The sequence below is a fragment of the Prinia subflava genome, chromosome 1 (genome assembly GCF_021018805.1).
Source record: "Prinia subflava isolate CZ2003 ecotype Zambia chromosome 1, Cam_Psub_1.2, whole genome shotgun sequence".
Lineage (NCBI taxonomy): Eukaryota > Metazoa > Chordata > Aves > Passeriformes > Cisticolidae > Prinia > Prinia subflava.
Window position 1 is genome coordinate 11,861,237 of NC_086247.1, and position 286,019 is coordinate 12,147,255.

Genomic DNA, 286,019 nt, shown 5'->3' on the forward strand with positions numbered 1-286,019 from the left:
ACATTTCGTCCATGGGTCTCCCACCATCGTTTTCAACATTGCTCCTCTCTTAAATTACTTTCTCCCAATCTTTTTATAGCTCTCCTACTGAAGTGGAGTTTATACTTTCTTTTTTTAATATAGCTGGAGGTGTAAATCCAGACAAATATAACTGCTGAGGGGGAATCAACCTGTCCATGCCACAGCTCAGCAGGGCCTTGTTACTGCTGGTATATATAAAGCAACCTGGAGCCTTTTAAAACCTTTGAAACTGAAGTAATTTTTTGTGTTACTTGTAGCTAGTTAAATGGTTCTCATTTTAAAACGCTGTTTCCTGGTGGTAGGTAGAAACCTACAATCTTACCACACACTTTTATATTTAAAGCCTCTATTTTTAACCCAATGGTGAGATTCAGGGTTAATGCTCGTTAGATCTGTGTCTAGACAGCTGTGAAAAACAGGAAATGAATTACATTATAGTAGGAAGGGAGAATTTAACCTTTTCTCTCCTCACTAACACATGACTGAGAAAAATATGTTACAGCAGACTATTTTGGAAAGTTTAAGGAAGTAGAAAAATGAGAAGGAAAAAAAAAAAAAAAAGAGCTGGATTTCCACAAGGCCTTGTGGGAATTATTACACAGAAAATAATGCGCCAGACTCTGCCCTCAGCTACACCCAGGCAGTAATTTGTTTTCTCTGGTCCCTGTGGAAAAGTTGCATTTTATTATCCCCTGCTTATGCTGAACATTCAGGAGAAGGAAAAGCCAAGTTAGCCCATTTCACACACATGCACAGGCACGTGTGGCAGCTTCAAGAGAGCAGCCACTACACAGCACCCATCCTGCAGCACCATGAGCCTGTCAGAGAGGTCTGTAACATCCCTGGGCAGATCCGCACCTTGCACCCCTTCTCCTCAGGCTGCCTAAGGTCTCAAGGTATTTTTAAAATATTTACAAAGTTATTTTTCATTTATTTGGATTAGAGGCTGAAAAAATGCAAAACTCCCTTGCTTGGCCCTTCAGGAAAGTAAGAGCCCAAAGGCTCATTGGCCCCAGGCAGCAGCACAGGGATACTGCTGTGGCTGAGGATGTACAGGGTAAGGCTCAGCTTTGAAAAATTGCTGTCATGAACCCAGAGCATGAATTAAGCCTGAACCAGTGTGGACAACTGGCCTGCTTGGAAAGAGCTGGAAAGGCGAGGCCTGGGTGCTCTTTACCCACTCCTTCCCCCATTCCCTGCAGAGTGGCTGCTCTTTTGGTGCAGGACACAGCACGGTCAGAAGTGGTGCTGCAAGCATCCTCCATCCCGCTCTGAGCGCTTTCCTCGGCCCGCTGAGGTGCCCCCAGGGGTGCATTTCCATGGTTCCTTAACCCTCCCTGGACCCCAGAGGGCTGCAGAAGCATTAAGCAAGTGCCTGCTCCACTGCCAAAGCACTGTCCTTCCTCGGCTGGCAGCATCTCCCTGTGCCCTCTGCCTGTGCCCGCTTCTCCCCGAGGGTGCTGCGGGCCCGGGAGCAGCCGTGTGCTGCTGCAAGGACCCTTTTCATCAGTGCCCAAGGACCCTTTTCATCAGTGCCCAAGTACCCTTTTCATCGTGTGCACAATTTGCCTCCCTCATCTGCATCTCTTTGCTGGAGCCAAATGTTTACGTTCGCCACACATGCTGTCAGCAGGCCAGAAACATTAAAATCCCTATGGCAGAGCAACAAAGCCTTCCCAAAGATCCTCCGCGCCACTCAGCCCAGCCCTGCCCTCCTGGGATCCCCGCTGGCTTTGGTGGCTGCTGGGAGCGTGGAGGAAAGGGATTAATCCTCTCAAGACTATTTATTTGCTTAGTTTTATCATGATTTCTTTTAATTTTGAAGGCACATTAACATGCCGTGTACAAATCACCGGAATAATACTGTAGCTAATTTTATGGCGTCTTTAGCATCGTCCAAAATGGAAAAAAAAACCAAAACCAACAAACAACTCCTCCCACAATGGAGCAGTCTACATCAAGTTCTTTAAGCAATACAATATTTCCCTCTATAGCTATCAATGTTTCCACTGCCAGTTTGTCTTCACAAAGGAACCAAGCTTTGGCACAGCTTACATCAGAAAAAAATAACATCTTTAAATGTTTCCAAAGGGGTATGGGGTAAAAGGGGATTATGGAAGTTAGAATCACTAGAAGAGCTGTAGAATGTTTGCCTAAGGGTCTCACAAAGGAAAGAACCTCGATTTATGCAGATTTACTTCCCCATGCTTGTGCCAGGGAGGGAGAGAGTGGAGCAGGAGCCCTTGCAGCACTTGCACCTGACCAGGTTTCAGCAGCCAAGGTGTGGATCCTCCTCGAGAAGAGCCGACTGCTAATGCAATGGTAAGGAAATAATTCAGTGTTGCCCATTGAATGCCAAAGTGAGCTTGGAGCCAGCACCCACTGCCCAATGTGCCCTGTGGAAGGAGCTGTCTGTACCTCAGTGTCCGTCGGCATGGGGAGGCCCACGCCACGTGCGTGCAGATGGACACTCAGTAAAAGCTGCCTTTCAGAAGCCTTGCTCTGCAGAGGAAGGTCAATACTTCCTTAGCAGCAGCAGCTTTGCTTGAAGGAGAGGTTTTAGGACATGGTTCATCCTGGGGTGGCGGGGTGGGAGGGAGTTTCTGCATTAATCATAAATCTCTTTTCTGTTTTTTTTTCATTAGTGTCTTCTGCTTGATGTCAGTGTAGCCTGCTTGACAGTCTACTGCTGCCAGAAATGGAGTTTGATTTACAGAAGAGGTGGAAAGCTAAATAGAAAAGGATACAGATATTCCAAGGATCCTCATCTTGGTGTCTCACCATGGCCACATCTGTCACCCTGAGGTCTCCTGGCACTGGAGACTGATGGAAGAACCCCAAAGCTCCTCTTGCTGGCCAGGACAGGTTGCTGTAGTATCCTCTCAGGTATCTAGGAAGCCACATTTACCTCCAGCCCATCCTCAGGTTACCAGATGAACTTCATGTGCTGAGATCTTGCATCTCACTTAATATTTAATCACCCTTTGCCCTCATTTTCTTAAGTGGGCAGTGAAACCCTAGCTAGCCTGTGTGCCCCAGCAGCATGGTATTTTATTACAGAAAGCTCAAAACAAAGCTCCCATTTGCTAATCCAGCCATGGCAATGGCTGTAGCACTGGAGCTCCATGGAGCACTCTCCCAATGGCATTAAGCAGCAGCAAGGAGCAGTTCTAACAGGAGGAGCAGGCTCTTCTGCACTATGCAGGCCAAGCAGACAACCCTGCTGTGATCACAACAATGCCAGCTCAGAAGAGACCAAGTGTCATTGAAGATGGTGACACCTCTTCTGGACCCCACATGTGTACTTCAGCCATGTGTAAAGCTTCAGATGTCCTCAGCACAGGGCAATCTCCACATGTGATTTTTGGACTCCACGTGCTAAGCCAGGGCATTGCTGTTTGAATGACCACAAATAATCCCCATTTTTGAGGATTGTTTATAAGCCCAGCAAGCATCCTTGCCAGGTTGGAGGGGGTCTGAGCAACTTGGTCTAGTGGAAGGTGTCCTTCCCACAGCAGGCAGGTTGGAATTAGATGATCTTTAAGCTTCCTGCCAACCCAAACCATTCTAAGATTCCATGATCCTGAGTGGGGTGGTGATGTCCTGCAGCCTCCACTGTCTGCATTGCTCCTGCAGGCAGTGAGCAGAGGGGACCCCGGGGTCCCTGGCAAGGGCTGGGGACCTGCACCCATGTGGCCAGGGCCAGGCTGAGCCACTCCACAGCCCTGGATGTCCACAGCAGTTCAAAGCAGCAAGGCCACAAAGAACATGGGCAGAAAGGTTCCATCAGGCTCTGTGCCTTGGGAAAGGTGCCCCTGCTCACACAGCCCTTGGATGGATCTGACCTCCACGCACCATGAGAGCATGGAAGGGCTGGCAAGCAGGCGATGCTGGGAATGTGCATGGGTCTTTGCTGGCAGCAAAGTCCTTCAGTTAGTCTTTCAGACCTCAAAAGCACCCAGCCTATGGTGTTTTATTTACTATTTATCAAATAAGTTAACTAAGAATGACAATTAAGTAAACAATCTACCCTGCAGAGGATCTCTGACAAATATGGCAGGCAGAGCACAGCACATCTCCCGAGTCCCTTCTTCCCAGCCTAGTGCTGGGAACAAGGCAGCAGCAGCACCCTGCTGGTGCCTCCAGCAGGGAGAGCAGCTGGACCCCACAGCACTGGTGATTTTGCATCCCAGGACCGAGTGTATCGAGCTCTGTTTACTTTATGGGAACTCCATGGACAATGCATTTGGAAACAACTCCTGGCCAGACACATACCTTAGCATATTAAAAGGTATTTTTAGTACTTCTGGCAAAGCAGATTAAGCTCTGCTTTGAGCTGTACCAAGACAACTCCATGGATTTTGCTGGCAGTACTGCATATTTGTACTGAGGTAGCAACTGGTAGAGGTTACTTGACTAAACAGTTGCATTTCCTTCATGCAAAACAAAAACACAAGTGCAGATAAATATTGGTGGAATTCCTGACACAGTGGGCTGTCTTTTCTTCCAAAGCGAGTGACTCTGCCTGAAAAAAGTTTGAATAGCTGAAGAAACAGCATCACTTAGCAAGGAAAAATTACTCTGAATGTCGCCTCCTCAACTTGTGACGACTTTGTTTTTGTACTGGTATAAATATAACTGTGACCATTTCATACAGCAAAGTGCTCTGTGATGAGTACAGTATAAATAGTGGAACTGATTCCGCTTGCTGTAAACAAGGACTGGCAAGCCTTGCTTCACCCCAGCAGTTGAAACGGTGGAAGCTTTACAGCTAAATGGTTAAAAGCCTCGGCAGAACGTTTCCTCAGGATGGCTCCAAGTGTGGAGCTGGTGCGTTGCCATTTCAGCAGCCAAGCTCAGACGGGGAAGCACGCCACCACAATTGCATGCTAAAAAGAAGGGAAGGCTGAGATAACTACCATCTTCTTACTGTGTAGGCTGTTTGAAAAAAAATAACATATAATGATTCCTGCCTTATTGCAGTGTTTGGGTTCCAGATATAGCCTTGCATGGGAAGGCTGGTATGATGCTGAACCAAGCAAAATGAGCATTTCCTGCTTTTAAGTAATATAATGTCAGGAATCCAGCTCACTGGAAACATCCTGCTCATTTTCCAGAGAGGGAACCAGACAGTCGTCACAAGTATCAGGTGAATAATGTCACTTCAGCTGGACTTTGTGAGTGGCAGTTCACAGCTCAGGTCCTTAATGCTTTTTTTTATGACTATAAAATGGAGCTTGGTACACCTCATGCCTAGGAGGTAGCTTAGCTCGCTCAGAAACTCAGGGACTTGCCAGAGGCCTTAGATAACTAAGTCAGATTTGTTTTAACTGCCCTCAGTATCCAAGGTATTTCCTACTGTAAGTATAAGGAAACACTGAGGATACTTTAACAACCATATTTGTTTATCTTAGGTCAAACTGAAGAGATTTTCCAGAACCACTACTGCAGCAGCATTTAACTTGCTGAAAGGCTGCATTTTGATAGGGTGCTTCACTTCTGACTCCATGATGATAAACAAAAAGAGGTGAGCTCCACAAGGAAGTGCGCACAAACCTGGGCAGATGTCTCCAGCCATTCCCTCCTCAGGTGTGCTTCATCCAGCTTGGCCTCAACTGGGCCAAGTCCTGCATAAGGAGGAAGCCAGAAGGAGGAAGAAAATCACCAGCATTCTCTCCCTCAAATTTCTGAGGTGATTGCCTGAAGAGAGACAGGTGTCCAGACAGGTTTCACCTCGAGAGGAGATGACATTCTCCAAGCCTGTGAATCCAGTGTCAACAGAGGGCAACCCCACCAAGCCTGGAGCCATCTGCTCTGCTGGGTGACTGTGAGGTGATGCTCTGCAGGTCCTCCCCTCCAGCAGTGTGGTCATGCCAGGTGTGAGGGACAGCTACCCTGGGTCAGGGACAGTGTCTCGGTAATGGTTCTGCAAGTCACCCAGTGCAAGGTGACTGTGACTACTGTAGAGACATGGTGGCATTTTCACACCTCATTTTTACCTCCTGGTACAGTTTTCTCAAGTCATTTAGTCTACAAACCTTGTTTCTTAAAAAGGTAGGGGAGAAAAATGTGAAAAATGAGAAAACTTGGACCAAACTCATTCTAACAAGGAAAACCCAACCAACCAGAGATGGCCATTTTACAGTAGAAGCTTGGAGAACAATGGTGCCTCAGAGCATGCATGAGGCTCTGGCCGGACAATGAGGGTATGAGGAGAGGAGACCACACATGTCAAAATGTCCTGACCAAGGCTCTCATCCTGGAATTTGATTCATACAAATGCATCCCATTACCCCTTTGCTTCCTGAATAGGCCAGATCAGATTGCAGCATCCGCAGGTATCTAAATATAAACTGATAGCAAACCAATTGTTCTGACATCCTAAGATGTCACCGCCCCATTTTGGTAGGGACTGTGACTGCTGACCAGATCCCCCAAACTGGCACGAGGTGTAATGGTGCTGCCACATAGCCCCTGGTGTGCAGGAAGGGCTTGCACTGACATTACAGCCTCGGGCAAGTTGAGGGCAATACCTGAGCCTTCAGCCACAACCTTGCAAGATACAAATCACCTCTGTAAAGCTGACAGGATGACTCCTGTTTAACTGCAACAGCCACTGGCAGGGCTGAGTGTGCAGGGGACCACCTCTGTCCGTGTCCCAACCTGCACATCCACTGCATGCTGACTGCTCTCTCTGCTGGCCAAACGAGAAATGGGATTTTCTCAAGACAGACCTGGCCACATTCAAGTTTGCAAAAATGCACTGACCGAGTAAAAGCATGCCAGAAAAAAGTGTCTATTTTTCTAAAGCCACAAAGAGCTGAATAAAAGAGGTTAGTTACCAAATAAACGATATTCTTAGGTAAAAAGCAGCAGCAGAGAAAAGGCAGGACAGATGTGGGTGTTCCATCTCATGCTGCAGCTTACTGCTGCAATAGCCTGGTGGAGATGGGAGGAATCACCTGTGAGATGGGATATGCCCCCATTATAAGGCTATCAGAATCTTGCCCTATGACATCTAGAAATAAAAGGCTTGGAGAATTTCCAGTGATCAACAGAATACAGTAGCTGGGAGACCATGGGATTGTGAGTAACTGACCTGAGAGCAGGAGGGTTTCTCCTCGCTTTCTTCAATGCAAGGATCACCTAGTCCAAAAAGCCACCATTTAGGGGCTCCAAGGTCATAAAAATTGTAATAACTGGCCAAGAGAAAGACATCACTGTGGAAAAGGACAAGGTAAAGAAGGCTGAAAGGGAATGGGAAGTTAACCTGCACTAGAAAATCATTGTACTGAAAGTGCATAAGCAGCACATCTTTGTCCTGGACACAGTGAAGATTGAAAGTCTCAAGGGCTATGGACAGCATGGAGTATAAATGAGCACAGGCTGATCCTGTTGTGCCAGTGCACCCAAGACAATCAGCCATCAATGCTTTCCTGTTATCCCCTATCTCTCAGTGGCATGAGCCCAGTTCCCCAGCATGCAGGAGTGAGGCTCTCCCTAAGCACCACTTCAGCCTGGGGCTGCCCCTGAGCTGGGCTCTGCCATACAATGCACCCCACACATGAACACATGACTGTGGCATGAAGTTGCTTGAATCTTAGGAGTTTAAATACATTTCTGGTCACAGAGCTGACAATTAGTGATGTCTGGCAATGAGGTTCCCTCCTTGCCATCAGAATTACAGTGGAAGTTCTTTGCCTGTACTTCTGTAGGTACATGGCAATGTGTCTCTCAGCAAACTTTGCTTTTCTGTCTGCAGCTTGCTGTGGTGTCCAGTGGGGAAACCACACTGGTGGGGCCACCTCATGCATCAAATGTGGGTTGACAGCAGAGGTTAAACACAGCAAGTTCCACAAAATAGTCAGGACTAGGGTTACCTGGAGAAAGGACTAAAGGGAGGGAAGTCACTTAGTCCCTCTGATGAGACACTAGGACTAATCAGCATCAGAAAAGAGCTGGTTTCTGATAATTACAGTGAAGTGAGTAGCGTATCTTTGTATTTCAGGCCCTAAATGAGCACTTTATGTATTCCTGAATTCTTTCCTTCTGATACCATGCCAACTGAAAGGTGATGAATTGCCCTTGATGGGCTAGAGAGACAGCACCACACTATCACCATCCTCAGCGATGAATTGAATAATTCTCTGGCTTCTACTGATCCCTCTGGAATGACAACTTTACAAGAGCCACAAAAAGGTGCTTAATTATAAAAAAGCTATAATCACCCACATCCAGCCTGCTACATGTAAAATTAAGCGCCTGTTCAGAATGATTACAGAGGAAGAGGACTAACTCTTCACATTGTTGTTTTTTTTTTAAAACTTGCACATTCTGAATAATGGTTGTGACTGTTCTTCTCTAACAGCCTTGATGCTGAAACTAGATTAAACCAGGCAGATTCTTGTGTCTTGACCCCCACTAAAGGGAGTGTGTCAGATTTCAGGCACCGGAAACCAGCTGAGGTTAAATCAAATGACATACTCAAGTAGGGAGGGATGAGAACCTCATGTTCTGTAACAACTTAAAGGGCCTGTTGTGCAATGCACAGGAACTCTGTGTCTATGAGATTCAACCACTTGAAGGGTAAGAAGTGCTTAACACAACCCGTTCATGTGAAATGTGGATCTTTACATTCTCATTTCTGCTGTGTCTAACCCAGTGCACTGGCAGCTACACAGAGCTGAGCAGGCAAACTGGTGCTGCTCTGCACTGCCACAGCCAGACTTAACATGACTCAAAACCACTAACAACATCTTCATTCCCTCACAGCGTGCTGGCTACAGCAGCATCGAGCAGAAAGAGCTGCCATTTCACCCAAACATGAACACATCAGACCTTTTACACAGGAGTATCTGATAAATCCAGCTGTCCCCCCTTGGGAGGGTTCTGTGCACCAGTTTATCAGAGATCCCAAGTTTCAGCTCAGTTTCTTCTGGTGATGCTGGTTCAGAGTGACAGAAACTGCAGCTCAGCTGTCCTGCTCCAGAGGGGAGTGTCCCAACAACTCCTAACTAGTCCATGCTGGCACTCAAGGAATAGGTGTAGGAGCAGCCTATCTGCACTGGCAACCAACTGTGCTACATCTGGCAGCAGAAAGTCCCTATATTCAGCAGCCCTTATGATACAGAAAGAGATGTCTGGATGAAGTGACTCAATCCCACAGTAGTTCAGTTGGCTGTCTCTGCTGTTAATATGCTGAGTAAATTCTCTAGAACTGATACATACAGAGAGATACAGTAATACACTACGTACATAACAATAAACCTGTGTTAAAAAACATACAAGATTCTTACAAGTGCTGATACTTTACTTACAAATAAAACGATCCCTTAATACTTAAAACCTTTACTGTGCTTTTCTCACAGGAATGAAGCGTGTCACAAATGTTTATTGTAGTCTCAATCCCAGCAGGTTTCCGAGGTCTGAGTGGCTAAAGCCCTGAGCAGCCTGGTGTGACCTGATTTGAACAGGACATTGGACCAGCGACTGCCTGACCCTTCTAACCTGTGTTCTGGTAAGTCTTTGATGTGCTAGGGTATAAAGTAGAACAGGTCCAAAGCTGAGAATTAAAGACCTCATTTTAGCCTGTTTCTGCAATTCCATGTTTAGGGCACTCTCCTAACAAGTGTGAGACTGCTGCAAGCCCTGTCAGCATGCTGGCTCTCCCGGGATGCCCTGAGGGATGCAGTTTGGAATCACCTCTGCGGATATTCAGAGCAGACAACCCAGAAGGGGGAGGCTTCTCACTCCCCTCCCCCCATCCATATGGCCCTGCTGATTTCCTTACACCAGCAGGAGCAGCTGTCTGACCTCATGGCAGGCCAGCTCAAGGAACCAAGAGGCAGAAAAAACCCCTCAACTAAACTTCCTGCTTTCTGTCAGAATTATCCTGAATTACCACAAGGCCAAACAAACACCACGTGCAAGAAGACGGGAGCAGGTGAGAATGCACAGCCAGCATGAGAAGCAAAAATACCAACTGCATCTGCCAGGAACTGTCAGCACTACAACATTTAACTGAAATGGCAGCATTTAATTCTCCTCTTGTACAGCACAGAAACCTGGATACTCACCTGGTTTTACATTGTGCATGAGAATTCACAACTGAACTACTAAATCAATTTTCCCTTTACACTTCTGCTAAATAAGGACTAATCAGTAAAGCTAGTAAGGAAACCAAGATGCATTGTCTGTTTACATATAATTGACAGCAATCATACCATGAAGAAAACCATATCTCACTTTTAAAATGTGACAACATGTAGCAATTTAGGCTACAATGTTCAGTATTTTATGCACATATTTTTCCAAAAGCTTTTTTTGCAGCTCTTTTCAGTTTGGGTACAGTAGCTGGAAAAGCAATATGCTTATGGTGGCATGTCTGCCTTTGATTTGACATTAAAAACCAAGTGCATTCTTACATAACTAAAATAAAGGTTTTTATTCAGTTCATGATATTTGTGACTGGGTGTTCTATTTTTCCAAATATCTATTCCATTTACAGAAACATAAACCATAAATACAATGTAAGAGCAGCAAAACAAAACACATCCACTCAGAACCAGAAGAACTCTGTTCACTTTACTGTCCTTCCAAGGAATAGCTGTAACCAGTCTGATTGCCAAATCGATGCACAAAGTCTGGAAGGGAGAACACTGAGCCCCATCCCACTTTGGGGTTCATACTAATGAAATCATCCAAGTTCATCTTGGAATCTGAAAAAGGACAAGAAAAGGGAGATATTTAAGTTCCTGATGCAAGTTCTGTAGCACAGGTATACATCTCTCAAGAAAACATTTCAAATCCCTCTTCAATAGTTCAGTTCACTCCAGCAAGATTCTGCAAATTGTATGGTGGCACAGAAACATCTATTTCCAGTCTCTGAAACATTGCTTTTGCCCTGATTTCCCTCTCTACCCATAGCAATAATCACATTGCAGGATCACTGGAAGTGTGGGTAAGATTCTTCCCTACATTAGCAGCCTGGAAGGGTCAAGTAGTGTGAGAGAACTGGAGTGCAAATAACAACCAACACAGGGAAGTGCAATTCCAGTCTTCCTGCATTCACACAAATGAGATGACTCAAAAGCAGGGGAGGTATTATTCATGCATTTAAGTTCTGAACCAAAGTCAACAGAGTCAACTTTTGCACTGAGCACAGAGGGATGGGCTCACAGCAGTATTCAGAACTGCAAATTGCTTATTGTCTCTCAGAAGTGATTAACCCCTTGGCAAACCTGCAGCTTGTTACTCTCTGGATTACAGTATTTGTTTTCCCTCCAGCCCTGAACTTTGTCCTCACTGAACACGGGCCCATCTGCAGGGCCAGAATATGCAGAGGGGATGAGATGTGTGACCTAACCCAGCCCCCAGCCTAGAGGGATGCTCAGGTGAAGACGAAGAACACAAACTAGGCTGGGGGCAAATACCTTTTTTGTGAATCCTGAATGACAGAATGAAGTCAGGGTGAAAAGTTTAACTGGCACGGTTTCAAGAGAAAAGTAACCATGACTGCTCTTGGCCAGGATTTTAATCTGCTCTATTCTCTGCAGAACTAGAAACCATTCTGTCACATTCATGGATCCCAGAGAGCTCACTGGAAAAGTGCTGGTGTGCAGTTTTGGGTTTAGGTGTCTTATACATCCTTTTTCTGGAGCTGGCCTGGTACAAGCTTGGCTTACTCAGACCCATGCTGATCAGAGGTTCAGTTCTGATGACAAACATCTGTGGGCTTGTTGTTTTAGGTTCTCACTGATGATGTGCACAAATAATCTTTTTAAATGCCCATTAAAAGAAAACTGGCAGAGAATGAGTTTAAGGAACAGAGTGGTAAAGCCACCGTTTCAGGTTTACTTTACAGATTTACTGTTAACAGCTCTTCCACTGTATTAAGTAAGTATTTACTTTACCACAGATGATTCATGTGTGCATTTAAGGATTAAGAATCAAATAAGAGGAGGCTCTAATGAATAGATTATAAAATCCAAAGGATGGAATTTGCTTCAGCTGCAAAATGCTTGGGTAACTAGGCTTACCATTATGGACAGTGTAAGCAAGGAAAAGAAGATGATATTCAGGAACCCCAGACACAGGAGTCCTATGTATAATCCACCCCTTGAAGGTCTCTAGTTTGCACCATGTCTACACTACAGCACAGCTTTGTGATTTGCCTAATCCCAACTCTCACCCCTTCTGAGGTCTGGCCCCTAAATCTTTTCTTGTTAACCTTTTGAACTCTGCATATGGAAAATCCTTATGTCCAGCCAAGCATGGTCCTACTGCTGAAGTAAGTCTGACAGAACAGGGACAATTTCTGCCAGTGTTACAATTTAAAATAGCATAAGTTCAGCAATTTGCAGTCATAGCTCAAGAACAAATTAGCAGTGGATAACAGCTCTTGCTTGCTGGTAGACTGGTAAGTCTGTTTTCCAATTCCAAACTTGTCTTTTCCTTCCAGATGCTTTTTCAAAATTAATGTAATTCTTCATATACTTATGATTAAATAAATAAATAAATAAATAATTGTCTGCTTTATATGCATTGAGCATAGTAAAATAATTCAATCAAAATAAAAACTGTTCAGTGAATGGTAAAGCATTTAAAGGAGATTGTTCCAGTAGTTACAAACACAGCTGCTGTTCACAGTTTGGAAGTTGCTATCACAATGTCCGTAGGAAATGAAATACTCTCGAACTTCAGAAGGATTGTGGCAGATTGTTTTACCAAAGCAATCAAGTCCCTGCCTTTGAAGAGCGATGGCCTAAGAACCTGTCGGTAGATGGCACCGGAGCAGCACGGGAGAGACCCATAGGGAAAAGCTCGGTGGGACCTCTCCCGGTTTATTCGTGTAATAACAGCCCCTCTACGCTGCTCTTTCCTCTGAAGCCCGTGCATGTCGTGTTAGACCTGACAGCGCTAGGAATCAGCTCGGCAAAAATGCATGAGAATACCACAAAGTTCTCTTCCTGAAGCAGGTAAGAGTGACAAACTGGCCACAATTACTTCTGTGCAATAGCTTTAATTTCTTAAAGGAAGAGGAACTACAACAATCACTGATGGGCTCAGCCTTTGCCGGAGGGGGATCCATCCTGGAGCTGGCTGGCACTGGCTCTGTTGGACATGGGGGAATTTACAAAAGATACATCTGGATGCTACAGCTGGCAAACCAAGATGATCTCTCCACAAAAGCAAGGAGCACGTATCCTACAACATTTTTACAGTAGCGGCAGAATTATTTTCTTGTCAGATTTATATTACCCTTGCAGTCCTCCTCAGGTGCTGTTATACCAGCTTACATTCGTACATGCTTAGAGCCCATCTTCCTCTTTGACCAAACTCACTTTGTTACATACACTCCCCACAAATGAGACCTATCTGGCCCATTCTGGGATTCCTGCATAACTTTGTTTAAATCAAGTCTGCCACTTTTAGTCTGAGCAGGGATGAAATAAGGCCAGGCACTATCTCAGGCATTGTTAGCCATGACACTTGTGGCTTCTGCCAACAGTAGTTAGAAAGCAGCATTTAAGCCGAGCCTCGGCTTGGCTCATGGACCTTGGACTAACTCGGCATAACAAGAGCTGCCCAAGGGCTGCTGGAAGCAAGGAAATCTTCCAAAATCAGTTCTGCTGATGCCTAAAACCTTGGGGACACCTAAAAGAAAGTTGGACTCTTCACAGACTTGTGTAGGTGTTTACAGTTCTCTTCAGATCCTCCTCCCTCATCTGAACAGGGAGCTAAGTCAGAAGGACTCTTCCCACTCTGAACTGGGGGGCTGCTGTTCTCCACAGCTGAGATGTAACTGTGGAAACCATCATGGTTGATCTTAATGCAAAACACAGCTCACCACTTTAAATTATCTTTTACAGAAATTGGTGTAATTTCAACCAGCCACTCTGGGAATTTAAATATTTCTTAGTTGTGTCTTTATTTTATCTATCTGACTTGATTCATTACTTCCACAAAAGCTTATGAAATAAGGACCTAACTTGACAGACTGGAGTTCTACTCTCAAATGAGAGCAGCAGCAGGTTCCATGAAGTGCATAGGAGCTACTTGTATCCCTGTCAGTGCCTTTTCTCTTCTAGGATCCTGCCAGGACTTCAGCCAGGAGATACAGAAAGCAACTCCAGACATCTGCTGGGCCTCTGTCTAAGAGATTTCTTGTTACATATATGTTTGATACACAGTGTCTCCAGAATTTCTCAGCTGTCCTACTCATGCTCTTCAAAATAATAAAAAAACCAACCCAAGTAAAACCCCATCATTACTGACTACCTGGGATTTTATTAATAATAAAAAGAACAAAAAGCTTTTACAAATCAATCCAGTGAGGGTGCTACCAAACACCTTGGGAAAACTGCAATTCAAACCGGTGCTTTTCTGTGGTACAGTTGCTGCTAACACTTGTGCATAAGCCATCCGACCATCTGCTCAGAGGAATTTTGAAATGCACTGAGCAAGCTGTATTTTACACAGGCTTGCAGTAAGGAGGGCTGGTCTCATCCCAAGTCATAAACTAAACTGAATCAGACCTCATGAATTTGTGGGAAGAAAATGTAAAAGAAAATCCAAGGTTGGGCTCACCAGCTCTAGAATAATTGATTTGTTCATCAAATCTCATTTCCTTAAGTTTTTATTATTTGAACAAAATACCCTGTTTTCTTTCAACAGGAGGTCACTGGCAAACAGGTGGGACCAAGGGAATGTGCTGCAGCTCAGGTATGTTTATTCCAGCAGAGCAGTTTGAGGACAGGACAGGGTGAGAAAGCGCTGTGCAGCCAGTTAGGCTGGCCAGCCTCTCCTGGCATCCATAGCAGCAGAGCAGAACAGAGGCCAGAGCAACGCCAGTAAAACACAGAGGCATAACTCCGGGAAACAGCAAGAGCAGAGCCAGCTCTAAGAGGCTAAATGCTTAGCAGGTGAATTCTGAGGAGGTGCTGAGGAGTCTGAGAGAGATTTTTTAGATTGTTTTATTGATTGGACTGGAGTTGTTTGTCTTTTAGAAAAATGCTTTTAAAAGTCACCTTGTGCCAGCTTCAATTTTTTTAGGCATAGACTGAAATTTATGACTCCATGTAAGCTTATTTTTTTATTATATATTTTGCAACCCCATGAATAGGACAAATACAGTTTAAGAATTATTCCCTTTGAGTTACTAGTAGGGGAAAAATGTTTAATTTGTTGATGATTGAGATTGCTCAATTCAATTCTGAAAGGTTTTGGTAGCAGGGGAGGGCTGTAGGGCTGGCTTCTCTAGAAGCTTCCCCCATGTCCAACAGAGCCAGTGCCAGCCAGCTCCAGGATGGACCCTCCTCTGGCAAAGGCTGAGCCCATCAGTGATTGTTGTAGGACCACTTCTATTAAGAAATTAAAGAAAAGCTATTGCACAGACGTAACTGGAGCCAGTGAGGAGTGAGAATATGTGGGAGAAACACCTCTGCAGACACCAAGGCCAGTGAAGAATGAGGGTAAGGAGGTGCTCCAGACACCAGAGCAGGTATTCCCCTGCAGCCTGTGGTGATCGTGGTGAGGCAGCCGTGCCCCTGCAGCCCATGGAGGAGCCTCAGGCTGGAGCAGGTGGATGCCTGGAAGGAGGCTGTGACCCCCATGGGAAGCCCACGCAGGAGCAGGCTGCTGGCAGGGACCTGTAGAGAGAGGAGCCCAGGCTGGAGGAGGTTTGGTGGCAGGACTTGTGACCCCGTGGGGATCCATGCAGGAGCAGCCTGTTCCTGAAGGACTGCACCCTGTGGAAAGGGAGCCACACTAGAGCTTCATGAAGATCTGCAGCCCATGGGATGGACTCATATTAGAGAAGTTCATGAAGAACTGCATGAGAGGAACCCCACGCTGGAGCAAGGGAAGGACTCCTCTCCCTGAGCAGCAGCAGAAACAACCTGTGATGACTGCAACCCCCATTCCTCACTGAGCAGGGAGGGAGGAGGTAGAGAATTGGGAATAAAGCTAAGACTGGTGAAGAGGGAGGGGTGGGGGAAAGGTGTTAGTATTTGTTTTGCTCCTCATTATCCTGCTGATTTTGATTGGTAATAAATTCAACTAATTTCCCTACGTCGAGTCTGTTTTGCCCATGACAGTAATCGGTGAGTGATCTCTCCCCATCCTTATCTCAACTCATGAGTTTTCATGGCATTTTCTCTTCTCTGTGCAGCTGCAGGTGAGAGTGACTGAGCAGCTTTGGTGGGCACCTGGCACTCAGGCAGGGTCAAACCACCACAAACATCAGAGAACACACATAGGAAACAGAATATGAAAACCTTGCATCTTCTCAAAAGCTTAGGAATTTGGCTACTCTAAATGAAAGCAAAAAAAGATAAAACCAAAACAAACCCACTCTGACAGAAATGTGCCTCACTAATAAATTGGTATTAGAAGAATATGGGGTCAGTTCTGTCAGGCATTATATTGCAGTCACCTCTAACATGAAATATGTAAGTAATTTAATCTTATGCAAACACCAATCAACATGGAAAGCAGAATGTTCTATCTAAGTGAAACGGCAGGGAGAAAACAGTTATCTGCAATGGAGTTTGGCATGGACACGAACATTAATACCCCAGGCTCTTTTATGATAACAAAAGGTCTGCCACCCAGTTTTACATCAAGTTAAAAATAAGGCAGCTTTATGCCTTAAAAATTGTGCTGAGACATTATAGTTGGACCCAGACTCCTCACAGACACACAGCACTGTGCACATTGAAGCACAAACCATTATTAAGTATCTCAAGTGAATACAAAGGGAAGACAAAAAGTAAAGCTGGAGGAACTGGTACTAAATGAAAGAAAACTTGAACTAGATATCCTAGATCTGAGACAATCTAGTCCTGTTCTGACTCAGACCTTGTAGCTCCCTAGTGAATGACTTTTCACCTTCAGTGGGTGCAGGGTAACAAATTTCAGCCAGCTGACCAGGAGAGCAGAGCACATCAGCACAGTGCTGCAATATTGTGTCCATTTGGAGCTACTCAGCACAAAAACAAACCCCCAAAACATGGACATACTGAAGCAGACCCAGAAGGGGAAAATCAAGTTGTTTGGTGCAGGACAGCATTTATCCAAGGAGAGGCTCAGAGAACTGGGCCTGTTCAGTCTTAAAAAGAGAAGATGAAGGGGAGACATTACTGCTGCCTACATCTGCCTGATCAGAGCTAGGACAATGGAGCCAGAGTCTTCTTGGGGGAGCCTGGCAACAGGACAAGAAATGAAAAAGGTAAGCTGGAACATGAGACATTCAGATTATATTACTCTTTTTTATTTTTTTTTTTACCATGACAGTGGTCAAACACTGGAACACTGTTCAGAAAGGTGCTGGAATCACCATCCCTGGAGGTGTTTAAGACCAGACTGGACAGAGCCCTGAGGAATCCCTGTTTTGGCAGATGTTGGACTGGATGACCGATGGACATTAGATTTGGCATGGCGAGTTACAGAGCAAAGAATGAAAGCAAAAGAGGAAGTAAAAGCTACATATCCTTTGCTATCTACCAGCATCACAGAGACAATCTGGAAGCTGGCTGAGGCCTGTGGCTGCTGCTCACCATTGAGGTAAAGCTCAGCCAGACACAACAGGTGTTCAAGGAGAGTTCAAGGTTTGCAGCTATGGAGTCATTTACTCCTGCTACAGATACATGTACACATCTGCAACTGTTTGAGTCATTATGTAACTTGCCACCCACAATGGTTTTTCACTGTTTTGATTTGTATAGAATTTTTTGCTTTCCTGGCCTGACCTCATCTATATTCCTCACACTTTCATTAGCTCTGAGCTATCAAAACAACAAGGTTTCCACAGACAAAAAAGCTGTCAGCACCTACGAGGCTCCAGCTAACAGAGAACCATTCACTGTAGTTCAGGAATCCTACACTCCCTACAATACTTTTGCATAAAACTCTGCTGAACATAATAACCAAGAGTCAGAATTCAAGGTGCTTCATAACCTGGATTGTCTAGAAAACACCTAAAGAAACACGAAGACTACATCTGTGTTCCTGCTCACTCTCAGTGTTCACTTCTGCTCTCATGTGAAACACCAAGCTTCCTTAGAAGTCAAAGCAAAGACTGAGAATTAATTTCCCAGCAACTTAAAACCACTTGGACCTAAAGACAGAAGATGTTTCTTTGTCCCTCCCTTCTCTAACATAAACACAGAGCAGCACTCCATTACTAAAAATCAACAAAACCAGCCGTGGAGCAATAACATGGAAACTTTCAAACTGTTTCAAAGCAAAATGTCACCATGCTTTCATTGGAAGGAAATGAGAGAACAAACAAACACACACACGGCAAATGCTACTCAGCTTGCAAAACACATGATTAGAATAAGCTGAAGTGCTGTGTGATAAGAATGCTTTAAGCAGCTCTACAGAACAGATGCCAAGTCTTTACCTCTCTCTCTGCCTGGCCCAGAGGCTTTCAGCTAGGCTATCACTTAAAAGAGGCTTAAGGAAAAGCTTGCCAACTTGCCAGTGACTTAAAACATCCTGGAGTCCACTCACCTGGTAAAGAAACGTCAGACATTTCATGCAGGCAAACCCACCACACTGGGCAGAGCCTGAAAACTTCCTCCTGCCAACACTACTTTGCCAGAAAGGGATCTGTGTGCTAGAGTGTGGTATAATCACTGTGTGAAAAACTTTGTGACCCCTTAAGCAAGTTATTTGGCCTGTCTGCTTCAGTTCCCTCCTGCAACAAGAGAACAGTATTACTGACCTCTCACTCTCTGCTCAGTTTATGAATATCAGTAATTAGTATTTGATACCAGTAAATGCCAGAAGACATGTTAGGCTACATGTTCAAAAAAGAGAGTACCAAATGCTTCATAGCCCTATTTTTTCCTATATGAAGTAATTAAGCTGGCTGGAAAATTGTTATAGAAGTTATTTATTTCTCAAGTGCATCCTGTACTATTTCAATCAGACTGTAAGCAGGAAGAAGGAGTTCTGGGAGCTCACCTGCAGTTTCAATGCAAGGGTATGGAGGAGGAGGTTTTTGCCATTTCCCATTTGCATCCTTCATATGAGATCTGTCTGAAGCAAATGTCTTCAAGTACAAATCTGCTCGAATCATTCTGATTTTTCTAAAAAAAAGCAAAATTGTATTAAAAGATGCATGTACACAATACTGCACTAATCACTTAGAGTAAGAGTACTTTCATCAAGGAGCACTAATGATATTAAAGACACAAACCAGCAATGTTGGGCCAAGTTGTAAAGCTGTAAAAGAAAAGGACTTTTGATGACTAAGGTAAAGAGCTTTAGAAAAGTAACACAGTGCATTTATTTTACTGGAGTATAGTAAAGAAACCTCTGTCACTATGCATACACAAAGAGAACTTCAACTTTGGTTTAATGAAATAACATCCACAGTCTTTATATTTCATGTCATCACCTGTGAAACTCTGGACGAAGGCTGTCATCCAGCCTGAAGGCCTCCATGCTGTACACATCAAAAGGACACGGAAACGGCAACACTGTGTCAAGGTCGTAAATGAAGTTCTGCTCCCCGCTGGAAACGTGAAGTAGAACCACATGGTAGTCCTGGGAAGAAGGGCAGTTGCCATTAGTTAAACAGCAATTAATGAGAAACTGGTAAAGAGAGTGGAATAAAACAGATTCCTAAAAGCTTAAGTTCAGATCCATTTTTTAATGCCTGCTTGCTGTCCTTGAATATTAAGCCTGCAACATTTCTGGCACCAGGAGAGAGATTTCCTAATGTCTATCTTGCCCATCTGCTCTTCCAGAAACCTTGCTATCCTTCCCACTTCTTTGCAGCCTCCTCTGATTTAAGCCAAGACAGCAAACTAAAGTGTACACTACTCCTAAGAAAACAGAAAATCTCTCTTATGTTCCCCAGCAAACCACAAAAGTTGTTTGGTTAGGCACTTTTTTATTAGACCCAGTCCTAAATAAACTCACAAGATGAAATGACAGGTTAACATTAGAGTTACCTAGTGATCTCTTCTATTAAGAGATTTTGTACCTGTTGCAGTAACACGGTCTGTGAATTTGAGTGTCGAGTGTTCAGCTGCCAGAAGCACCTGAAAAACCAGCACACCACTGAAAAACCAGCCAACAGCTCAGATCAGGAGGACCACAGGAGTGAGACAATTTCCTGTAGCAGCTCTTGAGACTGGGAAAAATATCTGTGGGTACTACATCACACTTTTTCAAGGCAACGATTTCATCAAGACATTTGGGCCATGCAGAGCAGTTTTACTCCTTAACTTGTAAGGTGGAGGTTGGGGATGCTGCAGTTACTGACATTAGGTGTCAGGAATGTACACTGCTGTTTTCCAAAATTAAATTGAAGGTAGCCCTTAACAACTTACTTAAATTTACATTGAATCCACTCACAAAAAGGGTTGAGCACTGTCTTTTGACACTTCCAATATTAAAACCACAAAGAAAATTGAATGAAAAAGATTTGGGCAATGTACTTCACTAGACCAATACACATACACAACTGTATTCAATAGTATTTCAAAAAACCTATTAGAGAGTATAAGAAAAACTAGCTTACAAGCTTTACACAACCTGTGATCCACTGAAATGTCAAAGTTAAAAGACCTTTTAATCCATGAATTTTTATGAGAAATCCACATTCTGCATGGCCTTTCCTGACTCTGCTATTCCCTTTTAGGTCATCTCTGTAAAACTTGGATCTCTTTTTAAACCAAACTGGTTGTTGTTTTTTTTTTGTACTGTAAAGATACCAATATTTTGGAAGAAAGTGAATGATTCAGAAATCAGAAAACTTCAGAAGTTTGCAGATTACTTTGCAGAATTTCAGAAACAGAAACTGCCACAAGAAACACAAATGTTTTTTCTGTGCCAGATAACTGAAAGGACTCTAAAATGATACCAAGGAATTCTGCAGCAACAATTACTGAACTACATTAATTGATCAAATGAGACTTCAAAGTCACTGTTTATGGGTCAGATTAACTACTGACACTCAAATACATCTATAGCTTATATTTTTCTATCATTTGGCAGGCCTACATAAATATTTTCATCCATCTACTTCTTACAAATACAGTCATCTACCTACAATTCTACAGGGCTGGAAGCCTCAATACCCATAATAATTTTCACAGATCTATTATGCATTCTTACTATAATTAAGACTTGTCACCTGCAGGTTTTACTGACTGTCTCGCTATTAATTTATGAGGGATGGTGCAAAGGAGCACCAGATCTAGGCTATTTATAAATCTGATGTAAAAGAATTATAAATATTAATGCAAAACTATGCAACATACAAAGTTTGAAGGGACTTTAGGAGGTCATCTGGTCCAACCTGTTGCTCAAGGAGGCTCTCCTACAGCCAACCGCCCAGGACTGTGTCTGGAGGGCTTCTAAAAATCTCCAAGGATGGAGATTCCACAACCCCTGTGAGCAACCTGCTCCAACTAAAGTGTTCCTTTATGTTCAGATGGAACAGTTTATTCAATACCCATGTGTGATCCTGCAGCTGTCAACTACAGAGGCACACACTCAAAATTATTGAGAATAATGAATGCCTTACCCAGACAACAGGCTCATCTCCATGTCCAGATTTCTGCTTCCAGAGTGGAATCTGAAAGTTACAAATGAAGTGAATATAAAATCCTTCAGATAAATACAGATTCATTTCAGGTAAATTGGTTAGTTCTTTGCTAACCTATCAACTTTCTCACCTTACATCTGTGCTGCAATAAGAAATTTTTTTTCTAGTTTCTCTTTCAGGAGCATGAAATTCGAGATACTATTCTGGGCCACACTGAAAAAAGTCCAGAGAAGTGATGGAATCATCATCCCTGGAAACATCCAGAAGACTTGAGGATATGGTTTAGTGGTGAACATAGCGTTGCAGGGTTGGACCTGATGGTCTTAGAGATCTTCTCCAACCTTATTAACAGTTCTATGATTTTGTAAAGATAGCTATTCTACTAAATTGATAGATTGCAGACAGAATTACTCTGACAGCTCACAGGGACACCATGCCTCATTCCACTATCCCGAATGCAGTGCATAATGAAAGGATCTCACACGGTGTGGCTGGCACACCCTGAGCCAAAGTGAGCCAGTAGACGGGTTTGGCCTGTATCTCACCTGCGGGCTGGGATAAAGGCTCACTCCCCAACACTGGGCTGTGGCCAAAATCGCTGGGACCGTGTCTCATCTACACCGGGCTGCGGTCTTAAGGCCTGAACCTTTCCATAGTCGACTCTGATCACATCCGATTAACTCACCATCCTCCTATCATTGGAGATGAAAACAGCATAAAATTCTTCTAAAGGGTAGCGATCCTGACTCCTGATGTAGTCACAAAGCTTCCAAACATTTTCTTCGCTGAAAAACACAAAACGGATTATTTATTTTGTTTTCCTTCAACTTCATTTCTCGTGACGAGAAATGAGCCCAGGCGTGGGATCAGCCGGCAGCCGCGCCATCACCGCCGGTGGCTCCGGCTGTCCCGGCGCCGTACGGCGCTGTGAGCAGGCCCCCGCTCGCCCGTCCCCCTTACCAGTAGCAGCTGGTGTAGGCGCAGGCGGGGCGGGGCGGCACCGCCGCCTCATAACCGGCCTCGGGCCGCGCCATGGCCGGCCTGAGCGGGGCTGAGGGCGGCGCAGCAAGCGCTGGGCCCAGCGGGGGAAGCCGCTACGCCATCCCCGAGGAAACCGCGGCCATCCCGGCTCGGCGCGGGCACTTCGCGGGTACGGCCGGAACGGCGGCTGGAGGGGCAGGGACCCCTCAGGCGAGGCGGGACGAGGCGGGACGAGGCGGGACGAGGCGGGACGAGGCGGGACGAGGCGGGACGAGGCGGGACGAGGCGGGACGAGGCGGGACGAGGCGGGACGAGGCGGGACGAGGCGGGACGAGGCGGGACGAGGCGGGACGAGGCGGGACGAGGCGGGACGAGGCGGGACGAGGCGGGACGAGGCGGGACGAGGCGGAGCCAGCCCCGCCCCAGCCCGCGCCGCGGGCGCAGCGCTCCGAGTTTTCGGCGCCAAACGTGTGTGGCGCGGTGAGCCGCAGTGCGCCGCGAGTCCTTCCGCCGCGCGGGCCGGGAGTAGCGGCCGCAGGGAAGAGCGGGCCGGGAGAGAGCGCGGCGGAGGGATCCGGGCGGCGCGCACGGCCGGGCGGGCGCGGGTCCGCTCCCCCTCGCCATGGTGGTCCTGCGGAGCAGCGCTACCCGCCCGCCCCGCATGGCCGCCCGCGACAGCCGCTGTCGCCGGCCACCCTTCGACCTCCTGGACTCCAGCTCCGAGTTCATCTCCCTGGAGCCCCCCGTGCTCAGGAGCCACCGCGTATGGACGCGCTCCGGGTCCGCCAGGGCCGCGCTGTCCAGGGGGACCAGGAGAGCCGAGGAGGCCGTGAGTGCCGGGTGGGGGTGGGGACGAGCACGGCCTGGCGGGCAGCACTGGGCTGCGGGCCCGGAGAGGCGGCGGGGGGGAGCCGGTGCTGGCCCGGAGCTGCTGGGAGGAGCTGAGAAAGCGCTGGGGGTGGTGTTCCGTGGAGGTAAAAGAAGGGAGAATCGAGTGTTTGGGGGCAAGCGGCTGCGGTTTGAGGTGTGTGAAGAAGCAGCGGCCCAGCCCCGTTCCCGGCCGCTCCGCGGCTGAAGGGGGCTCGGCACAAGCCCTGGTCGGGGGCTGTGGCAGCGTGCTGAGAGCCAGGCTCTGGGAATACAAACCTGCATCGCCTCATGGTTTGGTGTGTTGTACGTCATTCCTCATCCCCGTTTATTTTGGTTCAGTTCTTTATCTGAAAAAGATAAGATCTTGAAAAGATCCTAGAAAGCTCTTTGCTTTAGTTGCAGTAATGCTGATAGAGTGGTTAGAATGGTTAGAAATCAGGGCTCGTTTGTACTTAATTAAAGTGCATAACCTAAACCGGTGAAAATGTTACTTAAGCTTTCTATAATCTTGATCTACCCTACTAGAAGAGAGACAGACAACTTGCACAATGGTATAGGACAGATATCAAGTGGCCTGTGGTCTCTGCATTTCAGCATTGCAACTCTAATAACCGAATCCTTTCGATTTCCATTGTTTTTAACATAGCCTTCAAAAAACTAAAACTTTCCTATGCTATTTCCAAGTCAGGCTCTACTCTGCAGGCTGTCCTGCATTTCTATGACAAATAAAGCAGACCAGATCCGACCCAGAAGTGGTCTGCTCTTTAGGGGGGCCTTGCCCTGGAGTGATGCTTCTCAAAGACTCAGTTTCCTTCAAGCAGAAGTCTTTCAGGAGTCTCAGTTGTATGGATTAATTTTATATTTTTATAATTTTTGCCATTATAGTCAAGACTACTGAACTAAGAAGGAAAAAGTCCTTGCAGTGGTGGGGTTTTCTCCCCCCCTTCCAAAGAGTCATGGGATCTGCTTAAGGATCACTGCTTTGTTTTTGCAGTCTCCACTAGAAATGGTTGTTGGGGGCTCGTTGAGCCTTTGCCCATGAGGGAAGGCTGTGCAGCATTAGGCAGATAACACTGCTGGCATGTATTCTCAGTGTGGCAAACAGGAATGAGGAAGCCAAATGTAAAGTCATCCCTAAAAACAAAGCAGAATCATTGTTATGAAACTGGTTGTAAGGTTGTTCTTTGCTTTGGGTTTGTTTGTTTTTTGGGGTTTTTTTCCTTCCTTTTTAGATCTTTCCCATGCTTTGTGCGTGAAGTCATTATCTCATTTGTAAGATGCTGGACTCTGCTGGGGGTTTTAACTGTAGAGTAATGTAGAAGTGCTCCATCTGACAGATCATGAGAACTGGTGCTGGCTTCATGTTCAAGTCCTGATGCCTCTTTCCTGTCCTGCTGATGTGCAAGGACTTGGTGGTGGCAGCTTGTGCTTTTTTTTTCTGATATCAGCATATGGTTTCTCTTTAGTTATACAGCTCATTTTATCCATAGACAATAAGAAGCATACAACAGGAGATCTAAGGTAAATCAACATGTGCTGAGTTTATTCTCTTCCAGGTTTCCAGTCCCAGTAAGTTTCATGAATGATTCTCTCAGTGAGATCCAAAGTGGCTGCTATCCTTTTGGAAGCTGTGTATCTCCAGATCTAGAACTCCAGTGTAATTCCCCAAGCTGAACAAGTTTGTTCTTGTGACCTACATTTGAGGGCAGTTTGCTCCAGAGTTCACTTTTTGCCTGGCCATTCTGTATCAGGCAGCAGGACCAGGGCAGTGATTGCTGTGCTCAGCACTGGTGAGGCCACGCCTCGAATCCTGTGTCCAGTTCTGGCCTCTCATGACAAGAAAGACATTGAGGCGTTGGAATGCATCCTGAGAAAGACAACAGAGCTGGGGAAAGGTCTAGAAAGTAAGTCATAGGAGGAGCAGATGAGAGAGCTAGGGCTGTTCAACCTGGAGAAAAGGAGACTCAGGGAAGACTTTATGACCTCTAGAACTCCCTGAAAGGAGGTTGTAGGTGATCAGCCTCTTCTCTCAGGTAACTCTGAGAGGCCAAGAGGACATAGCCTCCGGCTGCACCAGGGAAGGCTCAGGTTGGACATCAGGAAGAAATTTTTCACAAAAAAGGTGATTATATTTTGTAACAGGCTGTGCAGGGAAGTGTGGAGTCACCACCCCTGGAAGTGTTCAAGAAATAACTGGATGTGGCACTTAGTGCTGTGTTTTTGTTCACAAGGTGATGATCATTCAAAGGTTGTACTCGATCTTGGGGGTCTTCTCCAACCTTTGTGAGTCTATGAAAGTGACTTGGCAAGCTCCTCTGCCAGCTCCCTGTGCACCCTTGGGTGGGATCCCGTTGGGGCCTGTGGGTGTCCAGGTGGTGTAGCAGGACACTGACTGTTTCCTCCTGGATTATGGGGGCTTCATTCTGCTCTCCTCCCTGTCTGGGTACCATGAGGGCTGCTGGTCTTTCTGTTAAAGACTGAGGCAAAGTACTTCTGCTTTTTCTTCATCCATTGACACACGTTTGCCTGTGCATCAAGTGAAGGATGGAGATTCTATTCTAGTCTTCCTTTTCTTGCTGATATTTTCTGTTGTCTTTTACAGCAGTAGTCAGATTAAATTCTGTTTGAGCTGTGGCCCTTGCAATTTTCTCCCTGCATAACCTCATGACATCCTTGTGGTCCTTCTTCACTCATCATCTCCATCAGTGAGTGGAATTGCAACATTGCAACTCTTGGTAACATTATTGTGAAGAGGTACAATAATCTGGTCTGTGTTCTGCCCTTTTCAGTGTGAGATTTAGTTTGGCTACTCGTCATGAGACCTTGGGTTGTAAATGGAACAAGCTGCTTCCAGTGGTCATCACAGCTTTCCTCACACTGTAAAAGTCAAGAGCATCCTCCTTGCAGAAACACCAACATGGGCAACCACGAGGAATTGTATCTTGAGTTCCCTTTGGTTTTCTGTGGACAAATGCTACTCTCCTGAAGGAAATCTTTTTACATTCCTCTGAATGCCATTATAAATGAAACAAAGGAGGAAAACTCCTCTAAAAAGATTTTAATCCCAGTACTAGGAGTTTTTTCTGTTGCATTAAAGATACAGAAATCTAGCAGAAAATGAACGCACTTGGGTTCCAGCTGCTCCTCAGAGGTCAGAAGAGCTGGGTACAGCTGGGCCCGAGTTCTGATTAAAGCCCATTGGACACCATCACTCTGGCTGAGTTCATAGAAACTTCTGGATCCAGACTCACAAATAGTGCAGGTAGTTGAAGCAACAGGAAAGCAGATTCTGAAATGCTGGTGGTAAATGCACCTGCTACAGAGTGTTAACATGTGCTGTTACAGAAGGAATAGTGATAGAGATCTATTAGCAATAGATCTAAGTAAATAGCTAAAAAAGCAATAGATCTAAGTTCCCAGGTCTGCTCCAAGACAGCTGGGAGGCACAAAGCTCACCTAAAGGTGTCCCTTCAGGGACAAGGAGTGACACAGTCCATCAGCTGATCCAAAGCAAGTAGAGGAGCTTTCCTTTCTCTCTCTGTTGTTGCTTATTTGTTTGCTTGTTGGGTTTTTTTGTTTGTTTTTTTTTTGCCCCAAACCCTCCTTTTGTAGTGTAACTTTGGGCCCTTCCCAAATGGGTGGAACAACTGCATATTATGGGTGAGATTTTGGTTACTGGGGTCATTGAACCAAGTTTGAAAGCAAGGATTTTGGGTTTTTTCTTTGCAATCTGGTGTGGTGTTTTTCATCAGAACTAGTTCTTGGTGCAGAAGTGGTTGGAGGCTTACCTGCTATTAGTTGCAACTCTCTTGAATCAGGAGTGTAACAGACTAAACTTGATCAAATGAGGCAATATAAGTGGTTCAGCTAAATACATTCTTCCTTCTTTTCCTAGAAATTTTCCTCTGGCAACATTGAATGTTTCAATGGACACTGTTTAAGGTCGATGAGAAAAAACATGCCGCACTGTTCAGACTCTAGCTTTGACAAAAGCATGGAAATATTAAGTGAAAATGTCAATCGACACTTTTCAAGGTATTGTATTTCTAGCTGTTCAATCTCTATTTAAGTCATAGAATGAAAAGGAAAAGTGAAAGCATGCACAGTGAGTCACATCATGATAAATCTACAGCTAAAAACCCACAAGGGAATATAAATATGTTAATGCCAGTGCCTTAGAACTAGAATCACTCTTCTTAGTAGAAGTGTTCTGGTTCTATAAAAGGCATGTATCTCCTCCCAGGTCCTTTGAGACCTCTCCTCCTCTTTGGTTACTGAGATATTACCTGCCCTATTGAGATATCAAGATGAGCACACTAGGAAATACCTGTCCTTAGAGAGCTGCCTGTATATGGTACACAGCAGACTCGGGATCCAAATCTTCCCTGGAGTCCACAGCTCTTTCTTTGCATGACATGGAGCACCAGATTAAAGTTCGCCAGTGCTGAGAGGGAAAGGTGCAATGCAATGTGATTCAATACTTCTGTACAGGACTTCTAGTACAAATTCTGTTCTCCTTTCTTCTCTTCTCTTTCTTAATGTAGGCAATTGGCAAAGCCAAAATCAGGCCCAAAAAAGGAAGACTACAAAGAAGGTAAGTAGAGATAATTCCTTAGGATTCCTTTTTAGCCAGATTTCTGAGAAGGATTGCATTTGGTCACTTTGTCCATTTAACTTGGCCCCAAAAACTTCTGAACTCGTCAGCCAAAATCACCTGAAGTTGTGAGAATAGATATAACAAAGATAGGAATTTCCTATCTGAGTTTCATGAAAAGAGGTAGTTGCAAATAGGAGGAGATGCTATTAATTCCTTGCAGGCTTGGGAAGAATGCAGTGTGAATTCCTGAATTTTCAGGTGTTAAAGTATCTGTTCCTTAGCTCATGTTTCGTTGTGACAGTGATTTTCTGGAGTCTGCAGAACTGGTTAACTTTACAGGTTAACTGTAAATCAGTCTTCTAGGTAGGAGGGGATACTGCAGTACTGTAACACAAGTCAAATATAAAGTCATTCACTCCTGAGAGGCACACTGGCAGGGGGAGGGTGTCCCTGAATTTGAGCATTTCACCTTTGATCTGACTTGCCATGCTAAATACACAAGCAGCCTTGGTGCTGTGAGGCTGAGAAAGTCCTGTAGCTCCAGGCAGCATTGTGCCAGCTACAGGCTGAATGTGGGAAGGGACTCAAAATGCACTTTGTGTGTAGTAACTCAAGCTCTTGGGCAATGTAAATTATAATTTACTGAGCTCAAAGTTAGTTTTATAGTTGGTGGTGATGAGATCAAACCTACCTGTGTTTAAAATGACATGATGATACATCTGTTACTCTCTCACTGACCTCTCTTAAGAGTTTTAATGATAGTACAAGTCATAAATCCAGAGCAAAAGATGCTGTCTAATAAATATTGGACAGATCTCTTTTAAAGCAAGCATTTTTGAGTTCTTTATATTTGGGAGTTTATCTTGAGGCGTTTCTTGTCTTCTAGGGCTTTTGTGTCATGGTGCAGAAAATAAAAATGATGCATGCTTAGACAGTGTACCAAAACCATGCATTTTTAGAAGAGACCTCTCATATAAGCAATTTTTAGAAAAATCTATTGGATACAATTTTACATGAATGGAGAGACAACACCTTAGAGATAGACTTTGTTGTTTTCACTTTCCCAGAGAGAGCTAACTGGAAAAAATTTGTGTCCTACCTGGAACAAAAGCCAGGTGTCTGTTTTCATCAGCTTGGTCCAGTCTACTAAAAAGCTGCTATACAAATCACACTTTTAAATATGTAGTTTAAGCAGGATTCCTTTAAATTGAATGCTGTGATCACAAAAACAACTTTCAATTCAGTGTTTAAATTTTTCAAATAAAAGGCATTTACATTTTCCTAGAGCAGGAGTGAAATAAAGGGATTGTCATAATTTCCATCACAGAAAGTTTTACGTATTATTGCATTTTAGTGTCCAGAACACTGAAGACCAGAGCTGACACAAAAGCTGCAGAGCAAGTCCCTGAAGAAAATGGGGATTTGGAGGTTCGCCGCAGCTGCAGACTTCAGCAAAGCCGTTACACCACCACAAATGAATCTGTTCTGTTTGACAAACTTATAACAAAGTAAGGAGGATTTTCTTACCATCTTGCAAAGCTACTATGATGAGCCTTATTAGCAACCCGACTTTCTCCTTTTTTGACAATAGGAAAAGGTATTATTTTTCCTGGCAGCAAGAGCTACTTGCATTCACTGGTCAGGCTGAGATTTCCTGTGAGCTGCTATGTATGTGCTACAGCTGAGTGATGGGATGTTAGGAAGAAATTGCTTACTGTAAAGGGTGGTGAGGCACTGGAATAGGTTGCCTGGAGTAGCTGTGGATGTCCCCTCCCTGGAAGTGATCAAGGTCAGGTTGGGATTTTGAGCAACTGATCTGGTATGTATGGGCTGAGTAGGCTTATAAAAATTGAACCAAAACAATCAGTTTATGTTGTGACTTTCAGTAGATTTAACTTAAGATACTAAGTAAAGTTGGATACTGGCAAAGTGAAGCAAGTGTTTCTGCCTGTCTGTGGCTTAATTCCCTCTGGGAAGCCCAAACTGAAATTTCTTTTCTGTAAGGTTTGCAAAGTAACAGCAGTAAGACCTTGTGTCTAGCATAAGTAGTCATTGAAAATCAACATGAAATTTAAATAGCAGTGTAGAAAAGCAATCTGTTGTCTGAAGAAGCTGTGAACCAAGTGATTCAATGCTATCATGCAGAGCAACCTAAGAGCTATGAAAAACTGCCATAATTGCTTTGTTACTTTACTGTTATCTTCAGAATTCTTTTGTCCTACTGAAATAGTTGGAGTTTTTTTTACTGTGTTCAGCAACAGGGGGAAAATAAACCTGAAAACAATGTACGTTTGCAAATACTCCTACATTTGTTCTTAATTCTCTCTATAAAAAGTCAACATTTGACCTAATTCTTAAGTAGTGTTGAAAAATTTGGCTGTCAATGACTTGCGTTGTGCACACTATTAAAATACGATGGTTATGTGTGCTGTTCTAAATGGGCTTTTTTTGTACTTGCCTATTTTTACTTTCATATGTCAACTTTGTATCTTAGTACTGCAGAAGCAGTCTTGCAAAAAATGGATGACATGGAGAAGATGCGTAGACGGCGAAGGATGGGAGACCTGGAGGAGTTCCACGACACAGAAGAAGTAGATACTAATTTATTATGCTGTTTTTGTATAAGTAGCCTATTTCACATAGGGAAATTATTGCCCTTCCCCAAGAAGAATGCATGTTAAAATGATAGACAGCAATCATATTTCCTCTGTTTTAGTTTTGATTTATTAAATTAAGTTAGTCTAGTGTCCTTCTGAATGGCAGTCACTTTGGTTTTTCAACGTCATCATAGCCTGCTTTCATAGACTTTTTTGTTTGGATCTGCATTCTTATCTTAGAGTGGAAACCCTTGTTATTAATCTTACTAACCTTGGGTACCAGAATGATGTTCCTGTTCTCTCTTGCTGTACAATAATTAAATCTTCTCTGTATATGGAGTGCCTTGGTAATGATACTGTATAGGCACCAAATATGCCCACAGGTATTCTGTTATTTGTGACTGGTCTTTCATGTTTCTTTTTTTTTTCTTTTTCCAAGGAAAGCCTCGATATGGAACGGACTGATGAAGAAATAGCTGATAACCAAGGTAGCATTATTGGATAAGTCTGTGTTAAGTTTTCTTGACTATGCTTTAGCCAAAAGCTTTGTCTTAATTAACTGAGATGGGATGAACTACTCATGTAGTTCATGTACTGCTCAATAGATGAACTATTTCTCATCTATTAAAAAGAAACTGTGCTGCTACTGACATTACAAGCCACAGTCACAGACTCCAGGGCTGTACAGTAGTGAGCTCAGAACAGGTTTTCAGAGGAAAAGAGAAGTTGTTGTTTGTCCAAAGAGCTTACAGCAGAAAAGGTTGTGGACTGGTGGGAATACACATGATGTAGTGCATTTTGAATTTAATATAATTAGCAACAGTACTTAAACAGTGCAATGCAATGTTGATGTGCAGGGGGTTCCTCAGAAGAAAGCGAAGCCAAAGAAGACGATGGTGAAGACAATCGGAAGCGTTACTCCTTCCGGCAGAGGAAAACCGTGGAGCGCTATCAAGCTCCACTGCAAAGTAGGTGAAAGGCACAGCTTCCCTTGAAAGACAATTTCTTCCATGGAAGTGAGAGTGTTATGGGGTTTTTTAAGAATGAAAATACATACACATGCAACTTCTATTTAAATATCTTACCTGCAATTTTGTTAAATGCATATATCCTGTGTACATTCTATTTCTTTGGTTTTTGGCATCTTTATTGTTTTTCAATAAAAATACTACCTATGGATCCGTGAAAGAATAGTAATTGAATAGACTTGATGACTTACTCTTGCAGTTTTCAGTTCTTAAAACTCAAGTGTGTATGTTTTTGCTTTTATTGTGCACTGATTTTAAAAAATAACCTCTTCCTCCCCACCCTTAAAATTTCCCCAGGACTTAGAGATGGTTGATACACATCCCATTCTCCGCCTCTTTTATTATCCTGCTTTCTCTTAAACTTGTTTGTAACATTATTCCATTTTTTTTTCTTTTAACAGAACCAAAACAACGTAAGATGTATTTTTCAGACAGGTCACCTGTCAGACAGAGAGGCTCATGCAAGGGAACTAACAGGTATGAGTTTGGTTAGTGGTAGTTCTTTCTCAGTAGTGCTGTCAGTCACATGTCCGGATACTGATTTCAAGGGGTTTTGGACTCAGGGTAACTAGATATTAACAGTATGATTATTGCTGTGGTAGTCTGAGAGTATAAGGAAAGCAAATATTGGGGGAAGCCCATCCTTTTTACTGGCCATTAGATTTTATTAGAAAATGCAGTTTTTGTGATGATGATAAGATTGTCTAACTGAATTAATTTGTTCTGAAATTGAAGCCAAAATCTCTCTCTGAAAATCTCCAACTGTTTTATCTTGAAGGATGCAAATTATTTTCTTTTATAATAATTTTTTTTGATCACTCAGGTACTGATTCTGGTTTCTCTTTGGAATCAGTTCAAGTTTCTGTAAGAAAGTATACCTAAAGCAAGAAAATTGCTAAATGAAATTCTAAATTACAAATTGCAGTAGTAATGACAAATAGGTTTAGCATCCTGCAAGTGTTGAATGCCATTCCTTGCTAGATAGGAGCGCCTTCTTTAGCATCCTTGGAAGCAGGCAGTTATAGAAGGAGGGAGTTTTGAAACCAGATTTTGAAATTAAAGGATTGGTGTTTCACAGAGGAGATACATAATACTGAGTGAAACTTCATTTGTGTGGGAGCATGTGGACAAAAAGAGAAATAACTTGGTTAAGAAATTTCTTCACTTACTGTTTAAACTTTTTCCCTTCCTAATAAAAATCAAATTTTGCTGTCACGAGGAAAATCACATAATGTAGTTTGAAATCAGATTCATAAGGAATACAATAACCTGGAAATTTACTAGATCTCAAAGTAAACTGAGATAGTGTTCATTTAAATTTTGATATTACTTGGTATTTATTTTAATTTTTTTAATTGTTTGTTTGATTGTTTGCAGACAGAGACACACAGTCCCCAGCAGTGATTCCTCTTCCTCATCTGATGATGAACAGGATTTTGAGAGGCAGAGGAAGAACAGAAATTTAAGAAGGTTAATGCAATTGTCGAACAGGGGAGGAAGGAGACTACTTGGGAGGACTTCACATCTTCCTATGAAGTGTTACCATCTTCCTCTTGTTCATTTTCTAAATTCTGGCAATCATATCTGTTGATACAACTGTAACTGTGCTCTCTACAACTGGATTTTTAGAATTTATTTAATAAGCAATTTGATTGAGTGGCAATGGGGGTAGCAACACTTTGATGAAATTTCTTAATGTAAAATTCTGCTGCTCTTTTGCTTTATAGTAGCTGATTTGGAGAGAGAGCCACTATAACAGAGGATGTTATAAATAGAGGAAATGACGCAAATTTGGTTTCTTAACAAATACTCTAGGAAAACTATTTTAGTAACAGTCTAACAAATAAGTTTTCAGCCTGATGTCTCAGATGTTTTTCAGAGCAGTCTACAGGCACACAGGTTCCACAGGCCTTGGGAAGGACTGACAGTGATAGGCAGCCAGTTATAATAAAACCAACTGGAATAAGTATTGTTTTGGGCTGTAGCTTTTTGAATGTTGAAGTTAAAAGTATTTGAAAAGTATTAGTGTGTTTGGGGATTGGGAGGGGCAGTTTTCTTCCTCACACGAATCATTGTCAGTCCATTGTCTGCACGTGAGGAATAACTTGTTCTGAGTTTGTATTCCTACATATGCTCTGTTGACTGGCATGGATATTTATAAGTGCTGAGAGTTGTTAAAATAATTAACTCAGTTTAGTATCTGGAGCAACCAATTTCCTTTCTTTACTCACAGACATTAAACATAAAGCAGCTGGAACAAATATTTAACAATTCAGGAAGTTTACACTCATTTATAAGATCTTCTGCATTCACTTGTTATTGTTAGAAAATTAAAAATCCGTAAGTCAGAAAGCACCTTTCTTTTTCTCCTTAATTCAAATCAGGTCTCCTGTCAACTTTCGGAAAAGTGACTTGAAGGGAGTTCACAAAGACCGCATGAAAATCGGAGTGAGCCTGGCTGATGTTGATCCAGTGCAAATAGACTGCTCAGTAAGTATATTTACTTCTTGTAATATACTTGTGTCAGACATTTTCAGTAATTAGGAAAGCTTTCATACTGTAATGTCTGTCTATAACTGCCTTAGCTTACAGTTCTCTTTCAAGCAGTCTGAAATTTGGCATGAAAGTTTCCTTTGTGCCAACTTCTAATTTCTGATGGAACTTGATCGAAGTTGCAGCTTTAACATCTAAAATGTGTTCTCTTGTCTTCATCTTTAGGTACGATTTGACGGTGTTGGTGGTCTTGCTGACCACATTTCAGCTTTAAAAGAGATGGTTGTTTTTCCATTGCTTTATCCAGAAGTCTTTGAAAGGTTCAAAATTCAACCTCCAAGGTAATGGATGCCATTTAAAACTAAATTCTAATTCACCATTTTTCAGGAAAATATTCAACTGAAGTATTGTTATATTTCCACACTTCAGAATTTAAAATGTTGGTGGTTTGGGGGTTTTTTAGCAGTAGAAAAAATAATTTTTAAAAAATTGATAAAATCCAGCATACCTGTAGGTTCAAAGATTTGCAGTGTGGTGAGACTATGTTTTAAAAGTGTTTTGCCTTCAAAAAGGGGGAAGTGTGGTTTGGGGTTTTACATACAGATGGACTTGATCAGTCTGTAAGTGGTAGTCAACTGCAGTTTGTTTTGTGGAAGTTCAATTATCTGTTGTACCAACACTTCTTTCAAGAGTTCCAGTATCAGCTTTAAATTGATTAGACTTATAACTAGAACCTTGCAGTGCTGGCTGAAAAAATTGCATCTGTCCACTTTTTGCACAGGTGAATGGGTTCTGTGTTATGAAATGAAATCACTAGAGATTTAACTATTAGATTTATGTATTCTGACCCATCAACATTCAGTCATGGTATATTGAAATAGAACTTCAGATTCTTTGGTTTCAGTAACTTTGAAAGTATTACAAACAATGAAGAGAGCTTTGTTTAGGAGAGAGCAGTTCTGTGCTTCAGGGATGAGGGTGATAACAGGTACTTTTCTATGATTTTTTTTTTTTTAATTGCAGAGGCTGTCTATTCTATGGGCCACCAGGGACTGGAAAGACATTGGTTGCTCGTGCACTTGCTAATGAATGTAGCCAAGGTGACAGGAGAGTTGCCTTTTTTATGAGAAAAGGTGCAGACTGCCTGAGTAAATGGGTCGGGGAATCGGAACGACAGCTTCGTTTGTTGTTTGATCAGGTACGGGTCAAATGTGCATTATGTTCTGTCTGAGCTGTAACTGTGCTCAAGAACAATTCTTTTGCTTTTTTTTTTCAACTCCTTCCATTGAAGTGGGATTGTCAGTGTTTCCTTTTTCAGAAACATTTTTAAAGGCTTGAAGTCTTGAGATGCATTAGGAAAAATTAGTAAAGCAGTCAAGAAGACCTTGCAAAGCAACTCATATCCCCAGCTCTTTGCCTCAGGAAAGAAAAATCCAAAGAGCTGCAAAAAAAGGTTTCAAGAAGTGGTGACTTTTGATCAGAGGGAAACAAACGCAGGATGAAAGCATGGTTGTTTTGAAACTTGTAACAAAGGTTGTTCCCAGAACCTGTAATTTAATTAAGTCCCAGCTCTGTTCTTGGTGGTTGCCAAATCGCTGTAAAAACCAGTGGTGTGATTTTCCTGTCACCCATCTCAGTGGGTTGACCTATGCTCCTGCCTTCTATTACTCCTGACACTTCACCGCTTTAGATCAATGAGTAGAAATCCCTGCTGCTGGTCTGAAAAATCTACTTCCAGTGACTTTGTAGGCACAGTGTTGTTTGTGCATTTCTCCTCAAACAGTGCTGTTTTGCTGATGTCATATTCCTGTGTTTTCACTGTAGGCCTACCAGATGCGGCCTTCCATTATTTTCTTTGATGAGATCGACGGTCTTGCTCCTGTACGGTCCAGTAAACAAGACCAAGTTCACAGGTAGGGCATGTTTTGTATCAACATAAAAGCTGCTCGTTCTTTGTGAAAGGAAGACCACAACCTATATTACTTGATGTGACATATTCATTTATCCTGAAAACCACCTGTAATTTAGTACTACTTGATTTCAGATAATCTTTAAATGGTAATTAAAAACCATTCATGAAACTTTATAACAGCACAAGGTCTGTATTACCTTATTTTGTTATGTCTTAAAATAACTTGTCTTTTTCTAGTCAGCATTTTATCAATAAGAGGTTGTTCTTTCTGAGTGAGCATTGATGATTATGTGGAACTGAAGAAAATTAACTGCTGAGTAAAACCATATTCTTCTCTTAGCTCTGTGGTATCGACACTTCTGGCACTTATGGATGGCTTAGACAGCAGAGGAGAGGTTGTGGTAATTGGAGCCACCAACAGGCTGGATTCCATAGATCCTGCTCTACGAAGACCGGGACGCTTTGATCGAGAGTTTCTCTTTGGCTTGCCAAACAAAGAGGTCAGAACTTCAACTCAACCTCGGTGCTTAATTTGGCAAAGTCTTTGTAACAAACCCCTGCAACACAGCAGGATTGTGGAGCAGTGAAAGTCTCCTCAGTATTGCACTACTTGGACAAAAGAGGGCTCTCTGCAGAGACTGTGCTGTACTGTGGAGGGCAGACCTGGCACTGAATATGTATCATTAAGATGATTGTAATAGGTAGTTAGTCCTCTAATTATTAGTTTTGGTTTCTCTGCACCCAGCGAAGAAAATGAGGTGCTGCTACTCACCAAAATGTTTAAAAATGACTTCATGGATTAGTTAAGAAGTACTGCTGTAGCATTGTGAAATTGAAAGAAATCATGTCCAGACAAGAATTCTTTTTTGGTGACAAAAACTTTGATCCAGGCTGGTACCAATTAAGTATGTTAGGAAATGATGTTCTTACTGGTACTCAGTAATAGGGACTTGGACAAAAATGTGAAGTCACTGCACAGGTGCAGGGCTAGGGAAGCTTACAGTTCAATGACAATAGACAATGAAAAACATCTTGTGGGTGGGGGTAGCAAGCAAAACTGGAATGCAGTGTTTCTTTCTGGCTATCACTGATAGTTATTTTTCTTAGCACTTTTTGGAAAGTGCTGAATTGAATGCTGGTAAAAGTGCAGTAAACAGTGCATTTAACATGAACATTTTCCTCCCATTTTCATCTGCTCTCAGGAACAGGAGAGGAGGTGCCATGAAACAGATCTAAAAAACACTTCCTCACTGTGGAGGAATTTTAGAAATCTGCCATAATTAGTCTGTACCACGAAATGCTTCAATGAAAGTCCTAAGATCAGAGATAGGGATAGGCAGCATTTGACATTTTCTGTATGAGTGACAGTAATTTGAGTCATAATTATTGTTCTACTTGGCAGTAACAGTAGCAACTGGCAGTGGAGTGCTAGGACTTTTCCTTGCATGAGCTGTCAGAGGAGCAAATTTGATGAACTAATGAGACTGCCACCATGAAATTTTGCTGAATTTGAGAGAATTCTCTGTAAAAAATCTGTTTACAGTTAAGTTTGATGATTTTTACTACAGTGGTTTTTTTCTAGATCTCACACTTGTGAAAACTCACTTTTTATGGAAGATGTAAATGCCTTTTACTTCATTGCAGCACCCAGCAAAGGTTTAATGTAACAAATTTAGAACTAGGAAATTTCCTGCTTGAAAAAACAGCATATTCAGTGACCATTAAAATACTTCAGAGTTTAGCAGATAAGAAAAGTATTTGTATTAGTGTGAGGGTTTGGGGGGTTTTGTGTTGTGTTTGTTTGAAGAGAAAATTTAGGGCAAACTAAAATGCAAGTGTCTTCTTTTCAGGCAAGAAAAGAGATTTTCAAAATTCACACACGAGACTGGACCCTGAAGCCATTGGACAAGTTTCTTGAAGAGCTGGCTGAGAAATGTGTTGGTGAGTTTGAAAACACTGCAGGTTACTGCACAGCTTGAGTCATGGGGAACTGGAGCTTGTTACAGGCAGTACTGGAGCTGTTGTGCCTTGCTGTAGAGCAAGGCAGTGACACATCTAGCATGTCTTGGGAGCAAACCAAGACAGATGCTGCTTTCAGTTTTCTTTTTTTTCTTAGAACACTGAATGAGTTCAGGCCATCTTTCCCAGGACTAAAGTTTTGATTTGGGGGCTGCTTCCTTAGTGCAAAATATCAGGCTGTGTGTGAGGCACATGTCAAAACTTCTCTGCAGTGCAGTAATTCTTAGAGTTCTCTCTTACCCTCTTAATTTTTGGCTGCATGCAAAGTCTTTCATTGTTGCACTTTAGAAATCTTGGCCTTGACTTTGGTGTTGCCTGAGCCTGACAAAACATTTGACTCTTGTTTTGTTTATTAGGATACTGTGGTGCTGATATTAAAGCCTTATGTGCTGAAGCTGCACTCTGTGCCTTGCGCCGCCGCTACCCTCAGATCTATGAAAGGAGTGAGAAACTGCAGTTAGACATTGCTTCCATTAAAATAACAGCAAAGGATTTTGTCATGGCCATGCAGAAGACTGTTCCAGCTTCACAGAGGGCTGTGGCTTCACCTGGGCGAGCACTATCACCTATTTTAAAACCACTGTTAGAAAACACATTGGAAAGAATTTTACAAGCCTTACAGAGAGTATTTCCCCATGCAGAGCTTGCACTGAAGAAGGACCAACAGCAAGGTATAACAACAACATCCACTTGTTTAAAATTCTTCCAAAGCAAAAGCTCCTGATTTGTGCAATGACACACATCAACCTCTCAGCCATGACAGTTCAGTTCTATAACCTGGATGTGCAGTGCTGGATGGGAGCTGTGAGTGACTTGCAATATGCACTGCTTTAGTACTTTAGGACTTGGCTTCCACAGCGTGGCTGAGCTCATGCTCCTCACTGCATCAGCCTTGATCAGGTTTAGTTTGTCAGCTGGTGAGAACAAATTGATGTTGATGCACTGTCTCTTGATTACTGGAGGTCTGTGAATAGTTAGTTACTGTGCTAATCTCTGGAGAGTGTTCTCCCAGTAGAGCTGGGATTGTTTGCATTAATGAAACAGATGCAGAGACCCACCAACACAATGAAGGTATTGGGGCTGGGAGATGGATAATTGTGCCTCCTGTCTGTTGTCCACCTCCCAGTAACTCCTCCTTTCGTGATCTTTGAGAAGCCTTATTTAGAAGTTGTGTGGGTCTTTATACTCTGACTAGTTCTGGACAAACAGAAGTCTGCATTCATTACATTCACTTAATTCCCTCACATCTGGTGGGAGAACCTGAGTGGTCTCATTGGGTTTTTCAGGTGTCTAGGAAGTACAGAAGTTGTTCCTAATCAAATTTTATTCCAAGTTAAAAAAAACCTCCCAGATTTTTGTCAACAGAGAAACCTAGTGCAAATTGTGGAACATAAGATACCTTTGTAGAGACTGTGCAATCTCCTTACATCTGTGGTAGAATGAACTCTTCAGAAAATAGCATTCAGCATGTGCCCTCTAATGAAATACAAGAGAATGGTTTCCTGCACTTGTTTCAAAGGTGTATTAATGCAAGAGTGAGATTTGAATTATTCAGGAAAGTCAACAAAGCTCTCATTTTTAAATCCTATTTTAGGAAATGATGTGATTGACAGTGAAGAGGAATCACCATCAATCTTTGAAGAGAATCCAACTCATAAAATGCCTGATCGTGAAAAGGCAGAATTCCTCACTTTAAACAGGTCTCGTTGGTCCCCTTTATGTTTACATTTTTAAGATGCCCAGGTCTGTAAACTGTTTTGTTGTGAGAGGATGAAGGAGTGATGGGTGTGTGGGGGTTGGTCAATATTGGCAAGAAGTAAATGTAAGGATCCAACTGGGTACTAATGTTCTAATCAAATACACTGCCCTGGCCCATCAAACTGACCTAGCCCTATTGCCGAAGTCAAAGTGATCCACAGTTTATTAGAACGTGTTGATTTAATCCAACGGTTCAAGACCCAAAAAATGCACTGTCTGCCCTTTTAGCTTAAAAAGCCCCTAAGTATTTGTGTAGCCATCTTTTGCTTTCTGCCTTCCAAGATTGTTAAATCAGAAATAAAATTGAAAAACAGCGTGTTAAAACACTGTGAGAAAAACAATGTCTACATTTTGTACCTTTAACATACAAAGTTTGTTAATATTTTGATGTTTTATTGTGGAAATTGTATAAATCAACAGCTGAAGCAGTAAATTATTGTCATCATGGTTGGGTCAGTTATTCTTCTCCCTTTTTCTTGCTGTGCTGTCTAGAAAATGTGACCTACTGAGCTTGGTCTCTATAATATTTGACTTTAGCAAGCAAAGGTACAAAAGTCTTGAGGTAAAAAAACCCACAAACCTCTTCACAAGTGTGTTTCATGTTCATAAAACAAGATCATTAGGAAATTAATAGACAGTTCAAAGAGGAAACCATAGAAGTAATTTTCCCAATTCAGTTGTGTGCTTCTTCAGATATAGCTAATGTGTTTCAGTGCCTAAGTTAATTTTTTTCCTAGAAATTTTGGTTTGCTTCTTCTTTACCACCCTCTCCAGGCACTACAGCCAAATTTTAGCTAAACTTGGCAGGTATAGAGATCTCAGTTACTTAAAGTCAAAACCCATTGAAAATGGTTGTGTACATGAAGAGACCCAGATTGGTTTGTGCCTAGAAAAGAAAGAGTTGATGTTCTGCCCCCAGTCAGGTCACTGGCCAGTTGTGTGTGTGTATTAGGCTGGACAGCTTCCCTGAAGGATTTAAGAGCTCTTACTTAACCCAGCTAAAGTGGCAGAGATGCTGGGGACTGGCAGGATTTCTTACTAGAGGCATGGTACCGGTTTTTGAGAAAATAGGCTTTGATAGTCACCAACCAGCTTATTATTTGGTGGAACATGGACTGTATATGCAAAAAAAAAAACAACAAAAGGCCTATAGGAAAAAACTTCAACATCTGTGTGCCTGTTAATCACTTGTTTTTAAACTTGTTTTCTTCCTACTGTCATAGAAATCCTCGTTGCCAGCCAACATCTTTCAGGCCACGGTTTTTATTAGTTGAAGATCCAGGATGTGGGCAGGCTTTTCATCTGGCACCTGCAGTAATCCATGCCCTGGAGAAGTTTCCTGTTTATACACTAGACCTGCCTGCTTTGTTTGTGAGCATCACATCCCCAGAAGAAACTTGTGCACAGGTATCTTTTTTTCTCATTAACCTGGTAGGACTCATGAACTGAATATAAACTTGTGAAATAAGCACAATTTATTGTTAATGGGGGAGGTCTGTATATTTACTTCTGTCTGGAAATCCACTTTTTTCTCGATGGAATGATACTGTATAAGGATGTTAAAATCATGTTTCCCATTTGAAAAGAAGCAGTGAGGGTGTTGCTAGCAGCTCCAGGGTGTTGCTAGCAGCTCAGGAAGATGGGAGGTGCTGCTAATAAAGTGCTCTCTGTGGCAAAAAATCCTGCTGGTCTGTGTTGGATCCAGGAAGTTTTCATTGCTTCTTAAATCTCTGTGCACTCGGTAGATGGCTCTGCATCAGCCTGATGGCATCATGCACTTTCTGAAGCCCTTCTTTTTATTGTATTCGTGGGACACTCAAGATTTGGGGGAAAAGGGTTTCTTTTTTTACCTGTACAGCTTGCAACACTGCAGTACATGCAGTAAAGGAATTAAAATTCATATAACACTTAGATTGTTACGCTGGTGTGCTTTCTAGCACTATGAAAATGAAATAGAACCAGATCTAGTGCTGGTTTCCTTTTTTTCTAGTTTTAGGCAGGGAATACATGTCGTTTGGCATCACTGTATTAAAATATTTTGACCTTTAGTAGCAGCATTGGAGAGCTGTAGGAGTCAAGACAGACACATTCCATGGCTTATTTGACACACAGGAGGAACAGTTTTCCTTTTGTTATGTGATGGTTGCATCTGTGGACATGTAACTACCCTGTGTAGTGACTGCCTGGATATACCATGTGTGCTTCCCACCTTTTGACAGGAACTCTCTGAATATTGTTAATGTGAGAGGGCACATGGAGAAGTTTGTCACTTCCCTCTGGCAGTAGATGCATTTTGTCTCCTGTGATTGAGGTGCCATCTGTAAGCAGTGGCTTGCGCTCTTCCAAAGCATATCATCTGGTCTGATGGATCCTTTGGTAGTAAGAAGTTGTGATTTAGCTCTTCAGGCAGACAAAAGAATGGTCACTTGTTATAAAATGTGCTTGAAATTGTGCATTGTAAGCAGACTTCTCACATAGGTCTTTGTTTGTTGAGTCTGTGCTCCAGAGTCTGTGTCGGGTGTGTGCCTGCCCTGAACTGAAATTGGTATAGTTGCAGTTGTGTGGCAGTTTCTCCAGGCTAATACATCTTGCTGAAGGGCTAGTCTTGTTTTTTGGGCACACTACCAGATTGGCTGAGTGCTGAGGCTCTTTAGGAGTTCTCTTCCACCTAAGTAGTTTTGAAATTGGGCAGAGATGCAAGTCTGTTCCTGTCTGTGTTTGAGTCAAAGTGAAAATTTTACCTTATTGTTAAGGAGTAGTTAATTTATTAGTTTGTCTTGATGTTTTAGCTTCACGTACTGCTGTTTTATAAGATAATTTGATGTGTAGTTATTCAGTATCCTGTTCTACAGGATATAGTTTTCTTATCTGAGCTTTTATGTTGCCAGTTGATGCGAGAAGCTCAAAGAACAGCACCAAGTATTATTTATGTTCCACAAATCCCTTTGTGGTGGGAGACTGTTGGTCCTACAGTGAAAGCTGTTTTTACAACACTACTGCAGAACATTCCGACGTTTGCTCCGGTTCTGCTCCTTGCAACAACTGATGTGAAACACGGAGATCTCCCAGAAGAGGTATTTATCAATACTTTTTTTACTCTTCTCTTTTTGCTTATTAATTTATAACTCCTTGAAGCGTGGCAATGCTGTGCCACTCTAAAGCGAATTCATACTGTTACTATTTAGGCACCCAAGCCCTCTTAAAATTTGCTTTTAAAACAATGCTGAAAGTATTTGTCTAAAGTTTCCTGAGTAAAAAGATTGACTTCAACCCAACTCTGTCACCCTTCTCACACAATGATGCTTATTAAACAGATGTACAAATTTGCTTCAGGCAATCATTTGGGTGACTGCAAGATGGTGAGGTGTGTGCTTAGTGAAGAATGTACAGTGCTTGAGATAGGAAAAAGATTGTTTTACTGAAAAGTGAACTGAAAGATACTTTTACTGAAAGATACTTTTACTGAAAAAGTAAAGTGGTCACACTGTTACTAATGGAATGTAATTTCAAATTTAAATAATTTCATTATTATATTCTTTTTACATCTTGTAGGTGAAAACTTGACATACAGGAAAGATAAAGTCCAACTTCCATTTAAGAATTTGGAAATCAATTTTTAGTTGTATTCCTTAAAAAAAATCAGTACGACTATTTGCTGAGTTTTCTAGACATTTGTGGTGGTACAACTACCCCCCTGCCCTCTCCCCCCAAGCCACACTGGGATTTCAGAAACAACATCAGAGAGTGTTAAAGGAAAGTGTTCAAAATGTGAATGTGATGCTCTGATTATTTTGTCTTGGTAGCAAAAGTTTTTGTCCTGTTAATAAATGCTTTCTAAAATGAGGAATGAAATTACTTCCATACCCTTCCATAATAGAGATGGAAAAACAGAGTACAGCCTGTAAATATGTAACTTCAGAAACTTCATTTAAATTAATTAAAAACAAAATTTTAAAAGCCACCTTAACAAAAAGCTGGCACTTGTATGTTGAAACTTGCCCATTCCCTCTATAGCTGCCATAAAGATTTGAGCTAAAGAACAGAAAGGCAGGTAAATACAAAATAACCAGCCTTGGAAGTGTTTATCACATCATTTTTTTCATGGAGCCTAAACTCTAGATGGTATTATTCATCAGAGCAGGTGTTTTTATTGCTATGCTTTGAAAATTTAGCCTTTTAAAGCCAAGAAGATGACTGAACATAGCTTATCTTACCCAGATGAGTATTCAGCTTAGTTTAGAAAGGTACTCACCTTTTTGGAATAGAATATTAAAAAATATAAAAAATGTGTGTGGCCTTATAGCTGAAATATCTTTTCTCCTTATGCTTTAGATAAAAGCTTTATTTAATAATGATTGTGAAGAAGTTTTCAAAATCCAGTGGCCTACCTGTGCTGAGAGAAGAAGTTTTTTTGAGGACTTAGTTATGAAGCAAGCTGCTGAACCTCCTCCATCAAAAAACAATTCAGGTGAGGATATTCAAAATATAAAACTTGGCTAGCAAATTAAGTTAACAGCTAATACAATACAGTGTTTCCCTTGGGGGTAATTTTCTATCAATTTCTTTTTTCATTTGCTTGTATGTGAGTACCATCTATTGACTAAAAATTTCCAATTAATTTAAGCTCGGCAGCCATTGGAAGTTCTGCCTGTAGCGCCACCACCTAAGCCTCGACAACTGACAGAGGAAGAAATAAAACAACTGGAGGAGCAGGAAGAGGATACACTGCGTGAACTGAGGATTTACTTGAGGGATGTGACTCACAGACTTGTCATTGACAAACGTTTCAGGGCCTTCACAAAGCCTGTTGACCCAGAGGAGGTAAATGAGTGTTGATCTGCAATCCCGTTATACCTGTGTGTATTCACACAGAAATTCACAATTTCTCTGTGTGTGTTCCTTCCAGGAGGGTTTATCTTCGTCTTTAGTACAGTATTTGATACATGTCTCATTTAGTATTATGAATCTCCAGGACCCAGGGAAGTTAATTTTTGTTTTGCTTTTACTTTTTTTGACTCTTTGGGTCCCACAAATGTCTGTTATTTGAATGTTCGCTGAAGTAAATATGTTCCTTCTAAAACCTCTTTAAAACTTGAGAATATTTCCATTAGAAGGGTCATCCAGCAAGGATCATCTAGTGCAAGTGCCATTTATATCAAATGCCAACACATTTTGCTCATGAAAAGGCTTTCATATGTAGGTGTATTACAGCACTAAAAAGGAGAAATCTCTCTTTTTCTCTGGAATTATAAACAATACTTCTAGGACTGTTTTAATAAAGTCTAAAGCTCTTTAATTGTCTGTCAATAGTTGCTGCAAGAACAGGAGTCAAAGCAGCAATTTGTCAGATTTTCAGATTCTGTTCTCAGGGGGCTTTCCTTGGTATAAGATCAACCATAAAGGCTGTGTGGTCTTTTCTTCCTCCCATATGCTTCTCATTTAATTCATTAAATAAGTGTAGGCTGGGGCACATACTCCAAGTCAGCTGAAGATTTGAGATAGCTTTGGATTTCCACAAGGTCCTGTTTCCCCAAAGTCCACTGACTGATTTCCTTTCCTTGTAGTTTCTAGATCTGAATAATCTAAACAAACATAGATGTCCTCATCTGAACTAGTCATTAGGCTCCTTCTGTTGTCTGAATAAAGAACTTGGTACTTCTGGGTCAGTGTCTCATTCTAGGTGCCTAGGACAGGTGCTTCAAAGGTGCAATTCCTGCAGCCTTTTTCTTGCTGCCAAAAACAAAGAGAATCTCTGGTGACTTTACTGAGAAACATTTTTTTGCTGTTATTGTCTGAAAGGAAGTGAAATGAGTCCCACTCTGGGTGCTAGTTCCCTTCTCTGCCCCACACCTTCTTCTGACCTCCTTGCTTTGTTTTCCCCTCTTCTAGTCTGTCTCTTCAAAGCCAGCTGAAATAGCCTTTCTATTTTCAAGAAACTAATTGGTTAATTTCTGCATCTTTGGATGTATCATATTGGTGTTTTTAAGAAGTCATTTATTTGACTTGATGAAAATAATTGGTTTTGTTGGCTGCTACATGAAATCTCTGAGCATGTATATTTCCTTTGTAGGTACCTGATTACCATGCTGTTATCAAACAGCCCATGGACCTCTCCACAGTTCTGTCCAAGATTGACATGCATCAGTACCCCACTGCAAGAGACTTTCTAAAAGACATTGATCTAATCTGTAGTAATGCTTTAGAGTACAACCCAACTAAAGATCCTGGAGGTGAGAATGTGGTTTTATCAGTAATTTGTAAAAATTTTAAATATACAAGTTGATAAATGTTACTTGTGTACAGGAGATGTGGCATTAGATCATTTAAAAGATCCCCAGAGAGCATTTCTGGCCAGGTTGTGAATGTGGCACCATCAAATAAACTTATTTGGGCATGAAATTGTGATAGTCATGTTGATTGGAAACGACTGCTTTTGGTTTAATAATTAACTTATCAGTTGGCATGCTGGAAAGATTGACTGAGATAACCTTTCAGAACCCACCTATGACAAGAGAAAAAACTTTCTTAGTAAACAAAATAAAGGGGTTCATTGGCTGGTAGAAAATACTCAATTGTGACTGTAAAATTTCAGATCGTCTCCTGAGGCACAGAGCCTGTGCTTTGAGAGATACTGCCTATGCCATAGTGAGGGAGGAAATGGATGAAGATTTTGAACAACGCTGCCAGCAAATCAAAGAATCTCGTAAGCAAAGAGGTATGCTTTTGACACTGAGCATTTAAATACTTGTCTCAGTATTTGTAACTAGCCATGCAAGACACCATTCTTTGCTCTCTCTTCTTCAGTGCAAGGTTCAGACTGTGCTTCCTCTTCCTCCTCTGTGATGCCAAAGGAGGATTCTGCTCCTGGGTGTAAGAAAACAGACCCAAAGTGTAATGAAAAACTGCAGATGCCAGCAGGGCCTGTGGCTGCCAGTACCCCGTGGTCTAAAGGCAAGTTGTGTTTTACTCAGACTTTCCTGGAGAAGGTGCTGAAGCCTCTGTTCTTGTGAACGGGTTCCTGTGATGCCTGGCTCTTCATGCCAGAGGCATTAAATTTTTTAATATGCTGCAAAACATGGGGTAATCCAGAGGTATTCATTTAGTACGATTGTAAATTCCAAGTACAATGGCTGGTTGATATTGTAAGACACTGCTCTTGGTAGCCCAGCTGATACTTAATGGCTCCTACATTGCTACCTCTTAAAGTAAATAAAAGTTGTACATGGCAATTTCTGAATGCTTACCTAGTTTTTAGTTAAATGCAACAGTGTTTTCCCCTTCCCTGCTCTCAAACATTAAACTCTGTTCCTGTGATTTCTAATTGAAGGGGAAGGGGTTAAAAAAAGGAGAGCAATAATCATTGACATGTAAAGGAAAGATCATTATTTCTTCAATTTTACCTGAAGGAGGTCTTTCCTTTATGAAAAGGACATGGGGGGGAAAAAGGGGCCTGGGGTCTCTTTCAGTTAAAACACATGATGTGCTGTGACATTTCCTGGTCTTGCTGGCATATCTGGGAATTTTGCCACTAACTTGACCTACAGGCCTTGTGTGGTACTCTGGGAATACAAAGAAAGGTGGGGTTTTCTGGAAGGGAAAATTACAAGTTTGTATTGAACAAGGTTAACTGGATCAGACAGCTTATGAGGCGTAAATATCTATGGAGGATTTTTTTCTCCGGCAAATACTCCCTTAAAATTGCCTCTTCAGCTCTTCCCAATGTGTGTCTAACTTTTGTGAAGATTCTGAGGGCTCATATCCAAATGTGTTTCTATTGTTCACATGTATTAGATCACTTACTAAGTCACCTAATAATCTTGCTTTGCAGTAAGACCTCCTGTCTAAAGTAAGATCATAACATCTCGAAGCTGATGGTTTTGTGAACTAAATTCTGTAGCTGGATTTTTTTTAATCTAGTAGCTAATTGACCCCATTACATTGCAACTTTTTCTCTAGACACATGTCTGGGGAGATGAGCAGTGGTACTTAATCTCATTTGGTCATTTTCCTTGTCAGACAAGTAAGATGAGCATGCTTCTTATTTTGGTAATGTTTTTGATTACTTTTGCTTGTATCTCTTTGTAGATAAGTCAAAAAGAAAACGCAGAAGGAATAGAGAGTCTTCAAGTATTGCAGTGAAGAGGAGGAATATTCAGTTCAATAAAGAAAATAAAATTCCTGAAGACCAAAATGAAGTAGAGAGTAATGAAGAGTCTAACACAGATTGCAACGATTTTGCATCCTCTCAGGATACTCCTATTGAAGAACATGAAAATGTACTTCAAGAACGACAGAAAAATGGGACAGAAAATGAAAGAGAGAGAGTTCTCCTTGTGGGTAAATCTCCGGGAAAAAAGAGAGAACATTCGGACCAAAGAGAGCAGAGTGAGATGGCAGATTGCCAAAAAGCTGGAACTTCTGAAGATGGAGGTTCAAATGGTAAGTGACAGATCAAAAGGTCATTTACCTCCTTCTTCTTCCTGAGGAGGGTTACACTACCTACCAGGTTTTAGCCTGCTTGATTTCTGTTCTCGGTTGTCTCTCAAATTGGTGCACAGTGTTTCTTGCTGCCCCTCGAGTTACGCCAAGCAAACTCGTGTATTGCTGCAGCTGCTGCATTTCTGATTCTGCAGTTTGTTTTTCAAATGGTACCTGACTGAAAAACAATCATTGGCTTTCTTTGATTGCGTGAGGATCTTTCCAGCAGTAAGAAGTGTAAGTTAAAAAGCTGTACTTCAAGCAGTGTGCAGCCAGGGTCATGTGTGGAATAGAGGAGTGATGTCCTAGTGTTAGCAGTGTCAGACATGTTTTCTAACCTGAATTACTTCGGAATTTTACCATGCAGTGCTGTAATGGCAACAGGATTTTTTTTCCTGGTTTTCCCCTGCCTTTTTGTCTAGTATTGTTTTTTTGTTCAAGTTTCTAGTTTCTAGTTTTCATGGAACAGAGATTTTTAGCCAGAAAGGAGGTTAAAGTGTCAAGCCTTTATCAGTGAAAAATGGTAACAGTTGTCTCAGTTGTTGCAGAGGGATTCTCTTCTCCACGTACAGGGTCCTTCACTCATACTGTGTTCCAGAGAAAAGGAAATCCTGACTTACGGAATTCGTGTCGTTCCAGATCTGTGGGTACACCGTATGACTCGTGCAAGATCTTCTCAGTTGGAAGAGAAACAGCTGGGATGTGCTGGGAAAGCAATGAAAACTAGCACACAGAGAGTACTTGTAGATTACTGTGAGCTCAAAGTAAGTTTAAATTTTACTTCATACCAAAGTAGGACATTTTCTTGCTACATACCGAGTTGTAAATTAAGTCAGTTGTTTACCAATGCCAATTCAGACAAAGTATGGGAGGGTTATATAGCTGGTGATATAATTCAACCTATAATGGACTACAACTGTTGTTTCCACAGCTGGTGTAGACTGCTGATCTTGCTTTTGGTGAGCTAAATTTTAGGAAACTGGATTATCTCCTATTTTTAATGTAAAAGGGCTTATTGGATTTTAAAATAGCCTACTGACAAACTGGTAGGGTGTCGCCATGAGTTTTTCTAGTTTTCTGAGCTTTCATATTCAAGTAGAAGTTTTCACCTCTCACACTCTGTTCACGCAAACAAGAGATAGTGTTTACAAAAAACAGTCATTGCTTTGCATTCTTCTTGAGGTGAGGAGAGTGTTTATTGACAGTTCTTTTGACCAATGTGGTTGAGAGGTGGGAATTCCACCCTCCAATCCATGGTCACCTTTCTACAAGTATATAATGGAATGAAATAAACAAATCAGGGCTTTGTGGCCCCTGCTCTGATCTCTGCAAAGTTCCAAGTGTCCGTGTGGTCACTTCAGCGTGGCAACAGTGACAGTAGGGCTGTTGGTTCTTAGTGTCCTAGCAGTTTTTATGATGGACTGGGGGGTTGTTTTGGTTTGCTGTTTGCATGTTTTCATTTATTAGGAACTGGAAGAGTACCTTGATTTTTAGCAGAGATGACTCTTAACCTGAAGTTAGCAGGTTGACTTAAAGGTCATCCTGGATAAAATACTAATACCTGCTCTTCTCAAACTCTTTCAAAATCCAGTGATAGAATTTTGCATACATATAGTACAGTATTACAAGGCTTTTCCAGTCCCCTGTAGAAGAGAAGTTGTTATCCTAGGATACAGTTGGAGAAAGGGTCAAAAATGTGCCTAGTTGCAGGGCATCAAAGAAGTTCTTTTGCATGAATTGGAGAGAGTAGGTGGGCCTGGTCTTCTTCAGGAGATATTGCAGTGAGGAGAATTCAGGAAATTGCCAGGTTGAGGTCCTAGAGGTAAGTCAAACCTGAGGGGGCTGCTGTTTACCTGCCATGATAAGAAATGAAGAAGAGAGAAATTAACTTTTTAAGACAGGCTTCCTAAGCAAGCAAATTTCATGGGGTTGTATTCATAGAATGGTAGAATATCCTGAATTGGAAGGGACCTAGAAGAGTCCAACTCCTGGCCCTGCACAGTGCACCCCCAATGCACCCCCAACAATCCTGCCAAATGTTTCCTGAGCTCTGTCAAGCTTGCTGCTGTAGCCACTTTCCTGGGGAGCCTGTTCTACTGCCTGACCACCCTCTGGATGAAGAATTTCCTTATTTCCAATGTAAATTGCCCCTGACACAGCTTCATGCTGTCCCCCCAGCTGTCAGTGGTCACCAAAGAGCAGAGATGGATCAGTGCCTGCCCCTGCACTTCCCCTTGCAAGGAAGCTGTTCATGTCTGCCTGTGTAGGGACTCCACATGGGCTTCTCTAGAGTCAGGGTGCAAACAGCATGTGCTCTGAAGGTATTCCCACTGGAGAGATGGAACTGTAGAGCCCTTACAGAGGTTTCAGCTGTGAGGACAGAGCTACAGTCATGAAATGCATCTTTTAGAAAACTTGATTCCTTAACATGAGTGCCACTGGACCTTGCTGCTTGTGCTTGAGAGCCTCTTTGGAATTCACTTGCAGACAATAAGCTGGGTGAATCTCCAAACTGTAGCTGCTTGGTTTTGTTTGGGCTGGGTTTTTTTTTTTGTTCAGGGTTCTGGTTTTTTTGTTTATTTGCTTGCTAACAGGCCTAGAACTCGATGAACACATACAAGAGCGTGCAGTCACTTAAGTGGCAGCAGTTAAAAAGTTTCATATGGGAAGTTAGCCATACATCTGTGCCATGTCCTACCTTTTCTGTTGGCAGCTTATCTTGTGCTATTCTGAACTCTAGTTTCCATTTTTTTTCTTCAGCAAGTGTTGCATTCTATTGCCGTGGTAACTGAGAACGTCAGTATATTTCGCATGGAAAAACTATATGCTGTCCTTAGCCAGTGCATTTACCAACATCGGGAAGATGGTGACAAAAACGAATTAGTGAAGGTAATTTTTTTTTTGTCTTGTAGCCCTTTCTGTCATTATTACAGGTGTGTGTTATGCATATGTACATGTGCCCTGTGAAAAGCATGGTTATTTAGTATTACTCATTGCTGCTTAGTTGCCTGTGTTACAAGATTTGTTCAGTACAGTCTGGAAGACATTTCTCCATATTGCAAAACTATTGTTGCATTTGGCTTAGCTGTTGGCAGTTTCAGCAGGAAAAGGCTTGAAGTCACTGGGTCCCCCCCTAGAGCCCTCTCAAGGGAGTTAACCTCAGTCTGTCACCACTCCTGCTCCAGAACCTTTTCAGTGCTGGGGGGGGCTGTGAAAGGAGGGTGCTTTTCTCAGTCTGTCACTTCCTTGTAATTCTCTTGCGGGCAGTCACACATGGTAACACTTTTATAGTAGTCATTCCCTTCCTGAAAAGAAACTAAGTTTGAGGCATAACAAGAATAAGAGACTTTAGTCTCACCAGACCCCTTTTCAGCTAGAATGGCTCAAGCATCTTTAATTTCATATATGGTGAGCTTCCTGCCTATGAAGGTTCAATGGTAACAAGTCAAATTCTGTAATCTCTTCCTCTAAGAGAGGATTTCCAAGTTGTCAGAACTTGGCAGAAATATTCCACAGGAACCCATGGGCCTAGTTTGACATTCCCAATGTTGAGCTGATTTAGATAGGTTGGATATTCAGTCCTCAGCTTCAAAGTCCTTGAATCCATTTGTCATCCAGGTGGTCATGCATAAGAATAGATAAAATTCTTTTATGCATCTCAGTCTTCCTTAAGAAAGTGAGGAAGCCTCTTTTCTTGGGTCCTGGTCATCTTGGTCTCTTCTTCCACATCTGATAAAGGGTCAGATCAGATGCTCTCACAACAGTGAGGATTATTTGGATTTGGATTATTTGGATTCAGGGATGCCATTCCTGAGAAATGCCCCCTTCTCTCATCTATCATAATGAAATGATTTAGCATGTTTGTTATCTTGGGGCTTGTGAGCTTTTGTGACAGAACTTGTTTTTTTTGTTTCCTGCTTGTTTGAGCTTTAACCAAAGAATATTTCCTATTCAGAGGAATTGCACAAGTCAGTCTAGGAGTAAGTTCTACTGTATGAAGACAGAGACTTTAACAAGTATTTATTCAGAGAGCAGAAAAGAACAGTTCAGCTTTTAGCTGTGGCTCTTCATGAACTGCCTCGTCTCTAATTGTTGAAAGCACCATTGATCCATAGTCCCCTGATGCAGATCCCTGCACTCTTTCTAGCCTGCTCTGTTTTGGGCACAATTTGTCTTTTTGTCTAATTTGTCTAATTTGTCTTTTTTTCTTCTTAGGCAATGAAGAAAGAAATTACAGCCTTCAGTTATCCATGATACTTGATTTCAGCATACTTGACACGCTCTGTAATGTTTTTATTGCATGCTGTTTTTCTTTGCATTGTTCAATAAATACTAGGTCTACATATATATTTATACAAATATATCTTAAAATATATTAAAAAAAGCTCAAATAAAGTAATTTAATGACTTATTTGATATTTCCCTTCTAGATATGTATATTTTAATGTGACATACTGCTGTGATTGCCTTTGGAACTCAGCAGATCTGAGTAGATAATTTCAGTACCTCTCTTTAAAAGAAAATCTAACTTGAAACAAAACAAGATTCACTACTGTAACTTTACCTTAGAAAGTTTAATCATTCTTATAATAACGACAATCTTAATACTGGAGAAAAGCATTTTAATACAAATTGTTAGTTCATCAGATGGCTTGTTTAGTTGTAAATAGTTTTCTAGTCACCTGGGAAGAATTCTATCTGTTTATTACATAAAAGTGAATATATTGTTGGTAATAAATATATTCAAGTAAAAGCAGAGCAGTACCCTGTTTTGAAGAAGTATTTCTCTTCAAACCCACAGCGAAAATTTATCTGTTAATTTGACAGTTATTTAAATAAAAAAGAGAATAAGACAAAGCTTAACTATATGAGAATAAAATTTTATGTAAATTGTGATAAAATATGTGGCATGACCCTTTCTTTTTGTTCTGTCACCTCATACACAATGTGTGGCAATACTGAACGCCAAACTGTGCAACTCCTCATTGTGTGTGTTTGGTTTCCTACCTCTGTCATTAGTGTTCTTTTTGTGTCCTTCTAGTGTGTTTGTTCAAACATGGGTATGTGATGCAGGTTTTTTTCTCTGTATTGTTTGGTGGATATTAATAAAAAATTCATCTCTTAGTAGTGGTGGGTTCTCTGCTCTGTTTTAATCACAGAACCATTTTGATCATTAATAATCTTGTATTTAAGACACCAGCACAAATACTATGATTTTAAAATAAGAACTGCATGTGCTCATCATCTTTCTTCTCCACTCAGTGTATGGACTATACAGCAAAGACAAGCTCCAGAGAAAGAAAAAAAATAAATTGCAAATTTACATTGTAATGTAATTTGTGACATTGGAAAAGTAATAAATGAACTAATGTCCTTAATTTGGATCTCCTTCTTGCCTGCTGTCACCCACTTCGATGTCACTTAAGGCAGGCAGCTTGTTAAGTGCATCCCCTAAGAGCACTATTTGGAAAACTGACGGGGAATTGTGTGGAATTGAAGAGCCAGAAACATTCCTGGGATCAAAACTTGTTTTGAGAAAATGTCTTCCTGTTACTAGGCTCGACAGGATTCTGTACCTAAGCAGATTGTAAAAAATGTTCCCAGCTGTGTAAATCTTCATCTTCTGTGACCACCTGTGAACAGTTTAAGCCACATCTTTCTTTTGCCTGTCTCGGGGAAACCGTCACATTTTACTGTCTGACCCTAAATAGCACACAGTGATGAGAAAAAATAGTATAGAGAAACGTTTTTGAGAGCTGGGCAGTGAGAGTTTAACCTAAATAATGATGAAAATATTTTGTATGAAGTAAAGGGAGAGAGGTCTCCTTTCTCCAAGTTCTCCAACTAACAAAAAAACCCCAACAACCCGAGGTGTGGGAAGTGTCTTCTTCGTTAGAGCCGCTACTTCTGCGTTCACTCGCCCCACTCTGGGGCTCGGTACCCTGCGGCCGTCTCCTCCCTCGGCGGCAGCTCAGGGCGGGAGTGGCAGAAAAACTTCCCGGGCTGGGGGCGACGCCGTCCCTGCGGCTCGTCCCGGGCGCGGCGGGAGGGCCCCGCGCGGAGCCCAAGTTTGACAGCGGAGCAGCGGCTGCGGGGCCGCCCGGGAGCTCCGACCCCGCCGCCGCCGCCGCCGCTCCTCCCCAGACGTCCGAGGAGCCGCCGGTGCCCCCGGGCTGCGGCGCTGCGGTGCCGGGGCAGCCCCCGCGCCCGGTGTCCGCCGCCTGACGGGCGGGGCGGCGGGAGCGGCTCCGCCCCCGCTCGCTGCCAGGGCGGCTGAGGCAGCGGCCGCGCCGTCCGCGCTCGCCGCGCTCCCGCCCCGGGGCAGCGCCGCGCCGGGAGGATGCGAGTGGGCGCCGCGGGGCGAGGCGAGGGCGCGGGCGGCCGCGGCGTTGGGAGCTCCCGGCCCATCCGCCGCCCCCCCGCCCCGAAAGAAGTGCAGTAGTTTGTGAAGCGCAAGATGGCGGCGCGGCCGTGAGCGCAGGCGGCGGGCGGGCGGCGGCGCGGGCTGAGGGGGCGAGGCGGAGCGGCGCCGGCAGGTAGGGACTCGCTGAGGGCGGCTCTCGGCGCCGGGAGGCGGGAGGGCGACCCCGCTGCCCGGGGAGGCGCGCCCTGCGCCCGCCCCCGCTTCCCCCGGGAGCGGGCCGGGCACTTCTCCGGTAGGGACGGGACAGCGCTGCCGCCCCGGGGCGGGGGCGGCTCCCGGCCAGCGGGGGCGGGCGGGCCGGGCCCGACGGGGACGGCGCCCGCGGGGTGGGCGCGGTGGGGCGGCCGCGCCCCGCCCGCCTCCCCATTGTCTGGCGGCGGCGCTGCCCCCGCGGCCGGGGGTCATCGCCCGTCGGGGGCGGCGGGCTCCGGGCGGGCCGGGGGAGGCAGAGCGGAGGCAGAGCCGTGGCATCCCTTGGAAGCGGACTGTGCGTGCACCCCGTCCCTGGCCCGGCCCGCAGTGGGGTCAGACCCCTCCGAGGACGAGCTCCCCTCCCCTTTCTTCCTTCCTCCGCCCCATGCCGGGAGCCTGCACGGGGCTTTGCTGGTCTCAGGGTGGAGGAAAATCGTCTGACTCGTCAGTCAGAAAGGAGAATCACGAAGTTCAGTCCCGATGCGCCCAGAGGAGCCGGCGAGTTCCTGCCCGCTGTCGCCGCTGGCGTTTCGGACGGACGGACGGACTGACAGACTGACGGCAGGCAGCGAGCCATGAAGTTCTGGCTCCGGAGTTATCTTGCATCCCGTGGCGTTGCAGTGCGGGGGCGAGCGTGAAGGAACAGTACAGTGTATGTGCAGGCAAAGTTGGGGAAGATGTCTGCTTTACTCCTCTGGGGGTGCCTGGGTTTTGGGGTCGGTTCTGATGCTCAGCTTTCCCCTATACCAGGATGTGCAGCACTGAAAACCAACACCAACTTCAATAAACCATGTAATGGAGGCAGTTCTGGATCTGTGAAAGGGCTCAGAGTATCTGCAATAGTGAATGTTATCTGGTAGGTACTTGAACTTTATTTCTGAGCTGCTCGGTAGGTTAAGTAGTTAATGGAAAGATGGGGAAGTTTACTGTGTACAAAGTGTCACGTAAAATAGTGAAGGCTGAGATGTCTGGGTCTGCAAGCTGGCATAGGTGCCACTTACTTTTAAAAGAAGACGTATACAGAGAGTATATTGAGCATTTCAAATTGCATATAAACATTGTGTAAATAAAAAGTGGATTTTGTTATGAAATTTGGTACATGAAAACAAATATTCCCTCAAACATAGGAATGAGAAGGGAATTTTAAAAGCTGTGCTGTTGGTTTTCATCAGCAGTCTGGTTTTTTGTTTTTATTCAGAAGGATTTCACGCCAAAAAAAAAGAAAGCTTATGAGTACTTACAGAAACCCTGTTTAAAGCAACCTGTGTGATGTAGACTAGAGGACTGCCCTGAATTAAGACCTCTTGGAGCAAAAATGCATAATTTAGAAACCCTTTTGTTACTTTCTTCAAACATTGCCAGCAAGGCAGTCAGTTCCACTGGTGGTGTTAAATGAATTCCCCTGAGCGGATTAGAAGTAGATGCCATTTTGTATAACTGAAATTACTTGCTTTTAAATTTAGGCTAGTGGTTCTTGTATCTTTGCTAGACTGAAAAGCCCTCTGCTATCATATTCGAATAATGTGTGTGTTTACTCTGATTATCCCCAAATTTGCCCTGGAAAAACATAGTACTTGGAGGTAGAGCTTTCCTTTGTGAGGTTTACTTTTCTACTTTCCTGATGTTTCTTATGGCTTTGTTTTGGATTATTTCCTCTCTTGCAACACCTCTCTTGATGTGAGGGCTTTATCTGGATCCAGTGTCCTGATATCTAGCCTTAACTGCTGGTGTTTATAACTGTTGTTTATTACAGGAATAGACAATATTTATCACAAAGTTTCTCACAATACTTATTGTGGGAGACTTAAAACTATGTGTGGAACAATTCTCCCTCTTCTAGATTTCCCACACTGAAGAATTTCTATCAAATAATGGACTTTGTAATATTGCTAGGACTCCTTTTGTTCCTGATGTACCCAGAAGGCTGTTTCTTGTATTTTTTGCTTCACTGGGCCGTCCGTAGCATTTCAGTTAAGCTTATTGCTGTTGCTGAGATTTTCCCCTGGGTTTCCCACCATTTGTTTATATGCAGTCTGAGAGAAAGATTAAAATTTTGGGTTAACTTTCTCATCTAGTTACGGTTGGTGACCCATTTGTTTGTATGTAACTTTAGAAGAGTCTTATTCGAAAAACAGTCATTAATCTTTGAAGTCAGATTTTTTCCTTTAAGTCTGAGTTCAGAATTTTTTGCAGCTTTACGAAGCTGAAACATTTAAAGAGCCAAGTACACGTAAACTGTGGGTTTTTTCTGTTTGTGAATAATAATTACAGCTGAAGCACAATCACTTGCAGCTAAGCTATGGCTAATCTTATTTTAGTGAATAGTTTCTCGTTACCTGTCAAGCTGAGGTCTAGTAAAGATTTCACAGTATCAAATTCAGTAATTTTATGTTTTCTAATTTTTATAAATCCTGAGCTTGCTGTAAAATTTTCAGAATGATCAGTTTGTTAAAATCCTGTGCGATAACAGTTTTGGGGTCAGGGTGTGAGGGAGTGTTCTGAACATTTTGAGCTGAGTGCATGGACATGCTGTTCTCTTCTGTGTATAAATGGTCAATATTCCCTCTCCTTGTGCTTTAGATGCAGGGTCATTGATCCATAAATGTCCAAGATGTTTTGCTTCTGAGTTGTCAGGGACTTGTAAACAAATGATGCAATTTTCAGTTTAGTCCCATTTTCCCTTTTGTTTGCTTCCTATTTTCTAAATAAGCAACAGTAGTGAGTGTAGCGTTCTACTTGTGTAGCTCCCCACTACCTGTCAGTTGTGTTACCTTTGCTGAATATACACCTCTAAGAAAACAATTTTCTGTTATTATTTAGGTTTCTGATATTATCAAATTAGCCATTAAACGGATGTGAGTACTTACGCTCTTGGCATTATTAGTACTATTAATTCAAATTTACTGTCTTTTATTCTTTTATTCTGATTCATCTTTTCTCTTTTTTCTCCTTTTTTAAAAAAAATTCATGGCTAGTTGAGGACTTTCCCAAATTGTCAAACCATTTTGCTGCATAAACAGTTCTAACTTTTTCTGTGGAGGTGGAAGCCACCAAAATGTACATTTCCTTATCCTGCACCAACCAGATGGCATTTCATAATTCTATGCCTTGCACCATTTTCACTGATGGTTCGTTTCCAGTTCTGTGGTCTTTCTGTCAGGGAACTGGATGGAACTTCAGGGGGTCCACTCAGGTCTTTTTCCTATCCTTTAGAGTTCAGTGAACTGTAATGTATTTCTTAGAACAGTGCCTGTACTGGCAGTGGATTCTTTCAAACCAGCTTCAGAGATCAGCCCAAATTGAGCAAAAGTCAGCTATTGTCACTTGTTCAAAGGTGTGTACCACTCTTTGATCCTTAAGAGCTTTGAGATCATAGTAAATGTTACAGTTCAGTATAATTCACTGTAAAAGAGTATAATCCAAAGGGGCAGAATGTAGTCTACATTTATTATACCATTAAAATGATAAGACACATTGTCATGCTAAAGCACAGAAGACAGGAAGATTGCTGATGACTAAAGGAGGAACAGATGTGGTGTGATTGAGAACCTTCAAGAAAAATTTAAAGAACTTTCAATATGCTACTGTTTGCACTTCTTAAAAGATCTAAAAGGTAGCAAAGAACTTAATGCTGAAAACATTCTTTAGCATAACCTCTGCTTGTGCCTGATAGGTCCAAAGGAATTTTATATATTCTACTTCAAAAGAACAGGTTCCTCATCATGTTTGGAGCCATTTAAGAATGTGACTTTGGTGTTCTAGGTTCACTCTATGCAACTTGGCTTTCTCTGGTGGCGTTTTGCACTATGCTGCTCACCTTCCTTATCTGGTGTTCTCACTAGGATGTGGAGGAACTTCACGTGCTTTGAGGGGACCCACAATTTGAAACCATTGCTGAAGCAAGGCTTGAAGGCTGACAGTTTTGTTTAAAGAGTGGGCAGACAGAGCTGTGTAACGAGGCACGTGTGACGCCAGCCCTCGCTGCTTGGCAAAGCCAGCATCGTTCTGAGAGTGCCAAATTCACCTCACCAGACAGAAGGACAGAAATGAGCTTTTGAACTTTGAGTGGTGAGGGTAAAAGCTCCACATGTTCAGCACTCTGAATCTTCAAAGCATCGTCAAACCACATTTATTAGATGGAAAATAGCTGTTAGCTCACAATGAATTCTGTGAATTGGGTAGAGATTTTAGGGCTTGAATCATTGGTTATAGGTTAGGACTGTGATTATTTTCACATTGTCTTAGCTTAGAAAGCTGCTAAGAACTTCATAGATGGAAGTGCATGTTCGTATAGTCAAGGCAATCTTGGTAGAGGTCTCTAAGCTTGCCTTTCTTAAAGCTGTGAAGTAGATTAACGTACACAAAATATGGTACTAACGTGATTACTTTCCTCCCTGTGTTATAATGGAAAGACTTGGTTTGTAAGGCAAAGTGCTGTTGATTTTAAAACTCTGCTACTGGCTCTGTGCATGGGTGTAAGACTTTCTCCTGGTAATTAGGTTAGTTGAGATCTAAGAATGCTGTATTTCACAAAAAGAGTAAAGGTGAAGCAGTGGGGAGTGAGTCAGGAAAGAATGGTTATAACTACCTGACTGTAGGAGACTGGAAGTGGAATGTTAGTTACAGCTGTGAGCTTCCTCAAGAGCTGCAGATTTCTAGTCAAACTTCAGAATACCTTCCGAGTAGAAGATACTGCCTTTTTATACATGGATCAGATGCCTTCAGCAAATCAGTGGGAGCTGGGAGTGCTCTGCAAATGCAAGTGGTATCAGGTGGAGCTGGGCACTTGGCAGCAGCTGCCAAGTGAGTTAGATGGAGCAGCGTGAAAGCTCAGGAGTTTTCTGTTTCTCAGCAGGATTTTCAGCAAGGTAAAATGCGTTTGTAGATCCAGTGGAATTTTTGGAGTATTCAGCACTGTACAATGGTCAGCCTTGTTTGCTGTGTTGAATACTTAATGGCTCCCTGTCCTCCAAACTTCTCGGGGATATCTACTCTGACAAAAGGTTACCACACCTAGAGTTTCATGTGAGTTTCAGTTTTTTGTTCATGGATAAGTTTGAGGAACCGATGCCCATACAAGATCCCTGCTGGCATCGTAGGTATCTGCTTAAATATGATGCAAACACAGCTTCGCTACTTGTAGCCTATGAATGTTTTTCAAATTTGACTTCTTAATACATTTTACTTAAATTTGTTGGTGAATAAAGAGCAAAGTTTTTTATTGCATTAAAAGCAGTACTTTAGCATGGAAGAGACTTTTGATGAGATTTTTGTGAGATGCCTACAACTTTGAGTGTTTTTTCAGTCCAAAACTATTAATTTTAATTCAGATTCTTGACAAGTAGCCTTTTTAATTTCTTTTTTTTTTTAACTATATTTCCTGGGTTCCTCCAGGGGGAATATAAGGCCTTGCTAATATCAGCTATTTGTTTCTTTAGGAAGGAAGGAGGGAAGATGTGGGAGAAAAGAGTAGTATTGAAAAAATAAATTTACTGTTTGTACATATAGTAGAGAAATAATCACTAGCACACTTCTTGAAAAAGATATATTAATCATTGTACATAAAGTCTAGAGAGGGATAAGTTTTACATCACTGTGTACACTGAAATTCAGATTCCTTTGGTTTGAAAGCTTTCCAGTATATTAATATTTGCATGGATGATGACAGTCAGCACCATACTCTGATGTCACACACACTGACAAAGAGTGAGGAATACTTTAGCTGCAGTTTAAGCCAGATGCATATGGGCACAAGGTAGTTCTAAGTTCAGAATTTGCAGCTATATGCTACTTTATATGAGTGAATATCCTATTTCCAGATGTAATGCTCAATTACAGATAGTAATTACTATCTGTGAATTACTGAACAGGAGCTCTCTTCTTCACCAGGCAATGTTTAAGCCCTGTTGCTGCAGGGAGCTGGTGAGAGAGAGAGAGGCTGAGGCTGAGGGCTCACTGGAGGGATGGGACTGAAGATTGCTTTGCACCAGAGCAGCTTCTTCAGCACTACTTGTGTGGAAAGATTCAGTCATTTCCACCCAAAGCAATGAAATAAAAAGCTCAGTCAGCCATTTCATCTTGAGATACCCTGCCCTCCGAAACAAATATTGAAAAGAAAATGTAGGTTTTGGCCCATGCATATTCCACTGATTTCCACTGATTAAGCTGAGGCTTGTAATTGGGGTCTAGACAGGCTGTGTTTTGCAAAATATAATTACCTTTTTAAAATTTCTGTAGAGAGAGTTATAAGATTTATGTAATCCCTTTGATATTATATTTAACCCAATAAAAGCTTGAAAAGGAGTCTGTTTGGCTTATCTTCATCCTAGATTCAGTTTTAATATCTAATGTTTAAATGGAGGGGGGATTGATCTTTATTCTTAATGATTCGTGCAGCCTCAAAGCACAGTGGTTTCTAGTTGTGTGCTGCCTTTCCCACTGGGGGATGCAAACAAAAGAACAATAATTTCAGACTCCTCCTTCAGTTTCCAAGAGAACCTTAGCTGCTCAGGGATAGCTTTGAATTTTAAAAGCATCTTTCTTCCAAATTATGTATTGATTGCACACAAAATAGCAGTGCTCTAATATGCAATTTAAAACAAATGCATGATGGTGCTCATTTGGTTTTAATGCTGCTTTTTCCAGCAGAGAAACAAAAAGAGGATTCTATTCCCATAAACCAGTCTTGCAAAATCCTTACAAACATTTATTAGTCTAGACACAAAATATTCTCACCCAGCCTCAGCTCGACGATGACAAAAAAAAGCAAGCTAATATTGTCCTTGGCTGTCAAAAAAGAAAAAGAAGGAAAAAAAGAAAAAGCTTGCCCCAGGCTAGTGAACCAGGAACATTTTGCAGGGCCTCCTTACAACAACAGATACATCTTATTCCCTTGGGGCTTCCAGGCCTGCCTATTTTCTGTGCTAAACTTGGACACTCTTATAAACATTCTCTTTGAGTACCACACCCCAGTCGTATCCCGGGCTCTTCTGATTTGATTGATTTAATAATGATACCAGACATGTTCGTATTACCTCTCCTGACCAGTCTTTGTATTTCCCTGTCTCTCCCAGATACCATTTAACTAAGGCATTAATTCAAAACCAGCCCTAATGTATGGAACCTGGAATAATGGAAATTGGTGGTTTGATCATAGCTTGAATCTGAATGGAGGGAACCCTGATAGAAATGATTTTTCCTAATCTCGAGTTGAATTTTATGCTCTCGTAAATGGCAAGTGATTCTCATTGTTTCATATTGTGGTAGTTGGCAGAGGTTTTTTTGTAAAGGGATAAATTATATCAGGGATTGTTACTTTAGATCAACATACACTCAGATTATTAATTTTTACTTCTGTCATTTTCCTAGAAAAGAATGACTTATGCATATCTTATCTTAAGTTAATGATTAGTTCCTGTTTTCCCAAATTTATGTCTAACTATATTTGATTGGAAATTAAAATTTAACTTAAAATGCATGTAAAAGGCATAATATGTCTGTATTATTAAACTAGGGTAAATGTGTAGCATATCTAAGAGTACATTTATTCAAACATTACTTTTTTTAAACCTACTGATTTGTGAGACAAATTATGATACTTTTTTAATACTCCCTAGAGTAAATTTATTGCTTCTATGATGATGTATCCATGTCTGTTAAGATTTTAGCCCTGGCAGAGTTTATCCTTAAGCCTGAATTGGAGATCTTACATAGAAAAAAAGCTGTCCTGCTTTTTAAAGTTTGAGGCAGGAACTTCTGTCATTCAGGAAGTAATTTCTACCTTCACTCAGTGCAGATGTCTACAAAGAATTTCTCTGTATAAGGTTAGTTGTTAACTGCCAATAATTCAGAATTTTCAGTAAAAATTTCCAACTTAGTTAAGTAAAAAAGCAATGGCACGAACTAAAACTATCCATTATAATATATTTTTTTAAAGTCCTTTTATTCCATTAATAAAAACGTAGCTGTTTAAATTAGAACAGAATTTCTGCTGTAATTGGTGCTCTTAATGGTTATGTCTAGTTTAATGTCAGTAAATAAGATTGGTGTTTCTTGTGTGAGGGAATGTGTTCAGTGTGTTCTTGAAACTTTAATGTAAACTAACAAAATCTTTCTGTTTAAAACTTACAGTCTAAATAAAAGGTGGTGTGAACATAATACTGATTCTTCTCTTCCTTCCTCCCCAGCTGTCACTCTGTTTTGCGCTGTGTAATGTTTTTTAGGCTTTTCTGTTACCTCTTACATGTGTTTTTATCAACACTTACAGTATTCCTTTAAGAATTTTGCTGCCCATTCTCATTTAAATCAGTGAGAGTACGATTTTGACCCTAGGATATTTATGCAGCTTTAAGCTACCTATATTTTTTAAAAACAGAACTAATCCATTTTTCTTGCGATGTTTAAATCTATTGCAAAAAAGAAAAAAGCAGCTCCACAGCTAATAAAGTACAGTGTTTTAGTTATGTCCTTATTTTCCAGTTAAATCATGTTGTGCTAATTTTCCACCATTATACTTGAGAGACAGAAGGTGAAAGAGGGCAGTGTGTTTTTGGTGATGTGCCCTCTTACTTCCCTGCCAGGACTCAGCATCGGAGGTTTGTGTTTCTCCTGCAGGAGTGACTCACATGACAGGCAGCTCCAGCAGAGCAGGGCAAAAGGTGCAGCCTCCTGCTCTCCTCAGGCAGTGGCTCCCAAACTGGGGATTGTCCTCTGCAGGGCTCTGAGCAGTGAGAGAGAGGTCACAGAGGTCAGGTTCACAGTCAAAGTTTAGGGCATTAGCCTGGGAAACAGTGGAACAGGGAAGCAGCCTGGGGAAGCCTTGTTGATTCTTGGCTGCTGGTTGAAGGCCTTTGTTCAGGTGAGCTGGGGAGCCTGTGGGACAGCTGGGCCAGGCCCAGCAGTGCCTGTGAAATGCTGTAACTGCAAACATCCTGTTCCCTGTGCCGTGGGCAGAGATGCTTGTTCTGATCTGCTGAGTCTTCAGGCCTCTTCATTACCCCATGGTAACCTGAGTACACAGTCACCTCTCAGACTTCTGTAGTGGCTGTATTTATATTCATCTTTCCAATCCACACGGTGTACTTGAAAGCCTCTTTTACCTTATTTTGTCACTGGGCTGATAGGCAGTAAACAATGTTTATCCACTCTGTGGATGAATGGCGGAGGCAAGGGGTGGGGGGTGAGGGAATTGGTCTTGTCACACATAGAACAAGACATTATCTCCCACAGAAATCAGCGGGAGTATCTGAGGAGTACAGTACAGTACTCAGCAGGAGCGTGGAGTCACGTCACTGCTGCAAATAAAAGTGCTTTGCTTTTCACAAAGGTTAACTTGGTACACAGTGGTATTTTACTGGATAATTGAGACCTGCAGAGAGTGTTTGTGCAGGCAGCTTGGACTATCCTCTTTTTTTCTTTGTTATAGGTTCGAACATCTCAAAATCCTGAGGAGAAATATTAGAGTAGAAAGGACTTCTGAAGATTGTCTAGTTCAGCCTCCTGCTCAAAGCAAAGTTATCTGTGATGGTAGATAGGGTTGTTCAGGGTCTTACCAAGTTTTGAAAACTTGCAAGGATGGAAATTCCTTAAAAATCCCAAGCAGATTTTTACAAACTTTCCAGATAACTGGTTACAATTCCTTGCCAGTGCTGAAGTGCTGTTGCTCCACCATCATCACCATGTCCCTGAAGTTGTCTGCAGCAGACAGAGAGTATGTTGGTGTTGCAAGAAAAGACAGGCCTGAGTGAGCTTGATAGTCTTAGCCTGGTCCTGGCAGTCATTTAATGCTGCACTGGGAATACTTGCCCTCATGTACCATGTACTATGAATATGGAGAGGGGAACTTACCCCTCTCAAAAATGTTGTATTTTGACTTGTGAATATGGTGTTCCATGACCAGCATTGTATAGATCAGGTCAGAGGATAGATAGCATCATGGAGAACTTTTATAAGATCAGCTGTACTTGCAAGCATGAACATAAAATTCTTCTGCATTTTTCCACAGTGTAGGAGTCTACCAGTAGGGACTAGATCAATTCTTTGTTCTGTCTGTTCTTATGTGATTCAGTTTACAATTGTAAAACTGTTATATGACTGTGGAAACATTCTGGAGCACCTTAAAAAGACCTTATAAAATACCTGAAGATCTGAAGTAAAGTATTTTGCATTCCAGGGGGAGATGCAAATCACATGCCATTGATCATAAAGGACTTTTTATGCACTCTGCCTTGGCCTCACATAGTAGAAGCAGACCTGCAAGGCTGGGGAGGCTTTAAGGAGGACATGGGGTGGGAAGCAAGCAGGTGGATCCAAGGCACACAGGAAAGGTTCTGAGCAAGCAATTTGAGCAAAAGCTTGTAGTGGACCAGGTGGTAGAGGAGATTCTAAAGAGCTATTGAAACCTTGAAAATGTGCCCTATGGTCTTCACCTTGACATGGAATTAGGTAGGTCCATGCAGTAGAACTGATCTTTTTTGCTTTTCAGTTGATGCTCCAAGTCCTTGCTTTTTCCTTATTCATAAAACACTGTGTTTATACATTTGTTTCAAGTATTTTGGGGTTCTTTACAAGTTACTTAAATTATGGGTTTGTGTTCTAGTGTACCCAAGTCTGTGTGCATGTGTGGAGCATGTAGCAGTATGTATCAGTGTCACCTGGTCAGTTCACTCCAAGTCCCTGTTTTCAGTTTCTTATAGTTGAAATGAGAATTTCTCACATTGTTTTTGTCTTGAGACTGCTTTTGTTCTGTGTTCACTGAGTTTTTGGGAGACATTAGCTGGTTCAAGCCTGAAATTAGCAGATTGAGGAGGGAAGCAAGGAGAGGAAGAGAGGCAATCCCCATGTAAAAGCCGCACTATCTTTCTTTTTCTGAGCAGCTTTGTGCCTCAGGGATTTGACACAGGAACTTGAAAATTGGCAAGGATCTGGCCTTGAGGTCTGAGAAATGCATTCCACTGTTAAAAAAAAAAAAAAATAAAAAAGCAGAATTATGAGTCATAATGTATCACTACCTTTTTGTATCCAAGGTAGAATTCGCAGGATGTTTTATTACCAGCTCTTGATCGTGCTTTTATGCCTGTCATGCACATCTGCAGACTGCTTTAAACCACCTATGTGTAATGGATTCTCTTTCTCTTGTTCTTGTTTTGTCATGCATCAGGGTTGTCCTTAACTTGCTGCTGCTCCTTGGGCCTCTGCCAATGCCACTGGCCCAGCAGAAGGTATAAAAGCATTGGAAGCTGTAAGCCCTGAGACCCAGCTCTACTTTTCAAGGGTAGAGTGCTACTAATACTCTTATTTGCTGTTGAGAAGTACCATTTTGAATGGTGACAGTCAAATATTAATGAAAGCAGAAAGCAGCCAATGTGAAATCTGGTTTCTGGTGTGATGAGGGCTCGTACGTTCATCAGAATCAGTGGAGGAGAGGGGGAGGAGAGCGAGACAATCTGTGCTGGGCTGTGTCACCTCGGAATCGCGGGGGTTCCTGCTCAGCACCGGCGATGACTCGGGAGTGCTGGGCTGTCTGTGAGGAGCCCATCTGTAGGACTGCAGCCTGCGTGTCTGCAGGAGCTGAGGGGTGTCGGGGGACAGCAACTCCAAGAAGTCAAAGGAAGGTCTTGTACTTGCAGCCCTGGACTAAGGCCTGGGAAAATTAAAGTCTCTAGAAATTTTTCATCTGGAAGAAAAAAACCAAAAAAAAACGCAAGATGAAGTTGAAAGGAGCATTTTGTGAAGTAATATGTGTGCCAGATTGTTTCATTTTAAAGAGGGAAATCCTATAATAATAAAACCTTTTGTTTTGGTGTTTTAAGGAGAAACTTTTTTGATAAACAGTTTTTAAAATTAATAATTTCTTACTGTTCTACTTTTTTTAAAAGCCAACATGAATCATTTGGTGGGTTGAATTAAATGTTTATTCAATGCAAAATACATTAAAATTTCTCTTCATATCAGTAATTTGTTTCTTCTTCCTTTCTGTTTTGTATGTAACAGCACAGCAATTAAAACAAAATAGAGCTGTAACTATGCAAAGAAAAAAAAATCCTCGACTCTGCTGCCATTTTATTGAGTATGATAAGCATTTGCACAAGTCTGATACTCACTTTCAAAAATTGTCATGCAGAGGTGTCTGATGTTAAAAGTACTGAGTGCTCACAGTTTGGGCACTTCAGAGTCAATAAAATAAAGGTCTCCCTATGTAAGTGTGGCTGCCAAGCTGTTTGTATCACACAGAAAATGCCTGTCTGTATGACTGAGGAGCAGAGAGATGCACCATTCATGCTAAAGGTACCTCTTGGTCAGTGCACCCCTGGCTTTTAAGTACTTGAGATGTTTGGTCATTAGCTTTATATGATCAGGTACAAAATCTGGTTGTGGCTTTCTATATCAAAAGCAGGGGCACAGGTTACTGTGCTCTCCACAGAGGTACCTGGGGTATGTTGTGCAACAGAGAAAGAGAACATAGGTCATTTAGTGGTTGCTTCTGGCATGAAATTCTGTCATTTACTTTGATGGCACTATTTGTTACCCATTAAAACCAGCACTGGGAGTAAGTAACTTAGAAAGCCCAGTCACATGTCCTGTGGCAGGCTCCCTTCAGCCGCTGCTGGGCTTTGTGTCAGCTTTCCAGTGCTCCATCACGGGTCTGGCTTTGGCACAGCCTGGAGCTCTGCGTGGCACTGCAGTAGCTTTTGGTGCTTGCCTCCCTCATTACCAGTTCTACAGGACCCTAAGTGGGCCAGAACTTTGTAATACATGAGAACTTCTGCTGAAATCAGCTTGACAAGTTTCACTCCTATGTTGGATTAGTACCAGACCTTATTTTAAAAGAGGAATCAAATGTGAATATTGCAGGATTAACGGAGATACGGCTTTATTTTGAAGTCATAAGCAGTAAGGCTCTCTGAACTTTGCAGAAAATGAACAACTAAAGAAAATGGCAATGCAACAGTCTCTCACCCTTCTCACTGAGAGGCAGCACAGATCAGAGTGTATTAGCCTACACTGAGCTCTGCAGGATAGTTTCTGACATAGATACATCTACTCTGAATAAATAGTAGTAGAAGGAGGCTAAACAAAGGATCAACGACTGAATATTGTCATGGGTTATAAGAAGGCAGCATTTCCTGTGTGAAGTTGTAGGCAATTTGTAATCTAGGTGGATTTAAAAGTTAGAAGCAGGTTCTATTTCTTCATCTTCTCCTGAGCCACTCTCTGCATATTCTTAAAATCACATTACATGGGATTGGACTTTTTTGGCATGCTGCTCCTGCACACTGGACAGAAATGTCATACAGCAAGCAGGGAGCAATGCCTTTTCACAAAGCACACACAGTGAACATTTTCTGTAAACTAATTTCTTTTTCTTGCTGCATCAGGTATTCCTGTTTGGAGGAGGGAAGGAGGAAATGACTAAAAAAAATTTTCAGGAAGCAAGTTCTTTCTTGTGTGTCTTCTGTGGTCACTCTATGTCTTTTCCTTCTCAAACTGTAATCAAATGGGTAGAAGGTTTCTGCCCCCATTTAGAAAATATTTATATAAGCCTTCATCTAAATCTGCTATAAAGGCAACTTTAAATGTTGAATTCCACTTTGGAATTAATCTGTCTTAATATAATTAATACTTAATTTGGATTGCTAACTGTTTATGTTTCTGAAGAACAGTGTCCTGAGAAATTGCCTTCTGAAAGATAAAATATTAGATTCTGGACTTTCAAAATGTACGCCTGCACTTGCTGGTTTATGTTCCTGGAAAAACATCTGGTTCGTGGGCTGATTTGCTAGGAATGTCAATTCTATGAAAATCTGAGGTGAAATTACAGAAGGGGATTGCAGTGCAAATAACTGAAAGCTTTTCTTCAGATTCCTTTATTAAAAAATGCTGCTTTTGACATAAAATAAACACCTGGATTATTGACTTGCAAACCAAATTGCACAATACAATGTCAATATTCACAAGGAGGGATAAAAAGAGAAAGTCTTTCACAATATTTTGTCACATATTTGATCTTAAGGTATGTAAGGGACAAGCAAAAGCACTCTGTAAACCATTAGTGATGACCTTTTGGAATTCATGGCATATGAGATCTCAGTGGCCTTGAGACAGGCAAGCACAGGACTGGGCAGAAGAGTGTCCAGTCTTAACCAAGAGAAATGCTTGAGCAGAGGAGAACACAGTGAATCTCAGGTCAGTTAAGGAGATCTTCATTCCCAGCTCAGTACAGGAAGAACTTACTAAAAAACAATCTGTAAGAACCTCAGGAATTGTGACAAGGTTCTTAGATGGATTTGACAAAACCATACTGTTAATTCATTTTTGTTGGAGTCATTGGCCTACTGGTACAGAATGTTGCAGACCTTACTGAAGTTGTGCTATTTGGCAAGGTCCCACACAGTCCTGTAAGCAGAACAGAAGAGGTATTTTAGAGGAAATGAAGATTCCAAGGATGATGCATAATTGGTTGGAAAAACTACACAACTGTGAGTTTTCATGATTCCCTGCTGCTACATTGAAAGAACCTGTCAAGTAGGGTGCTATAGGTGGAATAATCACATTAGCTCCAGGGATGAGGGAATGGAGGTTTCTGTAAAGTCTGTAGAGGAAAGAAGGCTGGACGGGTTGCAGGCATCTCATTTTATTGATATTTTACTGAATGCTGTCATAGCTCTTCATAGCCATAAATTAAACAGCACATCACAACATCCTGTAAAAAAAGAATTTACACAGTGTAGTCAGAAGAGCACAGATGCAGCTTTCTTTTTTTGAGACCTGTTTGCAACAAAGAAATGTGTTGCTGTCTTGGTAAACAGAAGAGGGACTCAATAATTGCCTATGCACCATAAGCAAAACCGAAGCACAGCAGAGATGTGATAGAGATTTAGCTAAAAGCCTGCAGGTGCTGTCATTGCCCATAGACCTGTTGGCTTTCAGGCACTGTGGACACTACTGAGTACATGAGGAGACTGGAGAAGAACGTTTATTGATTTGTTGAACAGGTTCCCATTTTATTCCTTATCTTCAGCCTTGCCTTCAGCATGCTCCAATGCTGCGTGTTTGATCAAATGTTGTTTTCACTTGTGCTCCAGGCCACCCCAGAACAGGACCCTTGGCTGGTGCCTAAGCTGGCTCCAGACTGCCCCATGTGTAGATCCTCTGTGCTGTGCTGGGGATGAGGCACTGCAGAGTACCACAGTCACTTCTCAAAACACAACTTCAGTCAGCAAAACTAGCTGTTAAGTTGCTTTATAAAATAGGCATTTTTGGCGTTTCTGAAATTTTACTCAAAATTGCAGAAACATTAGGTAATACCACCCAGCTCTTCCCCCAGAGCATTGCTCAATTTTGTCTTGGCAGTTGTCTTCCCTTTTGTCAAGAGCCCCCCAGCCCCACAGTGAAGCAGCACGGTTAATAATGTTCTACCTCTTGTCCCTCAGGACACTGAGACAAATGGATCTATTTAGCTTTGCTTCATAGTCCTACTGCTGCAAAGAGAAATGAGGTGGCCTGCAATAGGTACTTTGTACATGCAGGAAAATAAGTATCTTTTGCACTTCTGCGCTCAGTTTTACAGACTGCCACTATTAACTTGTGGAAGAAGAATATCTTTCTACTCCAGTACCATTAAGTAATTGTCATCCTGGAATGATGATTACCCAAGATTTATTGAGCATTTTCAGTGTCCTTAATGCCATGTAGCCATATCCTTGGCATAAAAAGGAGATTGTGTGAGGCTCTGCACTTTGGATGTAGTCACAGACATAGCGCAGAAAGTGACTGTTAAAAACATTTAAGGAGGATATTTATGAAGCAGTAAAGTGACACACAGCTTCAAAAACAGAGGTTATGGAGCAGCACTGGGTGGCAACTGTGGATGAACATTTTTATCTTTTGCCTAAAGAAAAAATGTGAAGCTAAGGCTTCTGCTTGGGCTATCAATCTTCAATGCTTTTTCTCTCTCTGTTACAGTTTACACAATCAGTCATGTCTCTGTTAATGCATAGAGGCATGAAAACAGATTTTAGTTAATTGCCATGTGCTAGCAATCAACTTTTATTGGTTTGAGATTGGTCTTCAATTGGAAAATGACATTTGGGAAGCTAGGAAGAAAGGATAATTGTCTTTTGTCTGTCAGAATGCCTTAAAAAGACATTGTTTTGCCTGCTTTCAGACATGGAAGAAAGACCTTGCACATGATTGTGCTTGTATGTATAATGCAGTAGAAAAATACTCTAAACCTGCCTTTCCTGGGACACTTCACAGCCTCTGATGTGAAAGACATGACAGAGCCAGCAGTGGAGATGTCATAGTGGGCTCAAGTTAGTGATAGGAAGGACTTGGGCTCACAGAACAGTTGAGAGAAGTTGTTATAGCTTAGGCAAAGCAGTCCCAAGGGCAAGACTGACCTCAGCACTGAAGGAAGAGGCTTCTGAAGCAAGGGAAACAGCCAGCAAGTTACCTGTTTCATACCATTCTCTTGTTTAGGTCTGTCACTGTATTAACATGAACTGAATCAAATTTCAACCTGTAATAAATGGATTGGATTTTGTCTTTCTTATCTTAGCTTGGAATGGGTCGTCCGATTTCAGGGTATGAGCAGTGGCACACTAAACCTCAAAGGACTGAATTACCTTAAACCATAATATGTAGCAAAATAGAAGTTATTATTTAAATTAAACTAATTCCACTGTCTCTTCTTTGCTACAGGTGGTGGATGTGGACTTTAAAACAGTGTGTCTCAACATCTCATCCTCAACTATTTTTAATCTGATTGCACTACGAAAGAAAAGCTGCTAATGGGATAAATGTTGAGACTTCACAAGAACTGACTTGAAGTACCGAAAGCCATTATTATTACTATTACTATTATTATTATTACTATTATTAATCAAGAAGAGCTTGAAGCTAAGTCTGTGTCTGACCAGGCATTATCATTTTGACAGTAACAGTCATGGCAAGTAAACGAAAGTCAACAACACCCTGCATGGTCTTAGCCAATGAGCAGGATCCAGATCTAGAAATGGTGTCAGACTTGGAGGAAGGACCACCTGTGCTCACGCCAGCAGATAACCCTACAGCAGAGAGTGTAACAAGTGATGAGGATGTTCATGAGTATGTGGATGCAGACAATAAGAAAAACACAAATAAAGTAGAAGGTGGTTATGAGTGTAAATACTGTACTTTTCAGACACCAGATCTCAATATGTTTACTTTTCATGTGGATTCAGAACACCCCAACGTAGTATTAAATTCATCCTACGTTTGTTTAGAATGTAATTTCCTTACCAAAAGATATGATGCCCTTTCAGAACATAATTTGAAGCACCACCCTGGAGAGGAGAATTTTAAATTGACTATGGTGAAACGTAATAACCAGACAATCTTTGAACAGACAGTAAATGATCTCACTTTTGATGGGAGTTTTGTTAGAGAAGAAAATGCTGGACAGGCTGACTCTTCTGAGGTCCCGTCATCAGGGATCTCCATCAGCAAAACTCCTATCATGAAAATGATGAAAAACAAGACCGAGTCTAAGCGTATTGCTGTTTTCCACAATGTAGTTGATGACATTCCTGGTGAAGAAAAGGGAACTGAAAATGAGCCAAACTCTGAAGAAGTAGCAGAAAACCCCCCAGCGGCAGTTTCTGAGTCAAAACCAAGCCATTCAGTTGTTTGCAGTGCAGCGGATGTGGCTGGTGCGGTGGTGACCCCGGCCCCGGTGCTTCAGCCTGGGGTGGCACAGGTTATAACAGCTGTTACAGCTCCACAGAACTCAAACCTGATTCCAAAAGTACTAATACCTGTAAATAGCATTCCAGCCTATAACTCTGCTTTGGATAACAATCCTCTTTTGCTTAACACCTACAACAAATTCCCATATCCAACCATGTCAGAAATCACTGTTCTTTCCTCTCAAGCTAAGTACACAGAAGAACAGATTAAAATATGGTTTTCTGCCCAGCGTCTGAAACACGGAGTGAGTTGGACGCCAGAGGAGGTGGAGGAAGCAAGGAGGAAACAATTTAATGGCACAGTGCATACAGTGCCACAGACAATTACTGTTATTCCAGCACACATTTCAGCTGCTAGCAATGGCTTACCTTCGATTTTACAGACATGCCAAATAGTTGGTCAGCCAGGACTCGTTCTCACTCAAGTTGCAGGTACAAATACATTACCAGTAACAGCCCCAATAGCTTTGACTGTAGCAGGAGTCCCAAACCAAACACAGTTACAGAAGAGTCAGATCCACAGTGCTCAGCCTATTGCAGAAACCAAACAAGTAGCTGCCGTTCCAGCCCCTCAGCCTATCAAAAATGAATCCACACTGATGAATCCTGACTCCTTTGGCATCAGAGCAAAAAAAACTAAGGAACAACTGGCAGAATTGAAAGTCAGCTACCTTAAAAACCAGTTTCCTCAAGACTCAGAAATTGTTAGACTTATGAAAATAACAGGCCTCACTAAAGGAGAGATCAAAAAGTGGTTCAGTGATACACGCTACAATCAGAGAAACTCAAAGAATAATCATGGGATTCATCTCAACAATGATTCATGTGCCACCATTGTTATTGATTCAAGTGATGAAATGAATGAATCTCCAACTGGAGTCACTCCACAGAGCAAGTCATCTTGGGGTACTTTTCCTGATTTCACCCCACAGAAACTGAAAGAGAAGACTTCTGAACAGCTGCAAGTCCTTGAAGCAAGTTTTCTTAATAACCCTGTCCTTACTGAGGAAGAGATGAATAGGTTGAGAGCTCAAACAAAACTGACCAGGAGAGAGATTGATGCCTGGTTTACAGAAAAAAGGAAATCAAATGTCTTGAAGGAAGAGGGAGCTGACATGAATGAAAGCAATGCTGGCAGCTCAAAAGAGGAGTCTGGAGAAACATCTGTAGGAGATGGAACAGCAGGAACAAAATCAGGGTGTTCCACTTCAAGCAAAATAGGCAAAAAATCACCAGAGCAGTTGCACATGCTCAAAAGTTCCTTTGTCCGTACTCAGTGGCCATCTCCACAAGAATACAACAAGCTGGCAGAAGAAACTGGGCTTCCAAGGTCAGAAATTGTGAGCTGGTTTGGAGATACTCGCTATGCCTGGAAAAATGGTGGATTGAAGTGGTATTACTATTACCAGAGTGCCAATGCAAACAGTCTGAATGGCCAAGGCTTTGCAAGGAAGAGAGGGAGAGGAAGACCAAAAGGGAGGGGGAGAGGGAGGCCCCGGGGGAGGCCTCGGGGAAGCAAGAGGTTAAATTGCTGGGACAGAGGTGTGTCGGTCATAAAATTTAAAACTGGAACAGCAATCCTGAAGGACTATTATATGAAGCACAAATTCCTTAATGAGCAAGACCTTGATGAACTGGTAGCCAAATCTCACATGGGATATGAGCAGGTCAGAGAATGGTTTGCAGAAAGGCAAAGAAGATTAGAACTTGGAATAGAGCTGTTTGATGAGAATGAGGAGGAAGATGAAATACTGGATGATCAGGAGGATGAGGAAGAAACAGATGATAGTGATACTTGGGAACCCCCCAGACATGTTAAACGTAAACTTTCAAAAACAGACTGATGTACAATTTGCAATTTGGGGGCCAAAAACCTATGAATTAGGTTTGATGTTATGGTGAAGAGCCAAATGATTTTTCATGGCCTTCAGTTTAGCAAGCAGCTGCTTAGCATCTTCCTTCCACCCGAGAGTACAAGGGCAAGATGCTGCCTGTGCAGGCAAGAACTGTTTGCTTTGTTGCTACAGGAGATGAACATCCTCAGGCCTGGCCTGGGACAGGAGGTTACAAATCAGATCAAGTTCAGCTCCTCCTTTTCCACACTACCAATGGGAAGGTTCATGTTCATCATACACGTGACTGCGTCTCAATATTTAATTGCCTTATGTTGTTTAAATCCAAAAAAACACAGACACTTTTTTTTTGTTGTCGTTGCTGTAAAAGAACATTGCCTGCTTGTGAAGGAGGAAAACACAAAAACATTAGATGTCTTTTTGCAAACATCACGTCATCTGAAAGGTTTCAAGGCCTGGGTTTATTTCTTAAGGAAAGCATTGAAAACAGAAGGGGAAAAGTGTGACAAAAGGAACCAATGAACCTAGGGGTGAGGATTGATTGGTTTAAGAAAATAAGGTGATATCTGCACCTTTTGCATATCTTCAGAGTGTTTTGGGTTTACAGAACTCGGACTGAAATGTTCCTTGTTGATAATTACGAGCTAACTGAATGAGTCTGATGCTAGAAGATGCTTTTTGTTACAGTTAATCCGTGTATCCCACATCAATCTAATTTAAATGCCTGACAGACTTGATGCAATTAATAGTAACACTTCTACCTTGTGCATTATTTCCTTTGTTGGAAGTGGTAAAAGAAGTATCTATATTTCTAGAAAAAGAGAATAATTTCTTGAACTCTGACACTGAGTTTTAAGGTTAACATAAGACAGAAACTGCCTAAAAGTTGTTCAGAGTTGATTAGGGGGTTGTAAGAATACACAGAAACAGAGATGAAAAGCATTTTTTGGTGCTAGTAAGAAAGGTTTTCAAGTAAGTTGTGGCAATGACATGGTGTTTAATTCACAAGCAAAATGAAGTTATATGGCTTTTAGATGCTTAATAATTACAAACACATTAGTGTTGAATTGTTCTTCAGTGATAGCCCAGTCGAGTGATTTGTGTGCAGATTTAACTGTAAAACATCCTAATTGTTGAATTTACCACTGTGCTGGTTGCTCCTAGGACTGCTGGGTGAACACATTTCTTGGAGGTGGTTTAATCTACCTGAACTGAACTCCAGAAGTAGTTTAATATAATATAAAACATTCCCATCTTAAATAAGTATATATAAAATAGGAAAAAAAAAAAGCTATTTGCTCTCAATACTGTGAAGTCATAGTGCAGTTTGAATTAGCAACTTAAAACCATGGGCCAAATTGCCACAAATTAGTTTAGGCAGATGTTTGGCATCCTAGAGAATTGGTACTCTGAGGAAGAGTAGTTTGTATTCTTGCTACTGCCAGCCTGCATTTTTAGAGATAAGTTACTTTATATTTAGATATCAAAAGATGGTGATGAATTGGTGCTGCTGTCACCAGCATTGTCTGCTTTTACATTGGCAGTGATGGAATGGATACTGGCAATCTCCTTTTGCACATCTGTCAGCATCTTCTCTGTAGGCTTCTGCATCTGATGACTAATGAGGACAGATAAGCGCAGAGAAAATGGGACCTAATGTCTCCCCATCTCCAAGAACCTATTTTAGAATTGTAGAATTAGTCTTTCTTCTGGACCATGATAACTGCCAAAATAAACAAGAAAGCCCTTTTAGTCATAATTTTCTGAAGCAGAGGAGTCCGTGTTAGATCTGATTTTCATATCTGATTGTGGGTGAAGCCCACGCTAAAAAGTAAGAAAGGGAATAGTGTCTGACAAAAAATATTGTTAACCTCCCAGAATTGCACTTCTGCTCACAGATTGAATAAGCTCCCTGAGCTGCAGGAGGATGTTTTATATGAAAGCCATTTACTGAGTGACCTCTTCTGACTGTTTTAAAATTATTGGAGAGAAAAAGGCAATAGCTTATGGTATATGTCATGAATTTGATGATGAAACTATTCCCTGGCTTCCAAGGCTCAAGCTGGTGAGACACAAAGTGGGCAGCATTGCTAGAGAGGAATAGCCAAGATCCCTCAGTTTAACTTTGGAGTGGGGCAGGAGCAAACCCATGTTGTCAGCGTATTTCACAGGAGTGTTTATGACTCTGCATGTGAGGTGGTACAAGAGAGATCGAGATCTGGCCTTTTCAGCATGGGGTTGGGAGGGATTCTCATTTGTCTGGTCATAGTGTGGATGATAGTAACAGTGTGCTGTTGTAGATGCCAGCAGATACAAGAAAGACTCAAGCTAGCTTCAAGCTCTGTTGGGAATACAGGGTCAAAAATCTGTGCTTGCTGAGTAGGAAAGAACAAAGCTAGGAGGAAAACATGCTATTTTTAAGTTTCCAAAAATATTAAACCAAATCCTTGGGAATATGCCTCCAGCAAGCAAAATCTGGAGTTGCCTTAATCCTTGAAGTTGACCCAGAATTAATTTTCTTTAAAAAAACCCCAAAAACCCCAAACAACCAAGCAACCCATGCAAATAAATATCTCCATTTTTGTTAGCAGAGACTTATTTAGGTTAGCTAGGAACGCTGTCTTTAAAAATGGGGAAAATTACAAAGATCCAAGTTAATTATGTGATTAAACCGGGATATTTTCCACTTTGGCAGTGTTCTATTAAGTAACACTTAGCTACAGTGGTAGGCCTTAGCACATCTGGTCTGAAAAACACAGGAAGAGGAAATACATTGTTTATCAGACTAAATGTAGTTGGATTGGAGGTCTTCTTTCAGTAGAACAGTCAGAGACAGTGGCTGATGCATACTGGGCCAGATTTTCGGTTGTTGTAAATACTAGAGTTGCATGTATTCCACTGGTTATACCAGTATTTACAGCCTGATGAGAAAATTAACTCCTTGCCGAACATAAAATTTAAATTAAACCATGTGCTGTGGATTAGCTAATGAGAGATGCAGAGTCTACACATAGCATGCTGGGCTACATGCACATTTGAAGCCTTTCAGTTGTGCCAAGGATGAGGAAAAGCTGGGTGGGTTCAGCATGAAGACAGAAGTTGTATGCATTCATTTTTGCCCATAGTCTGACTGTTACTCCTGTTTAAACAGAGTCCATTCATTACCAGTCTGTTTCATGTTTAAAGCATGTGTATATTTGTGTATATTTGCACTGCATACTGGGAGAGAGGTAAACTCCTTCCAGAGGTCTCCTGCATCAGGACTGCCATGGGAAGCATTGGAAAGTGCTGTGGTCAGTTGTATCTCTGATGTGTGGTCATGGCTGGTGGGAACTCAGAGCTACTGGTAACAGTGGTTTAGATTCATCTCAGCCACCCTTAGGCTGCTGTGGGCACTGTGCAGTCACTGAGAGAAACAGGAATGGTCAGTGGGTGGAAAGGATAAGGCAGCTTCTCATTTACCAGTCACATCCAGGAAATGCCCTGAACTCAAGCACATCAGCAGGGGTCTTAATTTATTATGATTCCAAGCACCTCTGTGCTCATCAGCAGTGCACCCCTGCAAGCCTGGCTGCCTCTTGCAGTTTATGCACAACTGCAAAGTGTTTTGGAGGCCATCTGGACTTGAGTTATACTGGCACTGGGAAAGGAAGGGGAAAGAAAATACATCTGCCCAGGAATAAGTGTCCATGTGACTTTCTTGATTTTCCTGCATGGTAAGGACTGTGTCTAGATGAACCTGTGGTATGTTTTCTTACTTCTGTGGAGCTTCACCTCTTAGGTTTGAGCCAGGCTTCAGTGATTGTCACTGACATTGAGATGAAGAAACTCTGATCTTGCTTAGATCTTACCTCTGGGGGGCTGGTTTCTCAGTCTTTGTTGGGACCACTACATCAGCATTCATTTGTGAGCATCAGTTCCTTTAGAGCTAAACTAGTGCATTTCTTTTCATCTGCTGTTTCTGCCAGGACTGCCTGCTCTCCTGATGCCAGTTGTGCTGTCTCTGGGATTCAGCTAAAGAGAGAATACAGATAATCCTGTGCCAGAACGGAGAGGGAAAAGAGCTAACAGAAATAAAGCAGTGTTACAACTAGGGACAGCATCCACCATCACAGTATCGTCCTGCTTCGTGGCATGTTCTGCCCTCGCTTCTGAGTGCAGTGAAAGAGCACAGTTCCATCTTAAACAGTGCTGTCACCAGGATCACCTCTCAGTGACCCCAGAGCTAGTGCTGGAAAAAAGAAAGTCAGGCCTATTCCCCTGGAGGTTTGAATGAACTAACAGTGCTGGCTTGTAAGAAGTGAACAGAAGGGAAAATGCAGAAGCTTGAAGGCTCTGACTTTTGCCTGCCCTGCAGAATTTACTTTTCTAGAAGCTGATAAGCAAAACAAGTTTAACTCGTTCTGTTCTGACAGAAAGTGTAAAATTTTACAGTCATTCCTTTTTAGCATAGAAATCTCTTCTTTGTTTGAAAGCAAAGAGGAAAAATACCTAGTACCTGATTATTAGAATTTAGTATATTATCTCTAATATACTATATTTACACTATAGTAAATGAGGCCATGTCCTTTTTAACCTTGCCTGGTACCATGAAAACTGCTTTTTCATTGCATTATGAACTATAATTCATAATTCAAAGTTACTGACTGTAACTGATTATTGGGAAACTCATGCAATGTCCACACATGACATGAAATAATTCTCTAATGGATGATTTGCTCACCTAGAATAAAAGCAGGTTTTCTTTTGCTCTCCAAGAAATGCTTGAGGCAAGCAAATGCACTCCTTTCCCCTCTACAGAGCAAAGAAAGGATTTCTGGATCCCGTGCAAAGTGATTCATGGCTGTACACAGTCCCCGTAGGCCAGAAAGCCCAAAGATGCAGACATTCTCCTCCTCCGTTTTCCTCTGAAATGAGAGCACAGCAGTAACTCTGACAGCTGATCTCTGGCTGCTGAGTAACCAGGCTGTGGTTTGAGGTGGGGAGCGTTTTCCCTTTTGCACTTAGCGGAGTACTGTGTATTCAGGCTGGATGTCAGTATTTGCTTCTGTAAATATGGTAGTATCGATTTGCGTCCTCCACCTGAGTCCAATACCTGTCTATATTCATATCTCCCAAGGAGAGAAGATAATCCTTAAGCTTCTGTTAAATACCCCTGCCCTAACCTGAAGGCACAAAAGTAGAGTGCAATGAAATATAGTTATTTAATTTATTTTTTTTCTTTGAAACCAATTTTGCTTGCATTTAGTAGTAATTGAGAGATAGTATCAATGACCAGAGAACAATAAAACTTTTAAGAATTGTTTATAATACTTGGAATGATGGTGTAAATCAAAGATGGAAAGGGCTAGTAGACGATTCAGTTCTCTACACTGAACAGTGCTTGGGTTACGTCTGTATTCTCCATCCAGCTTGTGGTATCCTAGGATTAGAAGATTTACCAAGAAGCATGACACAAACTTACCACGTCAAGTTACTTGAGGTTTGCTGATGTATTAAAATTCTGTAGGAAAATATTTTGAAATAAGAATGTCAACAGAAAGTGAAAAATCCCCTTAATGGCTACTAACCCACAATAACTCGAATTTCTGCATTTTTCCCCGCTTCTAAAAAGGGATATTTTGAAGCACAGGTGGGTTATAGCCAGTATTTCCAAGTTCAGTGGTTGGCGTTCTCGGGGATTTTTCTTTCTCTGTGATGGAGAGCATCTGCACCTTTTCAGTGAACAGTCATTGCAAAACCAACTCACACAACATTATAAAATGTAGAGGGATAACTGAGCATGCTGTAGCACTTTCCATGAATCAAGGTGGGATTTGTCTGATGCATGTTGATGTCTGCATTGGGACAAGCCACTGTAGGTAATCAGCCCAGCAAGGAATGCAGACCTGCTCATCCTGCATGCCTGGAGTCGCTCAGAGAACTGCACCCCAGCTCCACTGACTTACCCTGACTTGCAGGCAGCCACTGACACTGCAGACATCTGGCATTGTAGAGAGATCTTCTGGCTGGATTGCAGCACTGGTCTTCGTGTTGTGGTTAGCAATGGTACTGACCTCTGCTCCCAACTTGATGTTTGTTGGGAAATGAGGCCTTTTTTTTTTTTTTTTTTCCTTTTATTTAGAGCAGGTAGCACTACAGTGGTGGATAAAGTAACTGATCCTTTATTATAATACTGTGGCATAAAAATGCTTTGGGTTTTCTCAAGGATTTTAGAGATAAGGTTATTGTGTGATCATTGGACTGTGCATAACCTAGAATGTGTTAGGACACATAATATTTGTGTCCTGAATGATGAAAGTATTTCCTTATTCAATACTAGCTACCTATCATGAAACTGTCCCTAAAGAATCTGCTAGAATGACAGAAGAGTCAAGTCTTCAGCTATGCTATGAAATGATCAACCACAAGAGCTCTGCTGTGATTTCAGAATGTTCCCCCCATCTTCCAGTTTCAGCTTACAAAAGTATTTCCAACCCTGCATAGTTGGCTATCTGTATGTATGCTTACAGTCTGTACAGAAATGCACTAAAATGAGTTGCCCTACCTGGGAAGGCTTTATATTGTATAGAAAATGTGGCACTAGGTACTGCTCTTCATGTGCACAGGAGAGTTAACAGGTGTCAGTATCGTTTACAGAAATGATGGCGCTTTGCAATTTTCTATAATATATTGCAATATATTTAAATGTCCTGTTTGACATGTGAAATGAAATTAAGTTAATGCATTGTTATGTATTTGAAGTATGAGGAAGATGATTCACTAACGACCAGCAAGGTTTTTAGAAAGGTGTCCAGTATGTAGCCGTCTGTGTGAACTGTCTGGTGTACGTGATATTAAAGGAAGCAACTATACTGTCACTGTTTAGAATGAAGAGTTTCTTTTGAATGATGCAATAGCTTACAATGTCTTTCCTTTGTAGCTGCCCAGTGTGGTGAAGGGGAAGCAATTCTTGAAAAATTTCAAGATAACTGGTTAACTGTGAATGGGCCTAATCTTTCGTGAAACCAAGAAAATTTTTGGACACACACAGGACTTGAATACTCAAAAGGATTGGAACTTAGTGTTGTGCCAAAGTTAAACTACTGCAGTTGGCAGTTCTGCACTGTAAATAGAAGACTGATTAAAAGACAGCTTGTAAAAAAATTTCAAATTTTAATACAGTACATTTTTATTCTGATACATGATGGAAACATTCTGTTTCAGACCTTTTTTGAAGAGGCTTCAGTGACCACTAGATTTTGTCCTCTTATATTTTGTTTGGCCTAATACTATATGTTTTAGTAAGATGGGCTTTATTGCCTGTGTTCTTTGATATGTGATTAAGCTTATAGCTTTGAGTGACCAAACATTTTACAGAGTAAAAGTTCTTAGAAACAGTATAATGTAACTGATATTTCTGTGTCTTATTTATCAGGCTCTGCACAAACTTGGAAAGTTGTGCTGGACTTGTACAACTCGTATATGGGAACGCAGCATACTTCTGGATATTACAAACCTAAGCCTTTGTGGCTGTATGGGTCTTGTCTTTGGATTTATTTTTGTTATTTTTTTGAGGCAAAGAAACGAATGGATGCTGCTGTAAAATATTTGTAATATTGCCATTATTTCTTTCTGTAGCAATTATTGCTTTTGCTTCAACAGATAAGGAAAATAAATCAGAGATAGAAAAATCGTAAAGATGCTGGTAGAAGAAAGGATCATGTGAGAACTTCTGAAAATAAACTTTGTACCAAAAATTTGAAAACAGAAATAATGGAATAAATGTCTCCTTACTGAGTGTGTGTGGTTTTAAAAGGTGGTGTGGAAACCAGGAATCGCATCTGTATGAAAATGTCACAAACCAAATCTTCTCAAATATCATTTTCCCTGTTACACAAAACAGAATTTCCCCAATTCCTCAGATGCACTGAATTCGGAGAACTGACTTGGCTGAAGAGCCAGGGTGAGGTCAGCTTCACTGTGAGTCAGTCCAGCTGCTCATTGCTGAACTGTTCTGCCGTGTCAGCAGCCCAGGGACGTTCACGTGATTTTCCTCATTACAGCAGATGCTTTTTATTTGAAATAGTCAGGGTGGGGAGAGTAGGGGTGAGTAGGAACCACCTCCTTACTGAAGTCCCTGTCAGTTGGACAGGCCACTTTAAATGTGTCTTTTCCTGAGATGAGAAGGGCCTGAGGACAGAGCTGGTGTTGAGCTCTGCCCTTGTCCCCTGAGCCCAACCTGTTGCTCCCTGCCGGAGGCAGTGCCCTGTCCTGCTTTGTGTCATTCACCACTCCCGTCCATTGCAGTGTTGAGCTGCAGCTGGAGGAACCTGGGTCTGAGATTGTCCTGCTGGACCTGGCATTGTGCTTGCACATGTATGCCCAGCAAAGAAAAAGATGTCTAAAGAGAGAGAGTCGTTCCTGTGCTGTAGGTAATGTTAGTCTGAAAAGTGGCATCTCTAGCTGAAGTAGTGACCTAAGCACAGGACTGGAGATGAGCACGAGTCATCACCACAGCTTGGTGTTTGGCCAAATAGTTTTACTCAGTTGGGTAAAAAAAAAAGAATGCTTATTCAAGAATCCATCCGTTAATGAGGGAGTTACAAGAAGCATCAGATTATGCATGCCTTTTTTTAAAGGTACCTTTTTTGTTTACAGTGTTATCAGCAGTTCCAAAATGCTGCAATTCAGTGGATATTTTCACAAGAGATCAGCCGGCCTTGCGGGTCGTTTCCTGTTCCCCAGCCCCTTCTTCCCAATATCTTTCAGCTTGCATTTGTTTTCATAACAATACTATCAACTACTATTTTTACAAATTTAAAATACCAAGCCACTTTGTGTCCCGCCTTTTTTCCTTTGTATGCCAGAAAATCCCCTCTGTAAATTGTTCCGTGTGGGTTCGGTGTTGCTTTGAAATATTGCTAGTGGAGATCCCTAGTCTCAAATAAATGGTGGTTTCTAACATTTTTGGTGGTTAAATGACTTGTTGCACTTCAAGTACTGTAAAATGAAATATTTTAATATATGTTTCTACTGCTGTTATATTGAACTACTAGCACTGTGACTAATTTCTCTCCCATGTGTGTTTCTTTACAGGTTCAGTGTTGAGCTGATCCTCAGTACCTTAAAATACTTGGTAGAAGAAAGAAAAGATGGAAAAAGGGAATGAAAGTGTGTGTCACACCTAGTTGATTTGTGTCTTTGGGTGAAAATAAAGGTCAGTGTTGGCAGTAATTCTCCTCTTAGTGATCTTCAGTTTTCCTAAATGAGAGCCAAAGAGGAAAAAAGCATAACTTCAGTGAAGCCTGTCTTAAGGGACAAACAAGGAAGAGAGCCCACAAATAGCCTGTAATAATGACGTGTTGTGAACCAGAGATGGCACAAATAGTATTGCAGATGTAACTGCTCTCAGGTCTGGAGTTTCCAGCAGCTGGCCAGAGGCTCCAGATGAAGTCTAGCTGCAAGAATTTCTGTGCAAGTATCACACCTGGCACCCACAACAGGCAGAACTGGAGCCCCGTAGATGCTCTGTTATGGAAGGGGTTCATCATTTTTCCTAGAGATACCATAGAGTAAAAAACTGCATCACTGATGTATGTTTTACAGTTTTCTTTCCTCTGAATGAGCTTGATGTGCAATTATTGGGGGAAAGGAGCAATTGTGAGCAAAGTCCATTCTGGATTTCTGCATTTTGTTTGCATGTGTTCATTGAGCAGTGCTTTCCCTCTGCTGTGACTCACACTTTCTTCAGGCATTGCTACTTGTATAAGGCACTAAGAAGACATAGAAGTTAAATTTAATAGCACTTTCCATTAGTCCTCTCCAGCAGTCCAAAAGCTGTATGGGAAACGAGGCATTGCAGAATCAACAGCTTGGTTGTTTCCCATGTGGAGGCAGCCTCCATATGGAAAAACTGAGCAAGGCTTGAAAAAACCTGAGTTGCAAGGGTCGCTGAAGGGGGCAGGCCTGAAGCCCTGGGTGTATTTCTTCAGTGTAGCTTATTTTTTTCTAATTATTTTGATTTGTTTCTCTTTTTCCCTGCTAGACAGCAATATGGTAGTAAGTCAGCTCAGTTTATTCAATGTTGTTACAAAAAAGGTCTTAAATGGTGTCCTGGAGGAGTTGCCATCAGTGTTGCATGGTCCTGCCCAGTCCTGAAAACTGCAGTAGGAAAGTTTTAACCTAGAGAAGTAAGGAATCCACTGTAGTCTCTGCGACCTGGTTTCATCACAAGTAGCAATTAAGCAACAAGCATAACAATGGCCAGGGCAAGTTAGTGAGTTTTTGGAAAAACTGATAAAACTGAAAGAAGGGTGTAGAAGGAGGCATACAAACCTCTCCATGCCCAGTCCTGGAACTCTGTTGGTTGTTTTTCCAGTTAGGGCAGTAGACTGGAGATACCACCCTTGGCCATGACTTTTGTATTCACCTACCATCAAGGCACAACCTCAGTACTTGTACTACATGACTGAGTGAAACAGCTCAGACACATGATCACATCACTACTGGAAAATGTGTAAGCTTGCCTGGCAAGATCACTGTTTTAGGATTCTTTCAGTACTTGATCACTTTCTTCTTTCTATCTTTCCAGAAAGCTTTTTTCCTCTTTTCGACAGCTTTCTGGTCAAACCCAAGGGCGTACTCATTCTGCTCATCATTTATCCCACTAGACAGAAAATAGTTGCAAAACCCATTAACAGCTGAACACATCTGTGTGCAGTGCACCCTTTTGGCAATACCAACTTTATTGGGTTTTGTGAGGCCTGAGAGGGATGGATTATGGCCTTGTTAATATGGCTTGCCAGGGGCTTGAAAGGATGCACTGAAAAGTAGAGCAGGCAAATAAACCGTTTTTGGGGGGATGCATCTTCTCCTGTCTGTCCGAAGGACCCCTAAGAAGTGTTTGACGTCTATAAATAACAAACAGTTCACTCTCTTTGATTGCCACAATGCACCCCTTACCTCCCCACTCAATTTTCGTCATGTCTAACTAGAACTAGAGCTTAGTGTCATCATTGTAAGTTATGCTAGAGTTCATCTGAGCTCGTCAGAGCTTTTTTTATTTGGAGTTTGTAGTAATGATAACCTCTGTCTGCCCCAAACCATTAAATGTTATTTGTATTACCCTCCCAGCAGTCATGGACAAAATCCCCTTACATGTGTCACCACGCAAAGAAGATGAAAGATGGTTTCTGCTGTAAAGAACATTTAATCTAAATAAAAGGCAAGAGACAAAGGACACAGTGAGACAATATCAGCAAATAAAGAGCTGCTCTTCTTCTTCTTTCATGAGTGTGTTTAGGGAAGAGTGTATGTTATGACTATCCAACAAGAAAACTAACCTTCCCTCAAGGTACGAATCTTTCATAATGTCTGGAAGAATCCACTTAATTCAGGAGCCACCCCATCCTTTGAGTAATACTGCCTATGGGCCTTCCTTGGCCTTTCTTTCTTTGAGGAGAAAACTACTCTCTCTCCTTCATTTTCCAAAGGCAGCTGCTTTCCAGTGTGTTTTAATAAAGCCATGTGAACTTCATTATTCGTGGCCAATGTGTGTGGGTAGTGCCTCCCCAGATAGGGCCCTAGTTACTGACTGAGTTTCTTGTTTCTGCTGTGTGTGGTGAATGGTCTCTGAAGCCTTTGTGGTGTGTCTGTGTGCTGGCATATGAGTGGCTGGGACCCATGTGGCTAGGACCCATGGAGGCTATTACAATACAAATAACAACATCAGTAATTAAAGAAACACTTGAGGAGGATCTTCTGAATAGATTTTGCCTCAGGGAAATGGGGAGAAGGGCTTTAGACAAACTCTGTCTTCCACACTGAATTTCCTTTTCCTGACCAGAAGATTCAGGGAATAGGACAGTGTGGAAAAACCCTGCCTATCGCTGGAGTTGTGTGCACAACCTGGGCTGTGTCTGGGCTCTCCCTGACTGCAAGAGGAAGCTCCTGAAGCTCCCTGGCCTTCCCCTGCTCGCCTGCCCCCGCTCACCGCGGGTGAAGCTGGGTCACAGCCCCTCAGCGCTGCTGTAATGAGGCACGCTCGTGTGAGCAGCCACAATGGCTTTGCTGATGTGAGGAACTCGCTTGGAGGCCTCAGCTTACTGGAGCCCACTTTTATTGGTCCAGTATTCATGTGCCGAGCTGGTGGCTAGCAGTGGAGTAAGACCCTGGCTGCCTTTAGGGAGAGATTCATCTCTAGCTTTTTATCCCTGAAGCCGCCTTCACAGAGCAGCTGCAGCAGCACAGGCTCTTGTAGGGCTCGTGTATCTGAGCCCCCTCAAAGCTGCCGCTTCCAGGGATGATGTTTCTCCTCTGTGAAGCCAAGGCTAACAGCATCAAGGTAAATCATGCCATGCAAACTTGGGCAAACAGCTTTACTTAAGTACAGTGAGAATTTGTTGTCTGGCAGCTACACTGATGACTTGGATCTTAGGGGAAAAACTGAGCAAACCTCCAGTGCTGACAAGGCAGAGGGATTTCTTAAAGTTGCATTTTTTCGTTTCTGTAACTAATATATGAGGAGCTTTTAAAATGTCTTCGGGGGGGCAGGGGAGAGCCAGGCAAAGAAGAAATGAAGAAGAGAGGCATTACTTTGCCCATGACTCACAACTGAAACCACACAATCAGCTGCTAGGCCTCCTGTGTGGCACTTGGGAATCGTGGCTCTCCTATCACTGATTTACCAGACAAAGGCATTCTCTGCATTGCAACACAGAGCCTTTGGTAGACCACGTTGGTATCCTCAGAAGATGGTCAAAACCCCCAGCCCTGGAGGACTCTGCAATCCAAGCTGGCAGCCAACCAGCTGCTGTGGGATTTGCCCCTGAGAATGCCTTGCTTTTTGTGTTTTCCTTTGAGCTGTGGCCACATTTGACTTTGATTACTCCTATTTCTTTTTCTGAATTTTCTTCTTTTTGTTTGTGCTTATTTGCCTTTCTGGATTTTTGTGCCTTTTTCATCAGACCAGTGTGTTGCAGTGTGAGCTGCAGTCCTGGGGTAAGGGGAAAGGGAACCTGTGTGCCCAGTGCATGTGAGGAGCAACAGGTGCTGAAACTGTTCAGACACTTGTGCCAGCCTCCAGTCTGACCTCGTGTGCTTTGCCTACCCTGGTCTGCAGGCAGGAGGAAGCCAGATGGTTTTGATGTGTGCATACAAGTGATTGTCCTCATCTACCTTGATACTTTTAACAGAAAGACTGAAGCTGACATGTCAAGCAAACTCCTGGTTCTCTCAAGACTTAATTGCTGAACAGATTCCTCTGTGCTGGAGGGCTTGTTTGTCAACTAGCAGTCTACAAGCAAAAGAACCATCAATCTGCTTTTATTTTTCTGATCAAATCCAACTACCAAAGTTGAGTTTCTACCAACTACCCTGGCATTTATGCCAGATCACGCTACATCCAGTCACAGCTCTGCTGGTATGGTTGAGTATTTTAAGCACATAAAAAGAAAAAAAAAACCCTAACAAAAGCAAACCACGTGTTTTACATTTCCTTCCTAAAGAAGGAAACCTTTAAAATCATCTATAGAAGCACTGCTTTGGCCTCAAAAGATATTCTGGCATGGACAAGTTCATTAGTCCATTTTGGAGGCTAAGGAAGTACAAGGATGACTTTTCAGCTCACCTTCTCCAAAGCTGTGTGGTGATTAGATGGGACAAAATGGACCTTTCTGGATGGCCGGACTGGAGGAACAGCACAGCAGTTCCCTCAGAACACAGCACACCGTGCTCAGTAGCACCACCGGGCAGGGCAGGCGGCCGGGCACGCAGGGCTCTCAGTGAACGGCGGGGTGCCCGAGCTGTGACATCCTGAGGGAGCTCTGGGATCCCGCTTCGCTTTGTTGTGTCCCCGTCTCCCACAGCATAGTGTGGGGCACTCTGGGAAAGCCTGATGGGGAAAGCCTGAAATTTCACAGAAACACTGTTTTTTTAGGGTTGGAAGGGACCCCTGGAGATCGTCTAGTCCAACGCCCTGCCAAGGCAGGGTCACCTAGAGCAGGTTACACATCTTCTGCTTTAAGACAGAACTGAAACCAAATGGAAAAGTTACCAAAACACATTCCCACTCACCGTACGCACAATTACCAGGACGAGATGCTAACAGAGCACCTCCACAATTACGCAGTTAATTTATCAAGGCGCGGGTCTCCAGTTCAGCTCCGTACTGGAAGCACTTCCCTTTGGCTGAGCGCTGACCGAACTCCTCCCCCGGCGCGGAGCGGGGCCGGCGGCAGCGGCGGCGCAGATGGAGCCGGCGCTGGGCCCCGAGTTCGAGGATTCGCTGTTCGCGCCGAGCCGGGAGCGCCGGGAGGGCGGCGGGGCCGCGGCTCCGAGCGGCGCCAGACACTGCGAGCCCCGCGTGAGGAGCCGGGCGGAGGGAGGGCGGCGGGGACGGCTCTGGGTGTGCTCTGTGTGCTCCGTGTGTGTTCTATGTGCTCTGTGTGCCCGCAGCGATTCTGCGGCCCGTGACGGCTCTGGGTGGGTATGTTGTGTGTGCTCTGTGTATGCTGTGGGTATGTTCTGCGTGCCCCGTGTGCGTTCTTTGTGTGCTCTGTGTGCCTGCAGCGGTTCCGCGGCCCGTGATGGCTCTCGGTGTGCTCTGTGTGTTTTGTATGTGTTTTGTGTGTGTTTTGTGTGTGTTCTGTGTGTGCTCTGCGTGCTCTCTGTGTGCTCTGTGTGGCCGTAGCGGTTCCGCGGCCCGTGACGGCTCTCGGTGTGCTCTGTGTGTTCTCTGTGTGTTCTCTGTGTGTTCTATGTGTGCTCTGCGTGCTCTCTGTGTGCTCTGTGTGTTTTGTGTGTGCTCTGCGTGCTCTCTGTGTGCTCTGTGTGGCCGCAGCGGTTCCGCGGCCCTTCACGGCTCTCGGTGTGCTCTGTGTGTTTTGTATGTGTTTTGTGTGTGTTTTGTGTGTGCTCTGTGTGCTTTCTGTGTGCTCTGTGTGTTTTGTGTGTGCTCTGTGTGTGCGCTGTGTGCCCGCAGCGGTTCCGCGGCCCTTCACGGCTCTCCGTGTGCTCCGTGTGCCCACAGTGGTTCCACAGCGCGGCTGACGGCGGGGAAGGCTCCGACGGGCTCACGAGCAGCAAGTTCCGGGCGGACTGGGCGTTCCGGCAGCGGCACTTCGAGGTATTTCCAGGGCGCTCGCAGGGGCCGGGGAAATGCGGGCACGCAGGCTGGGGCGGTCCTGCAGCCCCCGATGTGCTGCGCCAGGGTGAACGGACATTATGGACCGCGGCCCGCGGGTCTGGCGGCCGTGCCGCGGTAAATCCCGCTCCTGGTCCGTGCTGAACGCCAGGCAGGGCCAGGCAAGGCCGGGCCGCGGAGGAGATCGGTGTCCTGCCGCGATCCAGCCGGGAGTTAGCCTGGAGCAAAGCGGGCAGGAACGCGGCGCTGCCCCGGAACTGATCCCCCGCAGGGATTACCGCATCGCAGCCGCGGCAGAGCGGGTGTCTGTGGCCCGGGAGGTCTGGCCGGAGTTTGGCAAGTGGGTTTCTCAGCGCCTGGGGACGGTGCCGTGTCGCACAGAGGCTGTCACATCGCCGGCACCACGTGGCTGCGGGTCACCTTTCTCAGAGCTCCCCCCGCTGTCCGATGAAAGCTGTAGTGGCCGTCAGGCTCCTGCCTCTGCAGGACTTGTGCCAGGGCTCTGCCGCCTCCGCTCGCTCCGGTTGTACCTTTGCCTGCGTGAGTGTTGCCCGTGTCTGTTCTGCCCGCCGTGGTCCCAGGCCTCTGCTCACTGTGTACGTCCTGAGCCGCATTCCTCATCAGCGATGCTCTCCTGCCTTTTGCAGTCCCAGTTGCAGCACGTAGTCTTTCGTTACCTCGTTTCCTTGTTGAAATCAGCATCTCCAGGCCTTGTTTCAGGTGTAGCTTCTTCTTCCAGCCTGGTTTGCATAACAGGCTCCCTGATTTCAAAGCTCTCCAGCTGACTTCTGATTCTACTCCTTTTGCCTTGCCTGTTGGATTTGTAGAGGTTTTTGTACCTCAGCTGGCACTGATCCTAATGTTATTCCAGCACCACCGCAACCCTGTGTGTACCTGACAGATATTTTCTAGTCTCAGCTGAGATGCCCTGAAGGGATTCATAAAAGGGTGCAGATAGCAGAGCTGCCTCAGGCTGTGGTCAGACCTAGCTGCTGACCCCCAGGAAAAGCAGATTTCTCCTTGCTGTGCTTCCCAATTGGAGAAAAAACCATCACCTCACATCTGCTAAATAAAACAGACCATTGCTTCCTAACTCTTTTGTGTTGCAGTGATTCATGTTAGAAATGTTTTGAGTTTTATTACTAACCTAGATCACTGGTGGAACAAGAACCATCGCTTGATTGCACATAAAATAACCAACTTGGAAGCACTGACCTTAGAAAGGGAGATGGAAATATGTAAATAGGGGTAATAATCTCGTCTCTCACTGTCAGTTTTTTATTTCTGGATAGGCCACTTGATAGGAAATGTCAAGAACAACAGTGATCTAAGCTGTGCCCGTTTTCAGGATAGAGATGACTGTAGAATCTGCTTGGGATTCATCATGCCTGGACCTTGCCAGGTCATATCCCTTTGTCTCATAACAAGGCAAACAGGGTTGTCCTCACCCCTCTGATCCATTTTCACCAGTGGCTGCTGCATGCACTGGGCAGAGGGGAGCTCCCTCTTTTGCTTAAGAACAAATGGGAGCTCAGCATCAGGAAAGAAAAATATTTCAGCCATTTTGCTAGGAAGCATTTCGGGTGTGTCTCCTAGAAGCTTTTTCTGTTAGAGCCATTTAAGTTAGCAAGGAATAATTAAATACTCATTTTGAGAGATGGGAGAATGAGCACTGCTCTTTAGTCTTCTCTCTGAGCATTTACACAAAGGGAGAGAAATCAAGATTCCAGACTTAGCTTCACTGAATACTTAATTTAATGTATTTAAATGTTAATTGGAGTCCTGGTGAGTGCCCTGAGCATTAAGCTGCAAAAGTATTGCTCATTCTTGCCTTTTTCCTTAGCCCAATTAATATTTATTTCAAGTACATTAAAACCAGCAACAGGAACAATAGAGATTCACCTTCCTTGTGGTATTCTCTGACTTACTGATGATTTGAGGTTCAAACCTTCCCACGGAGAATGTCAGGGTTTTGAAACAAGGTGCCACAGATTTAGGATGAGCACTCAGATCACTGAGCTGCGGGGAAAGATGCCTTGTGTCACATATTACCCAGGTCAGGAGATGATCCCTTCTGAATCCAGCGTGGTGGGACAGAGGTGGACAGATGTGTGGTGAATCCTGCTTGGGCCTAAACACGAGTTAGGATTGAGGCTGCTCATCACCTCCAGACTCCGCTGTGCAGTACTGGGGCCTCGTCTCTTGCTCACACAGGTGGTAGCTGAGTCTGGAGAAATGCAAATGTGGACTTCGGGTTCTGAATTCCCTTTGTGACTGTAGTAGTGAAGAAAATGTGCTGTCAGGCTTGCTTTTAAATGCAAATTTCCCTGTTTTCTTGGCGTTTCTTCCTGTGACACTCCTAGAAAGCCCTGTGTGAATACTCAGAGTGCCTGCTGCTCTTACCTGCCAGCAACATTGCAATGAGAAGGGATGTCCAGGAGGGCCAGGCTCGATGTTTATCTCGCCTGGGAAGGCACAAGGAGGCTCTGGATATTGCAGAAAAAATGGTAAATAATGCAGTCTTTCTTTTTGACTTCGAACATGAAAACATTGCCAGTCATTCTTTTATACAGACCATTTTCTGGAAAAACAATTTTCATGTGTATAATCCTTCAGGATGTTCAGTGCTCAGAGTATTTGGTAAACAGAGGGTAACTGTCACTGCCGATATAATCACTCTTTAGAAACTGGAACACCCTGTACCACAATGAGCTCCCTGTGCAGGGAAACTGGTAGTCCTGGAAGGGACTAAATATCATGCTCTGCCAGGCAGAATTAATGCAATGTAATAGGAATTATAAGAAAGGGAATAAATGAGTGCTTAAATCTTTCCACTATACAAGTGACAGTTCAAAACTCTCTTTTATTTCCATATACTTGCTGCCAAACTGTCACCAAGAAGAGTATCTAGACACAAATTGAGCTTTTTCCCATAAAGGAGAAAGTGCAGAGGCTCTGAAGTCTGCTAGAATATTATTGATGCTTTTTATTTTATATAAAAGGTATTTATGCTGCAAAGAAAGGCAGCTGTAGAACACTCTTAAGGCAAATAAACAAATGGCAGCATTTAGGACCCTCCTGCCTCTCAGACTGGGACACGGCAGCTAGAGGGAATGCTGTCAGCTTGATTGTGCAAGATCTGTATCCCATTGTATCATGTTAATTTAAGAGAATCATTTTGTACAGTTTAAAAATTACCTTGTGATATTGGTATGTCATTATTTAGGGAGACATTTTCTTAGGCTCTGAAGGATGGTTCTGTTCTACTCCTGGTTTAATCTGTTATCTTTTGTTTCTAGAGAAACAGCGCTACTAACACAGATCACTTAACGACAGTTCTCAACCTGCAGTTTTCCATTTACCAGGATCTGGAAAATGTAGAAAAAAAGATGATGTGTCTGCAGCAACTGATCTGCTTGCATCCTTTCAATCCCTGGTTCTGGAAGTTACTTGCTGAAGCTTATATGAGCCTTTTCCAGAGTTTGGCTCCATTGGTCATTCCAGAAGCAAATCTAAATCAGTCTGAAGAGGTTTGTGTAAGCAATAGCAGTTTCAAAACATCGACTGGCAGAGAGAAGAATTTGCAGCCTCGCAGATCAGATGGCCAGAAAGACAGCCCTTGGTTCAGCCTGGCAGCAGGAACAAAGGGGGAGAATGCAGTGACTTGTCCCAGCAGCCAAGTGGTGACAGAACACCTCTGCACTTCAGGAGAACTGGAATGGACAGACAAAGAAAAGTGTGCAGACTCCAAGTCCTGGAAGCAGAACATGTTAAAGAAAGTTGGGATAAAAGCATGTGCCTCATTTATTAGAGCAAGGTAACTGTGTATTCTTAGAATAATGTTCTCTCAGCCAAGACAAATGTAAAGCATATTTTTCTCAGTTGTTGTTTTTGATGTGCATTTTAAATGTTTGTTTTCAGTTTGCATTTTCAATTTAAATGTTTGTTTCAGAGTTAGCAACACTAACTGAGAAGCACCCTCCTGTTGCTTCAGATCTAAAAAGCAAAATCTTAGTGTGGTGGCTGTGAAGAATCTGAGAGGAAAGAGTAAACCAGTGTCATGCACAGTTGAGAAGTAAAGAGGTTTTAATGAGCTTACAATGTGAATATTTTCAAGTAATTATATACAAAAGGGTCTGTTCTTCAACAAATGCTCCTGCTAGACCATTGCTGTTCCCTGGTCTGGTATTAAAGATGCAGTAGCAGAAGTGCCCCAAAGGGAAGGCATAGCCAGTCTTCCTTCTGCGAGTCTCTGCCACCTGTCTTATTTGCTTGAAGCCTCATGCTTGAGTGAAAATGTATTTTATAATAATACCCCAATCTGCATAATGGATGAGGCTGGGAAATGAACTCTGTGACAACTGATTGACAGGGCTGCATTAAAATGTTCTTTCCTTTTCTTTTCCCTCTTCCTAAAACTCTTGCATACAGCAAAAAATCCCCAAAACATAATCTTTCAAAGAGATAATTAGGAACTGGTTTTGTTAAAATAATCTTGGATGGTTTTTCCCCCTTTTGCCTCTCAGTGAGGTATCAGACATTGAATGTTTTTAAAGGCATCTTATGAATGTCCAGAAATGGTACAGAGAACACTTTATAACTGCCCTGCTGGGGCAAGATTTAAGGAATGAAAAAAGCCCATATAGTAGCTTTTACCTGTACTCAGACTAAGAGTTGAAGCCTTTAATTGCTACTCGGAAAAAGTTCATTGATTTAGTAGTGATATTGAATATTGAAGGTACATTTATATTAATAATTTGTGTTCCTTGTATATGGTTCAGAACTGAGACAGCTCTAACTGATGGCATTTCCTTGCTTGGCTGCAGTTTCACAGAGTGTTACTGGGGTTTATATTTGCAGATACATTTGTCTGGGATAAGCTTCTCCCCTGCCCAAGGCTTATGCAGGTTGTCTAATATTTTCAGGTCTGTTGGATTTTACAGGGGATGTAGATGTTGTATAAAAATATGTGCAGGATAAGTTGCACCTGGAAAAGGGATGTTAGTATTGCTTTTTTGTAGGAAATAAAGTTCTCTGTCAATGCATCATGAATAATTGACTCTCATAATTTTGAAAAAAATGGGAGTATTTTTTTGTTTAATTTTCATTGAAATTTCATTTTTTTTATACTATGTTGGTGCAAATTTTGAAACAAAAGTACTTTGTAAATTAAAAATACTTTCCATTTTTACTTGGAACCAAAAAAACCATCTGTAGATTCAGTGAAGTTTTAACTGAGAAATTCAGATTTGTACATTTTGATGTTTATAGTGTTCAAATGAAAGTTTTCATCTCAGATCTTGAGTCTTTTCCTTAAAAATGCACACCATTATTATAACACCAGCTTCACTTAACTTCAGTAAATGGGATAAAAATGTTTGTCATTTTTCTTTTTGCATAAAACTTGAATTAAACATATTTTCAGTAACAACACTGCTAAATTCTAATGGTCCCTTGGTTAAATATTGTAGAATGATAGAGTTCCAGGTTGCAAGGGACCTCAAGGGTCATCCTTTCTTGGCAAAAGCATGATCTAGGCAAGATGGCCCAGCACCCAGTCTAGCCAAATCTTAAAAATGTCCAACACTGGGAAATCCACAACTTTCTTGAGGAGATTATTCCAGTGACTGATCCAGCTGGAATCTCCCAAGATTTAACATTATATCTATTGTCCTTGATCTTTTTCACTGAGTTCACAGGAGATTGTGCAGTATCTTTCTGTGTTCCTAGGAGTGTAGAATAAGCGTAATACTGTTAATCTGACAGTGGATTTGAGACAGATGTATACAGATACCTGGATATGTCTTCCCTGTTTCACAGTCCTTGTGTGAGGAGGACTCTGGGAACTGCCACTGTTCAGTGTGCAACCTTCACCAGTTCATGGTTGTGACTTCTGGGGCACTGCCTGGAACATAAAACTGGTGAACACTTTTAGAAAATAATCCAGGGCTGGCCTGTGTGGGGAGGATGTTTGATATTTGTCCAAAGCCTCACATTTGTAGCCTTTCAGGTTCCATAGGCAAAAATGTGCTGCTGTTTTGTTAGGCACAGTAAGGACATGGGACACCTGATGACTCCAGGTCTGAGCCTCACTTTTGAGTGGTGTCATGAATATGGAAACAAAAATGTTTGCACAGAGCAACCAGAGCTAGTGGCATATTGCTTTTCAGAAGTGCTTCTCAGTAGTTCTATAGTACATATACACAGTATCCATGGTAGATTGATACACATGTATTGACTTCTTTGCAGTAGGCAAAAGTCAGGAAGAAGAGCTGTTTTAAAGTATTCATTGTGTTAATCAATGTATTAAACATTTTGGTTGTTTTTAGGTCTGCTGACTGACTCTTTTTCCAGCTGTGCCAATTTTTAACTGCCTTTCTCATTCCAGGCTTTTACTTCAGCTTACCCAGTCACAACAGTTGTCCTTTGTGCTAGAGAATAACAGAAAAGGTCAAAAAGAAATTGATGACAAAGTGGCTCTGCTTGGTTTTGATGAAAACTCCTTGCTGTTGATGACCAAAGTAAGAGGATGTTTCATTGTGTGCAGGGTCTCAGTTCTCTGTGGGGACTGGCTGTCCTCAAAGCATGCCACTCCCCTGAGCTAATTAACTGTGCCAGGAAGTACGGGAAATGAATGAGCTGGGGCAGGGTGTTATCTGGAACTGCGGGTGCCTGTGGAGCCCTGGCTGCGTCACACAGGTGGATCTCTGCTCTGCTGAGCTTCTCCTTTCAGGAATGTGCAGCGTTGTTCAGTTTCTCACTGGACTTGTATTTGCAGATGCATCAGCACCGTGCATTTCCTGGGATGTACATTTTATCTCAGGAGTTTTAGATGCCCCAAAGTGAATCACTAGTTTGAAATGGAAGTGAAGATTACTTTGATGGCCACAGCAGTATTAAACACTTGCATAAAAAGTATTAAATATTTCCAGAAAAAGCCAGAGACTTTCTTTTGCATTCTTTGTTTTGTTTAATGTACTGGGTTCTAGTTTAAAAAAAATAACAGAGGAGAGCAATATTGCATTTAATCTCTTCATAGAGATGGGACATCTTTAGTGCTATTTAAAGAGTTTCTGACTTTTATCATAAGGATCAAAATGAAGCCAGTGAGATTCTAACTTTGCTGTCAGCACTACAGCTTTAAGTTGGTGACAGCCAAGCCCCTGCTGGGCTGCAGGCAGTCGGAGGGGTGGCATCCATGAGCAGGCAGCAGCACACAGGGTTGGGAAAGGGTGGGAAAAGAGACTTCTCTCCTTGCTTCCCTTGCTCGGACATGCCCAGGAGGAGCTCAGTGTTGATGCTGATGCAAGGTGATCACTGAATGCAGAGCTGGTGTTGGCATTTCTGCTGGTATCCCGAGTGAAACTCCCCTGTGCCAGTGCAGCCAGAAGCTGGAGGGGTTGTGCAGTGCTCAGCTTTGTTCTCAGCTCTCCCTGAATGTAGAATGCCAAGCAGGCAACTTCATCATGGCTTGGAAATTTTTCCAGGATGGCGTGTGGTTCATGTGAAAAGGGCTGTGCCTATAAAGATCTGTTACTAATGCCATGTCTGATGGGTTTTTTTGCCAAGCTATTTTCTTGATTCTCTTCTTTCTTACTCTTTTTGCAGGCAATGGGGCAGGATCTTATACCAGAAAAACTAAAAGAGGAGTTTCAGGGTGAGGTAAAATGCATAGGCCCTTCAGCATTGTCATCACTGGTAACTGCTTCAGTCAGGGAATTTGAAATCAAATGGTTTGATAATCTCCAAGATGATTTGTGTCACTTTGACAGACAATTTTATTGAGATATGTATCTCCCACCTTCAGTAACATAGATGTTTTGTTGTATTTATTCTTGTATCTCCAAGTGATTATGGCATGTTACATGCAATAAAGTTTATATTACATTTTTAAAGATTTTTTATTGTATTTCTTTTAAGAATAGATACAAATCTCTGTATTTAACCTCTTAACTTTGCATCCTTTTCTTCGTTCACTGATTTGTTTGTATTAAAAATTACAAGGAACACAGTGTAAAATCAAGCTTTCAGCTTTCAGAGGTAGGCCTTCCAACATAATCCTCACCAATTTGTGCTTGAAGTGCCTGTGGGAGTTTTTTGAGGCCTGCAATGCTGGTGGGATGGAAGCTTCCTTTCTGATGTCCAATTTGAAACTTTCTTGGTATCAAATTTGATGTTGTTGCATTTAGAGCCATGGAATTAGCCATTTTCTTAAGTAATTCCTTAAATATTTCTTGATTAACATTACAGTGATTTCCTGTTCAGAGATGGATAGCTAGAAATCTCAAATATATTTCTGCTGAGAAATTGTCAATGACATTAATTCCATATCTTTTAGGAAGGAAATCTAAGTAATAAATACCTAACTTAAAACTAGGAGATTTTCTCTTTTTTAAGCCAGGTGTTTGTTGCAGGCATGGAAAAGCTATAGTCTTGTGTTCAGTGTGCTTACATGAGAAGGAGAAAAACTGACAAGGTTGTTTATATGTACTGAAGAATGTTTAGTCAGATCGTATCCTTTGGAAAACCTGCAAGGAAGATCTTGGCTGTGAAAACTGGCAGTATTGTTTCTGCCCCATCCAGCTCCTTCTGTTGTGCTTTTACTTGGTAGTGACAATGCTTTGCTTTCCTTTCTCAAGCACTGTGAGCTCTGAGCATCTAGAAGAGGGCAAAGATCCTCCTGTAGTTTCTTTCACTTGAAATAGTTTACATTTCAGACATACATGGTGTGCTCTTCCCTCATCTTCTAAACTGGGAGACTTAATTATTCTGCAGCTTTCTGTAAAAGTGTTCTATAATGGATGTAGTTTAGAAGTCTCTTAGACACTTTGCTGTCCCTTTTCTTCATGTGTTCCTGTGTTTTCTTTCTGGAGTACTAAAGAGTGCCAAAACCCTAAATAATTCACAAATGATTCACAATGATTCACCATGTGTGAATTGAATTTTAGATGAATTTTACAGCTTTAAGATACTGATTAGGGAACCTATCACAAATCATAGACTGGTTTGGATTGGAAGGGACATTAAAGATCATCTAGTTCCAACCCCACTGCCACAGGCAGAAACACGTTCCACTAGACCTCTCTGGGCATCCTGTTCTAGTCTCTCACCATTCTCACAGCAAAGAATTTCTTCCTAACATCTAATCTAAATCTGCCTTCTTTAAGTTTGAATCCGTTCCCCCTTGCTCTGTGACTACAGGTGCTTGTAAAAGTCCCTCTCCAGCTCTCTTGTACCCTCCTTTATGTACTGGAAAGCCCCAATGAGAGCTCCCCAGAGCCTTCTCTAGGCTGCAGAGCACCACTTCTCTCAGCCTTTCCTCATAGGAGAGGTGCTCCATCCCTCTGAACATCTTTGTGGCTTCCTCTGGACTCACTCCAACAGGGCCATGTCGTTCCTGTGCTGGGAACCCCAGAGCAGGGTGCAGTGCTGCAGGAGGGGTCTCACTGCACAGCAGAGGGGCAGGGTCCCCTCCCTCCCTGCTGCCCACCAGGCTTTGGATGCAGCCCAGGGTTTGGCTTTGTGGGCTGCAGGTACCCGTGGCTGGGTCACGTCCAGCCTCTCATCCAGCAGCACCCCCGAGTCTCAGCAGGGCTGCTCTGTCTCTTCATCCCCAGCCTGGATTGATAGCAGGGGTTACCCCGACCCAGGTGCAGCATTTTGCACTTGGGCTTGTTAAAGCTCATGAGATGCTTGAGCTTTTCCAGGTCCCCCTGGATGGCATCCTGTCCTCCAGGTGTTTCAGCTGCACCACTCATCTTGGTGTCATCTGCAGACTTGCTGAGGATCCCTTCCTCTGTGTGACTGACAAAGAGATTGAACCCTTGGTGTGGCTTAGCCCTCTGCTAAGTTGACTGAAACCTCTCCAGAAAAATGGAATACTGCCTTCAGCCATGCCAAATTACTTCTGATAATTTGGTGAGTTAATGCGATTAAACCACATCCTGGTCAGCTGTTGCAAAAGACGATGACTTGGCAAGTATCCTTGGGTGAGCATTAGTGCACTCATAATGCACCAGAGAAGATTTGGTTTAGTCATGTGTGTGCTTTGCTAGGTGGAAACTTCTGTGTGTGTTTGTGCAGCGCTGCAGTCAGGTAGCAATGAAGCCTGCTTGAAGGGCTGGGGGTGCTTTTAAGACTAAGAAGTGTCGTAATCCTTCAGAAGAGACTGTCCACAACGTGTTGTAAATTAATTACATTGTTGGCATCAATAGGAGGATCTTAACAGCAAAGACAGCAAATGTGGAAAGCTTAATGCTAAATATGTCAGCAAAAATTGGAACACGGACATCTCCCACTTTCGTCTTAAACTGAAGGTCATGAGTAGCCACATAAAAAGGCTGTAATTTGTTTTGTCTCAGCTGTTAGGACATCAGAACACAGCTTTTGTGGCACCAGACATTTAATGGAAACCCACCAAATTATTTGGCTTCACAAATAGCATTGGAACTGTTTTAGCAGCAAATTAAATACTTGCCAAACTTTGTCATTTTGCGACTGAGATGTCCAAAATACACAGCAGCTAGCCAAGGTGATCTGGAAATTTTTTGTTGTCTGTGCAGATAGTTTGACTTGACATTGTCTCTTAAGCTGGGAACACAAAGGTTAACTCCCCACTGGCTCCAGGAGTTAAAGACTAAGTGGTAGCTCTTAAGAACATATTATGTTCTAAAACATAATAAAACAAAAATGTTGGTTTTAACTACCGAGAAGAAAAGACTAATGCTTTTCTGAATATGTTACTGTTCCAGATAACCAGCATTAATTGCACTGGGGCTATAAAATGTCCCTTTGTCCTATTTTTGCCTGGCTATCTCTCATCTCAGCTACTTTGGTTCCTCCTTTTTTGGCCTGCTTCTCCCTTTTTTGTGCCTCTTCTAACTCTAGTTTTTTGTTTCTGATCATGTCTCAAGAGGGGCTTTGCATTTCCCTTTTGCATTGAATGCTTCATTGTTGCTTCTACATTTTGCATAATTTTACATCTGCCTGTAATATATTTCTTCATGATTTGGCTTTTATTATATTATTGTTAGTATTAGTACATACATCAGTACTCCATTTGGAGTTAAACAGCAAATTTTAGTATTGCAAATTGCAAGTGGGAACCCACTAACAGTTACTGAGGTTTGATTTTGTTATTTTAACACTGGCTTGTGGTACAGGTGCTTTGGGAAGGACCCTCTGCTGCTGGTTCTGATGCTCCTGAAATGATTGCTGGCTACAAACACCATTATGTGTCTTGCTACTGAGTGTTTGAATGCTGCTGGCTGTGAGGTGAGGGAATGTGTTAGCGCTGTAATTAGTAACGTTAACACAATTTTCATCACAGAATCATCGAATGCTTTGGGTTGGAAAGGAACTTCCAAGGTCATCCAGTTCCAACCTTTCTGCTTGGGGAGTTGGCAGGGAACTTTTCACTCAACCAGGTTGCTCAAAGCCCCGTCCAACCTGATCTTAAACACTGCCAGTGATGGGGTGTCCATAACTTCTCTGGGCAATCTGTTCCAGTGCCTCACCACCCTAATCATGAAAAGATTTTTCCTTGTGTCCAGTCTCAATCTACCCTCTTTCAATTTAAAACCTGTTTTCACTGGCAACCTCTCCTCTTATGCAACCTCTCCTCTCATTCTTCTTGAGTCAATGGCTCTCAAGGCAGGGACTGGGGAAGCAAAGTCCCTCCTACCATAAAAGATCAGGGTTGAGAGCACCCAAGGAACCTGAACATACCTAAGTCTGTGGGACCTGGTGAGACATGTCCTAGAGTCCTGAGAGAATTTGCTGGTGTAGTTGCCAAGCCATTCTCCGTGATACTTGAAGTCACAGATGTCAGATGAAGTCCCAGGTGACTGGAGCAGCCTGTGGAAGAAACAATCAGTGAAATGCTCCCAGGTTCACAGGCAGCAAGCACAGGGAATGTCCTCCAGCACAGGCTCTGGGTGCCTCCAGTGTGAGCAGCAATTGCCAGTGGGATCTGCTGGGAGTTGTATGTCCAGGCACCAGGATGCACATTCCAAACCCCCTTAATGGGCAGCACTTGCTCACAGGACACCAGAAAGACCTGCAGGGCTAGTTCTGCCTGGGGAAGGGACATGGAGACACTCTGAAAAACCCTGGCCAAGCCTAGCCTATTCATCCAGCTTAGTGCCAGGGTGTGAAGGCAGGGGCAGCTGTGGGTTCCTGGTGCCCTGCAAAACATCCTTTCCTGGTGCATGACAGTCTCTTGGGTAGTGGCACTTGCCTGCTCTCTGCTCCCCGTGGTGAGGACATGCACAGAACCAGCCCTGACAGGAGTGTCCTCATTGCTGTCCCCACCAGTGGTGCTCTGACATGGCAGAGTTGCCCTCCAAAAAGTCCTGGGGCTTTTCTTAGGCTCTGCAGGGGCTCTTATAGGGACTGAATTGCCCTCCAGAAAGCTCTAAGGCCTCACCTGGGCTTTGCTGGGACCCGTTGGAGGCCCCTGCTATCCTCCACAAGTCCTCCCATTCTAAAAAAGTCTAAACATCCCCAAAAAATCACTTTTAATTAGAAATCCACTTCTGTACATAATCTGGAGGTTGGTATAGGCTACATTTTTATTTCAGCTTTTTAGCCCCACCTAGATCATCTTGCTTCAAAATAGGAGGGCAGCAAGGGAATCCAACAAGCCTCAGCAAAGCCCAGAAGAGAACCTGAGTCACTAGGGAGGTAATTAGTGGCCTTTGCAGGCTGTGTGTCCAGAGCTGGGTGCAGCACTGCAGGTGGGGTCTCGCCAGAGGAGAGCAGAGGGCAGAATCCCCTCCCTCATCCTGCTGCCCACGGGGCTTTGGATGCAGCCCAGAGCACATTTGGCTTTCTGGGCTGTGAGCACAGTGACAGCTCATGTCCAATAAACCATCCAGCACTCCCAGGCTCTCCTCTATGTCCATCCTCCATCCTGCACAGGTCCTGTGGATTGCCCAGCCCAGGTGCAGGACTTTGCACTTGGCCTTGTTGAACTTTCTGGGGTTCACGTGGGCCTCCAGCCTGTCCAGCTCCCTCTGGACACCATCCCTTCTCTCAAGTGACTCACCTGCAGCACTCAGCTTGCTGTCATCCTCAGACTTGAGGAGGGTGCACGGTGTGGCGGTGTGGCAGCCAAATTTATCCGAGCCCTTCCCCCGTGGCAGATGGACAGGGCAGGTCAGCACCTGCCATGACCTTTGTGACCGTTTCTGCAGCTGCCTATAAATGTTGCCCTTTATCACTAAGCTGTGGGGGCCTGTTAGGATTTTTAGCATAACTCATTGGTGAAATTGTAAACTGTTTTCCCTCAAAACTGAAATTTCATTCACTTGATCTTAAAGTTCAGATGCTGTCTAAACCAACACAAGCTATTTTCCTGATGCAGCTGAAACGAACTCTTAACTCACAGTGGTCCTTCTGGATTGTTAGCTTGACCCTTACCTTCTTTTCATTAGCTATGTTCTCCAAAACTTTTGTAGGCAAACTGTCTTGCCCCACAGAGGTGAAAAGAGCTCCTTCATGGACTTCACAGGTCATGGCCTGAGGAAATCAAGGTCTATAAACTTCTCCCCACATGCCCCTCTGTACCACCCCTGCTGGGCCACAACAGGATCAGTGAAAGGAACCACATTGTGAAGGAAAATCTGTTAGAACACCTTAATTCTGTTCCTGTTGATTTCAGAAGAAATAAAATATGTTTCTTGTTCATCTAGGCTTTGACTGCATGGAACTTATTCAGCTTTTGAAGGAGAATAGAGTAAGATGTACAGGCCAAGATAATATGAAGAAAAAAAGTCTTCTTTTATTTGAATGGTTGCTATATTCAGATAATGAAGTAGAATTATCATAGGAATGAAAATCAAATTTCTCCCCAAGGAATCCAAAAAATGTTGCTATGTACAGAATTTACAATTATATGCAATAGTTGATTATTATTATGGACTCCAAAATTTGGCATTACTGGTTAAAACACCCATACTAAAGCTACAGAAGGATGTGTCCATCCTTTACCTTTCACAATGTTCTTAAAAGTTTACAGATATGCTTCCAAAATGATTGCTCTTCCAAGGAACAGAAACCTTCTTCACTTGCATACAATTATCATCCACAGTCTACATAATTAAATTGTATTCCTTTTTGAGCAGGTGAGAAGTCAGGGAAAACAGGCCAGACGTTCAAGTTTCTTTAGGGTTGTTTTCTGCTGGGGACTGATAAAGGATGATACAAAGCAGGTTTGGAAAAAAAAATCTAGTGATAAATCAACAGCTGTTAAGCATCTTGGTAACTTTGGATGGAAATCCTGTTTCATGAATTTTCTTACTTCTGCTTACAGAAGCTTCCTCAGATTTCATGGATCATTTGACAGAAAGTTTTTCTGTTTTGGTTCAAGCTGCTGAACCTCTGTAACATCATTTCTAGCTGTAGTCCATGGACACTACAGACACACAGTTTATCTTTAAAAATTAGAGGCCATGAAGAATTCAGCAATAGCTTCATGTTCAGTCAGATGACCACAGAATGGATTTCAAAGATCCATGTGCAATTAAATGAATTGGAACTCAGTCCTGGTGTGTTACTAGTAGGACTTTGCTTCTTTAACTCAGCTTCATTTTGCAGTCTGAACCTTCCCAGCTGCTGTGCATAAGGAAGGTTGCCCTGAGCTGGTGGGACTGGAGGTTTGTAAGCAGGTGAGCTGGGACACAGCCGTGTTGTGACGGGTGGAAGTGCAGGTACGGTGAACGTAAGGTGTCTTCCACAAGCAGAACTGTTGCTCTCAGTCCATGTCAAGGGTACCAGGCCCCTTCCTCTGAATCCCTGAGAGCAGCTGTCCTTGCTGTGCAGCTCAAGCAGAGAGCTCTGAGACAGTGCCGTGGCAGGACCTGTGCCTCACTGCCAGCCTGAAGGCAGTCCCCCTAAATCAAGATTAAGGTTTGATGAGAGCACAAAGATACCCTGCTGCTGCCAGCATTGTCTCTGTTTGCCACGGAAACAGCAGCCTTCAGTCTCCTTATTCAAGTGCATAAAATGCCCAGTAGTAAACTGTGCCTTACCCCCTTTCAGTTGCCTGGGCATAAGAAAAACAGCTACTGTCCTTCTGGTACACAAATTCACCGCCAGGGCAGCTGATAGGCAGAAGCAGTGTTGCACTGTGAGCAGCATTATTCAGATGTGTTCTTCCTGGGATCCTGATGCACCTGAGGTTCACACATTAGCAGCCTTGGCTTTTTAATCAGGGAAATGAAGCATCCGTAAGCAACAAAACAAGGGGCTTGAAATCATCCTCATTTGTATTATACAGAATTTCTATATTCATCAGTACACAAGCGATTGCTAAACAGGCCCTCACTACATTTACCTGCATTTCCAAACAAGGTGGTTATTATGCAAACAGGTTAGCTTTGTGGAGGCATCTCCAGGATGAGCTTAACCCTGTCCTGTTCGGTTCCTCCTGCCTGAGCCTCACAGGCCTGTAAAGGTTCATGTTGTTATAGGGAACCGTGGCGTTTTCGGCCATGTAGTGTGGCTGGTAGTAGTTAGGCGGGATGGCCTTGTGTGCGGGCGGGGGAGTGAACGAGACGTAGCTGTGGAAGGAGTTGACTCGGTGGAGAGGTGAGGGGGGGGTGAAGCTGCTGTTGAAGATGGGAGTTCTCGGGCTCTGCTTGCTCTGGTGGGTGCTGCCAGCCGAGAGGCTGCTGAGGGGCTCCGACAGGGTGTTGGCGCTGCCCTCGTCGCTGCAGGGGAGGCTGCGCGGCGCGGCCCAGCTGCGCCGGAACAGCAAGGGCAGGCCCCGCGGCGGGGCCTTGGGGCCGCGCACCGGCTTGGACAGCGCGTACAGGTGCCGGAACTCCTCGTCAAACAGCTCCACTACCTGGCCCGTGAACTTGGAGAGGAGGTTGCGGTGAACCTGGCCACACAGCCACGTGAAGCTGGAAGGAGAGACAAGGTAAGGTTAGAGTGAACGCCGCCATCAGGAACTGCAGATCCCCCGCAGGGCTGATGTGAAAGGTGAATGCTGAAGCTTCTTGTCTAAACACAGGATGAAAATGGTGTCGCAGTTGAATCTCAGGTCAGTTCACATCAGTGCTCTTTGACTTGGATCAATCTTTGTTATTGCAGCTGCCTCTAAAACCTTCAAGAAACCTTGTAAAGTTATGCAACCTCCTGAAGGGAGTGGTGAGCCAGGGATAAATGCTGCAGGGATAAATGTCAGATACAATACCCAAGGATTGGGAAAATGATCTGTCCCATGAAAAGGAGTCTTTAGACCCCTCTTTTGGGGACCACTCTTCCATGCACAGTGCTTAAATTCAGGTATTGCCACATCTTATCTGCACACACATAAATTGTACCTTGTAGCTTGCAGCATTGCCATGCCACTTAGTAACTCAGCCACTCCAATTGACATCAAAAAGACAAGAAAAAAAAGAACCATCCTTTGTTTTAATTTTTTCTATAACCTTTCTTCATTGGTCAAGACAAACACATAAAACCCCAACCTTCCTGTCACGTCCCACACCACAAAACAAGCCACCACACCTGACAAATGCTTGTTTTCTTCACTACAGAGAAAATGAAATTACAAATATTTCCTACAGCATTTCCAAAAATAAATGTAATACTTTGCTATAAAGTAAAGGAGAAACACCACAATAGTTTTAATTCTGGTAGTTCAGAGACACACCTCAGGATAACCCACAGCTTTTAAATTATTTTTCTTTTATGTGCTTCCCTAATCCACTCGGCAAACATAAATTTCTGCTTTTATAAAACCACAAGCCAGCTTGATTGTGTTGCACAGGCTGCCATGTCTGAGCAGCAACAGCACCAATAAAATAAGCATAGTTGAGAGAATGAAATGTAATTACTCCCTGAACTGACCAGGGCTTGAGCTGTGCAGCAGTGGGCACAGAGCACTGGTGGATTCGTACCTGAGGTTATTCTGTGTTGGCAAAACTCTGCCATGGTTATTCCTGTGTGACTTGATTAGCTATGCTGGATTTGCACAAGGGCTGATGAGAGCCAGATTTGGCTGTAGGTGTGTACACTTAAAATCTTGTTGTGTTTTGATAAAACTGTGAAGCTCGGTGGGACTGACAGCCTGAGCTGATACTGAGGCAGTAAGACACAATTCACATCTGCTTATCCAGAGCATTCCTCAGGAGGGTTGGGTTTGAGGTATACAGTGATTTTATACTGTTGCTTCAAGAGCAAGGGGGAGTGAAGAAATCAGTAGTTCAATGCCACCAGGCACCCATACAATTTATACTGTACATTTATGATTGGACATGAGAACACACAGTAAGTTACCAGAATAGAGGTACTTCCCATGCACTGTGTTCAAATCATTCTAAATACGGACAAAACTTTAGGAGCCAAGGTAAAGAGCACAGCAAGCTAACTCCCTGCTGCGTGCGTAACATCTGCTGTGCCAACTCAACCTTGCCTTTATTCACTAAGCAGTACTCTCCAAACCTTTGCATGTCCTTCATCTAACTGTGAAATAGGTCAGGAATAAATACAAAAATACACACAATTTTTCTAGGATATCTACACTAAAGATTGCAAACACATGAAAGGGCTGAGGTCTAAAGTATCATATTTATTCTTTATATGCTAGAGATACATCTAGTTTATAAAAAAAAAATTAGACAGAAATAAAAATAAATTACACTTGTATATGGCTTTTAAAAGCCCAACAAAATCAGAGGAAAAAACCTGTTCTGCCCAATTTTGCTGATTTACTCCCATGTGTATCTTCCTGGAGTACCTGACAGACACATACTAGTTTGTGGATCATTGATTTTACCTGTAACCCTTGTAAACAGAGAAAGTTAGATCAAACGAAGAGCCCAGAGATTCTCCAAGAACTGATGGCAGATGGGCCAGCTCAAAGTTACAAGGTAAGATCTTTGTGATTTTAGGCAAACACTTGTGGACTTGTCATGTAGTGAGTCACAGCAATTTACACTCTGTGCATTTTTCTGGAGAACAAAACAGAACTAAAAGACATAAAAGACTTAACAGGTCTTCACTGGCTTAATTCTAAGAGAAAATGCATTGTTTAGGTTTTAGGCCCAGTTGTGCTCCTTGGTATACAATTCTGAGTGCTCTTTTGGGACAGGCTCAGAGGAGTGTGTTATTGTCACCACCTGCCCAGAGGGATTGTTTTTCTCCCAGGCTTTTTTGGGTGAGTCCCATCAAATGAAGACAAAGCGCTAAGAAGTGATACCTGGCTTGGGGCCAACACTGTATCACAAACTGAGTCACTGATCTCAGCCATCTTTCCAGGGCTTTGTCCTATGTCCTGTTACAGACCCTCTCATTTATGATTGTCTCAATCAAATCCCACCTCTCCTGTTCAGCATTGGAGTTGTTTTATAATGGATGTCCTGTGCACTGCAGGAGCTGCAGAGCACTAGGGATGTTCTGATCCCTGTGTTTGCAGTGCTGCAGCAACGTGCAACACAGCACATGTAGAATCTGGAACGAGAGGAAGGACGGGCTGGGGTTTTCAGCTGGGCTCGGGTTTGGGTTGCCCTACATGTCAGTGTTGCCTGCTGGTGGATAACCTGTGTGGGAGAAACCTGCCCCTCCTGAACATGCTCCTGGCACAGCATGTCCGTGTTGGTTGTTAGATGCTGCCTCTGAAGAGGCCAGTGGCTTTCAGAGTGGCAGCCAGGGAGATTCTCAGCTGCCCCTGGGATCAAGGTCTGTGCTTTCTGCTGTTTTCATTTTGCCTTCTTCAGGAATGCTGAGTTCATACACTGTCTAATTTCAAATTCATTTAAAAAATGGAATAACAGTTATCATGGATAACTGTTACCAGGATGAGGTAGAGTGACAGAGAGAGCAAAAAGAAATACTGCATTCTACTCCCTCAACATAGACATTGGCAGTAAAAATTGAGAGTATGTCCTGAAGGGCTATTTTATTTCCTCAGCCTGTTCCCCATCACTATTACAACATCATGCAGAACTCAGCACTTTGGTGAAATTTGGTGTTGTATTTTACAATCTTTGTATTGGTTTTAAGATCTACTCCACTGTGATTTCTAACAAATGCATTGCAGAAGAGTTTGTTTCACTCAACATCATTCTTGTTTATACCTGAAGAGGTTAGTAGATAAGATTTAGGCAAAAAACCAAAAATCTTTCAAATTAATAAAGTGAGAGCTAGCAAGAAATGCCACATACACATGGGTAGCCAGCTACAACCCATGTGAATTGCAAACTGGTGCTGAACATACTGAAGTTAAATAGCTTTTTATCATTTTAAATACATTTGTTCCTTACCACCTTCTCTGTGTGTTGGATATGGAATTACATAGTTTGACAAAGTATTTGAGATTAGAAGACATTCAACAGCAGTAGAGAAAGACAGAAGTGACTGCACAGGACTTCAGGTGTTTTTAGGTTTTTTGGTATTGAAAGAGAAGCCAAAAGGAAGCTTCTCGGTCAAAGAAAATAGATCTTGCTCTGCCCTTCTCCCACACATCCTTCACTTCTACTCTTTCCAAGTCTGCTGTTGGATTTCAAAACATCTTTAGTGAGGGATTAAAAACCACCCAAAATAACAAGAAAACAAAAGAACGGTCAATTAAAAAAACCCAACCCTGAGTGTCCACTAAGTTTTGTCTGATGGTTCATTTGGAAATGGAATGAAAAGTGGGTGCCTGTGTTAGTGTACATCTGAGCTCTTGCAGCCCATCCCCACAAATTCCCTTCTTCCTTTGTTGCTATACTTCTGTAAACTTCCTGGTGGCACAGTTTTATCAGACCACAAGCATTTAAGCTTCCACATTGTAAACTGGCATTAAGAAAAATAATTGTATCCTTTAAATTAAATAATGACCTCTTGTATTTTTATATCTGGATTTCTAGGGTACACTTGATCATTTGTAAAACATATCTATGTCACTATGATGCTCAGAAACTTCATTTATTTGATGCAAGCTCAGAGTCTCCTGAAATTCCCTGACCAGAGGATCTAGGATCTTACTTAAAGATCCAGTTGTTGGAATGCTATATCCAACTACAAATAATTACAGCAGCACAAACAAAACAAACAAACAAAATTTTTAAAAAGGTAAAAAATGAAGGTGCAGCAGTTATATAGATATATACTGCCTACCTGTCAATGAAACACTGGGAAAAACAGTAAATCTCTGAAGTATTTCTGTTTTACCTTTAATCACTACATTTGTCATATGAAGAACAAATCCTCAGATAAGCTGAGTGACATATGCTACATTAAGGATCCCGAGGGAGACAGAAATGTATCATGTCTCATGATCACAACACTTGAGAACCCAAACAATGAGGAAAGCATAATGTTAAACTGTACACACTTCTAGTTTTGCCCTAGGGCTGCACTGACAAAGTTGTTTACATTAGTTTCTGAACATTTAAATTAAAACCCATGCTCCATAATGAACTAAAAGCAGCTTTAAAGCAAGCGAAGTAGATTTTTGAAAAATGACACATATTTGAAAACATGAAGTGTTTTTTGTTAAACAAAAGCTTCTTACCTTACAAAAATTTCCATGGTACTTTTTTGGGAAGAAGTATTAAAAATCATAAAAGAGTACCTAGACATGAAGTGCAATGGCTTATCTCACCTGTAGGATCCAGAGAGCACATATCTCCAGTCAGAGATAAGAAATTTTTCTTTAATTTGTCCTGAAAATTTCCTGCCTGACTTGGCACAGTAAACCTCTCCAGTAACACTCCGGACTGAAATATTCTGTAAATAAAAATAAAATTGAGTGAATCACATGTATTTTTAATTAAAAATCAGACAGGGAGGATCCTTTTCCCCCACTGCCTTTAGCTCTTCACTTCCCCAAACTTAAATTTCTTCATGGACTCTCTGATGTGAGGGTTTGTGTGCAGAGGAAAGCTGGCCAAGGTCTCTCACTTGCCATGGGTCCCTTGTTTCACTGGGGATGTGACCCTGCATGAAAGCTCACGCAGGTGGAGCTGTGCTGAGGGACAGTGATCCTACCCCAGCCAAAAGGAGCATGGACATGTCCAGAGCTGGGAGCAGTCTGCTGCCTTCCACTGACACCCTGGGCACAATCTGCTGTAGCTCTGCTCCCTTCAGTCCCACTGGCTGTGCCATGACAAGCAGGGGAAAACCTCTGCTCCTCCAGTCCATCTGGGCCTGCAAGGACACACGTGCTGCTCTGCTGGAGCAACCCAGACAGATGCTGTCCTTTGGGACCAGATGCTGCTCAGCTTGGCCTGGGGGATGCTCTGCACTGTCCCTGTAGCTCAGCAAGTGCCTTTCAGGCCCTGACTGCTGTCCATACACACACATTGCACAATCAAGGCCGTAGTAAATGAGTTGCACCATTCCACCACACATTGTGGAAGCCTATGTGCTGCAGCAGGAGACTGACAATAGATAGCACAGGCTTTTTCTCCTCAGGAGTGAGGGTTTACAGGCATGCAAACAGTTATGAACATGCATTATTAATTTAACCTTCTTTATATACTTGGATGGAATTGAGCTGTAGAAAACCAGGTGTCTGGTGCATGTAAGATCTCCTCAGGTCTCCCGTGTGTCCACAGCTGCCATTCCAGAGGTCTGTGGCTTCTGCAGTATCACCCATCCCCAGGGAGATGCCATAGGAGCTCTACAGCATCTCATGCAACAACAGAAATAATCCCTAGGAGGGGTTATTTTAAAGCCAGTTCCATCTGACAGAGATGAAGGCAGATTAAACTAACAGCAATCCTAAATTTGAGGTGTTATCTTTAAAAGAGCTTTAGTACATTTTATCAGAAACCACCCAGTGCAACCAAGCTGTGGCCATGCAAAAGGGTTTTGTGCACCTTGTCCCTGTGGCTGCCAGACCACAGCTACTGCAGAGCTATTAAACAGAAGCAGCTCTAAAGCTTGTTAGATAACTCTACTATGGAAATTTAAGTCCTGTTTTAAGACTTCAGGGCCAAGATAAGTTTCATCTGGGGACCTAATGGAAATGCCTTACCTTCCTGTAATATCCACGGGAAAACATAGGCATCTTCAAAGAGGAACCAGGTGTGCTAACACTACCCCAGGAAATCTTTTGCTTCCTTTTAATTAGAAGGTGGATTGACCCTAGCATAACCATGCTTCTAGCTCAGAGTGCCTGCAGTTAGGCAGACAACTCTCAGCCTAAGAGCCTCACAGTACCTTGAAGAGATCCTCAGCAATTTGCAACTTGTCGCACATCTCCGAGAAAAGATGTATGCTGCCATGGTCGAGCAGCAGGTACACAAAGACCATGCGCTTGTTAGCTGCCTCCAGGAGGTCACAGAGAATCTCAGTGTCTGTGAACACATCCATCACGATAGCCAACACCTTCAGAAAAAGAGCAGAGGCGTTAGCAGAGTCAATTTACATAGCTTAAGGTTGAGAGGAGAACATTGTAATGTAGTTTATTTGTTTAAAAATATTCCAGTAAACATAAATATTCAGTTATATGTGGATATTTTTTCTGGTTTTCTCCCTAAGTGCCTGAATCACTAAATTGATGAAACACAATGCCTCATTGTTTTACTGCTCATATAAAGCAAATATAACATACAACATACAACCCAAAATGATCCATGAATTTGTAGGTGAGATTTTAGCACTAGGAAATACATTGATATACTTATCAGAGAATGATAAGGATGTCGCTAAATAAAAGACCACAGCCCTTGCCACACAGCTGTGTGGCCTAAGCTACACACATTCAGCAAGAATCCCTGATTCTCTTTTATTATTTACTCCTGGACAGCCCTAGATTTAAAAAGCCTCACCCTGTTGTTGGTGGTGATAGACTCCAACAGCTCCATCTTTTTTAAAACACTGATTTATAAACTAATTGTTACAATTTGACCACACATCCATGCTTCCCAATTCACATCTGGCAGAACAGTGTGTAAAAGTCTCAGGACTGGGCATAAAAGCCCTGACAACCATTTAAATGCACAGCCTGCCACCAGTGTGGATCAAGGGAACTGTAAATGTGATATAAAACCAGTTCTATACTAGAAAGTGCTGGTCTTGTCTGATGTCTGCTATTGCCCATGGAAAGGGTCAATTCAGCCCAGTTATTACCTGACTAATCTTTAGGAGGTGCTTATTTCTCCACGGACTGGAGGGGGAACCTCTGATAACTCTGCTCATGGGATATCAGCTTCAATCAAAACAAACTTTACAGCATCTCTGCAGACCTGTTTTACTAATTGCTTATAGCTTGCTCTGAGTCTTGCACACTCTAAAGCCTGTGCCCACACCTAACAGCAAGCTTATTCCCCTCGCCACCTTGAGGATATCCTACAAGAGCAGGCACATCCTGCACAGCCAGCGTCCTCTTCAGGCAGCCAAACTGTGTGTGGAGCAGTGAGGATCTCACCTTCCTCCTGCTGCCAAAGCCTGGTGCTTCAGGAAGAGCTTTGCCATGGCTAGTTAAGCACCATTATGTCAAATATCTCACATCCACACTTCCTGCTAATGCCCCAGCTCCACACCATTCTCTCTGGTACTGCTTTTCACCACCTGTTCCAATTTATATTTCTGCACCTGACTTGCCTCTCTTACTTGTAGCACTTCTCGTTTCTTTTGCCCGGATTTCATTTTGTGATTTGAACCAATTCCACAGAGGTCTTAAAATTGTACTATCACTTGCCAATCCTTTTCAGTTTGAGATCATCAACACAGTCTTTATTCTGTTATTTAATTTTGTAACACATATGTCAAATACTAGGCTATCCAGGATGGACCCCTAGCAGAAGCTAATCAGTAACTGGTGCCATAGGAAAACTGTGCTCAAAAAGGAGTTGACAAATTTAGACTGTTGCTTCAGCATGCTCTCTTAATGTAAATTAGATTATTAAGAAGGTAATGTGAACCATGGGTTTATATTACATTTCCCCATTTTTCACCTACAAGTTTTCTCTTGTTGAGACAGAAAATTGTTTTGAGTTGATAATTTTATCTGATGCCTATTTTATTATTCCAAAGACATTTCATCTGTTTCTGCATCTTTCTGATATCTCCAATTTAAATTGACTGATCTGTAATTCCCTTGGTGTGGTAAGCACTTGTAGGCTTTGAGAGAGCCTACAAGAGTTGCCAAGGGGGATCCTTCTCCCTGCCATTGCACTCTGTATTACCAGGGCCAGCACCTGCCCTTGCAGGGGAATCACACAGCAGAAGGAATCCTCTGGCTCCAGAGGGCTCGGAAGTCTGTGCTGGGCAACACCAGTGCATCTGGCTTGGCTCCTCACCATTCCTGGGTGAAACTGCTGCTGCTCTTTTGAATGTATGTAAGGGCAAAGCTCCCGGATGATGGTAAATACAGCCCTGAAGCATCTTCCAGGGAAGTCAGAGAACTGCTAGAACACACATGACGTAAGTTTTCTGTCCCCCCTCCAGCTGCTCAGTTCCTGGTTTCCCAGAGTGTGGCTTGTGGCTGGCACCTCTGTGGCCTCCATCACCTTTATGTAGGCAGGGGCATAATCTGCACCTTTCCCACATGCCAAGTTATGCTGCAGAGTCTCTGTATGGAGCCCACATGACATTTTAACTGATACAGGCAACATATTAGGGATGAAAGGTCTATTTTCTGAAAAAAAATCCTTCCTCTGAGGATGGCTGCTGACATACCAGACATCCTTGTCTTTCTTTGGCCTCCCCTTCACCCACATCTCCAACAAATCCCCTCAAACAATTCCTAATGGCTGAGAGCTCACTTAGGTTCAATTCTTATTTATGGTGCAGTGGTCTGAACAGATCAAACCATCCTGCTTGGGGGTACATGAGAAGGGACAGAGCCAAGCTGTCCTTTCTACAGCACATTTAATCCACTGGGTGAATGGGAGGTTACAAAAGGGAAGAGGGAATGCTTTTTTTAAAGCCACCAACATTAAAAAGATGTTGGTGTGAGTTAAAAAAAAATCAACAACAGGCTCTTCACAGCCACTTTCTAGAACAAAGCTACACTGCAATACACAGGGCTTGGGTTAAACACCATGTTCACCTGAGCTTGTAAGGGCAAGAAACAACCGAGTGCAGAGGGAACAGCAATTCTCTCCTCATACCTGAGTGGTCTTGTGGATGTACCGGCGTATGATGTCCCTGATGTTGCTGTTCTTCTCTGTTTGGAAATACACCGTGGCGGTGGATTTTTCCTTTAAATAGGGCTTCTCTGCTGTAATCCAAGTGTGGAGCAGAGCCGGCTCACTGCTGTCAGAAATGGTGGGGAAGTAGGTCCCTGAAGGGAGTGAGCCGGCATCGTTCTGCTTTGGCGCGGCTGCCCCGTCGGCACCGGGGGCCTCCTGTGCATAGTAAGATTCCCTGGCGTTATCCTTGATGTACTGAGCTTCCACCGAGGAGAGGAAATCCACCTCACCCTCTTTGCTTAAAGTTTCCAGGTAAGAGTCTGTCCCACCATCCAAGAAGGCGTCGGTGGCCAATCTTATGCTTTCGTTGTGGCTGAAATCCACTTTTGTCAACTTCGGGGACTGGTTCTTGATATCCTCCAGCCTCTTCCTTATCTTACCCATATGTCTGGGGTGGTTCATGGCTCTTTGTCGCAGCAGCCGATCTGCCGGGCAGGCACCATGCATATGCGTGCCACAGGCAGTGCAATCGTCCTTCTTGTTTGAGGACTGCATTCTGGCATGAAATCACCTCGGCTGAACGCTGAACGAATTAACTACGAATAAAAATAAAGAGATCTTATCACCACAGGCAAATTCACACTCCCTGAATTTGTCTGTACAATTATCTTCAAAACAAACCTGAAGCTCGTTTCTCAGGTGGTGGTGTACTCCGGCAACAATCTGTTTCCAGATGGGACACAAGTGCAAAGCTGATTAGATTGCTTATCTGAGAGGCACCCACCTCAGCCCCAAGGCATACGAAGAATTCGAGCCAAATTTACCACGGCCGTCGGATTCGATTGTATTTCCCTTCCTGTCGCATCCTGTGAAATATGAGTGAGGAAAGCACTCAAGCAAAAGCAGGTAGGCTCCCAAGCATCATTGCACAATCTTCAAAACAGCTTGAGGCTTCTCTGTCTTCGCTTAGTATGCGTTAGGGAGAAGAAACAGCCCTGATGTTGAACTGGAACAGAGACAGCAGCCACGGCCATGGCTTCAAAACAGCAAAAAGGGTCATGGGCTCTGTTCTGCACCTACATGCTGCCAGGCAGGCTTAAAAATAGATGTGAACTTCGTCACTGTGCCCCGTCCAGAGTATGTTGCTATTACCACAGACGATTCACTCACTTATTTCTTTAAAGCTTTGTGACTACGCCATCCTATTATAAGAAAAATACCCCTTCCCAAACATCCTGAATATTACGTGGAGGGAGGGTTGTGAGCTGGCCTCAAAGCATCAGAAATACAAACACTCATCACTTGATTGTGCACATTTAGGGCTTTTTTTTTTTTTTTTTCCCCTCCCTCCTTCTTCCCTTCCCAGGCTGCAGCTTCTGGAGTCACGTTGTCCCCGTGGCAGCCCTGTGCTGTGTCATTAGGCGGATGGAGGCGGGTTGCAGCGGGGTGACAGGCCAGGGCCCGGGGGCAGCCGGGCCGGCCGGTCCGACCGAGGAGCGGCGGGGCGGCCCTGCCCGGGGTGCCCATACCTGTGTGCGTGCCTGGGCGCAGCGCCACGTGTGACACACTTCCCTCCGCGGGTGGGCCGGCCCGGCCCGGCAGCTCCGTGTCCGTGCACCCTGCACGGCTCCCGAGGGAGGGCGGACCGCGGCCATGTGCCGGCCTCGGCTCCCCTGAGGGCTGCTGAGGCCGTGTGTGGGCAGCGAGAGGGTCCCGCCGCCCTGGCCTCGGGAACACGGGGATCTTCAGGGACGCACAGGGACAGCTCGTCAGGGCAGCTTCGCAGATTCTGGGTCTATGTCAGGTGCCCTCTGGGGTGGGGAAAAAAATAATCGCGCATTAAGACGAGACAAAGATGTACGAAACACAGAAGAGTATGAAATGGCTCGGATATTGATCCCGGAGCAACCACGTGCGGCCGAGGAGGGGCGGTGGCGGGGCCGTCCTGAGTTTCTGGGGTGATTTTAAAAACTACCCCGTCCCTCCCTCCACCCCCAACATCCGCCCGCAGCTGCCAGACGCGGCCGAAAGTCACTAATTATCTCGTGACCTGTTCTGCGCAATTAGGCCGAAAATGATGCCATCTAATTACCCTGACAAGCAGGACTGTGCCCTGCCAACGCCGATCGGGGCCAGGGACGGCCCTCCCCTCCTCGGCCGGGATCTCTCATGGTCACCCCGCGTCCTTCAGGGTCACGCTGGTCCCCTCACATGGGCAGAGCTCCTCGCAGGTTATACTATGAGGCCTTGCACTGTCACGTTGCGAAGCCCTGCTGTCACCCTGCAGTCCCACAGGAGCACTCCAAGCCCCCGCAGGGCCAGCACAGGGTCCCGCCCGTGGGAGCGCTGTGGGCGGGGGACGGGCCGTGCCGGGCCGTGTTGTGTAGTCCCGTAGCCGGAGCGGTGAGCGAGGCCCCCGGCAGGGTCGAGAGCCCTCACAGAGCGCTGTCGTCCAGCCGCCTCGTTAGCGCAGTAGGTAGCGCGTCAGTCTCATAATCTGAAGGTCGTGAGTTCGATCCTCACACGGGGCAAAGGCGGGCAGTACTTTTGCTCTCGGCCGCCTTCCTCCCCCGCTTTTAGCGGCGGCAGAATCGCCGGGCAGCGCGCTCGGAGCCGCTCGGTGCCTGCCCCGCCGTGCCTGTCGTGGTTCGCGAAGCGGCAGCTCCGGCTCAGGGGCCTGTCGCTCCCGCTGCTGGGCTCGCGGGAGTAATGGCTGCAGCTTTTTGCAGCCGGTTTGGAGCCCCCGGGCTGCCTGCGAGCCCGTACAGGCTGTGGGGAGGGGGAAATGTCTCGGGCAGTGGGCACACCCGGGGCCAGGCTGCGGGCAGAGCCCAGGAGCGGCCGGGGGGACACGGCAGGACACCGGCCCCGCCTGTGGGACACTCCGGTTTATATACACTTACAGCCTTAGCGTTTTACAAACCATAAGCACATACACATCTAGCCCACGGGGCAGGCCAAAACCTCAGTGGGTTTATTATTTCCCTTTAAATATAGAAAAAAAGCACATGTAAACTCCAAGACAATCATCAGAAAAAAGACAATTTTTCTACTCCCTCTGCATCTGAGATGATCCTGGCCTTTTGCATTTTCCCCCTTTGAAAAGGAATGATGCCTCTTCTCCACACTGCTGAGGGCTGCAATGAGATTTCCACGGATTCTGGTTGCTGCTCATGTTTCTACTTCCAGATGCAGGCAGGGATAACCAAGTACCTTTCTTTGCATGCTTTTAGATTTTCATGTAATTTAACGAGAAGCAGAGGCTGTTCCCTGCCCCAGGTGACAAAAAGCTGCTGGTTAGAGGTATCATCCTGGGCCTGCCCGGTGCCTCAGCCCCCAGGGCCACCACAAGCAGTCCTGCTGCAGTACTGCTGCCCCAAAGAGCATCAGCAAAACCCCAGGGGAAGCAGAACAAATAAAGATCCCAGTCCTCGTATTTTCAAGGGCCAAGTCTACCCCTCTATCAGCACTGTGTGTAGCAATTATGGATGATTCACTTTCATTTACTTTGCCTTATGCTTTTTTACTGTAACACCACATAATGTTCTTGACTCTTGGGTCAAAAGCATTAGCCATCAGTACCCCAAGCACTGTGAAGAGCAAGGTATTTGTTGGGATCCTCTCTCCCATCCTTTCTCATGAAATGAACCTGCTAATATGTGTAACAACTACCCCCATCTCCAGCAGCAGGTGCTCCACACCCTCTCTGGGCCTTGGTTTCAATGTTTGGCTCTTGCTGGAAAGAATTTTTTTCTCTAATTGCAAATTTCCCTGCTGCAACTTGTAGAATCCATCATTGATAAAACCAACATTTTAACAGTGGTTTGTTTCTTCAAGTCAGGGCAGCCACCAGAAAAAATGAAGTAAACAAATACTGCACACTCAGTAACTGAATGAAAAAAATGAGTTTATTTTAGAAGTAAAAAAGAACAAGGTTACAAACAAAAGACATATTTTCTAGCTAGGGTTTTATTCTTATATAAAAATATCTCCAAAAGCCTTCAATAAACAGTCTATGATCCATCCTGAATCACACTATACATATTTAGCTTTTCACTGATTAATAATTTGAAAGTACAGCTAAGGTCCAGAGCAAATCATCTCAAGGTGATGATGCTGTAGCTGGGAAAGCAGCTGGAGGGTGCCTGGCTTGGGCCCGTGAGATGAGCCTTTGTCTGAGCTGCCGGACTTCTGCCATCAGCTCCCGCTCCTGGCGTGACAGCTCTGCTCGTCTTCTGTCTAAAGACATGGAAGTGAAAGAAACTTAACACTGCAACTAGTGGTTTTCCATAAACACCACAAATACCTGTGGGAAAACAGACATCTCTGGCAGAGGAATGCTGCTTTCAGTACCCCTGCATGAGAGGCAGCTCTCAGACTGATAAGTGCTTTGAAAGCGGTGCCTCTGTTGGCTGCCAGGTCAGGTGCTCCTGGGGGCTACAGCAGCTCCAGAGGTTCCCACTGCCTGCACATTTGTACATAAGGTGCACTGGAATTTTAACTGAAGCTATGACAGACCAGAGGAAATCAGACTAATTCCTGACTGTAACTCCCAGTCAGATTTTGACAACAGACAGCTCTACATCCTCTTAACACTCCCATAAACAGCTGTGAAGACATGAAAAGCATGGGCAAATGATCAGGTCAGAATGCAACTAAACTAGGCTGACGTTTACTAGGATTACTCTTATAACATGACACACTTCAGGCACTTCCCCTGGTAGTAAAGACATTTTCTGCAGGTGTGAAAGAGAACACAACAATAAACTGGTTTACTATCCACTAAACACCTACACAACTAATGACTCAATCACACAGCCAGGTGTTCCAGCAGTGCTCTGAAACCAAATGTGAAAGAGACTCCTAACTTGGAAACTTACTGTGTGGAGATGATGCTAAAGTAGAGAAATCATTGAGACAGATACTCTCAGACGTTGGCACCTGCTGCACTTCTACCCCTCTCTCTGTACACCCAGCCTTTAAATCATGCAGTTTCTCTGTGGGAAATGGAAAGAAGATTCTTTGTAAATTAAAAATATTGAAGTTTCTAGTGAATTTTTCTAGCTGGAGGTAAAACAGTTTTTCTCTAGGAAGCAAAGCTAGAACAATCACCCACTCCAGTTAATGGCAAGTACAATTTGCTCAGAATTAGAGGTCAATGTTTCTACTCTTCGGGTCAGAGCCATGCATCACTACATTTCATTTTAAGGAATTACAGCTCTGTAGTTTCATTAATTTCTTAAAATTCCCTTTAAGAAATTGCAGCTCTTTAAGAAATTACACGTGCTGCTTCTTTCTATATAATTAATCTTCTGACAAATAGGCCACTAAGATCATATGGAATATGGCTACTCATGCTTGTAGTTTTAGGAGCCACCCATTTTAATTATGCACGGTTGCAAATTACTCCATACTAAAACACTGGGTAAATAAGGACAAAGGCTGAAAAAGTTTGCCCAAAGCAATACCAATCACCTAACCCTAATATTAATCACTAATTTTATGTGAGCCTTGGAAGTATAGTGGGGGGATAGGAGAAATAACTGCAAAACCACACAAATGCAGCACTTGAGTAGGATTTACTGGCCAATTCTGGAAGCACATAAATATGTTGGAGTTTCTTTGGGTGTGTTTTTTTGTTTTTTGTTCTTTTTTTTTGAACAAACACTTGGAAAAGCCACTTCTTGGTATAATACTGTATGTCATCACATGACAACATTACTTGACAGAAAATTTCTAATGGATGCAATTTTACAATTGTTTCAAGATGAGCTAAACCTGTGCTCCTACCCAAAATGCCATTTATATTGATGCATTTGATAGATATTAAACTGAGATTTCTTTCCAAGTCTGGCCTTGGAAAACAGATATATCTGTTTCATGAAAGAATATTACCAAAAAGTACTTATGGAGTGCTTAGTAAGGAAGTTATGCCTAAGTTTATCCCCAATATTGGACAGTTCCTTCAGTCATTGAATTCTTCATGCCAACATCCACACAACACTGTATTATCTCCATGCTCACCAAAACAGCCATCTTCCCTTTGCAGCTCCTCAGCCAATTCTAGCTCATCATTCATTCTGCCATCTAAGAACTGCTTCCTGTGCCCATCTGCAGCAGCAGCCGCCTTCTGCTCTTCCTCCAGTTGAGCTTTGTTGTGTACAGCATCTTCCCACTGTGCAACAGAGATATTAAATGTCTTCAACAGATGTGTTGCAAGGAAAAAGCAACAAACAGAACCGTCTGGATTATTACAGATTACACTTCACCCTAAAATCAAAATATGTTAGTCAGCTGTGCGAAGGTTTCATTTTGAAAAATGTCTCATTCAAACATCTGGAGAAAGGTAAAATTCTTGGGTCAGAGAATAAAAATACAAGGAACTTGCAGAAGTAGCAATATGCTTTCCTAAGGCTAAACATCCTCACCAATTCACTCTTGTGCTTCCAAAAACTTCCAGTAAAAACAGAAAGCAGAGTTCTAACAAAATATTTCTCTAAATACATTTCAGCATTCTGCACTGCTTGTTACAGGCAAAAGACAGTTACATTTTTGCCAGGCCCACTTAGAAAAAAAATTATGCAAATACCTTTTTTTCTTCTGTCTCCCTCATGGCCTTCAGCAGCTCAGCTTCTTTCACCCTGTTGTCATGCAGGAGCTTGACAATCTCTCTGTAGCACTTCTCCCGGTCCTGGTCATCCCGCCTGAATCTCTGCTGTGCTTGCAGCCTCCAGTTGCTGTCAATGTGCTTCTGCTCAGCTTTGGCTAAATTTTCTTCAGCCACCTAATAAAACACCTTTCTTACCAGAAATTCAGTCTATTCCAACTGCACAACCTTACCTACAGACCATGCAAGACAAACTGAGATGTTCTCCAGTATCCCTGTCAGATATCTCTGCTAGAGCCACTCACTAACAGGTGCAGCTGACATAAGATTGATACCTGAATGCCAATACTTTCACCCACATCCATCTGCTTCCAAAAATCAAATGCTGTTTACAAAAACTCAGACCCATATGTTTATTTCTAGACAATATACAAATGCAGATGCCAAGCATATGGGCAGTGGGATAGCTGCAACTATTTTTCCAACTGTGCAGTTACAAGTTCTGAGTTTGAAAATCTGAGCAATTCCTAATGTCAAGCTACACACATTCATTAATGTGATCTAGAAGACAGCTTCTACAGCTGAATTTCCTGCCAAGTACTACCAACTGAAATCTCCTTTGAGGCTATCATTTATTTTGTTATGGTTACAAACAAAACATGTTCCTTAACAGGAGGGTGACTTGTTTTGAAAAGTACTTTTGAGTCTTACATGCTTCCTAAGTTTTGAGAAGTAAAAACAAAAAACCTAGTATTTCTGGCAGGTTCAGAGAATTTGAATATTTACAGCTGTTTGGACACTTCAGTGAGATTTCTGGAAATCTCAGCATTTTAAACATAGAATCTTAATCTATTAATATAAGTATCTAGAAATTAGATTTCTTTAGAAAATATTTCCATATTAACTTGAACTAGTTAATTACAGTCAAAATACTGTTAACCAGTACTACTTGTATAAGTTAGCATATTGACTCCCCAGAACACATGTTAATATCCACTCATCTTACTGTATGAGCTTTCTGTATTTCTTCTCTATCTATTTCTATCAATCTCTGAACCCGTTGATCTTCCAGATCCACCTTTCTTTGATGGGCTTCCATGTCTTCTTTTATTTCCTTTGTAACTGCCTCTTGGTCTTTCATTAGATGCTGCCAAGCACACAAACAAAAATTATTGTTGCTAAGCTACCAGCTAACATTGGTAATTCCATCTCTTTAACATTTATTAAAATTTCATTAAACTCGTATTTGAATATATCCACACATCTCATCCCACTACATATCATAACTGGCCAAGGAAGTCATAGACCCTGCTGTTATATCTGCTTGGAACTAGATGTAGCATGAATCATAACAGTGGCCTGAGTCTTGACAGGGGGTGTAATTCCATTCTCCAGATTACTGTGGCGAATAAAAGCAGAATTCCAACCTAAATGAACTAGATCCATCTTGAAAATATTCTGCAATTTGTGGCAAATTTTAGCCAAACCCCCAAAACGTTTCACAGCTATAAACTGTGTTTCATGGCACTGGGACTTGTAATAAACACATCTGCAGCTTGAACGCAGAGATGATTTGCCCAAGTAGTACAGCCCAGCAGCAGATCTAGAAACAGCATTTTAGCTTCCCACCTTCTCTTCACATTCACCAGGGCACATCTACACAATTTTCTGCAAAAGTTATAACCCCTTCCCAGGCCTGTAGGAATCTATTGAGCAACTGGGGCAAAGTCAACATCCTTTGAAGCTGGAGTAGGGCCCCTCGCTGACGGCAGTGAACGGGGCATGGAAAGCCTGTCTGCACAGACTCTTGTGGGCAAACAGAGATCCTCAGCAATTCAATAATTGCTACCTTGCTAGCCTAGAGAGGATGATCACTGGAGAATTAGTTCCCTTAGAGCTGACTTTACATGTTCTGGAATACAAATGAGTTTAACCTGGTTTGTGTTATGTAGCCACAAGACAGTTGGCTGTGTATTGAATAAATAAAAGCTAACAGAAATTTAGCCCAATCATGCTCAGTATGGATTATAGAAAGTTTATGACCAAAAGCTTTAAAAAACCCAAATGTAAGCTGACACATTTCAAAATGGGGGTCAGAGAGCTGGATGTCTACTTCTCCTTTATTCCACTGGATCTACACATACTCAAGATGGGTATATGTAGCTTTGATTTCTAAACACGTAACTGAGTATTTAATCAAAATGAACATTTCTAACATTTCTTCCATTGGCATCTTTGCTTTGTAGTCATTTAAAATTAACTAAAATTCAACTTTAGACAGAATTACTGATTAAAGCAGTTTATTACTGAATAGCCATATTTCTGAAAAAAATCAGTCATTTCAGAAAGGAACTGCACATTCCCAATGAACCATCCACTCCTTTTTGCTTAATGATGTTGTTGGCAACCAGACATTTCTTCATCACCTACATCAATCTGCTATACTGTTCTCTCTAGAAAATGCAGATATGTCTGGATATCACAGATGAAAAGGTGGGAGTTTCTGGATGAGGAACACATTGTTACACACTTTTTTCTTATTTACATGTTCCTCACTTCCCTCAAGCAGCTGAGCCCACAACTAAGCCCTGCAGCAACCAAATGATACCTCAGCACAGGAGAAGAATAAAATGGGGAGGATATGAGAATTTTCACCCAAAACTCCCCAAGATAACAGTGAGTTTTGTTAATGCTTTTATCAACAGAGGATTTATTCTAAAAAAGCCTTATTAAAGAAAAAAAAGGAGAAAAAAAAAGACCCCCTTTCTCCTCACAATGAAAACAATCAAATCCAAGAACTTCAAAGGAAGAACCATTATATGTTTATATTTAGTGTAGTTCCCCAATAATTACCTGTTCAAAAAGTTGTTTTTGTGATTCAAGTTCCATCCATTGTAGTTCTATATCTTGAACAGCAGCAGCTGTTTCCTGCTCTCTCATAGATGCCTTGTGGGGGAGAGAAATACATGAAAATACAGTAAAGAAATTCTTCTGCTTTAAAAAAACGTTATCAACAAGAATGTCCAAACCCCCATGTCCCTAAGTTCTTGTTGACTTTGTCATACAAAGACTGAAAAATACTGCATAACAAAAGTACAGGGTGAGGTGGAGAAGAGGCACAGGAAGAGTTTTGCATCCAGCCAAATGATGTTAGGGAAATACTAGTCTTGAACTAATAATAAAAACCTGCCAGGTGCAGCTCTGAATCAAGTAAGGAGTCTCTGAAGCCAGAATGCTGTGGAGGACAGCAGGCAGAGAGGGGCAGTGGCTGCTTCACACCCGGCAGAATCTGAGCTGGAGCTAAAGGGTGTGACAGTGCCCTGACTGCAGAAACAACCACCCAGCTGCACTGTGCTCTGCAAAGAGTGTTGCTGGGCTACAAGGAATGGCCCTGCAAAGGCTCAATTCGTGCCCATGAGCTGCAAAAGCTTCCATTCTCAGCACCTGCAATGGTGCTCGGGTGAGTGATTTGGAAGCAAAGCCAGGCCTAGCCAGAGGCCACTGCCTCTCAATCAATGGCTGAGTTAATTTGCAATCTGAACAGACAGCTGAGAATTCACCAGCCCTTTAAGGAGCTCATTACATTTTTCAACACTGCCACTAGTCAGGTGAATCTGGCTTTTCTCGGGAATTTTGCCAGTTAAGGCGAGCCAGTGGTACACACTAAGTGCCAAATAAAACTGTCAAATTACACATTTACCACTTAAAGCAGTCCCCCTCATGCTAAATACACCTCTGGGCTCACAAATCACAGTATATCAACTAAAATTTTAGTTATGCATTTTTTCTTATTCTCCCTATTAAACCTTATAGAAAATAATTGCTTGAGCTATACTCAACCTTTCTTGCAATTTCATCATCAAGATGTTTCAGTTTCATTTGAAGCTGATCTTGCTGGTAGTTCTGAAAACGCCTTCTTGAAGCATCCAAAAGTTGCAGTTCCTTTACTTTCAGTTCTCTTTTCCCAGCAGCAAGCCTTCACAGCCAAAATAAACAGAAATAAACAAATAACAGGAATAATACTGTATATATAAAAAAGAGCACAAACATGCAATGCAGTTAGCCATTAATTACTGTGAGCTCATCTCCAGCTTAACAAAGCTTGGACAGTTGCCTTCATTCCTGTAAATTGTCCAGTTTTCATTTATGAGACAAAATTGAATTCACAGACACAAATCTTCTAATGGCAAATATCTCCAGTTAAGCTTTGAAGTCCTGTGCCCTGTTCCACTTTAATAAGTACTAGTTTAATGTTGTTAGGATCCAAAACTGGAAACTGCTCCTTAGAATAACTGCCAGTGTCCTGGTACCTCTTGCTGCACAAAATTAGTCCCAAGTTTATTTGGTAAATATCAAACTCAAAGAACAAAACAACAAATTCAAGGATTAGTTTATAATAAAGGCTTGCTGTCCTCTTTAAAAAAGCCTCTGTAGGTTACAGAGGTTTAGGAGATTTGCTTAAAACGTGGTGGTTAGCGACACGGTTTAGTGGTGAACTTGGCAGTGCTGGGTTAACCGTTAGACTTGATCTTAAAGTTAATTTCCAAATTCAATGATTCCATGATTACCTGTAGTTCATCTAAGAAACTATGGAGATGTTGAACCTTAAACCTTCACAACTGCAAAATATACAAACTTACAGTTCAGCTTCGTTGCTATCACAACTGTTTGCTTATCAACTGAGACACAGAGCAGTCATTTTCTAGATCCACCAGAAATCCAAGACTCTGTGCAGTCACTGAGCCTATAAGCTACTCTCATATTGCAGTGTGGGTCTGCCCAAAACACAAGTCTGAAGTCTCAGTGTGCAGACACACAGCAATTGACTGGTTAAGAGACTTCCCAATCCAAAGGAACCAGACAAATGGCTGGGAGCTGAGACAAAAATATGAAGTGACTTGACCTCTAATCTGGTGTATTCCCTCCAGGGACTTATAGGCGAGGCAGTAATACAACCCAGATCACTTAATTTCCACACCAAAATATGACCCACCAGACCACAGTTATCCCCACATTACAATTTATACAAATTAGTGGTTATTTCTCCTTTACTCGTGGTTAAAAATGTAATAGCAGGCTACAGTAGCCAGACCCCTAATGCTTCCTATATTCTAATACCTCTGCCTCTGTTCTGCCAACTTCTCTTCTTCTTCCAGCAGGATTTTTCGCTTCTGTTTTTCAGCTTCTTGAAGTAATTTCTGCTTTCTATACCAGGCTTCATCTTCTGCTTTTTGCTGCTGGGCTTTGGCTTCTGATTCATGTGCTAATTGTCTACATGGAAGGAGGTTAAATGTTAACCATTCAAACCAAATACCAAGAAATTACTTATTACTTTGAAATTGATGACAGTACTAGCAAAGAACTGCTGAAATAACATGAAAAAAATATTTCATCCCCTTCGTAGTGACAAAGTACATGAGGAAGAGTTACCATATTGACTGTCAGAGACAACAGGGCATTACAGATGAGTGCAGGTACTTTATTCCTTGCATTCTTAACAATGACTGGTTTCTAAGGGTGCCTTGGCTTCATGGTACCCACTGATTTCAATAGGAAGCTAAGAACTCCTTGGCCCTTCAAAACTTGGACTCCACAAGGTCAACAGAGGTTTAGGCTCTGGCTATGAGCTCCCAGGTTTGGTGACCTGTGGCCCAATATCTTCTGCTAATTAGCAAAAAAAAAAAAAATTAAGATAAGACCAATGATTTAATACAAAAACATACCAAACCAAGTAACTCTCAACTTTTAGCAGCTAGTTAAAGTCCTTTTCCTGAACCCTAACCCTAACCCACATTACAACATACAAAGGCAACTATGTCCACGTGTCCCTCCCAGTCTGAGACTGTCTTCAATTTCCCACTAATACCTCTCTCGCAAGTATTCAATTTCATCCTGTCTGATCTTCTCCAGTTCCTGAGCTTGATAAGCCACAATGTACGAGGGATATTTGTTAAATACAGGGTACTGTCCTTTTGTAAGTGGTGTGAAGTCAGCAAACACATGCTGTGGATGGATATCCAGTGGTGTAGCCTCCATAAGATGATAGGCTTCCTTAATCACAACATTAATGTCCACGTTGTTACGATGATGAAAGAAGTACTGTAAAAGACATGCTGCCATTTACATTCTACAAAAGATTATGCACTTTTATGTGCTTTTACATAAATATGTATTTATTTTTAATACACATATTTGGGAATAATCCAGAAAATTAGCAAGATCTGTATTTCAACAGTTAATTTAAAAAGTTTTATAGTTTTCCCTAGCAATTCGTAAAACATCACCAGCTCAAGTGACTTGAGCCAAACTTCTTCAAGATGGGAAAGGATGCTGTGGTTCTTTTCCTTCTCTTCAAATGGAGGATGTGTAAGGGATTTGGGAAGCTGGGTGTCAATTTAGTGTCCAACAGTGACTCCTACCACTGGATAAACCTGCCTTGACCTTCAGTGTTCAGCCATGAAGATTGGAAATTTCTCCTCTTGCAGGACTATACTTCCTGTCAAAGATCTTATCCACCAAGATAATCTCTAAATGGTCATTATTAAACATAGCAATCATGTTATTTGCTTGATGTCAGTCAAACTGACTGCTCATAAGCACATTTTAGAGGTGGAATCCTTTGTTTGCCTACGGAGATATTTTCATAAAAGAAGAATCCTCTCTCATGGAACATGAAAGAAATTTTAATTTAGCTTCAGAGAATACCCAATAATACTGCCTAAATTTGAAAATCTGGCAAGAGGATAATGAAGCAACATCACAGAATTATTGTCTTCAGAGGCAGAAGTCTATACTAGATCCTCAAAAAAGAGACAGAATTATTTTGTGTTTGATGAACTACTGAAATTTAAAAAATGGCTTTTAGTGACATTAGAAAGCTTATGAAAGCTTTTAATCTTGTCCTTGCATGAAACAGCAGGAAACTGCTCAATGTTTTGCTCATTTACTGTGTATTTGTCAAGTTCCAGATATTAAGGTGGAAATTGATCTCCTTGTAACCTAACAACAGATACAATGTTTTATACATCTTTTCCATATGACTGACTTAAATATGAAGGATGTTTACCTCAAAATCTGCAGCTTGATTACAGTGGAGCAAGGGAGCTCTAGAACATATACTATAGGCAATGACAATCATTAGAAAGTAGGAAGGATGGTTGGAGAAAATATTGTCGAAGACTTTCAGCCATTCTTCTCTTGTTAGAACCTCAGATAATAGTGTTTCTAGGAGAGGCCAAGCATAAACCTGAATTATTTGGGAAAATTGACAGAATAATCCATTAGAACAATTTTACCATCCCTTTTAAAGAAATAATATGATTTTTCTTGCCTCATACCAAGAATCTATTAATTTGTGAAAGAAAGAGAAAATAAACCAGCACATTTCAAGATAAGTTTCATCACCCACTCTAAACATTCAAAGTTAATCTGGGGTGATTACAAATACATTTTTTATTTCACTGGATGTCTAAATGTTCTGCTTAGATTTGTGAAGCTAAAATCATCCCTAATGATAAACAGGGATTACAAAATTAATTCATCACATTTATGGTCCATGTTAAAAAAAGAGTACATCTATAATTTGATGAGTACATTTTTAAGTAATGTGGACTTGAAAGCAAAGAACTTCTTAAGAACTAAAGTAGCATGTATATGACCATGGACAAGGAAAAACAACAGGAAAGCAATGATATATTCTTTACACTCCCACATAATTCACTGTTATTTAATGAAAACTCCCCCAAACTAGAAATACATCAAAATAAAAGACTAGCACACTATTATTCACTGCAGTATATTTTTGTATACAAAAGCTGTCTAGAATATTACCTGTGAAGTCACATTGTATTTTGTTAAATGCTGAATTAGTTCTTTGTCATGATGTGCCAAAACATTTTCCATCATACATAGGACATTAACTGGAGGATTGGGAAAGTACTCAAACCAGTGCTGACAAAAATTAACTGAAAGAGAACAAGAAGCTGAACACAATCCACTGTTATCCAGAGTGAAAGACTCATGACAACCTTGAAGTTTGGTTATAAAACTGATGCATTTAGAATGTTGTTTCAGGCAGCAAAATCTATTTAAGATACTCCCATCTCTTCTTTTTCCAAGTATTCCTAAAACATTCCCCCAGTACACTACTCCTCCAGCTGCACTGGCATGAGTTTTTGTGTCACTGTGAACCAGACTGAAGAACTAATCTAGCTCAAATATAAAGTGAAAAAAAAAATCTGTGAGCTGTGGACTAAGGCAGGAGAGGCAGACGGGAATACTTGTCCTGGGGTGACAATACTTAAACCAGTAGCTCTGTCTTACAAAACTACAGCCTGGATCAAGTAATTTTCAATGTACTAAGAATAATTTCTGTAAACTCTGATACTTATTCACCAACAGCATGTGGTTGCAAGGTGGATATGTATGCTTGGCAGCACATATCTTCTGTAGACTTAGCAGCAGCTGCAACAACTAATTTAAGTGTAAAGCACTTAATTTAGAATGTTTCCTCAGAAGAAAGCCACAGCCAGTGTTCAGATAAATGTCTAATTTTGAGTTACCACATGCTCAGGACAACTAAACAGAGTAAAATCTTGAAAGAGACCATTCCCTGTTGACTGGGAGCAGGTGACAGGTGGGGTGGGTGGCTGTGATTACTTTTCCCATGTCTCAGACACTTAATTATTACGATATAATTATGCTAGATAAATTTGAGTTTGCAAATGCTAGATACAGTTCAATTAGACTTTACAAACACTGTTTAAACTGCTAACTTTTTCCTAGAAACACTGCAAAAGGAAGTCTCATATTTTGAGGTTTTTGTTTTAAGCTCCATATTAATTCCTGGTAACACCTTGGTGACCTCTAAGTAAGGCAATACCTTACTCATTTCAGCAGGAAAAGTTCTTTTGCATTGGAAAGCTTCAACATGTTGCAGCATATTTTAATTGTTAAAGTCATTGCTTACCTACCACTGTAGCAACAACTTCAAAGCAGATCAGCTGGTTGTTCTGGAATAACTTTACAAATGGGAATGCTAGCAAAGGCAAGTAGGGTGTCTCAGCAAAGATAGCAGACCAGTGAGCTAGAGCAGACAAGGTCCTGTACACAGGCAAACAAAGGTGTAGAAAATATTGATCCAAAACCAAACAAAAATATAATATGCATTTTACAACCACAACATAGAAAGACTGTGAACTTCAAGACAGATGCAGGATTGGATGAGTTACCAAAACAAAACTGCATGAGGGCACTGCTATGTTATTTTAGAATTTTTCTTACAGATGAGTCCAGCTACTGGATATATTTCAGATGACCATGAAAATAAACATCTGTAATATTTAAATAAATACAAATACATATTTTACCTCTGTAGAACTCTCAGCAGTTTCCTGCTTTTGATAGGATACTCTTTCTGAATATTTACGAATGCACTGTGGATTCCCCTGTCCATCAGGCTACTGAATGCCAAGTGGTTTTCAGGAAGTTGTAATAAGGAACGCCAAACAAACATCCTGCAATTAAAATGCAGCCTTAGTCAAGGAAATTCTTTTTCATAGGCCAGTAAACACAAGCAATTTTGTTTTGGGTAAGCATGAACATGCACACAAAAACCACCTGTACTTAGCTGGATATTCTCCAAATCCTTTCAGTAAGGCTTGCAGACGTTTCTTGTTTAATCCACCTGGCAATTCATTCTACAAAACAGGGCATCAACAATAAATGTAACCATTTTCTCCTTCTTTGCACTCTAATTGATGAGAGTGGCTAGATATTGAAGTTTATCACAGTGTCAAAATAAAAAAATCAAATGTATATTGCTGTCTGTTACATTGTCCTAGGAACTTCAACAACAACAAAAAGGTAATTCAAAACATCATTTATTGTCTCCTGAACTCAGAGAACAGCTGCCATTGATTTCAGTCAGAACCAGATCAGACCCAAACTGATTGAACTATGTACTACTAAATGATGGATACAGCAAACCATAAAGAATATTAACATAAGAAATAGATCATATGGTGACACATAAACAGGAATATATATATAGTATATATACACACACACATACATACACATATATATATATACATAAAAGGCACGAAATAAAGACACAGAGAGAAAATGGCACTGTGGTGACAGAGGGGAATAAATGTAACAGTAATTCATCTTCTAAATAATTAAGAAATAAAGGATATGGATTCTAGGCAGACATTTTAGAGGTGGCCAGTTTGCTTTCTGCAGGGAAGCAGATCAGATGTAGAAAATACCAAATGTGTCACAGGTTGCTTGAACACTGCAGAGGTACCCCTGACTGGAGGCAGCTCTGGCTGTGTCACACACTGTAGGAGCATGGGCTAAATAGAGAGAAAAAATGGTACTAAAATTTCCGTAATTCTTGCTCTGCTCAAATATCCAAGTGCAAGAGTGCCTGAATTTATTTTTAAAGCAAATGGTAATGAAATATAAACACTGCAGAGTGAAGGACAAAATATTTGCAGCTTTTACCTACCTCTTTATTTTCAAGTGATGTATTTGCTTGCAGTTTTAGCAATCTGCTTTGAATTTTGCTTTGTTTGGATTTCCATGGCCCCTTTGACCTTTCTGAAGTCACTTTTGTGATCAGTTTATTTGCCTCTGATGTGTACTTGGGCCCATCTTCTACAGCTTTGAACATGAATGGTGGAGGCTAGTATTAAGTACAAACACCTTGGTTAAAATCTTGTAAAACAGATTACACAGAAATATAATTTATTGTTTACTCTATTTTATATGTCACATTTTTGAGTTTGATGGCTATAAAAAGAAGACTAGAAATACATTTATACTGTAAATAAACAGATATAGATTGTTTACTCCTGAAAAATAATGTCCATGAATAAAACTGCTCTAACTATGAGAAGGTTTATGTAGCTCCCAAGCTAACTCAAACATCATGTTACTTCCTTGCTTAGCAAACAGTAAAAATATAATTGGGACAGTATAGATGTGTATCATGTACTGTTCAGATTATTTACTTGAGTGTGTTTCTCAATGTCATTAAAATACTTTGCATTTTTATAGCACCAGTTAAAAGAATACAGAAGACCTTTACAAACTTTAATTAGTCTTCAGTGTCAGGCAGGTATTAATTAATTCAATGCTGGAGATTGTGAAAGCAAGTGACAAAGTGGATATCCCAGTTCATGTCAAACCGTCAGCAAAAGTGCAAATGGAATGTGTGTGACATCTTTACATATCCCTCAGCTCCAGCTCCATCATTATCCAGAGCTGGTTACTGTTTACTTCAAAGACATGGTGACTTAAGATCAATGGAATTCTGTATTTAGAAAGCTGACTCCCATTAATAAATTAATGTAATAAAATAAGAACTGGTATTTAGAATGTTTGTTATTTAGGGAGGATTGGGAGTGTATGATTGTGCCATAAATGATGTGTGCTGGTATCCAATAACACAGTAAGAAGAACAAAATCACAGTAACAAAAACACCATTCATGCCCACAGTTTGAGGGCATTAGTTGCAAAACATTTCCTATAGGAAATGGAACGGAAGAGGCACAATTATTTTGTTTCCATCTCCTCCAAACACCATTACAAAAAGAAACTGATGCCTACAAATTGCTATAGAAAGAAATACCATCTCCCCCTTCCAACACCAGTAGCACAGTGATATATATACCTTAAAAACATCAAATTACCCAACAGGCTGGAGGAACTATGAAGGAAACAGTACAAATCACTTTTTCTTTTTTTGCATTGTTAAATATGGCACTTCAATGCATGTCTGTTAACTACTGATGATGCAAAACATATGCAGACAAATATCTTTAAGGGGACTTACTGCTGTTTTAAGAAATGTAAAATACTCTACCTTATTTCCTTCTTGAGTCAAAGCTTGGACACTGTATAAGTTAAGGCTTCCATTTTCCATTACTGAGGCAATATACTGTCCATTGGGGCTAATCACTGCTGTACTAATTCCCTCTTCAGGACTCCCAATGTCAAAAAGAAGTTTGCATGTTTCTATATTGATAAATCTCATAATATTATCTTGACTTAGCACTCCAAGGACCTATAAGTTAACAGGATTCATCCATTAATACTGCCAATGAAAAACAAGTGGAATACACAACTCAGCAATGACATTCCATTAAGCTAAAGGAGCAACTGAGCAAAGATTCAGCACAGTAACTTTCCTTTTGTTGTATCGTATACCTCTGTACCCCCAGTGCCCCCCAAAAGCCTTCCAAGTATAGGTGTTGAATCCACTAACCAAATACTCCTGTCTTAAGCTTTATGAAAAAACTGACCTGATTGGAGCCCCCATCAAAGCTGTCAGGGAGGAATTCCAGGTGCCGGACAGCTCGCACCTTCTCGGGCATCTGGATTATTCTTATCAAGCGCTTTAACTCCAGACACCACAAGTGAAGATGATTTGATTTCCCAGCAGCTACCAAAGTCCGACTATCCCTGGATCACAGGAAAGTTTCCATCAGCATACTATAATTTAAATTAGTGTTAACTAAAAAGAGAGATTGTTCATTTTGTTCTATGCCCTCAAGTCACTGTTGAATCGGCCATTATTCCTGTGATACTCTCCTGAAAGAAGAAAATAACTCCTAAATAATAAAATTTGCTTTAGCAAAAGATAGTTTAAACCTTATTTTAGTAGTCGCTAAAAATCAACCTGATTTATTTTAACAGTTATGGGACTTTAATAAAAACTGCTATTGATCCTTGATGAAAGTATCAGTCACAGCAGAGTTTAAAAGCTTATCATAGCATACAGCTCAATAGTTCCACAAAATATTACAAATAAAGAGAACCTGTTTTAAACCACAATTTTTATAGTCTGCCTTTAGAATGTTTAAAATAGCAATTTACCTGGTAACTGCAAACACCTTATAAAATAATACAGAACCTTCTACAGGAGCTGGCAACTGGTATTTACAGTGAAGAGTATCGAATTTCCATGCAAAAACAGAATTATCTTTGAAACAGCTGAGAATGGTGTTACTCAATGGAAGAAAAAAAACCTGGAAGAATATGGAAAAGAAAAAAAATGGGATGTTGTCAAGGAAGTATATTTTAAATTAACCAAAGTGCATGACAAAATAAAACATGGCAGGTGTAGCTATTACTGTAAGTGTGGAAGGCTTGAATCTCACAGGGAGCTGGTCCCCTGTGACAGCCTAGAGAGGAGTAGGTGTGTTCTCCTTGCACTGGTTAAAACTTGTACCCTTTGCTAAGCCAGTTTAACTCACTGAAATCACTGTTACATTTTATCTGTCTTATTCTTACAACTGTTAAACTTTCCAATGAGTGCAAAGAGGACGCAATATAAACACTGGCTGAGATTAGGTCAATGCTACAAAGTTCATAGTTTTGGTCTGAATGATCTCTTGGGGCCCTGAAAATCTGGAAATATGGATATGTGGGCTAGGTTTCATCTTAGTGACTGAAAATTGGACATCCAGGCCAAATGAGTCACTTGACAGTGAGCAAAAGTAACCTGTGGGTAAAACAGTCATTTATCTTCAGACAGACTGAGCTGTTCTGTCCTCCTTCAGGGACCCTGAGGAAGACCAGACAATGAATTGAGAGCAGATGAATTTTGGTAAACTGGAGTACCAAATCGTTGCTAATTTTCTGCTTTGCTACAGAAAAATACCACAGGATGGTCACAAGCAGCTGTTGAATAAACAGTGATGCTTTGGAAACAGTCACTGTAAATGTGTTGTATTCTCATTTGTCTCACCTGCTGCCTGTTCACTCTGCACCTCAGTCTCTATCTTTTTAAATTAGCTTTGCCCCATACCAACCTAACAAAAGGTGTATGTTGGAGTGCACCTGGGCTTAAGAGGCATCAAAAAGCACACACGATTGGTGTGACACTGCTACACTGGCTCAGAGAGCAAGCAAGAATCCAGCTTTGCACACTGAGTGTCAGGCCTGTGCTCTGACAATAAATCTGAACTTCAGTAAAGCATTTATTATCTGTATGTCTTAGATCATGGCATTATTAGAACATTATTCTAAAGACAGGAAAATGTAATCCAGATTACTTGCATAATCCTATAAGAAATGGTATCACCAAAGCAAGAGAGCAAGCTCTTGATTCCCAAATGTGATCTGTTAAGTCAATAATAATCACTAGTGTTTGGCTTTAAAGGTTGTTTCCATACTGCAACATCCTGATTCTACTAAATTCCAAGAGCCACTTCCCAATAAGAAGTCCCTACACATACCCTACAAAAAGAAAGATAACTGAGCAGTAGAAGAATCTTGTCTCCACTAGAGAAATGCATCCATCTTTGGAGGAAAGATGTTATGATTATTTTAGCAACATGCACTACACAACAGTTTTAATAAACAAACAAATATTTATGGATGATCTTTCACAGAGTAATTGCTAGGTGACTGTTTTAAGCTGACAGAATTTCTGCCTGACCCAGCACTGGGTGAGGACACTCAAATGAATAGCCTTGTTCTCTGCAAAAGCATCGTGGCTTTTTAGTGGCCAGCCTGGTGAGAACCTTGGTTTGAAGTGGTGTTTGTCAGACTATTCACTGCAGGGCAGCACGTGTGCAAGCCATGCTCAGGCACTGGGTCAGGACTTTCTGTGGTACTTAGAGCAAAGTGTGACATTTGGTGGCGCAGGCAGACCTGTTTAAAGCAGTGTAATGCTAAGGGAGACCTACTTTAACCATTCCCTGACACAAATATGTCATCCTTCACAGCCCATGCTGTTTCAGTGTGTCTGTGCAGCAAACAGAAGCTACTAGGCTGAAAAGCAGTGATTTCTTTTTGCTGAGTTCCTTTTCAGCCTCATTTGTTCCCACATTCAGTGCTTTGCATGCACAGACAGAAGAGCTTTGGAATAAGAAGCTGAATGGGGCAGGTGGTGGTGACTGTTTGAAGTTACCATTACGACACCAAAACTGTTTTTATGAAAACACCTTTACATCCCACTGTCATTCAGGTTGGAATCAATCTACACAGGTCCTCTGAGTCCACCCTAGGACAAAGAAAGGTCAACCTGGAAGATAGGCTCCAACTTCCAAGTTAAATTGGGTTAGTCAAGGCCATGTCCAAGCAAGTTTTGAGTATCTTTAAAAATGGAGGTTCCTTGAAAGTTCCCATATCTCTGCAACTACTGAGTCATGATTTCAGTGGTCTGGGTGATGTGATAGGATGACAGTTGAGATGCCCAAAGATGACAAAAAAAGATTCAGCTGTATTTTAAAGACTATTTACAAGTAACGTGATTTTAATATGTGATGTTCTACCTACTGCAGTGTGCGTGTTCACCCTTTAGCAATTGCTCTTCACTCACCTTTTGTATACCCACAGACTGACGAACATTCAGCTTTCTTATTCTTTGAAAGGTGTCCAAGTCCCACAGCTGAGCTGTATCAGAGGAAGTAGTGATGGCATACTTGCCCGAGCCATGGACAGAGATGGAAGACACTGAAGATTCATGGCCTCTCATCCAACTAACTAGCTCCTGGGTTCCTGCAGAAGTTGAGGAAAAAGATACGAGAGTCATTCAGAGTGGAACAACTACTACTTTAGTCTTTATTGTCAACACTATGCTGTGAAAGAGACTTTTAAACATAACTAGTATATAACCGTTTGCCATTACAGCCCAACACACAAGAAACAAAGGTATCAGTCCTCACAGAGCTATTATATCTTAGAGAGGCACAACCTTCTCCTCATCTCCAAATAACAGATAAGTTATGCTCAGTTCTGCACAGAAAGCCAACTTGCACAGACTTGTTTAATTTAGCCTAAAAATCAATCTTAAAAAAGTCATGAGCAGTGTGATCACTAAGTTCAGCATGCCTCATAGAATATCTGATGTGAACACCCACAGAAGCTGAGACTGAATGTTCTGGTTAGAATTCTGCACTTGTTTTTACTTGTGGACAGAATGTATGAATGATTACACAACTATTTACAGGTGCAAAGAAGAAAGGTTTTAATGACAACGGGCTATGACTATAGAAAGGCAGAGTCAGAAAGCAACAGCTCATTAATTCTTGTAGAGCCCAAAACATTTTTATGCTGTGCACTGCATTCTAAGGAAATGGTTCCTCGGACTACAATGTCTCCCACTTGTGAGTGCATGGCCACTAATCTTCCCTCAGCAACCCAACTGCACTTGTGGCAATTACACTGTTTACATTGGGTGGTTTGCCTAGCAGCCCATGGGGCGGTTCCAGCTCCTGCTGTGGCATCAAAGATAGGAAATGGCCATAAAGCAGCTCATAAAGACTAACAGTCAAACTTTCTGCTGTGCTTACAGACAATGGAGTCCTCAAAGCCATCATCACCTGAGAGGTGACATGGGATTAGAGAGTGGCTTCTAAAGGAGGGGGTGGAGCCCATCAGGTGAGCACTAATACCCTAAGGAACTGTACCAACTTAGGGAAGTTTTAGAACATTCTTCAGTATCACTTGATACAGCACCAGGTAAACATGCAGTACTTTCTGGAGTAACAAAGATTTCTCTAAGTGCATTCAAACATCTAATTTTGGCCTTGCTGTTGTTGAAGGGAAGAGAAAAAGTGCAGAGGATTTCAAACCTTAGCTCTGACTCTTCCTCTGTTTTGAGGAACATTGTGCTACATTAAAATCTTCACACTCAAACCCTAAAACTGTAGATGAGTGATTCCTACAGCTTTGTAAAAGTATTTAAGTCCAGATAATATTTGGATATAATAGAGATATTACAACTGCATTTCTTATAGGTAAAGAATAATTAATGAAGAATTAATTCTTCACCATTTAGCTGCTAATCAAGACAGAGACACACAGCTGTGATGTTAATTTTAAATATTGCTTTTGAATAAGGATATATAACGACTTGAATTGAACTTTCTTTTTGTATACAGTGTCACTTTGTTCAAATATTTTACTGTAAATATAGTTAAGAACTTGTTCAGTTGCAAACTAACATACTGTCACCTGGTTTTATTTTGGCTTTATTTTAATGGAGTACCTCATTCTAAGTAAACATATTAAAAACTGCTTAAAAAAAAGGTAACATACCTAACTACAATCCTGTGGTGGACTTCAGTTAGGCAGATGCCTGTGTGACTCAGTGGGAATAAAGAACTGACAAAGCAAAGGGTTCATTTTGGTTCATTTACCCAAGGACTACAACCAACTTGGGCCCAAACTTTTCTTTTTCAGACAGATGGCATGAAATACATAGTATAATGTCCATAAAACAAAGTATCCAAAAATTTAAGATCAAAACTAATATTATGTAAATTTTCATGCCAATACAGATAGCATTTAATCCTTGAAATTTCTCCTTACCTGTATCAAAGCACTTAATAGAATAATCTGCCAAAGCCACAAGGAACTCTGTCTTTCTGCGAAGATTAAATGCCAAAGCAGTGCAAGCCTGCATTGTTCTCTGAACAAGGCTGAACCTATTTAAAAATACACATTTTCATAGTGTTAGGAAACTTTGGTTCATTTAATGGCAAGTGAAGCAATAACTTACTTGGTTTCAATATATTTCACAGAGAGAAAAAATAAATTCAAAAGAAGGGTGTAAGTAAATAATATCCAATTACAATAGATCTAAAAACCAGTGTTAATATCTTAAAACTCAGTATTAAAATGCTAAAAGACTGGTTGATGAATTTCTGCAAATGAAAACACTAGGTCTAGTCTACTGTAATTCGTGGCTCACTCACTGATCCGTACTGGCCCAAGAATAACTTCTGGTGGTAGCACCTAAGCTCTATGGCATTGCTGTTCAGTGTAATTGCAAGTCTCTGATTTTTTTGAGCAGCTAAACTAAGGAAATAACATTTAAGGAGTCCACATGAGACACTGGGTTGAAGTTTCAGCCCTGAGCAAACTATTATCTATTTAAAACTATCTAGTTAAAACCTGACCTGTGGGATCCTGTCCAGGCAAGTTCCACACCCCTGAATGCTACAGATGTCTCAAACAGATCAAAAGTCTTGATAGAAATATTCTTACCTGTTCCCATTCAAGTCAAAAAGATATATATTGCCTTGGCGGTCTCCAGCGAGGAGAGAATGCCCAGAACTGTCAAAAGCCACATTGAGAAAATGTATTGTCTTTGAATGGTACCCTTGGACACTGTGAATGATGTTCACTATAACTCTGTGAAGAAAGCCAGCAAAACAACCATGCTTAGAATCATTTTATTACCATTTATATCTGCAAGACATAGGATCTTGTGATTTTACAATTCTGATTTTCCATGTGAAACCCATGTATTTCGAATATAAAAAATATACTACAAAGAAAGTAATTCACTGGGTTGGAAGGTAGGTAGGAGACATGTAAAGCAGATGGGGGAAATTCATAATTCATGATCCTTTTGTGTGGTTCCTGGTTACCTGATTTCCAGTATTAATGAATAACACTAATATATGCTGATGTATCTGAAAGCCCAATTCAACACTCAGCAAGGAACCTGGCTCCTCATTACCACTGCAAAGAAATGTTGTAGAAAACTGAGAAGCTGTGCATCACTGTAAGAAACTGCTCTGACTAGATGTGGGGAAAAAAAGTTCTAATATCCCTTCTTTTCACAGTCTTCAAAAGCGTTAGGATTGTTAAGCCTGGAAAAGAGAAGGCTCTGAGGTGACCTAATTGTGACCTTCCAGGACCTGAAAGGAGCCTACAGGAAAGGTGGAGAGAGACTTTACAAAGGCCTGGAATGCCAGGGCAAGGATGAATGCCTTCAAACTGAAAGAGAGTAGGTTTACATTAGACATTAGGAAAAAATTCTTTACTGTGAGGGTGGTGAGACGACCAGGCTCCCTAGAGAAGTTCTGGGTGCTCCATCCCTGGAAGTGTTCAAGGCCAGGTTGGAAGGTGCTCTGAGCAGCCTGGTCTAGGGGAAGGTGTCCAAGCCCATGGCAGGGGGTTGGAACTAGATGATCTTTAAGGCCCCTTCCACTCCAAACCATTCTATGATTCTATGAAGAAAGCCTTATTTATTACTATTCATCTGAGCTATTCTAGAACAAAAATTTCCAATTTTCCACTTCCATCCTTTCACCATGCTGTGAACATGCAGAAACATGCAGAATAAGCTGTAAGAGGATGGTTCTTCCAGGAAGCAGGACATCAAGATTTGGAAGATCTGCTATTCCTGGATTTATTGCATAACACTAAGCAAGCCAATCATTTTGCATTATCACTTGGATGTAAATTCACAATTAAACTAAACACCTAAAACTGTGCCAGATATTGGCAGGCTGATTAAAGACTGCAGAGCACTTGCAGAATGCCCTGACCATGGTTATATAAAATGCTGATAGCTCTGTGAGACACAGAATATGCTACCCCACACTTTCATGGGGCTGTGGGGGTGTGTTACAAAGTCTGAGTGAACACCAGAAGAAGGTCATACAGCCATGGTGCACAAAACTAATTGCACCTCACTGTTAAGCCCATTCTTTTTTTCAATAAAAGGGCCATAAAAAACGAAACTAGAAAGATAAAATATTTTAAATTGTAATTGAAATCTAGTGATGTTTGTGTGGGATTATGACATTAAAGACCCTAACAACTGAAGTATGACTTCTGCTTCTAAAACCACCCTGAAACACTTATCACTTACTTATCACTGCAGCTACAGCACCTCCCAAGACTTACTCAATGTCACTCTGCCTTTCAAAAGTTTCCCTGCCACTAAACAAAGCCAGATAAACACAGTTGGGAGTTCACAGGGCTGCCTCCGGAGTTCCCCAGGGCAGAGGCCCCCAAAGCAGCATTTGTGCTGCTGCTCTTCAGCTTAGACCACGCAGTATTTACACAGCATACCACACTGCGATCATTCTCGGAATTCCCCCATGGCATTTTATTCAATACAACTACAACAAAAGCACTAAACGGGGATAAATGCCCAGCCAAGCTGAGCAGCCTGAGCACGGAGCTTTCACAGCCTCCTTGGGGACCTGCTCCGCCTTCAAGAGGGCATCTCATTAACACATGGAAGTATCTCAAAGACGGGTGCCAAAAGGATGGTGCCTAGCGACAGGACGATGGCCTTGAACAAAACCACAAGAATTTAACTTCAACGGGAGGAAGAACTTCACGCTGAGGATGGCAGAGCACCAAACAGGCTGTCCAAGGGAGGTCGTGGAGTCTCCTCTCTGGAGACATTCCACCACCTGGACGCGTTCCTATGAAACCTGCTCTAGGTGACCCTGCCGTGGCAGCGGGGTTGGACTGGATGATCTCCAGAGGCCCCTCCCAGCCGTAGCGATTCAGTAATTCGAAGGGAACGTGCTCCTTCCGTTATCTAACCGAGTATCCCCGGGCTGCCCCTTCAACCACCCTGCAGAGGCTCAGGTGGGCCCGGGCCGGCCCTGCCCCGTCCGCCCGCTTCTCTCGGGCAGCCGCTCGCCCCGGCCCGGCCCCGTTACCCCCGCGGTGCGGCCGCCCCCGCCCTGCGGGTCCAGATGGGTCCCCGCCGCCGCTCGCCCAGGTCGCAGCGCTCCATCCCCGCCCGGCGCCGCCGCTCCCGCGCTGCCCTCAGGGCTCCGCCCACGCTCCGCGCGGGGGGGCGCCGCACGTGTGGTACAGCCCGCTCCCCTTTCACCAATGGGGAAGAGCCGGAAGGGGGGAGGGCGCTCCCCCTCAGATATCGGGGGATGGAACCGCTCCAACTGTGGCCTCGCGGGCTGCTGGGAGTTGTAGTTTCCGTCGCACGCGTCGCGCGCGGGCCTGGGTGCGAATGGAAGAGCGGAGCGCGGCCAATGCCGGGCAGTGAAGTAAAAACGTCGCGTCCTCGCAGGCAAGTGTGTTTATAACTCAGTGCAATAGGTCACTCAGAGCAGGGCTTTTGCAGGCTATCGCGGGCGCAGGACTTGCTGCCGGTTCCCTCTCGTTTACTGCGCCCCGGCGTTACAAGCGCCTCTCGGGAAGAGAACGCAGGCTGACCCCACATCCCCGTCGCCCAGCAGCGGCGGCTCGCTCCCCGCCCCACCCCCGGGGCGGGACTCCCAGGGGCCGGGGCGGGGCCGGAAGTAGCGGCGGCGGCTCGGCCGAATTCGGTGGCGCCACGTCTGGCTCGGGGCCCCCTCCGTGACCGGGCGGCGGGAGCGGCTGAGCCGTCGTCTCGTCTCTTCTTCAGCGGCCGGTTCGTGGCGCGGCCTCGGCGGCGGCCAGGAGCAGCTGCAACATGTCGGACCTAGGGGACTGGTTCCGAAGCATCCCTCTGATCACGCGCTACTGGTTCGCCGGCTCCATCGCGGTGCCGCTCGTGGGCAAGCTGGGCCTCGTCAGCCCCGTCAACCTTTTCCTCTGGCCTGACGCCTTCATCCACCGCTTCCAGGTACGGCCCGCACTACCGCTCCCGGCGTGCCCCGCGGCGCCCGCACAGTAGCTCGCTGTGAGTCGCTGTGCGCGCGGCCTTCTGGGAGTTGTAGTGTGCGGCCGCTCTGCGGGGCCTCGCTGGGGCTGTGCGCGGGGCCGGCCGCGCTGGGGGCGCCACGCACCGAGACAGCGCCCAGGGGTGACCGGGGTGAGCAGAGCCCTTCCCGCGGGAGTGGAGCCGCCTTCCCGCTCAGCCTGGACAGGGCCTGCGGGCTGGGCCCGGATTTACCCGGGGCTCTGCCCGCAGGCCCAGAGCCCCCACCGCGGTGACGGGCTGCGCGTCCCCGCCAGGGTGACAGAACGAGGGCTGTCTTGTGCTTCATCGTGGTGTGCTTTTTTCTACATTTTTTGTGGGAATTGTTCTGGTGAGTGAGGAGCTCTGTGGCTGTGGCTACAGGTGGCTTGCCCAGCTCTGTGTCATCGTGTGGCCGTAACTTTGGGCTTACAGGGTGTGCAAACATCGCAGACTGCAGCTGGCCCAGGCGGTTTTGAGGCAGAGCTACAAGAGAGGCGTGGAGCTCCTGGGGCGGGTGCAGCAGGGGGCCACAAAGGTGATCAAGGAACTGGAGCATCTCTCTAATGAATGGCTGAGCGAGCTGGGCCTGTCCAGCTGAGAGGGGACTTCATCAGTTTGTCTGAGTATCAGAAGGGAGGTGTCAGAGGATGGACAAATGCCGACGGGCAGAAACTGAGCACGGGAAATTCCACCTGAACTGGGTGACCATGCACAGGAACAGACTGAGCAAGGAGGCTCTGGAATCTCCCTCACTGGAGTTATTCAAGAACTGTCTGAGTGCAATCCTGGGTCATGTGCTCTAGAATGACTGCTTGATCAGGGAGGTTCACCCAGATCACCCACTGTGGTCCCTTTTAACATGACCTACTCTGTGATTCTGTAACGGAGTGCATCTTTTGCACCTTCTGGTTTGGGATTGTCAACTTCTGTGCTTAGGTATGGTCCATGTAAACTAACACCTAATGCCTTGAGGTGTCAGACATGCAGTGCTTCTGGGTGCAATAGCAATATCAAAAGTGGTCACAAACTGGACATACTTCTCATTGCACTGTGATGTTACAGGTTCAGTGTTGGGGGAGAGCACTCATTGGAGGAGCTGCAGACAAAGGAGGAGAAGAGATTTCAATTTTTAAATTTCTGTTATATCGTCTCATTATCTCTTCACTGAAGAAAAAGAAATTAAAGCCATGGCTTTCTCTGTACCTCGATTCATGTGTTGCTCCCAAAATTTAGTAGCATAAATGAGTTTTTTCCTCTAGTTCTGTTATTCCTGCTTGAACTGTGGTGTTTGGGATCCTAATACTCAGTTTGGAAATTCAAGTTGCTGCTTGAAGAGCTCATTCAGGAATGACCAGACATTTACTGTCCTTGCTACGTGCTGCCATGCAGCTGGCTGTGCCCAACATTCATAGCTGGGAGATTGTCCCAGAGCAGATCCCGAATGCTCAGAGCAGCACGTGCTGTCTGGAATGGTACAGCAAAGGCTGTGAATTCCTTGGCCTCTGTTCAGCAGGGAGGAGTGGGTTTTGTATGGCTGTTTTTTAAACAGGGTAGCATCCTTGCCAATGAGTCTCTTTTGCACTGCATTAAAGACTCACTGCTGCAAAGATGTGATGGAAAGCAGATTGAAAAGTTGTGTGTTACTTCTGGTGAGGTCTTAATAGCTTTGCTTACCAGACTGAAAAAACACCACATCTGTAAAAGCTGCTGAAGCAGCAGCAATCGATACTTGGGCATTTTTAATCTTCTTCTTGATGTTCCAAGTGTTCATTCATTATCAAGTAATGAATGTAAATAAAAAGCCTGTGCATGTGAGTTCATTCTGCAGTTTATAAATCTGTCTTTCTCTTTTGATGTGGACAGATCTGGCGGCCGATAACAGCAACCTTCTTCTTCCCAGTGGGGCCTGGAACGGGATTTCTCTACCTGGTGAATTTGTATTTCTTGTATCAGTATTCATCACGACTAGAAACAGGTATGTTGATGATTAAATTGTGTGCACGTGGTGCACCCTGCCTGGAGCTGATAAGAGATGGCTCATCTCTGTGCCAGCTTATGCTGGTCAATGTGAAACTGCTCTGAAAACTGATTTTCTGTGGCTGGCTCCTTCCCTTTGGCCATTTAGGATCTGAACTTGATACTTGTTTCAGTAGGAGAGCCTGGTGCTTTTCGTTGCTGAATTTAAGGAACTGCGACAGATTAAAAGATGATGTTTACCTCTGTTTTTTTGTATCTGATGTTTTTTATCAGAGAAGGGTGATAGAGCATAATGTAATAATGGGTTTATCCATTGGGAGAAAATAACATCAGGGTTTTTTTTGTTTTATAAGGATGCTTATTTTTGTTATTCTGTTGTCTGTGTTGAATTGAGAGATTCAATTCCTACAAAGGATGTCTACCCCTCTACCTAACAGATACGTGGAAAAGTTAAGGGACTAGAAGGATTTTCAGTTAAGGGGAAACATTAAGTGTAAAAAAGGAGATCAGATAATAGATCATTTCTCTCAAAAAAGGGATTGTTGGTACAAGGTAGCTTCAAAACTGGTTTCGTTTTGCATGCCCAGTTCATTAAACCTAGACAAAATTTGGTTCAATTGACATAAATAATTAAAGTATTTGCAAAGCCAGACTCTTCCTGAAAGCCTTTGTGAACAAGAATTTCAGTATAGTTCTAATGGAATCTTAGAACTGATGGTGTAAAGGGGAATACGCTGAAAGATGAGGTTTGGGAAGTCCCACAAGAGAGAAGAGATCCCTGGTAGACCCACCATCCAGAGAGTATTGTGGAATCATATTTAATCTTAAGAAGAGTAGCAGGAAATGGGAGGAGTGGTGCCAGATCATATTTGTTTGTTTTCTTAGTGAAAGTTGAATACTGGTTTAATAGCTGGGAATGGTTCCTGGTTCTTTTTGAGCCTTTCTGCAGTAGTTTATGAGCACGTGAGAGTGCTGGCAGTTCTGACTGGTCAAAAGTAGGTGTAGTAAGAGTTCCTGCTTAATTATGAAAACTAAAAGATCTCACTGCTTGTAGATATACTTACAAAATGCTCTAGTTGTCTGTGCTGTGGCACAAATCTCTTGAAAGGGAGGAAATTTCTGCTGTACAACAGATCCGGATTTTGAAACTGAGAACTCATCTGTGTTGTTTGAATCAATGCATTTCTTTTATATTACAGTAATTTTTCTGGGTATAAATGAAGTCCTTGGTTAGGTTGGCCTTTCTTTCTGTGAAAAAAGCCTGGATCCTTCTGTAGTTGGCAGGTGTATAAATTGCTGATAATGTTTACAAATGGAAGTCTGCATTGGTCTATGCCTCCTTTTGTCTGTGAAACTGAGACAGTGAAACTTCTATTTTCAGCATTGTGCATGGTTTTTGAGCATACACTGCTGCTGCCTGCCAGCTTCAGATTTAGCTGAGAGAAATATCTGTATGGTTTTGTACTGTGCTTGTGCTTTCCTAACAGGCTTACATGTAACTTCCAAAGGAAAGGGAGATGGATGTGGTTTTGATTTGCTTTGGTTGGAGATGGATATAACAAATATCAACAGAGTAAGCAGAATATGCAGAGTTCACTCCCCAGCTGTATGAATGATGAGATTATGTGTCTGCAGCTCTTCCCAGATGACAGGATTATACCCAGGCCTCATGGAAGGCCCCATGGGATAGAGCTCACCCCACACCTGCGCTGGGCTTTCTGGCAGTTTGTAGCCCAATTTGCTTAGATGTTCATTGAAAAGTCAACTTAAATGGCTTGTCTAATATTCTCATCAACAGTCTTGTAAATAATGAGAACCAAAAGAATTTGGAAGAATAATAATAGCTTTGATTTCTTCTTGCTTTGGAAGGATTCCTGAGCTGGCATTTCTACAGCCTTAGTCAGCTTCTTCTCTTTATTTGTTTTTATTTGTTGTGTGGCAACAGTAGAAAAAGAACCTTCAATTTCTGTAGTTTTACAACTTTAAAACTTTCTGATATATTTTTCAAAGTGTGTTTTTTTTTCCTGTCATGCAATTTGCTTGGCCAAATTTAAACAATAAAACTGGTATTTTAGTAATTCTGTTTTACATAGGTTATTCTAAAATGCTAATGCTTAAAAGTAGATTTTCTTCCCTTAGGAATACTTGTGCTCACATTAAGCAGTGAGCTTAATTTCTTTCTAGGCATTTTGATGTTTAATCAGAAGCATGTGATTCAGGTTGTCTGTGATGTGCTGTGTGTGTCACTGTCATTCCCACTGTCACTGTGTGTCACCCCACTGGTCTGGGTCTTTTTCAGCAATATTCTCAGGCTTTCCTGCCTGGGTTTATATGAAAGTTGATGGGAGTCTTGTGTAGGTGCTGAGGTCTCCATCAGCCTTTTGCCGCAGTTAGCAAGAGTGAGAGCCTCAGCTTTCCATGTTTGCAAGGAGTTGATAGGGGGTTGTTTTTTAGTCCTTGTCTCTGTCAGGTCTCAAACCCAACTAAAGATCATCTAAAGATAATTTCATTTAATACAACCTGCAGGGAATGTTTCTCTATTATTTTTGTTTCCAGTGTCCTGAAAAAATTGACACATATTTGGAATGGAGAATTAGACAAGCAGTACAGCTTAGAAGGAACAGAATGTGCTGCACATGCATACCCTCCTTGTCATGTGTGCTGATATTTTCTGGAGTAGAAAAACCATTGCATCTCTTGAGTCTGATGAGATGACGCAAAGAGGATGCAATTTGCCTAAGTAAGGGCTGGTTTTCACATGACTCAGTCATTAAGCTTGGTATTTCTGATTTTGCTGTGCATATGTGTTTCCTGATTTTGTGCTTCTAACCTGCTGTTTCATATCAACAATGGGTCCAACTCCATTTCTGAAGTCTTATGTAGCTAAACTACTTATCTCCAGAGTCAGTGTGTTCTTTTTAAAGTATAGACACTGCTTGTGCTCTAATGCAGTAGGCTGAATGTCTTATTTTTCAGTCTGTAGGTTGTTCTATTCTAAGGCATTTTAGAATTTAAAAAAAAATCGTAGACCACAGACTGCATGCAAAGCAACTGTTATTAACTGAGCTTTCTTAGACTCTGAAAAATAAAAGTTGTCCTAATTTTTAATCAAAATTTCAGTGCCTTTCATAATGATTCTTTTTATTTTCAGGGGCTTTTGATGGAAGGCCAGCAGACTACATGTTCATGCTCCTGTTTAACTGGATCTGCATTGTTGTATCCTTTTCATCATCAAACTTCGAGAAATATTTTGGTTCTGCTGTTTTTGCCTAAAATATGTTCAAAGACCAGGCTTTATCAAGGAACAGTTTTTAAATGTAGCAAATGTTCCCAGGTGAGTTTGTAGAGTTTATAAGTGTGTAACCTTCCTGAAAAGGTAGCGAGTGGCTTGCAGGGGGAACACTTACTGATGTACTCTCCAGAGTGTGCAGTGTGGGACTCCAGCTCTGCCTACACAGAGCTGAGCACCTGCTGGCTGAGTGTCCCTGGTGCTGGCTGGGTTGCTTTGCTGAGCTGCTCTTGTGTGGGCTAGCACTGAATTTAGTGTGTTCAAGCTGCTGTGTGCACAAAGGACTGATCACTGCTATTCCCTGAAATTCATGGAGAGACCCTTTACCTGCTGGGTACAGTGTGAGTCTGTGAAAGCAGTGTTGTGATATCTTCACTGAGACAACTTCCTGAAGAAGCTGGGCTTGTTTGTTTGGGAATGCTGGGAAACATTTCTGTGAGCTTTGCTGTGCCACCTGAATTTTCTTTTAGATCTTGAATACAAAACTGGGAGGAGTTGATAAACCAGGGGCTTGTGGCACCATTCAGAGGGATGTTTCGAGGCTGGATAAATGGGCTGGCCAGGAATGAAGCTCAGCAAAGAGTAGTGCAGAGTCCTGCTCTTGGCAAGGAACAGCCTGAGGCACCAGGGCAGACCAGGGGCTGACAAAGCAAAGCATCTTCCAGAGAAGGCCCTGGTATCAGCTGGACGTGAAGTTGACCCTGAGCCAGCAGTGTGCCATCATGGCCAAAGTGGCCAAAGCGGCCACCAGCCCCTGGGCAGCCCTAGGCAGAGGAGTGCCTGCAGGTTGAGGCAGGTGATTGCTCCTCTCTGCTCAGCCTTTGAGAGATGTTTGGGGGCTGCACCCAGCTCTGGGTTCCCAGGTACAAGGGAGACATGGACATACTGGAGAGAGTCCAGTGAAGGGTCATGAAGATGATTAAAGGGTTGCAGTATCTGTCACATGAGAAGCTGGGAGAACTGGGATTGTGCCGCCTGTGGTGTTGTCATAGAATCATACAGCAGTTTGAATTGGAAGGGACCTTGAATGGTTATCAACCCCCTGCAATGAGCAGGGACATCTTCAACTAAATCAGGTTGCTCAGAGCCCCATTCAACCTGACCTTGAATGTTTCTAGGGGTGGAGCATCCACCATTTCTCTGGGTAAACTGTACCAGTGTTTCACCACCCTCATGGTAAAACATTTCTTCGTTACACCTAATCTGAATCAAACTTTTTTTAGTTTAAACCCTTAACACTTGTCCTATTGCAAAAGGCCCTACTAAAAAGTTTGTCCCCCAGCTCTCTCAGCCTTTCTCTAAAAGAGAGGTGTCCCATTCCTCCAGTAATTTGTGTGGGACTCTTCTGGTCCCACGCCTACAGGTCCATGTCTTTTCTGTGCCGAGTGATCTGGACACCCACAAAACGAAGCACAGGAAATTCCATTTAAATGTAAGAAAGACTGTTTTTACTGTAAGGGCAGTGAAACACTGGCATGATTGGCAAGAGAGGATGTGGAACCTCCATCCTTGGAGATGCTCCCATTCTGTCTGTGCTGTTGCTGTCTCCTTGTAGCAATTTGCAGTGGCACAGCAGATGGAAAAAAGGGAGCGGTGACATCTGTGTGAACCAGATAGAGCCAGGAGAGCTGGTGTGTAGAAATGCTTTATCAATACATTCTCTCTAGCTGCATTCCACTATGTGGAGGGAATTGCTATTCCTGCTAGTCCTGTCCAGCCACACAGTAACAAGGTGCATTTAGTTACATTGTTATGACGATGAAGGTTTTCTTTATGATTGCAGGCTGTTGGTTGTGAGCATTTAATTAATCTAATTGTGACCTGACTTTCAAACTTGTCATTTAAAAGCTAGTTGCTTGTTCCCTGTGTGATGTAAGATCCAACCTGGATGCATGGTCTGGGAAAATGTTGAATGTCATTTTATATGTATTTATGAACTGTTAAAAGCATCCTGATCATATTAAAATCATTCAGTGATTATTCCTACTTAGCAGTTACTGCAACAGGTTCTTTGAGCTCCAAGGTGGGAAAGGAGTATTAAAAGCCTAGATCATTGGAAATTTTAACCTAGAACACTGTAATATTAGTTTTGAATATTAAAGATTTTTGCATGTGTGTTCCACGTGTCTGCAGCTTTTTATTGTTGTAGTCTGTCAGGTTTTTCTGCATTTTCCTTCATGGTGTGATGACAGATAACTGGTTTGGTAATGGACATGCAGGTAAGTGTGGTGCAGTTTCTTAGATGATATTTTTTTACAAAACTTTGTAAAAAACTTAATGACTTTATAGAGAGTATTATTGACTTAACTGCAGAACATAGTTAAACTAGGCAGTTCAGATTATATCAGAATGGACTGCTGTGTGTGTATTGTTAATTTTTCAGATTGGGTTAGCCTCAGTTGAAGGTGTATGCTTGGATCTGGCTGCCACACCTAACCTAGTTAGGGAGCCAAGAAGTAAAAATTGTCTTTGTGCAGTGAGGAAATGCTCAGACTTTTACTAAAACGGACACAAGATGTCACCTATGCACTAGTTCTTCTAATGAATGTGGCTCTGCTTTCTCATTTTTGTATTTAAAAATGATTCTTGGATTTTTTTAATCTTCTCAAATTTAGTCCAGTATGCCTTTTACTTGCCAACAAAAGATTTTTTTTGTGAAAAATACAGCTCCAGTTTGAGACCAGAACTGTAAAGTACAAAATCCTCACAGGAATAATTATTATAGTTGTCTTGAGAACTGGTTTCAGTGAAATAATTCTTATCTCCCCAAATACTAAGGATGAAAATTGGGAAGTGTGTTGTGGACATAGCTGTGTCAGATAACTGCATGTCTTCACTCTGCCTCTGCCATTCTCATCTTCATCTGTCTCCAGTACCTAAAGACTGCACTGATATCTGTAGTATTCTATACAGAACTATCTTAGCATTTATTAGATCACTTCTCTGACTCCCTGGTAGACAAAAGCAGTGATCATGCATCTCTGCTCTGGAGTGAGTTGTGCTAAGGGCTATCCATAACTTTATACTTTAACTTTTCTGTGAGGAAGATAACACAAATTTTTGAAAAGCATGCTGGAGTTACCCACACTTTATACAAATTTTAGACTGATTGTGTTGATTTGTATATTTTTAAGAGGTACTTAATTTTTTTTATCTGCATACAAGGTATTGATTAAAGAAGAATAAGTTTTTTGATGTAAAAGTGTGGGGTTTTTTTAAAATAAGGGGGGTTTTACTTGTCTTGAGTGGCCTTTGTTGAAATTCAGAAGAGTAGGATAGCTAGGCCTCTATTCCTAAGTCAAATGCATTTATAGATATTAGATAGTGCTTTTTTTCAGTCAAATAAAAAGGATTTAAATAAAGACCGTAAGGTTCCTGTGTGGGGAGTCAGAGTGCACTGTGGGGCTTGTGAAAGGCTGGACTGATGTCAGGATGCCAGCTTTAATGTGGAATCTGTTAAATAGCAACACCCCTGAAGGGATGGATGAGTTTTAACCTCTTTTCCAAACACAGGAGCTGGTGACGGCATTCCAGCAGTTCATATAAAAGTTGCTGGTGCAGCCTGGCTTCAGTTCAGAAATCAGCTCACTGCTGTAAGTGTAGGTACGAGCAGAGCAGTTCTGCAGCTGCTCTTTCACTTTGCACGGCTTGGAGCCCTTTGCTTTGGCATGGTCCTGCCAAGGAGAATGACCAAATAGGTCCTCCTTAACTTTCTCCTGTCCAGGGCACATATTGAAAAAGATTCTTGGACAATCTGTAAAGACCTTAGTGCCGTACCATGCTTACAAACCCCTTCTGAAACATGGTTCCTCCTGTCTGTTTGAGTTTCTTGTGCTTCTGTGAAAGTAATGGTAACTTTTTGTTCTTTAAACATTGCAGTTGCTGATGATTCCGCTCATCATGTCAGTACTTTATGTGTGGGCCCAGCTAAACAGAGACATGATTGTATCATTTTGGTTTGGAACAAGATTTAAGGTATGTCAGACAGTATATTGGAAAGATTTCTGCCCCTAAGGTGCATATGTAGTGGGTGAGGGGCAAAATATAAATATTGTCTCTTATTAAAGGTGGTCTGTACTGTCACACAGACTACTCTGTGAGATGCAGCAAAGACAAAGTTCATAGTCTTCCATGTGGTATCACTCAGTGTGTCTTTGCTGAAAAGATGTCCTGACAATTCATCATTCTGAAAAAAAAGGAAAAAATTCCTGATGAACATTAGCCTGGATAAAAGCTGAATGTAGTGACAAAATGTTAGTATTTTAAATTGGTTTTTTTTCTGTGACCTTGGTTGTTTCTGTCAGATCTTGTAGAGAAGACTCTTTTGATCATTTCTAGACCTTTTCAAAATCAAAAACTTTAGGACTTTGTTCCAGATGCAAACTTGCTGTGGAACATAGGGTGCAAAAGGCACGTTTGCTTATAATGTTTGAATGATTATGTTTTGTCTAAAAATGTTAGCGATTGCTCAGTTTGGAGTAACCTTTTAAGCTTGAATCTGCTTAAGTTAATAGATCAGGACCTGTGTAATGCCTAAAGCATTGAGATGATGATCATGGTTATTAGTGCAGTGGGAAGTTGAGAACAGATTTACATCCTTAACTTGTACTTATTCTCTCCTCTGCATTCTTTTTCAGGCCTGTTACCTTCCATGGGTTATTCTGGGATTCAACTACATCATTGGTGGATCGTATGTATTTACTTACATGGCCAATTTGAAGTTATAAAAGTTCTACAGCTATTTAGCTTGCTGCTGAATTTAGGAGTCATGTTAAAATAAGAAGCTTAAAACTGTATAATCTGACTGATAATGCCTAGTGTCACATGGTGGTAATGTAACATAAAAGCAGAGGGGAAATGTGCATGTGAGAACTAGGGAGTAGAAGGTAGCTGAGGGGAGAGTAATGAGATTTTGGTGTATTTTCTAGTAACTCTATGCATTAGGCCTTCTCCATACTAAGAAAGTAACACACATTAAAGAAAGATGTCATCCCTTGGAACCAGCTATTATTACTGGTTTTAGAAACAAATTTAGCTTGACTCTGACAGTGCTGTTACTTCTTTCCCTCACAGACTTGTCCACCCTGATTTTTTTTTTTTCAGTTTGTTGAACAAGGGAAAATGGCAATAAGCCCACAGCATGCTATACTAGCACTTGTTGAATTTTTTGGTGTCTCTTTGGTTTTTTTTGACTAAACCCCGTGATGCAGAAATCCCCTCTGTGCACAGTGTGGGCCCCTTCACAGGGGCCCTGCACTGACTGGGGCCTCTTGGTGCCGCTGTAACATAATCAGTGACAATAACAAGTTTGTGGTTGAGTTATAAAAGGAGGAGATAGTACAGCAAAACCAAATTCCCTTTTCTGGCTGTGCCTCCTACTGACTCATCTGTCACTTGTGAAAACTGCTTGCTGTTAGGTACCTGCTGTTTCTATGCATGACAGAAGATACTCAAGGGCCTCCAGTCGGCAGTGCTTTTACAAAACTGGGAACAAAACAGTTCAGTGCAGCAGGAGAAAGGTTGTCCAGCGAAAACAGCAGTAACTTCTCTAGCATTGCAGATGATTATTTTGGACACTAATCGCTATACGGTCTAATTCCTCAATGTAAACAAGTATTTAATTGTGTTTTCAGTACAGAATGTAGAGAAGGCTTGGAAGAGAGGGTGGAACAGACCATTGATGTGTTGGCACAGGAGGGTGGCCCTTCTAAAGAAGTGGCTGCAAAATGCTGAGGGAAGGGAAATTTCCTGTGTCATGACCTTGGCAAAGCCTGGTGGCAGGTGAACAGAAGATTGTCATTTATTCTGAGAAGACAGCATATGAAACCATTTTTTCTCTTTTGCTTTACAGAGTCATCAATGAGCTGATAGGAAATCTGGTTGGACACCTGTATTTCTTCTTAATGTTTAAATATCCAATGGATTTGGGAGGAAGGAATTTTCTGTCCACACCTCAGTTCCTGTAAGCTGACTTGATTCTTTACCTCACTATTTGTTTGGTCCAATTTTTTTGTATGGTTCCTCAGACATACCTTTGTTGGGATCATAAAGTGTAAAATACTTTGCTAAGTCAACCTTCTTTAGACTCTCATATTGACTGAGCTGCTGAGTCTTTAAAAAGGTTGAGTTACTTGTATGTAAATGGCCCATGTGAGTGTTTGTTGCCCCTTGGGATGGCTTATGTCTTTACCCACTGTTAAGAGTGAGAGTAAATGTCATCGTTCTGCTGTTGAATTGAGCTACAGTAAAGAGAACTCCCTGACAATTATCAGATGTTATATAAAAGAAGTTTTATCCTGTAAATTATCTGTTTTCTGTATCCTCATGTATAGTTACAATAGCTACCAGTTCAGCAATGTTTAACAATAATAATTTTAGACTTGTTCGGGTCTATAAATGTTTCTGTTTCACAGTCTGTACCAGTTGCCCTCACTGGGACTGCAAGTCTTGGTTTTTGAAGTGCTTTTTCTTGAGATATGTTCATTGTTTTGGCATTGAAATACTATGATCAGAAGCCAAAGTTTGTAGTTCAGTTGCCCTTGTCTGCATCCTTCTGGGCTGCAAATATTTTTCCTCTATCAAACTTTAGTTAGTAACTCAGGTAACCCTTTTTGAGGCATAAAGTGTTGAATTACAGTTAAACTTTCTGTACAAGTTTCAATGAATAGGGATCCCTTATATTCTAATTCTGTGCTTGCAAGCCCATCTGGTAAACTTAATTTTCCTTAAAAATTAGAAGACAAGGTTGTTTTTAAAAATGTCTTTCAAGGTGGTAACAGCTCTGAAACTGCCCTCAATCTTGTCGGTTCTGTGCAATCCTCTTGGTACCATGCACATCCCAGAGACTGAAGTTTCTCAGTATTTCCATTTGTCATTGTGCTGAGGGCTGAAGTTCTACTGGGAAAAGCCAGTTTTATTACACAGTGTATCAGCTAAGAGGAAGTGCATGCAAATGTAGAAAGCACAGCCTTGGCATTTAGCTGGCCAGGTTCTGCTGTTTCTCTAACTCCTCCTCTGCTTTGTCCTAGTTACCGCTGGCTGCCAAACAGGAGAGGAGGAGTGTCGGGCTTTGGTGTCCCTCCCGCCAGCATGAGGAGGGCTGCAGAAGATCAGCAGGGTGGTGGAAGACACAACTGGGGCCAAGGTTTCCGGCTAGGGGACCAGTGAAGAATTCCTGCCCTTGGAAAACAGCACTCTTCAGTTTCAATTGGACGTGGAACCAACTGTTCCTGGTGCAGAGCATGCTAAAGAACTGAGCTCTCTGTAGTACTCTTGGATTTAATTGATTAGAAAGAAAGAATGTTTCTGCTTCAAGAGCAAATTAAAAACTCCAGAAGGAAAAAAATGTAGTTCTTGCTCCAGGTTAGCCAGTAGTGTCCAGTGTGATTCTGCCATTAAAAATAAGCCTTCTTTATACAGTATTGTCTGTCGCAACAGGATCCATTGGCTGTCCTGTTCCATGATGTGATGGAACAAGCTAGTGGGGTTCAGTCTTGCCTGGTATGTAAAAAGCTTTCTTTACCACAGTAAAGAAGAATCTGGTGTGAGGCAGATGTCTCAAACAAGCCCCCAAGTTTAGGAAGCTGACTTTTTCCATAGCTGTGCTTAAGTCGCAGGGTCTTTGGAAACATTATTTAAGTGATATCTCTGCTACATTCATAAAGCAAATTGCAAATGTTTCATTTCTGTTATTAAGCTGTGTTTTGAGCAGAGCTGTTTCTTGCCATGCAGCATTTATCCTACCTGCTACATCATGGCCTGGGCAGGGCTAAGGATTAAAGGGCTTTTGAAATGGCAATAACAGATACAGAACTGACATCTCTGAAAGCTTGTTCTGGTGAAACTGAAGTCTGGCGTGTTTTTTTCCCCGCAGATCTGTGAATTCTTGGCTTCAAAGTTTCTCTTTTGATTGCCAAATTGGGTAGCATAAATACTGCTTAAACTAGAAAATTTAACACTGTTGTGGTTAAGGGTACTGGCTGCAGCATTGTTTAACTGAATCTTCAACTATATCTTAAAAGCTTTAAGACGTCTAAGAATCAAAGCTGGAAATAATATTTTGCAGGGTGAAGATACAATATAACAGGTTACTGCAGGATTCTTTCATTGTCAAATAAGAAGTTGCATACACTGTTTATTAGTATCTACTTTTTTTTGGTAAAAACTTTTGACATGAAAAAGGGAATGATTCTGTACAGTAGTTTTCCTTGCATTGGGTTCCCCTGGGCAGAGCACGTGGCTAAGATCCAGGCAGCTGTAATGCCAGCTTGTTACTGACTCACTGCATGCTCTTGAGCAAACTTCTTACTTATCTGAGTTTTCCCAGCTGTAAGGAGGACTCGTGCATGTCACACAGCATTCTTGCAAGACAGCTGTCCCTGACCTTCCTAGCTGGGAGCTGCTAGTGAGCAAGTAAGGCTTAGGTTTACATAAATCCAACACTTCAGCTAGGAACACAATTACTCTAAGCTTAACTAAGACTTCTAAGTCAGAATGTAGTTGCTCATTTTTTGTTTTATACTTGGAGGAGGAAGAGCATTGTCACTAGGATAAGTTTCGAGTCTGACTGAATTGATCTTCAGCATTTGTCTGTTGTTTTACTGGGTAGGTGGGGCACAGAAAACTCTTCTGCCCAAACTTAGGTATCTCAGGTAACTATAAGTAAGTGAAGTGAATCTGGGCTGATACATTTTCATTATGATTTTGTTTCTTCACTAAACTTGGGTTCTGAAGGTATAAAAACTTGTAAATACTAAGTGATGTAAAGCTGAGTGGAAAATAAGCAGACTGGAAATTTAAAAAAATGCATGTTCTGTGTCTTCACTGCAACTCAGTTATGTTGATTTGGCTCATGGAGAAATGTAGAAAACTGATCATACTGTGTGCTTAAGTTTTACAGGAACTTGGAGTTTAGAAATCAGCTGCCATTTTTGTGTGTTTAGTGATGAGTTTAAGATGTTCTTGTCTCTTTCTTTGTGTAAAATGGTAGGTAGGAAGGAGGAGTGGAGGAGTACAATGTTGTAAATACAGATTTATCGCTGACCGACAGCTGTTACTTGATGTGGACTTGAATAGTCAGAGAATCATCATTTTGATAGGAGTCTTTTTAGTCATAGGAATATCACAATCTCCAAAGCATTTGTCTTCAATTGAGTCAGGACCCAACTTTTAAGTGAAGATGCAATAGTTTGTGACTCAGTTAAACCCCAGGCACACTCAAACTGCAAAATATCTCTGTACAGAAGGCCCAAAGGAAGTCTTGAGAGAGAGAAAGCACAGCAGAAGCAGTACAAGCACATTGTACTGGCCCAATGCACTGCATGGGGTCTTGCTTTCTAGGATGTCCTCCTTCTCTAAATTAAGAGGAAAAGGTTTGCGAGGAAAATAGACTTCTTATAAACCTTGATTAGCTTCTGAGCTGCTTCAGGTCCATTTACTTTGTTTATGGAAAACTCACTTCAGAATTCTATATTACAAGCTTAGTTTGTTTGTTTCTCAGTTTGTCACTTGACCTGAACTGCTGTTAGTCCTCCCACATATATTGATAATGGCAGTCTCTTGTTAAAATGAGTACTTCCTTTCTTATTTTGTACAGATACTTTCCCTTTTTGTAATCAATTTTTGTTGGCAAAGTTTTAAATTAAAATTTTAATCTCTGTTACTGTCTTTGTTTTGCTAAATCATATTTCAAGACAAGCCTTGTGATCTACAAGTCCATGGGTATTGTCTAACAATTGCACTGTGACGCCATCTCCTGCTGTTGATGAAAGTACTCATCCTGCTGTTGATGAAAATGACCTGCTTTTGGGTGGGAGTCTTGTCTTCTCTGAACAGTTGCAAAACCATGAAGGCATTTTCTTTGTGTCTTGTTTGCACCATGAGTTTTGACAGATTGTGTCCTTTCTGGGCTATTACCATTTTACAGCTGTTTTTTCTGTACTTGATTATTAATCCTTTGTCATCTGGGAGAAAGCATCTTTCTACTTACCCTCAAACTTTGTGGGATTGATACAGATCATTTACTTTTCCAGAGGTAAGCTTGGAATTCTGCAATACCCTCTCTGTCCAGACTGATGTGCTCTGCTGCCAGAATTCTGTTTGAGACTCTTACCATAACTGATTTGGAGATGGAGACATTGGGCATCCTCTGACTCCTCCAGCCCTCAGTGTTCATCTGACTGCTCTTTCCCTGTTTGCTACCATAGTGACATCAAAGAAAATCATGGACTTGGTACATGAGCCACTGAATGAATTAGTTGTGCTCCTTGTACTGAGAAGGCTGGGTCCAAACTGAATGGAAGAGAGTGGCAAGTGTGTGCCTTTTGATTTTACTCCAGCTGCATAAAGAGTCAGCAGAAGAGCCAAGAATGTGAAATCAAATGCTTCATCTGTCATTCCTGTCACTTAGTCTTGGCAACAGCTCCTCTCTCAGCACAGCCCAGTGATGTGGTGTTCCAATGACTTAATAAGAAATTATCTGTTGTCATCCAATGGTTGCACTAGGAAAACTAGTCTTTCAAGTGAGTCTTTGAGAGTCTTTCCTTTTCAGGCGAGCGTATTGTTTGCACTGCAACATAAGATTCTTTCTGTGTTTATGTATTGCTGTGTACCTTATCAGGGAGGAAGATTGTTTTATCTTGGTAGTTCAGGTCTATCTTGGAGAGATACATTCCAATTTACAGTCTGAAGCTTCTGATACAACAAGCCACTTTGTAATGACTCTGTAATCCTGTTCTGCCTCCATAAATTAGGATGATTCATACTCTGCCTTGTTCTGTGCTAGACTTAGGATGATGGATCCATCTGTACTTGCCATAGTATGACAGAGCAGTAATTTTGGTGAAGATGTTCTTAGCATTGCTATCGCCTCCACTAGTAAATGGATTTTCTTGCCTAAGCATCCCTAGATTCTTATTTTGCCATGGATGATAGTAACAAGTGTGAAGTTCAGAATTGAGTCTGTTGTCATGATTTGATTAATTAAGCTAACTACTGTAATATGTGCATATTAAGCAGAAGTACTTACATCGAAAAGGTGATGATTTGCTGTTCTCTAGAATTGAAAAGATGAGAACACTTCAGCTGCTTGTGTTTTTCAAGCACAGTGTTCAGGTGATGAAAGGAATTTCATTTGCAGCCATGGCTCACCCTTTCATCATCTGGAACAGGATCTAGGAGTGATTACACTACTTGGGAACAAAAGTGCATGAAAGAGCTGTAGCTATGGGATGCTGGCAAGACCTCTGCAGAATCTTGTTGATTTTGGGCGGAGGGGGGAGGGGGAAAGTGATGATGAAACCTTTGTTCTGGTGTTTCTTTTTTTTATTATTTTATTTTGCCCCTTCTCCAAAGGACAAAGCACTTCCAAAATGCCATTAGAATTAAATCAGATTTTAAGGCCACGTTTCTGTGACTGGCAGATCAGTCCTAGCCCTTTGGGATGAAGATCATGGCCACTGGACGTAGTGCTCAAAATCAAAACCATTGGAAGTGGTCCTCTTGCATCTGATATTTACAAGTATTTCTTAAGAGGATGTGTGTATTTAGTCCTTGGACTGGGCATGGATTAAAGGACAGCAGGTGGATCCCTCTGTTAATGGTTTCATTGACTTGTCTTTGCCCCTGGAGGTGTGAGGATGCCTGTGCCAACCCTTGGGCTTGTCAAGCTGCTTGGTAGATCTCTTTACACTGCAGAGTTCAGCTCACCTTGAGGCCTTTAGTTAAATGGAGGAAGTTTCTTTGCAGTTTTTTTCCTTTGGTTTCAAGTTAGTGTATCAGTTAGCCCTCCCTAATGAACCCAGGGTAGTTAGTAGTTAACCCTAACAGACCCCTCAGCCTCTTACAATCAAAGCTTCCTCACCTGTTCCAGCAGGAAAGGCTTTTGTGGCACTGACTGGCCTGGCCCTGCTCCGTGTTGGTGCTGTGGAACCTCCTCGGGCTGTGGAGTCTGGAGTTCACAGAGGGCACATGAGGGGTTGGGTTGCAGGGGCTGCTGCCTCCTCCTGCAGTCTGGAGTGCCCCTCCTGCACTGTGTGATTCTTACAGAACAGAGGATCCAAACTGCTTCAGTTCCTGGTGCTTGTGCAGGTGTGCTCATAGCCCCAGGCTGTGGGGAACAGGTACTGTGATAGAGAAATGCAATTTGGGTTACATTGTGGTTTCTTTTTTTTTTGTTGGGGAGGGGGAAAGTAGTGTGATAGTGGTGTATAAATGAGGTGGAGAAGCCTAAGGTACTGTTTGTCAGGTGAGAAAATAATTTTAATTAGTCAGGAAGGGATCAAAAGTTGCTGAGAAATTGTGCTTTTAACTGAACTTGAGAATGGGAAAGAAAAACTTTAATCAGGGATTGTATTCATTGATCAGTGAATGTTTTCCAGAGAGCTTTATCTGCAGTATGGGCTCAGAAAGTGGCAGTCTCCATTCAGACTGCAAAGAAAAGCAGCACCTATCTCTGTCCTCATCTGCTGAATCCTTAACCCCAGAGAAGGTAGAGGGGCAAAGGGAGACACTGCTTAGTGTTTGTACCCCCAGCTGGTCTCAGGGATGTGCATTTGGCTGGAAGGAGGCCTTGATCCTTTACTTGTCTTTCTAAGCAGTTGTTTATTGACTCTGAACTACCTGTGCTTACTGCTGTTAAGAATTTAAGCAACTGCAAAAAGAAAATGGCATGTGTGTGCCTTGGACATCGGTCCTATTTGTTTTAGGGGCTTAAGCTAAGGAGCAGCTTTAACTAATGTTAATGTTTTGGTGTTTTCACTCTGGAGCTTTTACATACAAAATAATTTTCTTCAAATCTGATTCAAAGCTTGGCTGCTAGAGGGTTTGGGGTTTTGAATGTATAAACGTCTAGGGACATTAATCTTGTCATGTTTTCTGTTCTGTCTCACTTTTCTTCCCCAAGGTATGCAAGATGAAAATCCAGTTAATGTTGAAAAATGAAAGCAAAGATTCTGGGGCAGCTTCAAGAAGCTTTAAGACCCCAAAGCTTTATGCAGCTGGTGGCATAAAGAGCTTTTATTGTTCTTTTGGCCCTTGTGTTGTGTACATTTAGAAAGCAGATTACATCTTTAGGAATTGATGTTCTTAGAAGAACCTGGTCAAGATCTACAAGCAGGAGTGCAAAAGATTTATAAGAGTTAAAACTTCTGCTGTATTTAGCAGTGCTCTGGATCATCCAGCACAGCAATATTTGGGGTTTTTTCTACTCTACAGCTCTGTCTTAGCAGTATTTAAACTGAAGTGGAGCCCTTGCTCATTCACAGGGACTGACATTCCTCTCTAGCTGTATCAATATCTTTGGCTTTGGTGGTACAAGATGAATATAGCCAGGGGCAGGGGCTCCCCAGGGAGACCAGCACACCTCAGTGTGCCAGAAAAATCCACAGGAGCTGAGAGGAACGGGAATGGTGGGAGGCGTGACCTGACAGTAAGCTTGATTTATTTGACTTTCCTTAGTTGGCTGGGTTGAACTGGTGGGGTTGTACAACCCAGGAGGGAATAGGACAGACAAAGAGGAGGAAGGGGTTGTATCATTTTGAAGGGTTCCTGATTTGGCAGCTCTTGAGTACAGCCTTTCCCAGGGTATTTCAGGAAAGCCTCTTGAGATGACAAATGCTGTTCCTGAAGCCTGTGGAAGAGAAGGCTCCTAATGTGAAAATAAAGGGGCAAAGCCTCGGTGTGTGCAGAAGGGAGAATCTTAGCTGGAGATCAGACCTGTGTGTGCCTGCAACATGTACAGGTTTCACTGAAACAGGATTGCAAAGAAATTGTGCGTGGGGAAGAGCCTTTGTTTGCAGAACTGTTATGGTTGTGGTGGCTTTTCACTGCAATAAAATTTTAGAAAAAATTACTGTTGTCTGAGATGAGACTTGCATGTTGGAGAAAAGGCCTCACTTGAACCATTGGGTCAGTAGGTTTCTATCTCCTTTGCTCCCTGAGCAGGGAGTACCTGCAGGGGTTTAAGAACCTGTAGCTTCTGGGCAGTTTCTGCATTCATGGTGAAAGCTTCCTAGCATGTCTGTTGCTCTCATTGGTGTAGTTACAACCTGATTTTTAGTTTTCCTGTGTATTACAGTTAGAGCAGTATTATTTAATTTAAATCTACCTTCCTTCTTTTTCATCTGAAACTGCACTCAAAGCATTTGGGCCAAGTTTAACGTTTCACAATAGCACAGGAGCGAGAGGAGGGATATCCTCAGCTCTACTGAATTGGACCCACACCTGCTGCCTGCATTTTGCAGAAGGAGACAAGACTTACAGGGCCAGCAGATGCACCTGCAGAATGTAAACCCTCATTAGCTTAGAGAGCCTGGGCAGGCTGTAACAGGGACTCTTCACCCATTGCCTGTTGTGACAGCCATCATATATAAAGAACTCCAAACCATTGTCAGAAGTTGAGCCTTGCTACTTAAAATCATGTGCCCAGTAGCAATGCTGTTTTTATAGCAATTTAAAATCTTTCTTGCCTTTTCTGCTAGCTGTCATGCAGGCAGTGAAATACCAATCTCTAGGGTTTTTTCACCCCTTTAGGTGATAACCAGTTTAATACCTCTTCCCTTGTTTACATCCATCTGTTTTCCAGATATCAGCTACTTGTCCTCTCGGTTGACCTGATGAATGTAACTAGTTGAACTTAAGAATTCTTGTCCTTAAATGCCACACAAGGTTTTGGAGTTGCAACTTCAGAAGAAGAGTTTTTGTGCTTTCTGTCTTATCCAATCTTTTTCTAGCTGTTGTAACTGAGCATCTAATGGTTTCTCCAAACCTTCACTTTGTTTCTGTACTTCAGAGCCGCCCCATGGAGATGTGCATGGACTGTTTTGGGAGCAGAGGGGGCTGTGCAGTCATTGCAGACGTGTCACTCTTCCCAAACAGAAGGATCTGTGATTACCCAAATGGTGAGCTCTGCTTGCTTCTCACCTGGACTGTCTGACACTGGGAGGTCTCACCAGGCTGTAAAGGATGAACCATTGCCTTCACAAGAGATGGATTTGTGGAGTTCACAGATCCACCCATTAAGGAATTACTTTTCTCGCCTCCAACAAAGCATCCCCCCCATCTTGCACCCATTATTCTGCTGTTTTCAAAGAGTGAATTCCTCTGTGTAATGTATCTTTTAAGTAAAAAATTAGTAAGAGCCATTGATATGAGTTGATGTAATTTAACCTTCCTGGGCAAGGTGATAATAGAATTAAAGGAGAAAATCCTCTATTGGAGGTGTAGGTGTGGTGATACTGCACCTTGGAGGTCTGGTAAATCTCTAGGAACTGTATCAATCTAATTTCTTGAAAGCAGAAAGATGACAACAGGGCCTAGGGCAGTATTATCTGGCTAAGTAGCTAAGTGGGCAGAGGGATGTTTTAGGTGGCTGCAGTTTCTGTGCTTGAAGGATCTCAGACAGCTCTGTAGCTGCTATTAGAGCACAGCTCATCGGGCCCAAATATTTACTGTATAATTTAATACAAACAACAGAAACTAATAAGTCTGCTCCCCTACAGAAAGTCTTTGTCCTTTAAATCTGCTCCTGCCAGTTCCTCAAAGTTCTTCTTGACCTTTCCTGTCCCCTCATGCATCTTGAATGAGACCAATGAGTTCCAAGGCTGGCTCTAGTGGGATGGCTCATTCCACAGAGCTGCCCTCTGCAGCCACAAGGAAATCCTGCTGAGTATGGAGAGTTTCTGTTAATGTGTAATTGAGTCAAGATAAGACCAGCTAATAAAGATAAGGTTCCCAACAAGTGGCACAGGACAATGAGCAGGGAGATGGAGTATGGAAAACCCTGTGATTAATCATGACCCCTGGCTGCTTTGTTTAGAGGAAAAACCCTGCTGAAGAGGATGCATGGGCATGTTACTGAAGGGGAAGGAAAGCAGGAGGAATCCAGGGAAAGGATTAGGAAGCAGGAGAGTGATTGTTCCTCTGTGACCATGAAGGCAGCACTCTGACCCTGGGGAAGGCTGTCTAAGAGTAGTTTAGTCTCAATGCCCTCATGGCCGAAAAGGCAGAGGGAATTCAGTCACACTCTAGGCGTTGATCTGGTTTTTAATGCATGGAGAAGGGCTCATTCCTGCTTGCTCTCTGGGGACTTTGGTGGAACACTCTGCCCTGCAAGTACCAGTTGGGCAGCAGGGTGTGGGACAGTGGGGCAGGGCTGTGTCCCCATCGGCCAGGGGAGGGGCAGGACAGCACATGGCATCTCCCTCACATTTGGTGTTCTTTAACTCAGCACTGTCACCATTACCAAGATCGTTTATGCTGGATACGTGCCTCGCTGTATCACTGCTTTGCTTTTTTTCCTTTTTTTGCTTTGATTTTGAGGCCTAAATTAATCTATGGGCCAAATCACTCACTCTCTGATCTATGAAAATTATATCTTTTCCCCTTTCAAAGTAGTATCTTAAAATTGCAAGATTTGTTAAGCATATGCCAAAAGGTAAGCGTGCTCTTAGGTGCTTCTGGGCAGGGACCAATTTTAAAGCCAATAAATGAGGGCAATTTTGTAGATTTGCATTTTTTTTTCTGAGTATGCCACTGTGTGTCAGGCTTCAGCTTTGCTATGTGTTTGCCAGAAAAAAAGCTGCTGACTGGCACTGCAGCTCTGGTAAAGAGCTGGGGAATAAGGGTGGGAAGGGACTTAAAAGAAAAATTACATTGGTGCCTTAGACCTGCAGTCTCTCTTTTTGAATAGCAGTTACAACAGAGACCATTTGGGCATAGCTATTTTTTTCCCACCCCTGTACATCTGTCTTGCAACCTGAATGGTGATGGGTTTAAGAAGCTCTTAGCCTGGAGTCATATTTGAAGGACTGATCTAGTGTTGAACAAGCATGAGTGTCAATTAAGAAATGGTTACCTGCATAAGATAATTCAGGGAGAACATGATTGAAAAGAAATGCTGGTTTTTCTTGTCTGTCAGCTTGATCCTTGACTTGTTTAAGTGTTGGTGACTATGTTTCAGTAGTATCAAATTAATATAAGTTCTGCAAGACATGGAAGTCAGGCAGTTCTAGCTGGCATCAAGAAATGGATGATAAAGCCTGATAAACTCCAAGTAGCAGAGTAGTATGTAGTCTTATGTTTGGCATGCTGGATTCTTTTTAAAAGCTATTAATGCTGTGGCTGTGAAGATGAGTTAACTTTGGTGTGCAGGATGCTGAGGAGATACCAGTTTTGGTTCTACAGAGAACTGGAATGAGGTTCACTGAGTATTGTTGGAAGAATCTGTTTAAAACAGGCCAGCAGGAGCTGTTCATTTAAAAACTGCCCCTTGCCTGTGTCCTTAGGTTCTTTTGCAACTGCTTAGGTAAATCAACAGCTTTTGCCAAAAAGCTGGGATGAGGAAAAGCACTAGGAGTTATGACTCTGGCAAGCTGAAGCTGCAGATGGCCACAAACAGTGGCTTTGGGAGAGGTGGGAACTGCTCTTTTTCAGAAGGGGTGTCAACACTATGGTGAAAATTACACCATGTAATTTTGCCTGATGAAAGTCACTGCAGCAGCGTTTGCAGATACCCTGACTTAGTGGATTGTGCTTTTACTGAGCTTAAGCATTTCTCACCTGCTAAGGGCCACCTGGAAGTTATTTGTAAGTAAAGGAGGAAAGCTTCATCAACCTGTATGACTTCAGTTCCCAAGTCACTTGTACAAAAAAAAAAAAAAAAAAAAAAAAACAAAACAAAACAACAACAACAACAAAAAAAAACCTAAATGAATAAATAGGCATAAAAGACTCAACAAAATAGGCCAAAAGGCCAGACACATTATCAATAAGCCTATTCTGCTGCTGCCTAATGGAGGACAAAGTACTCAAGGCATTGTTCAGTGCCACCACCTGCTCCCCCAGAGAGAGGTGTACTTCACTTTTGTTTAGGTGCTGAAATGCCCTTGAAACTCAGCTACAGGGTGTGATTCTTAGGTGTCCCATGCAGGGCCAGGAATTGGACTCAATGATCCTGATGGGTCCCTTCCAACTCAGCATATTCTATGAAAGCAAAATCCTCTGAGAGGAGGTGATTTGGAGATAGATTCACATTTGGCAAAGCCTTGTCTGGGCTGTGGGGCTGTGCTGTGCCGTGGTGGCAGCAGCCCCACCCTAGGACAGTGCTGGGCACAGTGACACCACGGCACTTTGTGGCCAGCTCAGTGCTTGGTCCAGTGTCCCTCCCTCAGATGGCACAAAATTGCTCTCTGTGAGTCTGAAAAGAGAGCAGTGATGTCCAGGTTCAAGTGCAGGCCAAGTATGAAGAAAACAAAACAAAGATTCAGCAGCCTCCTGTGATTTAGATGGGCAAAACTCCCATGCCAGAGGACAAAACTGTGCTCTTTGGATAAGTGCTTATCATTCTTGAAGCTGGCACAGCAGAGCGGAGCAGTCCATGCTTCAAAAAGCAAAGTAATTAATTCTCCTTGCCCTCAGCCGCAGCAGTCTCCGATGTGCAATGCTGCACTGCAACCAGGCATGGAGAAACTTTCTTCCCAATCAAAAGAAGTATTCATTTTTTTGCTCTGATACAGCAGGGTTGGTCTTCCTTTTAATATTAATGGAGACAATGTCTTCCTTGCCTTTCCATGACCTTCAGTGTTTGTGCTTTGTGCTAAAATTTCCATTCCCCCTCCCTACTTAAATGCTGGCACTAAAAAGAAAAAAAAAAGATTAAAATTCCTTTTGTTTAAATCCCTAAAAAGGGAGCCTTAGAGCATGCCAGCCATCAGATGCAGGGGTAGGTCTTGGCTTGCACTTCTGGCTCTGGACTCTTCACCTGGGGCATGCTGGGTCAAACCTCAGCCCAACACAATTGCTCTTTGCCTGCTGTTTGCTCAGTTGTGGTTAAAGTATGGTGGTAGCTGAGTCTGGACTGCAGAAGAGGTTTGGAGCTGTGCTTCTCAACCTGGGCAATTTCTACTCACCCTGTATGTAATGGGGCTGACAGTGCCAAAATCTCTGGCGTCCTGTTTCTGTTGCAGATGCTCCAGTTGTGTCCCCTTGCTCTTAACATGGGCAGTGGCCATCTCCAAATGTGTCACAAACAATAAGGAATAACTATACCAATCAATCAAAGTTAGTGCTGATTTGAATTCCTGCCCCAGTGCTGAGATGAGAGGGACTGCTGGGGTTATGGGAGGACTTCAAATGTAGAGTATGTCAAATCTGAACATTTAGGTGCAGATATATGTTACATGCCACTATGTGGCAAAATGCCTTTTGGTATTAAGAATTTAAAGGGAGGGCAAAGAACCTGAATGGTTCCATGCTTCATGGTGTGAGGAGAGAACAATGCTCCTTAAACCATGAGGGGTTTAATTGCATGTGCTGATGTGTTTATAGAGCGCCTCTTGGCATGCTGTGACTTCCTACAATAATGGAAAAGGGAATTCCCTCTGGGTGGGAATAAAACAGCAGCTGCAGCAATGGCCAGAAATGCTACCCAGGCTGGGAGGAGCACCTTGCACCCTGCCTGGGTCCCCTGTGCTGGTTCTGGTTGTGGTAGAGTTACTTTTCTTTACAGTAGCTAGTTTGGGGGTATGTGTTCCATTTGTGCTTCATTGACTTGAGTGTGGCAAGGTCCCTTCCAACTCAAACTACTCTGTGATTCCATGATATCCCAAACCATTGGCCATCCTCAGCAATAAGAGCTGGGGAAGAAGGAAGAGTGGGATGCTCAGAGTGATGGTGTTTGTTTCCCAGGTCACTGTTAACGTGTGGTGGGGCCCTGCTCTCGGAGATGGCTGAACACCTGCCTGCCCATGGGATGTGGTTAATGGATTCCTTGTTTGCTTTGCTTGTGTACTTGGCTTTAGCTTTACCTATTAAACTGTCTTTATCTCAACCCACGAGTTTTCCCACTTTTACCCTCCCCATTCTCTTCCTCATCCAGCTGAGGGCAAGTGAGTGAGCAGCTGTGTAGGGTGGAAGTGCCAGCTGGGGTTAAACCACACCACTGCCCAAAACGGGTCTCTGGGAGAGGAAGATGGATGGAGGATGTTCAGGAAGAGACTTAGAAGTGGAAGGAATTAAGGCAGGAAGGTGAAAGCTTTGCCTGGAGAGTTGGGCTGGAGAAGACACATGTCCTGGCAGGATTGTTTGGGATGGAGGGTCTCTGAGAATCCCCAGTCCCAGGCTGCTCATTTCTGCCCTTGTGCCTTTGCCCCTTGTAGAGGGAAAGGCTTTGGGTGAAAGGCTTAGAAATGCCAATGAAACAGCAATGATTTGATACAAATATAAAATGAAGCTCCCTTGCTGGGAAGTCAAGACCAGGCCACGGTGAACTCAGCTCTTGCCTTGAACACATTTATTCAGCAGACTCATGAATACCTGCATACATTTCAGTTTCTCTGTCCATAAACTTGGTTTAATGCTATTACTCTTTTAGCTGTCTTATATATGTTTTCAAAACTGATTATTTTTTAGATTAAAATTGCTGCATACTAAATATATTGCAGTGGGATGATCCAGACTTCTAAGAAAGATTAAAAAAAAAAAAAAGGAAGGTGAGGGTGAGTTTGTGTACTGAGGAAACTACAATGATGTCCCATTTACTGTGCCTGAGCCAGCTTGCTGGATGTGTTAGGTACATGCAAATTATAAGAATTTTAATGTAATTGTAACTACCATTTTGGTGCATCAGTTTGAGGGAAATAAGAAAGCCATAGACCCCCCCTGGTTTTGCTTGCTGTGCTCAAGGCGTGCTGTGTGATTTGCTCTGACAATTACCCGGTCACCCAGCTCTTACCTCTGTCCTAGCCAGAGCTTGCAGTAATCTGATTGGGACATGGTTCAACTGCCTAACACCAGAGAAACCCTGCCTGGTGCTTTTTGTGCTGCTTTTTCATTCCTTCACTGCGTATCCCACATTCTCTTGCTTTCACTGAATTCGTGCACTTTTCCTAGTGCATTATGGATATTGTCAGAGTTATGCTCAAAAGCCATAGGCCCCATCCATAACTGCTTTCCATTAGTCTCTGACCAAATGAGTACAGAAGATTTTCCACTCACATTTCTCTTTTTACCCAGCAGACAGTAAAAAAGTTCCTTTCCATCACTGGTGTGCTCTTTCCTTGCTAACAAGATGCCAAATGGATTTCCTACAATGTTGCCTTATGTGCTTCTGAAATTTATTATTTTCCTCCTTCTGTAAACTGCTAAGATTTCAGGGTGCATCTTTTTGCTACCTAAGAATATCTGAGGGCTGCAAGATGAAGAATGTTTAAGTGGTTAAATTTCTGCTGATAGCAAATATAATGCATATTACTTACCTTGACTGCCATTTTACCTGCATGTGTATTTCTCTAGATTTTTAAGTTATCATCATGTAATTGTCATTCTTCTCATAATCACTCAGACTTCATGTATAACCCAGAACTTTGCTTCCAGTTTTTTTTGGTCCACATGGTGCTGGGACACTCCTTCTTCCTAGAGTGATCCCTGCAGCTGCTGAGTTTCATCCTGTAGGTGCAGGTTTCTTGCATCACTCACTGGCTGACTTTCAGAGTGACACATTAAATGAAATTCTCAAAGGTCAGAATTGGAGATTTGAGGTTAGAAATGGTGTTACTGCAGAATTGTCATTGAAAAGTGTTGGGGTTTTTTTTCTTCCTTAAAAAAATAGTATTTGAGAAAAGCAAATGGAATAATTTAGGCTGCACGGAGTTTATAGTTGTTTAAGTTGCTGCCCCAAAAGTTCTCAAGGCTTGGTTAAATGGGGCTTTGAGCCACCTGATCTACGGAAAGATGTCCCTGCCCAGTGCCGTGGTGATGAGATGCTCTTTAAAGGTTCCTTCTGATCCAAACCATTCTGTGATGCTCTTCTCTGTTGTCTGAGTGGTCTGCCACCTATTCACATTTAATAAGGCTTCTGACATGTCTAAATTGTGTGTTACTGTGTACACCTGGAGTCTCCAGATCTCTAACACCAGTACAGAGCTTCCCAGCATCTTATGGACTGAGCAGAAGTAATGTGTGTGTTAATAATGAAAATCCACCCTCTTGTCAGCAAAAATCAAAATTAAAAAAGTAGAGGCCACCTAATTCCAGTCATTACTGATTTCCTGGTGACGGATTTTTCACAAGCCACGCTTTAGTCTTGTACAAGTTTAAAAACCTGATTTGTGTTTAACTAGATTTCTTCTGATTAGAAAATCTCCACACTTGGGTTAAAATGCACTGTGGAAGACATCAATGAACACCTGAGCAGCGGGGCCTGCTGGTGCTGGGGCCCAGGAAAGGCTGTCCCGAGCCTCTCCTCGCTGAGGACGATGCCAGAACAGCACCAGGCTCGGGCTGCAGGGCTGTGGGAGGACTCGGTGGAGCAGCCACCGTGTGCAGCCCAACCCCACGGCCACGGCCGGGCCCAGGGCTGCACAATGCCCCCATTGTCCCCCGCCGCTCGGCCTCCCCTGGAAACGCAGCCGCTGTGTCTGCGCTAATTAAAAACAGGGCCTGCTTCCAGTGCCCAGCTCCTGAACCCGCTCGGCAGCCTCTGAAGCAGCCTCTGTGGGCACCGGGGTCCTCCTGGGCTCTCCTGGGCTCCTGGGGTGCCACCCCACGCCCTCCTGCCTGCAGAGCCCCAGAGCCGCCAGGCTGCCCATGCTGGCAAAGGCTGTGGGCAGCCTGTTTGCTGGGGACAGCTTCAGACTCATTATCTGTGTGATGACAGACTGCAGGGCCACTGCTACTGTTTTATTTGAATTGCAGAGATGTTAAAGAGCCCCAGCGAAGTGCCCTAATCCACTGTATCTGGGATGTACAAATACAGAAAAACCCAGGTGGGTCTTGCTCTTCCTAAGCTCCCTAGGAGCACTGCTAGTTAAGCAAGGTAGGTCCGTGCTCCAAACACACAGATGTACAACACGCATCAGACAGGAGAGATGCATACTGGAACTTTCAGCCATCAAGTGGCTGTTAAAAACTTCACACAGGCAATTAAAATATTACAATCCTTTCATACAAGCAATGGAAACAAAAGTGACACTTGGTTTCAGTTACATCTTTGGAGTTCTGGACAAGCATCTTCACCTGCCTTTTCTTTTTGGTCACCTGATGTGTGCATCCATGACTGCACAGGCATCTGCCTCCACCCTGCAGCTGAACATCTGCGCTGTGTGACAGGGACACGTGCATGCTCCCTGTCTGGCAGCCTCTGTTGTTTCCCCACCTTTTGCTGTTGACTTGCGACACACAAATGCAACAAGCAAAGTGCTGCCCCATCCAGTCACTCCTCTTCAGCAAAGAACCAGACAACTTCACTGCAAGGGAATTCACTTCTTGTTCCGACTGCAAACCTCCCTCTGCACTTATATGTCGTGCTGATGATTAATAAAAATAACTATATATGGGTGAATCATGGGTGGTTTCATTCATTCAGGTTGTGAATCTGCAATCAAAATAAAAGGTGCTCCCCAAAGGCTCATTCTCAGGCACTATCTGCATCCTTCCTGCAGGAAAGAGCTGACTGACATGGGGGAATAAACATCAGTATTCATATAGTTCACTTTAATACAGTTAGTATTTGCCAAGCCAAATACTGCAAAACCAGTAAAACCTTCAGTGCAGCTCTAAAGACATCAAGCTCCTGTGCACAAAGTTTGTGCTGAGGTTGGGTGGGGTTTGTTTTTGGGGGGTTTTATTTATTTTAAAGTAAAACAAAAGAGTTGAGATAAAAGTTACCAAAATTTTTAGCCTTTGTTTTATTGAGTTACAACAAATGAGCAACAAGTTAGAAAAGTTGGATTTATTCAAACTCTCTAGCATCCTATTTTGTGCAGCATACTGAAAGGTGGGCAAGTTTTCCAACCCCAGCTCGCCAGAGGAATGCACCAGGCAGCTCTCCCTCCATTCCCTCCTCACACGTGCACACACAGACATCCCCCCCACAAATCCAAATTAGCAGTATTTGGAAAAAAGTGCACTCAAGAACCTAGGAGTGATCTAAAAATTTAGTGGCAAGGGTTAATAAACTTCTGTTGTGCGCTACAACATCTAAAGCTGGAGGGCAGACTGCTGGTTATGGTGTCCATCACTGTACCAGCCAAAGAAACACAAAATTTGGATTATGAAGCATCTTAATTTCCTCATTCCAACCCCTCTGGGAGTTGTACTGCATGTTTAAACAAAAAGTGCTAAAAAAACCCCAAACCCAAACCAATATTCAAAAAAAGGCATTCTAGGCAAATCTTCAGAGGCCCACAGCTGGGGCTTGCTGATGAGAAGTGAAGTACAGGAGCTGGAGACGACTTGCCTTGTAGGAGCATGAAAAAGCAGAGATTTAAATACTTCAATCAGTAGCAGGTGGCCATAGAACAAAACAAAAAAGTCAAAACAACAAGAGAAAAAAACCAAAAAAACAAACCCCACAGCTCCAGAACATGTTTAACTGGTCTGAAATGTAAACTGGAGTGGGGATCTGGGCTCAGGTGTTGATCTGCACCAAGACAACTTCAAAAGATTGCAACTCTTTCTTAAAACACTTCGGGGAAAAAAAAAAACAACCCTCCCTCCTCCACAGAAGACACTTCCCTCCCCCCAACCAACCCCAAAATTTCTCAATTGCATTATATGCAAGAATAACTTGCACCTATTAAAAAAATTAACAAAATTTTTATGTTGTACAAATCTGTTCCAGTAGAGGAAGAGGCTGGGCAGAAAAGTAGGTGGGAGAGAAACTAAGAGAAAACTATGTACAAGGACCCCTTCCTCTTTCTTCCTTCTCTTTTGTAACACAGTAGTAGGACTTTGGCACTATCAACAACCCCATGATGATGCTCCACAAGAGTATTTCTCACTGTGCCTCCACAAGCGCAGTTTGAGACTTGGAGTCACAACACACTCTCTCACCCAGGAGAGTTAGGCAGGAAAATAGAGTTTTCTTCTATTTTCAGACAGCATTTCCCCTTCAACATCAGGACAGTGCAGCTGAGGAGTACTCCTGCAAGAATTATAACAACAACATATTATTTTTTAAGGCACTGTGAACTGTTTGAGCTGTTAACTATGATGAGATCTGGTTTACATGCCTGCACCTGTGGTAACACTATTCTGTGTTAACTGTACCCTGATGCCCGTCCTTACCACAGCCTCATGTGGCAGGGTGTTGCATTTTTGCTGCATGTAACACCCAGCTAATAACCCCTATGGACTTCTAACAGGGATATGGTCCAGGCTGGGCTCAGGCAGATTCTCACACTGACTCAAAGATGATGCGTGCACGTGTTTGGGGCAACTACTTTGCAAACACAGCACACAGAGTGCTAAACCCAAGATGACTTCAGGTCTTTCTCCCCCAGTAAATCCTCTTGTAATACCTTTTGTTTACATGATTTTAGAAAATTATACAAACTAAAAGACAACGGAAGCTGCAGAGCAGCTCCTGCTATGACTCCTGCACCTACATAAAGGCTGTACAATTGGACCAGAGATTAAAAAATGACCCCTCAAAACCCAACCTTCAAATAGCAACCAATTCACATGTATCCCCAGTTCCCAGCAAAAAGCAAGGGTTCTGTGACAGGGATTATGCTCAGTTTTTCCACACTGAGGTGTGAACGTGCAAGAAATGCAAACATCCTCTTCATCCACCCTGCAGCAGCGCTCACTGAAACCTGAGCTAACTCATTATTTCACACCTCTTATGGATGTTGCTATCTGGTCTGTTATTTCCCACAGAAGCAGTGAGCTCTGCCTGGCATCTGCAATGGAGAAAGCAATACAGTCAAGCCCAGGAAAAGGCCACAGGCTTGCACCAACATCAAGGGGAAAAGTCTTCCCCCCGCCCTTGAGACCTTCCCACACAGGCCCTGTTCGTCCTGACTCACTGGAAAATTTTAATTTGCTGCACTGGGTTTTGCTTCTCCCTCTGAAATCCTTCATTACATTAGAGCCTGGGTCTCTAATGCACGTCATTTGTTTCAGGGGAAAAAGCATGTCCTCCCTACTTCAGCCTCATTCCCTCAAATGTTTTAGGGTGACCTGAATTCTGCAAAAAACATTTGTCAATCCCATGCTGAGTTACTCGAGAATGCTGACCTGGAGCCCAGCACTAGCAGCAGACACTGTGAGCTTTCTAAATGAAACCCTGAACTTCAAGGAAAGTGAGAACTTGGGCACAAAGTGAGAAACCTCAGTCATGTTCACTTTTGGTGGTTTGGGACCCTGAGGAATGCACTGGGTCACTGGCAAACAAGTGATCTAAGGCTCCTGCAACAGTGCAGAAGGGGCTGGGGATGCCAGGAGGACCCAGATTACTTCTGATGCTCAGTATCATGCACTCAGCAGATGCAATGGATGACTGCCTTCAGGCTTTTTTTTTCCTACTGTGCAACCCCTTCACACATGGTTTGAGTTTGGCAGATCTCCTCAGGGCAGTGGTCACAGCCATCAAGATCCAGTGTTCAGCTACCTCATTCCCACCATGAGCCACAGGCTTGGGTGCCTACACCTTGCAGGGTTCATGTGTAAAAGGTCATCATGAAATTACCCCAAAAAAGGACAGTTCACTGTGGAGAGGTGGCAATAGGGAAAAAACCAAATCATTTGGAGAAAAAACAAAAGCTCTGATCTTGGGAAAACCCCACAGGGAGACAACACTGAAGAAAGCCAGCAGAAGCTGCCAAACACTCTGGCACACTCTGGTCCTGCTCTCCTGTCTGAGCTGTAGTTTGCTGTTTTTAATTCAGAACCAGTTTCTGTTTGTTGAGCTTGCACAGAGGAGGACAAACAAGGGACCTAGTTCTGACCTGTGCTGTAGGAGGGCAGGAACCTCTTTAAAGCAGTCTATTGACAGAGCAGTTGGGCCTCACTACGAGAGGGACACAAAGCCCCTGAGAGCCTCAGGAACACTTTCAGAGATGGCTTCAGTGCACCCTACAGCAGCCACTCAACAGGGGAAGGCCTGGTACCCTATGGGGACAGGTCCCAGCCTCGCTGTGGAGGAAAGCTGACTCCCTCCATGGAATAAATCCAATTTTGCCAAAAGCCTCAGATACAGACTTGGTAACAGAGCCTCTTCTTAGTCCCAGGCTGGCATTGCAGAGCCTGGCATGAATCCTGGTCTCACAGAAGCCCTGTCCCTTGTGAAATTCCCTTTAGCTGCAGCAGCCCCAGAATCTGCCAAACATGAATCAGTTTTGGAAAAACTCAGTTTTTTAAGGCATGAAGTCTGCCTAGGCTATGACACAAATGCTCTCTAATAATTCAAAAATTTCCTAAAGCTACATACTGGAGAAGAGAGTGACTGAGATGGTCTGGAAGAACTGAGGTTTTACAAAAGCCGCACACAAATTCAGTCAGGAAGAGTATGGAGGTCAATCACCAACAAACATTCGTTTTAGACTACCTAGATCAAGCTGGCAAAACAGCAACACCATGAATATGAAAGGAGCATGCTTCTGCCTGATGTATGGTTCAGCAGTGAAAGACTCACACAGTAAGTGAGGCTGTGTGAGACCATGAGGAATCCCTTGTCAGCTCTTCAGTCCACCTCTAACATGTGGTACCTGAGGAGCATGTTAAGAAAAACCAAGCTTTTATGACAACTGACAGCAACAAGCTCTCTGTCAGGTCATACAAAGACTCTGCTTTTGAGTCATACCCTGGATGTCACTTAGGATAAAACCTTGTTAATTTAACACTGAAGTTTAAGCTGAAAATTTCTAAGATTGGCTGGCTGTCCAATGAAAGCTTAGAAAAAGTAGCTGAGATTATTCTGCGAGTCCCATCAGTGTGGGGTATAAAAATTCCAAATTTTGTGGCACAAGGACTGTGGCAATGCCTCCATGTGTGCACCACAGAGCAGGCACTTGCATTCCTCAGCTGAGACTTACAGGCAGAATACAGGAAAATTAAGAAGACTTTTCTAGGTCCCCAGACCAGCACAGTGAGAAACTGGGAAGGAGCAGAGGACAAAATGACCCTCTGACCATTACTGCACGCTCTTTGCAGCAGAAGTCCTGCTCCAGTGCACCTTTTCTCAGTAGGTGGATTTTACGCACAACCACCAGAAAGCTCCTCATCAAAAGGATCACTTGGCAACAGTTTAGCTGAGATCGAGGCTCTTACAAAAATTCCTCTCTGGTAACACTTGAACACCTCCAGGGCTCTGAAGCTTTATGGTCAACATTGGTACCAGGGCACACAGGCAGGAAGTTCACCCCAGCACACCTGACACTGCTCCCAAGCACAAAAACACAGGCGCAAACCTACACTGCTGGCAGGGAGCTGCTGCAGATCCTGGTTTCACAGTACAAGAGGTCTGCAGGAAACAGGGGTTTCAGACAACTCCCCCTGCTCCTGCCTTCCTCCCCACTGCCTCTCTGAGCCCCTGATCTGCTCCCTGCCCTCAGAATCAATATTTGTAGCTGGAAGGGGGAAATGTTCTGGAGTAACAACCCGGATAAATGATCCCACAGTGCATTTATTCGCCACACATTTGACTTTAAAAGGCAGATCAGATCCTGGCTCTCCCTTCTTATGTGGCTGCACAACAGTGGCACCCCAGTGTGCCTCTGGCTGATGTTCCCACATCCTTCTTCCTTTAATCCCTGCCTTTGACACACAGGTAACACCTGTTCCTCACATCCCTAACTACCAATTTTTTCAAGGATAATGCAGGACAGTGCCTTGCAATGCAGTCTGAATTTTCAAGATATTTTGTTATACAGATGCTGTCAATATTTTTCAAGATTAGCTGACCGAATTCAGAGTAAAAAATAATACCACTTCAGGTGGTGGTGTGTTTTTTTTTTTTCTTAAATCTCAAAGAATGTCCAGAAGACTTTTGGACAAGTATTGCACATGAAGAAAATGGAGTGCTAGCCAGTAGGGTTTGCTACCAAAAACTGCACCTCTACAACAGGTAGCTCAATCCAAGGTGGCTATCATAGCAGAAGTCTTAAATACAAGTGTGGAGGCACGTCTATCAGTCCTGGCTTTTGGCTTTCGTAGTTGTGGTTTTTTTTGGTTTTTTGTTTTGTTTTGGTTTTTTTTTTGGTAAAGAAATCCTGAAGTATATTTTACTTATTAAATGCCAGAAAATTACCAATTTTCTTAAATAAGTGTTCTTTCACTACGGTTTTTATGCAGAATGCTGAGATTTCTGTAGGATAAGCTCTGAAGTTGTTGTTTGAGGAAACTCTGGTTTGGAAGAGACAGATTCAGTTATACTGAGCACAAAAATCTTACAGGCTCCAGTGAACTCAATTCAACATACAAGAAACACTGACAGTGCTTGCTCCAGATTTACACCTGTGCAACTGTGATCAGAAACAGGGTTCAGCTCTGCAAATAACAAGTCCTTTCACACTGGGAAAGATCATATAAGCCCCCTTAAAGCCAGGTCCTGCAGCTTGCTTTTAAATTCAAGATCCTGTGAAGAAGAGCTGCTAAACACCCACACAGCTTAGTCTGGGGCATTTCCTGAGCCTCTAGTGAGAGCCAGCAGAACAAAGGCAGACTGGAGAGAGTTCTCACTTGCAACAGGAAGAAAGCATATTTGCATGAGCCTCTTCAGTCTCAGTTTTTTTTTTTTTTTTGCATAAAGAAGCATCTGTGTCCTAGGCCCTACCCCACTGACCTTTTGTTTTAAACATGGCAGGACGCTGCAAAGGACCTGAGATGCAAAAGCAGGCACAGCCTCCATTCAGTGATCTCTCAGCAAGGCAGATATTAGCAACTAGTGTTACTTACTATTTCTCCATGTGGCTCAGCTAGCACATTTTCTGTAAAGGGCTGCAGAGGTTACATAGGTTGTTTAAAGACAAAGTTTTAAGGTTTAATCACTTGCTGCCAAAAAAAAAATTATGAAAACTTCCCTTATCCAGGACTTGACCCACAAGGAGACAAGAAACAAGGCAAATGGCACTAACCCCTCCTCTACCATGCAGTTGGCTTTGATCTACAAGCAGAACGGCTCTCCCTTTTGTTCAGGCATCCAGCAGACACAAGCATCTGGCAGGGATGGGCTCCAGGGATTTACACTGAAGCAGGGTTACGGAATGCCAGAAGCACACCCCGACCAAGGCAGGCTCAGAGAAACGGGGCACCCTCAGCATTACCTGTCTATACGTGGGAATTGTCTCCAGATATACTTTCAGAGTCCAAGTCTGGCAGCTCCGCGTGGCCCTCGGGGGCCGTGTGGCCCCAGCTGTCCGTGCAGTCCGAGGCGGCGTCATCCTCGCCCACCGTCACCTCCACCCAGCTCGCCTCCGCCGGCTCCTCGTTCTCCTCGCTGCCGTGCCCATCGTGGCTGTTGCACTCCAGCCTCTCCACAGCCTCCGCCTGATTCCCCAACAAAGAGTCTTTCAGTGGCTCACAGTCTCTTTTTGCTCTCACCACTGGTTTCCCCCCGTTCTCTTCATTCAGTTTTTTATGCTCCTGGTAATGCTGCCGAGACAGCTCATTACCGTTCTTTGGACTCTCGATGTGTTTTGAACTCTTTTTCTGGCTTTGTTTGTTATGACCATCACCAGCATACTGCTGCTGGTACTGGTCAATCCATTTCAGTGACCCTGTTCTTAGCGAAGACCGGTTCTCCTTGAACCAGCGAACTATTTCAGTTCTCGTGAGCCCAGTCTGAGATGCTAACTGGTCATACTCCTGGGGTGATGGCCACTGGGTCCTTGCAAATGTGCTTTTCAAGAGATGAATTTGCTCTTGTGTTTTCTTCAATGTGGTGGAGGACCCAGATAAAGCACCAGGGAGCTGAGAGCTACTCAGGAGTTCTGCCTGGCTTATTGCACCATTGGGAGTTCCTTGATCCTTAATTTTTCTGTATGATCCCATCGAGTCCAAGACAGCTTGCTCCATGCTGTCCCTTATCTTTCTCCGCTCAGAGAACCATGCATCTATCTCCCTCCTACTCAACTTAGTCTCCACTCGAAGCCTGTCCAATTCTCCCTGGGTAGGAAAAGAGCATTTTAAGAAACTCTCCTCAAGGGCCCTAAGCTGCTCTTGAGTTTTCTCCTTGAATCTCTGGGGAGTAAGATCTGTGTATGGGTGAAATGACCGGCCATGTCGACCAGCTGAAGGTGCTGTTTGATCTTTCCCTAAAGCATCACCAGGAATTTGCACAATGCCCCTCTGACTTCTGTACCTGTGGTCACTGAACCACTTTTTGATCTCACTCCTGGAAAGACCTGTTGCCTCTATAAGCCGGTAGACTTCTGCATCGTCAGGAAACTGGCTTGCCATGAAACTGGCCTTCAGCTCTGCTATCTGCTCCTTGGTCTTTTTCCGCTCACTGGCCGGTGTCGCTGGAACAGCAGTCAGCTTGGCAGGCATCTCAGGCACCTGAACTACGTGAGGACGCTTGGCCTCTGTGGCACTTGATAAGGTCTGTATGGTCCTCTTTTGGCCCTGGTTGGGGGCAACAGCAAGTGTAATTGGTGAACAGGAAACAGTTGAACCATTTGACACAGGAGTCAGAACCAGGCCAGTCTGGCCCAGTATCTGACAAGGCAAAGCTGTCTGGATGATGGGCTGTGGCATTTTTGCAGTCGCCAAAGGAGCTGGCAGGACGGTGATGGTCTGGGGAACTGCCTGGATAGTACCATTGAACATCTTCTTCCTTGCTTCCTCCACCTCTTCAGGAGACCAACTTATACCATGCTTCAAACGCTGCGTAGCAAACCAGATTCGGATTTGTTCTTCTGGATGTTTTGATGCTGCCGTCAACCACGACAACTCTGCTTGCGTTGGGTAAGGAAACTTATTAAAAGAGTTGATCATGGTTGCATTAGTGTCCAGTGCAGAGTTGTATTTGGTACTGTTCAGAGGGACCGGGACCTTGGGGACAAGGTTGATATTTGGTGGCAGCTGTACAGAGGGCATAACGTGGGCTAACACATCATGGAGGAGGTCTCCATTTATACAGGCAATGGCCTCCGTGGCTTCAGTTATGATGCGGGGCAGAGCGCCGTCCACGTGGTTCTCTGCAACTCCCTCTTCTGGCTTTTTAGATCCCTTCTTGGCTTCCCCTTTAGGCTTTCCCACTTTCATCACCGGCACTGTGTTTGCACTGATTCCCCCAGGAAGTGAATCGTCACACTCTGCATTTTCCAGCCCACTGCTCGTGACAGTGACATCGTTAGTGGTGGTCTCAATAGACTGCTCTAAAACAGTCTGATTATTGCGTTTAATTAATTTCAGTTTAAAGTTAGTCTCTCCCGGGTGATATTTCGTGTTGTGGTCAGATAAGGAATCGTATTTTTTGGTTGTGAAGTTGCATTCAGCACAGACATACAGGGGGTTGAGAATGACATTTGGATGCTGAGTGTCAACGTGCTCTGTAAATTCATTTAAGTTTTGTGTTGAGTAAGGGCAGTACTTACACTCATAACCACCCTGGGGTTTCTTAGACTGATTTTCAGCTGGGGGCTTCGCCTCAACCACTTCGCAGTCTTTGACTGCATTTTCTGCAGACCAATTTTTTTTTGATTCCTGCTGCAATGCACCAGTCCCCTTGTCTTTAGGAGCTTCTATGCCCTCAGCGCCCTCCTGCTCCACGACTTCAGAAGTTCGCACCATGCAGGGAGTCGTGGACTTTCTTTTGCTGGCCATGGCAGCTGCTGGCAATGTGCTGTTGTCCCAGATGGTGGCTTTGACAGGATGATCTTGCAAACAGCTCCAAACTTCCCTGATTATTTGACTGCTTTGTTTAAAGAATTTCTGCCCTGGCTGTGACCATCAGCTCCACCAGCAGACCTGTCAGCTGCATGACACCTGTGAAACAAAGCACATGTTAGGCACTGATCAATAAAACACAGATTTAGCAGAAAGGAACAGCTCAAGGTGTGTGCATTTGCAAGGCATGTGTGTATTTTAAATATTGTGGAACTCTTCCTCCTCCCCGTCATCATTTTAAGAGTCAAAAATCTCCCCACAAAGAATACAAGCAATAGGTAATTTGCAATGAAGTGCACCACAGGAGGAAAATGACTGGAACTAATAAGATGAACAGAGAGGGGATTTTAATTTCCACTAGACTCAATGTGTTTAGTTAGGAAAAGAAGATACTGCTATAAATACTGCATCTTTTTATAGAAGCTGCAATTCTATTAATTACTATTTTGAAGCCTGCAGATTTGAAACTGAGTGTGATTTATATTAAACTTAATTACTTCCCACTGTCACTTACCTTGTAAATATGTCTACTAAATGATTGTGGTTACTAATGATGGGTGATTTCTAAATAAAGCTATATGATCTGCCGTGGTTGTAAAAGTAATGGCAGAAAGAAGAGTTAATGCAAATCAACACTTCCAAAGGTCTGTGTTTTGAGAAAGGTGGGCTCAAAGAAACTGCAGCAGGAAACTACAGCAGATTTGTGGAGGCCTATCAAGTCTTTTCCAGAAGAGGTTTCCTTAAAACACCACTTTTTACTCAATGTTGACAGAAATAGCTACAAAAGCCATAGAAGCCCTCAGATACCTTTTAAACAAGGTCCCTTTCTGTGACCCCACTGATAAAGTCCCAACTTGTGCATGTCACTCCCTACAGAATTTAAAAAATCAAACCAAAACATTTTAAGCTTTATTTTTATGCTGAAGCACTTTTAAAAGTCCCCAAATACAAGAATTCCGTAAAATGTATTTTTTGAAGGATCTGAGGCAAACATCAGTCTGAACGAGCACAAAGAAAAATTACACCAGCTTTTTTAGGATCTACCCACAGTCATCTGGACTGGATGGAGGGAAAAAGAGGAATTTAGTAGTCAGAAGAGTTTCATTAATCAAAAAAAAGATTAAAAAAAGGTCACTTCCCTATCTGACAAGATGCTTTTTTAAATTTATCACTGATTCCAATTTGCTATTCTTCCTGATCAGATGGTGCCTCTGGTTTCATAATACTTCCACAGCCTTGATGGAAAACTCAGATTTAACAATCAAGAAGTTCTTGGAATTGAGTGGGAGACACACTGGTGTTTACAAACTGGAGGAGGACAGAAAGTGGAGATTTGCAGAGTGGGTCAGGCTTGAACTGAATTCTGCAGAAGTGCTCTAAATGGAGAATCTGAACTAGAGATCCAGTGGAAGATAACCCTACCCATAGCAGGGGGGATGGACTGGGAGATCTTTGAAGATAATTTCTGATCCAAACCATGATCTCATGTCTAGCCTAATGCACATTTGCTTATTGTGAGGATTGTAAATGATAAGGCGCGTCCAGAACCGAAGACACAAAGATCTAACAAAATAAAATATCACTGCAGTCACATCTGGACACATCCAACATCAGCAGACACTTTAGAATCACCTGAGTGCTGTCCCTGGATCTGCTCCTCTTGCTTGAGCCTTGGCATGAGAGAAGCTGTGAAAGCAAGTCAGCAGCTTCTCAGTTGTGTTTGCAGCTCTCCAGAGCACAGTGCTGCTGCTCTGCCCCTCACAGACTGTACCACTCCTGTACGTATGGAAACTCAGAATGATGTACTGCCAGAGGAAGCAGCTCCAGCTGGGGATAAGAGCAGGGATGGCAGCTTCCAGCTCTATGCACTCAAAGCCCAGCATGAAGCAATTCCCCATACATGAAACACTCCATGTGCGAATTTGCCACGCAGCACCTTCACAGATAAGGCTCTTGTGCAACTCAAGCTGTGAAATACCAAACACCATGGAGAAGATCCCATGCAGACACTATTTACCATGGTGCAAATGCCTCTGCACTACTGCACAGTTCTTTGTGTTCACAGCCACTGGCACCCCTGCACCTCCCATCCCTGACACAGCCCAGGACGCTCCTGCACACTTGGTGAAGCACCAGAGCACCTGGCTGGCTTTCAAGGGTGCATTTAAGCTCCAGGGGCTTCCCTGGGAAATACAGCTTATTTGCTGAGCTCTGTGAAACAGGGATGGGGCTGCACACAGGCTTATGGCTCTGCCTTGGTCAGGATGACCCAGTGCTATTTCCCCCTAACCTAGCACCACCAACATTGTCACCACCATTTCCCAAAGCACTCACCTCTCACCCAACATTTCCTTTTTTGTTTCCTTTTACCTTTTAATGATAAACAAACAGAAGAACAGTGAAAGCAAAGATGCCTGTTTTCTGTACATTTGTGCTGACTGACCATTAAACAGGATCACACTGAATGTTCTCTATAATTTCCACATATTCCTTCAAAATTCCCCTTCTACTTCACCTCACAATCGTCCTTCCACAGATATTTTGGATGTGATCTCTGACTTGCTGCATCTCACTGCATGTGGGATCTGAAGCTAGAGACAAACACACCACTGTCCCAATGCCCATCTTCCTGATCACCCATTTTCAACTGTGCTTGCAGAAAATTAATTAGCTTTGAAGCTTCTTCCCTTGTAGCAAGTTTGGCTGAAACAGGCCAGAAGATTAGAGACAGAGGCAGAATGGGCTCTGCAAGGCCAGCTGGTGCTGGAAACAGGGAGAAGGTGATCAGTTCATCTCACTCTTCCCTGCAGATCCCACAACATTTGTGATACTTGACTTTCTTAGATGAGGGAAGGGAGGTGCAAGGCAGTGTCCTGGGCCAGGGTAATGAAGATGAGCCATGGCTCCTGGATTGTTCCTGAGTCTTGCTCTCCCCTCCCAGGCCACTGCTGCACTAATGGTCTGCTCCTGTTTCAATGCACTACCTCGTGCAAAATTCATGTGGCAGCATCAGCAAAAGGAAGAAAATTCAAAGAACACCAAAGACAGAGCAAGGTTTATTTATATTTCACTGAACTTCCCCCTCCCTCCACAGGACGAAAAAGCTAGGAACACAAAGGAATGCAATGGAAGAAAAAGAGTAGAGAAGGAGAAACATCTAGGTTACAGCTTTCAATCAATCAAAGGTTTCTTAAAAGTCACACTAAATGTTTTGAATTCCCCAATCTCTGGAAGTTTAGCAAGATCTCTGCTGCACCAAGCTCCAAACTCTTACGAGGACAGGAGGACTGGCCTCAAATAAGGATGCAGTGATACAGAGGAAGGGACAAGGTCCCTTCAAAACACATCTAAGTGTGTGGAAAGATGAAAAATTCTGTCTGCTACAATTTTTCAAGAAAATTGTACAGATTGTTGCTTCTCTTCCTTCTTTCTTTCCACAGAACAGTTTTCCATGTCTAATGCTAACCAGCATGTCTAATTGCTGGTTTTCTAACCCTACACTTTCAGTAGGTTTTCTTCTGCCACATGAGAATCGTGATGCACCACAGAAATCAAGCGCAAGTCAAATGCTTTTTAGAGGTCAATAAAAGAAACAAATGACTTTTATCCTAAGAGGTGTTGTCTTGAGCATTCATAACTAGGTACAGACTGTCTTTGTCCCTTCGACCTTGAACAATGAGGAGGAGGAGAAGCTCAACACTTACCTGAGCAAGGAGAGTTTATTGGGATCTCCAAGCAGTAGCTTCTCCAGGACCTAAGTAAGGATATCATTTGGGACAAAAGAGCAGAAAGTTCCAAAAGAAGACTGGACCCCCCCCCAACACATCCTTGGGAGGTGCATCATGTACATTTGCAGAAACTGCCACAGCTCATCCCAGAACATCAGAGAAAGCATCAAGAGCATCTCACAGCTTTCAAACATGAGCCACTTGCCAGAAAATCAAAGCCCCAGCAGACAGCTTTAAATATGCAGTGTTGCTCTTGACAAAACTGATAAATGATCCTACTTCAGCTCCTCCAATGCAATGGCTTGGCAACTGGCACATCCTGATGGGAACCCGAGCTGCACTTTATCACCTGAGCCCTGTCCACAGAACATGCATTCCTTCAGGAGCAAAATCCATATCTGATATTCAATATGGGGCTGCACCATGGTCATGTTAACCTCTATCCCTAAAGCTGGCCCCATTCTCCTCGTATTTTGTTATGGACAGGACTGTGGACAGATAACCTCTTTTTCTGGGCTGCTGCCACTGTGGAGTGCCCACAGGAGTGGGGTGCAGGGTGCAGTCAGCAGCTGCTCACTGGGCATGGGAAGGGAAGACAGTCCTCATCCCTCCAGCTCACCTGCCACATCTCTTGCATGTCTCCCCATACTGCAGGGGGTTGAAAGGAAAAAAAAAAATCTCAATTTCTGAATTTTCTTTTTAAACGAGCAAATGCACAAAGCAGCAAAAGGCAACCAGGTGAAAAACAAAAGCGCTTGGCTCCAAGCAGAATCTGTCATCGTGAATGAAGTTTAAACCAAACCACAGAGAACCTGTGTGCAGGAACAAAAACTTTCGATTTGCTTTGCTTTGGCAGAGCCATCCAGGACAGGAGCACACAAGTCAGAAGCAATGCCTTCTTTTCAACTTATTTCCCCAAAAGAGTGTCACAGTACTTATGAGCGAGACCCTAACCTGTCCTAATTTCTGAAATTTGTTTAAATAATTAAATAATCCAGCCACAGTCCTCTGATCAATTGAACCCCTGTTAAAATGGCTACAGAGCATCTGACAAGAGAATGAAGTGGGATCTTAATGGCATCTCTGTGCCTGACTTGAGGAAATGCCAGATTTCCTATCTGGTCACCTGGCCCCAGACTAGGGAAACTGCAGAGAGTCTCCCAGGAAAAATGAACCATGTTTTTAGGCCTGGCTGGCAGTGGAAAACCCTTGGCTGTGCAGCAATGCCACCTTCCATCAGCATTAAGGTAACTGTACAGTTCAAGCTAAGGGGTGATAAAAACAAATCCAAAAGGTTTCTCTTGCTGAATACTGAAATCTTTTCACTCTCTCCCATATCTTTACCTTGTGCACATAGTTAAATTTTACACTCTACTTCCACCATGACAAAAGGCAAATATTTGGGTAGAAACTGCAATTTTCTGCATTGCTGTTCCCACAGGCTACTCCAAGGTGGTGGCAGAGCAGGAATTTTCCATGGCACCTGGACACAGTTCAGTTGCACAAAGCATCATTCAAAATCCTGTGAGCTGTGGCTGGGGAAGTGGTACGGCAAGGGGGGAGACAAGGCAAGATGCTGCTTGTTTTTCCTTGTACCCCAAAACATGACTGAGTCTGGAAAACGCTGTCTAAAACCAACCAAATTTAAAGGTATGCCTAATTAAAAAGCATGGAAAACTTTAATTTTAGCAGAAAGGAAAAAGCACATCAGAAATGTCACTGCTTTATGCTGCATCTTGCTTTCAGCCAAGGGCTGGAGTAAAGTAAACAGAGGCTGAAAGAGGCTGAACCTCCCAGGCAGTGCAAATGGATCTTAACTTTTCACAGGTAAATCTTACTTTTAAAAGCACACAAACAGAAAAAACCCAAACACTTTAGGAACACTTGTGTAATTTGCCAATAAAATCTTTCTTTATTTTTTCATCTTGCTGCATTGTTTCCTCTGCCCTGTGCTGGCAGAGAGTTCCCAGCACCTGGCCTCATTTGAAAATGAACAGTGGGAAAACCACCAGCATGAGGACAACTGCAAATAAGCACACAAATACATAGCAGTGTTCATTTGCAAGGGCTGGCTGATGCTTGAAGAGGGTGGAAACATTTTATTGCTTTACTGCTTAGGAGCTCAGTCTCCACGAACAGCATCCTCTCTGCTACACAGCACAAGCAACAGCAAATTACATCCTTGTAATTTAACACCCACACCCCCTTGTCTGAACGTGACATTTAATATCACAAAGGTAAAAACTCCTCCCTACAGCTTTCCCACGCCCCTTCCCCAGCTTGAGGACACAGCAGACGTAACAGAGGAGGTACACAGCACCCAGCTCACCAGCAAGGACTTGTTGGGCACAAATTATTCAGTGCCTGGGTTCTTTTGGAATACCATCCCACCTCATCTCACCGTAAGTGGATCTCAGCGACCCTCAACACAGATGCCAGGCCCTGCTGATCACCACCTTGCAAACACTGCAGGTTGCTTTGAGAGCAGAGACACCACCTGCACCACCCTTTTTCTGAGCTGGAGAATTTGGCACCCCTTCCAGGACGTGTGACCAACCACACCGGGATGGACCTCAGGGACTCCCTTCACTCCTGGATCTCTCTTCAGCCATCTCCTCTTATAACCCTCCAAGCCTGTGGGTCCTTGACTTCCCAGGATGCAAATGTTGGGTCCCTCTGAGTGTCTTGGATTTGAACACTCGACTCCAACCCGTGGCTGCCCAAAAGTCATGCTCAGGTTCAGAGCAGAGCAGAAACTAACTGATATTACTTGACAGCATCACAAGCCCCCCTTGACCATCTACTCTTTGTCCAAAGGCTGCAGCAATGCAAACACAAGCAGAACAGGGCAGAGCTGTCATCCTGCTCCCCCATCAGAGATGCTGAACACACATTCATTAAAGTTGCAGTAACATTTTTCTCCTACAAATGCAAGGATGAGAGGGGAGAGACACATTTCATGGTGCAAAAAAAGGAACATGCCTAGGGTGATGTTCTTCCTTCCTTACAACTGTTTTCAGCATGCAGCTGCTACAGTAATATCACAAAGCACATCAGCTAGCACAGCAAAAAACATGTTGCTGCTCTCCTCTGTGATAAAACACTTAAAAACATTGCTTAATTACATACAGAAGAAAAAGTGGAAGCAAACCAGGGCAAATAATTCCTGCATGATAGATTGGTACTGTAACGATTTAATAAACCAAAAAAACACACAGAAAGAAAGGCAGGTTTTGTGAACTAGGGCAGAGCTTTTAAAACAGCATTTAAGTCAGACCAGCACAGAGCTACAACACTTCTACAATTTTTTGCAAGCTGAATAAATTCCAGTTAAAGGGGAGGTATAAAGATTGTTATACCAATATTTTTTTCAGACATGAAAAAATAAAGTTGAAAGTTTGCGTATGTTGGTGCAGACATTCCTAATGATAAAAAAAAATCCTACATAGATGTCTGTAACAGGATGCTGTGACCATGAATATTTTCTACAGGAAAGAAGCAATTGATAGTTTTTCTTTCTTTTAAGGATCAGAGACTCACACCTTTCAAAGGTGATCAGCAAACCAAACTGCCTCTGGAACTCCTGACTTCCCCAGCAACACATCCTGTGAAACTGGATGTCAACACATGAATGGGGGCAGGAGCAAACCCAGTGCACATCCCACCTCTTCCCTGCACCCCCTACAGCACAGTCACTGAGAGACTCTGGAAAAACACAAGGATAAATCAAGAATCAGAAGTTTTGGTGGGCTGAGGATAGAAATTAAAGGCACCAACAGCTGTAGAAAATCCTGGAGAGCTGCATGATGAAATTAATCACACAAAAGCTGCCTCTTAACATTACCAGCTCAGCTATGATGTGACCACTGTGTAAAGATAGAAAAACTCATTCTGAAAAACACAGGTATTTTAGGGAAAAAAACCCCTTTGTAAGCTTCACCAGAATAGGTTGTGTGGCACCACCATGCAATAGGCTTATTTCAGAGTACACTGCTAATAGGCTGTTCTTTTGAACTAAAATGTTCTCATTCAAGCTGCTGCTAAGCCAAAGCTGTGGGGAAAATGGTGGTATGAACACAAGAGGCCAACCTTTTCCCAGAAAAAGGGAAGATGAACATTGCACGCTGTGAATTTTCTATTATAAGTACCAATCTGCAATCACTGGCTTGTACTTTTCTCCCCCTTTTTAAATGCAGGCTTAATTCAGTTGCTAAAAACTGGATTAGGCCTGACTAGCTTTTTTGCTTTCTGAAAAAATCTACTCGTGATTAGAAACTGCACTTTACAAACTGGTTCATGCCCTGAAAAAATACTTCTATTGTAGCAACAGCCACCTACTCCAGCTAAGGCAGTGGCCTTAATGTCAGTGAAGGCAGGAGATGATGCTTCTCCGGGAGGGCACACACCTGAACAGGAGGGAGAGCACTGGAGTGCCAAGGTGGGGACAAAATCCAGGTTTCCTTGCTTCCCAGCCACTGCCTTCTCCTCCAGGAAAAGGGCTGGCAACCCAGAGCTTGCAGACACAAAGGGACAGGTGGGTAACCTGCAGCTCCCACTGGTTTGTGGGGTTGGTGCAGTCTGGAAAAAGCTTTTTCCTTTGTAGTGTGTGCTTCAGCCAGAGGCACGTGCATCCACATCCTGAGGATGTGTCACTTGGCTGGTGCTCTGCACTCACAGATGTCCAGGGACACAAAAGGACCCCAAATCCCAGCAGCACCTGACTGCTCTCAAAACCCAGAAGGTGGATGCCTTGCTGAGGCCTTGCTCTCTCCTTAGGGAAGGAGGAATACAAACTGAGTTCTTCCAAGGAAGATGATGCACAAACAACCCTTGCAAGATACAGTCAGATACATCAGCAAATGTTCTCAACACCCACAGAGGTGCTGATCCTCTGTCCAACACCCTCCACTGGTGGCTTCCAGGGGCAGCAAGCTCCATAGTAATAGTCATGTACCCTGTCAAAATGATCTCCTTTAATCAGTGGTATGTTTAGTGTTTACTCCTAGGGTGGGTACTTGCATGTTCAGAAGAGAGAAATAAAGATGAGAGAAATAGAAAAACTATAAAATGAGATAAATAAAAAAGCTATAAAAGCATTCATTCTATTAAGTTTAATTACTTGTCTGTGCAACTCATTGAGTTCTCATTATTAGACTAAATTAAAGTCACTGGGTATAAATAATTTTTCATATTGAGTTTTCATCCAGCATCATGTGGTAGGAGACAAGAGACTCACAGATACAAAGTAAAAATTATCTGTAGACACTACTTCAGCTTAGTGGGTTAAGCCCTGGATGTATTCATCTTTTATTTTATGCAGAAAAAACCCCCCGTTTATCCTGTTAGAATGTTCAGCTTAACTTCTCTTCAATATTTAAACAGAAGATTTAATGAGGAATATTTTTTCTGGGAAAGAGTGGATGTATTAAAATAAGTATTCTTTGCTTAGAACAGTTTTTAGTAATAATTTCTTACTTGTTTAGATCAAATATCTTAACAGCAACATCTGGTCCACTTTCTCCTTTATGTCATATGTCATTCCATAACCTAGACAAGGAACAGCTGTACATATTTCCAATGTAACTGTATATTTTATATATTATCACATATTTTTTCTTTTCAGATTGATTGTTACTATAGAGACACTCTAAGTTAAATTCTTCCACAGCAGAAAGAACACAAGCTGTGATAGAATCAAGACATTTGATTTTTTTACTTTGCTTACAAAACTTAAGCAACAGTGCAGAAGTCTTCCTGCTTTAGTACTTCTTACACTACTTGTCTCCCTTCTCAAATTCTTCTGCTCTGAGAACCACAGCACCCTGCCTTGAGTCAGTTGAGTGTCAGCTTTTTCCAAATAAAATTATTAAGGCACTCAAACGCTTTTGCTGGTGAACTGCAAAGGGGAAAACAAAATAAACATCACATGCACATTCTAAGTGTCCCTCTTACAAGGCTGCAAGGTAGACACGGGCTCTAAATTTCTCAGAAAAACCCACCAAAAAACCCAAGAGCTTTCACTTCTGAAGAAGCAGCCCCTAGAGCCCCGCGTGTCTTGGCTCTGACACTACGTGGCACACACCACAGCAGAAACGGGAAAAGGTGCCCAGAGGACCCAGGGGAGGGGAAGGAGAGAAGGCCACAGCCCCAAGATTATTTTGGTGACCACTTCTAAGAAGTGTTTAGCTTTGAGGGTAAAAGAAAAGAGAAGCAACTCCTGTCACCAGCATGTCATGTCTGAATGAGACAAGCAGTACACACACCTCTGGGAGGTTTGGGCCAGCTCTGTTTGTCCAATATGGGAAGCAGCTTTTCCACCAGCCTCATTCACCACAACTGCAGCGCTAAGAGAGTCTATGGAACTCCCCAGAGACAGGAAGGAGCTCTAGAATTAACAGCAAACATTAGCAACCTGGGTGTCCATAGCTGCACAGCTCCCTGTTTGACTCATTCACGATGTATTGGAGAAATGCAGATGGTTTGTGATTTGTACAGCTGATGAATCACTGTACCTCTTTCCTCCCTCCCCAACGAGCCTCTGTGTATCTTCACATTCCCCAGACTGGAGGATAACACTACAAGCAGAGCAGCATAATGGTTCATCCCACAGGATGGTTTTACCTGTGGCCCACAAGCACTGCTGCTCTCTCCTGTCCCCCTTTCCCTATCCACTCTCCTACACATTGATGAACTCAACAGCTATTGCTTCAAGTTGTCTTGACTGACACTGCTTACACAGTCTGAACCTCTGCACTACTGGGAAAAGCTTCAGTACTAAGTAATTTTGCCTTTTAAAACATCAGGTCTGGCTTATAAAGTGTAGCAACCAAAAATATTCATTTCCTGAATGAAAACTCTTGAGCTACAGTACCAGACGCTATTGAAGAAGAAGCCCAAAAGATGGATTTGGGGTCCAAAGATGTGTCTTGAAGCCCACCACACTCAATACTTGCACAGCGATGAAATGGAAACATTTCATCTCAACATTACCATAAGCAGGAAATTTAGACACACGTCTTTCAAAACAAGACCATTCCTGGATACTGCCACATGACTTTTCACAGGACTTGAACACCCAGTGACCTCCAAACTCAGCCAGGGGATACCAAACAAATCTGATGTCCAAGGCACTTCAGAGCAGCTCCAATTTTAAGCACACAAAATAGTCAGCTGTTGGCCTAACTCTCACAGTTCAGTGACTGCTCTATTAGGAGACTCCTGTGATACAGATGAACCCCAATACTGCTAGGAAAAGACATCTCCTTTCTTGAACCTGACTCAGTGTTTCATGGCTATAGCCAGACCCCAATCTCCTAGCCAAGACAGAGACAAAAAGCAGCATGTGGGAAAGTTGGCTGCTGCTGGTTAAGAGGAGTGAGATGCTTGGGAGAATAGCACAGGCAGTGCTTTCCATCAGTCTGATCTCCTCGGCTTCCTGGTGATGAGCAGATTTGGTTCAACTGAGGGGCACTGCAAATACCTTGCTGTAAATAATTTTCACTCACTCTCATCTTGTCACATTTCACATTTCCTTTTGTTGTGCTCTACTTGCTTAAAGAAAAGGCTGTTTTAGAAGTGGCCTTGTATCAGACCATGATGCATGAAAAACATAAGTTCCACATTTAGAGGCTTTTCTTTAAAAGCAGTGACATTGACTTCCACCCACCACGTAAAACAAGTATCTTTTTTAGGTCCTTTCCCCTCATGTAGGAGTCTGCCTTAGCTGGTTAATGACCCATGGTGATCAGAGGATCCCACTGGTCCAATATTGGCGGCTCTACAGCTGTTAAAATACCTATCCTCACAGCAGGCTTGTGAGTTAAGGCACTGCTATTACTCCCATTGCTCAAATGGGCAATTAAGGCATGAAGAAAACATGGCAGGGGCTTTGCTAATTTGGCCAAGTCAATTTACAACTTGCTGCCACCAAAACTGGATATCAGAGTGCAAAAAATCATGCCTTACCCAAGGTCTTCAGCAGGGCTGGAAACTGCAAAGTGTTTGGTTACTGTTCCAATCTCCAGTAAATTCAGGTTACCCTCCCAGCTCACAAGTGGAAAACATTTCACAGCCCCTGTGAAAGCAGCTGCTACCTCTACATCAGGTCCCAGAAAAAGAGCCCCAAAGTCACAAAACCACCACAACTTTCACCAGGAGGTTCATGGGAGGAAGCAAAAGTCTAAAGATAAAAGGTCTGAACTCTTCTGCCTTCTCTCAGAAATCACTCATTGGACCAGGTGCACATATACAAGAGAGAGGCTTCTCTACCAAGGTTGCTAAACCTCCCCCTGTCCTTACACAAAATAAGAGCTACCTTCCTCTGCAGCTGCTGCAAACCATATCATTACCAAACCACACAAATTCCTCCTGGTCTTCCTTTGCTTGAATCCTACAGTTCAAGAACTCTTCCCCTTCCCGCTTTTTGCCAAAATTCTGGAAAAAACCAAGTATTTCAGGGAGGGTTCCCATGTGATGGAGATCTTCCCATGACAATCCCATCTCACACAAAGTCTGTGGGCACCATCAATACACTTGTTCCCTTCTCTCTCTCTGGAAGATCTTGATGAGTTGACTCACACCATTTTCAGTCAAAAGCATACATTTTTTTTCTGCTTGCTGGTGGTACAAGCTGAACATTCCTAGCATGCGTCACATTATTCCTTGGTCAGTTCCTCAATCAGCTCTGAGGTCAAATGCTGAAAAAGTGACCATCTAAAAGATGCTTAGTTACACTGCTTTCTTTCATTTTGATCACATGCTGTGCCTGTGCTTGTAGAGGTTGTTTAGCTATATCTGCTGTACTTCATTTCTTGCAATTCCCATTCTGATCATCCGTACACATAATTTCCCCCTTATTACCTTCAAGTTTATCTCACCACTTTGTTTTCAAAGTATATTTAATTATTTCTCTTTCTTAATAAGCACCCAGTCATCATAACAAAACCCTTTGTTTTAGTGTAACCCTATAAACTGTGAGACAGAGAACCTACCACATGTTCCACAGAAGAGGCTGAGAGACAGTAAACAGCAAGTCCAGCATGATCCTTTTGAAACATTTGCACGCTTTCCCTTCCCTGCAGATTGTGTAACACTTTTCTCAGCTTACTGGGCATTTAAGGCATCTAATACAAGACCAAGACACCAACTCCTGTCTATCAGAAACCAGCTGAAGCATCACTGATGTTCCAGATGTCTACACCCCATGAAGTGTGAAATCAAAAGCTGTTTGAAGTTATTCACCAAGCGACAGTAATCTAATTTCCTCAGCCACCGAACAAATATGCTCCAAATCAAATGTTTATTTTCCTTATGAAAATTACTGATTATAAATATAATTTTTAATTAAGCCCCCCCCAAGCCAAACAAAACCCCCAGAGTTAGAAAGCCTTTCAAAACTGTGCTTACTTATAGGGAAAAGGCCTGTCTTGCCACACAGGACGCTGAGGTTTCAGGTGGGAATGAACAGTTTAAGTGTCCCTACAGGCACCTATCAGGCAGGCACACAAACGCCATTTTTCCCCTGGAGATCACGGGATCAAACGAGCTTCCTCTTCCTCCCTGCAGCACCCGTGGCTGCTGCAATTTGTCACAGGGCAGAGCCACTGCCCTCTGCGCACAGTAACAGTTCTGCTGCCGGGAGAATTTGGCACAGCCACAAAGGACCTTTGTCTGTGCCAGAAGTTGAGCACACAATGCAATCCTTCCCCCTTGTCACACAGAGTTGAGTTTCTGTAGCTGGGTTAGGAACGCTGCCCCAATGACTGCAACCCACAAACCCAAACACTGTCCCCCTCCCCAACACGAGAGCCTTCTTCCCATGTCAAGTGCTGCAGGTCAGTGGAGGTGGGAGCCATCACAGCTTTGGGGAGCCTTTAATTCTGGTGACCTCTATCCAGATCAGCTGCAAGGATGAGTCTGAGTGGGTGCCAGAGCTCTGCCCTCAGTCTCTGTGCACAACTTTTTCCACCTAGATACTACAAGACCACCCGAATATAAGGGTCTCCAACTTCCACGTATAATCTTGTCTTCAAGAGGCCACAAACCTGGCAGACATCTGATCTCATCTAAGAACATGTGATTCCTTTTTGCAACATTTCTGTTTGTGGTTGATCTGCCAGCCTGTGTGTGTGTTCATGTACATATAACTTTTTTAATGCAGTATCTTTGAATCCAGCCTGACCCACCTTCCCCCTCAACTGGCCCTTGAAATGAGGGTCCCTAGGCCAGGACAGGAGCTGCCAGCACCTTGGAGCTCTGGGAAAGGATGCCAACATGGGATGTAGGGCACAGAGAATGAGCACACCCCAGCACTATGCTGCTGGAAAAAAGTGTGATTTAGCAGGACGCAAATGTCTCTGCATTTTCATTTCACTCCAGAAATACAAAGAGGAAATGATTATTGAATCATTCACACACTATTTAATAAGGCAGTTCAAAAGAACCAGGGACTCTTCTGGAAACATACAGTGAAAGAAAGTGAAAAGGATCATTAAAAGTAAGACCTGATACGTATTCAAAAATAGTAGGAATTGACACAATTGTAAATACAATGAGATTAGCACAATCCATGCCTATGGAGACTTTTTCCACAGCACATGATACAAAGAAGGACATGTTTTGTTTCTTCTACTCCTCATTTTAAGCATCAAGGGATACTGATCAAAGCAGTTCCTACTTTCATAACTGAGCTTGATCTGGACCATTCATGGCCTGGATGCTTTGGCACAAGACACCCCTGGAACACCCCTTACAATCCCAAGCCACCAAAGGAGCCGTGTTTCACATGGAGAAATTTTTATTGTACTGAGGAATAAAATGCCAAGGAAAACAACGAGAAGAGAAGAACTGGCTAAACCTCCCATTCATTTATTTCTAACCAGTGGAAGGGGTTTGCCATCAGAACACCTAAGTGTGACAAAGTCCTTGGCAGTTGCCTCCTCCCGTCTCCTCCCACACGTTTTAATCCCAGCATACTCACTATTCCCAGCCCTGGCTCAGAGCCGGAGCCAGCGCAGGCATCAGCCTCTCTGTCTCCCTGGTGCCTGGATTTCCCCTAGGGCTACTTCATAGCTCCTCCAGATGAAGAAACTGTAACAATGATGCTTGAGCAATACTTGAGAAATGCAGAAAAGGAGCAGAACTGCTCCATGAAACAGTTTCTCACTGAAGGGTATTTGTTTCAATCTTTTTTTAAAGATCTTTTTAAAACTTGGTTTCTTCTCTTCCTGTTTCTGGGATGTCAGGACCAGGCCTGCAGCAGCGTGCCCAAGGCTTATGCTCACCCCCACTGTCTCTAGCGAACTCTCCTCCTTCCTGCTCTCTCCTCAGAGCTGCAAAACAGGCTCCAACCATCCATCCAGTCATCAAAATCCAGCGTGACACTAATGTTCAGTGTTTGTTTGCCAAAACACGTGTGCTCCTTCCAAGGGGAGGATCAACAAAAAAAATCCTAATGATATAACTTTGAGAGATTGATTCTGTGACCAGCTTGTGTTAATTTAGATGGTCACTCGGTTTTAAAACGTTTGTGAATATTCTTCTCTCAAAAAGAAACAGCCACCAAACACTCCAGTATGAACTCTGTGCAGTGTGGCAGCTCTTCCCATGGCAGCCCACCAGCACCAAGCACCTCTTCTCCACAGACTTCACTGCATAGAAGAGGAGGGCAGGGAAGGAGCCTTCTGCAAAGCTCCTGCTGTCGCTGCCATCCTGGCAATCCTGTCATGCCTGGGAACCAAACACACTGGGGAGAGGCAGCACTTCCACAGCCTCAAAACGTGTCACAGCTCCAGCTGCTACCCAGCTGCTCAGTCATTTGCAGGTTGGTTGATCTGCTTGCTCTGTAAAGCCCAATCAATGTATTTGGTTTCCTAAACAGCATGAAATATTACCTTTGCAGTCCCCAAATCATTCTCCACACCAGAAGGGAGTGGAATTAAGGCAACTAGGCCACCAGGCCATGCTCTCAGATGGTGTCCACATACAACAGCAGGATGCTGACTCAGGGCATCTCCTTCTGGAGGACAGACAGACAGACAGGCCTGCCACTGGTGTGGGCAGCCTGGCCAGTGTGGAGGGCAGGCAGGCAGGGCACCCACAAGCTCCCTGATGTTCTGCTAGGACCAACTAGACACCAGTGAGGCTCTCAAGCTTGTCCCTGCATTTGCCTTCTAAACATGCCCCCTGCCCATGCTCTTTGATGAATACTTTATCAATTCAGCATCACCACACACTTGGGAGCTAAGACCTTGTCTTTGCTAGTCCTCAAGCTAGCCATGTAGGCAAACCTCTTGTGTAACTACAGGCAATCCTAAACTGGCCTACAAGCCAGCTCCTGAGGACTTCCTCCCCTCCACCTCATCTCAGCAGCACTCCCTCCCTGTCTTATCACCTGCAAGGATGCCTTAAGCAGTGTAACAACCCATACTGAAGGGGTCCTGGGTTATTTCTCCTGAAGCTTTATGTGAAAATTTAATTACACAGCAGTTTCGGAAGTTTAGGAAAAACCATTTTCTACAGCAAGAGCTGATGCTATTATTTGAAGTCACTGACCCCAAAATCCAAATAAGAAGCAGGGAAAGGGACAAACAACAGTGCCATCAGTAAGGCTGGGGATGGCAGAGACTTGAAACCAGATCTCAGAGGAGCATTCATCAGCCATGACCCCTCATATCTCGCCTGGGTTTCAGAGCTCTTTCCCAACAAAAGCATTGACAAAACAGACACTTATGTGAAGAGCTTCACCTCCAGCAGATCAGCTACCTTCTGGCAGGGAAACATTTGCCCATGAATATTTCCTGAAGCAATTCCTACCTCAAGACTTTTGTGATATTCAGGGAAATAGGTCAAGACTTACTGCATGCTGCTCACCCGAAAGAGGAGCCCAAGAAAAAAAAAATATTGAATTATTCTTATCTTTTCTCCCCAAAGTTTCTCTTCCTGATTTCTTTGCCTTGTGGAAGTAATCTACTTCTCCTCCAACCTTTTATCTTTACCCTCATCAAAACAGAGTGAAAGAAGCTTAAGCAGAAGAAACCAGACAAACTGTTCACACAGTTCCTGGCTAGTGTGGGCTCTGGAAATGCTCCAGAGAGGCAGTCCCTGCAGACAGGGCTGCTTTGGGCTTCGAGGGGCATTGGGCCATACATGACCCAATTCATTCTGTTTCCCTGGTATGTCCTGTGGACTCACAGCAGTAAATTAAAGGGTAAAAATCAGAGGGGAGAGAAAGGGAACAAGCAAAAAATCCTAAAATCCATCCTGCTCATGCAGGCCATGGGCCTCTGCTGTCTTTTTGGAAAAAAGGTCATTTCTAAAGCAAAGTTATCCCATGTGCAGTACTGCAAGAGGAGGAAAGAGAGCCAGGAAGGAGGAAAAGACTGCAGAGCCTGCAATGGAAAATCCTCACTCGCTCACTGAGCAGTCCTCTTGTAACACTTATTTTAATAAAGTGAGTATGATGAAACACAGCCCAATTGTACACAACACTGCTGAGAAATTGGATCCGGCTGCTGGAATCAGCTCTCAAACCCCTCCTCTCCAAACACTGGCAGTTCACATCAGTTAATTGCATCCAAACCACCCCCAGACACGAAGGGACAGGAGAAATGAGACGGGATGGGTCACCCCACATTTGATTCATCTTCAGGGCCAGTGTGTAAATCTTTATTCGTCTCTTTTGCCACTCGCCAAGGTTCAAATGTGGCATCTCTGGCTGTTCCCTAATGATGAAAGGTGACACTAAAAGACTTCAAGGGCAATGTCCATGGAACTTGGCCTTAACTGTTGCATGAGCAAATGGGAAAATAGCCTTAATATTACGTATATGAAAGCAAATTAAAAAAGGGCCTGTTTTTCCTCATAATTTGCTTTGAATTCTAGATCTTATTCTTTTAAAACTGAATTCAAACAAGAATAGACAGATTTTCCTCCTTTTGTGGAATAAATCAGCCCAGCTGCTGAGGTCAGTGTTTTCAGACCAACACATGAAAGCAGAAGACATGTCTGAGGAAATTCAGTGCTGGCTGATTCATCCTTTAGAAAGGATGAAGAACAACCATCCTGGCACTTCAGGTTTGTTCCCTTGAAGGTGAAACAATTTAGTGTTGGTATCAAGATGGCAGGAACTGGAGGGGAAAAAAACAAAGACAACCCTGTCCAGACTGCCCGGAAATATCTTTTCAGGCTTTAGATGCTGAACAATAAAAGAGCCTCCATGGCCCATCAAGTTTGCACTGAACAGAAGTGAGGTGAAAGGCATCGTTCACTTCTTGCATGGTGGCTGAACACTGAGCTCTCCTCCTGTCCCTGCCACAGACAAGCACACAGAGACCAGGACAGCAAAGGAAGAGAACCACAAATGATACGACCCCCTGAAATGTTTCCAGATGGAATCCACACCTCATGTTTCAGAGAAAACAAAACACAGCCTGGAACTTGTGAAAACAAAACTGCACAGCAAGAATTCACCAAAAGCACAGCCTGAGAGAAAGAGTGAGGAAAAAAAAGTGCACTCAGATTTCATTCAAATTTGGAGAAATCAGAAGGGTGCTGGTGGAGTGAAAAAAAAAAAAAAAGGTCTTTTCTCCTTGGACAGCCTCATTTCAAGATGCAGGTACACATTCACACAATGTGTATCAAGCTATACAAAACCAGCACACGCCATCACTATTTCCTTAGAGTGTAAATAGCATCAGGAAAGAAAACACCTTTCAACCTGGCCCTCTGCTTGCTTTCAGTCCCAAGTGACTCATAAGAGGGGCTGTCTGAAGATGCTCAGTAGCAGGTCAATCTTTCCCAGCAGGCAGGAGAGCTATAAATCAATTGCTTTAAAAGAAAAAAAAAAAGAAAGAAAAAGTGAAAAAAAAAAAAAACCCAACCAAAAAACCCCTGAGGCTTGCTGGGTAGAAGTAAAATTGGGGGGAAAAAAGAGGTAAGATGAAAAGAACCTGTAAACTCTTTAATGCAGCACTGAACTACTTCTGAAGAGAAAGCACAGAAATGATAAGAAAAGGAAAAAAGGGAAAGAAGAAAGCAGCCCATTTACACTAGGTACAGATTTTTTTTTAATGGGCATTAGGTCAGCAGGGCATTTCCATCTGCCCTGCTTAAACCACAGCTCTGATGATGCTACATGTGTGATTTTAATACAGCATTTCTCCTGGTGGGACTGTAAGTTTGTTTTGTGTGTGCACATGGGTATTTTGATGGGTTTTCCTGAGGGGAAAGGTAATTTGTAGGCAGATGATGAAAACACCAGGTGCTGGGTTGCACCTCTACTGACTTTGGGGTTGCTTAGAAGAGAGAGAGAAAGAAATCATCAGTAACAAAGAGGCTACAAGGGCTTGGAGAGGGAGGGAAGAGGAGCATGTGAAGAAACAACTTTGTCCTCAGCCTCCTGAAGTCCTTCTGAGTTTAGCTCAAGTGGCCAAAAGGGCAGCCTTGCTGCTCTTGAATCCCACCAGGCAGGGGCAGCTCGCCTTCAGCAGCAGAGCCCTGGTCAGGGACTCCAAGCTTTCTTCTCCCATGCCAAATGCACAGGAACTGCAATGACCCCCACTTCTGTCCAGCTTTTAGCCCAAGCTCCAGGCCTGCCCATCTCAACTCACAATCCTGGTCAAGGCAGAATGATAACACACCTTTTTTCCTGGATTTTTGTTATTCATTTGATGATTCACATAAAGACACCACAGTCTTCCTCTTTCAAAAAGTTTACATAAAAAGGAAAGATAATGATTTCACATTCTGCTTTTCTTTCGAATTCCACAGTGCTTTTCCAGTCTAATTCAATAAGGATCGTGCAAACTAACTGGAGCCTGCAAGAGTTCCCAGTTAGCTGCTTGACTAGTGGAAGTTAAAGAAGTTTAGTTAGAAGCTGAATTCAATGTTTAAAACACAGATTAGCAACAGGTAGTGTTGGAAGTTAACTCAGAAAACCATACTCTACAACCTCAGTAATCTCTTAAGTTTAATTACCATAGTTTTAGGAAAGGTTGCCATAATTAGATTATACATTCTCTAGAGGTGTATAAAAGATCCCTGGAGAACACCACCATTAGTGCCAGCACCAGCTCCCTACACACTTTAACTACATGCAATGCCTCCTAGTTGCACATATCCAAATTAAACCCGAAACAAGCCCAGGCTCTTTTTCTGCCCACTGATACACAGCAGTGGCATTACCCAAAATTGTCACTGTTTCAGGAAACCTGAAGACTTGAAAAACATGTGGCAGACCTGAAGAACAAAGCAGACAACATGCATATCTCTATGGGGAACCTCCATCATGTGCAGTACAAGTGTGTGCTACAATGGATAATGCAGGGATTCACTCTGTCCTTGGCATGGGAAGCTGGGCTAGGAAAGAGACCCAATGAGAAGTTTAATCTTCACAAGCTGCTGTAAGAACCACCAAGGAGTTAATAAATTTCCAGTGGTTTTACTTTACAGGGGGCAAGATAGAAGTGGGGATACATTTTCAAATTTAATTTTACAGTCCCCAAGGATTATATTTCAGGAAATTACTCTCTTATGTGAATATTGTTACTGCGTGACATTTTGGTCACATTATCTCAGACTCTTTTTGGCACATCTGTCAGATGTGATTCACCATATAGTTAAATGACATGCAACTCTGGTTTGAATATAATTTACTAATACAACAAGTTAAGAAAGTCTTTTTCTTATACTTCAGGTTACAACTTAACTCAGAAATGCATTCACACAGTACTCATCTAATTTTGGGATCTCCCATGTAGATTCCTGGAACTTTAAACAAGAAAAGAGCACACGACCCCCCCAAGACAGATAAAACTGCTTTACATAAATTAGAGAAAGATAAGCTACAGTTGGACTGCACTAAATCATCCCAATCCTAATACCTTCTCCAGCATTTTTGAGTTATTCATGCAAAGTCCTTTCTCTGTATGATTCCTAGGCAGGTGTTCTATACCAAGAAGGTTTACCCAGATCAACAGTTTTTCTTTAAGCACAGTGTCACTGCTACAAACCCAAACAAGCCCCACTCCTCGTCTCAAAGAGTTTACACACTATGTCCCTGCTAACATGGGAGTCAGGAGGACTATTAGATGTAAATTGCTTTGAAGGTAAAAAACCCAGGTGTTAGATATTGCTGTCTTCACCAGCCAATATACTTCAAAACTCTCTGCTAACACTGTGGTAAAAATAGCAATTTTGAGCAGCAAGCTAGATGTTCTACAACTGGTGGCTCAGGAGCAACAAGCAACACCAAGCATTGCTGTCTCTGACAACTTCCTCATGCAGGCAAATTTGTTTTAGGGTTCAACCGAACAAATTTCAACTCGTGCAGCCAGACAGATTTTGCTCAAACCCTTCAGCCAATGAGCTGAGTGTGCTTGTACCCTGCAGAGGGCAAAGAGCAAGTGGTATCTACCAGAGTTACACCAACCCCTGCACAGGGAGGACTGCCCTCCTGGACTTCCAATCACACATGGCTCGCTTTGGGCACAGAGCGATGTGGCACCAGCCTCTGATGAGGAGGGTCCTGGAGAAGGGGGCAAGGAGCAGCAGAGGAACACCAGGCACCTCCAGTAACCCACACAGGGAAGGATGCACAGACTGGCTGCATGCGTGGATCTAGCCATGATGTCTAAAACAAACCAAAAAAACCCAACTCACCAAATTCACTCGCAGGAATACAAAGCCCTCCCACCCCCAGCTTCCAACTGCCTGGAATAAAATCCAGCCTTTTTAAAGCAAACACAACCTAATTTTCCTTTTTGTTCTGTACTCAAATCTCCAATGTCATCTGGGTCTGTGCTGCCATCACCGCTGAGGCTTCCACCAGCAGGAAGAACCAGGGAAAGCCCCAGGACACACAGTGAGATCGACAGCTGGCTCCTTAGCTCAAGCAGATTTGGGAGTCTCTAAAAAGGAAACTGCAGCTAATTACATGAACTCTTTGAATATCTCTGTTTCCTGTGAGGTGACCCAGGGTTGTCCTGCCTTTCAGAGTTCTCAAGGTTAAGTGTCTGAGGAAGAGGAGAGGCACAGAGTGCTGTCACACTTAATGCTGCTGGAGTCCTCTGGAAAGCAAACCAACAGCAACCACGGAGGCTGCACAGAGAGGGTGGCTTCTCCCAGAAAGAGACCTGGTGCTCCACAGTCAGGGAGATGACACAAAATGTGAGCACACTCAGTACAGAGCCCAGGAAGGAGCCTCCACCTGAGTGCACACAACACCAGGACCAGCTGAGGACACAAACATGCACTGCATGGGACAAGAGCTGATGCTTTTGAAATCTCATTTCTTGCAAAATTCTGGCATTTGAAAGCAATACCAAAGCAGCACGTGTTAAAGGAGGCATTCAGGCAGCAGCCACTTTGTGTAACATCACCTCAGTGCTCAGGGTATTGAGAAGGGGTCTTGTAAGGAACAGCTTCTGGGAAACTGCAGAGTTGTGCTGTTGATGCTGCACATTGCTCAGAGCTCATTATGATGATGTTACCACCACTAAATTTACTGACATGTTTTAGCAGCCAGGGAAGAGGACATAACATCTGGGCCCAGTGCTCCATTCCCCTGACATATCCCAGAACACAGTACACAGATTGAGGAGGAGAAGCCATAGGTAACAGGTATCTATCTATGACTAACCTCAGACATCTGATGGGCATAGCTATGTGCTTGCTGGCAGGCAGGTGATGTGGTGCAGAAGCCAGGTGTCAGAAGCAGGGACTGTGATTTGCAGGGTAATTCACCAGCTATACCCACCAGTTGCTTTGTTGCGGTGTTTTGTTTTGTTTTTAGTATTTGCTAAGTGGGAAGCCCCTGTCACTGGCAGTGGCACTATGAGCCTCCTCTCACAGACCCAGCACTTCTGGGCAAGGAGAGCATGAATGCACAAGAAAAGGGAGGTCCTAGACAGGTATGAAACTAAGCCTCTATGAGCCTGAAGCAAATACTGGAATGACCACATGGCTCTCCTAACCCTGGGATGCTACTAGGAGATGCAGCCTTGAAACTCTCTGCCCTTATAAATGAGATTTTTTTTGTGTGTTTATTACTTTTGCAACTAGCTTATGAAACCCTGAAAATACCCTCTACTTTTTCACTATTTAAATGCTCTTACCCCTCTACCAAGAGCAGCTGAATCACTGTTTCCTTCCCCTCTGCCACCACTGCAGCTTTTTGGAGGTGAACATCTCTCTTTTCTCCATTTATCCTGTCCCTGAGTGCACAGCTTTGTGTGCATCAGATATATCTCAACTGCAGAGCGCTGCTGGGGCCATCTCAGGGGCTGAAGGTTTGGTGGTGGTTTTTTTTTTTTTTGTTGTTGTTGTTGTTGTTTTTTTTTTTTTGGTTTTTTTTTTTTTTTTCCCTGGTTAGCTTCAGGTTTAAAGGACACACTGAAGCTGTTCTCTGCTGGGAAAGATGATGAACACAACCATCCCCTCATGCTTGCCAATGCCACCACCAGCCTGGCATATCATATCACATGCCAGGGGATGCAAACCTGACCCCCAGCCTGTCCTCTCTCCTTCCCATGATCAAAACCACTCCTAGGAATCCCCAAAGGTGATGTAAGTTACAGCAGGCTCCGGAAGCTTTACACTGCTTTTAACACACAGGGTGCACCTCTGATTTCACTGCCACCTCTGGCAGCCAGGGCTACCATGAGGCTAATGTATGCATCAGGAGTTTGTCCAAAATGACACAATTACTCATCTGGACTCAGCTGGAAAGAGATGCTCAGAGATCCTCATGACATGCACAAAATGCGCCCTTCAGATTTTCAGACGGCAAAGGAAGGTGCTTTTGGGTCTTTTCTTACAAAAAGTGGCAGAGTTTCTACAGTAACAGATCAAAACTTATTGCTGCCACAGACAGCCCTATGTGTTATGCCACTGCTGCAGAAATTTCTTTCCTTTTGGTAATATGCAACAAAAGAGATGTATTCAAAAGAAGCAACACTTTTTAGTAACAGTGGGCTCCCTTCCACCCCATAGGTGCACAAGGGCTGCTTCTCACCTGCTCACAAGTGCTTTCCCCTAGTGCCTTGGGAGTATTTTTAGAGGGCTGATCCCGGCTTATTGAAGTCCTCTGAAATTTTGCTACTGACTCCAGCAGTAGCAGGATCAAAGAAGAAGGCTGCTTGTTCTCTGCACTCCTCCAGTATCAGAGGGATGGCCTGTCCATGGCCACTCAGAGGGCTCTTTTATTGAAGGTCAAACCATTGGAGATGTTGAGGAATCCATTCAGTAGAGCAGCAGATTTGAGCTCTGGGTGGAGGGAGCCGGAGGCAAGAGCTGGCACTGACCCCTTTGCACAACAAAGGGCACAGAGGACCCGTGTGCAGCCAGGTGATCCGACACTCAGAGACACAGCAGGAGCCAAAACTCAGCAGGAAGAGCCCCGACTGTCATGCACATGGACTTTGGGGATGTAAAAGCCCAAGGATTCCTTTGTTTGAGGTCCCACCTCCAGAGGCACCAGTTCAAGCTGTTATTCTGTGATTTCACTATGATTATTTTAAGAATGTAGACATCTGAGACTGCCCTGGGAAAGCCTGGGTTGAGCTGGTAAGGAAGCCTGGTCTGACTGCCTGAGTGTAGGGAGGCAAGCAGGGCACCCCTCAGCCCACTGGAACCACCGACAGTGAAAGGGTTTCAGTCCCAGCTCAGGTGCTGTGGGTGCAGCTGCCAAGGCAAATCTGGATGGTCTGACAGGAAAATTTCCTGAACAGGAAAGCAAGGTCACACCAAGATAGGAATCCACTGAATGCTTTATAGAAGAGCTGAAAAAACCCCAGTTCCTCTTTGCATTCACATAGTATATAACAGCTAATATATACTCACTAGATACAATTACATATATAATATAAGTAATATAAAACATGTTTTAATCCAATATTAAAAACCAAGATAATAAATGCAAGGCCATTCCCTGTCTTACTAGAGCTTGAGTCTCCTCCTGTAATAGGTGCTTCTCCTGAGCACTGCAGCCCCTCTTGGCCCTTCCCTACACGCTGACATGCATCTGAAATGCAGCTGCCCCAAGCACTGCAGGGTTTGATTCATCTGTTGCAAGCCTGGCTGGATTTCAGAATGTGGCAAACAGAGTGGCAGTCTGGTTTGAGGCACGCGAGCAGAAGTGTACTTGGAGAACTGCAGACAGGAAACATGCCAGATTGTTTATACCTGAGTCATAACTAATGTTGACAATGAAAACTGAGTCAACTCAGAGACCACCACTGTGCTCAGTGCCTGTGGGATGCTCTATCCTAATGCCATGAACAGGGAAATTGGGACTAAGCACAAATTACCCATACAAGTATCACTGTTGTTTCATGTGAATCTGTTGGTGATGCAAAGCATGGAATACCCCTGGCTGCATTTGCTGTGTTAGGAGACAGGAGCACATTCTCCAATACACAAGCAGAGTCACAAGTCCATGTGCTCCTGCTTTCAAGACATCAGGCTCCTGATTTCCAACAGATATCTTCACGAGCAAGCAGCCACTGAGAAAACAACACTACCAAAAATTACCAATGGTAGAAAAAAAAAAAAAGGAAAGGTCTGGAACAGGTGGAGATGGAAAGCTTGAGGAAAGTCCATTGCAATTTTTGTCACTTTCCATCTCTCTCCTTTCAATTCACTGAACTCTGTTTCATCCCTTGATATTTCTGTTTATCAAGCAGACATAGAAGTAGCAGTGTACCTTTTAAATCCATCGGGACCAGTGAGGAGGAAAGCTTGCAAAACCTGGTTTAGCTTTAAGTGAAGAGTTTAAGTGAGGAGAAAAAACTCCATGTTTGGCTACCTGGGGACTTGTGACAGATCACAGACTTGCAATTCAAGGTGTGTACATGGATCCCAAACGACATAAAACCCAAAACAAACCTCCATGAGCCTTGGGCTTCATTTTTGAGGATTCCTTGTTACTGCGGTATCTCTGAGCACTCGCTTGGGCAAGATGTGCCCTTTTCTCCCACAAAGGGCTTTCTGCAGCTTGGATCCACCCTTATCCTCAGGAGTAGGAAATTCAGACCTGCCTGAGTGCATGTCATACCTCTCCAGACTACATGCAAGTCCCAAATTACTGCAAATTGAAAATCTGTATAGCACATTACACCCATACAGGGAGGCTGAGTAGCTGATGCTGAGCTGAGGACCTGACAGGTGAATTCTCTCACAGCAGTCTGTGTTCACTGTGGAGCATTTATTTCCCCTTATAAATCACATTTCAGCTTTTACAATACAACTCCTGCTCACATCTACCCAAACAGGTTCCCATCTACTTTTTATCCCTCCTGATGATCCTGACTTCTCTCCTTGGGAACAGCTTTCCAGACCTGCCACCCATCACAGCACTCCAAAGCATTATGCAGCAGGGACTGCCCCAAATCACTCAGCACCAGGTCTGCTGCACCACACAGACTCCTGGCACAGCCATCCCTCCCCAACAGCCCACTGCTCACCTCTGCACCACCTCTGCTCAGGGACAGCAGAGCTGTCCTGACCTTCCCCACTCCCCCATATGCTGTACTGTCAGTATCTTCACTATCAGCCACATCTGTCTCACCCATAACATAAGGGCATTTCTCTTAGCATGTAGCCCAAGCAGGATTGCTATTCTGCAGCACTTTTCTCTGTATTCTTTGCACAATTGGGCCATATGATGAAAATTGCAGGTAGAAATGTTATTTCTGTACCTTCTTGCAACAATTCCTATTTCAGCTACTTAACCCACTGCCTTTTGATATTCAAAAGCATCACTGCTCAGACCTCTACCCTTGCCAGTCACCATCGAACAAAACCTTGCCACCTCCTCCCAAGAAACAGATCCACAAGCTCCCTTTGCTCAGGGCATTTGGTTCAAACCTCTGAGCTGCCCTTGTCCCTCTGAGGTAGCCTGATCACATCTGCTGTCATAGCAGTACTCACCTCCTCCACCTCCACTGGTAATGCCAATTTTATCCACCCGTTTGTCAGCCTCCCCCACAACAGCCACTGCCTCCCCCATCCCATGCTGCCCCTCCAGCATGGCAGGACCTCCCACCACCCCACTGCAAAGCCTGTCCTGGTGCTGCCTCGCAAGCCCCATGGAGACCCATGTTTGCTATGAAAACACTAACATTTGGTTTTTGCAGTGTATCAGCTCCTGGGTGGTAGCAAATAAAAAGAATTCCTTCCCAGACCTCTCAGGAAGCAGCAGCTGAAACAGGTGGCTGCAAGCATGTGCTGCTCTGTGGCTGTCACTATCCACCCCAAGAGCCTGCTTCCATCACAGCTCCCACCACACCCTGGCATCACCTTTGGATTTGATGAGGCTGCCATCAGCTAGCAGAGGAGTTTAAAAAGACATCAAAGAACTTAGCAAGAAGTATGGGATAAAACTCAGAAGGATTTTTTAAAGAACTGCCTAACACACCCATATTACTTGCTGTATTACTGCACTATACTGCAATACTATCACTCTGATTTTGGTCACGACAACACACCTTCAGTGTAAATAGGAAGGAAAGCCTTAATTCTCTTTCTGGCTTGCAAGAAAGGTTTAGACAAATCTTTAGCACCTTAGTTTACATGCCTGGGGACTGGTTTTGCATATCCTTCTGAGCTGTTAAATCCCAGATGCCCAGCTGTGAGCAATGTGTAGCAGAGATTAGCTGTGCTGCTTTGGAAGGGGCACCTGACACTGTGTGACCAGAGTAGTGTGATGAGCAAGGACATCCTGCAGCCTGGAACACTGTTATGGACCACCTACAGCAATTGTACAGGTCATCTTTGGTCAGGGTGGCATTCCTCTTGTCTACTTTTTCTCCATCTAGTTTATGGGTCAGAGATAAATGGGGAGAAATAGACAAATCTAAAGGCTATCCCTGTGACCTGCCTCAAACATCTGTCCTAAAGCAGGGTGAAACATCTCTGGAAATGGTGCAGTTTTTCAACTGATCCTAGAAGCACTTGGCTACTATAGAGGAACTGCTCAACTTACAGGCAGCTGGGGTGAAAGACATCCTAATCCATCTCTCCAGGTTTACTTTCACTCATTTATAAAAAGGGTAACAGCACCATTCCAGACTCTCTGAGAGAGAGAGGCTGAGCTCATGAACCCCCGGGGCTTGGCCAGCCATCACACTGATACATGATGGAGGTACATTTAGCCTCAGACTCATCTGCATAAGTCAAAACCTCAACACCCTTCCCCTCCCCTCAGGAAATAAAGGTGTCACCTTCCAAATAAGGTTTCAGTACAATATTAAGGAATGTGATGTGAATAGAGACGAAGTGTGCAATACTGAAGTTAATCACAGGAAATAGGGGCTGGAAGGGAATCCCATGAGAGCACCACATTTATTTCATTATTATATCACAGACGACATTAAGCATCCACTGAGTCCCTCAAGGCAGAATTCTTGCATAAAAAGCATCCCCATTTACCAAGCATGATAGAACCTGAGACTGTTCTATAAATAAAGGTTATTTACAAAGAGCTGTTAAATATTTATTTTTCTCTGGAGACTGAGTCCTCTGTTCATTTATCTCTGTTGCAGAATCATTTGGTATCAGGGAGCAGAGAAGCTCACCTAAAAAAAGACTAGGAATGTGTCCAGAGCCTGATCCGGACACAGCTCCAGCCTCCTCCACAAGCTGGCGAGGAAAAGCATCCAACCTGACACAGAGGGAACACGAAGCAAACAAAACAGGAATGATCTCATTCAGGAGGCAGAGGTAGAAGAAGGAACACCAGTGACACAGCAGCGATTAATAAATGCTATCACACTGCTTCATCCTTACAGGGCTGCCTTGGCACTGTACACTGAAAGAAGTGACAACCTTCAATTGTGAAGAGTAACTGCAGATTTGCATTACATTTGCTTTGTGTCTTAGGAACAAGAATACATTTCTCATAACCGAAAAAACAGTGATTTTTTACTTTTTTTTTTAATTTATTTTTTGAAGCTGACAGGTCAGAGTGGGGGACACATGACACAGGCTCAACCAAAAAAAAAGTGGCTCTGGAATACACTTCACTGCTAACCCTTTGTAGTAGTAATTGTAATACTTCTTACTCCAGCTTGCCAAAAGCTGAGTTTTAATTAAATATTAAAAAGCTATTTGTTAAAATAATGTTTCCATAGCAACTAGAGAAAGCTAAAATACCCTGGCGCTTCTGACTCACAGCATATTAATCAACCACCAGCTATTATATAATGAGCACCTCCCTGCAAGCACCAGCAGGAGCCACCGAATGCCTGAATCCAGAACTGGACTCTGCTCTGTGTGCTGCCTGCCTGCTCCCAGCACAGGCAGGCCTGGGGAGTTACCTGGGCTCAGCCCAGGAATCACATGCCCAAATATTTAGGGGAAGCCATGCTGGAGTCCCCAGGGTCAGTACATCCCTGTGGGGGCACAAGGGGGGTGGCACTGGGCAAGGGGAAGTCCTGGCGAGGGCCATGGACCACAGCTCCCCACATGCCTGCAGCAGTGAGCGGCTGAGGTGGCTCCTTCCCACCAAGCCCCAACCACCTGCCTCCAGTGTTTGTCTTGCAAATGCAGTGCTCACATCACAGCTATTTCTGTAATTTATTTAAATTTTTTTTACATTATTAGAATTATTTTTTGTAGCAAGCACCTTCCTACTATTAGGCCAACTGTGCAAAACTGAAGGAGTGATTAAATCTCAGAGGGACAAACAAGCTCTGCTGCTCAACCAGAAAAGCTTATTTAACAGATTCAATAAATAAAACAAAGAATGGCAAACAACTACTCCCCCATCACATCTAATGTCCCTAAAAGATGAAAAAACCCTTCTATCCATGCCCCACAACAATGGCAGCCTCCTTAGCCATCCAGCAGTTACAGATGCCTGACATGTGGCTGCTGCTGGCCCTCCCTGCCAGCCTTTGGGAGGCTTTGCCCTGGGGACACAGCTCATGTCAGAGGCAGTGGAATTCTCCCAACACCCTGTCCATCAGGAGCATCACTGTATGGTCCAAAGTGATGGGAACAATTGCAGAAGGGAGTTGAGCAGCTGAGGCCAGAGCAGTACTACCTCAGGAGAGGAGTACTGGGAGGGAGAAGTGCAGCAACATTGCTCAGATGGTGTTGGAAACTACCCTCCTCCTCCTCAGTGACTCAATTTTTTGCTTTTAAGCCCCCTTCCTCCTTTTTTTTTTTTTTCCAATGAAAATAAATACCTAACCACACAGTTATTAGCCAAAATGAATGTGGTGAATATTACAGCATCTGTATGCCAGCTTTGGTTTCCTGCTGCTTTGTTTGGGTGTCACACACCGTGGCTATGACAACCACAAGCAGTCATTGGACTGATGTCATTTGTGACATCATACTTAATGGAAAAGAAAAGGAAGAAGAGACAGTATCAAAAATAAGAAGAATGGAGCAAGATCCCAAAGGAGCACCACACTGGGGCTGCTGGAGAGCCAGGCAGAAGCAATCCCACCCTTACCTGAGCCCAGGCAGCTCTCAGCTCTTGGGAAAAACTGCCCTGGGCTGTGATATGAACTGCAGATTAGCAGTTACAGGAATGAAATCCTCTCACCCCTTCTCATCTTGGAACTGTAATGGAGGCTTTTGGCTAAGCCTCATCTCTCCTGACTAAATTTCTCCTGCTCTCCAACCAACTTCTCCTCCACATCTTTATCCTTCAGTTACAATAGTATTCCTCTCCTTTTTAAATTAAAACAGTCTGTCCAAAATTTTAGATAGTTGCCTGATTGAGCACTGGGAGAATGAGTGTTGATTTTGAGAAGAGTGCACTGTTTGGAGAGGTGGCTTTGCTGGTGACAAGTACAAGTGACAGTTTCAGGGCTGCCACAACTAGAGCCCAGTCTCTTGCCCCATGTAAGAGCAAGGAGGCAGCACCACACTGTTGCATTTGGCAAAGCCATTTCTGTACTTAGTTCTGGCATCCCTAAGACACACTGTTGTCATTTTCTCAGCAGAAAACGTTTCCAAATTCACTGCTCAAGCTCCAAGAAACAAAAATAACCCCAAATCCATCTAAATCTCATCTGATAAAAGAACAGTTTATTGCAATTAGTGTAATTTTTTTAAAAGTTATACATCCAGAAGCCTTAACATAAGTGAGTTAATTTTCCAAGCTACTTTTGCCCCAAGGACAGCTTCTCTGTCCTTCCTGCTCCCCTGGCAGACCTGCTGTGCCTTTGCAGTCCAACATTGCAGCCTGCCCTGGGCATCCTGTGATCTGCAGCCACCTCACCAACCTGTCCTGCCACAGAGCATCCTGAGGTGGGAGAGCAGCCACACAACCACGTGCCAGCTGAGGATGCTTCTCCCCAGGCACAGACAACCTGAAGGAACCCTTCCCCTGCATCCTCTCAGGGCTTGGCTCCCCAGCAAGAGATGGCTCTGCCTTGCAGAGAACAAAACTCCATCAGGTGAATTCTGCCCATAATAAAGTGGGCATTGCTTTTATAGCAGGACAGAGATGCTGCCTTACAAAGGGATGGTGAATTAAAGCCTTATGGGAGGAGCAACCATCACTTGCAGCTTGCTCATAAATGTCCCCACACTGGAAATGGCAGGAGCTTCCCAAACACATTCCCTGACAGCTCCTAACACAGTGTGTCAGCTCTTGGTTCAGGACTCTCTGCAAGGATGTCAGTCAGAGCCACCCCAAGCCACTGCTGACACCCACACTGCCACCCCTCACAGGGGATAGGCACCTCTGGAAGCAGCCACTGGTGGTCAAACAGAGAAAGGGAAATGACAAGAAAGCCTCTTTTTCCTTCTCTCCATCAGTTCTCTCACAGAACAATTGAAACTTTTTTAGGGCAATACTGCAAGAGGACAGAGAGAGCAGACACAGGAGCTGAATTCTGAGCAGAAGGTAAGTTTCTCAGTCAGCACTGTCCCACCACAGCCAGCTGATGCTCCCCAGTTCCCGTCATGCAGCCAGAGTGTGAGAAGACAGGTAAATGGGACCTTCCAGTCTCCTTTCATTGCTGAGCTGTGACTGTAGCTTGCTGCAGTAACTTCAGAGCCATCTGAGACCATACACCAGTTGCCTGGGAGCTTCCAAGGAGGCTGCTCTTGGCTTTATCCCTCATCCTCTTAAGACAGCTATAATATATCAGAGGCACCTGTAGATTACATGCCTGTATCAGCACTGCTGTTTTACTCTGATTTAATGACACAGATAACAGCTATGTGGGACCAGTAAGTCCTCCTTTGAAGAGCAGGAACAGGTCCCCATGTTCAACCACACAGGGGTGTATTGGGATATAGATTCATTAGGTCCTGAGAAAATGCTTCCCAGATTTCAACACTGCCTACCTTACAGGAAAACAATCCAGGTTTGTCTTTGAGATGAGCCAAGAGCTATTCTAGGATGTAGATATACTTTGAGAGACACAATATAAACACACGGCATACTTCTGCTGAATTTTCTTCACTTAAATTGGTATGTATTCATCACTCTGAAGCCAACAGAGCTGTAAAAAACAGTGGCCAGAGCCCCCCTGTGCAATGCTTTGTAAGTGACTCACAAAAAATGAGCCTCATACTCAATTAGCAGGTCTTGTGTGACAGTCTAAACACCAAGGAGTTAGAAGAAAACATTCATGATTCAAGGGAAAAATATGAACCATGGACCTTACTGAGGGAGATCAATACAAAACACTGTCATGATTTCACATCCCTTTTTTCTCCACTAACTTCACTCATTGCCAGTATCCTTCACAAAAGACTGAAAGAAAGATTCAATTTTTTTGCTTACCAGTTTCTGAATGCTTGATGGGTGTTTATTAGGGAATTTTTACCACATCTTCACCAAACATGGATGGACTCAGTTTTTCTCATTAACAAAACTAGCTCTTTCTTTTTTAGGCTGATTTCAATTTGGGGTTTTATTCCACCCTAGCCCAAATAAATTTTTGTTGTTGTAACAGAAAACAGGCTGAAGCCACTGAAATGAAAATAGAAACAAAACTCTGCTGATGTCCAAGTAACCACAGATTGCCATCACCACAGAACAGGGTAAAAACAGGACAGGAGTTGAGCTGATTAGAAAATCCTCAAACCCTTCCGCCCTTATTTAACCCCTGTTAATAAAATTTACTTACAGAAAGCAATGAAGCCCATAGCAACAGCATCCAAATTTTAGCCCTGTTCTACAGCCTCAGAGCAGAGAAGCTGCCTCAGGAGCCCACATTGTGCCAGGCACACAACCAAAGGCTGCAACTAGGGCTTCCTGAGCTTCCTTTAGAACAGCACTGGCTGGCCCACCTGGGGAGCTACAGACCAGCTGGGAAATCCCAGCCCACACCCTTTAGCAATGCACAGGAAGAGGTCGTAGGGCAGCTGCTCTTCAAATAGACATTTTCAGGGTTTTTCGGAGCTTCTATATATATTAAAAAAAATATATATTTTTTAATATATATAGAAGCTAAGCTGCTTTGGAGCAAGTGTGCAGGTGTCTTCTGTGGTATAAAACTTCCTTCAAAGCTATTTTATCACATTAGGGAAGACCCAAATATTGGATAGTTTCTATTGTGATGACAAGGCTGGGATGTTGTCTGTACACACAGAAACAACCTCACAGCTGATCTGTGATCTTTTTCCCTTGCAAAAGATGCAAGCTCACTTCCCAAGGAATGCCTCAACTCCTCAGCAAGATTCTGTCTTTCCATAGCTGGTAAAGCTCGGAAACAGCAAACAAGCTTCAGATGGTGCTAATGGTACATTCTCCTGCCATATTCTCAGTTAAATGCATTCATGTGGTTTGTATCTGTAGAGAGATAATCATTCAGCCCATGTGGTAATACAATGCTGACTTTATTTTGTGGGTTGCAGAGAGGTGCCAAAGGCACTCAACTCGTTCCAAAAGACTGGATTTGCTTGCTGTAAACATTTCTTGAAATGTCTTTAAAAGAAAAAAAAATAGAAGATTCTCCTGTTTGGGCAAGCTTGGATTTCTCATGTAAAGGAAAGAAAAAGCTACTCACTTGCAGCACTTGATTTCTTACATCCTGGGAATCTCTTGGAAGGCAAGCAGTACTTCTGATACCTATGAAAGTGGAAAAAAACATGTAAGTCAGGGAGAAAAAGAAAAGACAATAGCAGCCATCCCTTCCCCTTTATGATGGGTAATTTATTTTTTTTTACCAGCACCAGGAATGCCAGCAGGAATTCCAGCAACTCCCTTCACCACTTACCACCACTGACAAGCAATTTGAAAGATTTGGTCCTCCAGCCCTTTTACAATAACATTATGAACTTTGAGAGCTTCTTGGGGAAAAAAAAATTCCACATTTCTTAGGCCAAGCAGACAGTGGAGCACGCTCACACTGATGTCCTAAGATATGTCCAATGTGGTTTGCACTGGAAATACCCACAAAACATCTGCTGCAGCTGCCATGTTCCAGAACAAACTCTTTAGCTATTGGGAACTTCTACAAAATGCCATCAAAATTGTCTTTCTCCTCCTTAAAGAGACTCACCTGCTCTCTCCCAAAGCTAAAGTTGGCTTTCCTCATTTTTGCATTTTTTTTTCTCCTAAAAAAACAGGAGAGAAAGGTTTAGCTTCAGCAGCTTCAAGAGCCAAACTGAACAGAAAAATATTCCCCTTTGGCAATGGCTGTATACACACCTAAAAAACACTGCGCCTGCAGGTCTGCAAGAATGGCTAAAGAGATAATAAACAGCCCAGGGAATGCTCTGAGTAAAAGAAATACAAACAGAAAGCCACCCAACAATCCCCCCAGGAAAAAATGGAAGCTTATTGATTGCTTCAGCAGGACTGTGAGCATGACCTGCACTTTCAGCTCAAGCTGAAGTATTTGGGTTTGAAACTCCAGACTCCTGTTATCTGGCCTGAGGAAGGTCGGCTGACAAGCCTGAAAGAAATCACTTGGAGTCTTTTGCTGCTTCCCAGCAGGTTAGGTTGATATTTTTTTTGGTCTTTTCAAAGGAAGATATGACTTGATTTCCTGAAAGAGCACGCTGGCTACTGGAGGAGCTGGGAAGCCAGAAGCTATTACACAACCATAACCATATTTTAAGAGCTTAGGCTAGAAAAAGCTGCATGTTTATTCACAGATAAAAGGGAAACTGCTTCCCGCTTTGCTCCATCTAAGAGCAAGGCAAAAAAAATGCTAGCTGCACTGAATTGTAAAAGAGAAATAAAACACATGGGATAGCTGCAGATTTTGTGCTATTTATACCTCCACCACTTTGGGACCCAGCAGGCCACCTTCTGCTGCTCTTCTTCCCTCTTTTGGGTCAAATTCTCCATTCTCACATGGTAGGCTTAGGATGAAGCTGTTTCTGTATTTAATGGGTTTAGTCCAGTTATATTTTACTAAAACTGCTATCTGAAATCCTGCTTTTTCAGTGCCGTGTCCAACACACTAAAGTGACCCTACAGCTTACCAACAGAACTAAATCCAAACCTATGAATAAAACACTTCTAAAGAACAACAAAATCACCTACAGTGCAACACAGCCCTGTCCTTCCCTGATTTCAAACCTCTGCTTAGAACGTTGAGTAAAATAAATATATATGTGTACAGTGCTGTTGCTTCTTGGGACTGTATACTGACCCTCACAATTTTTGGTACTTCTCCTAAAGACCCAGCTGATGAAGCTTCTGCAAGGATTTTCTCCACTTTGGAAACATAAAGTAGAAAGAAATCTTCAGGGTTATTATATCCAATCCCTTGCTGTTATAATAGTACTGCATGATGCTCTTCAGAAAGTATGCAAAAAGTTTCTGCCCCTTGTGACTATGAGAATATGATTTGGGTTTAATATAACAGCTCAGAAACAAGTTGGTAATATATGTATACATATTTATATGCACACATACATATTTCAGATCTTTCAAACTATTTCACAGTTCCAGGAGATCTGCTCCTGCTTCTGAAAGCCTGGAGTTGGGCAACAGTGAAATGATGGAATCACAAACATGTTTCATATGGAAACAGCTTTTTTCAACAGGTAGGTGATTACTACTGAAAACTCTTGCCTGAGTTTGTTTGTCTTGAGCATCCCTGCGTAGGCAGCTCTTGAGCAGCCTCCCATGGGGACATGCTTATTCCAAGGCAGCACAAAGCAGGAGAAGCAGCTTTCCTTGCCATGAAAACACCACTTCCCTGAAATGCATCACAACGCTGGGATCAGGCAAATTCAGGCCAGACCTCCCCTCTGCACAGGAGGCAATTCACATGAGCCACCCTCATTTCACCCACATGAGCTGTGCTGCACCAACACCCGCAGAGCAATGGACAAGAGCTGGGGAGATCTGTATCTGCTGGCTCCCATGTGGTACCATGGAGAGTACACGTACAGAACAGTTCATGGTGCTCCCTGAGCTCCCACACACCTCCTGGTTAACAGGAATTGCCTGTTTGTGTGTTTATGTGGCCCACAGCATGCAGTGAATAACTCCAGCCAGTCCAGCCAATCTTCATTCTCTGCACACTGAGCAGGAGACTCAGCCACCAGCTGCTTCATCATTCTAAATTCTTTCCAAAACAACATCTCATGGCAAAACAAAACAAAATAAACAAAAAGGCTTTTACATACTTTATAAACAACAGCACTCCACATGGTTTCTGTAACCCAAACACTACAGCACAAACCACCTGAAAATGGGATTATTTTGCTTTATTCACCATGGAGTTTTTTACAAAAAAGAGAGATTGTCAAGATATCTTCAGAGAGCTAAAAGGTAAATCTCAAGCTGCTGTTACAACAGTAAAGAGAAATAATGCTACTTTTTAGATGCTTGACAGGAAAGTTCCTTTGAGACTCCCTCAACCTACAAAAATTATCCATTTTGCAAAAGCATATTTTAGAGAGAGAAACTGAATTGGAAGCCCTGAAAGCACTTGCTTTCCCAAGCTGTGCTTGAGATGAAGGAAAATAAACCCCACACTCCTCTCGACTTCTTTTCCTGAAGATGTGCTGGTTTGGTGGTTTAAATCCTGGGGTCAGCTGAAAGCATCCCCATGGAGCAGGTCATACCAGCTCTCCACAACTCCACCAGCTCTGGTGCTCCCCCCACAGCACTGTTGATCCATCAAATGCCCTGTGCCCCAAACTGGTGGCACAGGCAGTAGGTCAGGAAAAGCCTCTTCCACTAAGCTAACATGCCCAGGATGTTGCTTTCCTCTGCTGCTGGCTCAGCAAGGCAGGAATACAGCAAGCCCAGATACAGGGTGGGGCACTGGCAGCCACCCACCATGTCCCTGCTCCCCTCACTCCCTGGTGTTTGTATCATACTAGGCATTTATTAACTTTTCAGTGTAGCTTACACCTATATTTCCCTAAAAAACGCCCTGATCAAAATTACCACCTTAGCGATCTGAATTACTTCTAACAGCAGCCTAGCAAAGCCTTCTATTGAATAAAATATGCACAGCTGTGTTGGAAATGGGGGGTTTGCAGCTTCTCGACTGCAGACTGTTATTACAGCATGATTAGCAGATACAAACGTTCTTGAAAGTCGTCTGTCTCCACACCCTGAAAATCGCAGTTATCCCGACAGATCCCAACAGCTCCTGGCTGCTGGTCCAGTCCTGGTTAAACATTCACCAAACCCTGCAGACCACAGCACCATGGACTAACGTGCTCACGAGCATCCTTGCCTTCAACACCTTCTTGTAAAGCTTTATTAACCCATCCCTGTCCCCATGCCTACAACAGACAAAATACAACTGAAAGTTTACATCAAAACCCTAAATATGCAGTGAAAAAGCCGCTAAAAACCCCCAAAGTGCTATGAGGTTTCTAAGTAAATGCATAAACACTGTGCTGACAGTGATGCTTGGACAGACCAGGGGGTATCTCCCACAGCACTCCATCCCTAGAGGTCTTATCCCTGTCCCACTCAGCACTCAGCTGAGTCCTTCTCCAGCCTTTTGAACACACCTTAAAAAGAGAGGGCTATTTCCACCCCACAGCAGCTGCTGCTGGCAGCCCCTGAGCTCCCCTGGAAAACCACCAGGGCTGACCTGGAAAACACAGAGTAGGAGGCCCCTGGCAAGAGTCATCTTCTCCACTTTGTTAGTGTGACAACCCCTCGCACAAGGTCCTCATCCATGTTGCACAATTTTCAGGGATCTGTGAGCAGAAGCTGTCCCAGACAGTCAATCCAAGGCTGCACCATGCTGCAGCTCTCCAGCCTTAGCTTCCTCCAGGAAAGTTTCTATAAACTACAGGAGTAGACCAAACCCCTCTTTGCAATGCCTTCTTGATATTACCAGCTGCTTTTGAAAGTATTAAGAAGCATAAAAATAAGCAAAGAGAAAATGACAGCAAAATAAAGAGTAAATAAGATGAAAGCCAAATTAGCTGTCTTAAAAAAAAAAAGGGAAAATTTCATTGTTTTAGGCACATTTTCACTGTGCAACACTGTCCCAGAAACTATTCCTCCTCTCTTAGAAGTTTAGAAGAGTTCAGAAAACCTGTTCTCTGCCAGGCTGAAGCTGATCTCACACCCCTCTGGGGAGAAGCAGGAGTGTGACTCTCCAGGGAGCTGATGGCTGAGCCAGGCAGCCCTGGGCAGCCACGAGGCCACCTCTGCCTGAGTGCCACCCCAGGGGACAGCTGCAGCTCCTCGGGCACAGGCAGGGCCAGGCTCTGCCCAGCAGCCCAGGGCCAGGCTGTGCCCATCCTTAGCTTTACTTGAGGCTGGTAACAAGCAGTGTGGCTGCTGGCCTTGGCTACAAGGTGAGGCAGGGTCTGGAGAAGGTCCTGGCCTGGCTTCCCTGGCACTGGACAGACAGACAGACAGTGATCCTGCCACTTCTCATCTCAGTGTTCTCTTGAAAAATCTGCAAATGAACAACATTAACCCCACAGCCCCAGCATGGGGAGATATCACCCATTTCTTCAATGAGGTCCTACAGCCTTTCTGCACCTCACTTTCCAATGGTAAGTCTAGTTCATTTGGAACCAGAATGAAAGAGAATGGGAAAGCATTGCTGAAAGTGGATTATATTTACTTTTCAACACATCCCCCTGTTGCAGATGTCAGCACAGAGAAAGGTATATTACTTTCTTTCCTATCTCCTTAACTGTTCCTAACTTCTTTCAACAAATCAAAGTGTATTTTTGAAGGGTGAGAAATCTCAGTCTTGTACTATTTTAAATTGGCAGCAAGGGGTTTAGAGCAAGGAGAAGAATGTTTGATCGCAGAAGAAAATTCAGCCAGGGAGAGAGAGTGATGTCCTGTAGGGTTCTGGCTAAGAAAAAATTCATTATTAATTTATTTGGCTTTTAGTAAGGTTATGCTATTTCACATTATTCCTCTTAACCCCTGCATTTCAGACTGTTACCCTCTGGTTAGCTACCTGCATGCCCACAGTAATAAAGGTGTTGGAAAACAGCTGTTGGACTCCTCTTCTGCCAGGGCCATGATTGAGAACTGTTTTCCAGCACAGTGGTTGCTGTACTGTTGTTGGACACTTTTTCTGCCCAACATATGTACAGCAATAACTTTTTATTTTTACACAACCAAGCTGTGGACTGTTAACCTGCTAATTAATTTTCAACACCATGGGATGTCCCCTTATATAGTCAGAGAATCATTTATGTTGGAAAGAACCTTTATGCCAAGTCCACCACTAAACCATTTCCCTAAGTACCACATCTACATCTCTCTTAAATACCTACAGGGATGGTGACTTCATGGACAGCCTGTTTCAGTGCCTGACCACCCTTTGGAAAACTGTTTTCCACCCTGTGAAAAACTGTTTGCTAATATCCAATCTAAATCTCCCCTGGTGAAACTTGAGGCCAGTTCCTCTCATCCCGTCACTTGCTACCTGGGAGAAGAGGCCAACCCCACCAGGCTACAGCCTTCTTCCAGGGAGCTGTGGAGAGGTACAAGGTCTCCCCTGAGCCTCCTTTTCTCCAGGCTACACAGCCACAGCTCCCTCAGCTGCTCCTCCTCTGACCTGTGCTCCAGACCCTTCCCCAGCTCCACTGCCCTCCTCCAGACAACCTGCAGCACCTCAGTGTCTTTCTTCAAGTTGAGAGGCCCAGAACTGGACACAGGATTCGAGGTGTGGCCTCACCAGTGCTGACTATCACTGTCTTGGTCCTGCTGGCCACACTGCGATCCAGGCCAGGATGCCACTGGCCTTTTGGCCACCTGGGCACACACTGGCTCATGCTCAGTCACTGTCAACCAGCACCCCCAGGTCCTTTTCCTCTGGCCAACCTTCCAGCCACTCCTCCCCATGCCTGTAGGGTTGCAGTCCCTGTGTTCAGATCCATCCAGGTGCCTTACAAATTTGATGGAGATACATGGTGGAAGTTGTACACTGTAGAGAGAGCCAAAAATCACACACTCCTTCCACTACCCACCAAATACCCACGCTCATAACAACAGCAATGCTAAGAGTAGGAAAAACCAAAGAGCGAACTGAATTGAACACAACAGAAAAACATGCTACCTCACATAAGTGCCCATGGTCTAAATGGATGGGCCAGTTTGGGAAGGACATTCGAGGCTGCCTGTAAGAGCAGGCAGGTGGGGAAAGTGCTGTGAGTAGCAACCGATCAGCACAACTTCATATATGGATGATGCTAGACTGCAGCCAGAAACATCAGCAGCTATTGTCACTGCTGAGATCCACTGTCAGAGTCACACAGTTCAAGGCCTCCCAGTTTGACTGTTAGGTCTGGCCTGGTCTCTCCAGTTTCAGCCTGATTTCCTCACCACATGACAGAGCCCGGCAGCAATCACTCCTTTCCCTTGCTCTTTATTCATTCCTTCTTTTGTTTCCCTCAACCCTCAAGCTGAAAAAAAAACAAACAAACAAAAGGGAAAAAACCAAGATCGATCAAGGCCAGACAGTGACTACATTTTGCTGCCATAAAACTAAATACAAGAGGAAGGGGTTTCCCTTTTCCAGCTGTTTAGACCAATCCTACTTTTGGCTGTAAGCAAATGTGTTTGCAAATTCCTGCCAACACAGCAGTCATCAGCGCAAAAGTGGTGCAAGAAAATAAATGAGCACAGGATATAAACATAAAGTGAAAGATCACTTTTCTCCTCTCAAATAGTTGTGTTTGTTCTTAATTTGCCCATGAAGACCAGCACTGTTAGGTATTACTGAATCTCTTGTTCTCAGTAAGAGCGTCCATGTCCCTATACCTGGAAAGTTCAGTGAGAGGTACCTGGCTCAGCTGCCTGAAATCACAGACCGTAGGAAAGGTTGCCCAGGGTCCCTTATATGTTGCTGTATGTTCCTGTTTGGTCCTGAGCTTCAGCTGCTCTCCTCACTGTAAACTCCTGGAGCTCCTATTTGATGGGAGCGTCTCCCAGGGCATGTTCCTGCCTCCTGCACTTCTCCCAGCCACACAGCCCCAGCCCTGTCTCTTCAGTTTCCCCATGCTCCAGTAAATGGAGCCAAAGGGGGAAAGTCTGCATACACCAAGACCTTGAAAAAAGTGACTGACCCCCAAGGACTGGGAAGGGTTGTGAAAATCCCCACAAAGCAGCTGCTTTTGTGGCCTTTTCTCCCTATCCTGGGGATAGACAACACAACAATGTGTCTGCTTATTCTGTTAAGAATCAGAAACTTCGGGCCCACCCTTCCCCTCCAGCTAGACTTTAACTTTTAAGGCCAAGAATACAAAGGGATGGAATGAAACTCTCCTACAGCCTGTCAGTCTTGCTGTCCCACAAATTTATCCCATCAATTTATCACCTTAAGTGCACTGATTTCTGTATTGAACACTAATTTGTCACGTGTCTGAGTACACAGCCCTGAACAGCCTGAGACGTTTTTGGAAACCAAAGCAACAGAGATTCACTGAATGCATGATTCTTCCAATCTAAGTGCTGTATTGGAATAAAATTAAGGTTTGGATCTGCCTTACTTTGAGAAATGGGCTTTGAGTGGGCATCTCACGAGGTTTAACACGACCAAGTGCAAGGTTGCATCTGGGTCAGGGTATCAATCCTGGTATCAATTCAGGCTGGGGGATGAACAGAACAAGAGCAGCCCTGCAGAGACCTGGAAGTGCTGCTGGATGAGATAGTGGACATGTTCCAGCAATGTGTGTTTGCAGCCCAGAAAGACAAACATCCTTGGTTGCATGAAAAGCCCTGAGGGCAGCAGGCTGAGGGGAGTGATTCTGCCATTCTACTCTGCTCTGGTGAGACCCCACCTGCAGCGCTGTGTCCAGCTCTGGGGCCCTCCACACAGGAAGGACATCAACCTGTTGGAGCAAGTCCAGAGGATGTCACAAAGATGATTAGAAGGATAGAGTGGCTCCCCTACAAGGAAAGCATGAGAGAACTGGGATTGTTCAGCCTGGAGAAGGCTTCAGAGTGACCTAATTGCAGCCTTCCAGTACCTGAAGAGAACTTACAGGAAAGATGGGTCAGGAATATTTACAAGGCCACACAGCACCAGGACAAGGGAGAAGGGGTTCAAATGGAAGGAGAATAGGTTTAGATTAGATACTGTGAAGAAATTCTTTACTGTGAGGGTGGTGAGGCAGTGTCACAGGCTGCTCAGAGGCTGTGGATGCCCTGTCCTGGGAAGCGTTTAAAGGGCTCTGAGCAGCCTGATCTAGCGGAAGCTGCCCCTGCCCACGGCAGGGGAGGTGGAACGAGAGGATCTCTAAGGTCTCTTCCAACCCAAACCATTCTATGATTCTGTGATTCTGCTGGAATATATCTGGAGCACCTGATACTTTTTACAGCTTTCTACCCAATTCAGGATAGAGGATATAATTACATTTTTGAGAGAGAACCCTGCTACTACTAGATACACCTTTGCCATTCACTCCAGCAGAAGCAGGTTTGAACCAAGGAGATAAAGTGCAATTCACATCCAGCTGTGAAGACTGCTCAGGAGAAATGCACTTTCACCTTTTAAAAATCAGACAAAATCAGATTTCATACCAAATTTATCTTGTCCTTCCACATAACAACAACATGACATTAAATTTCTTCTGTCTCATGATATATTTAATGAGGGGGAGAAAACCAGACAAGCGCACGCCCCTTTCTCCAGTAGTCCTTGTTATTCTTCCAGAACAATTCTTCAAAGCTACTGAGATCACTGTATGTTACCTCCTTTTTGAAGGATCAGATACATTGCATCAAAAAGCATGCAGGAAAAGTTCTAGGGCATGAAACCAATTTTTGCACACTTTTATCTGGGTCAGCTTTTCTATTGATTCTGCAAATAGTGTATCATTTTTTTAAGTTAAGGGTTTTTTCAGTTTAAAAAGAAAAAAAAGAGAACATCAGAACTTAAGTCAAACATCCATCTGAACCAAGGACTGGTTTTGTTGGGTGACTCCAAATCAGAAAGGTGAATTTTTTTAAAATAATAATATCCATCTAACAGTGAAGGGGCACCTGGATCAACTTCTAAATTCAGTAAATGCCCTCTTCCCATACTGCATGTATTTTCATTAATACCATCTTTGTTGTTAGGTGTACAAAATTTAACAACAGCTGACAACATCTAAGAAAGCTAACATGAAACAAACACATCAAAACCACTCAGACACATGTTTTAGCATTAATTCCTCCCTTCCTTTCTCTGCTCCTCTGCCAAGTTTTCCTCCATGGTTATGAACTATTTGGCACAGCCTCCAGTTTTGCTTTATGTTGTTTCATCAACCGATGTGTGTCTTGAGGTACACCGAAATAGAAATAGTAAGTAAGAACTGGCCTCAGGTGACATCCTTTATTAGGAGTAGATTACTTACTGCAGATATCCTGAAGATCCTGTATCAACTACATCTGTACACACACATGGCAGATGGAGAAAGGACTCTTTTCAAAGGATTCATACATTAGGTGACAGTTTGTAGTATGGACAACTCAGAAAATTTGCTTACAACTTCATATGACAGCAGAAATAAATAAATAAATTATTAAATAAATAAAGTAGTTGGGAATTCCAATTAGGTTGGTGAAAATAAAGAGCTAATGAACTGTCTCTCAAGTGCTTTTCCAGAATGGAATGTTTTGGGTTCTGGGAGATACTTTTTGTGTATTTTGATAGTGTGTGATGCTGTGGTGGGAACACCACCACATTGTCCAAGAGCCTGATTATCAAATGTGCTTCTGCTGCAAGTTAGGTGCCTGCTTTGACAAAACCTTGTTTCACAGGGATCTGGGCACATGGGAAGAGAGCCTGTGCACTTCCAAGTCAGAGCTGAAGCGGGGTCTGACTAAGATGAGTATTTATTCCCTGGCTCTGGGACACTTGTCTGGCATGCTCAAGATCCAGAGGATTGTCTGGACAGATCCAGATCAACCCTTTTATACTCACTTTTCCCAGTCTGGAGAACTCGGATGGAAAGATAAGTAATAATTTCCATCACACCCACTGTGTGACACAATCAGCCATGATTTCTGATATGCAAATCATTAAACCTCAACACTTTCTTGCCATGGTTTTACCCATTTAGCCTTGTCTTCAGTAGGAACCTTGCCAGTCCAGCACGAGGCTGCTGCCTCCAGCACTGGACATGTGTACCCAAAGAGCTGCAGACAGGTGAGCTGCCCTCACTGCAGCCGGGTTGGAGGTGCCTTTGCCAAGGCTGGCCCTCCTTCCAGAACCCCACCCTGCTGCACTCCATCCATGGCCCAAGTTATTAATACACTTCTAATTGCAGCAATTACTGCTGTTACACTATGTCTTCTCTCTTCCCCCATGCATTAACTCGTTGCTTGGAGCTTTGCAATCTTTCAAAAAAAAATGCTTTGAAAAATAAGACTGAGGAGGCTCACGTTAAATTGGGAAACGAGCACGCCTTGCTGGCTAGCCTGAGAAACTAGGCCAGGCTTCTCCCGACCAAATCTCCAGGTATCTCTGAGGCAGTAACAGTCGGCACAATTCTTAAAATACGCACAGGCTGATTAAAGGCTGCCTTACAGCACTCACTAGACCTGCAGCATTAGTGCAGACTTTTAAAATCAAACAGACACGATGATTTATTAAAGAAACCTCCAAATGCAGGGCTGTTTGCTGGACCCCCTTCCTTGCTCTCCCACCTCACAACACATCTACAGCTCCTCTTGGGAAAGCCTGAGGTACTAAAGTGGGCACAAGCAGAGGTACCCACACCGTGGATGTCAGTCCAAATTCAAACCAGCAGCCGTTTCAGTGTTAAATTCGGGTTGTAATCCACACTTTTCCATGGCTCCTGACAACCAGCCACCATCCTGCTTCGTCCCTTGCTGGGAGATGTGGCACAGATGTCTGAGGGGAAAGTGGAGGGCTGAGCCGGGACAGCTGGCCAATGGACCCCCAAAATGTCAGAGGAGATAGCTGCAGAGCAGACTTTAAAACAAATATCCCTTCCCAACAGGATGCTTTCCCTGGGGGAAGGGTTTTCCCCTGTGTGCCACATCCCAGGCCCTCTCAATCATGTCCTTGCCTCACACTAAAAAAGCTTCATTAGTGGAGAGGAGCCGGGTGCTGCTGGGCTCTGTGCTCCACTCAGTGACTGACAAAATCCAGCCCCAGTAACCAGCAAGTACCTTCCCCTCCTCTGTCCCAAATGGGGAACAAGGGCTGCTTCCCTTCCACTGCCTTCCCCACCTTCCTCTCAGGTATCAGAGCACTCCCATGCCAAAATGAATTTAATATGATGTTTTCATCCTCTTATTATGGATGAAGCAAAGCAAGACTAATAGTTTGGATTTACTTATGTCAGTTTAAATTAAGGCAAGGTTGCAAATCCGGCTTTGTCACACCCATTACCCAGCTGAGCCCACCACATCCCAGCACTGCAAAATGCTGCCTGGTTACGAGCCCTGGCAGACCCCAGCTGGGACAGATGGTGATCTGGCAGGGCATCACCCTGGTAGGGCATCACCCTGGCAGGGCATCACCTTGGCCATCACTGTGGGCTGCCATTTCTGTGCCAGGCTCAGGGCTGTGGCACTGCAATGCCCATGGGACGAGGGTGGGCTCCAGCTTCCCTCGACACCATCAGCCTCCACTGACATTCACCCCACAACCATGAGCATGCAATCCAGCCAGCGTACTAACACCTCCTAATTGAAATATTTAGGCCACTTTGCCACAAATATAGGTGCTTTTGTTCCTCTCCTCTTTCATGTGGACGCCAATAAACAGCTTTGGCCACCTGTCCCACAGGTCATAATACAGGGGACAGTTTAGCATCTTGACAGGGCTATCAGGCAAACAGGTTAATGGATGCATGTTAATGTACAAATATGCTGAACCTAAATGAACTCTCTCAGATGAGATTCAGAAATAACTACAGGAAATATACTCAGAGATCACCAGAGAAGCCTACTGGTAATGCTCAAATTTATACAGAATCATGGCATAGTTTGGGTTGAAAAGGACCTTTAATTATATATTAATTACAATTAAAATGGATCTTATTCCAATCCTCTGCATATACACAACCTCTCAGTGAAGCAAACATTGGCTCTAAAGAATCTCCTATAAAGCAAATTAAGTAAACACCTTTACACAAAGCTCAGCAACCCTCCAAATCCAGGCAGGGTAGTTACAGCTCTCTTTAGCCTGTCCTTCATGGATCTTCACAGCAGTCTGTGGAATCAGTCATAACTTTCCCATTTGTCCTTTGGAACATTATGACAACTTCTAAAAACAGAGCAGCATCAACTGGAACATCCATTGTCCAAAGACAAACTGCACAGTTTGGATTTAATTTGTATTTATATGACTGTATTTTCCAGATGAAATGTATGGTCTAAGCAAAAAACACATCCAGAGTCTTCACCACCTTCATCCAAACTCAGCCACATGCTCTCACATGTCCCACTGAAACAACCAGGGCCCCACCTGTGCCCCAAAATCCCTTAGAACACCCTGCCCTTCAGGAAGCTCTGAACAGTGCTCAAAAATTTTATTTGTCATGAAGGCTGTATTTAGAAAGATTTTCTACTGTCCTCACTGGAGTTTCATATTTTGGATGTGTGACAAAGCAGACATTGTGTGCAAGGAAATATAAATTCTGACTGCACAAAACTACCCTAAAGCTAGAACTTCAGGATTGGGTATCAACTGAATTTGACCCCTTGAATCAAATTGCTCAGATTTTCTCTGCTGCTAAAATAAAGGCAGAATTTTGTCCTGAAAGCCTCAGTTTACAGCACAGTTTAACTAGAGACCTGTCAAATTTCTAGTCCACACCTCAAATAGCCTTGTCAAGTCATATAGTGAGCAAGAAGCAACCAGGGCAGGGTTTTATTGTCAGGGAATGTAAACAAATAATAGGCAGTGCTGCTCATCTATCTCAAGTTGGTGCACATAATTTTAATTAAAGCATTTATGTAAATACAGATGCAAATTAGGTTCACTATAGCATCTGGCAAATTACTATCAAAGACCTGAGGCTACTGGCAAATTATCAGCATGAGCTCTCATGATGTGAAGGTATGAAATCCAATCTTGGTCCAGACACTGTATACTTTATTTGGCTTAAATTGGCAGTAAAACACCATACTGATACATACAAAAGAAGTTAAATTGTTTTCCATTTGAAAAAAAAAACCACTGAGGAGGTAAACCAACATCCTTATAATTTGTCCTTTAGACAGCCTGTGTCCAGCAAGAAAAAACCCTTTCTGCATTTCTGCAACACATGCCAAAGAAACTCAAAGCATCTCTGAAATGTTAATTAATCCATACTCTCCCCAAGGGGTATCTATTTTAAAGATGGTTATATGGAGCCTGCATTCACCTCTCATTTGCCAAAGGCTCTCAGGGGAAAAGCCACAGTGATCAAATCTGGACCTTGGCCCTGCTCCTCCACATTTCCATCACAAGACCTCCCCTCCACAAAAATCCCAGGAACTCACTCACGCCAAAGAGGTGTGAACCTCTTTGGCCTAGATATCACTGCCTCAAAGTAGTGTTAACTTCAAAACCTTGTTTAACTTGCAAAGATGATTACAGGACAAGAAAAATAAAGGAAAACAAATCACAAGAGAAAAAAACTCCTAACACTTGAAAATAGAAGGAATCTTCAGATCATGTGAAAGAATCTTATCTTTGGGAAATGAAAAGGTATGACCAAGGTAATCTTCATAGCAGTATCAGCATCAACTTCTGCTGTTTCTTTCCTGCAGGTTCATTCCATCTTTAGGGCCTTAGAAAGGGAGAGCAATTCTCCTTCATTCAGAACCACCCCAGTAAGACCAATGCCTGGAAAGAGACAATAGCTCCAAAGGTTTTAAAGCAGACTTAACTTGATCAACATCAATGATGCTTAAGTGCATGCTTAACCTTTTCCCTGCAACACCCTTGCACATTTCCCAGGGTATGAAATTCCCACTGGCATTAGCAGAAGTGAAATTAGATTTCCAATTTATTCGGAACAGATACATTACGTTCCTTGGAAACAATTATTATTGGTGATGAAGAAAAGGAGAAGAAAACACAGAAAGGTTCGGAGTTACACAGGTACATTCACAGTGTGACAAAATGTGACATATCCGTGTCATATCATTACTATGACAACAGCGTCTGGAAGATGTGTAACTGGCATTTTGTAAGCATATGGTCATATACTGGCCCCTTCCTGTGCTCAAAATGAAAATAAAAACAGAAGGACAGGAGCTAAAGGCATGAAGCCACAGGCTGGCCAGTTTGCATTCCTTTGTCCTGATATCAGTTATAATGACTACACAGTCATTCAAATGCTTTGCTTATTGACGTGTTTTTTTGTCTTTTGCATCTTGCTTCCAAAAAAACTCCAAGAAACATAAAGAAATAGCAAGTGTCGGTTTTGAACATTGGGACACAAGTGTGAATTCCTACAGTAACTGTGATTTTGTGGCTGCAGGGAGTGTGTGGAAGAGGGGAACAAGAAATGCTGATGTAATTAAGGAAATGATACTGAGGTGGCATGTCCTGTTATCTGCTGGAACAGGCTAAATGCGAGAGCTTTTAGCTCCTGGAAACTGGACATCTTTTCTTTCCATAGCTATTAAGAGAACTGGCACATACATATATATATATCTGTATGTGTGTATATATATATATATCTGTATGTATATGACACTTGCTGGAGAGCAGTTAACATTTCAAGCTCTTCTTCTCCATAGCATGTCTGCATCTTTAATGGAGTATCTGCTCCGCAAAATAATTTTCTGGGTCCCCTTTGCAAGAAGAAAAAGTGCCAAGTTTCACTGGAGGGAGGGAGGAGTCAAGACTGTCACAAAGGATGAGACACCTCCCATACTTATTTTGGGACAAAACCAAGCAAAAGTCACAGCTTTACCATGCATTGGTTCCAAGTCAGAGCCCACATTCCTTAAAGAGGCCAAGCTGGCCATCTTGATGATTTCCTGTTGATAATCATATCTCAGTAGACTTTTTTCTTACCTGATGACTTAATCAGGCAATTTCAACAGATCGAATGATTGCATTAGTTTTGCCAAAAGCAGTAAGTGACTTGCAACATCCAAGATAACAGATAAATAAGAGACTCGCAGGTCTGATGTGGCCTAAGCTAGCACATCCTTGGAGAATTGTTTGGAAATCAGTGGTCCTAGACTGTACTGAGAAGCTGAGCCACTCAGGCAGCAACTCATTACCCAGGGACATGGGTACACCACAGGAAAAGGAGAGGGCAGGAGGGTGTAGCTCCAGCCAGGCTATGGCAGAGGTTTTAATTCTCTGCCTGACCTTGTGTAAACCATTTTTACTCCCCAGAGCTTCTTCACTTGATTCTTGTAACAAAACTTTTCTGTATCACAAATACTGATATGGTAAATAACTAAGAGCACACAAGGTGCTTCTATTTTTAAGAAATTTGAGATCAAATAAGCACCAATAAACCACTCTCTCCTCTGCTTCTCCAATGAGGCTTGGAATAACCCTGAAGTGCTCTTCTTGAGCAAAGAAATGTGTAATTCTAAAATGCTGGGGAGAAGAATAGTATTTCATGAAAGGACCTGTACTAGCAGTTTAACAACATAACCTCTTGAAGGGAGCCAAGGATTAAAAGTTGGTGTGGAAGGACACAGTAGGTAGTAAAAAAACAACAGCATTCATCTTTTAAAACTCAAAGGGTCTTGAAAGAGGGTGCTAGGAAGCAGGAAGGGAGTTGCTCTGCCCAAGAGGTAAAGCTGTGCCTTATTTCCTCTGTCTGCATATTTTTCCTTTTATTTTTGGATCTCGCAACATTATCCAGCACTAGATGGCACACAGCTAGAATAACGGCCACCGTGCCCTGCTCTGGAGTGCAGCAGGAACACTGGAACCATCCTGCAAAGGAGGAGGGTAAGAGAGAACATGGAACATTAAAATGCATCTCTCACCTCTGTTTTGCTTAGGAGGATTTGAAACACACCTTTAAAAATGTACAGCAACCAATTTCCCAGGAGTACTCCAGCAGCAGAGGAGACCTGTGCAGCCCCATCAAAAGGCTGCACGTGGACAGGGCTACTGTGGCCCAGCCCGGGTGCCAGGAGCCCAGCAGAGCCCTGGGCTGTGCCAGCACAGGCACGCCGGGCCTTGGCTGTGCCAGCGCCGCCGCTCGCTCGGGAGTCGCACCTCTCCTCACACGGGGCCAGGACAGCTCTGCTGGCAGGAGCCTGCAGGGTGGGCACGGCCTCACCCCGAGCTATTCTCAGCAGAAGGTGGGATGGGATGGGAGCTCACTTCCCAGCACACAGAACCGCCCGTGTGGCCATACAGAACCCAGCCTTTGTGCCCTGCCACACAGGCTGCTCAGCCCACTGCAGGTGGGCACCATCAGCTGCTGCCAAGTAAGAGCCAAGATGGTGATGCCATGAAATGAATGGTTTCATAAAAACCCAACAGGGCAGTTTTCATTGATACACAGACTCTAGATGAGCGCTCTTTTGGGCCCTGTCACACCAGGTTAGTGCAGAAAGACCCACCTATACAAGCAGGGCAGTCAAAAGCCAATTTGCAGTCCTTAAGCTAAAGCAAGCACAATGCACAAACATTGGAAAAAATGTAGAACTAACACATCTCAGAGGAGACTGAACTCCTCTGAAAAGGCCAGGTCTAGCAGGTGTCTCAGGACAGTCTTATCACAGACTCAACCAGGAGCCATTTTATTTGACTGGCTGACCTGCTCCCCTGTCTCTGCCCATGAACTGGTTTTCCCCTTTTGTCTCTTAATTTTAGGCCTCGATAACATTTTCCTGTGACAGAATTTACTATGACCCAAAGCAGCTGCTGGCTGGAGTACCCACCAATCTAAACACACATGAAAACTTAAACACTTCCAGCCCTGTGTATCACCCCTGAGGACACAGGTAAACACAGATATAGCTAATCAACAGCTGGTTTCTTCCAAAAATGCTGGAGACCTGCAAGCCCCAGTGAATTCATAGTATCCCATGGATCACTTAGCTGCCAAGACATCACTTCAAAAGCTAGACTTTAGAAACTATTTTTCATAAATCTGAACAATCATTTTTATTTTGACATGACTACGCTGCCAGAAAAAGAAAATGAATTATGATTTGTAGCATCTTCTAAGGCATGGTCCATTTCTCAGTCCAAAAGTGTTGAAATCAGGAATTTGCCCACAACTGCAAATACATGCTTTCTCCTTGGAAACATAGCTCACAGCTGAGCAGCAAGCAGAAGATACATCTGGAATTTCTCTGCTGCCAGCCACTGTTTTAGTTCACATGTTATGATACCAAGAACTGAAAGTTGTTGTTTCTACTGAGAACCCCTCCTTCTAGTTATTTCATAGGGCACAGTAAGTTTGTAGTTACTGGCAGTGTTAATTATCACTATGTTTTTTCACATAACTGATATTTCATAATCGATGCCTTTGCCAGTGATAAGACATGGCCCCCAACATTTTGAACTACATTCATCTTCCCTCTCCTAAGGAAAAGAGATTTTACAACATCTCTCACTTGTGATTCAGCCCTCAAACTCAGAGTTGGAGGAATGGTGTCTGTTTCGGATGGCAGACTCCTAACTACCAAGGAAAATGTGAGGAAAAGGCTCCCAAAACTTAGGAAGAGCTTTGTGCCCGTGCTGAGAGGTGTACCTTTGTCAAGAAAGGGAACAGCTCTACAAAAGGAGAGGTAATGGCACCCGCTAGTAACTAAAAACCCCCAATGATCTGCTCTGCAGCCTCCACTGCAGCTTTCTCTAGAAGAGCTGCACCAGCCAACAGTCAGGGATGCAATTCTTGCATCTACCCATTTTCCAGCTTTTGGAGGAACTGCCTCAATAAAGTGTCACAAAAGCAGCTGAAGATCTGAATGTTATTCTTGTAGCAGCAGAATCCCAGAAGTCTTCCCCAGAAACACTTATGCTAGTTTTCAGGGCAAAACCAGACGGCATTCAGTATGCTTGCTGGAATATTCCTGGAGATCAGCTTGACAAGGGAGTCCCAGCACCTCCTGAAATCATGCAGGCCACAGCATGACCACTAAGTTGTATCTACCACATTCACCTTGCCATAGCAGTGTGAAATGAACATTAACTTAAACATTGTTCCAGTAAAGGGCTTTGAATTTCTACCCTGGGTCTGCCCTAACTTTGCTCCAGCAATTGAAAGGAATGGCTCTAGGAGAGAAACCAAGCATCCATTGCAATTTGATATCATGTGGGATGAAATATTCACACTCTGTAAGAAATAAAGTTGTATCAGAGAATGCTTCTGATATGGATTTATTTTGCCACCTGGCTCCACTTCAGCACTACCTGCAACCCCAGAAGCTGAAAGAGTATTAAAGGCTGGTCATTCCTGACACACCCTGCATCTTCCAGACACAGAGGACCTTTTTTACTCTGAAGGCCAGCTGCATATGGCAAAGATGTTGAACACTGTGCAGCCTGGTCCTCATTCCTGGAGTCAGACCTGTTCCCTTTAAAGAGAATCTCCTTACTTTACCAAAAAATGCCTCTCACATGTTTACACCAGTGTTTACTTTGTAGATGGCTGTGGGAAAGAAACGGAGATTTTCATCTGTCTGGTGCACCACCAGCTGAGCTGCATTGGGATTCAGTGGACAGACTCTTTATTGCTGGTAGACTTAAGCGATGAGATGAATGCAGTTTCATCTTCAAAATCTGGATGGAGGGGTAAAATAGCTTCCCTGCTGTTTCTTGGTACTGGAGACAACTAAAACAATTGGCTCCTTCCCAGGGAAAGCACTGCTCACTGCTCATCTCTGTGATCACGTAGGAGCTCTGCTTGGAACGGGACAGGAATGACTTAGTAATGAGATGAGGCTTAGAGAGTGTCCCCCTGTTTCACACTAACCAGAATTGAATCAAAAGTATCATTACAGTTTTGGGCAAAACGTTTCCATCCTCTGCTGGCTTTCTATTGCTTGGTTCCAGGCAAAATGTCCAACTTTTGTGCCTCAGTTCCCCACCACTTAAACAAGAGTAATAAAACCCCTCCTGGAGGTATCAATTACACCTTGGTGCTTGTATAGGAGGATGCAAAGGAAAGCACTACAGGAACCAGAGATCATCAATAAAGCATCCAAGACTCTGCCACCGATGCTGCAGCAAACCAGCAGCCCACTCGACCCCTAGAGCCAGATGTGCAGCCCTAGCTCAGAAAGCCAAAAAACCAGGAAGAAGCTGCCAGGTTCTTCATATTCATGAGCTTTTTAATAAAGCTCAACAAAACTTGGAGGCATGTCCTCTGCCGTTGCTCTTGCCCTTTTGCACAGCGAGCAAGTCATAAATATTTCAGGGGAAGAGTCCAGAAAATTTGCAAGACTGGTCCTAGCCTTTTACAGCATTAATGAGCAGACCATTAATAGTTAATGAAGCAGCTGCTGGTGATCTCAGAGGTAAAGGCAAGACAAGAACAGCAGCGATTGCCCATTCACTACAGTGTGATAATGTGAAGGAATGGCTTGATCCTTCTATCAAATTCTCCCCATCACAGCAAGACCCAGAAGCTGATCACAGGACTTCCAGCAGAACCCCGTGCCCCACTGCTGTCATCCAGCAGGGATGGCAGCTGCTGGAAGTGTCTGAACCAATTGTCCTGATGCTCTGGGCACATCTGTGGGACTGCAAAGGCCTCAGTTCTCTGTCCTGAATACAAGACCAATGCTCCAAACGACGAGATATGACCATGAAAAGCCTATATGCAGGTGTCTGCATGTACGCCATAGCCACACATATGTAAAAATGCCAATAAAAAGAGTGGAGGTTGAGGCCTTTTAAATGTTTGAACTGTTTGCTCTAAGCTGCAATTTGAAAGCCAAATTCACAATACAATTGGGCAGCCAACTTCAAAGAACAGTTTCTGTGATTTCAGACTCAGATGCATCCCTTTTTCATCCCTTCCAGTATCACTGATTTTTAAAGGATTTGTGAGGTTTGTTTTTGTCTTCCTCCATATTCATGTGTATGTGGGTCCATCAACCCCAGCACAGTAACTTCCTCCTGGTCTAATGAAAACAGGTAAGTTGTGGAGAGACCCCCCTCTCTTGTGCTCTGGAGTGGTTAGTGTGACCCAGAGCACGCAGGAATCCAACACCACAAATCAAACGCACCAGAAGGGGTTTGCGTCAGTCCTGCTGGCCCCAGGAATAATCAGTCTCCTGGATCCCAGCTCACATCACATCTGGCCTGTCATAGATTAAGCCTTTTCTGTGGTTTTCTGATAGGGGTCTGCACAAAAAGCAAGGATTGGTAGCAGAGAGGCTCCCTGAAGACCCCCAGGTGGATAGAGACAGCACAGACCCATCTTCTTCTACAGCAAACTGAGCAGGGTTTGGATGCAATCTGAGTCTCTCCCTTTTATGTAAGTGCCCTTAGCACAGAGTGCAAAAGTTCATCTGTTCCAGCCGTTCAGGACTGGCAGTCAAAAGCCTTGCATTCAAATGGAAGAGAAAAAGAAAAAGAAAAAGAAAAGCTTAATCTCAGAGTTACAGTCTTAATTCCACCCTCCAAACCAGAGATGTTTTAGTAGTCCAGGAGTCAAAGGCAACTGCAGCACTGGGCCCTTTATTAAATATTTAACTATGGCCTAATCTATCCGCAGGTTCTCACTCAAGAGACAAGAAATATCCCCATCAACACCCCACTCTCACCTAGGCAATGAGCTTCCTACAGCACCTCCTGGGCTAATCCTCTAGCTTTTTAACAAAACTGGTCCTTGACTTTTCGCACCTTCAAACATGATTCTGCCTGCTGCTGTCAGTGCAGATCAAAGGCAACCTCAGTAGATCCTTACTGCGCTAAGACATAAAATAAAGCTATTAAGTTAAATTTCAAGTTATGTTATTCTGTAATGTTATTAAAAACTATCATTTGCCAGACATGCTCTGGAAAAAAAATTACTACCTAGACTTAATAATAAAGTACATAATTAGCAATGAATGTTTAGTGCCTCTTTTTAAAATCCATAGCATGTAATGCTCCTTCATGCTTTGAGTGGGGAGTGTCTTAAAGTCATCATAAACACTGATTTAAAGACTTTAATACCTTGAACCAATTTAAATCACATTAAGGATGAAACATCACATAGGAAGCATCCTGCCAAATCCAGATATGCATTGGGCTGTTCCTCATGCTCACACCATCTATTTTACATAATTTAGGAACAAATATTTTAAAACAGCAGACAAGTAAAAAAAAAAATCTTTAATGACCAAAAAACCTCCCCAACCTCAAATGTTTCTTAATCGACTTCCTATTAGCTTCATTTTTCATTTAAAAAAGAAGGGAAAAAAAGCTGACATTTTACCTTCTCTTCCAGCTACACTGCAAAGCTTTTAATGTTAAGTGTCTGTTATGTTTTCTGTTTCCAAGCCTTTGAGAACTTATTTTTTACTGATTTTACAAGACAGAAAAAGGACATGGGACTTTCATGCACTAGCCAAAAATTTATCAAGCTGTAACCCCAAAAAAGGCCAAGCGGCCATAGCAGAAGTTGAAGAGTGTTCCAAAATGAGTATCTGTAGGCTGCAAAGACCAATAATAAAGGGCTGCAAATCACAGTCCTTTTCCACTGCTGTGCAGACCAGCAATCATGAATTTGAGCTGGAGAAGGGTCTCTCAGCCAATCTGTGCCAGAAGCTCAGCATGGAACTCATGTGGAAGATGCTCCAGCAGAGCCTAGATGCACAAGCCAAGCAGTGACCTTGCAACACACAGCAGCAGCCTCCACCCTGAGACTCAGGAAAAGGATCAGGACAAGACAGAAGGAACAAATAAAAGCCCTATGTACACAGGGATGAACAAAATACAGGCAGAATAAAAAATAAAATAACTAAAGCATGTAAGATGAAAACATGAACCAGTAGTGTAAGTGCTCCTACTGCTTGTGCCAGTGAGAGGCAAATAGGAAAGGATGCCTTGAATGCAAGGCAGATAACTGAAAAATACTATCAAATTCCAATCTTGGCTGCAGAAATCAATACAGAGAGGAAATGCAGGTATGAATTCAGGTTTCCTGTGCAAATACACTGTTCCAAATGCATCAAACTACATTTCACACCACTCCACACAAAAAAAAGCTAAAACCGTGGCAGAGCCCAGGTGATAATTCCCACTCCTCTTACTGTCTGCTACCATCTGTAAGTAAAGCAGTCTGCAAACAGCCACAAATCCTTTGCCATACAGTACTGCATACAATTTAAATCACCACCAATTTTGGGATGCAGCTTGTGTTAAATACCCAGTATCTCCTTGCACAGTACCTCACACACTTTTAGGAGTGCCTCCCATTCAATAGCACATTTCAAAGCAGACTCCTCTCTCCTTCAAGCACCACAACAGTGTTTTGCCAGCAGATGGAAAGGTGCTCTACTTGTCCTGTGAGCACCCTGACACAGCAAGCTCCTTGCTGGGATTAGGATGGAGCCCTCCAAAAAAATGTCAGGGTGGGAACAGACTGGCTGGGGAAGAGGTGAATGAAGAAGGTACCACATAGAAATTAAAAATACAAACCATGTGCTCAACAATGATCCTCCTCCTAAACTGGGCACAGGGTGCAGACAGGGATATGTGTATCTTTTTTTTTTTTTTTTTTTTAAGAAAAACCTTGTATTTAAGCCCCCCAGAATTTCTGTGTGAGAGTTGCAGAGGGCTCAGCACGGAATTGGAGCCACCTGGCAAAGGGTGTCTGGTGCCTGCTCATCCCTTGCACCCTAGGGTGGTAGACCCTGAGGCTGAAAGCACTCCCTCTGAGCATTTTGTGGTGAGAACAAGACCATTCACTGTTCACCAAGAGGCAAGAACAGAGGAAGGAAAAAGGAGTTCAGATTTCAGGAGATTACCTTTAAATTCACCTACTCAGTGCTCTGATTTGCTGCTGGAGAAGAGATGGGGCTGGAGCTAAGATAATTTCTATGTAAAAGGTCTTTTCAGCATAAATAATATATTGTGACACTCCTCTCCTGACTTGGACACATACTGAGTGTTCACACGCTCTCCTGGACCATCACACAGAGGGTAAAAACACATAAAAATAAGGTTGATAAGGCTAAGATCCAGGACAACAGGACAAACAAACAGAACCCAAGGCACTTCAAGTATATTTAGGATTGAAAGCAAAATCCTTCAGAGAGCTAACACTTTTTTTCCTTTATCTGATTAAGTGTGGATCTTGAAACTTGTGTTAGCCTTGAGCAGTATTTCCCAAACCACCTCACCCCCTAGAGATCACCAAGGCACACGGGCAGGATGCCAACAGATACGCAGAGGAGAGGCATCCTGTGAAAAGCATTTTAGCAATAGTGAAATTGTGAGGCTGCTCTAAAGAAATGCCAATTTAAGAAAACAGTCCCCTCCAAACAGTCTCCAAACACATCATTCTTTCTTGTCACTTCAATTGTTTAAAAGCATATGCAGAGCCAACTCATCTCTTATGTTGAAGAATCGCAGACAGGCAGAGGGAAGTAGAGGTTTCTTTAGGCAGCACTTTACTCTGAATTTGTTCATCACCATTTGCACCTGGAAACTTCCTACCTGCCAAAGCTCCTACAGGTCCTCAGTGGCCATCAGCCTCTGCCCTCAGCAGTCTGGCATGGGCACACTGGGGACAGATGCATTTGCCAACTCTGGTTCCATGCAGCAACCCCTGGCACTTTCCCTGGTTTGAAAACCCCACAGACAGCTTTTTCAGCATCATCAGCCAGCTTTTTCAGCTGGCTTCTCAAAGAAAACTAAACCTAGCCCTCCAAATGGTCACACAGTGGAGGTGGTAGCTTCCTGGCAAGATACTCGAACCTGAGCACAGGTTGGGAGGAGCTGTGCCTTGGGTTAAAGCCCAAGTAAAAAGAGATGCAAAGGTGCAAAGCCTTGAGCCACGAGAAACAGATCCCGAAATCTGCAACTGCAGTCATGACTCCTGGTACCAAGTATCACTTGTCAGTAGTGAAAAGCATCATCATAATGGTGACAGGCTGCAAGAGATGATATGGGGATGCCAGATAGTAAATACATGAGTGATAAAGGACTCTGTAATTACCTCTGGCCGAGCAAAAGGAGGACACTGGTGTACTGGTCCCATGGGTGGGAGCAGTGACAGTCATGGGGACTTCCAGCCCTCTCCCAGCTCAGCTCCTCTCCCTGGGAGGGAGCTGAGCACTCAAACAACTTCCTCGCTTTTCAATCACATGGAAATAAACAGCACTCTTCACAGAAGACCAGGAAGGGGAATCTCTTTGGAAAAATGCAGGAAAAAACAGCTTCAGGGGGAATTAGGATTCTTCAGGATAACCCCATCTTCCACAAATTTCAAGAAAGCTGCACCAAAGCCAGAGCACAACAGGCACCAAAGCTCTTAATAGCACTGTGCTCCCAGCATATCATTTAAATAAATCAGTTTCTGGAGAGACAAAAGACAAGGAAAAACTCCCTGTGGTGCCTGACAGTTTGTGCTCAAGAGGATGCTGAAAAAAAACCCCACAACAAGACATATTTGCTTTTGAGGTGGGCGGTAGGAAGAGGGGCGGGGAAGGAATATCCCCAGAAACACTTGAGGCCAGAACCATCAGGACTTTCCTTCATTTTGTGTGAATGTGAATCAGCAGTGCTCTGTCAGCCCCGCAGTAGAGCGTGGAGATGCTGCCGCTGTCTGCTTCATACTGGCTTTCACTGGCATGAGAGGAGGCAAAATCCTCCCTGCTCCACTTCCCAGGCCACCACCACGGCACACTCTGAAACCCTACAAAACTTAACTGCTTCAAACTGGTATCCTCTTGGATTTTTGTCTTGCTAGTGGGATTTAAGAAAAAGAACAGGTATTTTACCACTTCTGCTATCTAAGTGAAGTGCAACATAAAGTAACTGAAACTAATAAGCATGAAATTAGGTTGAGAGATGTAAAAAATAAATGTCCAAAACTTAAGAGTGAGAAAAGGGAACACACACATCAGAGGCAATGGAAGGGGCACAGAGTCTTTGAGACATACTGGTATTTTATTAAATCCCTCTGAGAGAGCCTTCAGCAGCAGCTCAGAACCTGTTTTTTTTTGTGTGGTATTTAAAAAAAACAAACACACCACAAATAACAAAATTCTGCATAAAAAGAAAGGAACCACATTCTTCCCTATACAGTTTTGCTCACAGGACTTCTTCTCCACTCATCAAACTAGACAAGAGGTTACGTAACACTGAATCTGAGGCTTCCTTAGTTATGGCCACTGACTCAAAAGAAGCAAGAAAATCTCTCTCCATTTGTTTGTTGGTTGGGGTATTCTTTTGGTTTATTTTAAGCTCCATTGAATGAAATATGCATTTTTTGCACTTATTACAAATTGTGGGAACAACATACAATCAACTACAAAAGAGAAGCCAAAATAAACAGGTAATTTGAAGTTGCAAGTTTAAAAAACTATTTGGTATTTAAGCGGGGAAAAAAGGTCAGGACAGGAATAATGGGGGGCAAAAAGAGAAGGACAACCCAAGATTTTGGGCCTCTAATAGGCTCCATAAATAAATGAAAAGCAGTGCAAGACGTTCCTACCCCATCCAACCCACTGCTCAAATGAAACTAATCGTCCCCTCCACCAGTACCAACCGGGACCACACTGCAGATCACAGCACCAAAATGCTACAGGTTAAAATCTATAACTAAAGATTTATATCCCTACATGTCACTTAAGAAAGGAGGGACAAAAGCAGAGGGCTGCAAAGCCAAAGCTAAGGGTTTGTGGAGTAACACAAGGCAAGTAGCTTTGCTTTTCATCTTGCAACATTTTTCCAGGAAAGAAGACGAATTTCAGGCTATGGGATGAGTCTAGCAAGTGAACTGAATTACGCTGTACGCAGGTAATACTGGTCTTGAGGAAATCCTGTGACTTGCACAGAGCCATTTGCATTTGCCAGGCTGTGCCCATTCCTGTGATCCAGTCTCCACTGCCTGTACCTGCAGGAGGGGCTGCACTGAACAGGGGTCTAATTCCAGCAGGAACAAGGGATTCCCAGAGCAGAGGGCTGATGCGCACACACCAAGAGCTGAACAAGCACAGGACAGCAGGCACGTCTGCATGGGCACATCTCACACCAGGTCTGTACCACCAACTCTCAGACACGTCACTGAGGCAGCTGTGCTGGCAAAACCCAGGAGCAAAACGAGGGTTACACCAGCAAAGTGGTAATACTGCCAATGTCACATACTGAGACAGGGCTGGGACGATAAACCCAGTATCAGCGTGTTCGTCCAAGGAGAAAGTTCTTAATGTGCTTGTGGGATGCTGACCAGACCAAAGCACTTGGTACGCTCCTAATGAGGTATTAAACATACAGTCTCACTTTTACCAAAGCCTGTAGCCATGGGACAAGGAGCAATGGTTTTAAACTGAAAGAGTGTAGGTTTACATTGAACATCAGGAAAAAAATTAAAGATCCCTTTCAACTCTCAGGCTGGGCAATCCCAGACAAAGGCAGCATGAGACATAGGCCTACAGGATTTCAGAGTTTTTGAACCATCCGGACAGAAACTGAATCCAAGACCGAGCCTGGACCACGGTACTGTTTGACCTGCACTCTGTGTAGATGAGAGCTGTGGAGATCTGCACATTCCTCCCAATAAGCCTGTAATAGTTAGTTTGAGAGGCAAGCAAGTGGTGAGCAGGCTCCAGTTTGCTAGATCAGGTCCCTGCTGGACAACATGGAGAAGATACAAACTGCAGATGTTGTTGGCGAGGTTTGTTCTCAGAGCAAAGCTGTATTCCCTGCCCTGCTTTCAGCACCCAGCATGTGCCCGTTCCCCCAGACAATCTGCAAAAGGTTGTCCAAACTCACTGTAAGCTCACCCCCTCCACTCCTGATGTGTGATTTCTAACCATGCAGGTGTTCCAGATCACCTTCTTCCCCACTTGGTCCCCAACCCTTCCTCCCGTTGCCCCCCAGATTGCAAACACTCTCCTCTGTCAAACACCGACACGAGCATCCACCGCCAGCCCCACGCTGGGCACTGCCCACTGCAGGCCAGGCACCTGCAGTCATCCACGAATTCAAGGAGATGCTGCACCATAATCCACCTCCTCAGCTATCAGAATCTCTCAGGATGACTCTTTTGAAGTCTCCTCCTAGCTGCCAACACCTAAACCTTCTCCCCCTGCCTGTGTTGTTCTCGCTCTGCTCCCTAACAAAACCAAGAGCACTGAGCCTTCTGCAGTGCTAAATACACAAAATCATTTCACACTTCTCCCTCAGTTTCACCAGCAGACTCACAATACTGGTTGTTCTACACGAACTCAGCTTATGGAAAATTCAGTTTTCACTTTAGAAACTGGTTTGGGGTCCCACAGTTCTGAAAAAAGATTGCCAAATGCAATTTGAAAATCTTATTTTCAAACTCACAACATTTTTACAACAACCCCAAGTGCTAATTTTTTAAAACAAAACAACCAACCAACCAATCCTTCTGCCTTGCAAAGGCATGCCCAGTTTTGGACAGAGGGCTGGCCTGGTGATTTCTAAACTGTCCCTAGAAGGCTAGGCTGGAATTAAACACTCTTCCCTTCATCTTCCAAGCACCTAACTTATTTTATTTCCATTTTGTGACACCTTCACAAACCAAACTCTCAAATATTATCCCATATGAAAAGTATTTGAATCACTGTGGAAATCAACAGCTCTTTCAGGTTTTCAGAAAAAAAAAACCTTACTGCTATACTCTGGGACTGAACTGTATCATTACATCCCATAAACTTCAGATCTATTTTTGAAGGGTTGATAAAATAAACTAACCACAAATATTAGTTCCAGCTGATGTGACACATGTAAACACACCTTGACAGAAGACTGGCAATTATCTTAATGGCTTTAAGTTAAAGCCTTTATAGATTATTTTAGTGCCAACTATTGTTTATTACTTACTTTCAGTATGAACAAATACCTTCATATAGATGTGCAGTACTTTTAGGGAAAGAACACACTTGCTGAATGACCCTCACACTTGAAAGAAAGTCAAACTATAATTACACTCAAGGCAAAATGTAAATGCAGTTTTACCTGACAGCCATGCTGAAATCTCAGGGAATTCAGCTGTGACACTGCATGTTTCTGAACAAAGTCTAATTAAAATCCTCTTTCCATTTATTTTCAGTGGATGTTTCCTTTCCTTAAGTGGACAGAAAGAAAAATAATTTAGACACGGATCAAAACATCCCAACCAGAGCAGACTCCAAATAGTATTTCTGAGGACCATCCAAGTTAGGGCAAAACAAAAAGGACTAAAACCTGAAGATGTCATACATGCAAATACAGTGATGTCATGTCTGGCATTAAAATCTTCGTCTTTTACGAGGATGAGCAAAACCTGCTGTATTCTCATTCCAGCCTGGAGCAGTTTGAAACTGGTTTGAAAATGCAAAAAGATGCCAGTAACTGTACTATATCTAATGTTGGCTTTTCTTGACTTTTAATAAAAACACAATAAAACCTCCCCCTCCCCAAAAGAAAAAACACAAATGCGACACTACAAACTGGGCCTGTTTCATATAACGGATTATTAATTTTACAGATCCTGACTAGAAATTACTGATTGTAACTATAGTAAAAAGGAAACAAACAAGTGGAATTTTGAGAGAAAGCGATTGGAAGTAGTGTGCTACTTTCAAACACCGACACCAGGAAATGTCCTGTGTGATGAAACACTGGCAGCTGAACTCTTGGGGTGGACAGGCAAGAAAAATGTCATTTTAGAAAGGTGAGTAATCACGAGGTCTTTGGGCTGATGACTGAGCTATAAACACCTATCCCCACTTTCTGGCACTGAGTTTACAAGAAGAGAGGACAAACACAGGAGAGCTCTTGGCCATTGCTTTCTGTCCCTGAGGGGACAAACACACATATGAGGGCAAAGTAAAATAAGGACCAGACAAATCTTAGCATTTATATTCTTCCCAGTTGCTGGCCAGTACTTTGCTTTCCCTGATCTAGAAATCAATTTGCAATTCTGTTTCAAATAGCTGCTGAGTTCATACAACATACTGAAGCCACATCTACATTAGAAAGGCTTCACCGCTACAGAAATGTATTACACTGGCAAAGCACTCCGGTCACAGATACCTCTTAAACAATAATATTGCTCATCTAATGGTCTAATAAAACCACGGCAGCACACACCACTCGTAATTCTCATGCCATTTCCCAGTAAGGCTGCATGCATGAGGTTTCTGCTAGAGACATCAGACCTCCTCTAGTTACATCTGTGCTTCCAGGACCCATTCCCGGCCAGGAGGGAAAAACCCCGCAAAAAGTTTAATCTGCAGTTTTAAAAGAAAAGGCACCTCACTGTCAGCCTTGTGCTATGACCCTGCTGTTGCTGCCGAAGATGCCCTGTGCTGTCAGACGTGCAGCTTCTCCAGGCAATGCCCACCCTGCCACCCGCTGCTGCTGCGGGCAGGAGCTGCTGATGCCCAGCAAACCCCGACCACCAGGTCCCCTTCCCACCCTGCCACGAGTCCTCCTCTTCCTTCCCATTCCTACTTCTTTGGATGCTTTCTCCCCTTTTGCTCTCCACCTTCCAATCCAAAACTTTTGCTTCGTTCCCCCGCACGGCAGAACCCTCGCAAGTTCACAGGGTTTCCAAGGAGCACCTGCCCCAAGAAAGGATGGGGAGCCGCCATGGGAGAGGTGCTTGGGCAGCCCGGGGGGAGGAGATCAGAGCCATGCCCCGCCTCCCCGGCCGTGTCCCTCCGGAGGGATTCCCAGGCTCCGAACGAACAAAAGTGCTCAGGAAAGAGCTGGGCATTCGAATACCCCAAAGTCAGACAGGTGCATCCCTGTATTATTGCCAAGTTATATTCCTAGCAAAGGGGGGAGGGGGGGAATCAGTATCCTTCCGTGTCGCCTTCATCCCAGAGGGAGAGAGAGAAGGGAAAAAAAAAAAATACAGTTTTGTGATGTCTTCGGAAACTGGCTAAAACAAACGGGAAAGTCACCACTCATTAAAGAAAAAATAAAGTGGATGCAAGGTGCCAAAGCCAGAATTTCCTCAAATCTCCCCATTCTGGGGAAAATAAAATGCCACGGGAAGGCAGAGCCCTTCACCGAGGGTGGAGGAGGGATGGAGCGGGGCGCCGGGCTCTGCCCCGCCGCGGTCCCGGCTCGCTGCTGCCGCTCCGCCTCGCCGCTCCCCGCAGTTACCGGCAGCGAGCCCCGCGCCACGACCACGGCGTCACGGGTGGGAGGGGGGCTGCCAAACACGGGAGGGAAGGCAGGAGGAAGGAAAAAAAAAAATCAAAAATTAAACCAGAAGAAACCGCTGCCAAGTGCGGCCGCGGGCGCGGAGCCACGCGCGGCGGCGGCGCCGGGCCCCTCCCGCGCCCCGGGGCGGCTCTGCCCCCGGCCCGGGAGCCCGCGGCTCCTCGTCAGGGACCGCGCTGACAAAATCCCCTGCTCGCCTCTACGTAACGCCCTGTCGAAAGCGGACGCCATATTTTGTGTTGCTGATGTCGACATAAGACAAACGTAGACATGTTTCCCCCCCTTCTCCTGCTTTTCCCCCTTCACCCAAACTTGCGATCGGGAGGCGGCGGGGAGCGGGAAAAGGGCGAGGGGAGAGAGGCTGCACGGCCAAAAATGAAAAATGTAGCCAAAATTATTAGGAGTCTACCCCCAACAACCCTCCCGGCTCCCACCGCCGCCGGTCTCCCCCGCCCTGCCCCCCACCTCCCAGCCCCGCCGAAGTCCAGGGAACCGGACAGTTTCTAGCAGGAGGAAAAGTTGGGTGCGAGCGGTCGGGGCGGGAGCGCCGGCGAGCGTCCGTGCGCAGGGAGGGGGCGGCTGGGGAGCGCCGCGCACCGGGGGAGGGGGCCCCGCCTGGGAAGTTTCCTACCTGCGCCCAGGGCGGCGGCACCGACTGTCCCGGGCGGAGCGGCACCGGGGCTCCGCTCCGCGCCGCTCCGCTCCGTGCGCCGCCCGCGGCCGCGGGACCCCGCGCCCCCCGCCCCCGCCGCGCCGGCCCGCGGGGAACACGCGCGCCCCGCCACGCGCGCACGCACCGGCCCGGCCCCGCCGCGGAAAAAAAAGGGAGAAAAAAAAAAAAAAGGAAAAAAAAAAAAAAAGGAGGAAAAAAAAAGAGCCCTCGATCGGCGGGGATCTACGCCAAACCCCACATGATCTCTGACGTCAGCCTGCGTATTTGCATACGATACCACCGCCGGCGCGGCCGCCGGGGTCCCTCGGCGCGGCGGAAAGTTGCGCGCGGGGCCGCGCCCCCCCCATCGCCCGCCCGGCGCGGCCGCGCCTCCCGCGGCTCAGCCCCAGCAATTCCCCCGCACCCCCTGCCCCGAGCGTGGGCTCCGCCGGGCGCTCCGCTGCCCCTGTGGTGACACCGCCGGCCCGTGCCCGGCCCGGCCGCTGCCATCGCAGGTCCCCGCCGCGCTCCCGGTCCCGCTCCACGGGCGGAACCACGCGGACCCTCCCGATCGTCCGGGTGGAGCCGGGGCTCGCAGCGGGGGACCCCCCTCCCCGCCCCGGCCCCGGGCGGTCCGAGCGGTGGCGACGCCGAGCGGGATGTGGACCCTTGGTAGAGGGGCTGGGAGTGAGGACCCTCGGACCAGCGGGCTGGACCTCCCCGAGTGGGGATGGCAGCGGCTGGACCCCCGTTCTAGGACGTGGGGACGGGACCGGCATCTCTGCATCGCATCCGTGCTGTAGAGACGGCGGGGGCTGACCCCCGCTGTCGCACGGCGACGGCATCCTGGGGGTCTGCATGAGGCTGTGCCGTGGCCGTGAGACTGCCCCTCGGAAGCGGGGCAGATTACCTGGGGAGCTGGGAGGCACTTCTTCATCTTCGGCTTGTGATAGAGGTTTTCCAAGCCACAGTGTTTTGGGTGGGCTTCAGGCGGTGCTTTTTTGTTGCTTTGAAGAAGGTGGTGTGTATTTCCAAGGGATGCTACAGCAATCTCTGCTCCTCTGCTGCAACGCAGGAATTCTTTCCCCAATTTAAAACTGCCATTGGACTCTTCGCCTTTCTTCCAAAAAGATGTAGACAGATAGGATCCAGGCTATTTTCTGTTTACTTCAATGAATTAATTAAAAGAAATAATTTACCGATTCTATCTTGCTACTAGATAGCAGATCTTTCAACAAGTCCAGGCTAATAAGATTTAAGAGTAGCATAATCTCACTGTAACTTCACGGATGTGTTATCTAGATGTGGTACCTTTGATTAGATCGCATTAGATTAATCTTTTAATTGTATACTTAGTGCTCTACAGGCTTTAAATCACGGCTTGCTTCGGCTCTCACCCTGCACCGTGTCACCAGCGGGGCGGCCAGGCTGCAGCCCTTAACCCAGCCGAGTAACTTGGCTGGGCATCCTTGTGTTTCCCTTCCCGTGCAGGGCTGAGGACCGGCTCCTGGATGAGTGTCAGACGAGGAGCTCTAAGTTATTGCAACTGAATAATCGCAGAAGAACGTAAATATGTCAAAGCAGTGTCAAGAGATTTCTTTGCAGGGATACCCTTATCTGAGTAGGCGTGTTTTTGACTGCTTGACTGAGTATAGTCTCTCTCTGTAAGTATTTGATAACAGGATGGATTCCTTCCTTGCTGCCACCAGCCCCGAGATTCCTGCTAACTTTACTCTCCAGATGGAAGCTGTTAGGCGGGGACAAGCTTGGATATCTCTCTGCACTTGTTGGGGGCACGGAAGATGCCCCTTAAAGCTTGCTGATGCTCATCAAACTTCGGTGTTCGTCCTGAAAGCTGTTGGTCGTTTTGATATTTTTTAGTAGAAATTTCTTTCTCTTTTAAATATTACTGAATATATTTTGTTTAACTCTTCAGTAGCTGCCCAGCCGTGAAAATTTCTGATTTCTGAATACTCGGTTGCAAAAAAAAAAAAAGAAAAAGAAAAAGGAAAAAAAAAAGTTATGTTAGGGTGCAAAGATTTTCCTCCAGGATACACTTTTTTTTTTTTTTTTTTTTTTTTTTTTACTGTCTTAAAGTCTTAAATTCCTTTTCTACGATCTAGAAAAAGAGACAAGCCTAAGGGTTTTAATAAGAGTACTATACTTTTGAGTATAAAATGTTCTTGAAAGGGCAGATCAATGGAAAAACAAGAGGAAAATCGTCTGCTTGCTGTTGTCCTAATTGACACGTACTTTAAGGCCTGTTTAGCTTTTTTTGCATTTCCAAATGCAGAAGGCGCTTTGACTGATTAGGTGATATGACAGCTAATGCTGCCTTTCAAGTGCAAAAAAGGGCTGTCGGTGGGAGCCAGGTGCGGCATTTCAGACCTTAAGCCCCGGTTGGAACAAAGGCAATTCTAACCTGAGGCCAAAGAGATCCCTGCACCAAGTAAGGTCCACACTGAGGCTTAGCCGCCTTCCCCAAAATCCTGGATGGGGCCACACAAATTAGGAACTGGAACGTCATTAAAAATGAGGCATAAATCACTGTATTTAAGATGAAGAAGATGTGGGTTTAAAATCGGAGCAATTATTATTACTATCCTAAATGAATAAACCAAGGACAACTTTTTGAGCAGTTGTGTACTCAATATTACTGCTAGAGAAGCTGCTCACACTGTGCCATCTAACTCCAAGAATACCTGCTTGTGTCTGACTTGGCATTTTCCCACACGGAGGTACAAAGTATAGTGCACAAAGGCTGGTTTTGTGAATGTTTTTTGACTTGGTCTCAAATTCCTCCTCTGAATCTTGAGCAGTGGGACAAACAGGCTGTGTGGCATCTCTACCCGGATGATGTCTTTTAGGAAACTTGTAGTTGTTGGTCAGTTAGCTCTGATTCTGTCAAATTTAATTGAAGTTAAGTGAAATGGTCAAAGGTTTACTGAGGGATGGGAGAACAGTGTTTAAGATTAGAGTTTATAATTACAAAAGCCTTGATTTCTTGGGAAATCATGCAATAAAAAAAGTATCAGTGATGAAAATGCAATTCGAATACTTGTACCCTCAGTATTCATTTATAAAAAACTAACATTAACATGACTCAGGGTAACATAGCAAAATGGAAATTGCTTTTGCAGAATATGCAAAAGGAAATTTGCAATTTTAAATTTCTTTTGCATAAGGCCTCGCTTTATAATTAATAACACAATGAAAGCCACACTGATTACAAAGCACAGTGAACATGCATGCACAATTTCCCAGGAAAGTGAGGGCAGAGTACTTGCTTGCTTTAAATCTAGTGCCCTCTGTGTTCCTTCTGTGCACTGTCTCTGGGTTTAAAGTGACATCTGCTCCATAAAGCTCTCTGACGAAGTTGCAGTCTTATCTGTGAAATAATGCCTTGGTCAGACATAATGAAATGTGTACTGATACGTAGTTTTCTTGTGGTGTGGATGAGTATCTGATGTATGTATCGTCACATACATTTCAGTCTTTTTCAGCTTAATGTTTTTTTCTGACTGTTTATTCCTGTGAAATTGCAGGCTAAGTCAGCTTTACAGATCTAATTCATGTCTTGGAGGTGCAGGTCTGATTTTCGCTCTGAATATACTGCATAAATATCCTAAAAGGGAATGTACATCCTCTAAGAGCCACAACTCCTGTTGTGGGGGCATGCAAATAAAAGAAGCCATCTCCTCTTCCACCCCAATCTTCTAACCCTGCATAGGCATAGCAATTTGCTGTCTCTCTGTTTTTAATGCCAGCTCAGTAGTGGAATCAGGCTTCTTATCCAATCAGAAGGGGAAATTAAGGTAAAAACAAATAAAAAAGAAGTCAGCAGACAAACACTGCTACCTTTTTTCCCCCTCTCTACTGGAGACCTTGATCTCTCTGCTGAGGGCAGGAAGTGTGCTCGACTGGTGGTGTGCACATCAATGGCTGAGAAAAAAAGCCTGGTGGGTTTCTTTTTCCCACCCCAGCAAAACAGCTTCCCAAAGCAAGCTTTCTCCTTTGCTAAGTGCTTTGTCGCTCCTATCGCTGTTCTCAATCACCGGCATGTGCAAATACAAGCTGAAGTAGCAAGCACCGATCAGATGTGCTGTCTGCAAAATGAGATGTTAATATGAATGCACAGAAAAGGAAAACAATATCAAAGTCTGATCCAATTATAAGGGCTGATCTTATGATTTGTAGTGCCCTTAAGCTGGGGCAAGCTGTCAGAAGGCAAGATGCCTCCCCTCCTGGAAGAAGGGCTGATGGGGAAGATTAGTTGCTAAGCCTGGATGGAGAGAATCCCCTGAACACAACCTCCCTAAGCATTTGCACTCATCGCCTGAGCTTAAGATGGGTCCTGGCAAGAGGCACGCAGGCATCTGTCTTTTTCTGTTTCAAAAACTCCAGGAGAGCTGATCACTTATCACGGGAACCATCTGGCTTATTCTTAGAGAGATCAACAGTTAGTCACTGAATGAACAAGGAACAAGCTGCATTGAAGTCTGCTCTCCCCATTAAATATGAGGACTCAGCCCAAGGTCTCTGAAACACCACGTGCTTTGCCTGCTGCAGGCAGAAGGGAGAGAGATTTAATTCTGCCTTGAGGTTGCTGAGCTGCTGTCATGTGGAAGAGAGCTTCTGTGGCAAGCTGGGGGATGCCACGTCTCTGCAGTGAGCTGTGGTGGCCGTGGGGATGGGGACCCGAGGCTTGGCTTCCTCAAGGTCACCTCTGCCAGGGATGAAGAAATCCGAGGAGGGAGCAGGGCCACACCATGACTACCTGGAGAGCTTGACACCATCTGCTCTGCCTCCAGTGTTCACTGTTGATCTCAGTTCCCCAAGTGCCAGGGCAAGAGGTGGGAATGGGTTATTGTTCTGTGAGAGCTGCAGAGGATGCAGAACAAGGTCAGTGTAGGCTGCTTGGGTCAGTGCTGCCGGACTGTGACACTTGGGGAGCCAAGGTGTTTCACTTTTACCTTTGAGGAGTAAAAATCCACCTTGTCCCTGAAGGGATGCAGGGACATCTGTGTGACTGTGTGTTCTTTGTGCTTCATTAAGAAGGACTGTAGAAACAACTGAGCCAGCTCCTTGCTAAAAACTTGTGAAGTCAGGCCACTGTACCTCCCCTTGTGTCAGGCAGTTAGTGTTTCCATGAAGCCTTTGGCAGCCCCTGCCTGCCCTCTGCCATTCCTGTCGGATCCCTGGGAAGGGCGGCTGGCTTTGAAATGCACGGATGGGCCAGGGGGGCTTTGCTCACTCACTGCTGCAGCCAAGCAGGCTCCAGACTCTTTTGGACCTATCAGTGACCTGACAAGCTCAGTGAACTTGGAGCAGCAGTTTGGCCTTTCTTGTGGATGGCCTGCAGATCCCACGTGAATGCTATAACCTTTGCTGAGTGACAGTTTGGGGATTTTTCTTCTCTTTTCATTTTTTTTCTCATTTTTTTCTATTGCTCTTGCTAATTACTAAAGCAATTTTTAAAATTTAAATGAGGGCTTCCTCCCTCACAGCCCATCTGCTGTGAAATCACAGCGCACATCCTTTGTGACAGTTCAAGCATTGCCATGGCAACGTGCTGTGATGTGATCAGCCCTGAGTTATGACCTCACTGCGGGACCAGGCAGGCCAGGTTGCTTTGGCAGAAGGAATAAAAACCAACTTCTGCATTAACAAAAGTGGAATCTCAGCTACAAGCCAGTGGGGTTGATCCTGGCCTAAAAGCCAGGCTAAATCCCTTTCTGGAGCTTTTTACAGGACTTCAGTGCTAGGGCTTGGTGGGGGCATCCACTTGAGAAATCATCTATTTGTTTCCATAGAGAAAGTTACTTTCTTTGAGAAGTCTTTCCTACCAGTTTATGGCACTATTTCAGTAGAAATTCTTTGAATTTCTAAGACTTTTTTGTCCTTTTTTTTTTTCTCCCTGTTTATCCATAGTGCTGGAGACCAAACTCTCTTTTTCCTATTTGGAGGCAGGTGCTGAATGGCCAGTGGCAATGCATACTTCACCTGTGCTCCCCTGTGGCTTTGCCTCGACCCCATCCAGAGGATAACAGGGCTGGGGCGAGTGGTTTGACTTTCTGAGACATTCATCTCTCACCTCCCTGCTGAGCCTGGCGTGAAGGGTGACAACCAGTCGCCAGCCTTTGTGGACAACTGGAGTGGATTAGTGACCAAAGACTGCCCAGCAGGTGTCATATTCAATGTTATCCATTTCCAATTAGCCAAAGACCTGGTTCAGAGCCCCTGGTTCAAAGTAGTGAAATTAAAATTTTTTAATTTTTTTTTTTTTTTTTTTGTGACTCCTGCTGATTTTGGATCAGATTTTAACCGTCAAACCGAGCTTGCTCTTCAGGAAGCTATTTACACATGTAACTAATTCACTGAGACAGCTTGTATATTTATCTCTACTGTAGAATGTGTTTCAGAATGTGTCTTTATCTGTCCCTTAGAGTAGAATACAGCATCTTTAGACTGATGGTGCAAACAGAATTGATGGGGATCTTTGGCAAATCTAGAGGGACTGGTGATACAATTTGCCACCTCTCTGGAGACCTGGAAAATTTGCAGGCAGCCTAGTTTCTCTATTTCATTTCATGCTGTTTATGAGGATTTAAACAATACATGGCTATTAAATTATATGTATTAGCTGAGAGGTGTTTTGGGAAGGGGGGGAGGGAGTCTGGGGAAAATGTGGCAGTTCCAAGTGGCACACTCTGTAGAGAAGTATTTCAGAGTATTAGACTTTCAAGTGTTAGGCCTTTGTGGGCATTTCTATATGATGGTATTATCCAGGGGACCACAGTAAGTCTGCTGTGCCAAGGTCTGTGTGGTGATGGAAGAGCACACAGCCCTTGGTTGCTTTAGGTTCCCCTGTCCCTTATGGCAGAGCTGGTGTGTATGGCTTAAAGTCCTCACACATCCATTCCTCCCCCTGTTTCTGAATATATGCAATCAGTATAGCCCCAGTGCACTATTGATCAGGCCATTTAACTTTGCACTGATGACTCTGCTTTACCTGTTGAGTCAGAGAGCTGGCAAATGGTCGCTGTAGTTTTGTCTTTAAGCCATTTTGGAAAGATAGCCTTGAAGATTTTCGTAATTTTTAGGCTCACAACCAAAAGGGGAGCAGAGAGGGGAAGGACTCAAGTATATTAATTTTCTCCCTTCGAAACTATCTTTAAAAATACTCCCTGGTTTAGCCTCTTTATGCCATTTTACAGCCTCCAGCAAGTTTTTACAGCTGAGCTACTTTCCAGCCCCAGAAATTGTGGTGCAGCCCCTGAACTATTGAAGTGCAAATGACTTGACCGTAATCTAGGAAGATTCAAGAGAAACAGGTCAGATGTTACACTAAACACTTATGGCAAAATATTTCAACAGCAGGAGGACAGAAGCAAGTTTTACCCTGGTCAGGTTTAATGTGAGAAGATAAAAATCTGTTTTCTGAAGGTGAGTGTTATCAGTTTACTGGTCTTTGACCGTGCAGGTTCAAAAATAACAATCCTGTAACTCTGTGTAAACCAGAGTCTTAAGGTAATTATAATATTAACTTCATAAGCTTCACAGCACAGTTAAGGTATCAGCCGCTATGGTTATCCCAATTTATTGGTGGGAAACCAGAGCTTGAGAAAACTGGAGACAAGGTCTCCAGCAGCTTTGGCTGTGGCCAAGCATTCATAAAAACCAGTGCCAACACTGGGGCTCCTGGGACTTTTGGCAGCCCCATGGAAGGGACTCATGGCAGAGCCAGATCCCTGGAGTCTAAACCCACTGGCTTGGCTGTGCTGCACATTGTTCACCCTGTCACTGACACCGGGAGGAAGGCTTAGCTGGGCTGGCTGCAGGTTGAGGTGAATATTTATGAGACAGACCTGGATCTCAGCAGTGGCAGTAGGAATTTTCCTGCTTTCACAGAAAAGTGCATCTAGAGCACTCCCAGAAATATAAAAGCAGTGTCACAGTGCTACAGAAACAATTTGGAGTCTTTATCCCACTGGGGCTCAGCCAAGAGTTGGTATCATTTTCTTAGTAAGACACCTGCCCTTAGGTCCTCAGTGCATAGATTTTCCCTGCATGCTGGGTTAGCTCCAGGATTTTGTTTTGCTGCAAGGCCATGCTAGTAATAGCTTCTCTTAGTTTTGTAAAGCTGGATTTGCAAAGCTAGCTCCTGGATAACATGGTAAATTACAGGTTAGGCTATGTGTATTTACTGCAACTAAAGGGAAATATTTTTTCTGATCTTGAAAATCCCAAAAAAGGCAGCTTTCTCAGTGAAAGATATTTTGTCACAGTAGTCACCTTAAATGTCACCCTAGACCAGTGACAAATTTATGGTGACGTTTTTCAACAGAGATGGTTAACTCATGTGCTCCCTGTAAAATACTGATTTTCCTGCAGTTTGAGAGTAGGAAAAAAGATACTGTATGTAAAACTTGATTTATACAAACAATGTGCCTATTGTTTCAATCTCTGGGTGCATTTACATTACAAGACATAAATTAAATTTAACATCATGCTGTCAACCACTGTGTTTTATCCAGGACTGAGCAGACAGGATAGGATTTAGCTTTTCATTAAATGGGTGGCATTTTTGGGGGAAGCTTAGAAAAGGTGGGGGGAAACACACCAGGAGAGTAAGAGATAAAGATGCATACCTGTATAAGGGCACGGACATGCAGTTTGCTGCCCATGAACTGTAAATTACCATCTGGTTTCAGAAATACTCTTTCCAATATTAAGAGACAGAGATAAGGGAACCCTATGCCCCAATACAGTGAATTTATTTGCAAGAGTTTTTGGAAGTCAGTAATAGAAGCAAAAATCGATGTAGATTTTCTATATGTTTTCCTTAATACTCTAGTACTGGTGCAGACCTTTCAAAGAAATGCTGGGACCTGTTGTCTGGAGGGGAGGTGGGAGAGTGGTTAATTCCTCCCCAGGTCCCATTCACTGCTTTTACTTATGTCTTAACACATTAATGAAATACATTTAAAAATAATTAGTATGCTAAGGATGGTGTGATGGAGACCAAATTTGATGCATAGTGGTACAAATGAAGATTAATATTAGTCATATCTGTATGATTTAATGAAGGATATAATGCCACCTGCTGTGTGGTGGAATAAAATTACTGATTTTTTGGTTGTTTTTGACTAGTTCTGGAAAGAAATTAATTTGAACTAAGCTAATTTCCCTTTAATGTCTTAGATTTGTAATTAAAGATTCACGTGTTGCAGTTAAGCATAAATACTGTGTAAAATCTCACATAGGAGAGGCCTATGATGTTAACCCACCATTCCCCAGAGGACACAGCACCCAACATCTTCTAGTTGAGATTAGTAGTAGTTTCATTTTCTTCTTCTCTGGGGACTTGCAAGACATCCCCATACATTTCCCTGCTTTTTTACAGGCACGAAAGAACATCCCTTGGAGGCCACGCCTTGGGCAGTGCCAGAAGGAGATGTGCACTCACACACTCAGGGGATGGCCCTTGCCAGCTCCAGTGCAGGGCCGTGCTGGCTTGGGACTCTTTGGTGGCTGCTGGCCCAGCGTGTCTCAGGCCAGGGATGGCACGTGAGTCCCAAGGGGGAGCAGTGATGCTTGGAGCAGGAGTCTCTGCTGGGTGCAGACCATAAGTGGTATCAATAGAAGCCATCAAAACCCAAGCCATAGCTTGGATCTGTTGCCACTGTGGACCTTTCTGAGGGCTTGGAGTTTTTGTCTCATGGGTTGCTTTGCAGCTCAGGGTGGCCCATGCAGCCAGAGCTGCTGTGCTGGAGTGTGCTGTGCCTCCTTGCCGTGTCTAAAGGCTGCCTGGCCCAACTGCTGGATGGCATATTGTATATGGCAGACTGGCAAGCAGTGGTAACAAATGATTTTGTCCCCCAACAAAGTTAATTGAATGAGATTTAGTGTTGCTAAGAGATTTGGACTGCATCCCTTGAACTTCAGGAGATTAGACTGCCAAGCAGGAGGCACTGCAGAGGGGCTGGCACCATGCCAGTAAACAAAGCTTTATCAGGATGATATGTTAATATTTGTGTGGTACTATAAAATTTAAAAAAATTAAAAAGGGAGAGGCAGAGTGGTGGACTGCCTCGTCTGCTACTCTGGCATAGAAATTCCCATTGAAGTTGATGGTAACACACTAATGCTTCTGCAAAAAATGTAAATGATTTCAAAACAGCTTGGTTGCAATGGAAAACAGATGCCTAATGCAGTCCACCTTCATCTGTGGTCCCAGCAGATCTTACATGGGGAAATATTTGTCTTATGTGAAGGCCCAGAGGCCCCAGCTGGCATCAGAGTTGAATTTTGAGGGGCTTCTTTGGGATGCAGCAATGCTGACTCAGCATGGATACAGGATACAGGATTTCACTGCCTGGGCACCAAGCTGGCCATGCTTGGGTTCACCATCATTTGAAAACTGTGTGATCATGTGAGTGTGAGACTGCACTTGAGGTGGCAAACCATGATGAAAAGCTCAGCCTAGAGGAAAAAAAAGTGAACCAGTTGATAAGAAATGCAGGCAGTGGTGAGACTCTTGGTTTTTTTCATCTGACACAATATGGACAGGGAAAATTCCAGGAGCACAGCAGTGGATCTTGCAAGCTGTGAAGGTGCTCCTGAATTTTATCTGAACTTTGGACAACTAAAACATCAAAGCTGGTGCCAAAATGTATTTTCCTGAATTAATTGCTGGAAAGAAGTTAATGGGAGTAGATGATGGAGTAGATGCTGAAAGTAAGAAATAACAGGATGGTCAGGAGGGAATTCCCTGCTGGCTTAGCTAGTGATGTGTGCCATGGTTAGAAAAATGTTTTCTGGATGTGGATGTGTGTGAGATGTTTGGAAAGGGCCCCTGGCAGTACTCCTTCCTGGCTCTGACTTGCTTACTGCTAATAGGTTTTCACCCTGAGGATTTGGGGAAAGTGGATCTGAGTGTGCTGGATGCTGGAAACACACATGGATGGGTGTTGAGTGTCACCACTTCAGGGACAGCTGACCTGAGTCTTACCAGAATCTGTGGTGATATCTTCATTTGAGGACCACTGCAAGTGTGGTAAATCTGGTGACCATAGCATCAAAATGTAGCAGACTTTTTTCACCATATGAGAACTGCAGGATCTGCATAGGTGCTGGAAGAAAGGGGAAGACAAGACCTCGGGGTTTCACCAGAAAAAGGACAGTGCAGTTTCTGCCCACAGAGCTTAGCAGAGAGTTTTACCTACGGTTGTACACAGGAGCTACAGCTTTTCTTTTTTGCCATTAGACAGGTGAAAGCTGGGCTGTCCAGATTGCACTTTTCCCTCTCTTCCAACTCACTGCCTGCTTTCTTAAGCACTTTGCCTGAAGTCCTGGTCCCAGTGAAGCAAAATGGCAAATACTTCATTGGCTCCAGTGGGACAGGTGCTGTTTCTCAGCTACAGTGACACACTAGCCCTCCTCACTGGCTAATCTCTGAACCTACACATCCAGAAGTCACATAAAGACAACACCAAGGTCACAGGAAATCCACATTTTTGATATAAAGAACAGTTTATAGGCTGACACAGCATATCTTTAGATCACTGACAGGAAGAGTAAGGTTTGGGAGCTCTGATACAAGTTCAAGTCCAGCCTGATTAAATGCTGTCCTCTATCTCTGCGACGTAGATCAGATGTGTCTGCATGGGTTTTAGTAGACAAGTTTGACACCTACAAGACGTTTCCTCTTTGCCACCCTCCCACCTGCCAGCACTGGGGTGAGGTATATGTGTGGCATTTGTGCTGTTTCTGTAGCCTACAAGCCTGCCCAACCCCTAAAACACCCTGATCCCAGGAGAAGGGATGAGGAATGCATCAAGCATTTATTGGTTTTGTGGCTGATAACTGGGTGAAGATAAATACTTGTGTATGTCCCATTATCTGGCTCTGGGAATAAGGTGATGATTCACTCCAAGTGCTTTATCACAGCTCCACATCAGAAGGGAAATATACAGAAAACTTATCTCAGGACTGTCTTGACTTTTTCAGATCTGAATAATTATGTGGATCCAATTGGTTGTAAGTTTTCTCTTCCATTAATGAGGTTTTTCCATCTCAATAGTCAGTTGTTTGCATAGAAAAACTCCCACTTCACATTATTTTTTATTACCCTAGGCTGCATTTGTCTAATTTTTTCTGTATCCCAGAAATGGTCTCTCCAGTATTTTGGGAGGATTCAGTTTGAGTGCTGACCTGACTTTTTGAGTGCTCAGGAAACACAGAGGATTGCAAAGAGCAACACACTGTGCTGGCACACAACAACAGAAACTAGGAAGCCTAAAGCTAAACTCAAATTCATCCTGGTGAAAACTTTATTATAGTGGATGAACTTTATCACTGAAGAAAAGCTAGATTCATCTCCATACACCACATCTCCCAACTCCATAGGAGTTCAAATGAGCTAATCCCAGCAACTTTAAATGATGTAAGGCAACTTTCAGTCCAAAAGCCTTTTCTCCTGTCAATTTTCTCCTGTGACTTCTCTCCATTTGTGTTTCTTTCCATGCTCAACTGGCATCAGCAGCAGGAGGGAGGAAAATAATAACTACAGCAGTCACTGCCAGAGCAAAAAGGGAAGTGTGCAACTTGTTTTTGTAATGTTCAGAGAGGGAAAAAATATGAGCACAAACTTGTGTGCTGAGTTTAACTTTTCAAATACAACATCAGGGCTTACTAGAAGGAATGTTAAGATTAATCTTAATTGATGAAAACAGGCCTTATATTGGAAGTATTAAAATTATGTTGAAAGTATTTTCTCTAGCTTGAGAAACACCAGCAGAAAGCTCTTTGTTCATATTTTTCTTTGTCTCTGGGTTGCAGGGATTGATTTATCTGTTCAAATAAAGTGCTGGTACTGAGACCATCACCAGGGCTGGCCCCTTGAAATAACAGCTCTTCATTTCTCTCCTCTGTATTTAGCTGTGAAGGGGCTCCTTGGCCACACAGGGAGCTCCTCATTGACAGCCTCCTTCTGCTAGGGCTTCAGGAGCTGATGGAATGAGGGGGAATGGAGAAACTAAACCTCCTTCTCCTCTGGTTTTAAATGTCATTTACGAAGAAAGTATCGGAAGTTCTTAGTTTCACATTTTGATCTCATTTCCCATTTGGCAGCTCAGTACAGATGTGGATTTTCCAAGCCATCTGATATGTTTGGATAATAAAAGCCTGTTAGGTCTTTTGGGAAAAAAGCTGATATACATTTGCCAACATTTTTGTAGATGTTTTCCAAGCACAATTTTCCAACTGAGCCCCAGAGGGTGGGCAGGCTGGGAGCTGCTGCAGGGCTGTGTGCTTATTTTCATCCATTTTTAATATGCTTAAAAAAAGAAAGAAAGAAAACAATGCCCTTTACTTGTGACCAGCGTCTCTAAAATGATCCAGTTCTGGGTGTTTTCATTCTAAAGACTTTCTAATAAAATCTTAATTCCTATATTTTAACCTAGTTTTCTGTTTTTTCTGTCAAAATATTGAAAAAGTTGCATTCTCTTCCCCATGCATGAAATAATGAGAGATTCTCACATGCTCTGAATCAGGAAAAGCAAATTAAAATCCTATACTATGTTTTTTAGAAAGCCCTTAGACCTGTCAGTTCCCTTTGAACTTTGGGAATGATGGTAAATGCATGCAATTCTAGAAATAATGTCATGGATGCTAATCCCTGAGTTCCCAACACAACTTTCTCCTCCTGTGTTTTATGGACTGCTCCCAGTGAACCAGGCTGGTATTGTTGCACTCACCACCTTCATGAATAGTCCTGGCATGTGTTACATTTGTCTTGGGAGTGGTGAGAAGCTCTGACCTCTTCTCTGGCATGTCTGGATATACTCACAAGGTAGAGAAGAGTGAGTGTTGATAAGAAGTGATTCTGGACTCCCTTCTGCTGAGATGCTCTTGCCACTGGTTCTTGGGATACCCAGCTGGTATCCATGGGGAACACCCAGGACATGATCTACACTGCATTTTGGGCCACCTTGCAGACCTGTTATGAGATGGTTATTTTATCCAAGGAGGTGTACCCTGGTCCTCTGTGCTGCTGATTGCTTCCCACTCCCTTCTGCCATTCTGAGTACCTCTACTCTTTCTCTGAGAAATATCCTTTCCTTCTGAAACTTTTTCAGGAGTTTTCTGAAACTCCTTATTCTTTCAAGTTGCTTATCTTCCTTTGTTTTCAGTAGTCCAACAGAATAAAATAGAGGAATGTAAATTCCTCCTTCATCTTTTCTACCTTCTTTCTTATGATAGGTTCTCCCACTGAAAGGGCAAGCACAGTCTTCATAACTGCTCTTCATGAGCTGGAGAACTTGCATGCAAGGCTTTGCACAGATCCAGTGCTTGTGGCTCTAGAAATCAGTGTGTCCAAGTGTATCCAGGACTCAGCAAACACTGATTTTTCAAGACTAAGACTGAAGACACCATTGCTTTATAAAGCTGTGTGCAGTGAGACCCACCAGAGAACTCTCATTGGCCTCAGATGTCAAATGCAAACTTCAGCCTTCTCACAGTAGAGAAAATTACATAAAAGCAGATATCTGTTCCCCAAAAAGCTGCTTTGTTTTGCTGTTATGTGTGAGATGAAATGCCTCCTGAAGAAGGAAGATTTTTTTTCTTAGAACTCTAATATCATTAGAAGATTATTCTCTTAGAACCTAAAACCAGCAAAGAAACTTTAAACAGTAGGCAAGAAGACTGTTACAGGTGACAGAGCTGTAATTTGCAGACATTTCAATCAGCACAATAACACTGAAGATCATGATGCTGTGGCCCATTTATTCTTTCCTCAGCTGTTCAGATTAATTGATAACTGTCAAGCTTGAGCTGTATGTACTGAAGGTTTTTGCAACACTGCTCTGTCCACTTGAAGGCTAGCAGTATGGTTGGTTTCAGAAAAATGTCAATTAGAAAATAATTTCCATGCATTCACAGCTTATTCGATGCTTTCTATGCTGCTTGCTCTTTAGATGTTCATCTATTTATTTCTGTTTTCTACTTTATTGTAAACTCCAAGAGAACAGACTGTCTCCTTCGTTGTATACATGCAAAGAGCCCACTGCAGCTTTCCTTCTTGCAGGAACTCACTCCAAGGTGCTGCTGCGATTAATGTGAAGATGGAAAGTTTGAATAACCTCCCTGTAGCTGCTCTGAGTGATGAGTGTGTGTGAGGAAGTCTCAGAGGATTTTGTCTATAATAAAGTATTATTTTTCACATTATTATTCTAAAATAACTGAACTTTGACTTGGACTTTTCAGTCCATGTTTCCCAGCATTTGTGTTCACTAAGCTGTTCTGCTGCTGAGAGTGAAAATCTGGCCTCTGTGAGCCTTGCACAATCCCAGGCAACAGCAGCCAACCCAAGGTGACTTTTGCTGCTTGATTTTGAGGAGCAGATTTTTTTGTTTTGTTTGTGCCTCTATAAACTTCCAGATCACACTATAGCTTGAGCACATCTTTTCAAAAAGCATGTAAAAATATTTCAAATAAATGAAGCTGCACTTTATAAATAGATACTTTTAGTTGGTCAAGGAAAAACTGCTTATTAAAGGATAATATTCTTTTTACAGGTATATCACAGTGGTGGGGGTGTAGGGATGGACTTGATAAAGGTTAGTGGCTTTTTAGCTTAATTTGCAGTCTAACACTTAAGATAAGTTGGGACAGGACCTCAGAGAATTGGACTCTGAAAATAATAACCCTGGCCCCATAACCACTCATAATCTCTTGCTACATGAAAATCTTGTCTGTAAAGTGAGGACTGCAGACAGGAGTGGGAGAGGTCTGTGCCATCCTGACTGCCACTGCTGCTTCTGGAGCTGCTGTGCCACCGTGCCCTGGGTGGAGCCTGTCAGGAGGAGGGAGAGGTGGGGAGCATCTGTCAGGCAGTTTCTAAGGCAGGGCTGGTTATCTGCTGGGCAGGGCTATGTCGTGTATCTGGCATGGTCTCTGTAACTGTCTTGTTTTGCAACTTCCCTTACCTGCACAGTGAAGCAGCTGATTTTTAGCAGGTTTTGATGCTTCATTAAAACACTAACAGTGCAGTGTCAAGGGCAGTATGTGGGATGACTCTTGCAATGATTATTCTCTCAGAACTTCTTTCTGAAAGCATTTAACAAGGGCGGGAGAGGAAGAGCATGGGGAAACACGGTGACATTTGAGAGCTGTGGTTGTCTGTAGGATTTGGTCTTGGCACCAATTTAGTGTTCCCAAACTGTGCCTGGATCCCTCTGTATGACCATTGTAAGGGATTCAGCTAATCTGCAGAACACATCACTTTTAGCCATTTCTCATTGAAAGGCTGAGAAAAGCTGAGATGAGAAAGCCCATGGTGATGCAAGCAGTGGATGTGGTTGAGTTCAGCCCACTTGGATGTCCAGTAGTACAGAAAGTTTGAAAAACTTTGGATTAGGCCATAACAAGGATATGGCCTGGAGTCAGGGCTCTTCATCCAGATTAGCCTAGAGAGGTTATTTTTTTGGTATAAAGATTATACTATAAAAATACAACAGATGCTTAACTGTCATGTTATGAATGGCATCACTGTAATTAAATGCCTCAGTTTCTTGCCTTAAGCAAGTAATTTCTTTGAGAATTCATCACTGAAAAAAAATTTTAAAAACCCAAATGGTGCAATATGGAGAGGGTAAAAGGGAGAGGGCAAAGGGGAAGACTGTGCTTTTCTTCCTCCTAATCTTGATTCAACACCTAAAACTCCCACTAGCAGGACCTGCTGTCTCATATGTGGGGATGATGTGGGCAGCTTTCCCTGGTCTCAAGCCCCATGTTCTCTCAGGAGCTTTGTGGTGGAGTGTGAATGCCTTAGCCTCACTTTGCAGATGGATGCATCAAGACAGAAATCTTAAGCTTCAGTGCCATGATTCAAATGCTGCATCACTTTGTACCTGTGAGCCTTGTGTTTAGGTGACCTGCTGTCCTGTGAACTCACACCTCCCACCTGGGAATCCACAGTGGGAGTAGAATTTGCCCAGGTGGAGGGAAAAGCCCAGGTGTCAAGTCATGTTCTTGTGTGAAGCCTCTTTGTTCTAGTAGTTCCTAGCTGTGAGTGGGGAAAGGCTCAGCTCTTTCTTCTGATGTGCATTAACTGCTCTTTGAAGGCACAAAGACTCTGGTCCTTGTTTGCTCTTGTCTGCTCGACCACATCTTCAAGGCAGGCACCAATCAGTGGGTCTCCAGAGCAGCCTCAGTTTCCCTGCTGAAGCTGGATGTCCCCAAGCCCTTTATCTGCTTGCACGTGGTGTTTTGTCTCTTGCTGAAACACACCTTGAAAATACAAAAAGTGGGGACAAATTCTGGTCTGAAAGTCCCCTATGGAGCTACATCCCCATTTTGGGACTATTAAAGGGCTGAGTGTTACAGTTGAGGCAAAATATGAATGTCAGGAATACCTGAATTTTAGATGCTGTTGTTTGAAAAAGTAGGTTAGAAGATCTCATTTCCTTCAAATCTGTATCTAAAATGACTTTCCAAGGTGAGGAAAAAACCACTCAGGCTGGGTTTATTGTAGGTGCAGAACAGCCTCTTAGTTTCCTTCTTCACAGTGTTTTTTTCTCTCCTTTCTGTCACTATTCAATCAGGGCCAAATCCTTCCAGCTTCCCCAGAGAGGACTGTCCCAGGTCTAACATTCATGCCTCCTTTGGTTCTGTTAAAACCAAAGGACCTCAGGCCAAGCCTCTCAGTTTGAGACCCTCAAAGTTTTTTGGATTCCCAGTGCCCAAGATGAAGGATGGCTTCTTATCGGTGATGCTGGGTGTAGGAGGGAAGGGTTTTGGCACACAAGACAGCCAAAACTTTGGCTGAGAGGTGTTTAAACACTTGGGCAGGATCTTTGGGGATCACATACAAACTTGGAGCTTGGGGAAAGGTAAAACCCTGAGGGGTCTGATCTCAGAGGGTTTCTTTGGGACTCTGCCCTGACAGCAACTTGGTAGAGAGGCAGCCTTGATTCAGTTGTCTTGGAAAGGAACTTTAATAATACAAAAGTAATAAACAGGAAGGTATACACTGTACAAAGAACAAATTGGAAAAAGGTAGCAACCAAAGGGGCCAAAAGCAGGGTCCAGGGCTAGGCGAGGGTACTTGTACATTTTGGAGATGGGTGGGATTAAGGCGGGGTCTGAGGGAAGGGGGAGAATGATTAAGAATATTAAAATCTCTGCACTGAATAGTAACCTATAACAATACAGAGAACTGAGAACTTTCTGGCAGCGATTTGCATGCTTAGAAAGAGCTTTCCCATGGCAGTAATCCAGGGTTTTCTTCCCTCCTGGGCAAATCACCCTCTACAGAAAGGCCCCTAACCTGTAAATCCAAATTTCAGCCTAATTTCCAGCCTCTCCAGGTCCTTCTGAACAGCAGCCTGCCCTCCACTGTATCCCAATGCCAGTTTGGTGACTTCATCCTTGCAGATAGTGCCCCCAGTCCCAACTCATTAGGGGAGACAAGAAGGCATTCTGGCCCCAGCGCTGGTCTGAGGGATGTGTCCAGTCCCTGGCTAACAGCTGGGCTTTGCAGTGCTGGTTACACCTCTCTCAGCCTGGTGGCACAGCCCATTTTCCACCCACCTTATTGTTCTTTTATCCAACCCACATTCCACCACTCTGACCATGAAGACACAGTGGGAGACTGTGTCAAAAGTTAAGCAGTGCAACAACACCTCCTTCTCCTTCTCCTTCTCCTTCTCCTTCTCCTTCTCCTTCTCCTTCTCCTTCTCCTTCTCCTTCTCCTTCTCCTTCTCCTTCTCCTTCTCCTTCTCCTTCTCCTTCTCCTTCTCCTTCTCCTTCTCCTTCCTCCTTCCTCCTTCCTCCTTCCTCCTTCCTCCTTCCTCCTTCTGCACACTGCTGGTTGCCTCATCACAGAAAGCAGATCTGTAGTAGCTTATGCAGGGTTTGGCTTGTACCTGAATTCAGTCAGCTTTGCACTGCACCCCCTCCACCTTCTAGGATGTGGTTCCATCTCCTTGCCTCCCCTGGAGCTGACATCCCTCCAACATCTCCTCATGCTGCTGTAAAAGCAATTGAACCTGGTACTGAGCAACTGACTCTGAAACATTCCCTACAGTTATCCAAACCACTTGTATTCTGGGAGAAATACAGATGATGACATTCAAGATGGAATAATTACGTAGTGGAGTCTTGCAATATTTATGTGGAAGGTTATTACACCAGAGCTCCAAATGTTAGCAAAATCACCTCAGGAAAACAGCATACAGGGTTTGCATATCTGTCTCCTGCTCTCGTAATGCTCACTCATGTTTATGTGTAGACTTATATAGGTTTTTATTGCTAATATCCTTCTCATTAATAGCCCTTTTGAGTTTCATGGTATATCTTTTTGGCACAAAATCAATTGAGAGTTTCCAATTACGTTTGCAGAGAGAAGATGCTGTTTACATGTTGCTGTGTAAATATTGGACAAAGAGATCTGTGTGGGAGCATCAGGCATGGTGTTGGGTCAGAGACACCAGAGTGTTACTTGCAGGACTTCTATGGCCAGAGGGACAGAGACTGCTGTTGGTTACATCATCTTCTCCCAACTGGATGCAACAGCAAGACTGTAGCTGTGGGAGGGACAGGAACTTCAAACACAGTTTGCCCTGAGGCACTGTGGGCTGGGAGGTGCAGGAACTCATATCCAGTGTTCAGCTGAAGAAGGGCAGGAGCACTACAGGCAGTGGTGTGGGTCTGGCCCTTGGTGAGTAGGACCTGTCTTGGTGCAGAGCTCTGCCTGTGCACTTGTGAGACCTCGTACGGGCAGACAGTGCAGTGTTAGGCAACAAGCCACATGAGTCACTTTGCAGAGGCTGGAAAAATGTAACAACATATGGAGCTGAGTTTGAGGAAAGAATTGAAAACAAACGTCATAACTTGAGCGTTTTCCTCCCATTACAGCTATTCACATGTGCCACTGATGCTTGATAGGGGCCTCCCTGCTCGCTGGGGAGATATCTGGAAGTTGTCAGTGGAGCACTTGCTCTCCAGAAGCCTTTCACCAACCCTGTTTGCAGCTGCTTTGGATGAGGAGTGAATTCTGTGCTGACCTGAGTAAAACACAGTATCTGCTTCCCTTCACAAGCTTCATGAATTTCTCTGACATCTCTATAGCCTCTGAGCTAGATTACATCTGACCCCAGCAGCTGTTAAATAATCTGCACTGAAGGTGTTCAGCATGACTTAAGGAAGGACCTTCTAACCAGGCACAGACCCTCTAGAAACCAGGTCCTAGTGGACACAGCACAGGCACATACACACCTGGTTAAAACACCATAATGACCCCCATGTAGTCCAAGCAGGCAACACAGCTCCAGCCAGGAGATTCCATTCTTTCCCTCAGGAAGCACAAAACCTTGCAAGCCTAGTAGAAACCAAGTGGGTGGCAGTCCTTGCTCTGGTTAGGATACCAGAGGGTACACGCCAGGGGGAATATGTTATGCCTGCTGTTACAGACTTCACACCTGACACTGGCTAACTGGTCTCTTTGGGTCCTAGCTGTAAGAGTAGATAGGAATAGTGCCCTCTGTTTTAGCCTGTTTGCACTTTGACTTTTGCAATGGGCATGTTACCATACCTGAGGAGATTCAAGCCTTACTCTGGGAACAGAAGCTACAAGCAAGTTAAATCATCTTAGAAAAAATCAACTTCAGTACAGAAAGGTAAAACTCAAGAGTTAGAACAGAATAAATTCACCTGAAAGCAGGAACTTAGCAAGAGGTTGGATGGACTAAACCCACATCACTGCCAGCATTAAAGATATGTCTCTTTAGGGCTGCCAACAATTCCTGTTGGGGTGTCTCCATTGGTCAAGATGCCACCCAAGCTGTGAACATGCACATCTGGCTCACTTGTCTCCAGCCTGGAGCCCTGGCAATCACAGAAGCAATCCTTGTGATGTAGGAAGACCATGGCTAAATTCTTCATTTCCTGGCTGTTTTTTAATCCTCTCTCAGGGCATTGTCATTGCATTAAGCGCTGCATTCCACGAATGAATGGGGCTGGCGGGGGGGGGAGGGGGGGGGTGTGGTTCATTGACCTCTCTCAGGTGTTGGTTTTAGGTGTGGGAGTCCTTGGGAGTAACTCACTAATTTTACCACTAAAATTGTGCTCAGTGCTGTTGTGATGTCCATTCTCTGTCTCCTGAATGTGAAGCTGGTTATCCAAAGCCAGCTGAGCACCTCCTCATGATGTGGATCTCAAAATGAAGCTCTGTGCCACATGGTGACATCATTTAATGCGTCTCTGTCTGATGAGACAGTTTCTGGGACTGCCACGGGGTTCTGGGCTGGGGAAAGGAAACAGGAGGGGTTCCCCATTTTCGGACTGGGTGGGCAGGACAGGGGCAGAGGTGAGTCCCAGCCTCTGCTGTTACCTGGGGGCCCTCTTGTGGAGCTGTTGCCTTGCTCATCCAGGCTCAGGATTAGCTCCTGTTTGGAACAGGGCTCACTGGTTTCTCTTGAGTTTCAGAGTGGCTTTTTTTGAGATATAGATCTTCACTTAAGTTGCTTCCCAGAAAGTGGTGTGGCAGCTCTGGTTTTACTGGGCCAGGCCGGGTTTCCTCATTGACCCTCACAACTGGGCTGGGTCTCAGCTCCTCTGCAGGACTGGACAGTCCCTGCCTTTTCCAGATAGGTGGAAGGATTCATTCTCTAAAGAGAACTTACCTCTCTGGAGCTGGCCCTTTTATGGTCAACTGAATGTAACTCAACAGGTGTATGATGGGTCACCTGGAGAGATCCTACAGTGATCAGGTGAAGAACAAGAACACAGTATTCCTCTCCACCTCCCATAAAAGGAGTTGGAGGTGATGAGCAGATGTCAACACCTATGTTGGAACTATCAGCCATTAGGTGAAGTGAATCCCACCATTGTGCCTGAGAGCTTGGTGAGGTTTGAGCAAACTCTGTGCCTCATCTCAGCCTGAAGAAGAGCCCTTTGTGCCAGAGGTCCTGCTGCAAAGAGTTAGGTGTTGATTCTTTTGACTACTGCTATATCCATGAGTATTCTTACTCACTATGGGCTCTGAGCCAGCAAAACTTGAGTGTTAGTTTAATGCCTAAATGGGAGTGGGATCTACTTAAAGTTATTTAGTAAATGCTCTGATGGAGCGAGAGGTGAACAAGAATTAGCTCCAAAGTTGGTTGCAGTAAATAGAAGCCAAGGTGGAATCTAGCCAGGGATTCTCTCACTCATTTCCTTATCCCAGAGCACTTCACTGAGCTTAATGGGCAAAATATGGCCAAGATTATTCTTTCCATAGTCTAAGTTTTCAACTAAAAATCTCTGTAATCCAAGCGCATTTTCCTTTAGCGCAGATAGGCTTTGGCTTCTGCCATTTGGGACATGTACAGACCTGGTAACTCTGATCATGGTTGTAGTGTATTTTTCTTTGTTTCCTAATATAAATCTTGGATTTTTTTTGTCAGTTACTTTCTGTGTCTGAAATTTGAATTTGTTCAGGAAGATGTATCATCTTGGCTTTTTGGAATAGGGCAATATTGACCCTTCTGGTGTTCAGCTTATTTTCGAACAGTTGGAAAGACTGCCAACACTTTTTGCAGGGGTGGCTCAGCCATCCATGCAGCAGCAGCTGAACTGCCATGAATTATAGCCTGATATACTAAAGATTCCTGAAACTGAAGCCATTTTACTCCAGTACTCTGTTGCAAACGATGGTAATTCATGCTCAACAGCTTGTGAAGCAGCTGCTGGAGTTTGAAGTTTGATGTTTGGGCTGTGGTTTGCCAGCAGGAGAGGTGGTCCTGCCTCTTCCCAGTGCAGCTGCCTGCATGTGCCAAAGCTCTGGGAGGGAACAAGCTGACTGACACAGCAGAGCCCTGACCCACCAGAACTGCAGCAATCATTTTCCTGATGAGTGGGCAAACATCTCATATATGACAAGGGGATCCTGTCCGATAAACAGATTGCTCTGGCTTAATTCTTGTGAGAGAAAACCCGGCTTTCAGAGAGCTGTCACTGCTCCTTGCAGGGCTATGCTGGCCTCAGATGTCAAGGCTCTACTGGTATAAAATGAATGGTTATTGCACCAGAGGCCTTCAATCTGCAAGTGCAAATGTGACATAAATGGGTCTAATGAGCATGGGGCTTGTAATGGGTGACAGCTTAAGAGCTGCACTATGAAAATATGGTCCTCTGTGTCCCATTTTCTTTACTTGGCTTTCGTTTACGTTCTCGTACATGTGGGGGAGATTAAGAGCAGAGCACTTACTACTCTCCAGCCTTTGTGCATGGCTGATGCCTTCCCTTTCTACACTACAAAAAAAAAAAAAGCAGAGGCTACCTCAGAGCTCCACTGTGGGTTAGCCAATAGGTTACAAGAATGGCAAGGAAATTCCTGGTTTTCTGCAGTGCTGCAAGAGAGATCAGATTATTTTTATCATCATCTGAAGTCTCAAATCTGTGCATCTGCAAAATGACCAGGGCAGATTGTGAGCAGTTTTGAATGGTGCTGTGCATATACAGTGTGTCTCCCTTTCTAATGACTTGTGAGCATCCATGAAGAGAGCACTGACTCAAAAGGGCCAAATACCAAAATGTAAGATTATCTGAACACTGGAAACTGTCTTTGCTCTCTGCTCCACATCTTACAGTAGGCACATGAGAATGTTGTGCTTTCATGTGAATTTGGAGACGTTTCACATGAAGAAGGGGAAAGAGCGAAGTGTATTTCACTGAGCACTTTGCAGGTGTGAATGAGGCAAGAACAGTGTTTAATTGTTCTCATGCCACATACTTGCAGTTACCGTACCCTTTGAAAGACATAATTTCAAGCTGTCACTAGGTACATTTTCCTGGAAAGGTCAGTTGGTGAAAAGACTGGAGCTGTGCGGTGCCTTCCCACTCATCCCAGAGCAGCTATTCCTCTGATTGCCAGTCCTTCCCCTGCCTTTTCTTCCAGAGAAACACAAACACAAATATTACAAGCTCATATTACTTGCAACTGTTGAGACAAATGTCTTAAGAGGAGTGGTATTGCTTTTACCTCTATGTATGCTAGTTTAGGGAGGCTGTTGATACAAATAGAGTTGTTACTGTATTTTCCAGTAATGAGGGAAATCTGGATCTATCCATGGAGGTTTTTCTTTCAGAGACCCTACTGCTCCCATCCCTGTGGGCCCCAGTCAACCCGTGAGCTGGGCAGAGGATGAGACTGGAAGAATGGTCTGGCTGTGCAGCCACTGAAGCAGGGGATCCCAACAAACTTGATGGCATGAAGTTCTGGAAGTCTGTAGCCCGAGCTCCAAAGCAGGACAACATTAGTCCAGGTCTTCTTTTGCCTGTCTGAGTATTGAAAACATCCAGGTACAAAACCTTTCTGGGCAGTTTTCTCCATTCTTCTACACAGTCCAGTCTGAGCCTCCCATACCTGTCCCCCTTTTAACTACCCACCGAGGGAGCTGCTGACTTCTCTTAGACTGTCCCTTAGACTCCTTTTGGTCAAACTGAACAAGCTCACCTCCTCCTGGATTTTTCTTTTCCATGATAAGTCTTCACCTTTCCAGTTTAGAAGTTTAAAAAGAATCCCTCTCTGTATTTTGCTGTGATTCTACTCGTTACTGTTAATGTTATTCATCAAATTTAAACAATGGTTAACTTGTCATTCTTTGGAATTTTTGGTAATTATGTCATGACCCCTAGTAGTACATAAAAATACATATTTGCAGTATATAAAGGCCCATGCCACATATACATAGGCAAGTAAGAGAAGCATAATATGAACTGCTTTTGTGATACCCTTAATGACCAAAAGACCTTTCCTCCTAAAACACCTCCCACTTGTAAAAAAAAACAAAACAAACAAAACATTAAAAGTGGGTCTTGCAATAGGTGTTAGGTATTTATGTTGAATTCACTTCCTGGAATGTAGAATTTGTTAAAGTGTCTTAAATCTTTTCTACACAGATTTCAGTTAAACACTGAGATGCCCATTTTAATGACTTAGTAATGAGATGTTATTAGTTGTTCCACTGCCAACCTTCCATTCAATAATTAGGCACCCCAGTCACAACATTTTTGCTTGATCCTATCAAGTTTGTGTTCACTTTGATTGGATAGAATGTTCATTGGCAGAGGCTATGAGGAGGCCCATAATTCTATTTATGTTCATCCCTTAAATTATTTCTGCCATTTAACGATCTAATAATTTCAGATCTCTTTCACCCATGATTCTAGCTTAATTTAGTACATTCTTGTGCTATATTTTGTGAAAAAATTGAAGACTTTCACTCCTGAAATGAGCTGCTCTATTTTTTACTGCAACAAAAACATTCTGCAGATTGAAAGGTATTCACAAATTTTATGATTAAGAATATTAAAGTTTAAACCAGCCATGCAAAAATAACCATTTTTTGTTTTATAATGTAAGAACAAAATCTCCCAGGAAACCCCTGCAACATGAGTATCTGAGCTCCTTGGAGTGTTTCTCATCTGATCAGGTGAAGATGTGCATTGCATTGCATTAATATCTGTATCTGAGCTCATCAGAGCCTCTTTATACCCAACAAACAGCAACAGATGTGTCTGTGATGGAGTTCTTATCGTCACAAAGAACCTGTCTCAAGTAGCTGGTGTGAGCTGCTGTCTTCTCTCCAGTGACATCAAGGGGTGTCATTTGTCCACATGCATGCACCAAGTGCCATTTGAGATGCTGTGGTGCACTTGACAACACCTGCAGGGGCTGGCAGATATGGTACAGCACCAAAAGGAGACCTGCAGCCTTTTGGAACTGTAGCTGGAGACAGGGACCTTGGCACTCGGTGCCTGTGTTGGGGGACTGGATCAGGACAGCCTGCATCAGCGTGGTCCACGGTGCGCTGGGATCTCAGCTTAGGAGATCATGCTAGACCTCTGACACTGCTCCTGGGGGAACTGGAAATCTCATGGGTGCAGTGTCATGTCAGCCAGCCCTCTGTAGCTCTCCTGGGTGTCCCAGAACACATCAAACATGGCACAGTTACATTTGTTCAACAAAATCAAGTCCTGGAGCAGATGCCTAGGTGAGTGCAGTACTAGTGCACATGTGGACAGCTCAGCTTCTGCCAGTGAATCTGGAGGTGAATTCCACTCCAAAAGTCAGGTACCTCTAATTACCAATCTTTGTCACAGATGGTTATTATTTAGGATCAGGTACAATTGACATCCTCACGCTGGTCTTGCTTCAGAAGGTGTCTGTTTGCTAGCAGAGCTCAGTGCAATGTAGCAATGCTGACATATCCATTCCACTGGAGAGATGCCTGCAGTCATTCTTGGGTGGTGACTCACTGAAAAACTCCCACAGTCGAGACTATTTGTCCGTTCTAAATTAAACATCTCACAGTAAGAACAGAAATCCTCCCTTAGGATCTGCTGGAGGCTCTTACATGGAAAGGTATGTATGACTAGCTAGCTTCATACCTGGGAAGGGCTCTCAGTGAAGACAGAGGGACTATTTGTAGCCCTGGTTGAGCAGGAGATGACCCTCAGAGGTCCCTTCCAACCTCAGCTGTCCTGTGATTCTGGGATCCAGTTGTTAAACAGAACTGGACTCTGCCAGCCTGCAGTGGGGTCAGTACAGCTGAGGTTTAAAATTGGGTACCCACGTGAATAGTTTCTGAATCAGGATTCATAAAAGCCCACGTGGAAGATAAGGCTTCCATGACCTGGTATAGAAGGAGCAAGACTCTGCTGGCTTCCCCTGGGGTACTGAGATCCTGCTGATTTCACTGAGACTTTCATATCTACAGAGCAGTTAGTAATACAAATGCTTCTTTGGATCTGGATCTGAGATAAGAAAAGATGACAACTGGAGCCTACCTGACTCTTGCTAATACTGTTTTTATCCATCACTACTAAATTAGTTTCTACATTAAAGCTGCTTTTACATTTTTTTCTCTCTCAGATTTTAGTGGTTTATTACTAAATCTTGCTCTTTTGGGATAATCCAGTCATTAAAATTAGGTTTAAAACTGAGATTTAACACAGAGCTTAGTGCAATCCATGTCTGATTATTGTGTGATATTTTAAAAGGTTTCTTCTGAAGTGCATGGGACTTGCTGTGCTAAAAAAGCCAGCACAGTGAGTGCAGAAGCCTAGAAGATAAGGGAGCTAATGTGTGTGTCTCAGACACTGATAGCTGAATGGCTGTGGGCCCAGCCAAGGGTTGTTGGTATTGACAAACAGGGGCTGTAGGTAATACCACACTGTGAGAAAGAACAGGATGTGGCTGGAGATAGGACAGCACTTTTCTGGGACTAAAGTCATTGGTCTGGCTCCTGGAGATAAGCACAGCATAGTACAACACACAGGCAGGAATAAGGTTGAGAAGTGGGTAAGGACTGTAGGGGGGGATGGAGACCACTAAAGATCCCAGAGCCTGCCAACCCATTTCCTGAAAGGTCTGGAAGAACAGACTGCACATGGTAACTATTTTTCATAGAAAGTGAAAAACTTATTTCCAGGGTGAGGAAAACTTGTCTCTACAAGAGTAGTCCCAGAATGCCCAGTGCACTTGCTCCATGTGTGTGCTCCAGGACTCTGGACACCCCAGCTGGATTGAGCTGGAGCCATGACTGGTGATCTCTTTTTCTCTCTTTCTTTTCTTTGTCTCTCTCCACTTTTTAATCCCCCTCTCTCTCTCTCTCTTTCTCTCTCTTCGCTTTCACCCTACCCAGTTATCCAAAACCTACTGCTGTGTGCTTAGATGGGAGATCACAGACTAACATATCCATGCCAAGTGTGTAATTTACTAATGGAACTTTGTAAGCTTATGTGGATCCTCTGAGTTTGGTTGTTCCTTTTGACCATGAGCATCTATGAGTCTTGCATGCTCCCTTCCCCTTGAAAGAGGGATGTCACAGTGAGCTAATGGACCACTGCTATGAGCCAGGAAAGCAGCCCTAGAAGAATTTTTGTCCAGCCCTCTGAGATCCTTTGTATATCACAATTATAGCTTAATATAAAAATGTGATTTCTATCACAAAACAGATACAGGCCCTGTAGTCTGTTTGTCTCTTTGGCTTGCACACAGCAAGGAGAAAAAACCAATATTATCTGCATTTGATTCACAGCAGACTACGTGGAGTCTAACACTGGTCCGGAACCCTGGAAGTAAGGTGTGGTTTAATGGAGACACTCCAATGAAACAGACACTGCAGATATAGGAGTAACAAAGCAAGTTGACAAATGAATTCTCATAAATTGATAAGTTATTCTCAGCAGAGAGACCTTCCAAATTAACAGGTATCAGTATTAATACAGAAATAAGCAATGACTTCTTAAATAAAAGAGCGTGGAAAACAAAACAAATGCAATTGGAATATATACAAAGTTTCATCTGATAAGTTTTTCATGTTAACTTTTATAACATTAATAATAATCTCTAGCCAAAATTCATGTTTAACCAAGTCATGACACACTGCAACTGCTGTGGGATGCTGCAAACCTGCAGTATCAGTTGGTTTGGATGAAACACCCGAGTATGAACAGTGAAACTGTCTGGGGAGCTTCCTTCATTGGGGAATTTCACAAATAGGTCAGAGAAAGATGAGCTGGGAGGCTTCTAATGCAGGATTGCTCCTACTTCAGTGTTGAGTCTCCTGGGTTCCTGAAGCCTCTCTGGGAAAGACACTCTCTGTAGTCTGCAAGAGTTTTTGAGCTGTGGTATTTATTAGAATTGAGGTATTCAGTGGTAGTGGAGCCCCCAGACTGATAACACAGTGAAGGCCAGCACAGTTAGTTTTTAAGTCCTGTCACAGTCTTGATATTTAATTAATAATAATTGAGTTAAACATTAAATTTGCTTTAATTTTACTGCCATTAGACTTGAAGATTTATAGTAGAATGCTGTTTTCATCATTTTTCCAGTAGTTGCTTGTATAATTAATACTTTCCTAGTTCTCCTTTCTTACACCACTTTCTCCTTCATGTTATACTTCTGTAATCATAATACCACTCTGATGATATTGGTTTTGATTATTCAGATTAGGATATGAGCATGCAACATCCAGGGGAGCTGTGAGCAAGAGTACAAATGTGAGCAGTACAATTGAATACAGCAGGGCTCTTTCACATTAAGCACCCTGGAAGCTGTCAGGAATCTAATGCTGAGCCTGAAATCACTTTGACCCCATGGTCTGAGCTTTGCCTAAGGATTCTAAGCCTCATGGATCACACTGGATTCAGGGGACCTGCCTGGACGTGGGGATCTCCAGGCTGGGCAGTGGCAGTGGGCTCTTGTGAAGAGGAGAAACTGAGGAAGGAGTGTAATCCTCTTCTTCAATACTTTTAAGTAACATGCAGAATCCATTTTGTCTGAGCTTGGTGTGCGTATGGCAAGGGGGCTGCAACTAGATGAACTTTAAGGTCCCTTCCAAGCCATTCTATGATTCATTCTGATTCATTTTATGATTCTGTGATTCGATGACAAGAGACTGTGACTTTTTCTGCAAACTGTGTACCCTTTCCCTGGCACTTCTGCTTTCTCTTTTACCTTGTCATGCTGGTGATGTTTTTTCAAGTTGCATCCATTGCATTTCTGTTTCCTTTGATCTCTCTTTTTGTTGCTTAAATATGCATGTTTACAGAAGAATAGCAAGTAAAACTCTTTTGCCTTTTGTATGTGCTTCTTTTTTGGGTGATGGCATCTGCTGTTATTGGGCTGGCAGTGGCTATTATTTCAGGTATCTCATCATGTAGAAGAGTCTAGCTTTTTTTCTTACAACTCCTACAAGATCATAAAATTGTTTCCACATACTTTTAATCCAACACATAACACCACGGTTAAAATAATCAATATTGTCTGTTTTATTGAAAAATAGAACAATATAAAATTTTATTAAGTTTTTTCTTTTGTAAATTCTTTACTGGGTTACAGGTCTTATGAAAGTTAATATAAGTAATAGGCCTAGTATATAAATTCTACAGCTTTTTAAAGTAGTAAAATAAAATATAATAATACTGATAATATCTTGGCATTTGCAACAATACCCCTTCAACACATTCAGTTTAAGAAGTGGTCACAATTCTTAGATTTATTGTAGGTGTTTATAGCTCTTTGTGAATTTCTGTGGAGGGAAGGATGGTTATTCCTACTTTGCTGATAATACAAAATTCAAAAGTTTCTCAGGGTTTTTTAGAGGTTCCACTTCATTTTTTACATAATTCATAATTTGTGCTGGATGCAAGATTTAATATTTTGTTTTATTTCATTATTCCTTGGGACTCTCAGTTAGCTCTGATTGATATTGCTGGAATTCCAAAATTCAAATTACAGAATAGAGAGAAATATGCATAGTGCTGAAGGGATGATGGATCTTGTTCTGACTCATTTGAAACAATTTTCTTTGCCCTGAAATCTTGGACAGATTAAAAATGGTGATCTAGCTAATTGTCCTCAGGAACTGAAATCAGTGAGTTGTCCTGATTTACACTTGTGAAGGAGCTTCCTTGAGACTTTGCAATGAGCAAGAGGAAAGTCCCACCATCCAGGATTAGTTCAAAAGCAGACTGCAGTAGTGAGGGGATTTGTCATCATGTAGCTCCAGAGACCTTTTGGAGGTCTCCCCAAGTACATTAATTTTAATCTATTAAAATTCTGTGATAGAGAAATTATTCTTGAAATTATCCAGAGAGAAAGTCACTGTCCTTCCAGTCTACTAAGAGAAATCACCAACTGCAGAGGGAGGATCCAACAATCAGTGATAGCAATAAGCTTTTGAGTATGTCAGGAGTGGTTCTTCTGCTGTTAGTATTGATTGTTTGATAGTCACCTTCAACCAGCACACTCCACCTCACTTTGTCATCTTTGATCCATCCCAGCCTCTGTTCAAGAATGTTTTTTACCTTCTAGTTCATTTATTTAGGAAACACTGTAAGTAACAAGCCATCCTGTCAATAAAACACTCTGTATGGCAGGCGCTCCTTCTGGTTGGCCTCTTGTACTTTGTGTGGTCACATTTTCACTGTTGCCTTGTTGATGACCTTTATTTTATTGTGGGCATATGGTTTAGCTTCTTAGTTGTGTGCTGTTGAGGTCGTGCCCGGTAATGTGTGTGTCACCCAAAATGGAACATACATGTCCTGCTGCCCTGTGTGCCCCACAGCCATCAGCTGACAGCTGGAACTTAGCTTTCCTGACTTTGCATTTCACATCAATACACAACTTCACTCTTTTAGATTTGATTCTACTATTGCAATGCAACCGGGTCGCTTCAGGCTGGAAAGAGTTTATACTGACATTTTAGTCAATGGAGAAATTATCATTGACTTTAGTAAGGTCAATGTATAAGCAGAGGGTTGACCCTCAGCAGGCTTTGATATTTTTGTTCTTAGTGAGATCTTCCACCTTTTCCTCATTAGGATAGCAGGACTGATTTTCTTGCCCTTGACTCATCATGCAGTGATTTCTGTCTTGTGTTGCCTCCTGTTCCCATGAGCTGCAGAAAAGGAGAGAGCTGGAGGCTGCTGCTTCTGGTTCCTTCTTTCTGGACACCATTTCCCCCAGTGCAGTGAGGAACTGGAGGAGACCTTTGGTATGGCAGTTTTCTGCTGCTTGGTAGTTTGTCTGCTGCTGGAAAGATTAATGAAGGCAGAGCATATTTGAACTGTGTGCAGCATTACCTGTGGGCTGTGCATGTGGAAACAGAACAGCTCAGCAGGGCATGGCAACACACAATCTGCCATCAGATGGGATGAATTCTGGACCCTTGGGAAGGGGAAGATCTGTCCCCAGGGGACCTCAGGAGGTTGTGTGTGCATCATGGCATGGTGGTGGGACAGCAGGTCCTGCCTTAGTGCAAGTCTGGGTGGTCTGGGTGGCCCAGTCCCCTCTGTCAATGACAGGCTGCAGTGTGAGCTGCTGGGATGGGGTCTTGAGGTCTTGTCTCTGACGGATTCACAACCCAGCTCCATTTCACCCACCAGGGAGCTGAATGATGTCAGATGATTTGAGTGAGCTAAAAAATGGGTGTCAGCTTACTGCAGGGCCAGTGGTTAAGTTTTCACATGTCCCTACAGGGAAAGAGCTGTTAAGTAGATGAAAGGGGACTCTTTCATGGAATGTCTGTCTATCCATCCACATTGCTTCTCTCTGGTTTTGTTGGCAAACTGCTTTCTCTCCAGCCCTAGTTCTACTTCTTCATTTATAATTTTATGTTTGACTCAATATGTATTGGTCTTTCAGAATAAACACTATATTTTTGTTTCTCATTTTCCTTTCAAAATGCAGACGGAGGCCTGAGGGACAGTCACAATGTGCTCCTCCTTCTCTGGAGGAGAAACAAGGAAATTTCCTGAGCCAAGGAAATGGTTGCCACAGAGAGCCCTCAAGTCCTTGTGGGAATAGAAACTGCTCCCTGGAACTACCAAGGGAGAATTACTGTGCTCCTGCTTCAGGGAAAAGCTGGCACACTTTAGTGTTTCTATGTACATCAAATCACAAGTGGTCCTGCTTGGTCTGTATTTTTAATTGCTGGAGTAGAAATAATCTTCCCTCTGATTTAGGAGGATCCCCAGCTGGGTGGAAGCTCCACTCTCCCAGGCAAAGAACACACCAATGGCCTTTCCTTGCTGAGCCATTCTACCAGGGTTGGGAGCAGGCAAACATTTACACACCTGCTTAGCATAAAAGCAAAAAGCTCCTTTAATTCAGGCTGCTGTTTAGTTTCGTTAGTCCCAGACTTGGCTATCTGCAGTAATGCATTATCGATCTTCCCCATGCACAGTTAGAATTTATTATTGCAACTCTTACCTTGCTGACTTGTCCATTTGTAGTGTCACACATGACAAGGATTTTGAAGGACAGCAACAGCCCAGCTGGGAACACATGAGAGCTGCATTCACAGCAGTACAGCTGACACAGCAGTAGTGACACAGCCAAAATTAAATCACCACTCCAGGAATACTTGGCAGCACAGCAAAAGATTGGAAGTACCCAACAAGTTTGCTGACATCACAGGTACCTTTTTTGTTGTCCTAAAAACCTCCAGAATGATGTGGAATTTCATATCATAATATGTGACATTCTTCAAAGTTGTGTTCTGTGATTAATTTGTTTTGGATGTGGTAACATCCCTCTCAGTGTACTACACACTCATTAATCTTCTCCCAATGGAGAAGAATTTCCATCTTCTTTGTAATTATTTGGGAATGGACAAGAAAATTCCAGTCATGTCATTTAGTAGGACAACTGTTAGTGAAGATTGAGACCACAGGGTTTTAGCACTGTGTGATCTGAAGGCTGTCAGTGTCAGTGAGTTCGTTGGCTTGTTTGTGCAACTAATTCAACCTTCTATTCTATTTAGTTTTAGAAATGGTATCACTAGTAATTACACTTCCAGGACTATGGTAAAAGTGACTTTCAGCAATGTGTCCTCCTGAGACAGGTTCAAGTTTCATCACATAAAAGTTCACTGTTTGCAAAAGCTGCTACCCTCTTCTGCCAGTGTTGGGTGTGATCAGGCTTTTCATGCCTAACTCTGTGGAAGCTGGGTGTTACTTTCAAAAATGTTGGTTAATCTAGGAGTCTTCTAATGGAGCAAGGCACCAGGAGAGGCCTGGCTTTGGGATCCCTGTGCTCCTCTGTGGGACTCTGATCACAGGGACCACAACACTGTTTTCTCTGCATAACACAAATTAACTTCTGAGCATTTATAGTTTGTTTTTATAATCTGAAAATCCTTTCCCAGCATTTATAAGCACATTCTATGGCAAGTAGTATGGGTGGAGATTAGGTCTTCTGTTGCAAGGAAACTCTGATTTTCCTTTCTGAACTGGAAGGGAACCACTACCCTTTCCAAGTGAAATTCCAGGAAAGCAGATAAATGAGAAAAATGTTTGGTCTGAATGTAAGTATTTTGTAACTTTTGTAACTGAATTTTGTTCAAAAGTCCATTTCAGGAGAAAGAAAATAAAAACTGCTGTTCCAAAAGGACCAAATGGAATACATGAACTTCACAATGTGTTGTTCAATTTCTTCCTAGGGCAAATGCTACCAGAATAAAGAGATTTTTGAAAATGCATAAATTATGACAAACCCAGATTTTTTTTGGCCCCCCCAAATTCTTTAATGAGATCTTATTAATCAGCTACTACTGTAAGTGTACCCTTGGGCTGAGTATCCAGGCAGACCTTCTGGAATGTACTTGCCAAATGCACCTGTAGAGCCTGATCTTGAAGTCAAAGCAAGAAAACAGGAGCAGAGTTATGTCAGACTGGGATACTTGGGGAAAAAACCTATTTACTGCTTTAAAGGAGGGTTTAAAGCTGTTTTCAGCTGATATGAAGGCTGGATCCTTCTTTTCAAATTTTTTTGAAGACTGTCATTCTCCAGTTCCCTCTTGTAACTTCCTCAACCAACTTACATGGCCGCAGTAGAGTAGGGATTCTATAGCAATTTCATTTTTATTGAAGAACAGAGATGGAAAATTCAAGTTAGAGAATGAGTAATTCCGTTTCTAGTGGAGTATGCTATGTCTGTTATCGTGGTGTTGGGTGTGATACATCAGGTTCTCTCTGTATAACTTCTTACAGGGACTTTAGTACAGGTACCTCAGACTTCCTGTCAGAAGCCAGTATGAGTCTGAGAGACAGGAAAATGGAGTTGAGCTCAGCTGGATAAACACGGTCAGGACTCTCATATCTGGTGTTTTGGGTAGGTTGAAGTTGTGGGATGGAAACTTTGAACTTGATTGCTTCTTTGTGTGAACAGATTGAATTTCTACTGTTTCAAGTATGAGCATAGCCTTAGAAGTATGTAAAATTCAAGAGTATTTAATTTTGAAATCCCATGAGTTTTGTATTTTAGTGTCAAACTTTTCCTAATTTTCTTAATGTTTGTGCATGGGTGTTATGTGAGCTACAAGTAGAATGTCAGCAGCAGCAAACCCAGATTTTAGCTTTGGTAATCAATTTTGAAAATTATTATTTATTTTGTAGCACCTGAAAATAAATTAGATTCTTGAAAAGAAATTGTATGGAAAAGATTACAGTGCAGTGAAGGATTTGACAGTTCAGCGAGAAGAGAGTGTGGGGAAGAAAATGGGTTATGGAAATTGGAATATGTGGTTACTGAAGCTAGTGTGGGTGGCTAGAAATAATTTTGCATGTGAAGTATATGTACAACCCTTTTCTGAAAAGCATGTGAAAAGAGTGAATTTTTATTTTAAGTGTAAAGGCTTCTCTCAGAAATGGTATTTGAGATCTGTAGATGAACAAGAACTCAGAGTTCTTTCTGAGTTTTCTGGGAAAGATTTTTGGAAAAAGTGAAGCAAAATGCACTCCTTATGATTGGTCATCTTTGACTCTGGAGCTTTTGTGTCTTGCAGTGACATTTCTCCTTCTCTTTATTGGAGCTGCTGAAGCCAGTTGGAATATTCCTTTGGAAATACTGCTAAAAAGAAATCACTTCATTTCCAAAATGAAAACGGAGGAGAAAACCTCCTGGGTTTACACAAACAAACAAATAAACCATGTAAAGGCCAAATAATTATTTCTCTTTGGTTCATGATAACTGTAGGCCTGAATGCTTTTGTCTTTGAATTGGGTTGATAGCCAAAGATTTCCCTTGCTTCAGTGGATGAAAACTGGATCTTTTTGTGTAAAACAACAACAAAAAATCTTTCTCTGGACTATTTTTGATGGTACATGTATTTGGATTGCCTAGTAATGCAAATCCTTATGCATTCTCTACAGAAATGGATGGACATGGTCATGCAAACAGGTAACCTAGCAAAAACTGTGAGTTCAGAGTTTGCCTGACATAAATATTTAATTGCTAATTAGATAAATTCCTTTACTTTATTGAAAGATTTGACTTGGATGCCGTAAAGACCATAAAACATGGTGCAAAACCTCCCAGCTGTTTCTTTTTCATTTTGGAATGTTGAGATGACTTGAATTTCAGTCAGCTGAAGTAAAGGAGACTTTTATGTTCAGACCTCTTAGGTATCTCTGGTTCTGCCTAAGCCAGGCAATATTAATTGTATGGGAGGAAATTGAGATTCTTTGCCCATTTAAGGATCATCCATCATTTTCAGAATTAAGCACCCGAGCAGTTCTCACATGAAAGTTAAGGAAGGGAAGGAGACTCAGCTTAACAGTGTGTGATTGCAAGATAATGGAAGGTGCTGGGGCTCATTACTTAATTACCAGAGGTTTATCTGCCTGCCTGGTAAGGAGATGTCTGCCATCCAGAGTGCTGAGGCAGATGGCCCAGCAGTCTGCTGGGAGTGCAGTGCCATTCCCATGGGAATGGGGGGCTGATGGAGCTTATAATGCACAGAGCAGGGCTGTGTGTGCCTGGGGATGGGGTTTGCAGGCTGGAGTCTGTCTGGGCAGTGGCTTAGCTGTGCATGCCCCTGGCAGAGATGGAGCTCATGAGCCCTGGAAGCTCTCCCTGTGTGCATTCCAGTGCATCCAGAGGGTGAGGCAGGACCAGATGCAGGCTCACCAGCACTGTATGAAGTAGGAAGGCAGAGCCTGTGGGGCTGAGGTGCAGGGACAGCCAGGCCATCTCAGCATGGAGAGGTGCACCTCACTTACCAGGTGCTGTGGAAATCTCTGCTCAGGCTGAGGGGAAGGGCCAAGGTCGAGATCATCCCCACACCCCTGAGGCAGTGCCTGTGACTTAGCTGCCCTGGAAGGAAAAACACCTCAAGACACATATAGCTTCTTGAGGCTTCTGTTTCAGATGTTTGTTCTTCACTTGATGAATTATACAGCCTTGTAATGAGGTGCAGCTTTTAGCTGTGTCCCCAGTGCAGCTGTCCCATGTTTGAAGGTGCGAGGGCCACATTTCCTCCCAGGAGATTTCCAGCACTTTGGGACCAGACTTCACCTCTGTGCTCTGGGCACGCACAGCAGTCAACCTGCTCCAGGAGTGGAGGTTGTGGTCAAAATGCCTTTTCAGGGTCCCATGTTTTGGGCTCTCCTGCTTCACAGTGTGAGCTCTGCATTGCCCCTTACAATCAGGCTCATACCCATTAAATTTTGGTGTCAATCTGTGTCCTTTCTATCACTTAGTAAATGTTGTTTGAGGATAGGTGCAGGGTACTCTCCAAAATACTGTGTGCTGAGTGTTGCACTTTGGGAAAGGCAATGCTAAGATGAAACCAAATCGGAGCCCTTTTTGTCATTATTATCCACAGTGAAGAGGTTTTTGTTACTTCTTGATGCATGTTGCTGACAAGGGTTTAACAGGTGTGATCCACCTCTGTTTGGCTGGATTTGAAAAGGGCACATTGGCACTGCAGGTAATGGGACATAAATCTTAGATGGTGATGGTCTGCATTACAGACGTGGGTCAGGCTCTGGAAAGCTCTAGGGATCCATTTTATAGCTTTTTACTCTCTATCACAACTGGCTGGATGTTGGAAGGAAAATATTTTGAATTCTAGAAAAAAGTGTGTTACACTTCATATCTAGACATGAAGCATCTTGAACAGTGCTGAAACCTCCCAGTAGCTGTAAAAGGCACTACTTCTCCCCATGTTGGCTACAACTGAGGTATCTGAATAAATAAAATAGTAATGAACAGCAGTTATTAAAAGTATTAAGAATCACACCTGCTCATTCAAGAGCTATACGGTTCTTGAAAGTTACAGCCCCCCAACACCACCTCATCTGGAAATTCACAGCTCATATCAGGGTGAATCCTCCTAGCCCATTGCAATGTGCAAAACACAGATTTCTACAGCCAGCTCCTGGAAGGACCAGAAATGTGCACCCCACATCTGGGCCAGGTAAGGCCTCCCTTCTGGAGCCTGCATGGAGGAACTGCTTTTCTTCCTTTCTAATGCTGTAATGACCAGGATATCCCATCTGTTAAAACACCTTGATAGATGCAAGGGGACTAAATTAAATATTTAAATTTTTCAGGCATAGACAAGTGAAAGTCTTTGTTCTGCAGACAATGTAGAACTAACAGGGGAAAGTAAGAAGTTCTGAATTCTTGAATTTTTACACTGTGCTTAATCTTTCATGTGACAAACCCATCCTTTTTAATCCAAACAAGAACAAATTTTATAAACAGGTGGCCATGAACCTCATCCCTGTGTTGAAAACAAACTCTGCCTATTCATTGTGAGCCACAGTTTTATTATTGACTTAGGACTGATATTTCTGGCACTTGACATGACTAGAGAGCAATACTGGGTTCCAGGCCCTCTTCTGATTTGCTTTTACGGCACATATTCAGCTTCACTCTGCTTAGCTCAGGCCCAGTTTGTGGCAGTTTCCAGTCCTGTAGTTCTGTCAAGGTATTATAACATCACTACAACAAACAGCTCCTCCCTGGTGCTCAGCAGTGGAGCACATGCCTGAGATTCATGTGAATCATGAGGAAATGGTTCTCACTACTAAGTACATTCAGTTAAAGGAGAAAGCCATTTCCATAGTAACCACATATGGTAGGTCAGATGGTGACTTTCCAGATTTACCACCAGTGGTTCTGATCCTGAATTATTTGTACAATGAATTCAGCTTCTTCAGTCTGCTTGGCATGATGCCTGTGAATCTCCATGTTAACATGTGGGAGAAATGCAAGTGTTGTATGTAGAGCTAGAAAGGCTTAGACTTTGTGTTTTATTCACAGATGAAACATTACTATTCTCATGGTAAGTATCAATGCAAATAATAGTGGAAACTCTTGGGCTAACTAATCTACTTTTTACTAGGGACTCCACAGTACACACTAATTTGAATGTGTTATAGGTGGAGCTGGTAGCAGTTGTATGCCTGTATTGCCAAACACTTTTCCAGCCTAGGGCCTGCTTTTCTTACTTGAAACTCCTTGAAACTTAAAACTCTTTGTCTGAAATTCATCAATTCTCTTGTTTCTGTGGACTGTGATTTTTGGAAGGAAATTTCATTCATTTGCAGTCTAAATTTGGGGGTTAAATATTGCTTTATTCATGTCAAAGTTTTTTATAAAATTGTTTTCCTGAAACTCAGCCACTTCTAACATTGAGAACAAGCACCCAAAAGCACAGTAAAGTCATTTTAGGATCATGATTTGCCTAATTTGTTCTCAGAAATTATAGCAAAATTTGGTGAAACTGTATTTTTTTTTTCTTAATTTAATTATTTGCTGTTTTACCAGCCCTCTGAGGTTGTTACATAGCCCAGCCTTTCAGCTTTTACTAGTAGCAGACCTGGAGTAATGAGGGATATATATTTTATAACCTTGTGGGCACCCCTTATAGAACCTGGTATAAAATAGTCCTGAAACCCCTGTTGTTGGTAATAATTTTCAAAACTCACTGTAGTAGACAGTTCAGCATGGAAGAATTTCTTGTTAATGTGGTTGAAGTCCCAGCCAAGCTAAGACATTTCTACAGCTCCCCAGTGTGGCATTTTGGTTTTTGCTGGCTGGCAGGAGGTGTTTTGGTCAGTAAGGTGTAGCTGAGAGCAGTTCAAAGTGCTTAGCACAGCATCAGCACCCTGGCCTGAGAGTTCCTACAGCAGAATTTGGCACCGTTAAACATGAATATCCTTCATACTTTGTCATCTCAGATAACATCCCTGGGCCATAAGGACTCACTGCACAGCTCCAGCATGCCAGTTGTCTCCTTTGTCCAGGAGTTTTCTGCCAGGGGCACTCCCAGCCAGACTCTTGTACAGAGGGAAGAGTAATTCCCTCGAAGGAGCAGAGGCTGCTGAGCTTTTCTGGATCACTCACCATCATAGGAAAAAGCAGTGCCACTACAGAGATCACACAGAGATGGGCAGTGGCAGAGGTTGAGGAATGAACCAGTTTCTGCCAGACAGCAAAACCTTGGGCTGCCAAGGAAGATACCCAGGATGAGAATGCAGAGTTGTCCTGACCACTGTGAACCTGATGTTTGTCAGTTGTGGGCAGGAGGTAAGGAAGAAGAAAGCCACTGTGGAATAGGTGTGCTGGGACCCAGCTGTGGGAAGGGCAAACAGCTGCTGAGAAATCAGGGATAGACATTATTTATTGTGCATCTCTCTTTAACTGAGGCTCACAACAATGTTTGAAGCCAATAACAAGTGTGGTTACCAGCAAGGTCTGTATGCTGCCTTCCACCCCTTGCCATGAAGCTGAAGGAATCAGAGCCACATGACAAGTTTTCAGTGAGCAGAATTAGCTTAAAATACAAATTACATGATCTTTAAGGTTTCTTCCTACCCAATCCATTCTATGTATCTAAAGAGTGGTGTGCTTTGATTTGAAGCACCTAAGAACTGTTCTCCACAGCTGCTGAATTGCTGATGAAAATGTGTCACTGAATTGTTCTGTGCTTCAGCTTCTTTCTTCAGTGATGGAGACATAGAAGGTTGATTCAGAATGGGCTGAGACTGGATGACCATACTCCTAATGCAGGTATCTGAAGCTGGGTAGGACAAATGCAGACTGTCATTTGTCTCTCAGATGCCAGTTC

At 43.4% G+C, this 286,019-nt stretch overlaps 8 protein-coding genes, 1 long non-coding RNA gene and 1 other non-coding gene across 32 annotated transcripts; 6 read left to right on the forward strand and 4 right to left on the reverse strand.

Moving 5' to 3' along the window:
- Positions 1–10,446: 10,446 nt before the first annotated feature.
- On the reverse strand, positions 10,447–22,761 carry NTAQ1 (N-terminal glutamine amidase 1). Of its 2 annotated transcripts, none has more exons than XM_063417473.1 (6): positions 22,550–22,761; positions 22,275–22,374; positions 21,569–21,619; positions 19,430–19,578; positions 18,994–19,118; positions 10,447–10,739 (listed from the first exon to the last, which is right to left on the reverse strand). In XM_063417473.1, the coding sequence occupies exons 1-6, from the start codon at positions 22,621–22,623 to the stop codon at positions 10,606–10,608; spliced, it is 633 nt and encodes a 210-aa protein (XP_063273543.1). In that variant the 5' UTR covers positions 22,624–22,761; the 3' UTR covers positions 10,447–10,605. The 2 variants fall into 2 exon arrangements, with proteins under 2 accessions (XP_063273543.1, XP_063273629.1); XM_063417559.1 differs by lacking the exon at positions 22,550–22,761 and adding an exon at positions 20,021–20,078 and having other exon boundaries at positions 22,275–22,379.
- Positions 22,762–23,050: 289 nt separating this feature from the next.
- Positions 23,051–53,700, forward strand: ATAD2 (ATPase family AAA domain containing 2). The gene is made up of 28 exons (XM_063417684.1): positions 23,051–23,399; positions 27,336–27,475; positions 27,985–28,034; positions 29,392–29,545; positions 30,532–30,628; positions 31,074–31,122; positions 31,492–31,602; positions 32,064–32,139; positions 33,040–33,132; positions 34,047–34,152; positions 34,381–34,496; positions 35,179–35,353; positions 35,980–36,068; positions 36,408–36,567; positions 37,918–38,008; positions 38,443–38,757; positions 39,681–39,786; positions 41,068–41,251; positions 42,733–42,918; positions 44,177–44,312; positions 44,469–44,665; positions 45,915–46,074; positions 46,437–46,559; positions 46,649–46,795; positions 47,930–48,283; positions 48,962–49,086; positions 51,083–51,211; positions 52,538–53,700. The coding sequence occupies exons 1-28, from the start codon at positions 23,193–23,195 to the stop codon at positions 52,574–52,576; spliced, it is 3,915 nt and encodes a 1,304-aa protein (XP_063273754.1). The 5' UTR covers positions 23,051–23,192; the 3' UTR covers positions 52,577–53,700.
- A 1,020-nt stretch (positions 53,701–54,720) lies between these two features.
- ZHX1 (zinc fingers and homeoboxes 1) lies at positions 54,721–87,812 on the forward strand. Of its 13 annotated transcripts, none has more exons than XM_063416133.1 (4): positions 54,721–54,858; positions 55,689–55,794; positions 71,640–75,047; positions 81,440–82,296. In XM_063416133.1, the coding sequence occupies exon 3, from the start codon at positions 71,884–71,886 to the stop codon at positions 74,506–74,508; it is 2,625 nt and encodes an 874-aa protein (XP_063272203.1). In that variant the 5' UTR covers positions 54,721–54,858; positions 55,689–55,794; positions 71,640–71,883; the 3' UTR covers positions 74,509–75,047; positions 81,440–82,296. The 13 variants fall into 13 exon arrangements, with proteins under 13 accessions (XP_063272203.1, XP_063271943.1, XP_063272374.1 ...); XM_063415873.1 differs by having other exon boundaries at positions 54,722–54,858; positions 55,360–55,794; XM_063416051.1 differs by having other exon boundaries at positions 54,723–54,858; positions 55,392–55,794.
- Positions 87,813–88,606: 794 nt separating this feature from the next.
- Positions 88,607–97,536, forward strand: C1H8orf76 (chromosome 1 C8orf76 homolog). Of its 6 annotated transcripts, none has more exons than XM_063417012.1 (7): positions 88,607–88,861; positions 89,528–89,623; positions 89,995–90,303; positions 92,005–92,148; positions 92,941–93,458; positions 96,030–96,162; positions 97,250–97,536. In XM_063417012.1, exons 1-7 carry the CDS (start codon positions 88,748–88,750, stop codon positions 97,424–97,426), a joined length of 1,491 nt encoding a protein of 496 aa, XP_063273082.1. In that variant the 5' UTR covers positions 88,607–88,747; the 3' UTR covers positions 97,427–97,536. The 6 variants fall into 6 exon arrangements, with proteins under 6 accessions (XP_063273082.1, XP_063273252.1, XP_063273418.1 ...); XM_063417348.1 differs by lacking the exon at positions 88,607–88,861 and adding an exon at positions 88,867–88,984; XM_063417269.1 differs by lacking the exon at positions 88,607–88,861 and adding an exon at positions 88,873–88,980 and having other exon boundaries at positions 89,913–90,303.
- A 5,957-nt stretch (positions 97,537–103,493) lies between these two features.
- On the reverse strand, positions 103,494–117,122 carry FAM83A (family with sequence similarity 83 member A). The gene is made up of 7 exons (XM_063419367.1): positions 116,813–117,122; positions 116,250–116,531; positions 115,402–115,586; positions 114,700–115,316; positions 111,803–111,970; positions 110,241–110,365; positions 103,494–105,549 (listed from the first exon to the last, which is right to left on the reverse strand). Exons 4-7 carry the CDS (start codon positions 115,273–115,275, stop codon positions 105,003–105,005), a joined length of 1,416 nt encoding a protein of 471 aa, XP_063275437.1. The 5' UTR covers positions 115,276–115,316; positions 115,402–115,586; positions 116,250–116,531; positions 116,813–117,122; the 3' UTR covers positions 103,494–105,002.
- Positions 117,123–117,178: 56 nt separating this feature from the next.
- On the forward strand, positions 117,179–117,251 carry TRNAM-CAU (transfer RNA methionine (anticodon CAU)). The gene has a single exon. It is a non-coding gene; the product is annotated as a tRNA-Met (tRNA).
- Positions 117,252–118,610: 1,359 nt separating this feature from the next.
- Positions 118,611–142,192, reverse strand: TBC1D31 (TBC1 domain family member 31). 2 transcript variants are annotated; one of them, XM_063418278.1, is made up of 22 exons: positions 141,764–142,192; positions 139,338–139,484; positions 138,660–138,775; positions 136,666–136,844; positions 134,214–134,365; positions 133,640–133,799; positions 133,201–133,401; positions 131,841–132,017; positions 130,946–131,025; positions 130,696–130,842; positions 130,296–130,429; positions 129,158–129,291; positions 128,394–128,573; positions 127,194–127,426; positions 126,446–126,598; positions 125,168–125,303; positions 124,181–124,273; positions 122,334–122,474; positions 121,310–121,504; positions 120,745–120,895; positions 119,601–119,717; positions 118,611–118,959 (listed from the first exon to the last, which is right to left on the reverse strand). In XM_063418278.1, exons 1-22 carry the CDS (start codon positions 141,838–141,840, stop codon positions 118,823–118,825), a joined length of 3,240 nt encoding a protein of 1,079 aa, XP_063274348.1. In that variant the 5' UTR covers positions 141,841–142,192; the 3' UTR covers positions 118,611–118,822. The 2 variants fall into 2 exon arrangements, with proteins under 2 accessions (XP_063274348.1, XP_063274434.1); XM_063418364.1 differs by lacking the exon at positions 119,601–119,717.
- Positions 142,193–142,353: 161 nt separating this feature from the next.
- Positions 142,354–157,277, forward strand: DERL1 (derlin 1). The gene is made up of 8 exons (XM_063418490.1): positions 142,354–142,674; positions 144,595–144,706; positions 147,860–147,924; positions 150,190–150,216; positions 151,877–151,972; positions 152,635–152,687; positions 153,849–153,959; positions 155,026–157,277. The coding sequence occupies exons 1-8, from the start codon at positions 142,522–142,524 to the stop codon at positions 155,162–155,164; spliced, it is 756 nt and encodes a 251-aa protein (XP_063274560.1). The 5' UTR covers positions 142,354–142,521; the 3' UTR covers positions 155,165–157,277.
- Positions 157,278–157,299: 22 nt separating this feature from the next.
- On the forward strand, positions 157,300–158,894 carry LOC134561500 (uncharacterized). Its single transcript, XR_010082940.1, has 2 exons — positions 157,300–157,805; positions 158,029–158,894. It is a non-coding gene; the product is annotated as an uncharacterized LOC134561500 (long non-coding RNA).
- A 12,926-nt stretch (positions 158,895–171,820) lies between these two features.
- Positions 171,821–245,743, reverse strand: ZHX2 (zinc fingers and homeoboxes 2). Of its 4 annotated transcripts, XM_063417905.1 has the most exons (6): positions 245,578–245,743; positions 242,748–242,856; positions 214,806–214,860; positions 214,311–214,372; positions 178,039–180,703; positions 171,821–172,916 (listed from the first exon to the last, which is right to left on the reverse strand). In XM_063417905.1, the coding sequence occupies exon 5, from the start codon at positions 180,539–180,541 to the stop codon at positions 178,043–178,045; it is 2,499 nt and encodes an 832-aa protein (XP_063273975.1). In that variant the 5' UTR covers positions 180,542–180,703; positions 214,311–214,372; positions 214,806–214,860; positions 242,748–242,856; positions 245,578–245,743; the 3' UTR covers positions 171,821–172,916; positions 178,039–178,042. The 4 variants fall into 4 exon arrangements, with proteins under 4 accessions (XP_063273975.1, XP_063273883.1, XP_063274061.1 ...); XM_063417813.1 differs by lacking the exon at positions 242,748–242,856 and having other exon boundaries at positions 245,578–245,724; XM_063417991.1 differs by lacking the exons at positions 214,806–214,860; positions 242,748–242,856 and having other exon boundaries at positions 245,578–245,727.
- Between the last annotated feature and the right edge of the window lie 40,276 nt (positions 245,744–286,019).

Bases quoted from the DNA above. Each gene is read 5' to 3' on its own strand.
- NTAQ1 (XM_063417473.1), bottom strand. From the start codon at position 22,623: ATGGCGCGGCCCGAGGCCGGTTATGAGGCGGCGGTGCCGCCCCGCCCC. The intron at 21,620-22,274 runs GTGAGTTAATCG...TGTAACTTTCAG, and splicing joins TCTCCAATGATAGGAGGATG to ATTCCACTCTGGAAGCAGAA. The intron at 10,740-18,993 runs GTGAGCTCCCAG...GTCCTTTTTCAG, and splicing joins CCCTTGCATTGAAACTGCAG to ATTCCAAGATGAACTTGGAT.
- ATAD2 (XM_063417684.1), top strand. From the start codon at position 23,193: ATGGTGGTCCTGCGGAGCAGCGCTACCCGCCCGCCCCGCATGGCCGCC. The intron at 39,787-41,067 runs GTCTCGTTGGTC...CTACTGTCATAG, and splicing joins GAATTCCTCACTTTAAACAG to AAATCCTCGTTGCCAGCCAA. The intron at 41,252-42,732 runs GTATCTTTTTTT...TTATGTTGCCAG, and splicing joins CAGAAGAAACTTGTGCACAG to TTGATGCGAGAAGCTCAAAG.
- ZHX1 (XM_063416133.1), top strand. From the start codon at position 71,884: ATGGCAAGTAAACGAAAGTCAACAACACCCTGCATGGTCTTAGCCAAT.
- C1H8orf76 (XM_063416930.1), top strand. From the start codon at position 89,722: ATGGACCGCGGCCCGCGGGTCTGGCGGCCGTGCCGCGGTAAATCCCGC. The intron at 90,304-92,004 runs GTAGTCTTTCGT...TGACACTCCTAG, and splicing joins TGCAGTCCCAGTTGCAGCAC to AAAGCCCTGTGTGAATACTC. The intron at 93,459-96,029 runs GTAACTGTGTAT...TTCTCATTCCAG, and splicing joins GCCTCATTTATTAGAGCAAG to GCTTTTACTTCAGCTTACCC.
- FAM83A (XM_063419367.1), bottom strand. From the start codon at position 115,275: ATGCAGTCCTCAAACAAGAAGGACGATTGCACTGCCTGTGGCACGCAT. The intron at 111,971-114,699 runs GTATGAGGAGAG...CTTTTTCTGAAG, and splicing joins ACATCCACAAGACCACTCAG to GTGTTGGCTATCGTGATGGA. The intron at 110,366-111,802 runs GTACTGTGAGGC...TTTTATTTACAG, and splicing joins TTGCTGAGGATCTCTTCAAG to AATATTTCAGTCCGGAGTGT.
- TBC1D31 (XM_063418278.1), bottom strand. From the start codon at position 141,840: ATGGAGCGCTGCGACCTGGGCGAGCGGCGGCGGGGACCCATCTGGACC. The intron at 126,599-127,193 runs GTATTAGTGGGA...CCTTCCATGTAG, and splicing joins ATTGAATACTTGCGAGAGAG to ACAATTAGCACATGAATCAG. The intron at 120,896-121,309 runs GTATTTGCATAA...TCTGTTGCACAG, and splicing joins GGGAGACAGAAGAAAAAAAG to TGGGAAGATGCTGTACACAA.
- DERL1 (XM_063418490.1), top strand. From the start codon at position 142,522: ATGTCGGACCTAGGGGACTGGTTCCGAAGCATCCCTCTGATCACGCGC. The intron at 142,675-144,594 runs GTACGGCCCGCA...TGATGTGGACAG, and splicing joins CCTTCATCCACCGCTTCCAG to ATCTGGCGGCCGATAACAGC. The intron at 144,707-147,859 runs GTATGTTGATGA...TTTTATTTTCAG, and splicing joins TTCATCACGACTAGAAACAG to GGGCTTTTGATGGAAGGCCA.
- ZHX2 (XM_063417905.1), bottom strand. From the start codon at position 180,541: ATGGCCAGCAAAAGAAAGTCCACGACTCCCTGCATGGTGCGAACTTCT.